At 43.4% G+C, this 288,358-nt stretch overlaps 3 protein-coding genes across 8 annotated transcripts; 1 reads left to right on the top strand and 2 right to left on the bottom strand.

The window, feature by feature from the left end:
* Positions 1–13,659: 13,659 nt before the first annotated feature.
* Positions 13,660–27,943, bottom strand: PLEKHB2 (pleckstrin homology domain containing B2). Of its 2 annotated transcripts, none has more exons than XM_014870316.2 (8): positions 27,307–27,943; positions 24,141–24,188; positions 23,386–23,538; positions 22,570–22,672; positions 21,651–21,690; positions 19,390–19,479; positions 18,166–18,280; positions 13,660–16,127 (listed from the first exon to the last, which is right to left on the bottom strand). In XM_014870316.2, exons 2-8 carry the CDS (start codon positions 24,175–24,177, stop codon positions 15,991–15,993), a joined length of 675 nt encoding a protein of 224 aa, XP_014725802.1. In that variant the 5' UTR covers positions 24,178–24,188; positions 27,307–27,943; the 3' UTR covers positions 13,660–15,990. The 2 variants fall into 2 exon arrangements, with proteins under 2 accessions (XP_014725802.1, XP_014725801.1); XM_014870315.2 differs by lacking the exon at positions 27,307–27,943 and adding an exon at positions 24,319–24,502.
* Positions 27,944–49,779: 21,836 nt separating this feature from the next.
* Positions 49,780–73,174, top strand: FAM168B (family with sequence similarity 168 member B). Its single transcript, XM_014870313.2, has 7 exons — positions 49,780–49,990; positions 56,354–56,434; positions 60,284–60,367; positions 64,323–64,465; positions 65,425–65,602; positions 66,811–66,940; positions 68,233–73,174. Exons 2-6 carry the CDS (start codon positions 56,365–56,367, stop codon positions 66,921–66,923), a joined length of 588 nt encoding a protein of 195 aa, XP_014725799.1. The 5' UTR covers positions 49,780–49,990; positions 56,354–56,364; the 3' UTR covers positions 66,924–66,940; positions 68,233–73,174.
* Positions 73,175–75,582: 2,408 nt separating this feature from the next.
* Positions 75,583–279,522, bottom strand: ARHGEF4 (Rho guanine nucleotide exchange factor 4). 5 transcript variants are annotated; one of them, XM_088170536.1, is made up of 15 exons: positions 279,366–279,522; positions 261,261–261,341; positions 195,634–199,878; positions 191,511–191,849; positions 186,122–186,251; positions 124,341–124,480; positions 92,163–92,342; positions 89,519–89,701; positions 88,363–88,542; positions 86,857–87,089; positions 85,442–85,571; positions 84,515–84,646; positions 83,343–83,586; positions 82,641–82,718; positions 75,583–81,424 (listed from the first exon to the last, which is right to left on the bottom strand). In XM_088170536.1, exons 1-15 carry the CDS (start codon positions 279,390–279,392, stop codon positions 81,267–81,269), a joined length of 6,480 nt encoding a protein of 2,159 aa, XP_088026662.1. In that variant the 5' UTR covers positions 279,393–279,522; the 3' UTR covers positions 75,583–81,266. The 5 variants fall into 5 exon arrangements, with proteins under 5 accessions (XP_088026662.1, XP_014725796.1, XP_088026664.1 ...); XM_014870310.2 differs by lacking the exons at positions 186,122–186,251; positions 191,511–191,849; positions 195,634–199,878; positions 261,261–261,341; positions 279,366–279,522 and adding an exon at positions 178,584–178,886; XM_088170538.1 differs by lacking the exons at positions 124,341–124,480; positions 186,122–186,251; positions 191,511–191,849; ... (1 more) ...; positions 261,261–261,341; positions 279,366–279,522 and adding an exon at positions 108,626–109,138.
* Positions 279,523–288,358: the final 8,836 nt, after the last annotated feature.

Here is a 288,358-nt window from a genome sequence, read left to right as displayed (position 1 = left end):
CCTTCCAAGGGAAATAAGCCAAATAGCTTTGCTCTATCATCACTCCTGCAGAGGCAGCCACTGGGTCCCAGCAGGGATGTCAGCATCCACCAATCTGTGTTTTGATGAGGCACCAGGAAGCGCAGTTTTCTGGGCCAGTATTTCAGGAAAACATATGGCAGTGTCTGCTGCTCGTGAAAGGCAATGGTTTAGTCAAGCACTCAGTCAGGACTTTCCCACTGCACAGACTGAGAGGGATCCAGTCTCCCCTACACTGGATTCTGGTGCAAAACTGTTATGCATTTTCTAGAAACTCGTTTGCAGCTAACTCATGAAGGATCTGCACTCCTGAGCATCAGCATGGAGGTCCTCAGGCTAATAACAGCCAGGTCCACCAGCCAGCCTCAGGAATAGATGAGTTTCTTGCACAAGGAAAGTAAACAGTACCTTCTATTGTAAGCTGTATTTTAATTTTGGTGTTGTAACACACATTACATTGGATGAAGTTACTAGAGGGTGAGCATTCCTGATATCCTGTTAGGATGAGGAATGGGCTAGCACTGGGAGGAAAGGGCACTTCCCACTCTGTCTTTACTGTTCAAACTGGCACTGAAGCTGCCTGCCCCAGCTTTGGACACTGCTGCCTTATTTCTGTTGCCCTGAACACACTGAGCTTGTTTATAATGGAGTGTTGAATTAGTAGCTGCAAATGGACCTCTAGACTTGTAGACTAAATTTACAAGTATATTAGTTATACTAGTTATATCAGTTATATTAGTTACCCTGTGATGCAGTCATGTTCCTCTACTTGACAAGATAAATAATTTAGTCTTCTGAGAATCTCTTGATTGTATTCTTTTGCTAAAACTGGCATTAATGACATGGCTTCTAGGGTCAGAGAATTCTGACTTCTTTGAGATCCTCAGCAGTTTGGGCATCAGCTGACTCTAGGACAGCAGGAACTCTACCATTATGCACCTACCACAGTGCTATCTGGTCTAGTAATTTTTCTGTCATTTGGGACGCAGTAGTAAAGCAGATTTCCCCTTCAGTGTAGAATGACTTTGTTATGCAAGGTAATTATTTTCTTCCTTTCATTTCAAATGAGGTTTGTGTTTTTCCAGTCTATAACCAAAGTATTGGCACAGTATCAGCTGTAGGTGGGATTATAAGCAAGAATTGCCAAAGCACATAAAGTATGGATATCCACACAGTCAGATGTTGCATGGGGGTTCTTGTCATTAAAGTACTGTATTAGAAACTTCCATTATGTTGCTCTCCTGTGGTGCAGCATTCTGGATCAGAAGAGACCTGCTATTTCACATGCACTCCAGCTGTTCCCTTCACCCACCACAGTCAAACCTTGTATTTTCTTATTTTTAATGAGTTACGTGTGTGGAAAGCCAAAAAAAAAAAAAAAAAGAACCAAAAGCCAAGCAGAGGAAGATGGTTAAATTGTTTCCTGCATGAAGAAGCTGAGTAAGATTACCGAGGGCCCAAGGAAGCTTTTCCCAGCCATATGAAATGCAGAGCTGTGAGGCTGACTCATTTCCTTGACCACTGTCTGGGCAGACCAACAGGGTGGTTGCTTTTGTCCCTGGTGCTTTTGTTTCTGAGAGCACTGATGATTTCTGTTTTCTAGTCTCCTTTTGTTCTTGCTCTGCTGTGTTCTGGGCTCTTTATTATTCTGTTTTGATTTTGGTTTTACTGGCCATCAGGGATATTTCCCTTCTCCTTATGTCTCATCTTTAACTACATGTGCTTCAGAGCTCTGACTGGTGGGCCCAGGATGCCTGGTAGTGGCTTTGATGCATGTCATAGTCCAGGAAACTGAAATCCCAACACAGATCACTGTACAACCTGACACAACTCTTATGTTTGTGAGGAAAAGCAGTGCCCAGTGAAGTCAAAGCAGCAGTGAGAACAGTGTCCCTTCCTCAGGAGCCCCCCAGGACAGCACAAACTGCCTGTGTGTGCCTCTCCTGCCTCTGCAGCTCCAGAGGCCCCTCCTGGGTCAGTGGCACACCTGCAGCTCTTATAGCTTGTCTCCTGTAGCATCATGCCTCCTGCATTCCTGCATCCAGCACAGTCCCCCAGAACAGGGGGAGCCCTGTAGGATGCCCCGCTGGAGGGGGTGATCTGTGATCTCCCAGAACAGGGATAGATCAGCCCTGTAGGATGCCCCGCTGGAGGGGATGATCTGTGATTTCCCAGAACAGGGATAGATCAGCCCTGTAGGATGCCCCGCTGGAGGGGATGATCTGTGATCTCCCAGAACAGGGATAGATCAGCCCTGTAGGATGCCCCACTGGAGGGGGTGATCTGTGGTTATCACACCGATGTTCAGAACTGTCCTGGTGGTATTTGGTTCCTCTCAGCCCGTGCTGTAGCTGAGTGTACTGATTTGAAAACAAACCAGTGGGAGATTCCAAGTCAGTACAATTTGAAAGGAAAATTAAAATAAAAGCAGAAAACACTGGCTTAAACTGACAGTCGGGATACAACCTGGCACCGTGTTGGTCAGGGTGGTGGTAGCAGTCTGATTAAACGGTGCCTGCAGTCCTGCTGGAGTGACTGACTGCACTGGTTCTGTTGAAGCAGCGATCCTGTAGAACGGTCGGGTCTTCCTCTGAAGGTCCAGAGGTGGTTATGGAACTCTTGTCCCCTGGAAACCACTAGGTCAGGGCTGGCTGTGGTGTTCCAAACCTCAGCTTATATCCAGGTAGGAATATTTGGTTCCTGCCCCTGGGCAGAGTGTCTCACAATAGGAGGATGTAATTTATGAGTCATGCAGTGACAACTGATGGCCCATTAGCAGAAGCTATCCCCTGGCTAGAGTTATCAGGGATGAGTCATGGAAGAGATGAAGAACTCTGCCCCACCTGGCTTTAACAGCTCAGGAAGGTGGTGATAGAATACAGGCTTTTGGTTACATCCTACACTGTAACCTACACACCGAGGCAGGGACTTGCAGAGCAGGACTCCTGCTCTGTTTTGAAAGCCTGCTCCACCATCTCCAAAGGACTGACACAACCACGGCCACAGACCTGAGCACCGAGCTGGTCCTGGTGCTTCACAATGCCTTGTGACTTCGAGTAGTTGCATGGCAATTTGCAGAAAACTTGCTGACAATAAAACAAACACTGGCTGGCCTCTGCAGAGGAATATCCCAACTCTTGGCATGCAACCAACACAGCGCATAAGCTTCTGTTTTCTCTTTCTTTGAACCATCTTTCTGCTTCAAATAATCTTCAGGGGAAAAAAGGGATTTAAAACCTCAATATCAAAGTCATATACCCAGTGGTCATAAAGAACTGCAGAACAAACAAGATCTGTCTTGTAGCAGAGCTGAGGGGAGGGAATGGGTGCTGTTGCTTGTCATACTCCTGTGATGGAGCAGGGCCAGGGAAAGTGGCCCTGAGCTGGTATAGGTTAATCAGACTGGCACTCCAAGGTCCCTACCCCTCTAGCTATACCTAAAGAGCTTTTACAACATTAGTTGTTTCTGTACTGCTTCAATCCATTCTGCAAGAAGCTAATTCAGCCCCTGCAGTATCTTTTGGAAAGAGAGATGGGTTAAAGCCCTGGTGGTTTGATAGTGGACGACCAGGACTCAAAATCTGAGAACTCTGTATAGTCTGGAGACCTTTATAGCTCTGCTGAACTACCACTGGTCTAAAACATCACCAGAATGCATTACTTGTCCCTGGAAGCCATTTGTTTTCATTCACTGCACAAAGTAAAACAGGCTCAGGGTTACAAACAGCTCAGTCTGTGCTAGGGCTGTAATTCTGCTGCTCTGGTAAAGGCCATCGTCACTTACAAGTGCCACTGTCACTGATATAACACCGTAGCTCAGGTAGCTTCTCCAGGGTGGTGGTACAGCACAGTTGCTTGTGTTGCTGATTTTAGGAGCTCTTTAAACACAGGCAGAGCTCTCTTACTGTGAGGATGATTAAATCCTGAAGTAGGATTGCCTAGAGAGGCTGTAGAGTTTCCCCACTTCAAATATTCAAAACCTGACTGGCCACAGTCCTGAAGGACCTGCTGTAATTGACCCTGCTTTGAGCAGGGCATTGGACCAGATGATCTCCAGAGGTGCCTTCCAGCCTCAGCCCTTCAGTGATTCCCCGAAATCACTGTTGTGTTCATGAACATGACATGAACATGACCATATTCAGTGCAAGCACAGTAGTTTGAGCACTTCTTTAGCACAACAACAGAACTCCACTCTGCTCCTATTCCTATCAGCAACCTAACTTTAAAATCTGTATTTCCTGGCTTATGAGATCACCCGTGGAGGTAGATTTTCATTTCCTGAAATGATAAGAGCCTAACAGATAAGCAAAGGGCAAGAGCTTGCTCAATCTGTTAGTTATATAAGCACATAAATATAACAGTTACTTTTCTTAACATCAGGTACTTACTCTGTAATTGGTATCACTTAATGTAAAGCGTTGTTCTCCATTTAAAGGCTGATGTAATTGCAGTTTTGCAGACTGTGGTAGCATACCAATGCAGTCACTTCTGTGCAAATTAAAGATATGTCATTGTCAGACCCGGATGTCACAGAAGCAGGACCAGATTTTGGATGCGGGCAGCTGGTTTAATACATTGTTATTATTATCATCATCATCATCATCATTTTAAATTTACTCAGGTTTAGTGGGATGATGTCTTGGAGTGGCTCCCTAGAACAGAGGCTGGACAAGGTTAAAAGAATAAAGTGGGTATTTATGAAAGGCCTTCAATAGATACACCTGGGGCAGTCAGAAGCCTCAGAGGCTACACCCAAAATGGACAATGGTCATGAGTTTTTCAGACAGATATAAGTTTAGTCCATACAGGATTTAATTCTCCAATTACAGCTTCAGGTAATGAAATCATTTACCCCCAGTTTGTCTCCCCCCTCTCCCCCCAGCTCACTTCTGTTTATACTTTCTGGGCCTGAGGCAGTGAGTTGTCCTTGAGCTTCAGGTCTAAAGGGATTCTTTTGTCTGACCAACATGTGAAGACAGTAGCTAACACTCTATATGGAGTTTTAGACTTATCCACTAATGCAGTACAGGATTTGAAAAATACAAAAGCTAAAATCCTAAGGCATCAGCAATATGATCAAAACCAAGATCTCTCCTTCCTGCCAAAGCATCTGTAACAGAGACAATCTACACAGCTCTGAACTTCTTCCTTTCCCCCTGTGCCACTAAAATACAGTGCAGTGTGCTGCAACATCTGTGGGTGATTCTGTGCATTCAGGCGTACATTGATGCCTCTGCAAAACAAATATTGGGTCACTTCTGAAGCATTTGATAATAATTCTGATGAAGGGAGAAGCAGACTGGTTTGTTAACAGCACAGTTATTTCCTTAACTTAGAATATCTCTTTGGGAGTCTTCATTAGCTGTAAAACCAGGGAGCAGGCTGGTATGTGAGTTCATCAGTGTTCTACTTATTTATAGTGGTGTAGATTTTGGCCTCTTTTGCACCACGTATTGATAAACCCAGCATTTTGGATTCCCCCCCACTTCCCCCACAAATTACTGATGTATTCTTGGGAGCTTTGTTTTTGGGGATAGATTTCAGAAAACTGTTATCCTGTCCAACAACACAAGAATTTCAAGATGCACAGTACACACCACTCAAGTCAATGCAGTCATTTCCATGCCTACAATTTAGCACACTGACAGAGCAGAAATAATGGAAATATTTCTGGATATATTTTTTTTTTTGCGGCGAGGACAAAGAAAGCACCGAAAAATGATTTTTCTGCTAAACTAAAATATGCCCATCCCAGAAAGTAGCTGTGCTTTGCATGGGTTGAATTCATGTGAGGTTTTCTATTGCAATTACATAAGGGAAATATATCCTAGCCTGACTGAGCATAGGTGCATAGCTTTATCAGCAATTAGTTCCACTGGTAGGTTATCTGAACAGCTGTCAGAGATATTGATCAGGACAAAACCTGGTTTGGAATAGTGACATCTGAAACAATTGGTTTTAAAACAGTCAGAAATATAGCTATTGATTGACTCAAGGGGATTCTTCTGGTCTGTGCATGTACAGTTTTGCTTTAAGTCAGCAGGATGCTATGGTGTGAACTTTGGAAATAGCCTTTAAAAAAAGTTTTGGGAAAAAAAAATAATGCTGGGGTGATTGAACATCTTTCAGAAAAGTTATGGAGGAGTACAGGAAGCCAGGGTTCTTGTCCTGATTATTTCTCAGTCATCCAAATCTGCATTGCCTAGATTTAATGAGGAAGATGTAAAAAGGGCCAGAACCAGTCTGGAAAAACCATACACACATCATATTCCTGGGAATAAGAACTTTCTTGGGACTGGGATATGGCTAAATCACATTAGCAAACTGAGGCATGCAGAAATTGCAAGTGGTTTGTGATGCTGAGCAGCTGATTGAGAAATAAGGATTAGGATTTGTTCTGGATGTAGGCAAACAGTCCTATGCTGGTGGGAGGGATTTTTTCCTGGATGCATTTTCTTCAGGCCTCTGATTATCAGCCTGCACGTGCAGGTTCAGTACAAGCCCCATGCCATCCCATGGCATTACACTGAACTTGTACATCAGGAGAAATTTCCGGTAGTGAAATGGCGACCTTAGTATTTTTCAGGGTATTAAAGAGCAATTGTGTCTCCCTTTTCCCCTGCTTTGTCAGCCAGTCATTGCAAAAGCACATAAAGTATTGTAAAGACTCGAGTTCCAGCCAATCAATCAATGTACTCAGAGTCATGCATGGTCTGATGTGCAGGACACAGTTGCATCTCCATCTGCTGTGCTTGGCAGCGGTTTGAGAGATGGCATCATAAGTGAAATGCTGATGTTGCTTATGCTCCTGTGAATTGAAGGGAGGTCGTTTCTAAATTGATCATTCCTATCTAGATAGCTAAAGTGAGCTTGAAACATGGATTGAAATTTAACATTTCCTTTTAAAAATATCTGTCTAAGGACAGTACTGTTTCTCTCCTTCTCCTTCCCCGCTTTGGAATAATGCTCAGTCTTGCTGGCCCTGTCTGCCTGCATCAGGGGGACGTTGTGCACCATGGACCATCCTGGGGCTTGGGCTTCTGGGTTTCCTGCATATGCTGCAAGGTGATGGAGCTGAGTTTGCTTTAGATCAGGAAGGGTTAAAATCTCTTCCAGCCCTCATGCCATATATTCTGTGTATAAAGAAACATAGTGCTGTTCTTGAATTGCCAGCCCTCTATGTTCTATCTAGGCTGTTTCTTATTTAAACACTGTTAATTGTTGCTCTTTATGATCTTATCGAAGGCCTCTGAAAATGCCACCCCATGCTGATATGGCTGTGTCCTCAGTACCTGCACAGAGTGGAACAGCTTTACAGCTTTTCATGAACTTGTCTGTTCCTTTTGCAGGGCTGTCTCTTGGGGAAGCGAGAAGTGAGATGTGACAAGGTAAAGCGACTCCTCCCAACATCACACGAACTGCCTGGGACAGAGCTGAGAAAACTGACCCAGAGCATCCTCATCCCAGGCCAGGGCTCCCAGCCCATCTTCCTGTGCTGGAGCTGGGAAAAGCCAGACCCCCGATCATTACCGGCTTTTGTTCACCTCCTGTGCTGTGCTGGGCTGGGCTGGGCTGGGCTGTGCTGGGCTGGGCTGGGCTGGGCTGGGCTGGGCTGGGCTGGGCTGGGCTGTGCTGTGCTGGGCTGGGCTGGGCTGTGCAGTGCTGGGCTGGGCTGTGCAGTGCTGGGCTGTGCTGTGCTGGGCTGGGCTGGGCTGGGCTGTGCTGGGCTGGGCTGGGCTGTGCTGGGCTGGGCTGAGCTGTGCTGGGCTGTGCTGGGCTGTGCTGTGCTGGGCTGGGCTGTGCTGGGCTGGGCTGGGCTGTGCAGTGCTGGGCTGTGCTGTGCTGGGCTGGGCTGGGCTGGGCTGTGCTGTGCTGTGCTGTGCAGTGCTGTGCTGGGCTGTGCTGGGCTGTGCTGTGCTGGGCTGTGCAGTGCTGGGCTGTGCTGTGCAGTGCTGTGCAGTGCTGTGCTGTGCAGTGCTGTGCAGTGCTGTGCTGGGCTGTGCTGGGCTGTGCTGGGCTGTGCTGTGCTGGGCTGTGCAGTGCTGGGCTGTGCTGTGCAGTGCTGTGCAGTACTGTGCAGTTCTGGGCTGTGCTGTGCTGTGCTGTGCTGTGCTGTGCTGTGCTGTGCTGGGCTGTGCTGGGCTGGGCTGTGCTGTGCTGTGCTGGGCTGGGCTGTGCAGTGCTGGGCTGTGCTGTGCTGTGCTGGGCTGTGCAGTGCTGGGCTGGGCTGTGCTGGGCTGGGCTGTGCAGTGCTGGGCTGGGCTGGGCTGGGCTGTGCAGTGCAGTTCAGGGCTGTGCTGTGCTGGGCTGGGCTGGGCTGGGCTGGGCTGGGCTGGGCTGGGCTGTGCAGTGCTGGGCTGGGCTGTGCTGTGCTGGGCTGGGCTGAGCTGGGCTGGGCTGGGCTGGGCTGTGCTGTGCTGTGCTGTGCTGTGCTGTGCTGTGCTGTGCTGTGCTGTGCTGTGCTGTGCTGGGCTGGGGTGGGGTGGGCTGTGCTGTGCTGTGCTGGGCTGTGCTGGGCTGTGCTGGGCTGTGCAGTGCTGTGCAGTGCTGGGCTGTGCTGGGCTGTGCAGTGCTGGGCTGGGCTGGGCTGGGCTGGGCTGGGCTGGGCTGGGCTGTGCTGGGCTGTGCTGTGCTGTGCAGTGCTTGCAGTGCTGTGCTGGGCTGGGCTGGGCTGGGCTGTGCAGTGCTGTGCAGTGCTGTGCTGGGCTGGGCTGTGCTGGGCTGGGCTGGGCTGTGCTGGGCTGTGCAGTGCTGTGCTGGGCTGGGCTGGGCTGGGCTGGACTGGGCTGTGCTGTGCTGTGCTGGGCTGGGCTGTGCTGGGCTGTGCTGGGCTGTGCTGTGCTGGGCTGGGCTGGGCTGGGCTGTGCAGTTCAGTGCTGTGCCGTGCCGTGCCAGCAGCCCCTGCCAGGCTGCACAAGGGCTGCCAGCACCTTCTCAGGGCCACGGGGCTGCTCCTGTCTGGGGGGCTCCGAGCGTGGGAGCTGCCCAGGGCTCGATCCTGTCCTCTGCCGGCCTGGCAGAACGGGCAGCACAGCCAAAGCACCTCTGCATCTCCAGCAAAACATTTTATCATAAACAGCTCTTCGGCTGCAGCAGCTAGGGATTCGAGCATGGAAATCTGCCATGGAAATGCCTTTCATTACACTCGTGTCCCTGAGCATTCCCATAAAAACTGCCTTTGATCAGCAGGCGGCTCGGAGAGGCCGCGGGTTGTGCTGCTCGCGGGGCAGGCCCGGGCCCAGCGCCGCCATCGCCGGGGCCGCGGCGCCATCTACGGGCGTGAGGGGAGCGCGGCTGGAGACGGCTCCGGGAGGCTGTGCTTACACACCCACCATGGCCATGATCGTGTCATTACACACCGTGTCCTTACACACCCACCATGGCCATGATCGTGTCATTACACACCGTGTCCTTACACACCCACCATGGCCATCATCGTGTCATTACACACCGTGTCCTTACACACCCACCATGGCCATGATCGTGTCATTACACACCGTGTCCTTACACACCCACCATGGCCATGATCGTGTCATTACACACCGTGTCCTTACACACCAACCATGTCCTTAGACATCATGGCCTTACACACCATGTCTTTACACCTCCGGGAGGCTGTGCTTACACACCAACCATGGCCTTACACACCGACCATGGCCTTACACACTGACTATGGCCTTATACACCATGTCCTTGCACACCATGTCCTTATACATTCTGTAAGGCTGTCTTTACACACCATGGGGATGGCCACCCTGCCACCGCCCTGGGAAACCCATTCCACATATGATCGTCCTTTCTGGAAAGAAATTCCTCCTAATGTCCTGTCTGGACCTCCAGCACAGCTTAAAGCAATGTCCTCTCATCCTGTCCCTTGTTCCTGAGAGCAGGGCTGGCCCCTTCCTGGCTACAACCTCCTGGTCAGGGAGTTGTGCAGAGCCAGAAGGTTCCCCCTGAGCCCCCTCTTCTCCAGGCTGAACACTCACAGCTCCCTCAGCTGTTCCTCATAGGACCTGTGCTCCAGCTCCTTCCCCAGCTCCATTCCCCTCTCCAGACTGGTTCCAGCACCTCAGTGTCTTTCCTGAATTGAGGGGCCCAGAATTGGACACAGCACACAAGGTGTGGCCTCATCACTGCTGAGCACATCATGCCCTGCTCCTGCTGGCCACACCATTGCTGACACAGGCCAGGTGCCACTGGTCTTCTTGGCCACCTGGGCACACCTGGTCTCAGGTTCAGCCACTACTGACCCCCAGGGTCTTTTCCTCTGGACAACTTTCCAGCCACTCTGTCCCCAGCCTGTAGTGCTGCAGGGGTAAGTACAGAACTTGGCACTTCACCTTGTGGAACCTCACACAGCTGGCCTCTGTCCATGGATCCAGCCTGTCCAGATCCCTCTGCACAGCCATCCTGCCCTCTGGCAGATCAACAGTGCCAACCAGCTTGGTGTCATCCACGAGTTCACAAAGGATAGACTCAGTTAGTTACAGGACTTTCTGCTGGCCTCCAAACCTGGGAGGTGGCTGTGGCCTGCCCAGCTGGGAGCACACAGCTGATGGATGGCAGGAGATGCAGCTGCTGCTTGGGGTAAGCTCATCTCAGCCCCTATGCACCTGGTCCCAGAAAGCTCAGGGGCTTATCAGGGATTGCTCTTTTTGACTTTACCTGTCATACTTTGCAAAATGCATGGCTAATTTTGGTACATAAAGTACATGGAAGATTGGGTGGAATCAGTATTGCATTCACCATAGTCAGTCAGGTTAAACTCAGCATTGTTGGTCTAAAACTTTCCCAACCTGCACCTTAAAAATCATCACATGGCTTTTAAGCTTGAAATTGTTAATGCAGATACACTGGAGTTTGTATGTGCTGTGTGAGTCCTGAAGCCTTTTAGAGAGATGCCTCAAAAACTCTGAAACCCAGTGAGATGCTCTGTGGCACCTGGGAGGCTCCAAACCAGCTGGGTCTGTGCCAGCCAGCTGGGAACAGCTCTGGTTTGTGGTTAGTGACTGTTCACAGCATATGGGGTGGGGGAACACTCTCAGCTCTGCTGAAATTCAGGGAACACTGAGTTCACTGCAATGCAGTGCAACAGGAGACAGGGATAAATACAGGTACTTTTAGCAATACAACCCAAGTTAATTACAGCAGTTGCATTTTGCAGCCACAAAGAGGAGAGGGAATGCAGGAGCAGAGGCAAAGCCCGTTCTCTAAGCTATTGGAAGCTCTGGAAGGTGTGGAGCTGCTAAGCCTTGCACAGCAAATCTAGATCCTTAACTTCTTGTGGTGCAGAGAATTTCAGTACAAGTGGGTGGGTAGGGTTAAGTATACATGATGTGCTGCTTAGCCTAGTAAATCTACCATAAGGAACTGCTGACTGACAAAACAAGCACAGTCACCATAGCATACTCTGACATTAGCTGATGGGTTGAAATAGCAGTTTTGTTTTCATTCCTTCCCCATTTTAGAGGCTAAAAACCCACCGCCCCTCAGCAGTAAAAAAAAAAAATAAAAGTGCACAAAAGCAGAGATATTGTTTTACAAAACATACTGCAGTCCTTCAGACTAGCAGTTTAATTCCCTGCAAATATGCAAGATTGCCTGCCTTTAGGAGGCAGAGCTAGCTGTGGTCATTTAGTGTCATTGTCAAAGCAAACTTATTGATTGTACCCAATGCTCTGAAGCAATTAATAAACAGGAAATACCAACACAGCAACCAGTAGCATTTTGCCCAGAGCAACATCTGTGCTCCAAGCAGCTTAGTTAACACTAAACAGTACAAATCTGTTGATAACACAATGTCAAATGGTAAATCTGGATCAGTGTTGCATATATCCAAGATTAAGCACTTCTGAGTCAAAGCCTTCAACTCCATTAGAAAGAAATAGGTCTTAATTCTAATCTTGGTGTAGGGGTTGTAGTGTGGAGTTACTTTGCTGATTTCACAGACCTTACATCATGCCTATTAAATGGTAACTGAGATACTCAAGGTTTGTCAGCCTGAGCTGTCTACACTCTAACTAAATGAGAAGTGTTGAATAAAGGCTAGTAAACATGTCGAGACAAAATAATTACACTAAATATGAATTTTATTGCTATGGTTATTTTGCTATAAATTAATAATGAGAATGAGGACATACAGTAAAAGCTGCAGTAAAGGCAGGGAGTGCACAAGAACATAAAAGCTCTGGAGGGGAAACTTGTTGCATGCTACCCTTCATGACTGGAACACAGTCATGCTGAGGAGGAAAAGCACAAACTGAGGAAATCTGAGGAACATGGGTGTGAATTTTCTCCTCTACTCCACATGCGTAGCTGGTTCCACCACCCACTGAATCTTCAGTGAAGAACAAACCAAAGTAAGCCAGTGTTGGATGACATGCAGGGTAGCTCCATCTGGACACTGCTTGGAATATTCTTCAGCACTGGGGAAGATGTGTCTTTGCTGGAAGTCAATGCAGTTGTCCTGTACAGAAACAGAAACAGTGCCCACCCCCTTCTCCCCTAGTCCATTAGCCTTTACCCACTCACCAGAAGAGACTGGCTGTCCCTCAAATTCATCCAAAAAGAAGCCAATTGCTATGTTTTCACCTGTAACTGAGAATGTGGGAGGGTGTCCTGGTTTGCCTCTTTAATGTGGTCAGACTTAACAGGAGGCAGAGCATTCCCACCCTGCTCTCAGAAAGCCTGGCTCTGACCAGCTGTCCATAGCTGAGAGCCCAAAAGTAACAAGCCCCAGATGAACATGTAAACTCCTGGCCTCCATCAGCACTGACACTGAATTCTGAAGAGATTGGCACTGCTGTACCACAGATTTATCCTTACTGCACAAAAACAGTGGCACTGTGCTACCTGTGAACTTCCCACAGCTTTAGGGGGCTTGAGTATTGAGCCCAAAGCAGGAATGTGTGCTTGAGTACTATGGAAATATAACTGGAATTAAAGTCATGAATAGCACCATTCAGAAGCAAACTATCATTTCAATCTGCTTTGAGAATTATCTTGCCACACCTGCTGCCTCTTCCCATCACGGTGGTATCACTGCTCTGCAGAACCTGGCATGGCAGTCCCTCCAAGCCCCAAATCCCATCTCCTTCAGCTCACAGCAGCATCCACACCAACTGCAGATACATGAAGTGCAGAGCTGGGCAGAGAAAGGCTATTGAGTCACGACTGTGTATCCAGCCACACATTCCTGTGGATCTGCCCAAAGCTCTGCTCTGTTCCTGAGCAACAGGACACACAGGCATGTCTTCAGGAAGCAAGTATGAACTTCAACAGTCAGGGACTCAGGTGGCAATCCCCATGCTGCTGCTTTGTGCACCAGGATGTTGACACTTCTGTCTCTGCAGTGAGATCAGAAAGGCTACAAGCACCTGCAGGGAGATAACTGTGCTCTTGATTTCATGCTCTAGCACAGGTTTGTACACTTGCTTTCTGGCTTCTAAATGCCTGTGCTTCTGAGATAGAAAATAGTTCATGATTTTTGTATAAAAGCAGGCTATTGTTTCCAAGCTGTAGTGTGTTTTTCCATTGAGAAGTGTAAGGCTATTTTCTTAATGGAGAATTACATCAGTTTATTCAATTCAATAATTCAATTACAACTTAAAAGAAAAATTCTTTTGAATTCCAACCCAGGAATGTTTTGCAATCAACAATCTTTATTTTATATACTTCACATGAAGAAACCAGGGACCGAGACAGAGTTATCTCCTGAAAACACAAAAGACATGTTCCCCTGCTGTAACTAACGGTTCTTCTGGAAAAAAAGCCCAACCAAAAAAAATCCAGCTGATTCACTTTTTGTTATCCTTTCCCAATCATTATGAAATTTTAAAAAATCATATGATGCCCAATTGTTTAATTCTCCCCTACTCCTTACAAGTTAAGAATCACAGAGGAAGAAGAGATGGAGGCGTTCTGCAGAACTCGCTATTGCAAAGCACAGACCAAACAGTAGCACAGACCTGTGATGATCAAATTCACCTCTTAAAGGGCTTTTTAAAAGGGTAGACATGTTTGTTCACCTATATTCCATCCCTTTCTGACCTCAAGAGAGCTTCAGTAGTGTACTACAATTTCTTTTGGTTTGGACTAGCGATAGGAAACTTTCACTTTAGTCCTCTTTTGCACTTCCAGAATGTTCTTTCAGTACATCTGACTGGTAGAACATGTGCAGCTTATGTTAAACTGTGAAAGGACATGCATGCACAGTGGTGTACAGCTCAGAGCCATCCTCCTGAAAGCAGTTTACCTTCCCTGGATTAGGCCACTCTGAGTAAAGCAGCCACAATTACATGTCTGTTTACTTCCAGTGATTCCACTTGGTTGAGTTAGTCCTAAGGCTCATGAAAGCCCAGTGCTTCCCCTGGCTGCTACCCAAACTGGTCTTGTCCAGGACCTCTCTTGCTTAAATAAGTAGGCCAGAGTCAAGAGAGTTTTAGGATAAAATGGAGAAGATTGGGACTTCAGCTTAATTTATATGGCTGCAAGTTCTCATCTATTTTAATCTTTCCTGACATGAAACCCTGTGAACCATAAGGAAATTAACCTTCTTCTAAATGGAAGGATGAGTAAGACTTAACATTAAAATAGTATGCGAATACAGGAAGCTAAAAGTGGAAGTATAAAAATAAGTCCTCTTACTATAAGAACTCAGCTTAGGCACCCTGCCTCATTTACCTGAACAAGAAAGCCCATGCATTTCTTTCCCTGCCAAGCACAGCTCAGCATGGATTAGAACAGGCCATGTAACACATAAAACAGCTGCACTCCAGGGGACAGTCCACATCACACTGTGAAGAGAAACCACGCTTACAAGCAAAACCAGACAGGTTCCTTGGAGTGTTTTTCTCAACAAGTCATGGAGGGAAGAGGAGACCTGCTGAATGTGAGGGGGAAATGTGCATACAACAAACTCAGGCTCAGCTGTGCTCAAAATTAGTTGCAAATAAGGAACCTGTTTCAGGAAACTTTGGGGCTAAGAGGCAAACATCCTGTCCTAGCTCTGGCAGGGCAGCTGATATCAAAGTGCCTGTGTGCAAGGTCTACTTGTGTTGCTTGTCTCTCCCCTCCTGACTGTTCTGCCTGCAGAGGGGCTGGCAGGCCCGACAGAGAAAGGGCTGTTCAAGTTCATTCTCCTTCTGCAGCCTCTGCAGAGCCATGGCAATAACACAGACACAGGACAATGGCTGGGTCCTAATAATGCAGTGTCTGAGGCTGCTGTTTTGCAGACACCTGCAAAGCTAAAGATCTGGTACTTCCACCTGACCAGAGAAGAGTCATCCAGGATAAAGAGGGAGCTAAAAGAACAAACACTGCTCTTCCTTGCCACTGGTCATTCACATTTCTGGGAGAACAAAAGAATTGAACAGTGTTGCTGCTTCTTAGTGGTTTGCTTATACATTCTCAGAGACAACTTTACCTGGATGGTGTGAGAGGCAGGTACAGGACTCCACCTAAGAAAGCACACTACCATCTCCAGGCAAGTCTGAAAACAAAAAACCCTCAAGCATGGCAGACTGTCTAATGCCCAAGGAATCTCTGCTGAGCTCTATGTTTTTCTGGGGAATGTTTAAAAGCCAGTAGTATGTCTATACTAATGCAGGACTCTTGTTTTATTTGAACTACATCTTAGACCTCTCCCCCTAAAAAAAGCTTTCTTCCAATGGTGTTTAAAGTAACAGTCTGTTCATAAAGCAGGTGACTGCTACCACGTGGCACTGGTGCTCGTATTGATCCTTACAATTCTGAACATCAGACCAGAATTCAAGAGCAGCACATGCCACCTCCAACCACTTAACTAAACGGTGCCTTTAAACTCTCATTAAGACAGTTAAGAATCAGTTATTAAGATGTCACTACTGAAAAATAACTATTGCATTTTTCAAAGTTTAACAGTAAACAACATTGCCAATATATTATTGCACACAATAAAGGGGTTTGAAACTACAGAGATAAGGAGAGGGTAATCTAGAAGACCCAAAATAATGATCCCAGAGCCATTCCAGTTGCTGCTCCAGCCAGCATGCCCAGTGCAAGATCTCCATCACTGTCACGGTAGCGCTCTTGAATGATGACGTGGTTTGCAGGGGGCTGGCCATAAGGTCCTAGGAAATAAGAAGTTGTTGGGAGGAGGGAAAAAGAAATGTGTATCTTAATACCATACACTTAATTTCAAAGCAGGCCATTCTTTCACATTCTTCCTTCAAATACCAATATTTTGTCAGCTGCACAAGTAGAATACATTTCTGCTTTGGATTCAGCCTCTACATTAATTAAATCCAAGAGGCTAGCAACACTTCTAGCCTTGTAACAGCTTAATATCTGTGAGGAAAGCTCATCACAAATGTAAAAGTGAACATTGTTCTGCAAAAAAAATATGAATTAATTGTATTCAATGTATGGATTTGATGTAAGAAATGGGTCTAAAAATTGATTCAGCCTTGAAGTGAAGGCAAATAGTTTAGTTCTTCCCCCTTACCCCCTCCCCCTGAAAAAATCTTTGGCAGGTCTCAAGCCAGTAATTTGTCTGAAACTCTGCATCAGTTATTTAAAATTACTGCCTACTGCAGTTCAGCCTTCACATCCTGGACTGATCTGTGGGGTGGTGACAGCTGCAACATTTCTGTGCAGATGAAAATTGGCCAGTAGTAAGAAATTAACCTGAGACTCACAAAGCCACTGACTGACCCTGTAACAGACTTGTACAAGCTTCACCTGTCATGTTTTCTGATTGAGCTCCTAGCTGCAAAGCAAACAGAACAGTACTGGTTTCCCTTCCAGACATTTCAGGGAGATTAAATACTCTTGAAAATCCCACTGTGGTGTTTTGTAACAGATTCTTAAGTAATCCAACTAAATACAACTAGGAAAAGCTTTCACTGACTCCCAACAATGCATGACTCTCTCCCCAAGAAGGATTATGGCACTGCAGAGGAGGAATGGAGCTGAAAGCACAGGGCTTAAGTGAGATGCTGTGGTGAACCTGAACCCTAAGGTTTAGTTGCAATGACCTAAGTGAAGGAAAACATTGAGCCTTGGTTACTGTGCCCAACCAGGAACCAGTATCTTAACACACTGGACTTGCTAACTGGTCAGGGGAGTTACTGTTTGATGCTGCATTGTTATCATATGGCTTTGGCTTGATTTCCAAGGCCTGCTGGAAGTTTTTTAAAACAGTTCTTGGGTTTTTTAGAAGTTACTGCTTTTCAGAGCCAACAGAACACGTGTTCCTCTGTCTTTGAATGTACATCATCTGTATCTTAGGACTTCAGTAACTTAGGTGAAGAAAACTTTAAAAGCTTTAAAGGCTGATACACCTCCCTTCTAACAAAAAAATGAAAAAGGCAATATAATAGGAAATAACCTGAAAAATGTCAAATAGAAAATAAAATCTCCCTCAAAACTGAAATTAAAAAAAAAATCTCATTAGAGATTCTTGTTTGCAGAGTCAAATCATAAACAATTAGTTTTCTCATTTTTATTACTGTACAGCTCTAAAGCCCCAGTTCTGTAGAACTGGGGCTCTATGCAAAACTAACCCTAAATTAAGGTGGCTGTGATTAAAAGCACACCCTACAATTTTACTCTTTGCTTCCTGCTTTTGAGATTGAAAGCTATACAAACCTCAGCAAAACAACAGAAGATTTCATGTGGCTGAAATGCTGCCCTACAGCAACTACAGCACATGGGGAAGGAACCAGCTACAACTTTGTTCTGGGAGTGGATTTACCTTTGAAACTTGCATTTAAATAATCAAACTAGGTATAAGAGCAGCAGATGAATGAAAAGCTCCATCAATGCCCAATATGGAGTACTGAATCACAAAATCACATCTTCCTCTGGCTCTTGTACCTTTCCTTAAAAAACATGCTGTAGTTAGAGTTCTGTATGCTTCAAAAGGAGCATTTATAAAGCAATGTAACTATGCTGAGCTCACACTGGGAAGGTTAAATCCCTTAATACCAATTTCACTGTACTCCCTTTGTTGTGAAAGGGTGAGTGGACTTGGTTCCAGCTACAGGTCAGGTTTCTTTCTTTGTGTGCAGGAGTGGTGGCTGGTAAAGAATGGTGATTAATAGAGCTAAAGCCAGGAAGATTAACTTAAATAGCTTCTGTGGCAAGGTGGAGGATGTGGCTGCTTACCTTGGTATGGATACTGATAGGGAAGAGCATAAGCTTGTCCATTGGAGGCATAGAAGATCTGAGGGCCCACGGGAGGATATGCACCATGGTACTGATCATAGCCATAGCCATAAACCTGACATTGAAAAAGGTCTGTTACATAAATACACTTTGCTATGGATCCAATTCAGCACACTGTTCAATTTGCCTTCATTTCTAATGGAGTTAAAGCTTCACTAAAATATCCAGGCTGTCCTGCTATAGCCAATCTACTCCCTAGAATGGATTCAGAACAGCTGCTTGAAAAAATAAGCACTCCAAGCAGCATTCCCTCTCTTCCTTTCCTGGATAGGCAACAGCAGAGGCAGGGTCTGGATCATCAGGCAGAGGCACAGCAGCCCTGCCAGGTTCTCCTCTCTGCCATCACACCAATAACAGCTCTCTGGGGAGCTCAGAAGTGCCAGGAAGGCAGCAGCTGATCCCAAAAACCCCAACCAACCTTCTGAGAGTGTACACTGCAAGCAAATGTCAGATTAAAGACAAATGCTCTAGAGCTGTATGTTTTAGAAGTAATTTTTTTTGCACAGAGGAAGATTTCAGCACTGCAATTAGTTCTTAACAGAAGTGAGAGGCTGGAGCAGATAGTGAAAAAAGCAATAGTGCTCCAGACTATCCCCTCACATATTACTGCACATCACTAAGCACATCCAGAAATCCCCAGCTTATCCTGGTTTGGTCCCAAAGCTGCTCCTTCACTGCAAAACAACTGTGTATCTAGGAACCATAACCCTATTGTGTTGCTGAGACCTCTTGGTACAACAAAATCCTTATGTGTTAAAAGTGGCAACTCCAGTCATTACACTCTATGTCTAAAATTCCTGATCTTACACCTTTCCAGTGCTTGCACAACATGAAAGTGTAGTTACACCTCCTTATGTTAGAAACTGCACGACCAATATATTTGAAGATCAGCCAAATAAATTCTGCCCTGTCTCTCAGAAGCTTTATTTGTCAAGTTCATTGAGCAGCCACTCCTTTACACACTTCCCAACCAAACGTGCCTCATCCCTTTCAAAGGAAATCCATCTCAAATAAAAGCAGCAATAGGTTGATAGTGCCTTACCCTCTGCTATTGTAAAAGCTTTAAAGCTGGGTATAAGAGTACAGTGCAGCACTTTGTGAGTGCAGAAGGAGGCTGCCCCTGCTGCCTCACTCATGTTAACACTTCCTGACTGCAACTCTTACCTCAGGTGATGGTGTGGCATAAGCTGTGTAGGGAGGAGGGGCCGAGGAAATGGCTGTCTCATCATACATCACATCAGATCCCACGTAGCCCTAGACACCATGGATAGAGAGCAGTTATCACCTGTTCCTACAGACTGACAGTTAGAGCAGTCTAAAGACTTAAACTCAATGACCCCAAAGAAAAAGTAACCTTCAGCCACACTGTGTGTTAAGAAAGCAGTGAGTACCTCATAAAGGCTGCAAAAAGAAAGTACCTGGAGAGTAGAGCTGGGAGAATACAAATTCCTGATCAAGCACAGAAAGGAGCCACAGATCTTTTCCCTGTGTGCCACAGATATGCATATGTGTACATGCAAGCACACTGGCTCCTTCCACCATTCCAGAGCCTACTGTTAATTTTCTGTCTTCAGACAAAGAAATCATCACAACTAGGCTGGCTGCTTCCTGGAACCCCAGAGTATCTTGGTATCACCAAGTTCTGCAGAAGCAGGTAAAGGAAACAAATGCAGTAGCCAAAAGTGGTACCTGAGGCAAAGGTGGTAACACTTGAGTCCATTCAGAATAAGTTCTCAAAGACAATTAAGATTTATTACACTACCCTTGTATTCTTGCTCCTAATATCCAAAATCTACAGTGATGTTCTTACTCCCTTTTCCAAGACAAAAGCCTGCTCCCATTCTTTAATTCACAAGGGAACATTTTAATAAATCAACAGCAAATGTTGTATTATCTCTTGGAGTGATGAAATCATGGCATTTGAGGACATAATATGGTTATATCCCAAGTCAAATTCATGGTGAAGATTCTAAGGATTGCTTGAAATGCTGTTAAAATACTACATGAAGTGGTATTTCCATCACCTGAGAAATCTGCTCACATCTTAGTAGTAAATGTGTTCTGCCCTGCCACAGGGATCTCTGTACAAGCAATGCACAAGCCTGCAAACACCTGTAAATGATACAGTTCTCAAAGCTAAGGTGATCACCCTGCTATTCCAGTCAAGTTAGGAGGCACTGCTGGATGCTTGGAATTTTTGAAAAGTGTGTCACACCTACAGACTCAAACCCACTTACCCAGTTAGTCCAGGTCTTCATTGGACACCTTTAATAGCTTTGGAAAATGTTAATTTATGTATCTACTTGTGTAGAGATAATTTATGTATCTACTTTGAGTAGCAGGGGTCTGCCTTGGCTGACCAAGGTCAGCACTGCCACGTTCTGAGCCATCTATCAAGGCTGGCAGCAATGTCACAGGCATGAAAACAGCAGTTCCCATTTCCTTAAAGCAGGAGTCACCATCTCACACACAGGTGAGATACAGCCCCTAAAACTAGAGCAGACAGACCACCAGTGTTGTGTCCTCTGCATGAGGACAAATCCTTCACTTCTCATTTAAGGCCACAGGCAGTGCAGCAGGGCTGCAGTCAGAGCCAAGTGTTTGCTTTGGGTTTCTGCAAACCTAAGTTATATCATCTGATAGATGCCCCAGTACAGTGGCAAACAGGACAGCAGAAACTGAGATAAGCTTCTACAAAACACAGCATTTCCCCTAAAACAGAAACACCTCAGGTTGGTTCAGCCTAGTCATCCAAGGAAAGCCAGTGCTGCAGAGTACTCTGCAAGGCAGTCTGAAGGAAAAACAAATTAGCAATACCCACAAGTGCATGGATGTGGCTGCCCAAAGGTACAGTTCTTCAGAAGATTCACAAAGAGGCTTCTGTGATTGCTGTTTCTCTCCACAGCTAGCATGGCAATGCAGAGGTAACACACTCCTCCTCAGCATGCCTGCACTCCCCTCCAAGCATCTCACTCTTCCCCATGTCTCTGCCAAGAAGCATCCCACAGTGGGATGGATCTACATTAACAAACAGCTGCTGTGTAGTAAGCTTCCTTTAGCACTGCACCCACCTGGTGCAACAAACACTAGGAGTGAAAAGTTCATTTTTTCTGGTTGAAGATTTGCTTGTTGCCCACAGCCTCAGTGCCCACAGATTAGCTTTCCAAACATTCACTTCTACCCAGAGAAATCATTCCTTAAAATCATTATTTTCCATACAGCATGTATTTGCCTGGACTTGGATGCAAGGATGTGTTTGTGATGCACAGAATCATTCTTCTCCCCACCCACAAGCTTTACTATCATGCTCATGACCCTGTTTAGCAGAGAAGGATGGAACATGATTTCAGAACTAAGCTGCTGGACCACACATAACACTGATGTGTTGCTTCTCTACCAGTATAAAATCTAGGTAGGACACTCACTGTATTTGTTCTGGCGTCCTGGAGAGCAATTTTCCATGCCCTGCAAAAAAACCCCCATTGGTTAGTGGAACACTGATAAAAATTAATGCCACCTTTTCCTTTCAGGTCAATGAAACAAACAAGGTTAGCAACTAGAGGTACTCCAGGAGCAGAGTTTAAGATATTCATGTGTCAGAGCCTAATGAGACACTCAAATGAATGCACAGAAGTGTTACACCAAGAATGAGAAATAATTACTTTCTTTGCAGAGCTGAGAAAGAACGAGGAGGAACAAGAGGAGGAATGGATACGGTTTTAGGGGTCCTTGCTGCAAGCACAACAGGTAGGAAATTTGCAGTCATGCTTAGGATGAGGTAATAGGAAGAGATGCACCCCAGCAGGACAGTTCATTAGAGCAGGGGCCTTGATGCTCTTTCCCAGGAGGCAGGCACACCTCACCCAGCTCCTCCCCTGCCATGGGGCTGGGAGCATGCTCCATGGGCCACACTTGGCAAACAGTGACCACAGAAGTTATCTAACTGTACACAGCCCAGCTCAGCTGGGAGTTCACAATAATGGAATATTCCTCCTATCACTACTAGGATGTCCTTGGGCTAATGCCACATCATGTGCTCCTGAAGAATGGCAAAAGTTTAAAAAAATCTGTTTAACAAGTCTTGCATTAATCATATTAATCAGATTCTTCTACTCCTCCTCACCCTTCAGTGTTTTCAGTGACTTAACTTGCAGTTAAGTTTGCATGAGCTAAATAACTTCTAGGAGAGCTATTGGGTTTTTTGTCACTGTCCTGCTTTTATGTGCTTGAAATCTTTCTTAAAATATATCTCTGAAAGTTAGAAGGGAGGATAATAACTAAGAAGAGAGATAGAGGGATAAAAGAGGGAGAGGCAGCAGAACCATTATTCTCTGGCTGTCTTACAGGCAGTCATCTGCACTCTCTGCACAGAGGTTGACTGTCTTCCCATCACGGCAAACAATCTGCAGTAAACAGTCTCTCTGCTTCCCCTCTGGAGGCTGGAAATCTAAGTGAGAAAAACAGAGATGAGTTATGAAGTATAAACAGCACTACATGATCACATGTACAAGAAGGGAGTCACTTTATGCAAGCTTGGACAAATTAAACTGGGGCCAGTTGTTGCTGCCTTCCATGGCATCAGAGCAAGTCCCAGAAGGAAATAACCTGTCCTTACTCTTCAGAGTGTCCTCAAAGTAAGCAGCTCTGAACAGCTGTCCTATGAAATGCAAGTGTCTTACAGCAGAACCAGTCCATAGTCAGCAATAAGAACTCTCCAGCACTCGTGTCCTTCTCTTGTGTCAGCACCGAGTGGAGCACCAACAAATGCTAGAAGTGAACTTAGGAAAAACATCTGCTGAGGTTTCCCATTTCTAGCCCTGCCTCTCCATCCAGCCAGCACTGTGGCTACACCAGGAATGCTCTGTGTCAGACACACAGTCCTGCTGGGAACAGCCCATCCTGCATGCATGGTACACTGTCCTCACTGAGTTTTAGCAGGCAGTATCAAACCCTAACCTATCACACCCTGGGTATCTCCAAAGCAATTTAGGAGTTGGTGGGGTTGAGTTTTTTTGGAAGGTGGGGTGATTCAAGGACAGTGAAGTTGCACACATTTTGGACATGTCTCTATCTGAGGTAGTGCTGTATGTGGTATGCTGGGCAGGCACTGAAGCTGCAAAGAATCCCTGGATATACTAATCCTGAAGATTTCATTATTACCTCGACATTCATTTCCCACTCTGAGGTTGATGCAGTGGATTCTCATGTGGATTTTATCTTCTAGATCATGGCGATTCTGATCATCATAGAATATTAAGCGGCCATCAGACCACAGATCAAACCAGTTCTTCTTCCAACGCCGTAAAATAGTACCTTAAAAATCAAACAGTCACTCTTGAGGGCACATATCGGGAAATATTTCTGTCCTAAAGTTAATAAAATATAAACCAAGAAATCCTTCACAGTTGCCCTAACAACATTCCAAAGTGCCAAGCAAAATGCTGTATTCAACATCCCCACTTGGGAACATTAGAGAATTGGGTACCATATTTAACCTAGGATTCAAAGCAAAACTGATTTTATTGTCAATGCATGATCTGATGCTGGAGTTCTAACTTGCTGCAGGAACAAGCAGAGGGCATAATTAATTGAAAGACACTAAGCTGACAGGTAAAGTTTCCAAGTTTCCAAGTCCCCTAATTACAGAGCAGCATCTGAAGCTGAATGCCAGTCAGACATCTCAGATATGTTTATATCCTGTTTTTCACTGGAGTACCCAAAGGTCACATGGGAATGCCATCATGACACGTCATTATGTGACGTTCTAAAAGTAAAACAAAACAAAACAAAACAACAAAAACAACCTACAGAATAGAGGCCTGATTTAAGAAAACCTGAGAATTACTGAGCTGCTCTGTTTTCTGAAGAAATCCCAGTGAACAGGGAGAGAAGGAAGAGAAAGACCCACGACTCACTTTGCCGGAGCAGCCATCCGCTCTTCACAAATGCCATTGTTGCTTAACCTAGTGGGCAGAAGAGGAAGGGGGAGGGGGAGAAAAGCAGTTTTCAGTATTTCACAATAATACATTAGAAAGAGGCATCTCAGCACCCTCTATTAGAGCTGCAGGCACCCAGCTCACAGTAGATGCTCACAGTGGATGCAGTAGATCCCTGCTGAAGATACTCAGTAAGCACAGTTGGTGTTGTAGACGTAACAAATCCAGCGTGACTGTCAGATATCACCTTGATGTTTAACTGCAAGCAAAAGCTTATGGCTACTGCTTTTAGAAAATGGGGAAGAGACAGACTGGAAATGACTGCTTCTTGACTCACCACTAGTTCCTTTCAAAGTTGTTCTCTCTGCATACGTGTACTTCCTGTATTCTGCAGTCTCAAGTTACCAAGCACCCTCACTTCTATCTGCCTCTTTTTTTTTTCCTGTACTTCCTCTTCTGTGTTTTTCATTCACTGGTTCAAAGTCCAAAACAAAAGCTGAAACAGTTTCATCTTAAACAGGAAGGAGAAAGCTGTTTTTATGACTTGCATTTCTTTCAAATCATCACTAGCTCGCTCCAAGAAGAATTAAAGTAAAAGATAAGCCCATAAAATAAAATTCTTAGTTCTTCTCAGCTTTTAAATGAAGCTTGAAATAGCAAGGCAAGGACTCTGTGTTAAATTCAAGTTATCACACATGACATTAAATACTTGGCCATTGCATTCTGGTTTATGAGCATGCTGGAAAAAAGAGATCAAGCATAGGATATATTGGAAAATGAGGTTTTATTTTATAGCCTAATGCTGTTCTGATTATTGTTTTAAAAGAGATTATAAAAACTCAACTATCCAGGTGCAATTGAACTAGAAAAGCAAGAACAGAAGCATTTTAAGCCTCCCCTGAGAAGACTGCTTTTTAGAAATTATTTGTGGGGCCGGTAAGCCAATATGAGAAACAGATACTGGAACCTAACAAATAACATTCTACTGGTAGCAGCATAAGGGGGGGCCATGAGGGGTGAAAGGTGGCGTAGTAGATTTGATAGACAGAGGAACTACTGCCAGACAAACCTCAGCAGAATGTGTTTAAAGCTGAGGAGAAGGGAGAAAAAGAAAAGTTTTGTAATCTTCTAGTAAAATGTAAAGTTAGTAAGATCCATCTGTTTCCTGATCTAATGGGTATTACTTGTAGCTGTGTCCTCTTCAGAGTACTGGGCAAATACTGTAGCACACAAGAGTATAACCATCAGGATTTCATATTTAAGGAATGCCTCATCCTGCACAGGCTTGGATATGATGGTGAGAACCACCTGCAGGTAAAGTTTGAACTCCAAGATAAACCTCTTATTCTTGACTTTTGTACCAGCTTGCTGGGAAAAGAAAGATCCTGCTGAGAGCCCACCGAAAGGGAGTGTCAGACTCCTGTCCTGCTTTAGTCATGGTCACATGGTCCTGCTCTGGGCTCTGAGTGTGCAGACAGGGAGCTCCAGAAACAGAGGCCAATTAATTCTTCCAAAGTAACAAAGCAGTACAAAGGGCCTGAGCCTCATTCTGCCACCACCCCAGTACAAGCTTCTCTCCCCTTGATTCTCCTTTACAAGGAAACTGTCTGCTTGCTCTTCATTTTCATAGGAATGGGTGTCTCTAGCGGTGTTTCCATGTCTTCCAGCTTGCCCAATAAGCTGAAATCACTATTTCTGGAGGCTGTTTCATAGTCTACAAGCCAAAGAAGGGTTTGCATGAACTTCATTTCTGCTGCAAGTGTTAGACTAGGCCATGGAATGTTGTTGCTACCTTTAAACCTACTCTGTTACACAGTAGCATTATTAGACTTAACTTAGATACAAAAAGGGGAAGAACCAAAGAAAACCTTTCTCTTGATAAATTGAATTTTTCATGTGATTACAGAGCAGCTCACAAAGTCTCACATTCAGAATGTCTCAGAGCTGTCTAAAGCTACAAGAGCAAACAGGGTTTTAGCAGCTGTATAGCACCTTGCATGTAGCCTCAACAACAACCCTTTCCCAATTCAGTTTAAGTGCCCAAAATTTCAGCTCTGCATAGAGAGCACACAAGAAATCACACAGAACAATCTGTCAGCACTTAAAGTAGGAGGTGCAAAAACAACTAGATATTCTTCCTTGTCCTTCTTAAGCACAAGCACTTCATATGAAGTCCTATACAGTATTCACAGTCCACCCACATGATGTTTAAAAGTGTATTTGCAGAGCTAGAAGATAGCCTAGCAAGATCAACTACATCTCCATAGTATGTTCTTGTTAAACTAGCCCAGTGCCACCAACATGAAAAAATGGGACTTCATCAAAGATAAATTAATTTATAACGAATATGAGTAAAAGTGTTTTGGTGACTGAAATCGAAGAGTAGTAGCACTCTGAACTCGAGTTAAGAGCAGATGCAGCAAAGGCATGGGACTATTCCCTTCTGCTCCCTGGAACAGCAGTTTTCTGCACGGAATACAATGTGGAATATCCAACAGTCTGTTCCAGTCCATTTCTTGGAAAAACACACTTTAAAACAAATCAAGTGTTTCTCCCTGCAGCTTGTAACCACTGGAGCAATTTTGAAGAGCGCAGTTGCGCTAGCAGCGGGCCCGATCCGGCAATCCGTGTAGATGGAGAGGGCTGAGACACCAGACCCAGCGACGGAGCAGCGGTGCCCACGGACACTCCCGGCTGCTTTACTCCCGGTACTTCGGCTACAGCACCGTGTTCAAACGTAACCTACCCGCCCCTCCCGCTCCGAACAGCGCAAGTTTTCTATTTCTGGAGCTCCCTGGCTGTGGCCCAGCCGCGCAGGCCCTTTCCCGGCAGCTGTCTGTGCTGTCCGAGCCCTCCGTGCCAGCCCTCCCACCGGGACAGCCCCTGGCAGCCCCCGGGGCCCCTGTCCGGCCAGGGCACGGCGGGGCTCCGCTCCGTGCCCGCGGGCAGCGGCCTGGGCTGGGCCGGAGAGCCGCGTCTGGCCCTCCCCGCCGCCGACAGCCGGGCCCCGGCACCGCCACAGCCGGGCCCGCGCCCCGCTGACCTTGGCGGGGCTGGCGGCGGCCAGGCCTCCCCCGGAGCCGGGCCCCCTTCTCCCCTTCCCCCTCTCCTTCCTCCCTTCTCCCCCGGCCCTACCCGGCCGTACCTGCTGTCCCCGCTCCGCCGGCCCCGCTCCGCCCGCGGGCAGCGCCAGCCCCGTCCTGACGTCACCCGGATCCGCCGGGAGTGTCCGGGAGTGTCCGGGGGGAAACGCGCCCAGCCCGGCACACGCTGGGATCCGCCGGGAGTGTCCGGGAGTGTCCGGGGGGAAACGCGCCCAGCCCGGCACACGCTGGGATCCGCCGGGAGTGTCCGGGAGTGTCCGGGGGGAAACGCGCCCAGCCCGGCACACGCTGGGATCCGCCGGGAGTGTCCGGGAGTGTCCGGGGGGAAACGCGCCCAGCCCGGCACACGCTGGGATCCGCCGGGCACGGCCAGCGTTGGGACACTGACCCCGTTCCCGTTAATGCCTTCCCCCGACGCCACACGCCCTTTCCCAGCTCTTTAAATACATCATCGCCGGGGCCAGCGCCTGGCACGGTGTCGGCCTCAGGGCACTAAGGCATCAGGCTTTTTCTTTTTCTTTCCTTGGACAGTTTCTGATCTCACGCTTCGTTCAGGCGGTCACACAATTACCGGAGGCCAGGGAAGGCCGGCGGGGCTGTGACCTCTTACATAAGGCAGCCAGAAGCGCGGCCGGGCCGTGTTCTCACGGCAGCTCTGCGCTCTGCCGGGTCAGTGCTGCCCGCACGCCGCTCTGCCCGCACTGATGGGCAACGCGCTGTGCCACCACGCAATCAGCTCCATCATCCAAACAGTGTGGAAAATGAGAACGACCTCTTATGGAGATGTAATATTTCCCCTGATTGATGGAATTTGCTGTTAGAACTTTTCCCAGGCTCATTCTGGCAGCCTAGGAGGGAATACCACTATTATAACAACTGTAAGTATTAGAAACAAACAAACAAAAAATCATTACTTTGTTTGACTCAATCAATCTCTTTAAGAATAGATAAAACAGAAATAATATTAATCATAGTTACAATTTTACTTCATCTGTCAACAAGCTCCTCAACTTCCTCCTACCCATCTATTATCTCTTCCTGAGCACAACAGCAGTTCTAACTAGAAATTGCATAGAAAGCCTGTGACCCTGTACTTCAAGGCTGTAGTGTAGCCTTTGCTTTCATGTATTTCTGAAGGAACAGAAAAGTGGTGTAGGTGGAACAGGAGGGATAAAAAGACATCATCTATCTGTGAATGGAACAGGTTTCAGAAACTACCAGTAAATGAGATTTGTGTAGGTCAAATTCCATTTATGTAGAAATCCTTTCTGTGAAGCTAAAATTGTCACCTTTCATTGCTGAAAAAGTTACTTTCAGAAATGGAAGTATTAGGTTGGTGGTGGAAGGCAAGACAACCTGTACACCGGGGGAGGGAGCAGTTTACTTCTGGAATGAAAAACACTCTTCTTGAGGATTTGGGAATTCAGCAGACCCTACTCTGGGTGAACATTCACTAGGGGACAGCTGCCTTTTTGGCACGTGTTCAAAGCATTAACTGTCTGGGTTCCTATAAAACTTTCGTTTTCATATTAGGTTTAAAACAATTTTAAACTTCCTCAGGCAACTGTCAGGTGTTTCCTGGATGAATTATCTCCATGGGTGTAGAGCATCAAGACTTTATTTTGTGGCTGTCTGGGACCATGTACCCACCTTGGAAGGTCGTCAGGGCTGTGACCCCAGCCATAGAAGTGCCCCACAACCCCCATGTGAGGGAGCAGGACAGAGGCACAGATCCAGGAAAGAGCAGGTCTTCAGTCGGCCAGAAACTGAAACATACACTGGAAACACAGGCAAACATCTCTTAGGCTTATCATTCTGAGATCTTTTGAATTAAGCATGTTGGGCTCCCCATTTGCTGAGGAAACTTTGATCAGTGAGTTTCTAATTAGCTGTGCTGCAGAGCTGAAATACCCTGTGCAAAAGAGCTAGAATATTTAGGTGAATGCTATTACAACTGGGGATTTCTTTTCAAGTCATTTGCCAGTGAAGTGTGAAGGTGAAGGCTTTTGTTCAAATGTTCAGCCTGTTCATAATTGCACTGTCAGTCTGGTAACTTCCAAAGCATGATGCAAGATTCATCCCTCACTAATAATTTTGAAAAATGTTCGGAATGTTAAAGACTTACCAAACCCTGTTTTTTTACTCCCATTCTTGTCCTGAACCAAAGCAATCAAGGCTGAAGTTCGACTTCCCCATCGTAGTTACAACACACCAGTTAAAATTAAATTAGCAAATTAAATTTCTAAGCACCTAAGAAATTGGTATTTGGAAAATGCATTTGGAAAAATTGAGCCATATGTGGTTTCTAGTTCTTTGTCATAATGCAGCTGACATAATACATCTTTTCAATACATGCTAAATTTTGATTGCCACCAACATAAGCATTTGAATTCTCACAGTCATTTGAGGGTCTTCAGCTGAAATTTAAATTTCAAATGTCATACTTTGATTCATAAAATATAATTAGACTCTAAACCAAGCAGAATATACATTTGCATTAAGAAAAATAATTTCAAACAGAATACATGCCAGCATTATTAAGTATTATAAGTAATGCTATTAATATTGCTACAACTAATACACGCTCAATCAAGCTAAAAAAATGTTTTTCAGAATCAAGATTGCCTATAAGGTAATGAAATGAAAAGTAGCAAAATCAAGAAAACTATTAATCAACCAAAGAGCCCTGCTTGCAACAGAAAGATCAGGAGAGCTGCTGCTGGAGAACACCTGAATAAGGAATTCAAAGAACTAAGACACCAAAGGGGTTATATGGTTATTATTTATTAGTGTTTCAAGGCCTAAATATGAAGATTATGGGAAACTTGAAAGTAGTTAGGCATTAGGTGACAATAGCAGAGCAGAAGATAGGTCCAGAAATAAGGCAAGCTTGGAAAACTAAGCCAGGTTGCAATAGTTTGTACACAGCCTATAAAGTTTCCCCAATGAAAGGGAGATGGAAAAGAACATATTTCTGTTTTTCCAGAAGGTTGTATTGTCTTAGTCATGTGTATAATAGTCCTGAGCAGAAAAGTAAATTATAGACTTGGAAAAAATCTTTCTGCAGACTTAACACACTTCCATGTCTCCAGTGGAAAAGACTCTTGGCTTTCAGTTCCTACCATTTCTATGGGTAATTCATCTGCACCCATGATTAAAATGCCTTGGCAGATTTTACCTGCAAAAATGATCAGTGTGATCAGTTTGGCTGTGCTGTCACATGAGAGGAGTGTCTCCAGCTGAAGGGGTTCCTGTGGTGTGGTATGGACCCTGGACAGGATGCAGAGCACAGCTTTCCCTCCTGAGAACTACAGACAGCTCTCCTAGCATGTTGAGGACATGAGGAGCTGAAGTGAAGGGCACTGATTTTTTTAAATTGCTTTGGGTTTTATTCTGCTCAAATCTGCAAAACATAACGTATCCATATGGGAAAGCATAACACGGAATTGCCAAGCACAGCACGTGTATAATGCACGTGGAATGGGCAGTGTGCTTGCAGGCTGCAGGAGTGCTCTGCTCCAGCTGAACCTGGCCAGGGCTCAGACCCCAGCACCACAGACTGTAGCACGAGCTGATAATCTGAGCACTGTGATGCCTTAGGATTTTAGCTTTTATATTTCTCATATATTTGTAATCCTGCAATTCTTTAGTGTCTAACTCTAAACTCCATATCCAGTGTGAGCTGCTGCTTTCCCATTTTGGTCAGACAAAGCAATTCCTCTGCAGGCCTGGGAATCAAGGACACCTCACTGTCTCAGCCCTGAGAAATGTAAACAAAAGTGGGGGAACAAACTTGGGGTGAATGACTTCATTACCTGAAGCTGTAACTGGAAGATTAACTCCCAATGTGCAAATGGACCAAACTTATAAAAGTGTGAAAACTGTGATCTGTCATCTATTTTTGGGTGTGGCACCTGGGGGAGCTGCCTGAAATGTACCTGAAGGTCCTTCAATAAATACATCTGCTGGTTATTCCTTTAATTTTGTCTGGCCTGTGTTTTTAGGTAGCCCCAACAAGCCATCAACTTGAGCATCTGTATTACATGGAAAGATTGAGGAAGTTGGGTCTGTTCAGCCTCGAGAAGAGACCCCTGAGAGGGGATCTCATTACTGTGTGTAAACATTTAAAGGGGGTGCCAAGAAGGTGGAACCAGGCTCTTCTCAGCGGTGCCAAGCAATAGGGCAAGAGGCAATGGGCAGAAAATGATGCTCAGGAAGTTCCTGAACATGAGGAAGAACTTTCTTCCTTTTCAGTGCTTGCTCACTAGAACAGATTGCCCAGAGCTGGTGCAGAGTCTCCCTCCCCAGGGATAATCCAGACCCCTCTGGACACAATCCCAAGGCACATGCTCTGGGATGACCCTCCCTGAGCAGGGATCATGGAGGCACACAGTGACTGCAGTCACACAGGAAGGGCTGTGCCTCCTGGCTTCCCAGCTGCCATTAACCTTAAGACCTGGATTTTGCTAAAGGGGATGTGATCAACAGATGTGTTGACAGAACTATTTCAGAGCAATTCAAGAACTCAAATGCCTTAGAAAAAGTGTATTTTCGTAGAAAAATCTGTCAGCTCAGGCTTGAGAAGGATTAGCTCTTGCATACTGACAGCAAGGGTGAGAGAAGGCTGTGGCAAAGGTAGAGGATGCTCCTCCTTGACCTCTAACTGAAACCATGCTTGCTCTCCTTTGCCTCCTCCTGGCCTGCAGTTTGTGGAGCACTCCAGACACCTCATTTCTGCAATGAAGTGACCTCTTCAGACACTTGCTACAGAGGAAACAGCATACACAGGTACATTCAAATAAGAGGCATCTGCAGCTTCCTGGTGGCCAGTGTAGCTCTCTGGAAACAGATTGCAGAGTACACTGAGAACAACAGACACACAAAAAGACCAGCCAAAAGCTGAGGAACTTTCTGGATGAGACTCTGGGATTTCATTGTCAGCTTCCATTGTTCAGATCTGATTAAAAACAAAGTGGCAGGAGAAAGACCACATGCTTATCAGACATCCCTGCAGGTCATGCCACTAGAAAGCCATTTCATTGTCACTGATGTGGCCTGTTTGGAGGTTTGGATCTTGCTTTTATTTGTAGGCAGTTTTGAAAGGTGTGGGATTATCAGGGATGGGTTAGATCCTTTGAAACTTGCAGAAAAGTTCCTGTCTCTTTGCAGCCATTCTGAAGGGAAGAGAAGAAAAACCTAATACAAAACATTTCTGTTTCCATTAATAACTGTGTTTGGGCCTGACAGCCAGCCAGCATCAGTGGGAGCGTTTCCTCTCAATTATCTAAGCTTTGACTCTCACCTTTACATTGGCTGTACTGTTCCATGAAAATTTAAAGACAGGGCTACATGCACAAAGGAGAAGATTTACAGTCATAGCCAAAAGAAAGACGTGTCAAGGAAAGAAAAGATCAAAAGAATAATTACACTTCATTTTCACTGAGGGACTAAAGCACGGGGACAGTAAGAATTAGATGCAGTCACCTAGAAAATCTGTGCCACTGTGGGAGATTTACATCTCCCCTTGCCAAACCAGCAAATATTTGTGTTTCCTCATCAGATTGCCACAGTCCAATGGCCACCAGCAGAGAAGCTCCCAATCTATATTTTAGTCTGGGACTATTTTTTAACCTTATCTTCAGTTATGTGCTGCTTGTGATTTGGACTTTGAAAGAACTGTTGGTAAGGGGGCATCTGCTTTGCCTAATTTAATTCTTGAAGCTTGCTGGAACTGGTAAGTTAAAAATCAATTCCCTCATCTTACTGTTGTTCTATTTGTCTTCAAATGCATATTGAATCTGCCCTCTGAAACCCAACCTGCCAAACATTGCAATCAGTAGAAATCACCATGGCTTCCGAGGCTTTTGCACTAGGCCCCATATTTTTTCCCCTTCTCTTCCAGTAGTCAGACATTAAAACACTGACATGAAGTGGAAGATGAAAATCCATTGCCTCTTGGGAATTAGTGTGCTGTGTGCTACACGGATATGTGTGGGATGTGCTTTTGTTTGATTTCTGTTTTTCCCAGGGACAGACTCCAATACCTGCCTCTCCCAGAAGCCTGTACATGCCTTTTGATTAAGCAGCAGGAGCTCTGGCTAGGAGTAGAGCTGCTTGACTGGTGGTATTTTATTTTACAGCTAAGATATACTGAGGTATTCTGTTTTTTTCCAAGTGATTATAGGAAATTTAACAGTTATTTTTCAAAACCAGGGCCCTGTAAGAGAGCCAGTGCATTCCACATGCCCAAACCCAGGTACTCAGAATTCTTTGCTAAGAATAATTTCTGCCAAGCTGTGTATTCCCACTGAGGTCTTCTGACCACATTGCAGTGCAAGGGCTGCTACCCAATTGTTGTTGCTAAGACAAACCAGGAGCAAACTATCTCCTGCCAGACAAGGAAAAGGCCAGCATGGAAGTGTGTCTCACAAGTGTCTCTCTTCATCTACCCCTTTGTATTTAGGTCTTCTGAATGATCTTTCTCATTTATTCTTTTTCTTTTCAAACCCCCACTCTGTCACTTCTGGGACTGGATATTTTGCACGTACACAGATATTGAAGCAAAGAACTTCTAGACCTGTGGGATGCAAGAGTTAGAACAGAGAATTCAAGCAATCAGGTGAATTTACTCGTCTGAGCACAACTACAGATTGCATATCAAGCTGCAATGTTCCATACATAGATCTGACTGCATGGAAGCTCCTTTCCAGCCTGCACCTAGGTTTGCTTTTTCTAGAAAAGCACAAAGGATGGAAGTAAATGCCTAGGCTGAACTAAGAGACATCCCTTCTCTGCCTCACCACTAACATGACAGAAGTGTCTGGCAGTCTGAACTTTGCTAAAGTGGTTTTGAATCAGAGCATAAATGTTCTCTCTTATTCCCGTACTGTGTCAGGTCTGGAAGTGTTGGCAGCTAATTGTAAGATGCAAGCAAAATGAGAATTGTGAAGATTTCCATTTGAAGCACATGAAGGTATTTCCTCTATGTTAATGTGTCAGACCAGCGCTAGAATGTAGTGAAAAATACTATAGAATGCCTGTTCCTGCAGTAGTTTGTAAATCTAGGAGGATAGTAGTCTCCATATCACGTTCTTTGCTTATACAAAAGCTTTGGAGACAATTACTTGACAATTCCTATGTACCTTGCAGAAAGCATTCACCAGAAAACAGTGATGGAGACAATTAAGCTCCAGGCATAGAGGCAATATACAACTGATTTTAACAGTGTGTGGATCAATTGCTGAAAACCTCATCTGTCTAGAAAAGGCTTCTGAGCACACACTGAAAGCTCTTTGCATGACTTGACTCATGATCTAACAACAAGCAGAAATTGGAAGTTCTGCTGTTGTTTGTGTCACAGTAATGGCAGGGGCTTGGGCATGTCTCTGTGTGTACACAGAGGCAGCCCCTCCTCCAGTAACTTATTTAACAGAGTTGTACAAAAAGGGTTAATGCAACCCATCTCTGTGACCAGCTCACCAGATAAAGTGCTGTTTATTTACTTTGAGCAGGTTAATAAGTTGGCTCCAAAGCAGAAAGCTGTTTTCCAAAACCATTCAAGCAAGAAAAGCAGATAGAGTGATAGGTGGATAGATAGATTTCAGGGATTGTGGTTTCACTGTGGTTTTCTTGTCAGCTGTGTCTGTATTTCAAGGTGCACTGTCTGGTTTCCAACCACCATAACATTCAAACAACACCTATGTCTTCAAAGAAATAATTTCTGCCAAAGCTATAAGAATGAAGGGTACATTTCAAACATTCTTTGTTCAAATGTCAGTCAACTCTAAAAAAGTCCAAAACTTTCAGAAAAATGTAAGATCTGTGGGAAATGAATTTTTCCTGCTGTGTTTTGTGTGGTCCCTTATACACTGGGGTTTGGTCTCGGCCAGGCCCTACTGTAATAGAAATAAGAGAAAAAATTACTGGAGAACAAGCACTTGCAAAGTTTAAGGCATATTGAGAGAGTTCATGTTGCCTCAGAATTAGCACAATTTAAGATCCAGCAGTCCTAATTCAGCATATCAGAGGTATTTACTTCAGGCACTTTGCTGGGACTGTTCAAACTGATAGGTGTCAGTGCTGAATCAAAGCATTAGGCCAGTGCAGGAAAAAAACATATCCCCAGTCCTCATGTTCAGCAAGGATTGGCTTCTGTCAACTGGCACATGACAACTCCTCAGAGACCTGGAACCAAAAACAAAGTCCAGGTATCCATTTATTTTACAACAGCATTTACAACAAACACATCACATCTTCACATTTGCTCTAACTTCTCTGGAGCTCTGAGGTATTTGTATCTAAACTAATGGGGCTCTGAAATTATAATACTCCACCTCTAAATAAAATTTCTGCATGGCACAACCTGAAAGCCCTTACATCAGTGTTGAGATTCTTGCATTGCAGAGAAAGTACTTTAACTGGTGGTTTTGATGCAGTAGCATAATGAGTAATTCCTGAAATAAACTGCTTCTGCTCCCTGGTCATTCTTTAAAGTTTCAAATTCAAAGTGGGCCAGCTTTCTGGAAGGCATGCTCTGAAGGTGAAGGGAAACATGCTGCATACCTGTGTGAACATGGCTTTTGGTTTCAAATTCAATGAATCCATGACAATCACTAATCTGGAAACATTTCATTTCTGACTCCCTTCATGGTGCCCTTTTCTTTGTCAGACACTGAGCCCCTGTAATGTGGTAATTCCACTGCTGACAGAGCCTAAATGAAGCCAGCCAAGTTATAACGTGTAATAGGATTTCCTGGAAGCTTCCTCAGGCTGCCCTATTTGTGTAGCTGAAAGTGTAGACTTGCCAATTTATTAGGTGCCTAAAGAAGCAGTTAGGAATGAATGTTATAAATAATCCAAGGAGATGCATCATTCTGCTTCTTAACTTTCTGAGGCACTTCTCAAATATTTATAGCGTACCAATTCATCCCATCAAACTTCAGACACTTCATTTAGGCACTGGGACAGAATACTTGTTTTAGATTCCCTGTAGATGACAGAAAGGCCTTTCCAGAGAGTGCTTCCACTCATCTCAGCTTCAGTTCTTTAGGACTGTTCTTCTTTTCAATTTCACTTTTTAGGGGTGCCATTGCATAAACAGAAACCCTAAAGTTACCCTTCTCCTAATGTAGGTATGTGAGGGGTTTACCACTGAGTAGAAACATCCTGGATTTAGGATTTGCTACACTATCTTGGAATGTTTGGAAAATGTGGTTCAAGATGATTGCTGAGCATGGGGGGTCATGCAGTCACTCTGACTCAAAGACAGCTTTGGCTTCAGCCTGAACAGTGCCTCCAACCCTCACTGCTGTGTCGTTTCTCCAAAGCCTGGGAAAAGAGCTGCTTGCTCTTTCCTTGGGGGAGAGGCAAGGGCTTAGAACTATGTATAATACTCATTAATATTGTATTGCTTTGCAGTAGCACAGAGCTCTGCCCAATAACCTAAATAATGCTTGTCCCTGTAAAAGCATAGGTGCATTAAAAATGCTGGAAGGCTTTAATACTTGTATTACCCTTTAAAGGTACATAACCATCTTTGAGGCTTTCCTTTTGCTGAGTTGAATTCCCTAGCACTTGTCCACTGTAATAATCTTTCCTGGAGACTTCCATCTGAGGGCTGGCTGCTGCCATTGCCCAGCTGAGTGCCAAGTGCTTTGCATCTTCCTTCTGTTTGTATCAGTCAAACCTCTCTGCATGGCATTAATGCTGTCACCTCTGTGGCATTAATGCTCACACCCCCAGCCCTTGTGCTCTGAATTCAAGAGCTGATGATGGCAGGAGCTGCTTAGAGGAGCTACAGAAAAGCCCTTTCCTTATGAGAAAATAGAAAGCATTCCCAACAATTTACTTAGAAACTTGTCAGTTTTCTTTTACAGTTCATTCATCAATAAAACACATCATCTCTACAACTAATGCAACTGTAACAGAAATACAGCACAGACATCCCCATTAACTGCAAGTGGATTTTTTCTGTTTACCTCCATGCACTTGCTCACATCAGAAACCCTCATTGACCTCCTGGGAGCTCTTTGGTTTCACACAAAATGGAGGCAAAAATTATGTCAGGTTGTAATAGGACTCCCATTTGTACTTGGAACAAAAGAGTGCCAGCTAGGGAAGAAGCGAGTATCTGGTTCCTGGTGTCACTCTTTATACCACGAAGCTGAAGGAAACAACATCACTGCTGGAATCATCTCTGCCAGCCTCAGCTGACAGGGCTGGCACAAAGCGAGGTACAGGCTGCAGGGATGGAGACAGTAGCCTAATTATTCTCATGTCTGTGACACACTGAGTGCACTCAGTTTACCAGGGGATAAACAGAGCTTTCAGGGGGATGGGGACAGCTGAGGAGAATTCTCTTTTGATTTACATCCTCCAGCACTCGGCACATGCAGTGCTATGAAAACAGCACGGAGATGGAAGATGCGTGCTGCAGCTGAGAAGACTTTGCTGATTCCTTTAAAAAGCCAATTTCCCAGGAAAACCAGATCCAGTGTAACAAAGCCCATCACAACTCGCTTGTGCAGAGAAAGGTTCTCACTGCTGGAGCTGTTACTCTGGTGAGACGTGGCTGTTCTGAGCCAGCAAGGCTTCAGAAGTGCCTGACTGCCTATATAAATAGAGAAGTTGTGGAAATACAGCCCCCAGAGGATATGCAGCATACCAATATGTGCTTATCAGTAGCTTGTCCATATTTGCTTTGGACTTTCAAAGGTATTATTTAGGAAGATAATTGACTATTTAGTCATGTATTTCAGTTCACTTAAAAACCTGTACCTGCTTCAGGCTCTGGTTCACTAAACCCTGCAAGATGCCTGTAGCATGAGGGTGTTTGCATTCTGTCTTCACCCTGCACCCCTTGATGCTGCAGCCAGGCTGCCATGGCCTGGAGCTGCCTCTCAGGGCTGCAGATGTGGGCACAGCAGTGCAGCTGCTGGCTGCAGAACAGGGGCTGGATTGAAGCACGAACCAAGGGGCTGCAGCCACTGTGTCTGTCATGAGGATCTCACTTTTGAAGGGTTTGTTTTGTTCTTAATCTTTGCTGCAGAAAGCTTCTGCACTGGCAAAGAAAAAAAAACCCTGTGACACTGAGGTCAGCCAGCTGAAATGGGAAGAAAGTGCAGGGGAAATTCCATGGAACTGATCAGACTTGTACCACAAGGTCACAAATACAGAGCTTGTTTAGAAAGGGTGTATCTGATATTTTCTGGATACTTGCAGACATACAGGGAGCTCATGATACCCAGAGCTATTAATTTGCTCTGGTTATTATTTTTTTTTTTTCCCCTTTTCAAACAAAATTGAAGTTTCTCAGAGAAGTTTCTCAGAGACCCTATGTCCCCTCCCAGGTATGGGTTATATGAGGGAAGAAGGATGTTAGAAAGAATACCAGACATAATCCACTTTAGAAGAGCTTTATATAGTCATTAAGAAACATCAGGAAACACAGATTCCACACCAAGCATTCTCCCTGTGCCCAAATGCAAGACTCTGAAGGGCAAAGCAACAGAGAACTGTGAATGGCTTATTGTATCCATTTTCATTGGATTGACTGCCTCCAATTTCTTAGTGAACTGTTTACAGAAGTTGAATGGTATTTGTAAGCCACATTCCATCAATATGTGGTGCTACACAATTGTCTTTATTTGATTGTTCTTCTGTCTAACAAAAGAAATTTAAGTCTTACTGTTGTATGATGACGGTAATATTTGTAATATTTATTTTGTGACTAGATACCTTCTTAGACTGAGAGTAGGAAAAGCAAGTGAAATAGGTTCATCTAAAGTTCAGCATCCAACCCTATAATTCTAGAAAGCTGACTTTGTAGAAAGACAGCAGCTGTCAAATCCTGTAAACTACCTATGCTGAAAAGTAAAATTTTATTAGAGACAGGCAGGGTTGAATATGTAAAATTAGCCCACCAGCAAAGCAATTTTGATACAGCAAACAAAGAGTCACCTAGTCCAGAATTCAGTTTATGGAAGTCAGGTACTACTTTCATGCCAAGACCAGTTTACTGAGTCTGGATACCCCAGAAAAAAAACCCACGAGCATAAGAAAGTTATGAAGAATTCAAGGCCAAGGCCCCCACAGAAAGAAGCACTACTAACACACACTCAGTGTTAAACTTGATGAGAACACCCAGCATTCACACACAAGTGTGAAGGATTACACCTTCCTGCAGAAGTTTGCTGAAACCAGCAGCATGTAAAAAGAGAGGAAAAGAAAAAAGATAAAAGAAAAAAGAAAAGAAAAGAAAAGAAAAGAAAAGAAAAGAAAAGAAAAGAAAAGAAAAGAAAAGAAAAGAAAAGAAAAGAAAAGAAAAGAAAAGAAAAGAAAAGAAAAGAAAAGAAAAGAAAAGAAAAGAAAAGAAAAGAAAAGAAAAGAAAAGAAAAGAAAAAAGACTGATAGCAGCATTATGTACTCCAGAGGTTTGAAAAGGCATGAAAACCCTAGGTTGATACAGAAGCTTTCTGGTTGCAATTGCAGACTTTATACATTAGTTATACACATGAAGCCTCTGGAAAAGCAGGAATGTTCTGTTTTTATCTTGAAATGTGACATGTTTTACTTGGTACAATGAATTGTGCTCTAGGCACTGCTTAGCTCCATAGCCGTAGGAAGAGTTTCTGCTTGAGATGTTTAACATAGCTGTTAGAAAATTCAGAAATTGAAGTGCAAAATCCATGGCATTATGAAGACTAGAAATAGTTCTGTGTGGTAGTTACATCAAGTATCATGTGGTAGATACATCAAGTATCAAAGAACACAGTTGAAAACATTGTTTATATCAAGACAAGCAACACAGTATTTTTATGTAATTAATGTCTTAGGGATCATTCTCAGCGAAGTCTCAGCCCCTCTTTGCTTATTCACTAAACAGCCACAATGCAAAACAGCACATGGTGAACAAAGACATCAGCTGAGAACTGTATTTTCCTGTGGTAGAGGCTATGAAACATGAGCTATTTCATTAAGGGTAGCCTAACTTCATAAAAAAAAGTGTTTTCTGGACCTGAACAAATAATGAAAAATATCCCTACTGAATGGAGTTTCAGTATCTAGTATTTCCCTGGGTATTGCTCAACAGTGAGAAAAAAGCAATACAGAATGCCATGTGGGGGGAATATGCTTACCTCATATTGGCTGCATTTACATTAGGTAACATAGAAATGGTAATTAAAAATGAGAGGAAGGCCACTAATTTGGCGGCTTGGGCTTTACACTGAAAAGGGAAATATATTCAATATTGTCCAAGGCAGCCATAGCTAAGTTCAGTTTCCCTGTGCTTGCTTACATGTCTGCCCTGGGCCAATGCCCAGCCATTAACTGATCCCTGCTGTTGGGAATGGTGTTCCAAGAACTGAGGTTTGTCCGTGCATGCCCCCAGGCCTGGCAGCCCTGGGGACCAAAGAAAGTTTTAGGTTGACAGAGGTGCAACACAAGGAAGAGCTGTTTACTATCGTGTTCTCCCAATTCTAGCAAAGTTCTGGCAAGAGTTTTGAAAGAAAACAGTTCTCTGTAGGGCCTTATTACTGTCATGTAAGTGTCAGCACTTAGGTGGATTGCCTGAACTTTCCAAGGGGAGTATATTGATCAGCAAATGGAAATCACTGCACAGAGGAGGTGCGAGGTACACTCAATGTTCACTTTCTCTTTAAAATGTCACGGAAATGTCTGGCAGATAATTGTCACTTGCTTTTCTACAATAACTGCTCAAGACTTCATCTCTCCCATTATAAGCACTTGGACTAGAAACTCACAAGCTAAGTTTATTAATCTTAGTGGATGTTTCTGTGCTAAAGTGCTTCAAATGTGTATTTGAGTGAGACAGGTATCCATCAGAGCAGAAGTGTAGAATCATCACCATCTGAAAATGTCTCACTGTTGTTAATTTCAATAATTTGGAAGAAGTTCAAAAACACTGTGAAAAGTGAAAAAGCCAAAGGTGTTCAGTTGTCAAATAGCACAACTTTTGGAAACGACTTTGTCCCTCAAAAGAAGAAAAATACAAGTTCAGCAGCTCTGCAAATGTTTCCATGTAGCAAGAACAACACTTACAATTAAATAGGCAAGAATTGCAGCTGCTGTAAATTAGACTCTGTGTGTCCATATAAAATGAACTACTGGCCTGTAAGTTGCTGTAGGTAACAAAAGAACAAACTTAGTGTGTAAAGAAGAAAGGGTAATATCAAAGAAATTGAGAGACTCATCCTAAAGTTTCAGTGGCCATCCACATGCCCACAGCCCTTGGTCTGCTGCCCTTCTTTGAACCCCATCTTCAATGGAACTTGCAGCCTCTGGCAAGGAGACCTTGAACTCACCGATTTCTGAGTGGCACATTGAACATCCCAGCTCCACTGTGTGCAGATACCTGGCTGCACTCAGATCCAGCCCAGCACTGCCAGGTGGAGCAGGAGTGTCTGTCAGCAAACACTTCTCTGGCTCTGAGCATCTGCCTCAGAAGGGCTTTTTCAGCACCACAGTGACTCCCAGGAGACAGACAGATGGTACCATCTGTTCAGCCTTCTGACTTCCAGCCTCAGTGCTCACTGCAATTTCACAAATGTTATATTAGGAATAACCTGTTCGGTTATTGTTATATATATTATTTTATCAACCAGCAATTGATTCACATTTAGAATTGTCCTAAAAATTTCCAGGGCCAGTTGTCATCTCCCTGCCTCTTTCATGGTTCTCAGGAAGCTCATTTTGATGGAAATGAGTCACATCCTTTGAGCATGCTTCACTCATTATCTTGTCAAAGTAGAAACACAGATAATGAAAAAATGTACTTGGGGAGAATTACCAGGCCATGGACTTAGACGGGACCCAAATTCACTTGAAGTAGTCTTAGAAAAGAAAATGTTGAACAGTGAGTGTTTCAGTAAATAGAGTAGGAAAAAGAATAAATCATACTGTGCTGTGATTCTAACAACAGATGTGTTTCTTATCCGAGCCTTATCTTCGGCTTGCAGGTTTCAAACTTTACATAGTAGCTAAAAATACAGAAAAACATACTGTACATTCTTCAAGAGTCTCCAAGGCGATTAGTCTCCTGCTGGAGGAATGTCAGCTATTGTTCTCCTCCCAATCAGGGCAGTTTCAAGATGAAGCTAAAGTCACTTTTTATTTTCCATCTCAAGTTTCCATGGTAACAGTATGTAATCATCATATTTGTAAATAGCAACTACCCATTTAACTTCACAGCCACTCTGAACATTTTTCTGCTACAATTCTAACATCCTTGAAATGTCCAACTCTTGTTTTGCAATCTTACTGTCAATATACATAATTCTTTGGAGATATTCCTATTTAAGAACTCTTCAGTGATGCAGTAGCACTGTAGTACATCTGTATATAATACAGATGTGTGGGGGCCTGTACATGCACAGACACATAATGAACATTCTCTGGCAATGGCACATCCCACTATAAATCTCTATTTTTCAGCTTCTTACAACATTGCCAAGTCAAGGCCACTCAGGTTGAATGCCATCCTGCCCAACTCACATTCCAGAGATTTCTTTTGTACTTTCAACTAACTTTTTTCAGTTGGGGCCAAAAATGTGGCTATGGAAGAAAAAAACAGTTTGCCTTCATGGACAGGATCCTTACAGCTTTTTTCAGCAAGTCTGGAAGAGGGCAGGGATGATACCTTGCTGTCACAGACACAGCTTTTTGTTGTCCTACTAAGAATTACCCCAAATTTGGCCAACCTGTAGTCTTCTGAGAACATTTATCTCTCATATACACAATCTAGATTTTCTAGAATTCATAGCTGAAATTTGCTGGAGTTTCTATCTGCACTAAGCACAGTCCATGAGAACTCCCACGTGCTGCAGCAGCCTGCTGCTCCAGCATGGGATGACACTCGATGCCTTCCTGCTCTGCTTGGGCCCGGGGGAGGCTGGGGACAAGTGGTGGGGACACAAACAAAGAGCAAGAGAACAGAAGGACTCTCCTGTGAGACCTGCATATCTGGTTAACATTAAACAGGTATTTAAAGGCTTTCAAACAGGTATTTAAATGCTTTCCAAAGTAAGGACACAGAGCATGTTTAACAAAGCCATTTCCCTGAATCTCTCAAATCTCATCCCTTGCAAACTTAAGCCTCCTTCCCATTTCTACCCCATCCACCTTAGAGAACACCTCTTCCTGTGGAATTGAACATCAGGAATAAAGCTTTTGGGTTTGATCTGAGTAAGTGGTGTGTATTGGAATTTTGTCAGTTGTTTTCCATTAGGAGAAACGGAGAATGAAGTGGGGAATGACTTTGATGTAGCCCTTGTTTCCCAAAGAACACACAAAGAACACACATTTCCTCGGGCACAGGAGGGATTAAACAGTTGCTTGACTCAGCACCTAGTCCCTCCCAGTTTGCACTTGGCCAGAGAAGTTCATTCTGGCCATGATCCTAAAGCTATTCCACAGAGAAACCTGTCTTTCCTACATTTATCCTGCCTAAAAGGCCACTGGTTATACCCGTGAATTCTGGAACATAGCCCTCACTCACAACAGAACATCATTTTAAAGGAAAAATAGCAACAGAAAAGTCCTTGCAGGTTTGTTTAACCAAAGTTAAACGGTTCCATTGTGCAAAAATGTACTATTAATGACAAATACCAGTTATTCAAAACATGCTTAAAACTTAGAAAGACTAGAAAAATATTCATATTTTCTCTTTTTCCTTCCACATTCCAGGAAATAATCCTAAATTTTGTAGATAGACGCCTGAAGTGAAGCACATAATTTTGGGTGATTCCTGCAGGAGTCCTGTTACCTGGTGCCCAGGAGACTGGAACACAGACAAGAGAAGCTGGGATCTGTCTGCAGCAGATTCTGTAATGCTCCTAACTTCCTCCTGCTTTAAGTCATTTTTTGTTGAGATGTTTTGAGAAATAAACAGAAAAGAGGTTTGGTTATTTTAATAATAAATAAGATCAAATATACTCATTCAATTTAGCAGTGAATAAATGGAAAAATAAGCATAAATTAACAGTTTTTTTGTTTAATATATCAAAATGATAACATTATTTTTGTTTCTTCACAGCACTGAAGTAACCTTACTTCTCATATCTTTTGCAAAGTGTTGGCCTCAAATAAACAGCAATAGGTCAGTGACAGGGAATACAAATTAGCTTCCTTTTCTAAGTGCAATGATTCTTATTCCTGATTCTGACAAATACAGGGGAAAATTGAATGTAGAATTCCATAATGCTCTCTGGGAATTGTCAAATATTCTACTGCTACCAGACTGAACGATGTAAAACATTTATCTGTTGCAGTTTACTTATCTTGAATTTGAGGGTGGAGCTGAGTAATTCTAAGCTGCATTTTTATTGTTAAATTCTAACGAAAGAATTTGCCAGTTTTGTTTGTAGAGGCTCATGGTGGCTCAGAGCTCTGTAAAAACAGAGCAGGTGTTCACTCTGCCAGAACAACTGCTGATAGCCTGCAGGTATGGGAAGGGTCTGTGCTCTGCTTTTGAAACTAAAGGAGATTATTACAGTGCTGTCAACAATACTCACCAAAGATGTAGCTGATGATTTGCATCATTATAATAAGTCACAACATTTACAAATATTTGTAAAGCCTCACTAAATGCCACAAGGCACTGGTCCTTATTGTAAACTCTCACAATAGAATCATGGGAAATATCTGTTTCCTTATTATTTCTTCAGCCTTTAAGCAGCTGTATAGTTTATCTGCAAAAGTTGTCCACACATTTATCAATAGGACACAGTGGTTAAAATCTGTCTCCAATTAGGGCAAAAGAAATCTAACCAGGAAATCAAGGATTTTACCTCATAGATTCATAGATTTATCTGTGTAGTAACAGAGTAGAGTTGAGCTATTTATGACACAGTGATATGTACATACATTCCAAAATCCGTTTAATTTTCTGTCTTTAATTCTGTAATTCCCGGCTTTTGGATGTTATGAAGTTCTTGCCATGTTTTCTGTCACAAATTTTCAATCCTCACTATGATGGAACTAGTATTTTGTCAGGTTAATTAACATGTATGACTTAATTTTATCATGTTGTGTTTTGGAATTAAGAGCCAAGGACTGCCTGTTAACAGCCCCATTGTGTTAACAGTGCACAAAGGAGGTATGCTGAGTGAAAACACTTCTGATGCCCATAAAACAGAGTCAAAAGAAATGGTTCTGCTGAATAATAAATCATGTGTGATGTGAGTTAGAATTGTGCCACAGCTGCTGTCCACATGGACTGCTATTTTCAGAGGCTTTGTGTACCTGATGAAGATACCTGTGAGGGACTTTACATTAGAGGAAAGCATGTGTTCCATACAGAAATTAAACTCCTACAAAAGGGGAATGTGATTCTCACTCCTGAGAAAGGCAAGTTTGAGGGGTAATAACACTCTGAGATATTCCATATGGGTTGATGGGTCAGTGAGAGTCTCAAAAAATCAGAATGCATTTGCACATTTCTTTTTCTGTATGCCACCCTTTGAAACGTGTTTGCCACCCAAAGTGTTTGATCAAAATATAAATTTTTGAAGACTTTTAATGAAGGACAGTGCTAAGGCCTAAGGAGATGGCATTGTGAACTTGTGGGAAAAAATAAGAAGGAAAAGCATGAGAACTCCTGGATGGTGAAGAAAGGGGTAGGAATAGAAGAAGCTAAAAATGAGAAATGCTTGTGAATACTTTTATAGCATTCACCAGTCTTATTGAGGAAAATCAAAACTGCCTAAAATCTACTTTTCAGTTATCATTTTTCCAGTTCTTAAGGTGGTTGTTTTTTTTTTTTAATACAGGGCCACTTGAGAGTGCTGAACAATACAAACAAGCAATGAAAATACACCCTGAATTAACATCACCCTCCATACATCTCCACTCCATGTTCTTAATTGCAAGTTTTGCTTCCTTTAGAGTTTGTATCATGGGTTTAAAATACACAGACAGTACAATGCAAAACCACCACAAAGTATTAAGAAGCCAGTAACTATCTATTTGTTTCATACTAGACTGTTACCTGGATAAAGCCAGAGTATTGCAGTAGGGTTTAGTGGCACTGAGTGGGGGGATTCAAGGCAGGGATCTGCCTCTTCAGGCAGCCCCAAGGAGACTGGAGATGCACAGGTTTCCAGAGCAAGTTCCAAGTGAGACAGACTCTTAGCAGTGCAGAGCAGTGGGATGTTGGGTGCTTCAAATATTCTGGAATATCCCACAAAACACATGGAATCATTCTGAAGCAAGTATCATCTCACTTTAGATGGCATAATTCCCTGTAATGTCTTTGTTTCCACATCCTTATTACTACAAATTGAGTCTTCTCACAACAGACAGACTGCAGTGCCCACAACCACACTTTTACAAGCAGTTTTTTGGTGCCATTAGAGCAGTGATGACCTCTCATCCCCCAGACAGGTCTCTCTCCAAACAAACCACACTCAGAAGGGTTGCATGGCAGTGCTGGGCACTATTTCTGAGTCACCTTCATGCTCCTTCCTGCTGAGGTATTAATGGTACCATTCTTCTTGTCCTGTAGCTGCCATTTATTGCAGGATTCCTCTGCAAGTGACCAGCATGAGGGATAAATGTCAGCTCACATTTCTTGTTATAATAAGAGGGAGACATTTGAGGATAATTAGAAAAGTGCAAGCTGCCCTACCTGTCATAAATGTCAGCAAGCTGAGAATCACTTTGCATTTCTCCTACAGAGAATATTATCACTTCTACATTTTACTACTGAAAATATGACACTGCACAAGGGAAGTATCAGAAGTCTTCAGTTTTATTTATTTTTAACAATAATATCCATTTTACTGTGATTTTTTCCAACCACATTTACATGTGTGTATTTGCCTTGTTGACAGGGATTGTGCAGCATACAACTGATCTATAGTTAACAGATGAGACTAACAATCACACAAACCAGACAGAGATTGCCTTCTGAATGTGCTGCCAGGGTGTAAGAGTTCAGAGTGTTGCTTTTTCATCTCTTTGGTATCAGATTTTTGTTTGGGATGGAATATTGTCTGTCATGATGTATGGAACTACACCAGGAGACAAATTGGAACTTAGAGTTGAACTAAAAATAGTTTGCAGAATTCTGTCTGACATAAAGACCAGCACCCCTGTGGTTTTAATAGTAATGCACAGTGGGATAACTCGTGGGGGTGTTAATGGTCTTGCACACCCTTAAGTGAGGGAAACATCAGTGAAAGCTGAGCTCATGTGATTTCTGAGACCTCCTGTAAGATCAGGGGTGTCACATCCCTCTGGATGCCAGGCTCATCTGTGTGGGCTGTGTGCTGCTTGTACTCCAGGGCTCCACTGGTTGTACTGGGCACCTTCTGTAAGCAAAGCATGATCTGGTATCTTTCACTGTGTCCCCTTGGGACTGAAGATGTTGATTTATCCACATCTGGCTGTGTGCTCCAGGAGCCCAGGCCTGCAGCAGGACATCACCAAGCCTCAGCAGGGACAGGGCACTGGGCCACTCAGCTCTTACCTGTCACCAGTTGTGTTTGATGCCAGTGTGACTCTCTCTGGTTTATGTATTCCTGTGCAGCCCAGAATAATGTATTTCTTGTCCTGCCAGCAGCCCCCTCTTTGGTGGTGTCAGTCATGGTGCTTGTCACAACACCCCAGAAACAGTGGTCCTGCTGGCACTGACTTCTCAAGACAAATCCTCTCTGGTCAGGCTGCCTCTAGACACTACAAAGCTCTGTTTCCTGAACAGTTACTGTGACTGCTGGCTTGGCCTGGGCCTTTCCCACAGCTGTGTGCAGCTCCAGATGTGTGCTTTTGAGGAGCTGTTGAGATGTGAATCCTGCACAGCTGTCCCTCAGGTCTCTTCTGCTGCCATGTTCAGTAATGCCCAGAGGCTCTGGACTAAATTCACCAGCCACACACTGCTGCCTGGCCCCATCCTCAGCAGGTACTTTAAAGGTCAATTCCAGATCTCTTGAGACGGGAATGTTTTGTCTGAGGATCAAATCACAACCTTGACAGAGCCAGGCAGGTGTAACAGTTGTAGGGTTGGCTTGCATCCATCAATTGGAGGATGGAGGATTAATTAGAAAGCTCTCTGATAAATCCTGTTTTAATTTGCCATGCTCTTCTCTTTCAGTTTTGTACATAGCTTGGTGCAGTTCAAACATCTAGATAAGTTTCCTGGGTTTGCCTGCTGAGCAAACAAAAACTGTTGAGAAAGCAGAGATTTTAAGGAGTTCCCACAGTGACAGGTGCACCTTAGTGGGCTGCTGGCACTCTTGGAGGGGCTGTTTAATCCATCCACCCATCCATTCCTCCATCCATCCATCCATCCATCCATCCATCCATCCATCCATCCATCCATCCATCCGAGAGGAATGACAGATTTGTCTTTACAAACAAGCTGTGGGTCTGATGGTAGGTAAGACTAGCACTGAGAGATAAAAGAAACAACGGGAAAGATTCCACTGATTGATGAATGGGGAAAAAAAAATATATTTGCCTTTACAAACAAACTGTAGGTTTGCTGATAAATGAAATTGGATATTGAAAGATGAAAGAAGCAATGAGGAAAAACCATGAATTCTGTAAGAATTAAAAATTAAAAGGGGGGGTTATATATTAGAGGGGAATCTCAGGTATCAGGAGTTCCGGGAAGTCTGCACCTTTCAAGTACCTCAGCCAATGGGGAACGAGAGAGGGAAATGCAGCTGGGAAATTGGGATAAAAAGGGAGGCTGTGTCCTCAAAAAATTTGAGAAACCCCAGGGAATGCCCCATGGCCTCTCCCTTTGTTCAAATAAAATGTCTCCTTTCCGGACAGAAACCTCTGGTGTTTGTGGATTAATATTCCTGACACGTCCGTCCATCCATCCATCCATCCATCCATCATCCATCCATCCATCCAGCCATCCCTCTTTCCCTAGGTTTCAGTTCACACAGACCTTTATGCTCTGGCTCTGCTGCTCCTTGCAGGAGGGGCACTGCACCACACCTGAAAGGAGCAGCTCAAAATGTTCTTTACAGTTCCCAAAACGTATTTTCCATAGCACTTGGAGAGGTTTTCATGAAAGGCTTTTTCTTTTAAAAAATAGGTGTGAAAACTAGATTGGACTTCCAGAATTGCGGCAGACAGCCTCAGTTTCTGCCCCGTAAGCTGTTGTGCCACATGGCGATTGGTTTGTATTACGCATCTGAATCTAAAGCAGAGAAACGTGACAGCGAGATGTGCTGGCAGGTGGTTTAATGGAATTATGCAGCGGGCCAGAGTCCATTAAGCCTCCCGGGGACACTGAAACGCGCAATTAAAACACTCCGTTAATCTATTTGCTTTTTCAGCGCAATATTTTTCTATATCAGAGCGATCACACCAACTGCGGCGATTCCCCGCAGCACCACAACCACCCCCAAGCCCCGCGGCCGCTCCCGACGCTGACGGGGCCGGCCCGGGCTGACCCCGCCCGCCATGGCCGCCGGGCCGCGCGGTCACGTGCTCCAGGCCTTCCGCACACGTGACCACCACCCCTCCCCGGCCGGCCGGAAGTGACGTCAGGAGGTCGGTGCGCAGTTGTGCGGTGCGGCCGGCGCGGAGCGGCCGCCCCCTCCCGTCCCGTCCCGTCTCCCCGTTCCGTTCCGTGCCCGCGGGGCCGCGCACGCACCCACCCACCTACGCACGCACGCAGGCGCGGGCACCCGCACGCACGGCCGCAGCCAGCGCCCGCCGCGCCGCCCGCACGCAGCGCCGCCGCTCACGGTGAGTGCGGACCGGGCCCGCCGGCGCGCCCGGGGCCGCGGAGGGACGCGGGGAGGGACGCCGGGCGCGCCGCCATCCGCGCCCGCCGCGCTGCGCCATCCCGGGACAGGTGGGGCCGTGGGGCCCGGCCCCGCGGCGTTGCGGCCCGGCCGGCGGAGGGGAACTTGCGGCGCCGCCTGGGGCCGCGGAGCTCCGGCCGTAACAGGTACCTGCGCGGGGCCCGCGGCCTCCCGCAGCCGGCGGGGCGCGCTCAGGGCACGGCGGTGCCGCTCGCTGATGGCAGCGCAGCATCGTCCGGGTGGGAACTTGGTACAAATTGCGGGTGTCGTCATGAGGGCTCCGGCCGGCTGCGTTCCCCAGCGCACGGCATCGGCGGCTGCAGCTGCGTGCGAGAGCGGTGTGGGGGCCGTGTGTGCGGTCTGCCCCGAACCTTTGTGAGTGCAGGCAGCAATCGAATCGCGGTCCTCGGTGCTCTGTGGTGAGGCAGAAAGGAACAAGGGACAAACGGGGCTTGCAGTGCTTTTCTACATCCTTTGGAGCCGTATAAACACCGGCCAAATGGTGAAATCAGTGTTCTGAGAAAGGTAAAAAGTCAAGGATTCGCTGAGGGCAGACACCCAGCTCTCAGGGGCAGAAAGGCTGGACTTGATTTGTTCCTGAATGTTGAATCGCAGTGGGCACGTTACCTGCTGTGACCAGACTTTCTGTCGGCTCTGATGTGATTTTGGTGCAATATATGTAATTGTCAGTGTAGTAGAACTTCCAGGCTCGTAGAACGCAGCCTTTCCCTGCGCGTTCGGGGTGGTAATTACACGCTTTAACTCTGAGGTTGGAAAGGAGGAGGGCTTAGGAGGCTTTTGGAAATTCTGTGTTCGTTGATGTTTGTGACAGTTTCATGCTATTTCAGAAAGTAATAGGGGAAAAAAATTGAAAAATAATTTAATGAAAACATGCTTTATAGGATTTTAGGAAGAAGCGCAGCTCTGAGGCTTAACTGAAAAGTTTTAAATACAATTCGTTCATGTAGTGAGGTTATAGTCTTCCAATTCGATTTTTTTCTCTGTTTTTAATAGTTGATCAACGTCCCCTAAATTTGGCAATAGAGAGGCTTCTATAATTCTTACAGTAAGGACTTGGTGATTTGAGGACTTGTTTGAAATGAGAATACACACAAATTCAAAGTTGGACTGGAAATGTGGGGATTGGCAACTTCTATCCCCTTGTTTCATAGCAACAACAGAAATTGCAGACTTCGAGAAATACTGTGCAGTTTGTTTAATGTTTTCATAAATTAAAAGGGTATTTTTGAAGAAAAGAAGGTTTTGGTAATGTTCTGGGATATTTTGCAGACCAGTGCAATGCCACTATGTACAAATAAAGTTGGATCACAAGCAGGAGTTTAGTATTATGTTTTTTGTGTAGGATTTCTTTTTGTGAATGACATGAAACTGTTGAGTCTTTCACATCTAATCATATTATCTTTGTCCTTACTGACACTGAGTACAAGTAGTGTTGGTGTTAATGTATGTGTACTTTACGTAGGAAAAAAAAGCTGTGACAAACCCTTCGTAGGCCAGGCTTACAGGTGAGAGTTGTATTCACTAGAAATGATTTTAAAACCTAAACTGCTCCATTCCTATTTTAGTGTTGGGAAAAAAGGAGACGTGCACACAAAATGTAGAGTGCTTGGAGGTGTCTTATTCAAGTCTTGTAACTCAAGCAGGGGAGGACAACTTGCATGGGATGAGAGTTCCAGATTTGTATTTTCCTTTATGTGTGAACTTCGAGCACAGTTGTTAACTGTTCTTTTCTATGCTGTGGTTCTGCAGCCTCAGTCTGTCCTGCCACTGCCCAGCCCTGCTCCTTTCCTTGCATTGAAACTGAACTTGGGGATGTGTATCAGTCCTCTCAAGCTGATAGATGGAAAACTAGCACTCCTTTATCCAGAAATCCTCCAGCAGAGCCCAGAATCCTGGCAGGCAGCTTTTCTGCTCTGGCCTGGTGAGGGGTCACAGTGCAGGGACTGCTTGCCAGCTGCATGGCAGTTCTGTGTGAGCACTGATTGCAGCTGCCTGCAGTCCTGGGCTGCCATAAACCCCTGCCCTCTTCTGAACAGGCTTTTCCTCCTTCCTCGGAAAATTCAGTCACCTTTTCTGAGGTCTGTGGATGAATGGAAGAAATTAAGTACTACCTCCCGGTACCTGTACAGCATGGGATGTTATAAAATGAGCCCCTTTTTTAAAACTAATTGTGAGAAAAGTGCCTGTTATTTGGCCTTGAATTTGCATCAAATGGGCTGTTTGGTGGCTGAAGTTTTAAGGGAAGATAGTGTAACTGAGACTTTAATTGTCAGTTATTTGAAGAGCTGAAGTGCCATTAACTGTTTTCTTTGTTACTTTGCCGTGGAAATTACTTCTTTTACATTGTGAGCTATCAGGTACTTATGTATTTTACTTGTATTATGCTTTGACTGGAAGTCAAATGGGTAAAAAATGTAGAACATTATTAAGATGGTAAGTAACTTAGTAAGTGGAAACTGGGTCATTTGTACAGCTTCATGGCAAATGGCATTCTGAAAGTGTTCCAGGATGGATTAATGTTAAACACTACAATAACACAGTGTGTGTGAGTCTGCTTCCAAGAAGGAAAGTGTTACTGGACCACAGTAGTGTCCTTTAGTCAAGGTGTTTGGAGATTCTTCCCCAGCTCTTGTGATGGAGTTGTCATAAAAACAGCACTAAGTGGCATTCAGTAGATCTTGTTCTGGTAGTGTTTCTGCACAACTTTGAAAATCAGGAATATGAAAATACGTGTGTTGCAAAGGAACGTGCAGTTTGTCTCACAGTGTTTGCATTGATCTGTGGGTTTTTACATTCATCTCTGTGAAACAGTTTTTAAAAGCTGAGTTTCCTAGAAACATGCTTGTTCTGAGTGTAGCAGGAAAAGCTGTGTGCAAAACAGATCCAATTGGAAGCTAGAGCTTCAGCATTAGCAGTGGTTGACCTTTGTTCCCAGCTTCCAAAAACCTGGAGTTAAGAGGAGCATGGTTGTCCCGGTATCTGTACCAAGATGAGATCTAACCGCCCCGATGAAAACTGGGTTTGATTGCCTGGCTTTGGCAAGAGGGAAAGGTGAAGGTTTGCACTTCCCAGCATCCTTGTGCAGTCTTTAATCAGAGCATCTTTAATAAGTATGATTGCCTTCATTTCAGCTGAAAGAGTAATTCGTATACAGTTAGCTCTGTGCAATTTATATACAGATGATGCACCGTAGACACTTATTTGCATATCCATTAACATGAGAATGCTTTGGAGGGAATGCCAACAAAGCAGTTGAAAGACATGGTTTCTTTAGGTTCCCTTTATACCAGTCCTCCCTAGTGTTTGATGTGGACTTGGAGCATTCCAGGGAAGTGGACTGCAAGGTTCCACATCTCAGTATAACAGATGCCCTTCCAAGTAAAATTATGGTAAGAGTGGGATGATTGCAACCATGGGTAATACTACATAATTATACTTACACATGTTGGGTCCGTCAGAGAAGACCTGAAAATAATTATTTTTAATTAGAAGTGGTCTGGCGTTTTGTCTGTGATACAGACTGTGAGCACTTTGTGTAGGCTGGTGGCTTTGACTTGTCTGTCAGTGGTGAAAGTACATCCCTGTCCCACCAAAGTTGAATTAATGTGTGTGTGTGTGTACACGTGAAGTTGGAAGCATGGATTCATTTGAAGTGGAAGTGAACAGCTTGAACAGTGTCACAGGGGGTTTTTTTCCCCTTGAGTTCCTCTCTCTCTACTTCCTTTGAGATCAAGTCTGTGTAGTCTGACATTTTCTATCCATTTTCTCTACCTCTCCATTTTTGTGTGGCTTCTCTTGAAGTCATCTCCCATAGTGTATGTCCATGTGTTGTTCTGCAGTCATTGCCTACTAATATTTCTAATAGCTGGGGAATTTTTTTGTGTATTTTGCCTAAATATTCACAGAAGGCTCTTGTTGATTTTCCACCTGACAGTTCTCTTTTGTTCACTGCCATTCAGAATGGTGAGAAGGTTCCAGAGTCTTTTCTCCTGATTGCTGTAGGGACTGTAAGGAGGAGCAACACATTTGTAGGATATGAGAGTGTGGGAAAACACTGAATTATTTGAGTGGAAAGGTCTATCCATCTTCTTAAGACTTTAACCCCTAAACTGGGAAATGCTGAAACCAAAGTGAAGGATTTTGTAAATTTAGAGACAAAATGTGACAAAATCAACATTGAAAGAGGAGCAGAAATGCACATGAGAAGAAAGTGCAGGGAGATATAAAGGGAACAGACTGAAAGTTTTCAAGTGAGTGAGTTGTGCTTCAGAGAGAAAGATACACTGAAGAAAATATGGGAGAAAAGAGCAGGCTTGCTAAAAGAAAACGTTGGTCCAGCAAAATGCACCTGTTGATTATGGCTGAGTTAATGCTGCTAAAGCTCCACAGGGCTTCAGTGGAATATAACACTTGACACTTGAAGTATAGCTTGCTGTAGAATATTTTCAAAGAGATTTGTTTAAATGATGCTTGATGTGGGTCAGGTGATTAAAGCATGCTGCTCTGGGGAGCTTTATGCATGCTAAGCAATGTAAATGGCAGCTTGTTTGGTTTGTAACTCACTGGATTCTATTTTTGTGATGTGCAATCACATATGAATCTGAACGAAAAAGGCAATTCTATGTAAGTTAGTATTATTGGAAACTGGGGGGAGGAGGCCCAAGAACTGTGAATCTTGTAATTCTCTTATATTTACTTGGAGTGTTTTGTGAAACGTGATTATAAACTTTCTGACAGCACTTACTGATTCCTGATTTTTCACAAGTGGCTGTTTCATATCTGTCGTGTACTAGGTGCTGCTAATTCTCTTGGCACAGATCTGGTTTTACTGTTCCTTTGAAAAGCAAACTATTTATGCTTAATAGAGTCACTTACCATAGGTTTATCAGTGCAGCTGTACTGATAAACTCCACGTGGATTCCTGCTGTAACACATTCTGTAACTAAGGTAGTGCATGTGTAATTAAACTTCCTTGTTTCATAAACTTTATTTACAAAATGTTGTTAAACTGTGTTTAACACCCAGTTGGTTTAAGTAAGAGAGCATCTCGAGATGGAGAAGAGGAAGTTCAGGTGTCAGTTATTAGCAGTTAATAAGGTCTGGTTTCACAGAGTGCCTTTCTGCCTTGGGTACTTGCAGAAAGAATCATAGGAGGGACACACGGGATAATCAGTCCAGCTCCTGGCCCTGCATAGCACCCCGTGAATTCCACCATGTCCTGAGAGCATTGTCCAAACATTCCTTGGGCTGTGTCAGGCCTGGTGCTGTGAGCACTGCCCTGGGGAGCCTGTTCAGAGCTCAGCAACCCTCTAGGAAAAGTCTTTTTCAAATATCCAGCATAAACCTCCTCTGTGAAGTAGTAAATGTGTATATGAATGTATCTATCTGTGTGCAGAAAATCCGATGATTGAAGATACTGAGCATTAAATATGTGGATTTTTTTCTAAAATACTGGAATAGTAGTTGCAAACAGTATTCCTGTATGAGGCACTTGAGAAGCATCTTCAATGCAACTTTATTTTCCTTGGTGTTTGCATACAAGGTTCTTTTTAAAACGGGATTTGGTTTTATTCCTGTGGGTGATGCTGGCTGTAGGAGCCTGTCTTTTGTGTGAGCCCGTGATTCAGAAATGACTGGGCACGACTATTGGCTTGTCATAGGCTCTGAAAAACTTGGCAGGAAGTAAACAAAGAAAGTGATGTGGGCTGGCTGTGTGAAGGCACAGAGTCTTTTGCCAGTTCCTTCTGTAGTAGTTGGATGTTTGATAATTGAATGCTGGTAAAGGACTGGAATGCCAGGCTCGAAGTGCCCGTGAGAATAGACCATAAGTGTTTGCATCCCTTGGTAGAGGCTTCAAGAAAGAGATGGGAAGAAAGCAAGGTTGATAGATGGCTGAGAGATGCTGGGTGATTGATAAATGGTGGAGAGGTGCTGAGTGACTGACAGATGGCACAAGGAGAGGAGTCCAACACAGGAGAATCCCTGCAGTGAGTTTGGATCTGTGCACCATGGGGGAGCGAAAGCGGGCTCCACAGCAGGGAATGTTTCATTCCTGAGACATTCTCTAGCTGATTGAGGGTTGGGATGCTTTGAAACTTCTTCCTGTAGTGATTCTTTCCTGCCTGTAGCTTTAATATTGAGAAGTAGTGGTATTGCTGCTTTTTCCTTTGTTACATTTTCTTCTAATATGTTTCCTCGGTTTCCAGTCCTATGTTAGTTGTTGAGATTTCAAGCTTTCCTATACTTAACTACTGATTTTCTTTTTCTTTATTTCCTTATTCAGTTACTGAAATCATGAATCCTGTGTATAGCCCTGGATCTTCTGGGGTTCCCTATGCAAATGCCAAAGGAATTGGTTATCCAGGTAAGCAGCTCTGTTTTCTCATGAATTTTGGTTATACTGCTCTTTTCTTATGGTCAAGGAGAAATAGTCACTTATGAATGCCTTCGTGTAAATCTGTTTTGGGATTAGGATGAGGTTGCTTTTAAATTTAAAAAGTGACATTTCAAGTGATGTTATTTCTTCTGTTATATTTCTAACTTCAGTATCTCTTCCAATGCAGCTTATTTTAGGAGTTCTAATAATTACGCCCTGCAAGAAGAGGAGGCAGTCTATTTCTGCTGCCAGTTGACTGGCACTGTTAACCTTTCTATCCTCTAATTCTTGTTCATGCTGTCTGTTCTCTCACTGCCCAAAGCATGGCATCGAAGGTGGGACCAAGAAAATGGCCAAAAATGTTTTTGAAACAGAAATACATTTAATTTCTTGTCTTATCTGCTTCTCATTGACCTAAAGTTTCTCATGACGTTCCGTCCTCCCCCCAGTATCCTAATATATGTGCAAGGAGGCTTCATTTCTGAGGTCTCTGTAGTCTAGAAGTTGGGTGATAAAATTTGGACAGAACTTTCCAGGGAGGCTGAAGAGAATCCTGTGCCTCTGGGAGGCATTTCAAGCAGCATGTCTTGATGCTGTCTTTTTATTCTGTTATCTCTGACAGAAGGAAGTTTCCATCCTGGGAGAGGCTCCAGGGTCTTTCCTGCTCAGCTTTGTGTTTCACAAGTTAAAACTTCTTTAGCTTTTACAGGGAGGCTGTTTTGTGATTTAGTTGGTGTCTGTGTTGGGAGGCAGAAATTATTCTGTGCTGCTACTGTTTATATTTTTGGTAGCTGTACTATATTTGCCTACTGGTATTTACCATTCTTAAATCTGATTTTCACCTTGGGTAATGTACTCGAATTCCTATTTTCCTGTTCTACTTTTCTCTGTTCCTCCTTCTAAATAGTGATGCATAAATGAATTCTCTTTATTGGCCTGATTGTCTCAAAAGCATTTCAACTTTATTTTTTGCTTCTCATGTTCCTCAAACTAGTGTGCCTTCCTTGATTTCTATGGAATTTGTAAGGGAAACACATAATGTGTTTAAATGTTTTTAAGTCTGTTGAGTGACTGTTTTACTGAATTGTAAAGCTGACACTATGTAACCATAAGTCCTGCAGAGTGGTTTTACTCTTGAGTTATAAAGGCTGTCGTAATCTTTTTATAAGGCAAGCAGCAGAGGCTTACTAATTAATATCATGTATGGTACAGTTATTTCTGTATTTATAATAGTTTTTTCCAGCCTTTCTTTTGCTTTAGATAAAGATTATTATGATTATTTGAATATAACTTCATATCTTTAGCTCTAGTTATTTTCTAAACTCAGATTTATATTAACCAGATTTTGATTTGTACTTATAAACATCTACATATTGCATTGAGGCTCTTGACTATACTCAACTAAGTTGTACCTGAATTTATTTAGGAAAAAATACTATTGTAGATTCATAAATAGCAGTTTAAACACCATTGCAATCTCTGGTCTTTTATTCTAGTATTATATACACTAGACTATAGATTAAATTATGTAAGCACTTTATATTTGCCAGTTTGCATAACTAAAAGTGTTACAGAATTGTTACAGAAGTGCCTTAAATGTCATGCTACAATGATTTACAATTCTCCCTTGCAGCAGTTGGTCAATTCACACAACTTACATTCAGCTTAGTCAATAACTTGTTACACCATTAGATGGTTTGCTGAGCTGCCTGCTCCAGGCTTTAAGATTGTGGGATAAATACAAAACACCTTGTCTAAAATGAAAAGTAGACTTGCATTTTAGGATTTTTTAAAAAAACGTTGCATGACTAAGTCCCCCTTCTTTGCTTCTCCTAATTTAAAAGCTGCAGATTCTCCACTCAGAATCATTGCATTTACAGGGGTTGCATGGTAATAGAAAGTGAGGAACACAGCAGTAGGTGGAATGCATTATTGAAAGGCAATGTGTTTCTAAAGCTGTTGCATATTTAATAACTGTTTATATTATACTACACCTATTTTAGGCTGTTGCATAGTTTTACAGCAGCAAGAAATCAATATTCAAATGTTCTCATATGGATGGAAGCTCCTTGTAGAAGCTAAAACTGCTACTTGTTGTAGTTACATTTTCCACAAATGACCTGTTTCTTGAGTAGCTCAGAGTGCTCCACAGTGCAGCTAAAGCTATGAAGAAAGAAAGAGAACTGGAAACGTTTCCCATACACACTATTGCAGATGTGTAGTGTGTTTGAGTAAGGTAAAGCTGTGCTAAAGCTTTACACCAGCAGCTTGTAACTTTGAACACTGAAGAGCTACTTCCACTCTGAAAAGTTGTTATGACTTGGATATGTTATTTTTAACTTTGATTTTTAAGCCTAAGGCTTTTCTTAGTCTTCATCATGCTGACCACCTAATAGTAATGCCAAGTGTATGTCACTTGATATGTTTACAGAGTGCTTTACAAAATAAGTTAGCATATATAGTCCTGAGCTAAGTAATTCTTATTGTTGGGAGTGATTGCTGAGGACTCTGGGATTCATAGTGAAATAAAACCCCTTGTAATTTGAACAGCAGTTTAAAACTAAGCTCAGACAGTGGGTATGCAAATATTAATTGCCTTTTATCTGAAGGAGCTGAAATCTTTACATGTAGAGAGCACAATGTGGTAGTAACTCCGTCTTTCTGGATACAGACATTACTTGGTTTTACAGATTTGAATAATGTGAATAGGTTCTTGGGAAAACTAAACCCTATGATTAATTCAGAAATTTTCTCTTAATCTGAACAAGCTTTGTGTCTTTCAGGTAACAAGCTTTTGCTAGTGCTGTGTTGTGCCTTACACTGGAGCATATCACCGTGTTCTCTGGTGTGAAGTGCTTCACTGTCATTTTGCCAGTACCTCTGTGAATCACTCGTTACTGTTGTCACAGCATGTGTCTGAAACTGGGGAGCTTGTTTGATACTGAGTGTAGTAGCAAATATGTGTCAAATGCAGCAAGCAGTTTGGACTGCTACTTCTTTGTACTTTCTACTTGAGATACCTCTGATCTGGGGAGTCAGAGTCAGTAACTATTTATTTCTGTGAAAAAGTCCATTCAGATAAGTGCTGTATGTGATGCCTTTTTCGGGCTACCTAAAGACAGAGGCCAGACAAAATTCAGGGAATAAAAAGCAGTTATATTTAATAAGGAGCCTTCAGGTACATTTTGGGTAGACCAAGCCATCTTAGGGACTACACCCAAAATGGGCAACGGGTCACAGGTTTTCACACTTTTATAAGTTTGGTCCATTTGCACATTGGGGTTAATCTTCCAATTACAGGCCCAGGTAATGAAGTCATTTACCCCAAGTTTGCTCCCCCCAACTCACTTTTGTTTACATTTCTCAGGGCTGAGACAGCGAGGTGTCCTTGATTCCCAGGCCTGGAGAGGAATTGTTGTGTCTGACCAAAATGGGAAAGCAGCAGCTCACACTGGATATGGAGTTTAGAGTTAGACACTAAAGAATTGCAGGATTACAAAAACATGAAAAATACAAAACTAAAATCCTAACCCATCATTTGTGCATCACACTGGGGGGAGGAGTGCAGGACAGTTACACAAAACTTTGCTTTCCAACTAACCTGAAAGCTACTTGACCAACAGAGATTGCTGGAAGAGGGGTTCAAGAATAAACTTGTGAAACCATAGCTGCTCTCTTCACTTGGCATTGATCTTCAGGGGGCTTGGGAGAAGAGGATTGCGGTGTTTTATTTGAGGAGGTGTGATTGAAGGCTGTTTGCTTGCCTCAGTTAAAGGAATGAGAAATTTGAGAGTAAAGTCATTCTAGAAAATAACTGTGGTGTGTTCTTTCTTGTAGCTGGCTTCCCAATGGGCTATGCAGCGGCTGCTCCTGCCTATTCCCCCAACATGTATCCTGGAGCCAATCCTACGTTCCAAACAGGTATGGGGAATGGGGATGTCAGAGCAGGAACCTGACCTTTGTGAGGGGATAGAAGCAAGAATGACAAAAAGCTGCAGGGGCTCACAATAGCACTTGTACTGTGGGATAAGTTTTACATTACCTTGAACGTGACTCATAAGGAATCTGATAAATTCAAAATATTGCAGTCTTAAGTTATACTGCATGCATCTTCCAAGAAGGGAACAGTTGAGGTTTTAGCTGTTTTTTCTCTATTTCTGGATGATCCTTGAGGTTTGCATTGCATGTCCCTTCACTGTTTCCTTCCTGGTTCTGCTTGCTTTGCATCCTTCTGGTCATTTCCAGATTCCTGTTTTTTTTCTTCTGTCTGTCCTCAAAATTAATCTTTTTCATCCATTTTTTAAATTGTATCTTTCCAAGTTTAGCTTGCTGGCTTCTCTCTGCTTCTCTCTGATTGTCTTGCACAAGTTGGTGGTCTGGAAAGCCTGGTTGCTGGGTAAACCTAATTGACCATTGTGGATGCAGTGCAAGGACTGAGTTTACTGCACTTGCATGTGTGTCATTTAAGGAAGGGAATGGGATGAGCCTGGGAAAAGGGAGGTGGAAAAACATGACATGGAAAACAAGGCACTCACCAAAGTTATTTTTGTGTAGTTCTGCTTTCAATAGTAGAACATGATTTTAATGTGCTACTCCTTGAAACAAAACAGAAGCTGATAGTGTTTAATTTCCACTTAAAGCAGGAACATGCACCTGACACAACAATATTCTCCCTATGGTTATTTTGTATAGGAAGGAATTCCTTACCCTGCTTTGTTAATGCAGAGCTGGGCATCCTCAGAACTCTTTCACTTGCATGCATTATGCCAGTTTTCCAGAGACACGTGTGACACATAACCAGGATTGTCCCTGAATGCCCTTGTGCAATTTATGGCAGTAGAAAAGGATACTGCTTGAAATTGTGAAGCTTGTGTTGTGGAGGCTTGCTTGGTATTGAAGTTCAGTGTTTGTAATGAGAGGACTTCATTAACTACCAGGAGACTCTTCAGGGTGTGGCAGCAATTACTGAAATGTTTGCCTGCAGAACCTGTTAAAAGAGTGTGGGACTCTGGTTGGTACAACCTCTGTCACTGTTCAGTTTGCTGTTTAGAGGCAGAGTGAGTGCACACTCACACTTTGCTGTGTCTTTGGCCTTGAATTTAAAGTAAGGAAACAGGTTAATGTTAGAAGTTCCAGAAACTAAAAATAAAAATCAGTCTCATGGCTGGATATTTCCACTGTGCCAGTATCCTATCTGGGGATGCCAGCTTGCATCTGCACTGGATTGGTTCACAGCAGTTCCCACCAGGGCAGAGCTCTTAGCTCGGGTGGCATTGCCCCATGTGGGCTTTTATCATTGGCTTTATTGTTGTCAGGCCCTTCATTTTCACTGCCTCCTGTGCTGCCCTGCTTACATCCTGCAACTGAAAGGTAGCTCCAGTCTTAGTGCAGGTTGCAATTTGCAAATCCTGCTGCAGGAAGCTGAGGTCAAGCTGCATGGAATCAATTTAACAAAACATAGGAATTCTGGCAAAGATTATTGACCTGTTAGACTTAATCATGTTGTAGTATTAGTTTGCATTGATTAATCTTGGAACATATCTCATGCTATATAACAAAGTCAAAGAAAGAACCTCTTCATTTCTAAGAAAAAGCAATAAAATGCATAAAGTCATATACTGTCACTAAATGCCATTAATTTTTTAAAAACTAGTACTGTTAGTCTTTATTGCTGTTGAATTTCAGAGCTAAAAATAGTTTTAATTTTTAGCTGCTCTTCAAGCTGTGAAGAAAAGTTCAAAATGTACAGACCCCTAATTCAGGCAGATAACAACTTGAAGTACTTTGTCCTAACAACTGGGTTTTTATGTCTTTTTTAACCTTTTTGATGTAATACCTTGTTTGTAGAATCAAAGCTTTTGTAAATTCATATTATGCAGCACTGTTAGAATGTGCTGTGCCACTGCTGTTACAAAAAGGTACTTTTTTACAGGTAACTGTCTTAAATTACAGTGGTTTTGACTTATCTTGTCATTTACTGTTAAGGTCCTTGTTCCATATTAGGGAGAGAAAAAAATAAATGGGATGGCAGAATACCTCTTGTGCAGATTTACCACTTTGCAAGAATGAAAGAGCAATTGCCTGTGCAGCTGCATCAGTGGGTTTTCAGAATGAAAGTGGGCTTCACTGAGGACATGGCTGTAGTAATTCTTCATGTTCAGCATTTTGTAGCTGGGGTTTTTACCACAAATAGCTCCGCATACTAATAGAAGTTACTTCCTCAGCATGCAGGATCTGTGAAATACTTAGGGTCTCTAAAAGCAAGAGTTCAGAGTAAGTGCTGCGGTGCAGATTTTTTAAAGGTAAAAATTACATTAAAAAGAAACAGTAAACCTATTTTTTGTTAGCTAAACAACTTTTAGTTTGAAGAGTGTAATGAAATTACAAAGAAGCCCAGACTTCTTCAAGCAGAATAGAGGTCATGTGTAATCATACTGTTTGCACAGACTGATTTTTGACAGCACAAATGCCAGCATTCTCTCTGCTGTACAACTTCAGATCTGTTCTCTATTGAAGTCAGCCCATTCCCAACAGCTTTTAAAATCAACCTAATCTTTACTCTGATAGTCTCGATTTTTATCTATAATTATCAAGTGTCTGTTCTTTCTTGCACTGCCCTGGTACTAGTTTGTTCAGTTCCAACTAACTACAAATTGTACCTGTGGATGTTGTGTTTCCTGGTGTGTGGCAGACCTGCATGAGATCCAAGATGTGTTCACAGCAGCACAGGCAAGGGCCTTGATGCTTTCTCCAGACTAGGTCATGCCTCTTGTTTGCTACCCTGAATGTTACTGCAGTTGGATGCTGCTGCTGAGCTGTTCATATTCCCACTCTGGCCACAGAAGAATCTTGGGAGAATAGCATGCAGAAACATTATAAATAAATAAATATTTATTTAAATATATATAATTAAATATATATATCACAATCTCTTCCATGCCTCTTCAAGCCCTTGTTCTGACCCGGAGACCTTCTCTGATGAGGGCCAGAGAAATTATGGAAAAGCTGCCTTTGGGCAGGGTCTGAACCAGCAGTTGCCACTTATCCCTGTAAGAATTCAGTATTTCCAAACATTTACATAGGCTGATTTTTGGGGACCTTGTAATAGGAATGCCAACCACTTTCTGATGGCATCTGAAGTCTTGCTGTGGTATAAAAACAATTCTTAAGTGAAGTTTAAGGATATGTCTACATGTATAATACTCAAAAGGAAGATTTAAGGATCTCCAAGTGCCTTCCAAGTCGAATTTGCAGTTGTGCTGAACTTTGCAGTGTTTGTGTTTTAAAGGTACAGCATTTCATGTTTATTTTAGCCAGTTCAGAAAATGCTGGAAAACAAATAGAAATAAAGGTAAGTTGTGGTAGAGGTTGCAGATTTTGTCTCTGTTCTCTGAAAATCCATCGTGAGGTCTTTAGATGATTCTGGCTTTTGAAATTCTTACTCCTGTGCTGTATCATCCCCTACAGCAGGTTAGTTGACTGCTGCTGTGTTTTGCCACTATTATTTGGGGATGTGTGGAGAATTGACTGACACATGTGCCAAGTCCTCCTATGTAGGGATGCTGTCTAATATGCCAAATCCTGGTATTTAATGTGTTATTATGAAAATGTACTTTTTGCCCCATATCAATAGGCTTGAAAGATAAATTGTGCAATTATACAGTCACCTTTTCATGCTTGGTTGGCATAGTCAAATGCTATTTCCAGACTGTTGCCAGTATTTGCTAAATGACAGAACTTGTGCTTGGATATTGGGGCTAATTTACCAAGTACTCAAATGAAGCTTCTGGAGCTGGGAAATATGCAAATTGTTGCACCTGCCGTTGGGAAGCAGTGTGGTGCTGAGTGTTTGAATGCAGATTGGCTTTGCTTTCAGGTTACACGCCAGGCACCCCATACAAAGTGTCCTGTTCACCCACCAGTGGGGCAGTGCCGCCGTACTCGTCATCACCGAATCCCTACCAGACTGCTGTGTACCCAGTCCGAAGTGCCTACCCCCAGCAGAACCCATATGCACAGGTAGGTGGGCACAGCCACAAAATGCCTCTGTGGGCATCTCTGTGCTCCCTGGGATATCTCTGGCAACTCTTAACTTTTCATCACATTCGCTTCTTTGTGCACGGAGAGAATTTTTAGCTGCCTACAGTAAGAATTCTTAATGCAATGATTTAGTGTGTGTGCAATTTTACATCCTCTCGTGCATGACAGTTAGTCAGCACTTACTGGTAATGTGTTCACTCTTTGAAGAGACAGTAAATTCAGCAGTTATCAAAATGTGCCGGATCCTATAACTACCAATGTCCTGATTTTTGTTTTGTCAAAAATTGTCATAATTTGTTACGAAGTTTCTGTTGTAATTTCAGATATTTACCAATTTTACCAAGTCTCATCCTAGGGAGAACTCTTCTCCTCTTCAACAGTCTCATGCTGTTGAAAACTATTACAAAGGATAGAATTAAGATACTTTAGTAAATATGATATTATAGGGAAAAGTTGGCCTTCTTTGCATAGTGGGAACTCACCTGTAAGCAGTAGCTGAAGAGGATTAATAAGCATGTAACAAGTTTTATTCAGTCTGCTTAGTGTACTTGGATTTGCCAAAAACATTGGGGTTTTTTACTAAAAGCAACTGAATAAAGAGTTGTGAAAGAATGAGAAGTTCTGTCATGGATTAATATATGAAAAGGATAAAAAGAAGGGAATGAATGACTAATAAGCCCTTATTGTCAAAGGTACAGTCAATATCTACGAAGGTCCCTACTTCACATGGTATCCTAAATGCCTTAAAAAGAGATAAAATGTTAAATTTCAAGTGAAACACAATTGTAATAGTTACAATAAATGTTTCAGCTTCTGCTCTGTAAACTCGTTGCATTTGAGTAATACTTTTATGATACATTTCTGGAAGAAAGCTATCATTTATCTTCCCCAGCAGATACACTGTAATTACTTCACTGTTTGTTTTTTTTCTCCAACAGCAAGGCACTTACTACACACAGCCTTTGTATGCAGCACCACCCCACGTAATCCACCACACCACAGTCGTGCAGCCCAATGGAATGCCAGCAACCATGTACCCTGCTCCGATCCCGCCGCCCCGAGGGAACGGGGTCACCATGGGCATGGTGGCTGGGACCACTATGGCCATGTCAGCAGGTGGGTGTGCACTCACAACCGGGGCTTTTGCTCTGTGAAGCTCTCCTTGGAGCCCAGGGGGGGAGCACAGCTGTGTTACAAAATGTGATACCAGCGGTGCACTTGGCAGAATCACACAAATGTCGGTTCAGAAGGACTTGTGCAGGTCGTGTGTCTTCTGAGTGAGTCCAGCTGAGTCAGGGTTTGTTCTTGTTCAGAGTACCTTGATCACCTCTGAGGATGGAGGTACCACATCCTCTTTTCAGAGTTAGTATTATGGGACAGCAGCTTTTCTTCATATCTGTATAGAGTATCACTTACTCTAGCACCCTTTGTTTCTTCTGTGTGACTTTCTCTTCCCAATGCATTTCTCTATGCCAGTTGAAAGCAGCAACCTCTTAGAGCTGAGGAAATTGCAGTGTTCTGGTCTCACCCCTTGTATCATAGACCTTCCTTGTCTTGAGATACACCATTTTGTGTGTTTGTACTACCTTGTGCTGCTTACCTGCAGGTTCTCAGTGTCATGGGAAATGGTTGGGAAATGTCTCCTTCCTGCCACAGTCTTGGTGGTAATGTTTTGGAGAGAATGGTGTTTAACCAATAATTCAGTCTCATCTCTGAGTGTTTACTTGAGGGGGTGACATGCTTTCTTACTCACTGGGTGTTAACTCACAAAGAAAAGTCCATATTCACTCAAGGGACACGAATTTAAAAATCTAAAAAACAGGAGCCATAAGTTTGTTTTGAGATTCTGGTTTCTATCTTCTCAAACTTTTAATTTGAGAAACCTCAAAACTAGAGGAGTTAGGTGTCACAAACTGAGCTAGCAGAGCTTCATTTGTGGGGAAAAAGCCTATCTGTAATAATGGAAACAAGAACTAATTTATTCTAATTTATCAGTCAAGTTATCTCTACCATCAAATATTCTTAATGGCATGTAAAGCCTGCTGTGGGGAGAGTTGCTTATGTTGCAGGGTTTCTGCTAGAGCTATTTTTGGGTAATGAATATCTTTGTATGCTTTGGCCTAAACATCCACTGGGCTAAAATGGCCCCCTGGCATAAAGGTTTGAAGAAGACTGGGACTGGAGTGCAGAATGATCCTGGTAATTCTGAAGATAACAAGTTGTAATTGTCTTTAAAATGACTTAGCTTTTTCTCCCTCCTCCCATTTTTTTTCCCTTCTCTACTAGAATTTTTGCTTACTGAAAAACTGTTCTCTTCATTGCAGGTACTTTGTTGACAACTCATTCCCCAACTCCAGTAGCCCCTCATCCAGTTACTATGCCCACGTATCGGGCTCCGGGAACACCAACCTATAGTTATGTGCCCCCACAGTGGTGATCATCCTGGCAGTCAGTGTAAGTTGCATTGAAAGCAGTTCATCTTTCTTAAAACAACAGCATTTCAGGTTCTTTTGGGGATGTTTTGCAGATGGTAAGCAATGGGGGGTGCTTCTACAGTATTCTGATGGAGCAGGAATATTAAAAATTCCTGCTGGGGTTTCTGGAGAGGTCTGTGTGTTCACAAGTCATGAATCATTTTCATGATGTGTGATTGTCAAATATGAAAGAGTGAGCCTTAAGTTGGCCTTATTAAAATACATCTGGAATTAAATATATTCAGTATTTTGGAATCATTGGTAATTGTTGAATTCAGCAGTACTGTGATTCCTGAATGAATGTATTTGACTTTGTAGTCAAATTATCTGTGATTGGTTAAATATGTAGGCAAGGTGTTTTGCCTTGCTCAGAGGGTGAATATTCCTCACGAGCTGCTGAAACAGATAATCTTGAGATAATTTCATATACTCACTCTGTTTCAGGTAAGTATCAATTCATACTTCATGCAGTCAGCATGGGAAAAGCACTTTTAGTGTGAACCAAAATTTAGATCATGGATTTCAAGAAAAGGGGTTTCATTTTGAAATGTGTTATAAAGTGGGATGAATTTTGGGAGTGTAATCTGTGTCAAACTGACACGAGAGCTATGTTTTTGTGATACTTAATTTCTGATTTGTTTGGTTATTTTTAGCATAAGTTGAAAACAGCTTCTTTTGAAATAATGACTTGTGAGACCAACTGAACTTGAAATTTTCACTTTTAGTCCATTTAGTTTATGACTAAAGTTAACTTGGTTTTAACTTTCTCTAGATTTCTGTTTCAGCAGTTAGAAGTACAGAGTTCTGAGATTGCAGGTGACCGTTCCCTTTGACTTAGTAATGCAGCAGCCATTTCTCATTTTGCTGTGATGCTACACAGCTGTCTGCAGATCTGAAATGTTTCTCATGAAGTATTTCAGCCAAGAGTCTCACATTACATGAATATAAGAACTGAAAATTATGCTGGGAATAAACTCATGACTGCTGGTAATTAAATTTAACACAAAATACTTCTTAATGTTTCATCTTGTACATTAAAAACAACGGTGGTGCTGACAGAAAGCTGGACTGGGCGTGACAAGAGCAAGTCCATGTAGTGTGTTCTTACCCCAGAACGTGTCAGCTGGTAGGATAAGTGCTAGGGTAACTTTGTTTAACACTTAGCATTTGTTGGTGTATGTGGTGCATGCAGTGTTAGTGTGTTCTGCCACACTCAAATAATATTTCACCTAATTGAGAGTATTTCCCACTCTTTTCCCCCTCTTAATGTAGGTTTAAAGATGGGAGATATGCAATCAAGAAATTGAGGTTTAAAAGTTGGTGCTGAAGCCCTCATGCCTCCAACCAGGACTTTCCTTCTGAATGCTTTCAACACTTGGCTAAACACTACTAATTCCTGATCACTGAAGATTTTCCAGTGCTGCATATCTTACATCTTGGAACTCCAGCAGTTAGTCTTAAAGCAAATCCTGTTTTGTGGACTGTCTTGCAATTTTTTAGCTAATTATAATGATAAAAAGGGAGTATAAATTTATTCTGATCCATATCTAGTTGAATGCATGTTAAAACACAAAAACAAAGCTTGCTCAATCTACCTGCAGTGACTGATGCAAAAACCATCATATGCAAATCCAAAGGAACCGAAAAGTATTTTACAACTTGTATCACTAATGCACTGTTGTAATGTATGCAGGGTCTGACAAGGTAGAATCATGAAAGTGAGTTTCTTTCTAGAATACCATAACATACATTAGATGAGTGCTTCAGCCTGTTCCAGGTTGATGGAGTTGCCAGTTTAAAAGGGGCATATTTTTAAGTGATGTGTTCTTTTCAAATTCAGCTAATAAATTGGAGTGACTGGAAAATGAGTCAGACAAGCTGTAGACATCCCGCACACCATTAGTTTACTTCATACCTTTTCATTTTAATTGTATGGAATCAGTGTTATACAGATGTTCTTTAAGGATCAGAATGAAATGACAAAGGTAATGCTGTGTGTGCCAGTAAATAAGGCAAACTTCCTTGAGGCAAAACTGGCTCTTAGGAATAGTAGGAGGTGATATCACCTGCAGAATGAATTGCATGTCCTGGGGAGATTTCTATCCAGTACTATCTTTCAGATAATGCAAGATGTGTCAAAGTGAGACTGCCACACAGACTGATAGAAAAACACTTCCTTTTAGTTCTCAGTTGAGCAAATTCGTGCTGTTTTTCCTAAAGAATGTTGTAGTCAGTTGAAAATGTATGTGCAGTTGATCCAGCTTGCTTTCCAGAAACTTAAGAAGTGCAAGGGCTTTCTGCAACAGAGTTCAGCTGCATGTTATTCTGAGGAAAGCTTGTGTGCCTGATGAGTGTGTTAAAGGGGAACAAATCATTTTTACACAATTTCCTTATTATCTACTTGCAGTATGGACTATGGATACTCTGTAGTAGGGCTGCCAGAATATAGAGGGTTTAAATAGCAGTTTCATTTTGGTTTTTTTTTCATGAAAATATTTGTAATTGAAGTAGGAGCCATTTGTTGGTTACAGCCTTTTGATGTGTTTTCTTAGTATTTTCTTTTTTTTACTTCCTAAATTGCACTTGGAAGCACGTAAAATAAGACTCGGCTGCAGATTAGCATTTCATTGCAATGAGTCATTTGTGATATTCTTTCTTGCAACTTCAATTTTTAAAGTACCTCAAAGCAAATGCTGTGGGGATAAAGGGCTAGCCTTGGAACCCATTTGTATACCAAAATTGTTATGGGGGAGATTTTAAATTTTTAAATTTGAATATTGCACATTAAAACCGAGGTTCTTCTTAAACCTGCTTGATTTACAATTCCAGAAAGATGCAATTTTTTTTATACATTCTGCCTGCAATAAATTATGCAGTAAATGGATCTAAAATGTTGTTCCCTTTTAAGCATTTACACAGAGGTATATCAGGCTGTCTTGTTCTCGTAGGTTAACTTCCATTCAGAATTAAATTTTTTGAAGTTGTGTATCTTAGTTATGCTTTGTTTTGGGGTGTTCTGCTCCTGTACAGGTTTGGCAGCTGATTTGGGGTAGCATCAGTGCTGATTTAGTGCTGCCATCCCAGTACTCTGCCCTGGTGAGAGGCTTGTGTACCTTCATACCCCATTGGTGGTTAGAGCCTTCAGTAACTTTATTTTTTACAGTAAGCACTCTCTGTATTTTGTACCCTTTTTTTTTTTTTTTAAATAAAGTTTAGGTTTATTTTGCATGAATCACTGTCAGTGGATGGCCCCCTTATTTCTAATGCCTTGAACATAACTATGTTGTTGGAATAAGTACTTTCAACCTTACTCATGAGCACTTAACTGCAGCTTAGGGATTTCCATATGTTTTTATATGGAGCAGAAAATTATCTAAGACAAACTTAGTTGAATCTGTACTGCTTTGTTCAGTGTGTGTAACAATTCCATTTGTGTGTTAGATTTGCAGCTGTGGTCAGTCAGGTGTGGCAGAGCACAGTGAGCACCAGCACAGGGCACTCTTCCTGAGCATGGCTCTAACCAGGAGCTGAGGGCTGGAGCAGTGCTGTGTTGGGGAGGAGCTGTGAGGGCCAGGCTGGAAGTTTTGCTGTCTCCTGTCTCATCACCATGAACTAAAGTCATAGGAGAGAACTTCCATGAATGCTGCAATAGAGAAATAGTTAAGGAATTAATATAACTTCCTATATATTTGCTCTAACTTCAGATTCCTAAATGTCATCTTGGAATTGGTCTCCGTGTAGTATTCCATAACACTTAGGCAGTCTCACTTACTTGAGCACTTTTTTTCCTAAGTTGCATTATGGGATTCATCCAGGAGGGAGAAACTGTACCTTTTTCAAAGGTACTGCACCTTCCAGTCCTGAGAGATTCTGATCCTACTGGGAGGCTGGAGCTTGTCTCCAGGAGTTGTTCTGAAAAGTAACCAAAAGCACAGTGCAGGGGGATGGGGGGAATATGTGTATATATAACTATCTTAATGGTATTTTGTTGCAAATAGTAGAAAGCATGGATATAAAACTGCAGTGGGGGAAACTGTACATCATTAAATAGGCGTTTACACAGTGAGGGTCTTATGAAACATTCTCTCCTGCTTTTTATATAACATTCCCTATTTAGAATTCCTTTATAAATGAAAACACAGTATGTGTTTGCACTAAGGCTCCTCAGCAAATGAAAGAGCTAGTGCAGTAGAAACATTTCAGATCAAGCTTCTCTTAAAAAAAAAGAAAACTTTTATGGCAGCTTTATGTGATAAAAAAAAAAAAGTACTACTATAAACCTGAATCTGAAAATAACTGTTGCAGCAATAACAAAGAGAAGTCCAAGAATTTTTTTTTTAAATTCAAATTTCAGGTGTTGCGTCTAGATAAAGTATTTTTTAAAAACCAAGGTATTCCCTATGTCAGTAACAGCTGATGAAAATGTCTTTTAAATGTAGCAGCAGCGAAAGAAAAGTGGCTAGTGATTGGCACCAAAAACACATAGCCCTAGTCAGTGTGGTGGTGGTTAACTAAACACATAGGAAGGAAAAGAGACAACCTACTACTAGATACTGCTTCTGCTGGTTGTAACCCTCTCCTGTTTGGAGTTTCTAGGAGACATGCAGGAATGCTGCTCAAGAACGCTTCGTTTTGAGTGTACTATGCAAGTTAAATGCTTAGATGCAGCAGTAGGTGAATAAAGTCCTTTATTTTAGTTGAAGTTCTTCCTTGTATTGCTCCATCCACTGAAAAAGCTAACCACCACCCATCAGTACCACCGTGTCTTGGTGTTGTCAGGAGAGCTGATGGTACAGAGCTGGACACCAGGGTACTCAGCAATGGCTGCTCTCCATGGGGTGTTCTGCCTTCACTGCTCCTCGGGTAGTTAGGCATGAGCATTGGCTTGGAATCATTCCCCAGTGCTTCAGCAGTGTTCCACACTGTTCATTTGGATTTTGCTCAAACGGGAAAGCACATCAGTCTGACACCACCACCTAACTCTGGGGTCAAACTCCTACCAGGAGTGGTAACTCCTGTGTGTGTGTGTGAAACCTCCCGTCTTAGGAACGTGAGCAGTGGTGATGCTTCAGCTGGAGCTGGAGGCCTGGGACAGAGCCTGGGCCTGGGCCTGCTCCTTGGCTGCCTGGGCTGTGTTTGTGTTCCTTAGGAAACAGCCCCAGTCTGGCCCAGCTCTGTCAGCCCAGGCAGGTTCCTCAGCCCTGGGAGCCAGGCTTTGGGAAGGCTGTAAAAGACAGGGTGATTTCAGCTCACTCACATCGTTCTCATTCAGAAGTGTCAGTTTCTAATCCTGTGTTGTGTCAGCTCTAGGCTTCCTGCAGAGTCCCTCAGGTGAGCAGGTGAAATGTCACAGGGCAGGAGCACCTGCAGCAGGGTGGGCACTTTGTGCAGGGCTGGCCCAGGGCTGAGCTGGCTCCCATCTGCTGAGAGGACTCTGGGCAGTCTGGAGCCTCTGCCCAGGCTGCTGAGGGCAGGCAACGTGTCCTGTGGGCACCAGACAGGAAAGAGGAACAGTGGGGACAAGAAACCTTTGCTGGTGCAGGTTGCATATAACACTGAAACATCTGAATTTCACACGTAGTAAGGGCCCATTTGTGATTTTTTAAATCTGGGTAATTTATGGGCCCTGAAGTTTCAACATCAAGAAAATGAACATGACTTTTCTAAACTGGTTGTGACTTTTGGGCACTTAGCAGGCAAACTGGGAAAGCTTTTTTAGCTGGCTGCTGTACAGACTTGTTTTAAGTAGAAGGGATTTGTTAGTGGGTTTTTTTAATTGTAATGCTATTATTGGCTGCCCTCCTGTCTTAAGATCTAAAAAAGTGAGTGCATGCAATGGAAGTACAAGAGGCCCCAGTAATAGTTCTCCATGTTTGTTATGAAATAGACACAGGTTTCCTTTTTATGACTTTTTTTAAAACTGTCTTAGGAACAGTTGTATTGGTACTTTTTTTTTTTAAGTTTAGGTCAATGTTGTCTTCCAGAATAAGTTTTAAGGCATCACTCACTCCTGCATTGAACTATCGCATCAACACAAAGAGTGGAGATTCCATTCTGAGCCAGTTCAATTGTGAAAATTCATACTTTTTTATTTTTTATGCAATTCAATGAGTAGATGAGCTCAAGTTTAAATTCTTAAAAGCACGTTTATTGTAACAAGAATTGTTATGTATTAATACTTCAGTTTTCAATAAAGATTGACTTGTGTTGCTTATTGTGTTTTCTTTCCTACTGTCTTTGGTGACATCCTTCCAGAAAACATTCTGTGCTGGAGAACAGTATGGTTCATTTAAGCTCTTCAAGCTGATGGAATCTGGTGTTTGATGGAAGCAAAGCAAAATGTTAAATGGGATGAGTGACTTTTCTCAGTAAGGTTTCTGATGCCAAATAGAACACAGTGGCAAAGGCTCCCCAGTGGGGAATCAGCTGCCCTAAATTGTCTTGTCTGAGAGTATGGTGAAGATGTTCAACCCTGCCTTGATCCCTTTTGAGACGTTTCCTGGGGTTTGAGAGGTTTTATTTTATAGCTTAAAACAAAGGAAGTGGAACAGATGTAAAATTTGAATACTTCAGCATTTGCTTCATACCAAACCCGTGCTGTTTGATTGGAGAGGTGACAGCCCTGAGCAGAAAGCTGTTATAAATCAGTGTCTTGAGTGTTCCCCAGAAGGAAAAGAGCGAGTAGGTGTGAAGTGTGGGTAATTATCTTATTTCTTTAGTGTGTGGGTGGTTGTAAAGCTCTGGGGGAACAACTAAGCTGCTTGAACTAACTGGCTATTTTCATTTATTGTAGGTCTCCAAAAATAACAATAACTTACCTGGTAACCTTCTGGAAAAAAGCAACACATGTGGAAGAGGAAGGTGCAATGTGACTGCACCAATCTGCAGGAATAGTGTTTCATTGTCAGGATTATTGCTACAGGTAGTTTTAAGTAGTTGAGCTTCTAAAATTATAGCTGAGCACAAGGGATACCATGGACAGATTTTTTTCGGTGTTTTACCTCAAGCTAATTGTTGGTCAGTTATCCTGGGATTGCTTTCATGCTACAGGTAGATAGGTTTGGGAATGTTCTTTGCAGAGCATTGCAGCTGATGAAAATTCATAATCCTCAACCAGTGGGTTGCTGAAATCTGGGATGCTATAAAGGGAAAAGCTGTTCTTCAGGGTGGTGCTGATCACTCTCAGGCTAGAGGGATTCTCATGTAGCTGTTCTCCTGGGAGTCTGTGGCTCTGAAACATGACCTGGTACTCTATTCAGCACCTCTAAGGACATGGTACTGAACTCTTAAGTCCCTATTTAGAGTTTCTTTCCTGGTGGTTCTAAATGTATCCATGGAAGTGCCAAAATGGTGTGTTTGACTTTTCCCTCTTGCCAGATTGATTTTGCAGTGGCAGTGTAATTAATGTGTTACCTTTCCCTCTCTGACAAGTGGCTGTTGGTTACTTGCTGTGGAGGTCAGCTGCATTTTAAGAACTCCCTCATTTAGGTGCAGCTTTGAACCCCTGAGAGCAGCCAGAGCCCCTTCCAGGAAAGTGTCTGCTCAGTTAGTGATTGGTAGAAATGAGGCAAGAAATTTTGAGTTTCAAGTTTTCCTGTAACTAATTATGAGGAAAACCAAAATTTGCTGTTTCTGACAACTTGCCTTGGATTCTAAATTCCATGGCTTGCTGTAAACGAAGTCAGGTAACAGAAATAGTTTCATTGGTGAGCTCCCTTGGAATCAGGAATGATGTACTCATTATTATTTAGATGGGATTTTTTTTGTGTAAGAAATGTCAGTGTTGCTGAATTTCATGGATAAAATGTCTGACTCGTGTGTAGGAGGCTAAGTGCATTCCAGGATTTTATTTCAGTATCCATCAGGCTGTTAGCTAGCCTGTCTTAATCATCCAGAATAGAATGGACCACGTGTGATGACTTTAGTTTTTTAATGGTTATTTTAAACAGCAGCCAGAAGTCTTTGGCAGCTGTGGGAAGTTGGGTTGTGTCACAGGGTGAATTGCAGATGTAGAGGGGACACTGTTGAGCCTTGTGGGTACAAGGAACTCCCAGTTGTAGTCTTTGGTGGGCTAAGAGATCCTTCCAACACAAATGAGACAGAAAACTTGACACTGAGCAGCTCAGCTGTCAGCTTCAATTATCACAGCTGGACCTTCATTTTTGGGCTATAGTAATCTACCTTGTAGTGTTTTACAATAGCTTTTGCTCTTCTAGGCAAGAAAGGTAAAATATGTGGGCAAATTGAGAAGGGGGAAGGGGAGCACACCTTCCCCAGGTTTTGCTTTTGCAAGCCTTGTAAGAATTGTAATCATGTGAAGTTCCCAACTGAGCTCAAATGCAGTTCCCTCTGCTTCAGTGAACACGTGGCTGTATTTGGGGATAAGGTTTTTATTGATGGTGTGATTTAGATAGCAAGTATATTATTTCAGGTTACTGGAGGTTAAAGAAAAAAGCCATAAATTATTATCAAGCCTGGGTAATGGGTGGGTGTAGCTTAGGAGAAAAAGGAAAGAAGTAGGTGTGGAAGGATAAAAGGAACTTCTAAGCAGAATGTTGTTACATAGCTGCTGTATAGTCAGTAGATAATGCTTTTTGGGAGAATTACAGAATTATACAAGACTTCAAGTTGATAGCTTGTTTATTTCCCATCTCACAACTGTAAATGTAGCAGTCACGCACGAGGGTACACGGCTCTGGGGTAATACCACAGGTACTTCATTTGCACAGGCTGTGGAACAGGGAGCTGCTTTGGTAGCAAACTTGTGCAAAAGAGAAGCTCAGGAGTGCAGGAGGGTGTAGTTGCAGAGGGAAAGATGACAGGAGTGTTAAGCTAAAAGAACAAACAGCCTGCATTTTTCCTAGAAGTGCCAGCACTGCCAAAGCCATGGGATTTTTAGTCATATAACTTATTAAGGAAATGTGTGAGAGACACGGGAGAAATAAGGTGTGAGGTGTTAATGGCAGGCAGGGCAAGCTGGGATTGCTGTGTGGCTGGGAAGGAGCACCCTTTGGCTTGTGCAGAGCCTGCAGCTCTGTGCTGTGAGTGGAATGGGGGTGACTCCACACTGCTGCCTGCAGCTGTGTTCACCTGCCTGCCTGGCACTGGCAGGGTGTGCAGGAGGCATTTCTGACTGCTGCCAGGTCACACTGCTGGCTGCACCTCGCACTGCCTCCACACTGATGGGTCACTGCAGCCTGGAAGATTGATTCCCTCCCCACACTGTCCAACTGAAAGAGCACCAGTGTGTCTTCAGGGGGTTAAAACCAGCTGAAAACGCTTCCATTTCTTTCAGTTAATTTTTATCCACTATCAAAGTTCTTATTCTTTAACCTATTACTTACCTGAAGGCCTAACCCTACAGCTTTGCTTAGGCTGGGAGCTCTGGGACAGGGAGTTTCTGCTGGTAGGCTGGTACAGGACATTCTGGTTGATGCTTTGGCTTGTACCAGTGTGGTCCTGCCCACTTTGGTAGAGAATGTGAGTAGCAGCAGGCACAGGCTGAGGCTCCAGAAATTGAATGAGGTGTGAGTAGTTCCCTCCTTAAAGCTTTAGGAGTTACTGTTCTACCATATTAACTGTCCAGATGGGCTTTGCAATGCCCATAACCCTCAAGAGCAGGTATGTGGTGAAACTTGACAGGAGAATTAAAACAATTGAAGTAATAATCATTAAGAAGGAATCAGCACTTGCTGGATGCTGTCCCACAGCTCCAGAGTCTGGGTGGTGGGTGGTGCAGTGCTAGTTCAAAAGACTGATAGTTGCATACCAGTCCTGCCACAGACTTCTTGAGTGATGCTGTTACATGAAGATGTGCTTCCACTACAGTAAATCTGGAGGAGCACAGCTGATATTTTGACTCATCAGGTGAAAGGCCTTTTTATTTAAAAAAAAAGCTCATTTCTGTCATTCTGGCATCCCAAGAAATGAAGCATTCTCAGTTTGAAGCTGAGACTCTTTTGTTACTCGCGTGTGCCTCGATTCTGAGTGATGCCTGTTGGTGACAGTGAGGCCTGGCTTTCAGGTGTTTTTGGGAAGCTCTTGGGACACCCAGGTGCAGATGGCTGGCACATGGTGGCTCCTGGATGACAGAGTGCTGTGCTGGCTTTGCAGAGCAGTGTCCTGCACAGTGGGACTCTCCTGCACTGGACTTGGTGAGGCCAAGGACTCTGCTGGACACAGATGACACCCCACTGTCCTTCAGGGAATGGACAAAACAGGAAAGACAGGCTGCTCTGAGGGGAACTTTTCTCTCCATGGGAGCTGACCTAGTTCTTACTTTAAGTTAGCACAAAGACAATTTGTGCTGGTTTTGATGCTATTAGAACTTGAACAGTGTATACACCCACAGTCTCTGAATCAGATACTCTAAACTAATAGTTCAAATTAGAGGGTTTTTTCCTTTTTTTTTTTTTTTTGTTAGAGCAGAAACTACATTACTCTAGCAGCCACTGGTTCTCTTCACTTTAACTGGTAGCTTCAAGAAATCATTCTTTCAATTGATTCACATGCTTTACATGATTCTGTGTTTTATTCGACCAAATGAAATCTGTGCAGTTTTAGGTCACTAAGAAACATGGCTGTTTTTGCAAGAAGCTTCCTAAATCGATATCTACAGGAGGAGAGGAACAGGTAGAGCCAACACCCCTAAGAAATAAAACCCCAAACCATCCCTGACTCAATCTCTTTGTCCTCTTTATGTAACTCAATGCAGAACTATTTGTCTGAGCAGTTCAGCTGGTTCTACCCTAAAATCCAGAAGGCTTGGTGTTGTTCAGACTCACATCAGGAGCTTCAGTTTGTTTTGTACACAAATCTGGGTTTCTGGCCTCTGTTGAAGGTTCAGCTCCAGAGAAAAGGATGTTGATGTCTCACAGCTCTGGTTCTTCATGTTTCAAATGGACACTTCTTGTGGAACTGGTAGCATGGTCTTGTCCATTTAGCTCAGAGCTTGTCAGAGGCTGCACTTGACAGGCCAGAAACCTCATTCTCACAAGTTTAGCTGATGCCCTTGAGATCTGCTCACTGTGCACACCCCCAGTCCAGCCTGCACACCTGGTCACCCTGGTACTGTCCACTGGCAGAACAGTGGGAGTCACAGATCCAGGGGGAGCAGGAGGGAAATCTGGGCTTAGTTAATCTGTTACCATCTCACACACAGGCACACTTTGCCATTTAATGAATTACTTGGGGGATGAGATGCCTTTCAAATGTCTAATCACTTAAAACCTAAGGAGGTTGCACGTGGTCTGTGACAGTCCAGGAAACACTGAAGGTTATGGTGAGAATTGGGAAGTGGTGCTGGGTATTAAAGGATGGTATTTTGTGATGAAATCCACTTCAGAGCAGTCTGTGGGGTGGGTGTGTTGAGCACAATGGATTTATGGGTTTGAGCCTTACCTGTTTTCTGTGTTGCTGCTGTAACTCCACCACTTTGTGTGATCAGCTTTTTTACCTGATCTCAGTCTTGCATAGGGCATTGGATCCTAGCTCCAAATGTGGCATGCAAGACTAGAATCCCAACTGAGGACACTTTAGAGAGTACTGATAATCAAGTGGAGACTAGAATTCTTCCAGAAGTAGTTAACTGTCCATTGACTGGGATGCTGTCTGGCCAGAGAAATCTGCTTTAGCACTTCAGAAATGTCTGTAAAAAAAAGTGTCTCTGTAAATCCTTTGTGCGTACTGGTGAGAGATGAAGCCAGTTCTGGAAGAGCTGATAAATGATGTGATTATTTTAACCACTCGATGCATATTTACTGTTCACAGTATTGCTACACAGGTAATTAATAATAGCCAATTCTTGTGTGTGTTTCAGCAGGGAGGAAGGGCAGGGGCAGGCTTGTTGCACTTCACAGCTGCTGCCCTCCAGGGTCCTGTGCCACTGTCACCCCATTCTCTTGGGAGAAGAGGTGAGGATTTCTACCAGAGTGGCTTCATTGTAGAGGTAAAGCTGAGTATATTAAGCAACATTCTGCATAAAAGCAGATCAGCCATTGCAGAAAGAGGAGCTTTGAACAGGTGCCAGCACTTCCTTCACACTAGGGACAGAGTGGTTTTGAGAAGGGATATAAAGAGGTTTAGGAGAGTCTCCATCCTCGAGTGTACCCAGGTAGCAGCTGGACAAGGCTATGAACAGCCTGATGCATTGTCACAGCTGGTCATGCTCAGTGTGGGGGGTGATCCTGTATGTGTCTTGGGGAAAGGATTGTCCTCTGCCCCTCTACCCCCCTCCCCTTACTACAAAGCTGATGATAAGCTCAGAAAATTGATAATTTTAGTGCCAACAGGTTTTCTTCCTGGCCAATCAAAACAAACATGCCATGGATAAGGAAAGGAGGGTGCAGACACTTAAGGTAAACACAGAAATGACAATTGTCTTCTGTTAGAGTGGTGCTGGCTGCAGCTGTCTGACATACCTGTGTGTCTGTCTGTGTGTCAAGGTCTCTTGGTCACCATGTCCCCCCGTGGGTGACCGTCCCCATGGGTGTCTGTACACACCTGGCAGTACCTCAGTGTGTCTGCTGGGCCACGTGTGTCTCTGGGTGTCTTTCAGTGTCCCATGTCTGTGTCTCTTGGTGTCTGTGTGTGTATGTTGTGCTAATACTGCTGTAGCTGCCTGATCTCCGTGGCTTCTTAGAGAGTGATTTTTAATTTTTTTCCCTTTTCCTCCCTCCCCCTCCCCTCCACCTGCCCAGCATTGACCCAGTGTCATCCCCAGAGCAGAGAGTGACCCCTCTGGTCAGGTCCCTGTGTCCCTGCTGTCCCTCCATGGGATGGCTGCTCTGAGGTCACTTCTGGCATGGCCCCTATGGCTGAGCAGCCCTTTTGGAGCTGCAAGAGCACAATCCCCACAGCGACTTTGAAAAGAAACAGCTTCACACAGATAGACGGGCTCGAGACAAACACAGGCTGAGAGTCACTTTTACAAGTTTCTTTATGAAATTAAATGTTGCCCCTGGTTGGTCTGGGGGGAAGATATAGTGCAAGAAGGACTTTGTACAAGCTACTGAATTCAGATATCCCTGGATGACCAGACTTTGGTCAGCTACATCATCAACAAACACTGGATTTCTGAGCTCTGCAGACAGTGCTCACTCACACTTGAGCTGGAAAGAGCCAGTGTCTTCCTTCCACTGTCAAAGGATGTCTCCTAATCTAGGGAATTCAGTCAGTATGGCTTCTAACTCTCACTATGGTAAGGCAAATCTTTCTTTTTTGCTAACCAAGGTTTAAATTCATTCTTTTTGGCCATCATTTGAAACTTAAGTACTTAAAGTGAGGTTCTTTATGCTAAGTTTAGGCCTTTATAAAGTGGTTTTCCATTTTTAAAAGTGTCAGTAATACTCCTTGAATTTGAGGGTCTGTGGGAGTTTGCATAACAATGACGTTGCAGAGTTGAACAGCAGACTCTGACTTCTGGGAGCTAGATTTGCAAATATTGACCTTTCTTTAAAATAAAAAAAGAAATTAAACAGACAAAACAGGCATCAAGTTAACAACATCCGACAAGAACAATTACAGACTTACAAAATACACAGTTCTGATTTTTACCATAAATAAACACATTACAAACAATGAGCATTTTCATTGGCCAGGAAATATGGCAGAATGATGGAGAGACAAGAATCTAAAGAATTGAGTATGGTATTAATTAGGCACATTTTTCTCTAACTTATGTAACTCAAACCCACTAGAGAGATTCTTCGACTTGACTCATGCTGCAGGTTGGCACAGTTTAATGTAGGACACCGTTCAGCGGTGCTGTTGGACTAGAGGGAGGGAGGAGGTCACAGTGCAGTGCTCACTGTGCTCTGAGTGCCTGCAGAGGCTGCTGAGTTAGCTGGACACGTGGAGGAAGATCATAGCTCTGAGAAATGCAGGGCACGGGGGTGGGCAGAGCAGAAGGGCTCATCCCTCCTCCTCACGGACTCTGAACTGTTGTTCTGAGCACGGGGTCCATCAGCTGCCATCCCCTGTGACAGCTGCCAGCCAGCAGTGGTGGGCACGGCAGGGAAGAGTGAGTCCAAGTACAGCTGACAAGCAGAATCCCTGGGCTGCAGCCTGTCCAGCTCGCTGCTGTGCGCTCCTGGAGCTGTGCCTGCCGGCCAGTGCGGGGCTGGCTCTGGCACCGCTGCCCACGGGTGTGCGAGCGCCCACGTGGCCTCACCTCGGAGCCAGCAAAATAAATAGGGAAGGCAGGAGCACGCGTGCCATCCTCTGTAAACACAGCGTTGGATGGACCTGCCGGGACTGGTGGATAAAGTGCTTTCTCAGAAGGGGTTCAGGCACAAACACGGCTGCCCCTATTTCCGGAAGGGTGTCAGCCTGCTGATGTTCTGCCAGAAGTTCGAGGGCTTGCGCTTGGGCTCTGCCAGCATGAAGACCTGCTGCTGAGGCAGCGTGGTGGGCAGGGTGGGGTGCTTCTGCCGCATCAGGAAGTCGTAGTAGGGCCTGGTGACAGCTGGGAGGAGGAGGAGGAGGAGGAGGAGGAGATGGGAAGCAGGTTAGTTAGACACAGCTCCTTTCCCCCCACTGTGCTGCCTTCCACAGTCCCCATTACAGCTGCAGGGCTGTCTTAGTGTTACCCTTCCTTTAACTTATCCTTACTTTCAGCAGTGCCTTTTAGGATTAGAGCTCATGTGGAAGGCCCAGAAATGTGCTGCACAACTGTCAGGTGTTCTGGCAGCACGACAGCAGGGCTAGAGAGCTGCAGCTCATGACTGGTGACAAACTTAGCCGGTGCTTTTGGCTGTGCTGGGAGAAGCAGCTGCTGTGCAAGTGCTGCTGGAGCCTGTTCCAACCTCCTGGGCTGCATTTCTGAGCAGGAATGGTCAAGGCTGGTCTGTGCTGTGCAGTCTCCTCTAATGCTGTGCCCCAAGGGCTTTCCTCTGTTGGTGTGGTCTGGCCTCCTTCCAAACTTCCCCCTGTTTGCAGCCAAATCTTATTTCTGATCCTTTTTTGACATTTAGCCAAGCTTTCTTTGAGGAGCTGTGGCTGTGCTTTAAGTGCTGGCTGGTACCACCAAGAGGAAGTGGTTGTTTCTGTGGGTTCAGAGGAAACCAAGCAACACCTCTTCCTCTGAACAGAGAGAAGGGGAAGGTGGCATCAACAAGGCTTTCAGCCAACTGTGCTGTGGGCACAGGAGCCTTTATTTTGCTTGACTTCACTCTCCCCTGGCTGCTGCTAATTGTCCTTGTCTCTGACAGGTTGAATGAAGAGCTCTGCTCAAGCATGGTACCTAGCCCTGGCACTGTGCCCAAGGGACAGGGCTCAGAGCATCTTCCACAGGCACAACTGCTCAGCAGGAACAGTCCCTGCTGCAGTGACCTCTGTGGCCCTCTGTGCACCATGGGGATGACCACAAAACTTGCCTTTTGCCAAAGGGAATGCACACTGCTGGGAAAGCCTGGCTCCTAGGGAGAGGCTGTGCACTGGCCTTGGAGCAGAAGCTGCTGGGTTTTGGCTGAGAGCTGATTATCTGCAAAGTGACTCTCCTGGAGTTAGGAATAGTCTCCTGACTCCAGCCATCCGAATCTGCCAGGAAGTGTAGTGCAAATTGTCACCATCTGGCCTTCTCAAGAGTTTGTTAATGCCACTTCATTGAAACCTCTCCCATGTAGTAAATACAGAGCCACCCCCCCATTCTCAAACTGTTCCTCTGTTGAGGTGTGACTCACCCTTGGGCTTCCCAGCATGGTGCTGCTTGCTGGCATTCAGCATTGCCTGCTTTTTCTGCACCTCCGTGATGGAAAAACCTGGAAGATAAAGCAGATTTCTGCAGTTCGTCATTTGGTACCTCGGGAAAAGACAGGGGCAGGCAAATGCCAGAGGTGAGAGGCCACAGTTACTGGCAAGGCTGGGGGGCACAGCCTACTCTGTGCTGCACAAACCCCCCACGCAGGGTTTGCTGCCTGCCCCTTAACCCATGCTGCACTGGGGGGAGAAGCCAGCCCAGGCCAGTGGTGGCTGAAATCTTTCAGATCACACACTAGGCTGAGTTAAGAAGGATTTGGACAAAACAACACAAACCCTCTTGTACAGTGAGAACCCTTGACTGAACCTGTTCTATACTTCTGGACCCTGTGTGTAATGTATTGACTGTTTTGTCAGCCCTGCTTGAACTCCTTAAGACACATCGGCCTCCCTGAGGACAAACTGCAGTGATGGTTTATGGTGGTTTGCAGCTTTTTAATTTCACAGTTTCATTCAGAATGTGTAATTCAGCAGCCCAGAGCTGCCCTGGAGCAGCTGGCTTCCCCACCCTTTCACTCCTCAGGCATTTCCAATGAGTAAAAAACGATGAAAAAAAAAAAGAAAAAAATGAATTTATTAAAAAAAAATTAAAAAACAACAATCTCACAGCATTTCTCTTTCCATACCTGTCTCCTGGTCGAGCTGCACCTGCCTCCTTTCATTCTCAAACGCCTTCAGCCAGCGCTGTTTCTGCTCAGGCTTTTTTGCACAGAATAAATGGACTTCCTCAGTGTCTCTGCAATGCAGCTTAAATGCATTTTTCACACTGATATTGAAGTCCTTGTCTTTCCCATCTTCTACATCCAGTATTTCCATGTCATCCATGTTGATCCGACTCTTGTAGTACAAGATGTCCCTGCGCAGAAGGTCCTGAAAGAGAGATCACAACACATGGTGCTGTTTCTGGGATATGATGGAGTATTCAACCTTCCTGGTGTCATCACAGTAAAACAAATGACTTCTGGATTTGAGTCTGTGCAACTGCAGAGTGCTGAGCTGCTGTGGGCACTGTTGGGAACCTTATGGTTTGTTCTGGCAGTGGGGTTAGGACAGGCTGGTGTCTGTGTTGGGGCCTTTCCGCTGCCCTGAAGCTTGATCCCAAATCCCCATTAAGCCTTTGACAGAAAACTCTGTTTGAATCCTTAAGTTCCAGTTAAAAAAGCAAAAATAGTATTAATTAGCTCGTGGTTTTTTGTTGGCAATAAAAAGTAACTTTGAGAACAGTGATTTTCATGCCTAAGTTACCTGGAGCTACCTGCCTGCCGTGGAATATACAAAAAATGATTAGCACATTCAGTTCTGAAATTTCAGAGGAAGGTACCGTTCACTGGCTCCAAGAGGGAAGATTTCTTTTATTATTCAGCTTATGAAAAACAGCATGAGCTGTACCTAAAAACTTACATGTGCTCTTAGTGTGGCCTTACTGACTGCCAAGGCCCACTGCAAATCTGCAGTTTTTTTCTGAATACAACACTAAGGTGAAAGTTCAGTTGAAAAACAAGGTAGTTAAAAGAACTTGTGTGACAACATACATAACTGAGTTGTACAGAATAAGCCCACACTAACCCCAGAAGCAGTGCAGTACTTTCCTGTTTTGCTGTGAGAATTAGACCAGTAGCTGATTGCTGTGCTCAGGTGCACAGAACACCCCAGGACTTCAGAGGAAAGATTGCAAAGAATGCACAGAGAAGGCTCAGTCCAGGAGCACATGAGGCCAGGAAGAATTAGGGAAACAAAGGGGTGGAGAGGGAGCTCACTTAAATCCATCAGCACAGCAGTAGCCAGCATTCATGGTTACCTTCTTACAGCAGACAAGCTGGTGATCGAAGAGGAAGAACATCCTCTGTTGGCTCTTGGCTTGAGGGTGGGAGATTTTGGCTAATTCCCCAGAATAGATGAGTTCTGAGCTTCTGACTAGGACATCTTCTCCCTAGAACAGCACAAGGAACAGGTTGGTCTCAGCCTCATCTGAAAGTAGGAGCCTGAATTCCTGCTGACAGAACTCATGTGGGAATGAGAGAGAGCCTCTGTGCTGGAGGACAGTCCTTGGCACATCAGGGAGACACTGTGTCCTTGGCACCCAGGGAATGGGAAAGGAATTTGATTACAACAATAGCAGATTACATTTTTAAAAATCTCCTTTTCCAGGGAGTCTACTCAGGAAAGCTGCTTCATCCCAGACATAAAAGAGGCACAAGCAAGGAGCTAAGAATTTAGCCTGACATCCTTGGGCAGGGAGGCAGTATAGCTTTATTGAGTCTAGGATTTAGAAAATTAGTATTTTGTTTCTTTTATTTAGCAATTCTTTTTAATGAGTCTACAGGGAACCTTGCTTTCCTCTGTCACTATGCCAGAACTTGCCTTTCTGCAACAATAATCTGTTTTATTAAGAATTAAGGGGCAATTCTGCTCCTCTTAAGAGTTTGAAGTCACTCAGGATAAAATGGGGGGCAAGAGAAAAATAATAGAATTTCACTAATCTACATGCAAGGAAAAATAAGGAAGCAAAAATCTAAAGAACATGCAAAGGCAGCTGGTCTAACCAGGTTATATGCCAGACCTGCTCAGTTGTACTAAAAGATCATAACTGTTTAAAAAACAAGACTCTCCAGAAAGATGGGCAGAGATCTGGGTTGGGGCTGGACAATGGGATGTCACTGTAGGGAGAAGCTGTTGGCAGAGCAGAAGGAGAACAGCGTGGAATTCCTCGGGGGGCGTCTCCCACCTCCCAGTCCTCTATGGAGCTCTGCCACTGAGCGATCTTGTCGATGTTCTCCAGGCGCCGCTTCCTCTCGTTGATGAGCCGAGCCACGTTCTTCATGGCGTTCAAGGCAGCCTCCACATCCTTGAAATCCCTGGGGAGGGGCAGACAATGGTGTGTGGGTGCTGTGCCAACACTCCAGAGAGCAGCCTGGCACAGAGCTGGGGATGGAACCAGGAGTTCCAGCCTGTCCCAGCTCTTCTGTGCTGGGATCAGACACCTGCTCCTGTGGCAGCTTCTCAGACACTTGCTGGTTTTGAGGCACAAATTATGGTCTGGTAACAAATCTAGGCTGCCTCTGGGGAAGGGAAGGGGGTCAGTAATCAAATTTAGCTACAGAGTTGTAAATACAAATTGCTGAAAGAACCTCCAGGTTCTCATTTTTCTTTCTGCAACATAATACAACATATTCACAGTGCTGCTGTTCCCATGAGGGACTGGTCTGTGGTGCAGAGGTGAAGCAGTTTGACAGTAACTTGTTTCAAACAGGAGCTGATGGTTTATCTGGCAGGGTAGGACAAAGGCTGATCTTCCCTCCTCCACGCACCATCTGTGGCCACCAGCTACTTCTGCTGAGTTCACAGCAGCTGGGGAGGAGCTGAGCTGCACAACTTGGCTCTAAGGCAACTCTCTCAACATCTGTGCACTTCCTTAAGGAGCTTTCTGCTCCCAGGTCAGCTTCAGACAACATGCTTAGAGATTTAACAAGACATGCTTAAAACCATTCCGGGAAATACCAGGGCTGCAATTAGGAAGGTGAAATTAAGTCAAACCACAATGGACTGATATCAACACTTTCATACAGATTCTCTCATGTTTTCAGATACTTAATTAAGTATCTTATTAAGTATCTTATTAAGTATCTTATTAAGTGTCTTATTAAGTATCTTATTAAGTAGCCAAAGGCAGTGCCTTCACCCTGAAAGTGAGCCAGGGATTTGGAGGCTTTGGAGCTGGCACTGATGGGGACCAAGTGTGCATGGCTTGACTGCTGCAGGACACAACTTCCCACTGGTGAAGTGCAGCTGAATGGACATTTTGGGATATATTCAACCAATGCTTTTGGAGGCAAAGGTCTCAACACCACCACCAGAAACATGTAGCTCCAAAGTGTGTATGTGCTGGTATCACAGCTGCATGAGCCAAATAAAATAGGAAAGGGCCATTATAAAGTGGAACTTGTAACTCTCGATCTGTGACAGGAAAGCTCAGTGCTTCTGTAGTGAAAAATTATGTATTTGACATAAAGATACTTTTTTCTTTTCCTGATTTCTATGAGGTAACCTGTAAGAATTGTGGTGTGGGCTGCAGTCAGCCACTGCATGAACCCATTTCCATGAGAGCAGCTTGGCTCCTTCCCTCCCTGCTCAGCATCCTACCTGTGCTGGGGGTTGGTGTACTTGAGCAGCTCGGCCAGCTGCAGGGGGTATTTGCAGATTTTCTGCACGGGGGTGAGCAGGAAGCCATCCAGGGAGATGTCAATCATCTTCTGCAGCAGCCGGCAGGCCTCGAAGAAGTAAACGTACTTGTTGACCTTGGTGAGGCGGGACAGCTCCATGCACGCGTTGGGGTGGTTGTTGCAGTACTCGGAGTAGATCTGAAACTCTGTTTGCTGCAAGGAACAGTGTTGCAGTGTGCTTCTGGTTAATGCTATGTTCTGCCCCAGTTGATGGTTTAGTCCAAATTATACCCTCCCACCCACCTTGTCGATCTATCCTGAATTACCTGTCAATCCTACCTTGTGCCAAACCCCTGCTTGGAGTTCTCCTTTGGAAATCCCCTAAAAACTGGACATCTCAATAGTTTGTGTAGCCAATTTACCCCCCTACCTCCCTCATTGGACAATGTCTTTGTGAACCCTACCCTTTACCCCTCCTCAGAATTTCTCCAATTTGCTGATGATTTGTACCCTCCCCATGAACCTCCTCCCCATATTTCAACTGTTCCACCCTTGTGTTTTTGTCTTTTGCCCCCGAATTCCCCAGAGTAATAAATCCTCTTTTATCCTATGCAAAAGACCTCCCTCTCCTCCTTGCCTCCTTAGAACACAAACTGACAGCAAAAGGCCATAGAGAAATTGCTCTAACCACACTTCAGGTTATTTGCTCCTGGGGTGTGACCCACCCCTGGGCATGGGGCCACAGTGGCCAAGTGAGTGTGACAGGACAGGGAGGCATTCACTGTCCATGGTCCTCAGGCATGCCCTGGCACAGGCTCCTCTGTGTGTTTGTGGTTTGTATCCTGTCACTGAACTGTTCAGTGATTCCTATCCTCCCCAGGCTCTCAAGCCCAGACACCCAAAGCTGGAGGTGGGGCAGGGTGCCTTACAGCTTCTGCACCTGCAGCTCATCTGAGAGACCCAGACATTCCCACATATTCTGGTCTGGGCTCAGATGAATGTTTTAGTGCTCACACCAGCCACAGCTGCTCCTGCACTGACCTGAAAATATCATCACTGCAAACTCGTCCTACTCAAGATTTTAAAATCTTCCTATCGTTAATGAAGTACAATGAAGCACATTGTATTTTGTTACTGATTTTATGTAAAATCTATAGATAGGTTTTTCGTACCTATTCCCAGAGCTGGAATTGTTTTCAGTAACACTCAAATATTGCTCCTATTAACCAGCTGAGGAAAGCCCAACCACTCCCCATTTCTCAAAGAAATGTCCTGTAGCTCCTGTGGCTGTAGAAAGAGCATTTTCAAAGAACCTTATCTTCTGAACACCATAATGCCAGAGGTTTATGAATCTACCCAGCTGCCCTTTTCCCATAAAGTCAAATTTACTTCCATACTTCCTATATTTTCCCCAATGTACCAAGGTCTGGGAGGGATTATAGTGGCTACAGAGTTATGTGTGTTTGTGCATTGTTATGTTACTTACATATTCCAAGAAGCATGAGCCAACTTCACTCAAATGTGGGTGGTCTTTGTTAAATTTCTTCTCTAGTGCTTTAACAAATTTCTTCTGGCACCTGTAGATGTCCTCAATATTCCCGAAGATGATCTTCAGCTGCTCTTCTGTAAACATGTCCGCTCTCTTGCGGCACTGCTTAATGTAACCCTAGGAGAAAACAGAATTGGAAAACTTCCTGGGCACCTGCTCCGTGGCAACAGAAAGCCTCAAGGACTGCAGTCAGGTGTACAGCAGGTCCCTGGATTCCTTTCCTGCAGAGATGTACCCATCCTTAACTATTATTTCCTCTAATCTTCCCCTAAACACGGTAGAAATAGAAGCTGCCCCAGACTCAGGGCAGCCCTGGGTGATGCTGCAGCCCACACCTGAAGGAGCCACACAGCTGCTTTCTCTCCTGCTGAAAAAGCCTTGATGTGTCTGCAGGAAATGGGGTGCCCTGAGCCCAGCACTGGGAGATTCAGACCAGCTAAGTCCAGTTGTGGATCTACTTTGGGTGCCTGCCTGACTCCAGGCAGTGGAGAGCTCCAAGGGGTGGGGGGACACTGCAGCAGGAGAGCCTTGTTTGTTTGTGTGTGCTCTTTGCCCCAGCTGCCTCTACTGGGAGCCACTGCACTTCTGTACCATTGCAGAGGGGATTTCTGTTCCTGCAAAAATTCCAACTGCCTTCAGTCCCTCAGTGTACACAGTGGATCTCTTTTAGAAGAGGTGTCACAATGTTGAGCATATTTGACAGTAAAGGACCCAATTGGCTGAGCATCTCGCAGTTGTTTTGATCTGAGCATGACTTGCCTGAAGGCTGGAGTTGCTGATTATATTACCCCAGAACATATATTAGAGAGGACAGCAGTGCTAGACATTTACTTTTCTCTGGCTTGGGAAATTCAATTAATTCCATTTAATCAGAGCACAAGTGAGTGCTCCAAATGCAGAGGCATTTGGGATTTTGCTGTAATGAACTGTCTTCTGTTTCCTGACCATATAATGGCATGCAGCAGAACTGATGAAACTACAATCTCATTTTCAGAAAAGTTCCCTGCTTAGGGTCCCTTTCTGGGCAAGAATGGGACACAGTCCATTATCTTTCAGACTAGTTCTTACAGTCCCTTCCCCATTTATTCCTTACCTCACAGATGTCCTTCAGGTGCTTGATGTAGTCTCTCTCTGTGCTTATGATCTCATTGATGACGTTGGTCCTCATTTGGTCTTTGGTGGTCTGGCCCATCCCGAAGCGTCGGGAATCGTCCTCTTTGCCCCCCTCTACCTTTAGGGGATAATCTTCCATGGGCTCATCCTGGTTTACTCGCAGCTGTGCGGGCACACAAGATGTTCACTGTTTGTATTGCTGAACAGCTCTGGCAAGGAAGTTTGGGATGGCAGGCAAAGACTGAGCTGGGACAAGGTGTGAAGAGGGTATGTGTATTGCCTGGAAATATTTTCCCCTGGGGAAGCTGAGGCCAGACGGTCACTTTGGGGAGGGTACATTCATGGCAGCTGCTCCCACTCTGACATGGGCGGTTTTAAGCAGGCATTTCTTATGGACAGAAGTCACAGGAATAATATGGAGCACTTCAGGAAGAATCCATATCAAATCAGGATAAAAATGGTTTATCGAGTGAAACTTTCTTAAATATTTGAAGGAACTTTTTGGGAGGGAGGGGAAAACCAGAAAATGGTTGGGTTTTTATCTACTTTATTGTTCCCATAGTGTCAGTAACAGATCCTGCTTCCCCAGGATTATTTACATTGAGTTCATTGCCGAAGTAAAAGCAGCTGCAGCTGCCTGCGGGCACTAAGGTGGGAAGAAGGGCAGTGCCCGGCAGGGCTGTGTGGCACTCTCGGTCCCCCATCAGATGGCAGCACAGCCCGGGCTGCTCCCCCTGCTCTGCCACAGCCGCGCAGCACCGAGCCAAAGCCGGCACGGAACGCGGCTTTTCACTTCGGAGCTCGCTTTTTTTTTGTGGTGCTGCTGTAGCTCTCGGGGTGCCCGTGGGAATACTTTGGACATGACTCAAAGGATCCGTCCCGGCACAGAGAAGGAGTGAAAGATAGGAAGTTAAAACACACATAATTATCCGAATTTTTAGCGCAGTGACACAGATCTGCTTTAAACTTTCAATGTCGTTTCTCCTAGGCTCTGTGACTTACCACCTGATACAAATACAGCTACATATAAAAAACAATGCATACCCCTCCCTTGTCAAGGCAGGTACAAATTACATTTACTCACTGCTGAAGCCCTCAAGATGTGCAATCCTGGTTCTCCTTCACTGTGAGCAGGGCGTCGGCAAGTCTTAAACTCAGACCCTGAAACTCATGTGGAGTGACAGAGTCTTGCAGTGTGACCCAAGCCTCCAGACATACCAGCCCTCCCTGCAGTGAGCTTGAGAGCCAGTGGTAATTAGCAGGAAATCTTTGCCTGGATGCTTGAATAAGTGTTGTCATTCCTCTGTTAAAAGAATTTCTTATTCTGCATCCCTAATGCCTAGTACTAGTCTGCTTTACTCTAAGATATTATGAGAAGTTTTTGCCAGCCAGGACAATTCAGCTTATCAGTAACATGAAAGAAAAAAATTCTGTGTTTTCATTGCTGAAAAAAAAAAAGCAGTGCTGAAGTCTTGGTAATCTTACTTGCAAAACATTCCACTGTTTGTAATAATTATCCAGCTGAGATCATCTCCTGCAACCTATAACAAAACACCTCAAAACTGCCCCACTTCTCCAAGAACTTTTGCTACAAACACCAGATGACCTCGTGTCACCTCCTTTCATGCTTCACCTGGTTTTGGGTCACTTGTGATCTGAAGTGACCTGGATAAAGAGCTAAAGGGCTGAGAATCTCTGCCCTTAGGCACCTAAATTGCCTGTGCAGCGCTGAGGAGCCTGCCCCGAGGTGGTGAAAGCTGTCAGACACCCACACCGAGAGTCACAGTCAGGAGAAAGGACAAAAGCCTTTCTCCTCACAGCAGGACAGGCAGCACAGCAGTTACCACCCTCCTGTCCCCTGCTTTCCCCGGGAGTTCAGATGTGCCTCACAAAGCTCTGTTGGGAATGAAGCCTCTGCAGCTGGGACTGTCCGGGCTGCTGTGCACAGCTCCTCGCAGCTGGCACCAGGGGACAGCCTTGGCCCACGAGCACTGAGTGTCTCACATTGCCCCAGATGGCCGCTGAGACATTTCCTGTGTTCCTCTCCTCATTTTTTAGTGCCTGGCATAGGGTGCAGTGTGGTGCAGTTGGGTGGGCTGAGAAGGTGCCTGTGTGAGGCAGGTGGGTGCATCCTTGGGCTGGGGCATTGCACGGGCCCCAGCAGCAGCTGGAGAGAGGTGCCTTCGGTGCCATGCCCATCTCTGCTGCCTAGGGGGACACTGCAGTGAAGACCCCTGCCAGCTGCATCAGGGATTCCTCCAGGAGAGTGTTGCTTGCTCCATGTGCTTGGGCACAAATCGGCCAATGTAGAGATGGGTAAGCAGGAGCCAGGCTGCAAACCAGCAAACAGGGCAGCTGGCACAGCTCAGCTCAGCTCTGCTCCAGCCTGGAGCTGAACCCTTTGCCCTGATTTACTCATGTAGAGGGAGTTCTCCACACCGGTGGCTGCTCAGCCAGGAGGGGACCCTGTACTGTAGCCACTTGTAGAGGAATACTAACAAAACATGCTGAACCACTTCTAGCAGTGCAAGTCCTTAGGAGCCACCACACAACATTAAACCTGGAGAAAAAGAGCAAACACCTGGTGCTAATGGAGAGGACACAAAGAAAGATCAAGATCTTACCCGAACAAAGCTGGCTGGAAACCAGCCTTCACTGTCCAGGATCCTCCCCCACCACCACTCCTTGTTGGTGGCATCCATTACTTCGATGACATCGCCAGCCTTGAATCCCAGCTCCTGGTCATCCATGGTGACGTGGTCCCAGAGAGCTTCTGCATACACCACGCTGCCATCGCTGATGAGCTGTGGGCAGAGCAGTCTCGGTCAGTCAGTCCCTGCATGCCAGAGCACCGTGGGGCTGCAGCCCTGGCCCTCACTGCTGAGCCACACACGTGCTGCTACCTCTGCTCCCCCATGAGCAATGAGCAGTCGGTGCAAGGCTGGCAGCTGATTTGCCTCAGCCTGCTCTCAACAGCATTTATCCAGAATCGCTGGCACACACCACACTTACTACCATAAAACATAAATAATATTTCATATTTCATATTGCTGGCTATGTCTCAGCCAGTAAACAAGACTCAGTGGTCAGTGGTACCTTGTTTATGGAGGATGCTCTGGTGCTGCCAGTGCAGCTCTGCTTTGGAAAGCCTTGAAATAAAACCTTGAGCATCAATATTTAGAGACATACTTCAGAGCAGAAAGCATTTGCAAGCCTCAGAGCTGCTCTGGAATGGGCAGAGCCTGAAGCCTTTAAGGTAGTTAAATGTAGCACTTAAGATGCTTAAAACAAGACTCCTGGAGAGATTTAAGCAGTGATACTGAGGAACAACAGTTATTTACTACATGCCCCATAGGGGCCACACTCTAGGAAAAACAGGATCCCCAACAATTAAAAAATCCCAAGCCAAAACTGAAGCCCATGTGAATGGAAGCTGCAAGGGGGCTCCTGAGCACAGAGATGCTGTGCCTGGTGCCATTGCATTCACACCTGAGCTATGGGGTGGCCAGGTACCCCTTGGGTGCTGTTGCAGTGTTGCCTGTGGGCTGGTCCTGCTGGCCACCACAGCAGGGGTGCCTGATGCCACTGGCTTATCAGGTCAGAGTGTCCCTTGGATTTCAACAACTACAGAGCACACACACAGAGTTCCCAGGGCCTGAGTGTGCCTGGGACTGTCTGAACACCAGAGATTTTCCTGAGAAGATGGAGTGCATACTGCAGTTCTGCTAAAAAGGACTTGGCTACTGTGGAGTGGCAGTGAAGGCCTATTTTTCTCCAGGAAAATGGTGCAGTGATGAATTAAAGGAAAACAATGGGGAGACAGTCTGTGAGGCACACAGGAGAAAGAGAAAAGCTGTAGGAAAGCCACTGTCTCTGGTGGGTGTCCCAGCACTGCAGCAGTGTCACCACAGCACACAGGGCATGGCCACCCACGCCCCTTGGGCTGCTCAGTCACCCAGAGTTATCCCCTGCTCTGGGTTACTGCTTCTGCCTCTCCACAAAGGAGAGAGATGCATATTGGAAAAGAATGTCAGGATAATTGTGAGCTGAGTAAATCAGAAAAGGGTTAACAAGGCATTTGAAAGCAAATTGAAATGCAGTCTGCCTTTGGATAGCAAATGCCCCTTCACTGAACCAGAAAGAGCTTAATGCAGTGTTTCCATTCTGACAAAAATAACAGGATGATGGGGAAGCAGAGGGTGAGAGGTTCCCACTTATCTACCCAGGCAGTGTGTAGCCAGAGCTCGGTGGGATGCAGTGCAGTGATGTGTATCTCTGTGAAAGTAGGGGATGGATTCATGTGGCAGCACCTATTCATGTGGCCAGCCCTATGGAGGGGAGCTGATTAAATTCTCTGATCTCATTCTCAGTGCTGGGCACTCACCTGCACTCAGGTGAGCCCCACACCAGATCACAGCAGCTGCTGTCACACCCTGCTGAGTTACACATCCCTGTGGGAAGGGCTGGCTGCTGCTCAGGAAATGGGCAGAACCTGCTAAACCTTCAGAAAAGTGGCATCCAGCAGGCTTTTCAACATCCAGACTGTGACCAGCACATACAGAACATGGCTCTTTCTCAGACAAAATACTTTCTCTCTGTGCTTGAATATGCCAGCCTGGATCAGTGCCCCGAGTGTGATGTGCAGGCTGGTGCACACACTGTGCATTACCAGAGACACTGAGTGAACTTCTCTAGCACTGAGCTGATCACACAAACAGAGCACTGATGATGTGAAGGCATTAATACCACACAGCACCACACTGTCACATCCTGGTAAAATGATGAGAAGACAGGATACCAATCCTGACACAGCATTAACAGCACATAGGGCTGATACACTCGGCTCACAGAGCCACATGGCTCTACTCAGAGTCACTGAAAGCCATGGGGCTCAGCAGACAATCCTCAGCTGCTATTTTAATCCATTCATTATTAAAAATACCTTAAATTTTCTCTATTCAACAACAGCCATACTGTGGATATGATTTACAAAATAAAAAAGTCACAACTGTGGCATCACCACCAGGCCCTCAAGACACTACCAGTTCTCATGCAAAGGAATAAATAAAACACACCTGGACAACAGGCCAGGATTTATTTAACTGACAACACACATCATGTTTGATTATATATATGGAATAAATCATGAAATAAAGAGCAAAAAAATTTCATCTGCTTTTGGGGTTATGTCAATCAATGTAACACAGCAGCCCTCAGCACACCTGCACGTGTTCAGGCTGACAGGCTCTGCCTGCCCTGCTCCCTCCTGTGCTGGTACCCGGCTGGGCAGGGGCAGACCTGGATGCTGAGCAGTGCTCAGTGATCACTGTGGGCAGGGCTCTGCTTCTCCCTGCCCCCAGTTCAGGCTGTGCCTGGTATTTTCCACTGTTTCCAGTCCATCTCCTAAGCTGGTACAAAACCACCCAACACCCCCATTCAAGCAGCCCCTTTCCCAGAGCAGGTACTGTTGGGTAGCTCAGAGCCAGGGCTGGCATCTCCATGGCACAGGAGATGTCACTGCAGCAAGGAGAGCTGCCCCATCCTCCCCTGGGGAAAGAGGGACAGGACTCTCCCTAGCCCAGGAAGGATAAAACACACCAGCAGGTAAAAGGGTTTTGGTAAAATGTGTAGGAGGTGGCACCATCAGCCAGCTCTGCTGAGGAAGCTGCCTGGCTTCCCGAGGAGCATGGATGGAAGGGAATTCTCACCACTGCCAAACACCACCTCAGCTCAAAAGGCTCAGCTCACCACACTTTGATCTTGGCAATTAAAGCAAAGTTTGAAAAACAACTACTAATTTCCATATGAAACAACATTTATGTGCTGCTTTTGTAATGTCAAGGACAACTCAGTACATGTTCTTGAAGAGCCCCAAACAAGTGTACAGCAGAGAGCAGTCAGAAGACAGAGAATGCAGACCAGCCACCTCACAGCTGCTCTAGCCCCTGCAGCTGGCAGTGGGGAAAACAATCAGAAATCAACTTCATTTATTTCTTTACATAAATATTTAACTTTGTAGGCAATATTTGCAACCCAAAGGCAGCACTAGCCCAGATGCTTTGAACCTGAAAATCGAGGGCAGCTCTGTTACTGCCCTGGCCTTTCTGTGTCCAGAGCAGCCCCAGGCTCCTGTCCCAGCCCTCCCTGCTGCGAGGGGAAGGCACTGGGGAAGGTGCTGGGGCTGATGCCTTGGAGTGGCTCCCTAGAACAGAGGCTGGACAAGGTTAAGAGAATAAAGTGGGTATTTATTAAAGCCTTCAATAGATACACCTGGGGCAGTCAGAAGCCTCAGAGGCTACACCCAAAATGGACAATGGGCTGAGTTTTTCAGACAGATATAAGTTTGGTCCATTTACATATCAGGGGTTAATCCTCCAATTACAGCTTCAGGTAATGAAGTCATTTACCCCCAGTTTTCTCCCCCCAATTCACTTTTGTTTATGCTTTTTGGGGCCTGAGGCTGTAGGGTGTCCTTGGGTTCCAGGACCAGAGGAATTGTTTTGTCTGACCAGAGTATGGAGACAATTAACTCACAGTTTATATGGAGTTTGGAGATATGCACTAAGGCAGTACAGGATTTGGAAAATCGTAAAGGCTAAAATCCTAAGGCATCAGGGCAGCTCCTCCCATGGCACAGAGTGAGGGGAAGATTGATGCATGGCTCCTCTGAGCAGTGCCTACAGAGGCTGCCAAGGGCGAGACACAGCCAGGGCTGTTTCCCCAAATTAAGTGCATTACGTGTGGGCAAACAGATCTGGCACGTCAGGGCCCATTCCATGGCTTGTTGGCCTTGCAGTTCCTTGGTCCCTGTCTGTCTCAGGCTGGACACCTCGACATAATTACCTTGTATGTCCTGGTCTTGTTTGGACAGGACCTGCAGGCAATGTTAACAGAGATAGAAAATCTCAGCAATTTACAGAAGGAGGGATGAAGATGCCTTTGGGAAATATTTATCTTTGAGCCACTCATTTCTATTTGAATAAAATTTGAATATCTTTCTCTTGACAATGCCAAGTACACTGGATCATGCAGAGCCAAAAAAACCCAGGAGCATCAAAAGAGCTGGGGAAAGGGAAGATCAGGGAAAAGGTGCCAATAGAATGGATTTTATTTTTCAGATCTGTGACCCTAAAATAGACATGTTCCACAAAGAACACCTGAACCCAGCCCTTCCTGGGGAGCTAAAATGGTTGCCACGAAGCCTGTGCTCATTGCCTGACCCCTGTGAACTTGTGTGTAACAGACTGAAGCTGAACTGGTCCAGCACACCAAACATCCAAGCCCTGAGCAGTCCTGACCCCAGAGGCAAAGCCCTCCCACAGGTCCAGTTCTTTCAGCAGTCACTTTGCTTCCAGATCTTCTCCTCTGCCTCCCTCATGCAAGGTGCAGCAGAGGAGGGGAAGAAGGTCACTTACACACATGCCCCAAAGTTATGCTTCATTCACACAAATATTTATTTTCTCTGAACGTGGGCAGAAGCCACAAGTGGCCAAAAGCAGCCTCTACCTTGAACTGAACCCATGGGATAGTTTCAAAATTGTCCTGACAGCTTGCTCTTGCTTCCTCTCAAAACTTTTAGCTTCACTGTCTAATGATGGACAACAGAGATTAAATTTATCTCTCAGAGCTTCTGCCCCCTGAGCAGCAGGCACCGAGTCTGGATGAGTTATCTGGATTGGCTTTCCAGAGTATGTCCCCTGGGGCTGGGTTAGCTCACCTGAGAGAGATGCTGAAGATGAACCCTGCCCTGGGGGTCCTGCCTCCCCTCACTGCCAGGCAGGAATTTGGGCTGGCTCTGCTAGTCTGGACTTGCTTCTGCCTGGCTGCAGGGTGCCAGAACCACCAGCACAGCTCTGCAGCCACAGCAAACCCCTCAGTGCTTCTCTCTGCTCTGCCCACACACGGCAGGGTAGCACAAGCCCTCCCTGCCAGTGTGACAGGGGACACTGTCCCCACGTGGGCAGTGCTCTGTCACTGCTTCATTCACTGCCCCACACACTGTGCCCCCGCTCGAGCCATGCCCTTGGCGTTTGTTGCCCTTTTGCCTGCACTGTGAGCTGCATGTTTTCCAGCACAGATTATTTTTGAGACTGATTAAGGATACTGGAGGACTCTCATGCATTTACCAAACACTGCAGATCTCCATTCAAAATATTTTAATTTGACAGTGATTCCCCTTAACAAATCTAAAATATCAGTCAACAAAGATCTTAATCTAGCTAAGTGTGCTACACTGATATTCCACAGTGCTGCTTTTTTAATCAGTGCCTGTAGTTAAACTCCTCATGTGACATCTAGTACAGCTGCCTCCATTTACCAAACATTCAAAATTTGTCATCACATTTATTTGGTAAGAACTATTTTCCACAAAACCATTCTGACTGGCATTAATTATATTATTCCCTTTTATTTATATCATCTGAGTCCTGATTCCCCCTCAGAAGTGATTTAAACAGATGGGAAGAGGAGGAGGGTCCCTCTACAAGCAGGCAAGGAGAGGCTCTGAGATCTCCCTTTATCCAGAGCTGCAGGAGGAGGGAAGAGCCCTGGTGGGAAGTGGAGGAGGCAGAGCTGGGCTTCACACTGAGTGAACCTGTGTGTGAAGGGTTTGGTGTGAGAAAACCTGCTGGGGGTGCATGTCCCCTGGGTGCCACTCAATGTGATCCTTCAAACCCCAGAGTGATGCAAGAACCTCCCAGTTCCTCACCCAAAATGTGGGAGATGATAATTACAATGCAAAAGAAAACAACTTGAAAATTGCTTTCAACCATTTTACTTTTGGCTGAAATAAGTCAGGAAAGCTCTCATGAAGGAGTGGGGACAGTGGCCTGTAGCTGAGGACACCCAAATCACCTCGACCCTGTCAGTGCCCTCAGGACTCCAACCAGCACTCTCCCATAGCCTGTCTGTCAAGGGACTTTGCTAATTTGGGGAATTAAGATCCCTAACTTTTGGCATAAGGAAAAACCAGGAGCAAAGCCCTTCTCAAGCCTCTCAGTATCTCTGCAGCAGGTTGTCTTTGTGTCACATTTTATAGCTGCACACTGCAGCTGCTGGTAACATGTACAGTGAGTAAAGCTGTAAAGCAGCTCCCATTTTAACCTGCCAAACAATTTGCCAGAGGACATTTGTTGAAACTTCTGTACATAACACGTTTATTTTCTGGTCCAAGTGAAATGTATTTTCATTCTTTCTAAACAAGTAGATACAACGCTGAGTGACAGGGTGACAAAATGGCAGCAGAAATTCTATGCTGACAAATGAAATACACACAATATCTAACACAGGTGACTGACTAAACGAGCTGCTCCTCAGAAAGGTCTCTACAGAACCATTTAAGAAAACTTCAGCCCTCTCCATCAGGGTCAGAAGCCCAAATATCAAGAATGACTCAGAAAGAGAGAGGAGAGCTAGGCAAGGCACAAAGAGCAGCATGAATCAAACGTGGGAAGAGTTTCTAGGCCAGCACAAGCTAAACTGACCTTGAAGCTGCAACAGAGACAGGTGGATGGAGGGTGGCCATGAGCTGACAAAAAGGTTATTTCTAATCCAGGCTGCTGGGTGCCCAGTGAAACCACCAGGCAAGAAGCTTGGGACAAAAGCAGGAACTTTTCCCTGTGGTACATCATTAAGTTGTGCCTCAGGAAGCCCCACAGCCCAACACAGAGGTGGTTTGAAAAAAGATTAAGCAAATGTTTGTCCTTCAAGTACATTTAAACACATCCTGTCTGCATACAGCCCATCAAGGACCTTAAACACACCTGGGAAGGCACACAAGGTGAAGAGCCAGGCCACACTTGCCTCTGCTCCTGAGCAGGTACCCAAGTCCCAGGTAAAAGTGTCACTGGCTGGCCCTACAGACCTGGGCATTAGGGTGGTAAAAAGCACAGAAGGAAAGAAATTCTGGCTGTTTGTATTACCCACTGATACTTCTTAAAAACAGCAAGCCCTGAAAATGTAAACCTGGCAGGCACAGCTCCATCCCTGGGGTGCAGCAACACTGTCACTCAGGTGGAAAATTAGCAGTTGCCAGCACAATAATTACAGGGACATTAGGATGTCCCCTGGGGCAGAGCTGCTCCTCTCCTGGCTGGGACTGCCCAGCACTTCCACACATTCAATATAACAGATCCCACACACCCCATCCTACAGGAGCAACCCTCACCAGGAGCACACATCTGGAGCACAGATTCATCCCTACACATGGATGTCTAACTCCTGGTGTGCTTTTCTTGTCTCCAGAAAGGAGGTGAAAGTTTTGCCAGGGAAACCTGGCTGTCCAGATATTGCCTGGGAGAAAGAGTCCCTGAATACAGGTCACAGGAGCAGGTAAGTGCCACATCCTCACTCAAAATGTCCTGAAAGCTCTTTGCAATGAAGAGCTCAAAGGACCTCAAAACCTCCTTAAAGACAGAAAACTTAAGTCATTCCAAAGCTCTAAATCAGCTTAAACAGCTTAAATTCATCTAAGGCCCTACAGTGTTTTAAGCATTTTAAACCCATCTAAAGCTTTAAAGTGGCTTAAGGAGCTTGAAATATCTAAGGCTTAAAAGTGGTTTAAGAATCTCTAACTTTGGCTCAGCCACTCCTCATTTGTCTCCCAGCTTGGCACCCCTCACTCCTCCCCCAAGCCCCACAGTCCCAGCCACCCCAAACAGCCCAGATGCTGCTGGATCAGCACCTGGAAATTGTCCATACACCCTTCTCCTACTTTCTTTGCTTTCAAAGACTGGAAAGGTGCAAGGCCTGGGGTTGAACTCTCAGGTTTGAACAAGACTATGACCTAGGGCTCACACATCTACAAAGTTTATAGTTTCTGGTTCCAGTTTGGCTGTAGATGGAAATTGTGTCAGACTGCCTGATTGCCCTCACCAAGAGTTTTGAAGTCTACACTCACTGCAGAGGATGAAGCCAAGCTGGTTACCACAATTTTTGCTTTTTCTGATGCCCTGATTTTAACTGTGCAACCTGGGAATGGAGACAGCCCAGGATGGTTCTGTTTGGTTGTTCACACATATAAGAGTGATTGTTGTTGCATCTTTTTTACTCTGCCATTTCTCAGACACCCAAGTAGAAACTATTTTCATCAGAAAATTTTATTTAATGCTACATTAACACATTTCTGTGTCACTTTTGTTTTCACCATTCTCCTCTTGCTGCAGCACTACCCTTCCTCTGTCCACTCCCACCAGCACATTCCCTTGGGATATTTCCTCTCATTTTCCCTCTCTGCAGGATAGCACCTGATTCCACCACTTCTCTCATGACTTAATTCTGGAATTTTTCCTATCTACCTCCTCTTTTGCTTTCTCTTTCATCATTATTTCTTTGCAAAAATGAGGAATATACTCTACAGATCCCTCAGGATAATCTATCCAAACCAGTTCGGGTGTAGCTATTCTGAACCACAGATTATTGAGGATAAAAGCTGCATCCTGGCTCCTTGAAGAAGGAAAGGAAAAGGAACCATGCTGGTCCACAGGCTCTCTGCCTCCTGATTACTCTTCCTCCAAAAGATACAGCAAGGTATGGAATCACTTATAGCTTGAAGGCAAATTAATCTAAATTTCTTTTACAAATAAGGTTAAAGAAAGCATTTAAAAGCAGATACAAATTGCATTGCTAACAAGCCCTTCTGAATCATCCAAACGTCAGCATCAAGCCCAAAACACAGTTCATGGCTTTCCTTTTCATGTGTGTGCATGAGTTAATTGCAATGGAACACACTGCAAAAAAAACATGCTGAAATCATTTTTATTGCTCCTATCTCCTGTGAAAACATCTCCCTTGCATTAAACTGTGCCAAAGTCCCCACAACACTGGCAGGTGCTGGCAGGAGTGCTGGGCCAACACAGATTGTTTATCAGTTTCCATGACGTGGCTCAGGGATGTTCTCCCTGCCTCAAAAGAACCATGCACAGTTTAGTATCCATTTTCTTTCTCCAGTTTTTCCCGAGAGAGAAACCCTGTAGGGTTTTGGTGACATAAAACTTGTAATTTCCATTACCACCAGCACCCATCCCCTTTCTGGAGATCTCTTTCCCATTGTAGACACATTGGGCTAGATCCTTTCTGCACAGAACTAAGAATTGCTGTTTGTCCTATTGCTTGAAAATGGGGCAGAGGAAAATCTGAATAACAGATAAAGGAGAAGAACAAAAAAAGACCTTGATAATGTCTCACTGTCAGGCAAAGGAGGCTGCCTTAGCCTTTGTTTTTGGTTAGCATCTGTAAATATAAAAATTAGTTATTTCTTCTGTAGTCCTGGCAGAAGTTTCTTCAACTTATGTACACCTTAGGAAAAAAATTACCTTTTCCTGTTGGAAGTGTCCTGTGCTGGGTAAAAGGGATGTTCAGGAAGCAGCAGCTTCCTGGGGTCTTCTGACACCCTGTGCCCATTAACTCAGAGGTTCAAATCCTCTCCCTAGCTTTACCCCCAACTAACCCAATGACCAACCACCCCCTCCTAATTAACCTCATCAGAGCCCTCCCAATCCTATTTGCAGTAGCCTTCCTCATACCAGTAGAGCATAAAATTCTGAGCTTCATACAAGGCCAAAAAGGCCCAAACGGGTTACTTCAACCCCTGGAAGATGGGGTCAAACTATTCATTAAGGAACTTATTCATCCATCAACACCTTCCCCAGTCCTCTTTATTACAACCCCCACATTAATCCTCCTCCTTGCAGTCTCAATCTGAGCCCCACTCCCTCTCCCATTCTCCTGGCAGACCCCAGCCTAGGCTTACTCCTCCTGCTAGCTATCCCCAGTCTAGCAGTGATCAGGATGAGCTCCCAACTCAAAATATCCCCTAACTGGAGCACTACGAGCTCAAACCATCTCCTACAAAGTAACCTTAGCAATGATCCTCGTGTCCCTCATTCTGCTCAGCAGAAGCTACACCCTCAACACCCTGGCAACCACCCAAGAGCCCCTCTGCCTCATCTTCCCCTGCTGACCCCTTGCCATATGATGATATGCATCTGCACTCACTGAAACAAATCCTGCCCCATTGGACCCAACAGAAGGAGAGTCAGAGCTAGTCTCAGGATTTAATGTAGAATATACAGCAGGGCCCTTTGCCCTGTTTTTCCTGGCTGAATATGTCAACATCATACTCATGAACACATTAACTGCCATTCTATTCTTTAACCCAAGGCTCTTCAATCCACCCCAAGAACTTTATGCTTTTGAATACATCCATTTTTCTTCACTTGTCTCACATCCACATCGTCTGGATGATGAGATTTATTGGCCTAAACAAAGCTAAGGCCTCAAACCAGAACCACATTCCTGTTTCCCAGACCACATTGCAAACAAATCCTCTAACTACAGGAGACCAAAGCAGCTGCTGCACCTCCTGCAGGACATGGCTTTGGTCCAGATGGGAAATCACACCCCTCCTGTTGTGCACCAGTTCTCATTTCTGTCACCCTGACTCCCTGCACAGCCCTCCCACAGTGGCCATGGCTTTCCAGCAGGACAAAGTAGTTTTGCAGGGGCAGCTCAGTTTCAGTTTCAGCTGAGCACGTTCTGGTAGGTCAGGCAGTGATGGGCTCCTGCCATTCCCAGCACTCCTCTCTTGCCATCCAGTGCAAATCTTCTCACTACATAATTAGATTATGCTTATTATAACGAGTGCTGGCTTCTGGGCACTACAGGTGTGAACTGGGACACTAAAAATACCAAACCATGACTCCTTAGCAGCCTGTCTTTTCCTAATCTCCTGCTGGAACTATTTCATCTGGTGAGGTGAGGAAAGCTGCGTTGGGCTGCTGCTGAGAGATCCTGGTGTAGCTGTTTGGATTCACACAATGCCTGTATCCAGAGTTTTTATTTCCATATAACATTTTCCACAGCACCACAGATACTCAACATATCAGGAACGGACCAGACCACGGTTCAGAACGAGCACAAGCAGTGGAGCCCTGCTGTACCTGTGGCACCACAAACAACACTCATGCACTGTCCCTGCACAGTGGCCACTACAAACCAGCACAGCTTAGCAGGAGACAACATCTGATCCCATTCCTGAGCTGATATCCCAAATGGACGCAGCACTGGACAAGCACAAGATTTCCAGGTGTGCTATTTGCTCCATGCCCTGTGCCCCCTTGGCTTTGCCCAGCAGCCTGCTCTGGGCAGGGGTGGCTGCAGGAAGGACAGAGGGGGCTGAAGGCAGCCCCTGTTCCCCCAGCTGGCAGAGGCTCTGTCTGCTCTGCCACCCTGGACAGCAGAGATTGGGTGTCCAAGTGAAACTGGTGCTCTCTGGAGGGAGCACACTGAAGGGGCTGTGCCAGGGTCTCTCTCCAGAGAAGGAGAAGGGGAAGACAGGACAGGACCTCTGTGCTGCAGCAGGATGGGTGGGACCAGAGCCCAGCACCAGGCCCTTGTTTCAGAGGGGCAAGGTCTCCTGGATAGATCTCCTAGATAGCAAGGGAGAGCAAATTCCCAAATTTCCCTTTCTGTGGTCCTTCACACCTGGCTGGCTCCTCTGCTGAAAAGTTGACCAAGACCCTCTTGGTATTTTGGGAAACATTTTTCTTTTAGCACCTCCAGCACAGGTGAGCTGTCACATTTATCAATACAAATGCAGAAAGTTTGCATGCACACAACAGGGCAGGGAAAGCCACAGTGGTGTGAGACAGGACCATGCCACCTCTCTGAGTTCCAATTCTGCCACTGCCAAATGCAGACAGAGTGGGGGCACTGTAGGTGACACTGTAGGTGACACTGTAGGTGACATGTGATTGCAGTAATCCTAGCCAAAGAACGCATACAAAGCTTCATATAAGACAGAATTTTATTCCAGTTTGCAGCACACTCTGCAGTCAACAAGGCCAGTGACACAGCATCAATAACAAGTACTCTCCCTCTAGAAATCTTTCTTTAAGCTGTGTAATGTGGCTTCTTTTGTTGTGTGCTAGCTTTTTTTGTTGTTTTTTTTTTATTTTTAATCAAAACTGGAAGGAGTAATTAAAAGTAATTGTTGATGGTATCATCCTAAGTGCTTACTGTGTTTCTTATCTGGCCAGCTCATGCCTTGGATTCCAAGAATAAATCACAAAGACAGCAGATACCACATATCACCACAGAAATGAGTTTAGCCTGGGAGAACAAATTAAGCAAAGATATAATCTGAAGCCCAGATCTCCCTTTGGAAATTATGTCTTGGTCGTGCTCCTGTGTATAGATTGCTCTTTGCTCTCACAAGGCTCAAAGCAGAGCAGTAGCAGAGCTCTTGCCTCTTAAATGTTCTGGTGAACTTGCCCCACACAGGAGGCACAGCACATCCCTGTCCCTGCAGGGCTCAGGGCATGGCACATCCCTGTCCCTGTCCCTGTAGAGCTCAGGGCATGGCACAGCCCTGTCCCTGTCCCTGTAGAGCTCAGGGCATGGCACAGCCCTGTCCCTGTCCCTGTAGAGCTCAGGGCATGGCACATCCCTGTCCCTGAAGGGCTCAGGGCATGGCACAGCCCTGTTCCTGTAGAGCTCAGGGCATGGCACAGCCCTGTCCCAGTCTTGCAGAGCACCACAGAGCAAGGGCACAGCATCGCTCTGCACCCAGGGATGAGGAGGAGGAGGAGGAGGGTGTGTCCAGTGGCCTGGCTGCTATGCCCTGCTCCACAGCAGGAGCAGGGAGCAGTGGGCACAGGGAGCAGTGGGCACAGGGAGCAGTGGGCACAGGGAACAGTGGGCACGGGACTCCCCAGCTGCCCTGGCAGAGCTGCTCCTTCCTGGGGCTGTGCAGGTGAGAGCAGGGAAGGCAATCCCAGCCCTTCTGCAGAGCACCCAGCTCTCCTTGCACTGAGAGCAAACTAAAAAACCCAACAGAGATGTCAGAGCCGATTCCCTCCCCCCAGAGCTCTCCTTCCCCACTGTCCTTCTATTACCATCTACAGCTTATGCACACCATTCAGGGATCCTTCACCAGCTCTAGTTTTCCTGGGCTTTATTGGCCATTGCAGCTTCTTCAGCCAAGATGTGAGGCAGGATTGAATGAGTCACAATTTATACCAGACTGATTAACACTTACTTGTCAACAGCAGCTTCCAGCTGAATGTATACAGCTCTAGGGGAAGCTGAGGAAGGAGAAAAACACTGTCTTCCCCATAATAAAACTTGACACAGATATTTCAGGATTAGTCAGGTATCAAGAATCTAGACAAGCATTGGAAAGAGGAAATTAAAATTCACCAAACATTAAATAGTAAGTGCAAAATTTTTCCCAGGCTCATAGCAATCCAAGCTAACACCTGTGGCAGGCAGTGTTGGAACATGTATTTCCAAAGGGTTCTCTGTAATCTTGATATTTTTCTGATCAGAATTTTTAAATACAAGAACAATTCTACTTTTTTTGCTCCCAACTGTTCTGGTACAAAATAGTCCTAAGCAGGAGTAATGCAAATTGCCCCAAGTGGGGAAGGAGAAGGCAATTTCACCAGAGGGACATTACCCTTTCCTATAACATACTTTTCTTCCTCACTGTCCTGCAGTCCCCATAGCCCTTGAAAGAAACAATTCTTTCCTTTAGTTCTCTAGCAGTGAGGAGGTCTTCTCCTGCTGGGGGAAGCTTGGGTCCTTTCCATCACAGCTGCAATGCTTCCCAGAGGAGAGCTGTCCTGCAGGAAGCAGCATGGCAGCCCTGTACCCCAGAGGCACAAACTGCCCAAACTCACAGCATTCCTAGGCCTGCCCAGGTTTGATATTCCCAACCCAGCAGAGCCCTCCAGCAAGCAGCAGGAATAAGGCATCCCCAAACTGAACATGCAGCAGTGGCAGAGGGTGATTTACTCCATCACAAGGCCAGCTCCATGCTAACCAATTTTATAGGGTATTTAATAAAAAGAAGTTCCTGGAAAACTTCCCTGAAGTCCCTTCCTAGGCAGAGTGGAACAGGAAGCTACAGTCTCCAGTTCGGTGACAAAAACCACCCAAGGAACACTTCAGGGGCGTGGCACTGAGCTGAACAAGAGCATGAGCCACTTGGTGAATCCAGGCTCAGTCTAGGCTGGTGCTTGTGCTCAGCTTCCCAGCTGCCCCCAGGGCTTCCACATGCTGAGCCAAACCCTGGGATTGTGAATGGAGCCCATCTCCAGCTACTCCTCAGAGCTACACTGCACGCAGGCCCTGTGAACAACTGCTGCTCTCATCTAACATCAGGGATTTTTTATTTTTTTGCAGTGTTTCAAGATAGAGAGCAGGCACGACAGCAATACCTGACAGTCCAAACTCAGTGCAGGGACTGCCACGATGCTGAGCCTCTCAGTGCTCCCACTGACAAGGGCTGGGAGCTGCTGAAGCTCAAGCACTTTCAGAACCTGCCCAAACCTTGTACAGGATTTGCCCTCGGAGGCAGCTACCAAAAGCTCTCTGCCACTGACGCTTATGACTCCAAAGCTGTACTTTGGTCCCTCACATGCCATTTGAAGACTGAGGTATACATTCCCATCATTCACTTGTCCTTTCCAAGGAACAATCCTTTTTCCACCATTAGGGTCTGATTCCAGCTCAAACTAACACCTCAGGTAAAGTTTAGAGGCAAGAGAAACCGGATTTGTTTGAAAGTCGAGTTGTGAGCTGTGGTTAGCTTTTTTTTCTTTTTATAGTAACTTCAGAAAACAACACGGACTGGATGTTTTTGATGGCTGTTTATCCTAATGGTTAGATAATAGAATTTATAGCCTAGTTTGAGACTTTTAATAATTTGAAACTGTTCATCTGCCTAAGAGATTCCCACAGAACTGCAGGGAGCTGGGCCTGCTGCTGCCCCACACCCAGAGCTGCCAGAGAGAGTCCTCTCTCAGGGAAAAGATGTTCTGCACCTCGGGTGTAACAGAAAGGAGCTCCATGGGTACAAATGCCACCCTTTGTGTGCTAAAGTGACGTGGTTTTGTACCACACTGATGCATTACACAATCACATAAATAACTGATACAGAGTGCATCACTCATGATGACAGAGACAACACCACCATCCAGCCTTTCTCAACACCAGATCAGACTCCAGGAGCCATAAATATTCAGGTCTGAAAGAACTGCAGTAGCCTCAACCACTAGTGCCAGCAAACACGCTGCCCTTGTGAAAGCTGTACTTAAATTGCAGATTACCTAACACACAAAATGAAGGATCCAGCTGAATTTTAAGGGCTTGCATCTTTTGCAGTCTTCTGCACAAAAGCAAGCAGTGTCATTAAGAACAGTGCACTGTGGCTCCTTTCCAGTCTGTGCTCCTCCAGGGATGGGTGTCCTTCGGTGCCATCGAGCCCAGGGTTGCTCCATTGGGTGCCAGTGCCAAGTGTGGAGGTGCTGTGATGTGCAGGGCTGCTGCTAACATCAGGGAGGGGAGCAGGCCTGCATGGGGCAGGCTGCCTCGCTGCCCTTCCCTCCTCCCCTTCCACAGGAGAGCTCCTGGAGCTGCTGCCCCGGCCTGCCAGGAGCCAGGGGCCTGCAGTCAGTGTCCTGTGCCATGGCTCTGCCAGCCATTTTGATACATAGAGCTGATAAGCACTGAGGTATCATAAAGGAAATGGGATCAAAGCCAACAGAACACTCCTTCCACACTGCTGCAGCATTTATTCAGCCTGAATTCCTGATGGACTCTATTAATCAATCTCTTTGGCTAATTGGGCATTACTCATGCCACGGCACGGCACAGTGCTCACAGTGACAGAGCAGCGGAGGCGTTACAGGCTTCAGCTTTTCCAGCAGGTGTTTACACGTAGCTGCTCCTTGTGTAAGGGCTCCTTACAGGATGATTGTCCCTCTGCAAACAGAGCAGCAGCACCTCGGGCTTCTCCAGGGCTGAGAAGTGCTACGTGCAGGCACGCAATCGTCATGGCTAGGGACCAAGGCTGATTAGTGCCACGGAAAGCACTTACCATTAAGCAGGTTGGCTCCATTACCTCTCTCCCTTTCTCTCATTTACCTGGGATCCAAAGCGAAGGCACAAGTGATGACAGGAGGAGAGCGAGGGGAGCAGGGTGGGGAAGGAGCTGATGATTCAAAAACACGGGAGGAATGCTCTGAGACACACAGTCACTGTAACAGCAGACAAGCAGACCAGAGGCAGACAACGACAAGCTGACCTGCTGATTTGTTGCCCAGTCCTGGAAACCCCCATGCACCACACCACTACCGGCTGTCCTCCTTCAGTGAAATGCCAAGAGAAACATCAGCACCACGTTGACGATGATGAGGAAGAGCAGGATGACAAAGACCACTACTCGCTGGGTCTCCGGGTTCATGTTGCAGCGGAGGAAAGTGTGAAGCGCACTCCATTTGTGCCTGCTTTTATCGGGGACCTTTGCCATGGCTTCAGCCCCCAGGAAAAAAAAATATATTTTAAAAAATAAATTTAAAAAAAGGCTGAAGTGCCTGCCAGGGCAGGATGGGGCAGAGGGCCGTGAACAAAAGCTGTTTGCAGCTCTGAAAAGCAGAAGTGTCTACGGTTCGGCACGTGTGCCAAAGCCCCCTCAGCTCAGGGCGAGCTTGCCGGCAGATCCCCGGGGTTCCACGCCTCCTGTGCCCGCGGAGCCGTCGCCATCGCTCCGGCAGCAGCAGGAGGACACCGGGCTCCTTGTGACGGAGCTCTGCAATCCGCCTGCGATGCCGGCTTCCCAGAGAGCGGCGCCGCGATTTGCTGCGCTCCGTCTCCAGGATACACCGGGCCCTGGCAACGGGAGCGGCCCCGGCGGGCGCTGAAGGAGGGGCAGAGCGGGATTAGGCGGCTGCTCCTCTAAATCCTTCCACCCGCACCGGGACGGTGCCGGCAATAGAGGCGAGTCCTGCAGAAGGTAAATCCCCTGCTCGGGCGGGGCCGGCCCTGCACAGGTGAGGGCACGGGCGGCTTCCCGCACACCTGAGCGTGCAACAGGTGCGGGAGATGCTCGCAGAGGGGCGGGAGATGCAGCCCTGGCTCCGCCGGGAGCCCGGGAAAAGCGGCTTCTGTTGGACCCTGCCGCTCACTTCCTGCCAGCATCCTGGAGCCTGAAAGTCTAAAGGACTTGGCTCCCTCTGCCAACACCTCCGTGGGCCTGAGTCACTGCAAGTCTCTGCAATCAGAAAACCTCTATTCAGCTCTGCAGAGCCCTAAACGTGCTTTTATTAATTTAACTTTTGCCGCTGGACTGCAAAGTTCACCGAGCACCAAGCTGCCTCAGCTGCACCCACAGATGCCCCAGCTAAACATATCTCCCAATCCTATTGGGGTCAGGAACAGAGGGGAAAGGCTTGGAAGGATTAGGGATAGACCTTGGAGAGCATCCAGCACAGGCTCTTCCACTGCAGCCCTTTAGTTTCCTCTAGCCAGCAAAGCAGAGCCCACCTCTTACTCAACAGCCAGCAGCAATTGCTTCCCAGGAGAGGAGGAGGACTCAGTGTTCAAATCCTTCACTGACAGGAGGCAGCTTCACATCTTCCAGTTCTCACTTACACCACACATTCCTCCTCATGAAACCAAGGGATACAAATCCAGCAATCCTGGTACTGAAATCAGCTCAATCCAGACCTTGGATTTAGGGCTAAGTCATCCTGGAGCTGGGTGTGGAGCTGCAGCTGGAGGATGGAGTTATCCAAGAGGATGACTCTGCACTTCACACAGAAGGTTCCACACATATTCCTAGGAGCAGGAATCAGAACACAAGGTTCCCCCCTCATAAAACCCCCAAAAGCTAAACACCTCTGGTAGCCTCCATCCATCCCTGGGAAGGATCATGTGGGAGCAACCACAGGATGTGGGTACAAATGGAACGCTCAGCTTCTCTCACAACTGAGAAACAAACTAACAAAAATGCTGCATTTTTTCAGCTGTTAGCACATCAGTGCCTGTGATGTTTCTTGGGGATCAGCTCCTGTATGTATCCTGGAAAACAGCAGGTAAGATATTTAAATGGGGAAAGGTTTAAGAGTTATGGGTACTGGTACTTCCCTTAAATTTTTGAGATTTTTTCTCCCAAATTGTGCCAACTTCATCAGGGGCTATACAGAAAACTTTCATTGTCTCCTTGTGCTTCTGCAGTGTTTAAGATAGCTGTCTTTCTTAGTCATAATAAAATCAAATCAAAAGTTATTTCGGTTTCTTCTTCCTGAGCACAAAGATCCTGCAAATTTCCTTGTCTCTAGTCTAAATATAGAACAAGGAGAATGATGTGTAGGATGAGGTCTTGTGCTCTCAATGCAGCTTTAAGACCTGTAGGAAAAACCCCACAAACAGAGCAAACTGCTGGGATCTACAGGCTGCCCAAGCTCACTGGTGTTTAAATTTTTGGCCTGCAATGACTTAATGGCTTAAAAAAACTATTTCTCCCTGCCATGTGCATCACAGCAGAACATTTCAAAGCTTGCAGACTTCAATTTACTGGAAGCTCTTCAAGTCCACAGTTGACTCGCATCATTGCATTGTTCAACTCCTGGGCATTCTGCAAATCCTGTCTGGCCTTGAAGGCTTTTTATGCCTGATCGAGTTTGGACATAAGCCACCAAGCAGGATTTGGGTGGGATGTAGATCTTCAGGAGAAGCTAGTTATGGTGAATGGAAAGCATGATCACAGCCACTTCTCTGAAACCTGCACAGCAACTGCTATCTTCTGTAAGCACATAGTTACACTGAAAAGAAATGGGTAAACTCCAGTGATTCAACAAGGCTGGCAGAGCTACACTGTTGGTATTGCAGGATATGGGGTAGTTTCTAAAACCCATTATATAATTCTCCACTAGTCTCCTGAAATCTTTGCCACTTACAAACATGCTAAAACATTTGAAGGTGAAAGCACAGAAAGTTTGTCTGAAGACATCTGAAAGGGGCAAGCAGTTCACTTCTTGGACACTGCTTGGAGCCCCCCATGAAAAATAAGTCCAGGGGAGACTGATGCCAGAAAGAAATTGCAGGGGGAAACAAAGTACAAAACTGTAGTGGAAGGTACATTTTCATCTAACTCTGTGGTGTCTAAGAAACATCCCAAGCCCCAGCTATTTTCCTTTGCTCCTCTGATGTGCAGACCCAAGTGCCCCCTGCACTACATTGTCGGGCACAAATAACATATTTGCCTCATGTGCATCTTGAAGCATTGCACAATTAATGTTAAGTGGCATTCACCCTTCTGACCTCTCAGTGAAGAGAAACTGATCTCGACAAGGCCAAAAGCTGCAGAGTGACCCTGGCTGTGACCTGGCTCTTGTTTCCTCACCCACACAAGGTCTGTGGCAGACACTCTGCATGGGGGAGTCAATTCCATGCTAACCCCGAGTGTTTGCACTGGGGGGGCTCTCCAGCTACTGCTGCACTCTGTCAAACATCATGTGGCATTTTTCCATCATGGAAATAAAGCCTCATTCCTATTCCTCACTGATCAGACCTGCTTCTGTGGGAAGTGGCATCAGCAAGAGATGAAATATCTGGAAGTTTTACCTCGTGGCTTGTAATACAGTGGGGCTCACTTTGTATAACTATCACTGAGGGAACATATTTCAAATAATTGTTGCACAATCTCCATTGGAATCTAATTTGCAATTGTAATAATTTCCTTTGATTCCTTCCTCTAAGAGCCATCCTCAGCCAGGACTGCACCATGGGAATAATGCTGCCACTCAAACAGAGTAAGAAGTGAGCACAGTGAGCCTCAAAAGCCTGGACATACACAGAGCCCTGCTGCAGTCCAGGAAGCTGCTCAGTGACCAAAGGAGAACGAGTTATTCAAGAACCCCATGTCTAATATTAGATAAAATAGAAGAAGAAAGACATTTTCCATTTTTCATCAAAATGATACTAAATATTGCCCCGTCCTTACTCATGACCGTGCAGCACATGAGGCCTAAGCTTTTGAAGACTGCTTTAGGTGTCATTTTGAGGAGGCCATGAGTATACAGACAAACCCACTGGCTACCAGTGACAAGGGTGTTTCAATATTGTAACAGCTGAACTGGGAAGTGAAAGGCACACACACATAAATGTGAAGAAATAATATCTGTAAATGAGCAGCACAGGAGATAAATAACTGAGGAAACAAGCAGTGAAGCTGGATCCAACACTCTGGGAAAGCAAAGAGCTCGTGTCCCACAGCCAGGCCACCAAGGGGAGTTGTGGGGGGGACCAGCCCCACCTCCAGCACCTTTGTCCTCTCTCCTGGTGAGCAGCCTTGGAAAGCAAAGCTCCAAGCACAACACTACATACCATTGCCAGGACTTCCCGTTCTGGACTTGTCACAAATAGGAATGTGCTTGTTACAAGTACAAGAAACAACACAATTCAACTCCTCTTAAAGGCAAGGATACATTAGTATTGTAGGCACAAATAAACTGTGCTCTGAATATCCCTAGACAGAAAAAGAGCTCTTACTGGGTTCATTTATCAACACTCTCCCTCCAACAAGGTGAAAAGTACATTATCTAAACATTAACAAAGATAGAAGTGCTAGAACTGAGCCTGGATTGAGCTCAGCTGACACACAGACACCTCTTCAGGGCAGAGCTCATGGGCACAGCAGGCAGGCAGCTCCAGGGTTTGCTGTCTCTGAGCATGCAAACTCAGCCTGGAGCACACAAATCTGAACTCCTTTACAAGTTTCCCTAAGGTATTCCCAAAGAGAATCCCTTCTGAGGCAGCTTTGCTCTCTGCTGTTGCACCAATGAAGCCACAGACACAAATATGAATTCCCCCACCCCTCTGTCTGGGCACAAAGAACTGCAGAGGAAGAGAACACGTTCAGCACATCCAGAAACCTTTAATGTTGCAACAGCCAGACTCACCTGGGTCCAACATGACTGGATTTTTTTCCCCATTCAACTTCTCTTTGACATAAAAATCACCTAATTATTACTGCTCTTTCCATTATACAGAGCTGTTGAAGAACTTCTTAGGGAAGAAGCTTCTGTTGATTTTTATTTAATTAGGTGATAAAACACTGTAACACTGGTGTGATGAACCGTTTCAAATGCATCTTCTAAAAAAGAATCCAGTCTGAGTGGCTGTTCAGTGGATGACAGCTCAGCAGCTGAAAAGGCTGACAATGAAATTGTGAGGGGGCAAGCATTTGTACCAGGAAACCATTCCAAATTTCCTTAACTCCCAATTATCCCACGATTACACTTTTCCCAACATCCAAACTAAGGAGCTATCAACCCTGCTATGCATTAACACTCAGTAACACTGCAGATAACACCTCCCAAAAGGACAGCATTCCTATTGAACCAGCCAGAAAACATCAGAACAAGTATAGCTTTTTCAGCTGCATATGATCAGGTACTTGTAAAATGGAAAACAGCCTGTCAGAGTTTGCTTTGAATTTTTACAGCGTGTTACACTGTGTTACTAGAGCACAGTTACTCCCACTGCATCTTTCTCTAGCTCGTACTGCATGGTTTAAGCCCACTCAGATTTTACAGCCAGTACTTCCCTGGGCACATTATTCATGCCAAAACTTTACAAGCTGTTCTTGTGCTCGAGTACCAAGACTCACGAGATAACTCTCAATGGAAAGAAAATGGGCCTGACCATTTCCTTATGGAGTGCATAGATTAAAGCACGGCCCTGCTGGGGACTGCAAGGAAAGCAGCCATTCAGACTGGCCAACCTGACTACAATTAATTCAAAAGAAAAAAAAAAAGAAACACAATCTGCTTAGCAACCAGTGTTTTGCTTTCAGACTCTACTAAATCTACAAAATCTTCCAAATTCTCCTAAAGCAAGTTTTATTTTCAAGAGTAGCAACAGCAACTGTTCACATGTTTGAAGCATCTGGGAATTACCAGCATGGCCTGGGGCTCCAGTGCCAAAGGAAGGTGTTGGTGCCATGAGCCACGTGCTGGCACAACACATCCCACACCCCACACACCCTGGGAGCTGAGGAGAGCTCCAGGGTGTGCTGGGCTGGAGCTGGGCATGCTTTTGAGATTTTGGGACGGCAGGAGAGGGATACAGACAGCAATGGCCTGGGAAACAAAAACTAAGCATGTTAGGATAGATGTGACAGAGCGAAAAACAAGCAGGGAGAAGCAAATACAGGCTGGCACAGCCCATACAGTGGCCTAGGAAGGTAGATATTTCAGTACAAATCAAACACAGGCAGAACAAAGGATACTGTAATAAATAATGATGCTCTGAAATAAGCACGGGCTTGTAGTAAGACAGATGGAGAGAAAGGAAATGCTGCAACTTGGAGACCAGCAAGGTTAAGAGCCTGAATGCAATATCTAGAGAGGGGTCAGAGTAGAAAATGACCACTCTTATTAGAGGGCTGAGGAACAGACATGCTGGCAATGACATCCTTGGTGGCTGAGAGAGGAGGTGTTTGGGCTCCTGCAATTATTGGAATACTTTTTGGTTTTGTGCTATCCTGTCTTTGAGCTGAAAATTTGACAGCCACGGATAACATAGAATAACAAGGAATGGTCATTTGGGCCCTATGTAGACTGGAACAGAGAAGTAAGGGAAAAACAGTCAGAGAAATACTCCTAGAAAAGGGAAGGAAAGAAGAGAGGAAACAGGTACAGGTAGAGTTGGGGGACCTGAAGCAGGTGAGGTCAGAGGAAGCTGCAATGAAAGCAGTGAAACAGATAAAGGAACATGGAGTAAAGGAAGATGTCTGCATACAAAGCCAAAAAACATTAACAGATAATCCCTGTAAGAGTTTTTACAAGATGTGGCTGGAGAGGGGAGGGGGAACAGGGCCAAGCTTTATTTTTCTGTTTTTTTTCTAGACCACTAGTCCCCCTTCTTTCTGACTGTACAGGTGTTTACAAGAAAGCAATGTAGTTTTGGGCTGTCTCAGATATTCTGTTGAGCCCATGCATTGTAAAATTACAAGTACAGTGTTCCTTTACCTGTCATCTTTAAAATAATGCATTTATTTAGTTGCAGAGCAGTGTTCTGACCCTTCTCTTACTGTTCAGCATCCTCACCTCTTACAGAATATACCAATCTTGTGGTGGCAGAAAACAGAAAAACTGCTTACAAGTGACAGGTCTCTAAAGTTCTTCCAGGCTGGTCTGTAATAATATTAATTCGGGAGTCCTCCTTCATTGCCTTCTGATGGAACTAAAGGAGCCACAGGAGGGCTGGAGGCAAGAATAATCTCCATGGATGAGAAAAGCCATAAGAGGATAAAAGGCATACCTAAGCTGTGTAGAAGAATCAGGCTAGGCATTCCTATGCTCTTCATGACAAAAAAGCAGGGCAGAAATTTTCATTGGTCAAGCAGCCTTCTGAGGTGACATTTTCCCCAATACCCCTGTTTTAGCCAGAAGGCTGAAAAAATGCAGCAGAACAACACACTCTGAAGATCAAACCTTCATGGGCTGTTCTCCTAAAGCTGCCCCAAAAATTAGTAAACATCTAAGCTGCAGCTCAGAAGCAAACTTGCTAAGTGGTTGTTAAGACAATGAGGAAGGTGAGAATGGGCTCTCAAGCCCCTGTAGGAAATGAACAAGGTGCCTCTCTGCTTTACCAGCAAAGCATCTATTAGGGAAACAGGAATGTGAAAAAACCAGGACATTCAATCCCTGTTGGATAGCTCACACACCCTGCTTTCATTCCAGAAATAAAACCTGTTGACATGAAGACTTGCCAGCAGCGAGTCAGTGGAACAGCCAGAAACAGGATCTTCTCTAAAGATCACAGATAACATCAGCTAGAAGGAGAACTGAAAAAAATAACCCCCACAACACCTTTCTAGGTCACTGTTGCCCGTAATCCAAAACTTGAAGGCAGAAGCTGACCTCGATGTCCCCTGGGGCCCTGGGGACAGCCTGACATGCCCATGGCACAGGAGGTGTGCAGGGCACAAAGGCTGCTGTGCTCCCTGCCCGTGGAGCGGGCTCAGTGCAGGAACATTTCCTCATTTTGCTGCAAGGAGAGCTCGAGTGACCTGACTGTCCCAGGGCACCAAGGAGGGCTGGCCCCAAGTGGCCCAGAGGGAGGGGGAGCTTGCCCAGGAGCCTCAGGAGGAGCAGAGCTGGCACTTGAGCAGCTTGATTATTGCTGTTGATCCTTCTGCTTTCACCAGAGTGGGAATACAAAACTGCAAGGAATATTCCAGTGCTTTCATCCCGTTAAACCCAAACTTTTTGCTAATTCAGCCCCCAGCTTACCAAGTGTAGGACAAGGGGCCTTGGTCCCCTACCTGATGGGCAAGATCTCTTGAGGGATTAACAGTGCTCTTTGAAGGGTCAAAAGACTCAGGAGGGATTTTATTTTTCCACCACTGGGATCAATTGTCTTTAGAGAACTAGGAAAATTCTTTGCAGAAAAAAGCTGCTCCAAATCAGGGTTTGGAGAGAACAAATCCAAGAAATGTTCTGATATCAAAACCATGCTGAGAGGAACCTGAGACACAAGTATGGCATAAAATGAGAGATATTCACTTCTCTGTCTCTATGCAAACACTTAAGCCTGTAATAACCTCTGCAACAGCCTCTACACTACCCAGCATTCCTACTCTCTCACATTCCTTCTTTATCCCCTTCTCTCAGTAAATCTTTGGACTCCAATATCCACTTGGTTATTGCCCTGTTATCCATTCCAGGTGTTTCTTGAACTGGTAAACTAGGGCATGGACATCCCTAAACCTAGTTTTAAAATAAAGACATTGGCAGAGCAGATTGTAACAGCAAGATTCTGCAAAGCAGACTTGTCTTTGCACACCATCAGGCTCCTGGTTCAAGCAGTGGTAACAGCAGTTTATTACACTTCTGAAAATCTTTGCAGGGCTGCAAATATCACAGTGCTTCTAATGCTCTTCCTCCCATAAAACAGCACTGGAGAGTGAGGTACAAAACCAAGGATCCCTGAAAGGCCAACAAGGAGCTCCTGAGGACGGGGTAAATTCCTTCTTTGTATCACAGATACTGCAGCTTTGAAAGGTTCCCACTTTACACGTGGATGGTGAAATTGCTCTCGTTCACCTGCACATTTCCTTGGCATCATTGCACAGACCCTGAGTAGGTGCAGGTGAGAGCCCTCAGCAGGTAGAACCATGAGGATCTCCAGGGGTAGAGCCTGCCTTACCTCGCAGGAGGACTGGAAGATCTCAGTGGTGCTGTGGTAAATGGCCCTCATGAGCTAAAAGTGGCAGGCAGGAAGCCAAGACCTTCTGCAACACAGCCCTTATCCCTGCAGGACACAATATCACTGCTCCAGGCTAAAGGAGCCCTTCTGATGGGATGCCAAAGCATTTAACCTCGGGATAAAGAGATCTCTTGTAAACACATCATCTTGTCTTTAAGCTGTGGGGAGCATCAGACAGCTCTGGGAACCCACGGACACGCTGGATAAAATACAGGCAGTCTCTGAGGTGATTTGGCACAAGTAACTTCAGGAGTTAAAGCATTCTTGGATGATTTTTTCCCCAAAGGGGATACTATTTGTGGAGCCAAGCCTCTCTTCGTACCCCAGTAACTGGGAACATATTTAATGCCGACCAAAACCAGACATTTTATTGAGTCACAAGAGATCATTAACAAGTGTGAACAGAAGCTGTTAGCCTTACAATATAACAGCTGGCAGGGCTGATGTAAGACCCCACAGCCATCGTGCTGTCTCCAGTTATCTCCTCTGAGTGACGCATTTAGCTCTGTTTTACAGCCAGGGATGAAAGTCTGGGCAGGACCTTCCCCTCTTCAAACACGTCTGTGTGCATGTGGGGCCACACCCGTGCCCACAGAGAGGTGAAAGCCACAGGCTGCCTCTCCTGCTCCAGCTTGGCTCCTGGAAGGAGGAGTTAAATTCCCTGAGACTGAGCCCACAGCCCACTCATCCCCTGGTGCACCTGCAGCACTGTCACACCACAGTTTTGGTTTGGGAGATAGAACTCTTAACAGCCCCCCATTATTGTACCCCAAAAACCAAGCTAACCCTGGAGGTTTTTTATTTGTTCCTAATGAGTGTCAGATTAATTGGGGTGTTTAGAGAAAGCATTGTCCAGCAAAAGAAAATACATTTTATAGAAATGCTTCTATGTGGATTGAACTGCTGGTGGAGTGTATGGTACACACTCATGGTAAGGGAGCCACCTGCCCTCCTCTCCCAAGCTTGAGAACAAGCATTTGGATGGATAAGGACTCACTGCATGACTGCAGGTGTGAAAGCACATCCCATTTCCCCCATCTTCCAAAAAAACCCCAAATTCACTCACAGGACAGCCTTTCCTCAGTGCTGAGTGAGCTACACTGGTTTCCATCACATCCTCTGCATCTTCAGCCTGCTGAGGGAGGATCATCATCCCTTGCTCAGGGGATGCCCAGTGCTGGAGGACGTGAGAAAATGGCTCAGAGCAGCCCCAGCTGCCCATGGTAGAAGGCAGAAATATGGCTCTGGAAACCCCTGGGACTACTTAGCTACTGATCCTGATGTTTGATGAGACATAACTGCCATAGAGCATTTGAATATACTGATTTGTTTTAAATCCATTGCAAAAAGCCCCCTGAAAGAATCTTAAAAGCCCTCTGAAACAACCTGAAAAGTCTGCAGACCAGAAAACTCTAAAAACTAAATCTATCAGGCAGTAAAAGAAGTTACAATTCTGACTCCATACTCTGAACACTCATATTTAAGCCCTACACGAAGTTACACAAGCACTTGGGACCAAAAAGCAGGATCCAGTAAAGATTTATGTCCACAGGGGAGCATTATTTCTTGTCCTTGACAGCACTGAGCTTTATACTGGATTCTGCAAATAAATCATATCTGCTGCTTCTGGAGCACAGCTGTCAACCTTGGCTGCAGGAATACGTGGGACACAAAAGCAGGAATTAGGCCCTGCAGAAGGCAAAAAAAACCCTAAAAACAACTCAAAGGGTGCTGGCAGGTGTTTGTTAACTGGTTTCTGTTTGCTTTAGCAATATACTCACGTTAAGATACAAAAGTGATAATAAATCTCTTCTCCCAGATTACTCAAGAATGTTATATATTGCTTCCTTATTATCAAGAATTCTAATTCTGTTTTCAGTCTGGAAATCCATTGTGATCACAGATTTTGCAATCTATTCTGTACTCTTTCAAAGAAAAGGAATGACAATGCTTTGTGGCACTATTTTAAAATGTTTGTCTTATGAAATTTGCCCTCATATAGTAGACAGATTTCTATTAATTAGAATGAAGATAAATGAAGTGAAAAAGGCCACGAAGGATATTTATTCATGTTTAACAAAATTAAAATCAATTGTTCTGATTTCATCTGTATTAACATTTTATGAGTTTGGGGGTTTGATTTGGTTTTGCTGTTTTGTTTTGGTTTTTTTCTTTTAAAAATACCCAATAGTTCATAAGTCTGTCTTGTTTCAAATTGTCTGGTCTGGGAGAAGCACTGGGTGAGCCCAGCACAGGATCAAAGAGTTTAGCACCAGAGTAATGTTTTAGAGACTCAGTAGGATGGAGAGAGTACTGCTACAGTGTCTGCTCCTGGGTACGAGGCAGATGCATTGTTTGTGCCACTTTGAACATTTTTCTGGATTAATTACTTTTTAAAATCAGAAACATATATGTTAGAACCAATTAGCTTAATTGCATCTTGTCGACAGCCAGGGGTTAGCCCAAACATCTGTAAGACATTATGATATTGTCACATTAAAACACAAAGCAGCAGTGGTTACATGTCTTAGATAAAATCCTGGCCTGCTGAAGCCAATGAACTGTGCCTTTCCTCAGGAATGAGACTTCACATACCAAATTCCAAACTTATCAGGCATAGAGCCATAGGAGATAAGGAAAAAATTGGGAGTCTTTGCTTTCACGAGATGGGCACAGTGCTGTTCATGGAGGCTGTGTTAAACTGCAGTTGCATTTCCTGCAAAGCACAGAGCAGCATGGGCCCTTCCCACACACAGCAGGACACAACAAACCCCCAGGACACCTCAGACACCACCAAGCAAAGAGGTCTAAGCTTCCTCACCCAGGCAAATCACTTAGTGGGGAAAACGGGACAGCTTCTCATCACCGTGGTCACTGCAGAGCCAGGCAGGCAGGGTTTTATAGCCCTCACCCCTCGTGCTCTCCACTTCAGATGGCCAGTAACACATTTAATGAAGCTTGGAGCTGCATCTGTCCTACACATGACAGCTATGCAGAACTGGAAGGACAGCATCACAACTGCAGCACAGATTTTTCTCTTGCTGCATTTTCACCCAGTGATACCCTGGATGCAATAAAATACAAGGATAGGGTCTTTATCTGGAGCAAACACAAAGTAAACTTAACCAAGTACAATCTAAACACAAAAATCTCTTTTCCTGAACATCAAGAAAGCATTTGAAAGAATGTCAAACAGATGCCCCAAGAAAATTATTTCTCCTACCTCTTTTCTTATCCCAAACCCTTATTATTACTTTTTGATTGATTTTTCCTGGCTCTAACACACTCTCATGCTGATCTTCTTAGGTGGGCTCTATACAACCTTCTCAGCTTTCTTTTATCCCTCTAATGTTCTTGCCAATAAATTATTCTAGTTTTATGAAAGGTTTCTTTTTTATTTCATAATCATTTTCTCTTGATCCAAAAGAACTAAAACTCAGTGGTTGGGTGTTTTGTGCCTCGAAGCAACACTTGGTCTGCCAACTACCTTAAAAATGTATTTCAGCCTTCTCTGTTTATTTGAAAGCTGTTTCTTCCAAGAAGGCTAAGAATAACGTGGTTACCATAGTTTCCTTATCCACAACCAATAAAATGCAACTTGGAATACAATAAAACAAAGCTGAGACTACTCACAAAACGTGAGTGAATGAGTGAACACTGAAATCTTGACCCTACATCACTCTCAGCACTATGGAAAACACTCAGGACTAATCAATAGCCACCTTTAGGTCCAGCAGGGAAGATGAGGATAAGCCTAACTACCAGCTATCTGAGATATTTCAATTCCAACACTTAAGACATCTGTTGTTGCAGAATTCCCATCTCACAGAGTGAGTGTTTCACTGCAGAGATTTTGTCCTTTTCTGTAATCTCTTGTTCCAGGAAGTGATTGTGTAGGCAGTGCCTTGCTAAGGCTCACTGGAACCAAGTGATGGATTAATTACCCCTAGGAACCAGTCAACAAAGTAAATAATGAACTGTTTGTTCTTATAGTTTTGTTGGCTCCTGAACAGGCAAGATTCTAGGGAACAAGCCAAAAATAATCTTTTTTCTTTCAAGTCAACTGGCCAACAAAACCTCACATACACTTCATAGAATATACAAATTACACCTGCTTTGGACACATCCATTGGCTTTCCTGATTACAAGTGATGGGATTTTACACTAATAAAATGAACTTTTAAAAAATTAAAGAAAAGCAATTGTTCTTGATAATAAAGAATAAAGAAAGAAATAACCACCACATGCACAATGGTGAGACCTGCAGGCAAGTTAATTTTTTTTCCTGATTTTAAAGACTTCTGGAGGGGAGGGGAGGGGAGGGGAGGGGAGGGGAGGGGAGGGGAGGGGAGGGGAGGGGAGCGGGGGAAGCGAAAAAGGAAAGGGAAAATGGAAAAAGGAAAAAGGAACAGAGGATATTCTGTTTGATGGAAGCAACTGACTGGGAGGGAAGCAGAATCCTCCTCCCAGACTCAGTGCATGCTTTGAGACTGACTCCTGTGGTGCCTGGGACTTTCATAAACATACCAGGTAAACATGGAAGAACACAACTCAAGATTTTCTGGTGCTCTGCTCATGTTTTTTTGCCAGTGACAACAGCCCAAGAACGCTGACTTTAAACTGAAAAGCTCTGACCATGGTTTGATAACCCCTGGATGTAAGCAACAGGGGAAGAAAATAAAGCAACTCCCTTAGCCCAGGCACCCAGGGCTGTAGGTGAGGATTGTGAGCAGTGGGAGAACTGCTGGAAGAGCATTTGCTGTTGTTGTTTTTGAAGAAAAGCTGTTATCCTCACTGTGTAGGTTTCTGGAGCTTTTTCAGACCCCAGAAGCACCATCACTGGGTGTATCAAATACACACACTGAGAGCCACGTAGTTTCAATTATAGCTTAGCCACAAGAAAATATAACACTTCTTTTATCCCTGCCTTCTCATCTTGGGAAGGTCATGTATATGTAACAGAGTAGAGGAAAGAAACAAGGTGTAGGAGTAATCACTCATGTGGTGAGCATGCTCCACTCTTTCAAGTTCACCTCACAGAAAAAGCATTCTGTTTGTAGCAGGATGCCAGTTCTAATGCACAAGATAAAAAATAGCACTTTTACAGGAAAAATATCTTAGATGTGTTAGCATAGTGCTCATTGCATTGCTTAAACCAAGTAGTACCTTTTTAAACTGCTGATGTCAGCTTAATCAGGATCAGCACTATAAAAGAGAAGAGCTAAAAACAGTGGCTAAAAAGAAAGGTCTTTCACATCCCTAGAGTGAATAAAATGGGGAAGAGGAAGAAACAGTGAAGACCAAACCTGCATTAAACTTTGCACCCTTCTTACCTATGAACAAAGAAACAGGTCTCAGGGACTTTTTCAACATCTCTGTTATGACTTCAGTACAACACATTCCAAGTCTGAATTTGTTCATTAATGTTTTTAACAAGTTCATTAATTGTTGGAACCCTGAAGCCTGGGAGTTTTGAACTTTCTGTGCTTTCTGACATTGACCCCCAAGGAAGCATTGCTTTTGAACTGGGGCCTTGGAGAAGGCTTCCAAATTTGAGTGATGGAGTTAAAATCAGGGGTGTGCAGTTGGAATAGAAGTGTGTGATTTCACATGGTAAAGGGTTTTAAATTTGAGATTTTAGAATATAGCAATAGGTATGGGACAAGATGGAGGTTCTTACGCAGTGGCTCTTGTTCCTTCTTCTTCATGAATTCACATAGTTTTTAGTTAGATAAAGAATCCTGCAGTGCAGGTCACAAGTATTTGGTTATTGGGTCAAAAGTATAAATAATATAGATGTTAGCTCTTAAATAGTTAAGCTTTCAAAGACCTTGCAGCTAGCTAAATTCACCTCTATTTTCTCTCTTTTGGCTTAATAGCTAGAAGTGTCGAAAAACTCTCTGTACTTTAAATAAGAGTTAATGAACAACCAAGTCCAAACAAAAAAATCCATCTCTTAAGCATTCTGAGTGAAGGCAGAAGAAAAAAACTAACCACTTTCAATAATTAATATTTTTAAACTTCTCAATCAAAAGCACCCAAGAGGAGAGTCACTTGCTCAGGTGCTGTGTCTCTGCATTGCCTCAGGGACCTATTGTCACCTGGCTGTAAATGACATTTAAAGCCCCATCCATTGTGCCATTACCAGCTTGGCTGTGGTTAACCAGAGCCACAGCATCCTTCTCTGTAACAGTGGTGGGAGTTTTTCACCACTTAATTAGTGGTTTGTCTCAGCCTCTTCTGCCTTCACTCAGAGCCAGGATTAAAAAACACACGAAGGAAACGGATTGTCTTGTCTTTGTGCTTGGTTGTTTATTAAATCTTATCAAAAAGTACAGAGAGTTCTGCAACACTTCTAGTTACCTGCTCGAAGAGAGGAAAATTGGGAAAGATCCAGCTACTACAAGGTCTCTTAAAGCTAAACAGTGCATTAGAGAAATAACACCGATATTATTTATACTTTTAACCTAATAATCAAATTCTTGTGACCCTCAGTGCAGCACTAACTGCCCAACCAGAAACTACTGCCTGAAACCATGAAGAAGGAAGGTGAACACCAAAAAGAGACACCACCCAAAATCCTGCATCCACGTGAAATCACACGCTTCTATTCTAACTACACCCCAAGCCTTCAGGCGCAAAGCAGTGTTCTCCAGGGCGTGAGTGGCAGAAAGCACAGAGAGCTGAAGGAGCCCGGGTTAGAGGGACCCAAAGGTGTGCAGGGACACAGGTGGGAGCAGTACCTCGTTGATGGCCAGCTGCTCGCCGCCGCCGCCGGGGTGGCCGTAGCGGTGGCCGGAGCTGCGGAATTCCTCGTACAGATCCTCCTCGCTCCCCACATCGTCCGTCAGGGCTGTCTTGTCCAGGGCTCCATCGGTGATCACTGCAACAGCAAAAGGCACAAATGGGCACGGAGCACGCTGTTGTGGAGGCTGGAGTGAAGCCAGAGGGGTGGGCAGTCCCGGGGCAATATGGAAAACTGCACATGGAGCCTGTCCACACTACTCTGAGGCAACATGGACAGCTGGTGCCTAAAAAGCAATGGGCCCTTTGAAGGGAAGGCATGAGTGGGTCTTTTGGAACCATGTATGTCCCCCCATAACACTCCCATCCTGATCAAACCCAGGCACTCCACGATCCTGGATCCTCGACCATCTTGAGCCAGGTTCCCTCCTCACACTGCTGCTATTCAGTGCTTGATTTAAGGGATGCTTTCTGGGAGTGTCCAATCACAAAAGACAGTAAACTATATTTTGCCTTTGCGTAGGAACAGGAAGAAGGAGGAAAAATGATAAAACAACAATTGACATGGACAGTCCTCCAGGAGCTCATTGAGGCAAGGGGCACCCTAATGCAGCATAAAGGGAAAAAAGACAAGGAAACTACAGAGGAAATTTTGGGGCAGAATTCCACCCTCATGCGTGTCTGCTTTTCTGAGAATTTTTCTCCACTCATGTTGTACCCTCATAAAGGATTGTGTCTTTTTCTGACTGGAAAATATGATTTAAAAAAATTCAACAACTGCTTTGCACGTTGCAAAGAAAAGATCAAGCAAGAATAGGAAAACAAGGTCTGAAAAAAGGCACAGGGCAATGATGGTACAAATGTGACTTTGCTGTGTTGACAGGAAACTGGACTAGGTAACAAGCAGCTCGTGTCTGCCACTTCATACCTTGAGGATTAGGATTTACCAAATCCTATCTGGCCAAAGGAAGTCTCAGCATTTGGGAAAAACATTCACTTTCCTCTTTGTCCACACACTTATCTGAGAATCTTTTTTGATGCCTAAAAGGGTGCTTGCTCCAGAATTATCCATTATTACCACAGGAAGGCCATTCTGCTCAGCACAGCCCCAAACAACATACAGATAACGGAGGGTTCACAGCCTGCAGCTACAACAAACACTGAAGTCTCAAGCCTGGGAGAAATAAAAATGTGGCATTTATACTCCTTGCACAGAAGAAAGTGTCACTTCATCTGTTTCATGGGCAGGATCTTTTTCCTAAAGTCTCCTTGAGGTATTAGCAAATACCCTTCAGTGGCATGTAGTGTCATTCATCCTATCCTTGTAGTGGTTACTGAACATGAACTTTCTGTCCTCAAATCTGTGAAAAATGACAGTGATTAAAGAAAACACTTGCTGACATATTCATCTGGATTAGCAACTGCTAGGGCAACAGTTTCCATGACAAAACAGTGGGCTTAGGAGGATTTCTGTGCAGGAAGCAAGTACCTACACAGACATGATGCAGAGAACTGCTGATATAAATAGGAATTTTAGTTCAGTGGACTTGACATGGCTACAGGAGTAAAACTGAATGAAAACACAGACATTACTATCAACACTCCTGGCTGTGCAAGTTACATGATGTTACCCTCCAAATATCTGCAGAACAGGTGAAAAAAATCTTGTGAGCTTGACCTTGTAGAGATTGAATAGGGAGCTACTGACAAATCTGGTCTCGAGCCCTCATTTCCCCTAATGGTGCAAGTGCATCTTAAGCACCTAATGGTGCCACTGGGTCAAAGAAAGCACCCTATGGTTCATTAGCTAATCATTACCTGAAACCAAAGCTGCACCACATTACACTGAACAAAGTGCTGACAGAGGTTACAGCCAGACCTGCAGAGCTTGTCCTCACCAACACTTTCAGTTTGTTAGGGCTGCACCACCTGATCACTTCTATTAACAGTGAGGTTTAAATTCAGTGTAGCAGCTATCAGTTCAATGCAGGGACCTGACATCAAAATGACGAGTATGAGCTATTTTTAAACTAACTACTTGCTTGTTTGTGCTTTGAATTCAATAAATAGGCACAACACAGCAAAGACTGTCTGAAGCTGGAACTCCACTTGGTATTGATGGCAATTGAGGACACGGAGGTGCATATGAGCTTATGATTAAAGCAGAATTTTCTGTGCAAGTATGGAACTACCCAACCATTCAACTTTAAGTGACATTTCACAAAAAAATCAAGCATTCCCCTAGCTCTGCTCTGACACCTCACATAGTTCATTATACAGAAATTCTGCACTGAATATGTGCCAGTACTATAGATTGCATATAAAGCAATTCTGGGGTTAAGACCTAGTCCATTAATATAAAACTCAAAACTAGCTGGAATACCACTGATATAATAGTTTCATGCAGAGCTACCATGGTTGGAACTTTTAAAACTAAATTGAGGTCATTAAAGGTATCACTTTTTGCTCATATACTGTCTGAAAAGCCTTTGTCTGATAGTAATGAACAACTTTCAGTGTGTTTGTGTTGCACAGAAACAAATTAGAAATGTTTTTCAAGAATAAATAAAAATAAATCATTTATAAGAAGCAACTCAGCAATCATTTAATTCAAAACTCTTCTGCTGCCCTCTGATCTCATTCTTTTCCCTTATTTTACACATGGCTCCAATGCTCCCCTACACATCTTCGCCTGTTTTCACTGCTGAAAGTAACCTTCAGCTTGAAAAATGTTCTTTGGCATCTTTAAAGCTTTTGTTTTTTGCCCCCACATTTTCCTATTTGTTCTCTGATCTGTGCTTAGATGAAAAAGCAAAAGCTCCAGGGAGGTATTTATCTGTGTTACTTAAAATGCTCTATACCTCTGCTAAGTGCCTTGAAAGCTGTGCTTGCTTTTACTGGAGATCTGTTTTTCCTCTCTGATCTTACCAAGCTCATCAATTCTCTGCTGTCTCAAGACCTGCTACTGCATTTGAGATTAGTTTTCCTGGCAAAAAAAAGTCCTCATAGACATATTGCACCAAAACTTCACTTCATAAGCACGAGAAAGTTCTCAATCCTAGAGGAAGAATGGCCCAAGATAGCCATTACACATTTTCCCAAAGTAATGCTGCAGAGAAGAATTAAATTAATGAAAATTAAGAATTTGCTCTGAAGCAGGTTAGATGAAAGACATGACCACAAATAAATAAAATAGTAGTCTGGAATGGTGACCCAATGCACTAGAAAACCATCAAGGCAGCAGGAGAACGAAGGCTTTTAGTGTAGGAACTGACTTAACATGCAAAGCATAAACTAGGTCAAGTAGAAAAGAAGCAAGCTCTATACAGAAATCTTAGAAGACAAGTTAGCAGAGATTGCTGAAACAGTCTATCAGCTTCCCCAACAGCACAGCACTGGCTGGACAGGCTGCTATTAAACTGCACAGTGGCTAATTCAGATCTTCATTGCTGCCACCTCCAAGTGCACATCTCTGTCTAACACTGAAATTCAGTGGCACAGTCATGCCTGGCCCCTCTGAAACACTGACCTGACCTGCCCCTCCCTGGCACTCAGGCCACACCAAGGAACAATGTTCTGCCAAAAAGTAAATTAAGCATCAATTAACTTAAGTAGATTTCTTCGTGTTTTATACCTCTGTCCTGAGAAATTTCACTAAATATGGCAACAAATCCCATGTACAGGAACAGAGGGAGAGGGAGTCACCAACATTTAGTACTACAGCCAATATGTGCAAGAACTAAAACTGTTTCACACTGCTGTTAGTCCTAGTCCAAGTTTGGGATTTATGTCATTACAGTACAAAAACAGATGGATAATTCTAGCATGAGCAGCTCACAAAAGAAATGCCACACAAACTCTTTTTCAATGCATCCATACAGATAAAGTATCAAAAACCCCACTGGATGAGGATGTGAAGCTTCCAAACTCCTACAGAACACGTCACTGGCAGCAGTGAGTGGCACAGGTGGTCTGAGCAGCTCGGGCTGCACTCACAGACCACAGGGAAGGGTTCTGGGCAAACCAAGTGAAGCTTGAGCAAGATGGTCCAGGGGAGGGCTCACCCTGCTTACAGCTCCCTACAGAGTTTGGAATGCAGGTGGAAGCAGGCAGCAGTGGGAAGGGTCCTGGCTGGGCTCTGCTGAAAGGTGAAGCCAAGCCTCTAAGAGGGACTCACAGTTCCAGAGCTCTCCGTGCCACCAGAGCCTCCGGAGATGGGAGCAGCTCTGGGGCTCCACAGGGAAGAGCACTCTGTGCCCAGAGGCAGAGCCACAAGCCACAGCTGAACAGCTCATTGCCACCTGCCAGTGCACTGCATCCTGCTTCGAGGGAAATTGGGATAATTGGAAGGCACTGCCTGCATGGGGGGATTTTCACAATCAAGCCCAGGTGACACTGGAGAACAAACCAGCCAGGCTGCACTGGGACAGCCTCCATCTTCAACACCAACAGAGATGGCAGGGAGGGGAAAACAGAGAAAAGGTTTTGTGGTGTTCATCAAACTGGTGGGAAGATGAAGCTGGAATTAGATGATCTACTGGAGGTCTCAAAAAACAAATGTTAACTGTAGTCCAGAGTTCAGTTAAAACTAATGTCACCTAGTACGGGTCATGCAGTTCCACACATTTGTGCTCTGCTCCTCTCCCAAAGGATGGACCTGCCTCATTCCAAGTGCCAGGAATTAGTGAGCACGAGTTGCTGTTAAACAATCAAACAAAGAAGCAGCTCAAACAAAAACCCAAATCAAAATGATGCCCCAAAACCCCCATACACCTATCACCATAAAAAAAATAAATTAAAGGAATATAATCCCACCCTCTCACTGGAAAATTATTCTCACAGAATAAATTTCTAGAATAGTTTCCTCAGAGGAGATGGACACTACAACCCCAAATTTAGCACAGCCTCTTAACAGAGCTCTCTCAAACTCACAGAGGTTTATGTCTCAGCTGGAATAAGCCCCAGCAGCTCCCCAGTGGCAAGGAGCTCCAGACGTGTGTCTGGGTCACAAGCCTGAACAATGACCCAGGACTGAAGGAAAATGAGCTAGAGGCATTTTCCCAAAATGTTGGTTATCTGTTTTTACTTGACTTGCTGTCTGCAGCTTTTAGGGGTAAGGCTGGGATAGGAATCCATGATGATTACAGACAGCTTAGAAAGCCAAGAGCATCCATAGTTTATTAAAAGCATATTATATTGACAAAGGGAACTATTTTTCTGTATTTGAATTCTCTCTTTCAAGTGTGCTTTTTCCACATCCACCCATTGCATTTGTCTCTGTAGCATTTACATTTAAAATAATTCACCAAAACAACAGTAGGAGGCTGATTTACACTCACAGAGCAAATTAATTCAGAGCTAACAACATCATCCCCTCTGCCTCACTGAGCAGAGATTGCTGTGGTTGTGTGCAGCCCACAGGAAAGCGCAGTGCAGCTGCTGGAGGAAGCACTTCAAGTGATTTTAGATGACAAAAAAGTGAATGGCGTGCATGGGGTTGGGAACCACACCCAGACTACACTGCCCAGGTGAGAAGAGCCCCTCAACCCTCTTCTTCACCCATTTGGGATTGCTAAACCCTGGTCTCCTTAAAAAAACAGTGCTGCAGCCTCCATCAGCCCTGCTCTCAATTATGTGCTTCATTTATCAGATGCTTGGTCCACGGAGGTCCCTCTGCAGCTGCCACAGTGAAATCCATCAGAGTGATGTCATCCCACTCCTGCCCCAGCAGTGCCATTCTGCAGCTCTTACTGTGCTGATGGACCCTCTCTCATCATTCTGCTTATGGGTGTGGGCCAGGTTAACAGGAAGAGGGAAGTCAGGCAGGGAATTGGCAGCAAGGGAACAATGACCAGTTAGGATGAGCTTCGTGAGAAAAAAACCGGAACAAAACAAAACACGAAAACAAACCAGAAAATCACTGGGAACATCATCCTCCAAAACCAAGTCTAGAGAGCTGAGGTCCTTATGATGACATTTCTGAGTAGGTGATGAAACCATGTTAAGTCAATCTTTGAAGGAGAAACCACAGACTGGGAAGGAAAGATAGAAAATGTTTAAGTGGAGAAAGCAAGCTTCCTCCCCTCCATTGTAGAGAAACATTAAGAAGGGAAAGGATTCAACATAACAAAACTTTGGTATAGTGCCACAAACAGAATTTCTTTTGTGAATGAAGCCAGCTCCTAATTAGCTGAGGTAAAGAGCAAATCTGTGCTGCAATACAAAAAGGGCAGCTCTTCACTGGAAAACCAAGCACAGATCCTCTGTGGGTCTGCTGGGCACATCACCCAGGGTACCATTCATCAGCAATAATGCACTGAGCCACCCACTCAGGTTTCAAGAGTTTTTAAATCCCAATTAGAATCTAAATGACTTGCAGGGAGGCTTAAGGGAGTTCTCAACTCTCTCGGGCAGCAGAGATAATTATGGGGAAGAGAGACGTGGATTATGAATGGCTCTGCAGCTCTGACTCCCACGTCACCACTTGCTCTGCCCTTGTAGCTTGGCCCACGTTGCCCTGGCACACACAGGGCACAGAGCTGCTCCCTCCTGCCTTGTTGGGGGATGCCACAACTGGGACAGGGGGAGTGATTTAGCTGGCTTTGAAGAAGAGTGGACATCATGGGAAAAAACAGAGAGAAAATCACATAAATATACTTTCTTCATCCAAGGCCCGATCCTTTGTTGAAAAGTCCCTCTGTTGTGCTGCACACAAACTATTAATTCACTGGCCTTGTTCCCATCACAGCTACTGACTTGGAAAAAATGCAGGCACGTCCTCCTCCTCCATGTAGTTGTTGTTTATTTGCTCAGGTCTGATTACTCATCCATAGTGACTGTTTGCTCTCGTTTAGCAGATTAATGTCTCTGGAAATGCTATTTACTTTATGTCTGGACAACCCTGAACACAACAGGGGCCAATTTGAGTTCAGTCCTTTAAGCCCTATCACAATCTAAGCATGAAGTCAATGGCAGCAATCAAAGCCAGCAGACAAATCCTTTCTAGTATCCAGGCACATTCTTTACCATATCCTTGGTAGGGTGTGCAGGTTGGAATAGCTAGCATGTCATTTACTGCCCCAAAAAGGAGTTTTATTCATTGAAGTGGCTGCAGTTCAAAGGAGTTTGAATGTGTGTGTGGAGGTGAAACAATCTACCATCATTTTTGAATATTTCCTCTGTGAAAGACTAAAGTGATCACTTTTCTCATTTCTAACAGGTAACAAGCACTGACATTTCAAACTCATGCAGAATTCTCACCTGTCCATTTCACTCTGCTGCTTAGCCCTGTTCCTGCTACACCTTGAGTAAAAACCAACCCCAGACCAAACTGCTCTCCCTTGATGCAAAAACCACCCCCAGCACCAAAGCTGTCCCTTCATCAGAGCATCCCCAAATGCTGCCGGGCTGCTGGCTGGGGAGCAGCACGTCTGACACTGCCTGGTGGAGCGTGACCAGAGTCACCTCAGAGCAGCAGTGTCCTCACTGAGCCATCAGCTCACCTGCAAAGCTGAAAATGCTGCATCCCTGCATCCATATCCACCCATTCTTATCCAGAAGTGTAACAAAAACTGAGGAAATTCAAACAGACGGGCCAGGAAACCAGAACAATAGTTATTTACAGCAGGCAACACCTACTTCAGCAAACAGGAGGTAAAAGCAGCATCAAAGAGTGTTGGTACAGCTGAACTGGAAGAGATTCTGTCAATAAGATTCCAGGAATGTATTTGTTTTTATCTGTTTATTTTTAGAAGAGCATCAGCTCCAGATTTTCAAAACCTTATAGGCACATTCCACAAGTTGGAAGATCAGCAATGTAGCAAAAAAGACACTGTTTATTTAAAAGATTATTCCCACAGACTTCTCTATAGGATCTCAACACTTGCTGCTACTTCAGAGCATGGGTACCTGTGGCATCATTCCTAGAGCCACCTTTGGGCTTCTCTCAGCTTTTGTTTGCACAAATATATGGAACGTGCCTGTAGGAACATGCAAACAAAGGAGCCATGCTTATCTTACTGCTCTGCCTTCACTTAATCTGTTTTCATCTGAACCCAAGCCCTGGTGCATACTCAAGCATTCCCAAAATCTGTGTTTTAATGCTTTTTTTCCTCTTCCAAAATGCAAATGAAAGACCCTTAAACAATACAGAGAAAACCAATATTTCTAGTCATCACCAGCCCCCAAATAAAGACCTACAATAGAAAATGTTCCCCCATTCTCTCAGGAATTGTTGCTTCTCCTGCCTCTGCAGCTGCTTTCCAAAGACTGAATTGGTGATTTCTTCATGCAAGTGCTGTTATGTCCCAAACCTCACGCTGTCCTTGTCTATTTTAATTCCATTGATTTACCAATGATTTGCTTCACCTCTAAAACAACTTCCTCAGAGCACTCACAGGAGAGTGGGAGGTACCCAAGCACCATGGGCTCACAGAACTTCCTTACTTGTCCCTGTTACTTTATTAAACCAGGGAAAGAGCACAAACATGCTGTAGAAAATGCTGGTTGACTTACATTTCCAAAGATTCTGCATTTTTATTCTGTCTCTATATTCAAGCACACCCTCAAAACACCAAGTGCTTGGAAGCTAAGTCTTTGCTAGAGATTTTGTTGCCAAAAAGCAAAAAATTTTCTTCCGTCTTAATTCACAGTCTAAAAACAAGAAAATTCCACTACACAAGAATTTTTTAGCTACTGGCATGAAAAAACGTACTGTAAAGAATGGTTAAGATAATTTTTATGAAAAACTGCCACTAGGATGTAAAACAATTCATATCACAATGGTCTCTAAAATGTTCCACTCGGCCATGCCAACTTTGCATGGAAACAAAACAGACACAGATCTTTCTTACAATGGCATCATCCACATTATAACTTGAATGATGAAAAATGAAGAATTGTTTTCATAATAATTTAAAGCCTTGACAACGGGGCCACTTTGGTTAAAGCAAAACTAACAGCAGAGCCTGGAGGAGGCCTGCAAGCCCCAGCCTGGGCTGGTGAGTGACACATGCCCTGGGCACGGGCTGTTTGCAGCAGCATCAGCACAAAAAACCTCTGCTGGCACTTGGGAAAGGCAGGGTCTGAGGATGGGTTTAAGGAACTAACTTTGAACACTTCAGTTTGAAAAAAGTGTCCTTTGGTTTTCCCCAGAATTCTGCATAAATGCCATAAATTTAGTCTTTATCTTGGTGAAGCTATCCAGGCTGACAAGTGGCTTATATCTATGACCTTGGACCACAGAAGTAATTAAAAATGAATGCCATGAGAAGACTTTCAATTGCTCTTGTGCATATCAAGTATAAGTCTCAAGGGGCAGCAAGACTGTTTTGTTGACATTATTTTGCATGACCAGTCTTCATGTAACACACAACACATCTGGTTTAATGCTGAGGATACAATATTTTAATTTTAAAAATATTGTTAAAACTGCTTTACCTGTACGAAATCCCTCTGTCCCAGTTTATATTTTAATCTGAGTTCTAAGAAAATCCCTGAGATCAAGCTACCAAATATTTCTGAGGGGAAAACAGAAAATCAAGGATTAATATTATTTAACTACCACAATAGCTAAGGGATCAGGTTTTTTGCAGCAGACATTTGAATCACACGATGCTTCAACCAAGGAGTCAAAGCCAGGCTCTGAATTAGTCAGGGGAATTCTTTGGTGGTGTTTAGAACAGATTTGGGAGATCAGCTCTGAGCAAGCTACAGGACAGGTGCTGATCACAGCCAAATGTCATCCAGTTTTTATATTTGAGTAGAAAAAGACACAAGAGCATTGCCACTGGAAGATGGGTGCAGAATAGCAGGGCACCACTTCAGCTCAGGGACCTCATGGACAGAGACAAGGTGGAAATTCAAACCCACTCAGACATGGCACATTTACACTTTTGTTTGTTCAAACTTTGCTGTCAGAGCACAAGACTGACTGGTTTTAAAAATCAATATCTGTGCTGAAGAGCAGGTGTACAAACCAAGGAAAGAAGGTTGGAGCCCAGAGGTGCCCTGGATGAGTGTCCCACCCTCGGGGCTTGGCTGGGGGTGCCCTTCACACCAGCCAGCCCCAAGCCCTCTCCTCCCCAGGGACTCCTGACTTCCCTGCCAGTGACACATGTGAAACGGAAAGACTGCACCAAAATAATTTTAAACTGTATATAGACAGCCATACTCTTATTAAATACATTGAAGAATTCAAGCACAGGTCTTACAGCCTTATGCATTTCCCACTGTTCTTACTGAGCTGCCCAATGTGAAGTATTTGCTCCCTGGGAGTCTGGAGAGGCAGATATGATGGATTGCTGCAAATGAGATTTAAAGAATTATCCTCAAGATACTGCACCTACTGATTGATGCATCTCAATAAACTTTCAGATATCATAGGAACAAAAGGAGGCTTTACTTTCGATAAAATTAAGTTTCCTTGGAAATTGGTGTGAGAAGCTGCCTCATTTCAGAGTTATTCCACAACATTCAGCTCCAGGTCTGAACTGTGGCTGGATGTGTCAGATGCAATCTCACCCAAAGCAGGAAAACTTTTCCAAGGAAAACAATATTCCTCTTGAAATACATTAAGTATTCAATTCAAAGACATTATTAATTGCCCCTTTAAAAGGAAAAAAATATTCTGTCAAGGTCACCAGGCCAGGGCGCCTTTCATAGTTAAATTCATTACTTAGGATGTTTACTGTGGGCTTTGAGAAGGAAATCAGAACAGCAGAATTGGTCAGCTCAGCATTTCAGCAAATCGTGAGCCTGAGATGCTAAGTGTGCATTTTGAACTGTGAATTCCAAGTGGCAAATTACCACTTCCAGATCATTGCATGCAACACAGAATATTTTGGAAGTTTTGGAAACTAATTTAGAAGTTGAAGCCATCCCCAGCTGGAGAGGGTAAAAACGAAGCACAAAGGCAGCTGTGCCTAAGGCACTGGTCAGGAAAGGGACATTTTCCTGGAGACAGGGCTGCAGCACTCAAAGCCATCCTTGCAAACCTGACACCAGTGTGGAACTTGCTTGCAAAATACACCCAGGCTAAAACAAGGACATCCCTTCCACAGCAAGTCTGTGTGTTCTAATGCACTGCCCAGGTGAACAAACCTGCAATTCTTTATCAATTGTTTGGATTTATGAAACGAGCACAATAATCCTTTCACTCAAGGGCAGGTATGTCAAATGTGGTCTTTCCCGTGTTTAGCTACATTTTAAAATAATAAATTCCACAGTGCCACTGGTATTGGATGCCATCTGTGCATCTTAAACTGGCTGAGGACATGGCCTGGATGAAGTGTAAACACAAAATCTGTCAGTTTAGATCATACTTCTCTAAGACCAAGCTCCTGGCTAATTTTCATATTCATCATGAATTGTTCTGTGCAGAAACATCTTCCTTTAAATTAAGGTACAGCTGTCTCTGTCTCATAAATTCAAATAATTATTTTTATTTTCAGCTTTGGTGGTATTTCCCTGCACCAGAAGCCCAGCTTCATCATCTCTGAGTGACAGCCTATGTGATGCAGGATTATTACATCAAAGGACAACACTGAAGTATCAATAAAGGAAAGAGGCCCTCAGGAGACTACTGTCAAAAGATATAAATTTCTTCCTCTGATATGAAAAAACCCCTACCCAACCTCTAAAACAAATTCCCAGATGATGTCCATCCATCCTGGAGAGCCATCCATCCTTGCTGTGACAGCGACCAGTGCTCTGAGCACCAAAATCATTTATTTTACTTGGCAGGTAAGGGGTGTGCAGAGCTGAGCTGGGCTCACCCTGCATGGTGCAGCCAGGCCAGGGCTGCACTGCCTCGCCCCAACAGCCACAGGTTTGCCCCCAAAAGCAGCTTTGGGAGATACTGATCTACTGCTCTTCAGTTTCTGTAAAATCCAGTATTCAGGGACAGGTGAGAACCGTGAGTTTTGTTGATTTATTCTAAAGGAGCTCTAAAAGAGAATTATTCTAGTGATTAAAATCACTGAGTGAAGCCCACAGCATGTAGTGGGGACCTTGGAAGCTTCACATGCTGTAACATCCTTGAAAAAACTGAGGATGCTTTCTCGGTCCCTGAGGCCATTAGGGTGCAGCAATGGCAGATACTGCACACACGTGCCCGTGGTGTTTGGCACGCTGCACTGTGAGCGTGTGGCTGAGCTGCAGCTCTCCTGCCAGCCTGGCTCGGGGGGATGCTGCAGTGCAGCCCGTTGTGATCAGCAGAGCTCAGCCCTCGCTCTGGCTGGAGACACCAGCACTGCCACCAGCTCAGCCCTGCACAGACAGGTGCAGAGGACACTCTGCAGCCATTCAGGTGTGACCCTTCTACTCACAAGCTGGCCCAAAGCAAGCTCACAGCTCTTTACAAATCAGCTTTTCGCTTGTATGAACAGTGTTTACCGTCTCTTCTCCCCTCTTTTCTTCTGAACAAAAGATGGGTAATGGGGGCCTGTATCCCCCTGTAGCAACCTCCCCACCCTTAGCTGTCTCAGCACTGTAGATGCTCTCAATCCCACCCCATTAGAGAGCAGCCCCTCCAAGGAGCCCATCGTGCAGCTGACAGAGCCATTATACATACAGACGAGGGATATAAATCTCTTCACAATCCTGTTTCCTCAAACCTTGATTAATTACACTTCTGTCTGCCTTCTTTCCTTTCAAACACAAATGCAAAGGACGGGCTCCAAAAGTGGGACATTCTTCCCCTCAAGTCCGTGTCTGAACTCAGCAGGTGCAGTTCCCCTGAGGGCAGGAAATTGCCATTTCTAGACCATGTTCCTGGCGTCTGCTTATCTCTCCTGCTGGAAACGTAGCAAATGTCATCAAAGTGTATCAGAAGTCAAACAATCCCCTTGACTCCAGTATCCCTCTGCTGTAAATACAGGCTGAGCTTGTTTGAACTGGAAATTGTCGTTCTTGGGAATAATTGCTCTGTACACAGCACTGCCTCCAATCCATGCCAAGGCACATTTTCTGAGCTCTATGAGTTTTCATTACTAACCTCAGAGTAACCTTAAAGGTTTGGGTTCATTCTTTTCACTACACTGCACAGATCCCTCTGCATAATCTCAAAAATGTCAACAGCAAAACAATCAGAACAGGCACAAGGGTGCTTGCCTGGCTTCAGTGCAGAACAGCATTTCCAGTTTGATACAGGCGAGAGAGGTCTCCCAGAGGTGAGAGAAAAATGCTCTCCATGTACACATATCCCTTTTAATGGGGAACAGATTGATCCTAGATGGGAGGGACACAAAGAACAGATGAATTCACAGCTAAACAAGGTAGCAGCAGAGAGATGACAAAAAGTATAATTAATACCTCCATTCTAATTAGTACTCTCAGTCTAAAGCAAGAAAATAGCATCCTTTGATGTTGGCCCACCTCTATACTATAGGTAGAACACACAAAGTTTTCACTTGTAACCATCATTTCTCCTCATGTTCTGTAGTGGTTGGGATCACCAGAGGTTTGAGTTGGCACTTTGGAGAGGGCTTGGGCACTGAGAGCTGGAATGGTTGGCACTCAGATACCATGGTCATAGATCATCACAGATCCAATGATTCCACCACCGAATCTACAGCTTGGTAAATTAAAAGTGGCAAACGTAAACTGAAACAGCATTTCAGCCAACTCCAGTTTAATCCAGCCTTTTGGGAGGCACAGAAGCAATTGTGAAGATGTTACTCTTCTGAGCAATGGGGTCTGGGACTCATAAAGGAGACTTGGCCTGATGAAGAAATCAGCAGGTTTTCTCAGCTCCAAAATGACGACAGCTGAAGAACGGATCTGGAAATCACGAGAAGGCTTCTACACTCCTGGTGACAACACTGCAGCATCACTGTGAGGAGAACACTGTGGCCTTGGCTATGCCAGAACCACTGAAATCTGTCAAACCCAAGAGAGAGCTGAGGTTGGTCTGTGTGAAGACAGCTTCTGACTTGGCAAGTACTTTCCTCTCCCTTTTGGGGAATGGAAATAGTGTGAACTCAATCTCACCACAACTGATGTTACTTCCTCAACTAAGCATCTACTTTGTTCCTTGGAATAATCTTAGTTAGAGCTCCCTATGGGAAACAACTGCAGGAAAAGGAGAAATTTGCACCTAATTCAGTCTCCTGACAGTATTTTGCTAGACAAAAAAAGCAACGTCTTCATCATGCTCACAGAAATGGAAATAGGAGTCATAGATAAAAAAAATTCTCACATTAAAATTCCAGATATTTCCACAGTCAAAAAGACAACAAATCCCAAAATTATACAATGTGCCAAGAGAGCCCAGAGCAGACACTATGGCTAAGGTACTGTAAAGGTGAGATCACACCAGGAGTCAGCAGCAAGAGAAGAAAGCCTGCTCAGTGGGCTCAGCTGAGCACCTCATCTTCCAGGAGAACACGAGCAGCAACAGCTTTCTGTAACATTAGCAAAGGGAGGAAGGGTTCAGGCTGCTTCATCTCATGAACAGATCTCTCTTGCCCAACAAAGACCCATGATGCAAAACATTTTTCCCTCCAGTTATTAATTTATACTTCCAACGTCAGCGAGTGAGGCTGGTATTAACCACGCACTCAAACGATCTCACTTTTCTGTGTGATGTGGAGAAAGCTGAGCAAGACCAAGATGGACCAAGGAGGACAAGCAAAGCAAACAGAGAGCCCTGTACAAGGTGATAGCAGCAAGATACTCTGCTTGTTTTCCTACCCTCATTCCAGGAAGGGAACACATCCCCAGCCCCAGAGCCACAATTAGGATGGTGTAGAAGGGGCAGATTCCCTCTTGTTGCCACTCACAGATATTCATCTCCACTGCAGCAATAAGAAAGGATTAGGACTTTAAAAACAACATATGAACCACATAAATATGTTTCAGAAACAGGTTGAAACAATTCAACCAATGGAAAAAGCCTCTTTAGATCCTAACTAATGGATTGCATTTATCCAGCAATGAGTGACAAGAAAACTTGGGCCTGAGAGAACAACTTATAAATTGTATTCCCATGGCCCACAGACATCTTATGCTGGGTTCTAATGAGAAAGATGTTGAGGGACTGCTTTGATTTTCTCTTGGTCCAGCATTCAATTTACATCTCCTTCAATCCCTCCCCAGCTATCTCTGCTCTAACATGACCAAAGGTGAAGCAAATGCAGCTACTTAGAGCTAGCAAGGACATGGACATGGCCCCGGAGGCATCACAGCAGAATCTGGAATTCTCATTCCCAGTGGGTATATAATACCATTTTTAGTAGTTGCTGACCTGTGTTAGCAAAAGAATGGGGTCAGAAAGGCAAGAAAACACAGATGTAGCAGAACATTGCAGAAGACAGAGTGTGAGACACCCCCCAAAAACTGCACGTCCTGGTGAGTACGGAGCTGGAATTGAGCACGTCCCTGCTGAAAGCAGTCCCTGATAACGTCTGGCATCTGGATTGTGTCTCACTAACCAGGAACTGACAATGTCACTAAAACAGTTAAACACCATCGTATCTCAGCTATTCCTGGGTGATATTTTTTTGTTCATTTTTGGAACAGAATGGAGAGTCACCACAGATAAGTTGTCCAAGATAGGGTACTGAGCTGCCTAGAACACCAAACTTGATTTAATACTTCCTACACGACTCACATAGTTTGAATCACCTGTGGGACCTTCCAGGTACCCTACTGAGCCTACAATAGTCACAACTCAACCATCTACAGAACATGGCACTGAAAGTGGAAAGAGGAGGACTGTGAAGTCATCTTCATTCTATACAAATACACAGGAGGCTTTTAAATACATAAATTAGGAGGGAATAAATATCTTGGGAACATAAGTATGCTCCTAACCATGCAGAAAGGATTTAATCCAACTTTTACTAGAGTAAAGGAATATTGGAATGGAACCAAAGTGAATTACTCTGCAGTAATGAAATAAAAAGATCAGTGAAGCCAATTACTTGAATTGCAGCTCAAATCATAGGTGGGTAGCCCAGTGTTCATTCTGATCTTGTCTACACAAGGCAAGACTGGAAGGGACCCTCAAAATCTTTTTGCCAGTTCATCTTCTCTGAAGCTGAATCAGCAGCAGTAGTAGTTTCTGAGAAAGGTTTCTCCAATCTCCTCTCCAAGACCTTTACTGACTGAAACTTCACAGTCTCTCCAGGTAATCTTTTTCCAGGCCTTCTCCTAGCATCCAATCAGAAACATCTTTGATACAGATTTCCCAACCCCTTCTGTCCCCTCACTATCCCCAACACATAAATAAATATCAAATAGTTACCTTCAGGACAACCTTTCCAAGCATTTCAAGATTCATGTCTTCCTCCATTTTCCCCTACTGCACCCCCCTAAAATCATCCAAACTCCTTCTGTAGATCACATGCTCCCGATTACACTCATTACTTCCTCCTGGATCTTCTCCAACTCATCCCACACCACTCTTGTTGTGGTGCCCAAAAATATGCTCTGTATCACCTTAAAACCACTACACACACACTTCACAAGTCAGCCTACACACTGTTTCATGCTTCAAGCTAAGTGTATTCAAAGGACTTCAGAACAGCTTTATTTTAAATTATAGAGGAGATTGATGTAGGCTGGGCAGCAAGAATGCATCTGCCATGAACTCACTCAAAGCCAGTTAAATTGAGGGCACTGTGTTTCTGGGCCCCAGTAGCTGTTGCTGACTTCACCCGAGTTCAGTGCTATTCCAGGAGAAAGGTGCCAGACAGTTCCCTGCTCTGCAAACCCAGCAGAACGTGTCCTGACACAATCACACTCTGATTTTGGAAGTCCTCTTACTCACTGTGCCTCCTGATGTGCACTGAGCACTGAAAGCAGTCTCTGGTACCCATTTTGGTCTGAACTTTGAACACCCCTCCCAAGAGCTCTGCTGAACCTGGATGTCTCTCATTTTCTCTGATTTACTGCAGCTCAGCCAGATCCTGGAAAGAGACCTGTCAGTTCTTGTTGTGTGCAGCTCAGTGACCTTCAGGAGACAGTCTTGCCACTGAGCATTTTGTTCAGCAGAGAACTGAAGAAAAAAGCACAGAGCCAGGTCCCTGTCTTGCAAGAGTCACACTGCTCGATGATCTGCTCTCCCTAATGCAAAAGGGCAGAGTATTCCCTTCCCTTTTTTCTACCCCGTTAGCCTGACTATAAATGTGATTGCACTCATAAACATCCACAGCAAGAGATCATTTGCCCAAACTAATTAACTGCTGCCACCAAATCACCACGTAATATTTTCACTAGAAAAGTGCAGCCTACACTGCTGTGTGACATTTAGCTTTTAATTGCCCTCAGTCACCAGCGACAAAATTTCAGATGTTATTATTTGTCTTGGTGAAAGTTCCCCCTCTAGATAAAACATGAGGCCTTGTCAAATACTATCACAGGAGCACCAGTGCTCTGGGTTAAGCTGTAGCAGAGGCTGTGAGGGAGCTGCCCAGCCCCCAGAGGGAAGAGGACATGGGAAGAAGGGGATTAGGACAATCCGATGCAGCACAGCATCACTGGGGCACAGCGGGGAGGGAGGAATGCTTAGGGCAGGAATTCATGCTGAGCAGAGTACTCCCACTCATCCTGGCTCCAGCCAAGGGGAACAGGGAACAGGACACCACACTCCCGAGCCTGCTGCTCTCTCACTGGGCTTTGAAAGACTTTGGCCAGCAAGGTTTGCTCTGAGTGGTTTTCATCTGTGCAAACAAGGGCAGAACAGCTGCACTGGGAAATGCTGTCTTGCTCCATTTAGCTCGTGGCTGCTCACCAGCCAACTGTCCCAAGAGCTGCCCCTTGCAGTCACAGCACGACTTCCAGCCCCACTTCAACTCGGAAATTGCTCTTAAAAATTTGCAGTTTTTATTTTAATCTCTCAATAAACCTGCCTGTTGATTTTGCTCTGACAGCACCATGTCTATTAGAGACCAGAGAATTCAAGTGCCTGAAGCCACTTCTATACAAGCCACTGAGCTGGTGCTGATAACTGGGACCAGTTAAGAGTTCAGCTGGGCATGCACATATCTTAATGTTCTCCTCAATCCCAGGATGGGCAGCAAACAAAATCCCTTTTGGGGTTGTATCACACCAAATATCCTGTGGCCAGCAGAACAGGAAGGCCGTGCCAGGGCTAGGAACAGAGCTATTAATTCAGGGGAGTGGCTCACCTTACAGTCACAGAATATGCATCAGGAAGCACAAGGTGATTTTAAAATTTTAATTCAAGACTGGAAGGATCAATATCCAAATTAGTCCACAATGACCTAGCTCCAGAAGGAGCAAGGAGATGTCAATTCAATGCTTCAGCCAGGTTGATTAGCCAGGCTGAGACAGGTCCCTGTTAAAACCTGGCTGTGAAGATCTAACCCACACAGACATCTCTGCTCATGTGTAACTACCTTGGAAATCTTTCACACTGCTTGGTTTTGACAGGTAGAAGCTAACTTTCAAATTTTCCACCCACAGATTTTTCCAGGAAAGAAATGCCAAATTCCATTTAAAGTTCTTGTAAACTAGGGCCCAGAACAAACCAAAATTGAATGTCAAAGGCTAAAATGTGAATCCTTTGCTCACCTTAGTTTATAAAACCTCTCTGCATTTGTATAAACCAGTGGCCTGTCATAAGTGGGTATGAGCTCAGCAGCCCAAATAAGTGGGTACAGCACAGTCCAGGACAAAATCCAGCCTGCCTGCCAGCCCCAGCTCCTGGAAGCACAACCTCAGCTGCCCTCTTTTGCTATAAGTCCTGAAATTTACTCCCATTTTCACTATGGCCGTGTAACCAAGCACAGCAAGTGGGGACTGTGAGCTTGGAAGATGTGGTTTACAGTTTTGTGCTCTTGCTTAAGCAAGCTGTGTTTTCAAAGAACAGGAGTTACGTGCCAGGAAAGGCTGCAGACTAATTTTAAAAATAATTGAGGAAGATATTCTTCTACTTGTTCATATGATTTATGCCATTACTGCAGCTTTTCTCTCTTCCAAGTAGTCTTTAATGAGGAGTAAGACAAGTGATCAGCAGCCCAAGAACTCAGATGCTTCCTGGAATTGTTGGGATTTAATGTAAATGCATAAAATCCAGGCATCACAGAGCTTTTTGCAATATAATCCCAAAGCTTCTTACAGGCCAACTCAAGATAAAAATTTTTGTGCCTGTCTGGTTACACTGAACATGCAATAACCTCTCAGAGTTTGGTGCCAGAGGCTATGAATTTACCTCAAGGTATGTGTTTTATATGCAACAATATGTTGTCATTAAAACAAAGCTCCACAGAAGTCACATCTCACTCGTTGTCTATAATCTCCCCTTGGAAACAGTTTTACTGTCTGCTTACTCCAAAAATACAATTGCCTTTTGCTGCACAAGGTGCTCAGTATGAGCATGTTCCAAAATTGTAATGTGAGTTTTATGGGTTTTTTCCCCAAAAAGCGCTTTGAATAGCTCCTTGTGTTACTAGCATGCAGAGACTGATCACAGCACCACCCTGCCAGGCAGTTTAAGGACAGACCCCTGCCAGGTGGGAGTACCCGAGGGAACAAGAGGCTGTACAAGGCTGACAGTAGAAAGCAGAGACAGGCAAAGCTCTTTGCTGGTCATCTCCCTGAAACTGGAGGAAGATCTCCTCATTCTTACTTCTGCAGGTTTTGCTGCACCACTAACTCACTCGTGTCATTACCTGCAATCACACCCAACTAGGACTAAATATTAATTTCTGCCAATTCCCCTGCTGGGCTCCAGAGTAAAAGAGCCCCTGGAGCTCTTACCACTGGGAGGAAGACACAATAGCACAGCTTTTGTAAACAGGCCTGAAAGCTTCCTTGGTTTTGTAATCATCTTACACAACTGCTATGAGCCATGACAACATCCTTTCAGATTATAATGTCCTGAGACATGCAGATAGCAAAGACTTGCCTAAGGCTACTCTTCTTCTGCTTGTAAAACTATTAATAAAAATACCTAGGCAAAGACTTGACTTTATTGCTGTAGATTAAATGAAAAGGCAACTGTGCAAGAAGTCTGGCCAGAAGGATTACATTATTATTGATCTGGTTATTGTCTGATCAGGTCAGCAGCAGGTCAGCAGCAGGACTCACATTCCTGCTATACAGCCCAACTATTTAGAGAAGATTTGTCCTCTCAGGGCAGACTTTCCTCTGCTGTCTGCCTGCACTGCATAGGCTGGAATGGAGCTGTGGATTGGCAGAACTCCACTGCTACTACAATACAACAACTGCAATGGACTAAAATTTGCTATTTTGGCTGCACGTTTTCAAGCTGCAGAAGGAAGCCCACGTGGAAGACTATCCATATGTGTGGTTTGCCCAAATGAAAGAGTGCAGCAAACCCCTGAACTTAAGCTTTGCAAAAAGGAAGTAAAATCTGTGCTTGCAGTATTTGGTGGTCCTTCCATTGCTGGGCATACCTCAGCTTTGCTGTCTTGTTAATCTCCATCAGCCACCCAGAATGGCTGCCTGCACCACAATCTGCACAGGAAGTGGGCATGGCACCAAAGTCAGCAAGCTGGGTCACATTCCCAGCAGTAATTACAATGGAGAAAGAAAATAGCAGGGGGAGAAGACAATACCCAAAATCAAGTGGTGGGATGACAGAAGAACACACATCTGTGCTTCAAAATATCTGTGAAATCAGCTCCCTGTAATTCAGTCTGCACATTATTCCTTCAACCCATACTCATACAGGACACTGCTCTGAATTGCTCAGGAGTGTGAGTGCCTTGCCACGTTCAGGGCACACACCAGCCATGCAGCTCCAACAATTCCCAACACACACCAGCCATGCAGCTCCAACAATTCCCAACACACACCAGCCATGCAGCTCCAGCCAATTCCCAACACACACCAGCCATGCAGCTCCAACAATTCCCAACACACACCAGCCATGCTGCTGCAGCAGCAGGCCAGGATGTTATTGTTCTCATGGACTCACGCTGGCAAGAAGTCCTCTCTCCACCCAAACCCACAGAAAGCTCTCAAAGTTGGAACCTCAGACTCCCCAGTTTTTGAATCCTTCCATCCTGGAGGCCTCAGAGATGTTGAGCAGACCATAACACAGCCCTCTGTAGCCTTGTGAGCCCATGCTCAGCTATGGATTGGTTGTGGGGGAACTCCAAATGCTTTCAGCATCTCTGAGTTTGTGCTGCCCACATTTCCAAATATTTAGGTAACTTTGGATGAATCAGAAAACAAGACATAGAAGAGAAAAAATAATTCCTTTTCTACACTTAGTAAATGCATCAAGAGACTGTAAAAACATTCAAATCCAGAGTAGCAGAAAAGTATGGAAGTTTTACTTTAAATGGCTTTATTATCCTCATCAGGAACAAATAGCTTAAATTAAATTTAAGTCTCACCTATGGGTTTTTGTGAATGGGAAGCAAGGAAAGAAACTCAAAATTTATCTTAGAAAGTCTGGTCTTAAAGCTGCTCATTCTAGATGTGCAAAGATTTGGGCTCACAACAGAAGTCTCCAAGCCAATTTAACAGACTGTTTTTCCTGTGACGATCCTTGGTGTATGTAAAACAGAAACCTTATACCTGTTGTGGATATATAACTTTATTTCACACATGAGGAGGAGACAACACCTATGTTTGCTGCTGAAAGGAGCAGTGCTCTCCTGCAAACCAAGGGAGGGGAAAGAGCCTGAAAAATCAGCAACAGAGTGAGTACTTGAGAGCAGCAGTGGCAGAGAGCTCCAGTCTGAGGCCAGCACTGAGATTAAGATGATTTTTAGCCTTTGCTTTCTGTTTTTCTGACATTGCTTCAGATCCTCTGTATCCCACTATAAAAACATTCCTCTTAGGAAGAACATGGGAGTGAGAACAAAGAGAGAGATTTCCTCCAGTAGCATACACACACTAAGGAAATTCAAAACAAAGGAGCCCAAACCCTGTTATTTCATAGGGCCTTTAACATTCATGCCACAGTTAATGGCATGTTACCTTGCAAGACACAGAAGACTTGCTTTACATTTCAGCTGAATCTTAAGTTTTTTAGCAAAATGCAAGTCAGTTTGTCTCAAGAGAAGAATTTGTCCACAAAACCTAGGGCCCAGTAAATCTAGCTGTTATCTGACAGGAATGCAAACACATCAGCCAACAATTAGTTCAACATCCCATTCTTGCTGAGGGGGATTTCTTGCTTCAACCATGATACACATATTAATTGTATTTTTTTTCAAAAATCAAAGCAAAAATTATATCCAAGTGTTGAAATAAATCACCTAAACATGATGGCTGAAACAATAATATGCAAAATCTTGATCACTGATCCTTCTAAATTGACTTTCTAGGCAAGGTTGGTCCCATGCTGATCTTAGCACAAGTAACCAAAGACCTGCTTAGGAAGGGTGGAATTCTGTTTTCTCCTTGTACAGCTGAAGCTACAATATAGCTTTAATCATCAACTCTGTTTAACCTCCATAGACATAAACAAATTTCAAGGAATGTAAAGAATTAGACAGGGTCATTAATACAGGGCCCAGAAGCTTCAAATCTTTAATTTGACATTAACTGTCTGAAAAGCAGGCAAGATAGAGGATGCCAGATATTTTAACACAAATATCTCATTTGTGCACAGTGTTTCTGGAAGAAATTTGTGCTTATGATAGAAATGCAAGGTTAAGAGTCTTTTCAGGGCACAAGGATCACTAAATGGTGGCAGTTCTAATTACTGCTTGACTGTGACATCCCCTACCCTCTGGCACTCAAGCCTTCTTTATCTTAGAAACATCTGGCTTGTTTATTACCTGAGGATTCTCCTTGCTACACAAATACTAACAGGAGTCTGAGAATTCCCACGTGGAGGGTTTTTACTTAAGAACAACATAAGCTGTGAGGAGAACTCCCTTGGGTCAGAGAAAGCTGAGGTTCTTTTCAACTGCAGGCATAAAACTCACAAAGCACAAGTATCCTTGTTTGAGGAAATAACCTTTAAGGACACAGCCCAGCTCTCCTGGCACATAGAAGGCCCCCTGTGATAAGCAGATTAACAGAGGTGTCTTGAAGAGAAACACCTACACAACTGGGGCATGGGGAGGGAGAAGCTTTTCAACTGGAAGGACAACTCTGGCACAAGGACAAACGTGTATGAACTCGCTGTAAGGGAATTTAAGACTGGAGAGATATTTTCATTGCAGAAGGCTTCTAACTCAGAGCAGTAAGCTCTTGGAACAGCCTCCTAAACAGGAGAAATAAAGCAGGACAATCTAGTTAATTTAGAGACACTGCTGGAAAATAAATCATAGAAGTGCCCCAGAACAGAACCAGCTGTGAGAGAAAAAGGATTGTTCTGATATGAGACTCTAAGACAGTGACTCAACAAGTCCCTGATGGTCCTGTATTTTATTTTAAAAGTAACTAAAGATGACAAATTAGGATCAGTCAGCACTAAAAAACAAAACAAGAAAAACCCTTCATGAACAAAGAAGTCAAGTTGGACACCTGTGGTGAGCACTGTGAGGAGATGGGTTCTGCTCTGCTGCTGTTCCAGACCATTCCATAGACCTGTCAGGATGTTAACTCCACATGCACAGGGAGAAGTGTTGAGGAGCCAAGTGAACAGGAGAGGGTTCCAAGAGTTCTCTGTGCTCTGCTGTACCTGGGCTGCCTTTCTGACTGTTTATGAGATACTCAAATGCCTGTCTTGGCACCCCCAAAATATTACACACATAAACTCCCTTATCAGTCAAGGGTTATTGGACAGTGTACAGCAAAGCTTCATTAAGCTGTAGGGAAATCTGGATACTTCCAAATGCCAGGGCAGGGCTCCAGATTCTTTAAAAGTAGTATTTTTAACTACTTTGCATACGATGCAATAAAATCTTACAATCAAGTAAGTCTTGTAAATATAGGAAATATACTCTAGAATTTAATAAAGATGAAAGAAGTAAAAGCTTCTTGCCATTTTATTTCTCTAGTCTGAATTTAATTGATCAAATTTCCTTTCTGCAAACCCTTCACCCATCCAGGAGGAAGTTACAGGAAGGGCTATAACTCCTGCCTGCACAGCTCTGTCATTTAACATGCTCCAGGAGACAATATTTCTGACTAAGGGATGCAAGACTGGAATCTTTCTCAGTTTTCATCCAAGTTTGTGAGGCATTGCCTGCAATACAACATTTTGTTCAAAATGGTTTTGCTGCAACCATTTTGTGGTTTGAGTCAAACCCAGAAGTTCTGTCTTGCTTCCATCAAAGAAACTGGACGAGTTCCACCTCGTAAAGGATAGGAGAGGAAAAGTCTCGATCATCTATTTTCATAGAATCACAGAATAACCTGAGTTGGAAGGGACCCACAAGAAGTCCACCTCCTGGCCTCACACAGGACACTCCAAGAGTCACCCCCCATGTGGCCCTGAGTGATGTCCAAACACCCCTGGAGCTGTGTCAAGCTTGGTGCTGTGAGCACTGCCCTGGGGAGCCTGTTCTGCCCAGCCACCCTCTGGCTTTTTCTAACATCCTTTCTAAATCTCCCCTGACAGCTCCATGCTGTTCACTCAGGTCCTGTTGCTGGTTACCAGAGAGAAGAAACCAGTGCCTGCCCCTCCTTTTCCCTTCAAGAGGAAGTTGTAGATTGCAATGAGGTTTCCCCTCACTCTTCTCCAGGCTGAACAAGCCCAGTGACTTCAGCTGCTCAAGGCCCTTCAGCATCTTTGTAGACTCCTTTGGACATTCCCCAGTAGCTCCAGATCCTCCTTCTGGTGTGGCACCCACAGGTGCACACAGCACTCAAGGTGAGGCTGCAACAGCACACAGTGGCACAATTCACCTTTCTGTCCTACTCCCATTGCCTGTCCCTCATGCAAGGCTTTCCCTGCTCTACCTGGACACTCCCTTGGGGTAGGTGGCCTTTTGCTGTGGGGCTCCTGACTGAGCATCACAGCTGGCCCCAGAGGGCAGAGCAGAAAGCAAGGACACTTTTTCTAAACTATACAAGAGATATGAGTTGCTTGCCCCCCAAACCCTGCGTGGGAGGCACTGGCAAACAGAAGCACACTCAGGCTGCTGTGGCCTCCCACTTGTGGGCTGCAGCAATGCTCTGCGAGCTCAGAAACAATGGAGCCTTAATTACAGCAGCCAAACAAGGGCTGGGGTTTGAGAGCAGCTGATAAGCATCTGGATAACAGAGTGATGAACAGAGTCTGCAGCCTGTCACAGAGCTAAGCAAGGGCTGTACCAAACACCCCCACCTAGAGCAGGCAGCCTGGGAAATGTCCAAGTGTGGTACTCAAAAATGTACAGCAGAACCTCAGTGCAGAGCTAAGGACTGGAGCTTCACAAATCAGGTAACAAATTCAGATGAGCACAGCAGGTGATTGATTACAGTGGGAAATAAGAAGAAACACCAGATGAGAACTGACAATATGAATATAAAGGAAAGCCAGAGCTTAGATTTGTGTCACTGAAGACTTTTGCTATGCATCATTTGGTCAAGAGCACAGCATCATCTTTCTATCCACCATGCTACCCTGAATAGCAAACCCATGCTGAGTTTTGGAGGTGCACAAAGTAATCCCCAGAACTTTGGAGCTGCCAACTACAGCCAGCAGGCAACAAACACCCCTCTGCAATTTCAACAGTGAACAGGAGGACAGGATGAAGCAGGAATGCCAGATGCACAAAAAGTGGCCACTAAAGATTTAATGTCTGTAGTCTGATGTTAGTTTTCTCTCCCTACTAGTGTGAAAGCAGTAGGCAGAGAGATGAAAGAACTGGGGAGAGGGAGCAGAATCTATTCAGAATTTCCCCTGTTGAAATTGAACCCACAGTGTTACACAGGTACAGTTAGGAAACAGCTGAAGAGATTTTTCTGCCCCATCCATACAAATGATAAACAGCCCAGCTCTGGTACCAGGAGAAAAATCCCTGTGTTCACTTCAAGATTAGCCCTGTGAAACAGCTTCTTGCCTCTCTTCCAGTCTCAGGAGAACCATCACCTCTGTGCCAGGATCATGCTGCTGTGCTCATTGGAACAGTGCTGCTGAGAAGATGCTTTGCAGAAACTTCTCCTGCATATGAAACGTGCAGAGGTCTCTGAGGCCAGAGTCCTCTCTGTGAAACAAAGCAGCCTGACACCTTCATGGCAGAGGCTGGACTGGAAACACTAACCTATTTCTCAAGGATCTGAGATTTCTTTACTGAATTAATGGAGTTAAAGGAAGACTAAACAACATTTTGCCTGAAAAGATTTGAAACTTGCTTGGAAAAAAGTATTGCTACACATTACATCTTTAGGTATGTTATATAGCAGAAAAAACCATGACTACACATTACATCCTTAGGTATGTTATATAGCCTTGATTAATCAGTGTCCTCGTTCACAGGGAAATTTTTGTCTCAAATTTGCAGAAAAATTCAGTTTTTTAGGCTAGCAATTTAGAATTTATTGCAAACCCTATGTTGAATTTTTTTTAGTCAGCTTGTTTTTTATTCATATGTGCTCAGCACTGCCTAACCTTGTGATCTCAGTATAATAATCTCACTGAAGGGCTACATTTCTCTAAAGACAACTATGTAGTCTCCTCATGCTAAGGATTTTAAGGCCTTTTTTTTAAACAGGGTTTTAATTCACAGCATTTTTAATCTACCCTATGTTTAATTTCAATATCCCATTTCCATATCTTGGTAAGTCTTCTAGCAGGAAAGCATAAATCAGTGTTGTAACTGTGGCTTCCTATACTGTGAAGAATTCCAGTGTCTTTTTAGCTGTTTATAAGAATCTCAGATGTGTATTTCAGTCTGGCAAGGAAAGATACCAAAATCTCTCAAAGACTGAAAGTCAAACAAGAAAATCTGACAGAAAATCCCAGTGTTATCCCAAGTTAAAAATTAAAAGAAAACTCAAATAATTAATTTGGGAGAGAAAATATAATTTTAATTTTAATTTTTAATGAAAACCACTATTAATTAATATGCTTCTCATATACTGATGGTAAATATGATGCAAATGTAAGGGTGATAACAGAGTAGGCCATAAATCTATGAGAATCCTTTTGTACTATCTAAATTTCAAATCCCCCCGATATGACTTAAATTGTGATTTGGACCAGAAAGTCAGATGCACACCATGCCCTTGATACTCTTCAGCTGGAAAATCCCACCCACAGAACTTGCTAGATGAGCTTTACATTTCCTGGAAAAACAGATCTAGATCAGAACAAGAGAACATGAAAAGTTAAATGGCTTTGTGGGGATTTTTCTTGGTAGAACAGATTACCATCTCAGAGACAGTACATCAGCTCTTTAGGTAAGATGGTGAATGCAAGAACAGATTTTGATCAATATCAGAACAGCTTAGCTAGCAAAAATGTAGTGTTGCAGTTTCTGCTCAACAGGGCTCTGGAATTCAACACTTGGAAGGTGGGAAATGAAAATTAACTCCTTGCTCACTGCAGTCCTGTGTTTGTCTTCTCACTTCTCCAGCACAGCCTTCCCCTGGTGCTCAGGAGGATGTGGAGCAGCAGACATCACACAAGCCTTACTCTCTCTGAAGCACAGAAACATCAAGTTTTCTAGAATGTTGACTTTCACACAGAGAATAAGCTGAGAAGGCAGTGGCATGGAAATCTTGTGCTACAGCTTCCTAGCAATAGGCCAGCAGGGAATATGGAAGGGACTTCCCAACTTAAAGGTCACCAGCTATCAAGGACCCCACAACAGGGTGCAAATCCTCTCCCACTGCACCTCAGCCACCAGTTAACAGCTAACTTTACCAAGATGACACAAAACTGCTCTGCTAGACCTTTCTTTTCCTTCAGCATCTTTTTACCACCAAAAAGGACAGAGTGAAGTGACAGAACAAAACTCCTTCTCTGTCATCATATTACTTTAGCTAAAGCAAACAGCAAACTGGGTGATAGAGTGAAGTAAACCATCAGCTCTCCACAATGAGCTCAGAGGAATGAGGCTGTGTCTGGGGAGAGTGAAGCACTTTGTGAGGCACCTTTAGCTTAAAAAAGCTTCACAGGAGAAAAACATCAGAGTTCAGCAGGTTTGGAGAACTGGGACAGTGTTTATGACTACAGAGATGCTACTGCTAGTAACTTCTTGCCCTTGCATTCAGTTTCCACACTATGGCCAGCACTGCCTCCAGGACAGAACTGAATTACATCCTTGACTGATTAAGAGCCCACAAACCAAGTCAAAAGGCACTGCCAGGCTGCACTCTCGCCTGGAAAAAGGATGAGATAAACAAATCTAAAATTAAAAGAAAAGGAGGGAGAGGTCCAATGTAACAGACAGGTAGTCAAATGAAATGTGACACGTCATCCCTAGAGGAAGGGAAACTGGCAGCTTGGCTGGATTTTCCTCATGACAACCCCAGGATATATGACTTTCTTGGCAGAGAATAGAAAGAGGTCCTTTACTTGTCTGTATCACTGCAGCTCAATTTAATTAGCAGCCTGCTAAAGAGCTAAATTTCCTAATTAATAGTGATTCAAGGAGGCCAACAGCACAACAGAAGTGAATTTGCAGTGTTCTTCCAGAAATAGCTGAGTAATCCACTTTGATGATCATATTAATGTACATTTCCAATGAACATTTCTGGCTTCTAAAGTTTCCAAAAAGATGAGAGGCAGCAAGGAAAACATTTGGTATTAATTTCTGCCTGCTGACCAACCTGCTCTTCAAGTTTGCCAACCTGCTTTCAGATTAGGCATCCTATTTGCACAAAATGTTCGTGTCAGTTCCAGATGAACTACTAAATTGTTCCCTGTGGACATCTCGGATACCACCACCTGGGGGAAGAGGAAATAAGTTTGGTTCACAAATGTTTCACTGTGGAAAGCAGTATTTCCCCACCAGCCATTGCCCTGATATGCTCTGTGGGACACTACCCTGCTCTTGCTGAAACCAACAGGTTTTGGATGGATCTGTAATTCAGGAATCAAAGGTATGCCAGTACCAAACCACTAAACCAAGGCCTAACTTGATCATGTAGCATAAAGAGCCTTGATTAGTTGAAAGAATTCAATCTGGCCCAGGGCCAGGCCATATCTAGGTTCCCTTTCCAGATGAGGAATTCCAGAGTGAGGTAGCTGTGACATATTAAAAGAACAAAGCCTGAATTTAGCTGTCTGGCACAGGGCTTGTCTTCACATTATGAGTTGGCTCTTTACTAGCTACTAATACCTCAAAAGCAAGCTCTCTCTCAATTTAGCTTATAAAAAAGTTTACACTGTCCAAATCTTCATAGCTGTTTTCATTAGGCAAGACTTTACATTTTCTTACAGAGTTTGACACTGTTTCCTGTTTCAATGCATTCCTTCTTTCTTTTTTTTCCTTCTTCTTTCTATTTTAAGATAACAGGTGCTCAAGTTGAGCTGAAAGGCTGTTAACAAGTTTTCAGATTTATGTCAGGAGACTTGTTATCTCCCTAAAACAAACCAATCAGCACAGAGGTATTCTGAAAGAGAAGAGGGGTACTTCTCTCCCCCACCCCATGAGCTGTGTACAGTCTTGCAAAGAGACCCTGGATTCTGCACTGCTGGAGTGGCACTGAGATGTGCCATAAAGCCAGCACAGACACTGATGCAGAACTTCCAATTGCCAATTACACACACACCACCTGGCAAAAGAGACCAACCTGCAATACCATTTCAGTCTCATAAAGCAAAGAATTTCTCCTATTACTGAAGCAGTCTCTTGCTGTGATGCAGGCAAAAGTGTGGGAAAGCAGCCACACAAATACTCACTCATTGTTTAAATTAGTTTTTAACCTCTGAGACTGCCCAAAACCAATTTTTTGCTTTTAGGTCAGCACAGAAAATGACAGATTCATGGCCAATGTGTGAAAATCAGCCAGTAAAGTTGAGCTATTTTTTAGTGCAAAGAAAGAAAGGGTCTGAAGTCCAACTGACTCTATCTTTTAGCCTGTATAGACAACAGAGCATTTTCCATTCCCACCATCAGTCTTATTAACATGCTGCAGTGGGTTAGACTCCACTTTCAAAAAAGTGGATTTGTTTGAAGTAGAGCAGAGACATCATTGCCAACAGTGTCACAGCAGCCATTTGCACAAGTATGACTTCTCTGTGCTAACAGTATTGTAAAATGGAAAAGCTGTTCTTTTCCAGAGACTCAAAACACAAAGCCAGCCTAGTTCAAAAGTCTCCTTCTGAGCAGCTCCCCTCAGACTTCCCTTTTCTGCAGTACTAATTAGCATGCTCAGCATGAAGGTCTGTCCCAGAGGAAGCTCATATTCCACAAATTCCCTTTAGCATCTGACAGGCAAACAAGGGATGTGCAGTCAGCTTCTGGAAATGTGTTTTCAGTGAGTGTGCAGGAAAAAACACTCGATGTACCAGCTCAGGCTGATTGTGCTGGAGAAGGAGAGAAGGATGCCCAAGCACACACAGCCACTCTGTCCCAAAAGCAGCCCTAAAGCTGCCTGCTCAGCACCCAGCCTCCAACTGAATCGTTCATTCCACTCGTGACAACTGTGAGCAGAAGTGCTTCCACCACTGCAAGGACCCTGCTGAAAGATGGATACCAGACCCAAGCTTGGTTTTGCAGACTAAGCCCCCTGGAAAACTTCAGTGCTGCTTCCATAGTCACTGTGAAATCCAGATCCCAAAGCTCACAAATACCCGGGCTGACTTAAAAGTTATTCCCCAGTAATTTCTCTTCCAAGAAAAAACAGTGATTTTAGCCTCAGTGTTTCCAAGAGCTCAGTTTCAGCTGGAAGTCAGCACTGGTTTGACCAGCCTATAACACCCACCCAAAATCTCAGTGAGAGCCCTCTCCCTATTTTATTTACCACTCACAACCATTCTATGCATCAAACTCTCTTTTTTCCTACTAAGAGAGAAGTTGGCAAGGAAGGACATAATCCTTGCTTTACCAGAGCCTATGATATTAATAGATTTTTGTTCAAGACTTGATGAAGAAGCAGACTGTCTGGGAAACTGGTTCAAATTATTCCAACTCAAAATCACTTCAGTGATTAACAGCCTAATCAATTTAACTCAATCTGTGGTGAGAAGCCCATGTTACTTTCAAGGTAAAAATAAGTAAGAGTGCTTGTAACTAAGGGATGGGAGCTATGAGACTCACACATCATGTAAATTGATAAGTCACAGTCACCAGTTCCATTTAGCAGAAAGCCTCTGTCACCAAGGCAGAATCAAACCACCAGAAAACTATTCAAACACTCCACACTTGTTCTTTTTTTTTAAGGCAAGATACAAGTTTCTATTTAAGACAGTAAAACCTTTCAGCCACCTTTAGCACTGGATTTCCTAGTCTGTGTTGTCTTTTTGCCCAAAAGGAGGACACCAGCATCATGCAAAAGATGTCCCTGCATCTTCCTAGACTGTGTTCTGTGGAACAGAGCTGTCATCTCTGCATTTTACAACACTTGGCAGCAAACCCACATTCCTTGTGCATCACAGACTTCCCCTGAGGCCATCAAGAGTGTTGGGTACGGACAGCAAGGGTTAGGGATTCCAGTGATAAACCCCAACCTCCTCACTTTGTGTGCATGAGAGCTGCAGATCCCACGATAGGCAGGTACAGGACAGATCTCTTCTGCACACCTACAGCACCAGGGGACCCTCACTATTTCAGCAAGACTTTTGACCCATTTTTTTTTTTTCTCTGTGAAATCATGACCTACATTCCATGTGTAATTTACAGAGTAACAAAAATGCCTCAGATCCTCACTATAAATGTGATTGTGTGCCTTACAGAGCCACCTCATCTGCTGAGTCCCCAGGAAAACATGCTAAGCAGCACCATGAGTTTGGGCTGTACTTGCTGATCAGTTCAGGAGGCACAGACAGTGCCTGGCTTTGCACACACAGTGTGAACTTGGTTTCCAAAGCACTTCACTCAAGAAACTCAGCAAGAACCACCAGTACCAGTCACCTAGCAGAGGATGAAAACATTCTGGCTACAGAACAACACTGCAGATTGAAACTGTCAAAGGTAAGAGCCAAAGCATACATTCCAAGGGGAAAAAAAAAAAATAAGTGGCTCAAGAGGTAAATTACCATCTCATGGAAAATGCTGTGTAGTAAAGAGTTCCTCACCAGATTAAAGATTGGTACTAAGCAACTACTGATGAGACAATGTATTTTTCTTTGGCACATCTGAAATATGTGGATATAAGGAACTGGTCTTGGCTAATGGATTCAAACATGATCAACTAATTGCCTTTCTGGAGTGAAAAAAGAAAAAAGCAAAAAAACTAAACGTTTATTGAATGTGCAGAAAATAAGATGGTCTCAAACACCGTATGCTTCTTTCTGTTTCTCTGTTTCTGTGGCTTCTTTCACCAAAAGATCAAGGCCAGGGGAAACAGAGACAGGACAGGGGACATGGCAGCAGTATTACAAGAATGATCACAGCACAGTTCTATACTCTTCTCCCTCATTACTTAAAGAGAGCAAGTATTTCTTGAAATCTTGAGGAATTAGTGCAGGAATCAGAATCCAGTTTAAAATGGCTGGTTGCTTGCTTTCTGAAACACACATTCTAGTATGTTTACAGATGTTAAAATACAAATCCTGATTTCACCCCAGAATTCCAATAGAATTGCCACAAATCTGATTATATTTTGTTTATACTATATTTGCCAACACTGTTTCTTGCTCTCTGCTCATTTCCCAGAATACAAGGACAGATTTTGGTAGTTTTGGACAATAAATATATATATAGCATGATCCAGAGGTTAGTTTGAAATGCACCCTCTTACTCTCAAGTTCCCCAGATAACTTCTTCCCAGCACTGATCCATAAATAGCAAGTGATTTCTAGGTGGCTGGAGAATGAAAGGGACAAAGAACTGTGGGAATTTCTGATAGGACTTGTCTCTGGCTAGTAGAGAGTGGAAGAAGCTGAGAAGCCAAAAAGAGGTCAGTTAAAAAAAGAGGTACTCCTCACTCCATTATGCAAACTGAATTTATTCATGTAGAAAAATTCTCAGAAAAAAAAAACAAAACAACACATTCCTATCATGGCTGCTGTTAACTCTGAACTGTGACCACCGGGAATATCATTCTGCTTCACAATAAAACCATGAATACTTGGTGCCCCTGAATCATATGTTTTTCAGCAAATGCTCACTCATGCTACACAATACTTCATTTTTCTTTCTCTCCTCTCTCAAAAGGATGGTCATGCCCACCTCTTTCATCAGAGGGGCTTTTCTTTCTCTTTCAGAAACCAAAACCAAAATACTTCAAAATGAAAGAGGGTGAATCAGGATGAAAAGATAAAAGACAAGACAGGAAACAAAGCCAACAAGCTGCTGCCTAGCCATAGACACAGGGAATTCACCCAGAACACAAAGAAGTGAAATGAGTTAGTTCGTGTTCCTGCTGTGATCACTTCAATCCAAGGTTAGTGAGAGCATGTCCCCACACAGCACCTTCAGCTCCAAAGGGAACTGAGCACTTGAGAAACATTCATAGGCTGCCAGATCCCTTAAAGTGCTCATCATCTATCTCGAGAGCAGGTGGAGCAAAAGCAGAAGCCATCAGAGCTTGAAGCTCTTTAGTCCTATTTAGGAAGGAACCTCTTAGGAAGAATTGAAAAATGTCCTCTGGAGTCTGACAAGAAGAACCCCCATTTGTGTTTATCTTGATGTGGACACTTGTTCCTCAGGGTAGGGCTGACAGTGAGCAGGCTCCACATAAATGGCTAAATAAAGCTTCCTTATCCACCTGAAAAACTGGCCCAAGTGGCTGTTCCAAAAGTGGTGTCAGACTAGCAGTGACCCTGCAGCAGTGACAGGGAACACAAACACCTGCTCTTGCTCTGCCTCTGAGAGCTGCATCCTTGTAGCCCTTTCAATGACTAAAGTCTGATCTTTTTTCATTAGACCATAATATTCTCCTGGTTAATTTTACAGACCTAAGGCTGTCATGGGATGGTGATATGTTGTGGATTAATTCATATTACACATGAAGAAATCTACTGATTTCTTTTTTTCAGCAGATGATCCCGTTCCAAACCTTCATTGCAACCTCAAACATTGGAAGCATCTCTGTTTAATCATGTTTTGAAACTCTGCAGTAAAACCACAGTTACAAGCACCAAATTCTCCCAATCTTTATTCAGGTCAGGTTACTGTTAATTTTGGTCAGTAGTAACATTATAATGCCTGGATATATCAATTATACTCTGTAGCTGTAAAACAGAATCAACTGATATAGTGTTTTAACCTAAAATCGAGTGCAGTGCTTTCTTCTTCCAGTTAGCCAGCCTTGTCAGGAATAAAAACTTGGTGATCACTGACCCAAGGCAGATAAAAACTGTCCTTTATCCTGAAACACGGCACTGAGAGGTGTTTCAGGCTCGGGGGTAAAATACAAACAGGAGAATCTTGTCTTTTTATTTAAAGGCATTTAAGAACCAACCTTAAGCTTACCGTGGTGATGTGTTCTGCCCAAGCAGAATCTAACTGCACATTTCTCTGCTCCCAGAGAAGCTGACCAGAGCCAAGAACAGATGGGAGCAGGACAGAACTTGGAACAATTTTTGTGCAATCCAAGCAAACCTACCAAATAACCAAAACCAAAAATGCAGAAGTAGTTTACACAGCTTGTCCAATTTCTAAATTTAAAGTAACTCCCTCTGTGATGTACAAACTTGGTCCAGAACTTCCCATGTTCTTGTGCCCTTATCTCCTCTTAGGTCACAGTACAATAACATGTAACAAAAAATGAAGTGTTTTCATAGTGAACAGTTTCTCCAAAAAAGTGGGGAAAACAGAAGTGGTATTTATCACCTTGGGCCACATGGACTTTTTATGCAGTAATTAAATTTCCTCAAAGTAAGAGCCTTTTATTTATATTACACTTCCTGAAATGTTTGAACAATGCACTTGGTCTGTAGTATTTGTTCAAAAATATTAATTTAATTCAGGTTTGAGTTAGCTGATTAATTTTTGCTTCATTATAGTTATTTATTCCTAATTATGTTTTGCATAAGGATTCCCATGGTCCCTATTTTTCAGATCAAGTAGTAAATTAGCTTGCCAGGTGCCAAAGTGTTTAACTCTGATTTCTGCAACTGTTGCAGCCAGAGTTTTGGGGATCTGTCTACCATGACATCTGGACAAAAGAGCTGAGTAGCTCACTTCTACTACTGAAAACTGGCATGGTAAGATATCTCACAGGGCTTCATCCTTCTGTAAATTATGCCTCTCTCTAGCTCAACTCTCTGGATTTTTTTCACTGTTAATACAACCAAATTCCATGGCTGAGCTCAGTATGGTTGAACTCAGAACATAAATTAGTCACAGAAAATGAGCAAACTGAGCAAGTACATCTTTGTTTGTAAAGTAAACATTAATAAAATAGAAGAAGTTGTCACACAGGCTTAGGAGACTAATACTTGCAGCTTCTTTCATCTCTGCTCTGGGCTCTGGAATTACAGCCCTCTTCTGCATTCCATATTAGGCATCAAGCTAAGATTTTAGAGATGCTCTAAATTCAGTTCCTCAGGTAAGAGTCATTATCATTAAACATTCCTATTTCCCTGAAAGCAGAACTGCACAGAATTATTCAAGAGTTCAGCTGGCATCTATAAAAAGAGGCACCAAAGATTGTTGTTCTTGCTTAGACAAAAAATCCCATTTGCACCAAAAGTTCTGATGCCCATTTTGATGGGCCAAGTGCCCTTTGCAGTCCTGTCTGTCTGTCTGTCTCTCCTTCCAGGCCTGAGCCCAGGCCACCCAAGGTCTCAGCCAAAGCAAGAGTTTGAACACAACCAAGAGTTGATGTGTTGAGCACACACAGAAGGCAAGGCACTCCGTATGCTCTCAACCACAGATGGAATCGATTTCACTCCCAACGTGGGCTCCCCTCAGCAGCCACAGCCCCACTTCTGTTCCTGGCAGGTGCCACAGGAAAGGTCACCCAGCCACAGGTGGTTTTACATCTCCCACCAACCAAGGTCACACAACACAGCCAGGACAGAGCCTCCTCCCTAACACAGAGATCCACCACCCTGTCAAGAGCACCAAAATTCTTTTAGTCTCCAGACTGCTGGAACCTGTGGAAGACCATGCATGGAAAATAACACCATTCAATCTCTTTCAGCATTAATGAACAAGACCTCAGCCTTAGCACACACAGTAACTAATGCTGCCAAACCACAGATGAAAACATTGAGGTAAACAGGGATTAGGGCCCACATTCATCCAACTTCATTCTACTTACAGCTCCTAAGCTCATCTAGCTCAAGGCCTTCACTGGTGGCCAGCTGCCAGGAAACACCAGAGGATTTTCCATGGCAAGTGGCAGTCTTTGTGATCTAGCCAAAGTGCACCTAAGACATCCATCCACTGGCTCATGATCCCAGGGACTGAGCTACGTCCTTCTTCTGGCAACATGAAAAGCTAATGAGTAGCTAATTCCATAATTTGTAAAGGCTAATTTACAGTTTTGAAGCAATAACACATTAAAAGTCTCACAAAAAAAAATTTCCCAAAACCAAACCCCGTATTTTTCACTATCTCACAGTCTCTGTGGCTGAGAGAATGCACAAAATGCAGAAGTCTAGCAAAGAAATATGAGACAAACGGGCAGAATTGAATTTCCGATGCATCAATCTCCTGTTATCACTAATAAACCTCCAATTATTCAACCCATAAGTGCATGCTTTGTTTTAGACATGAGACACAGTTTTTGTCTGATATCAGAAAATAGCATCAATATAAATGAAGCACAGACCCCCTCAGGAACTTACAGCTTTGTGTGCTGCCTCCTGTATTTATTGCCTGGTCAACTGTGAAATGGATACCCACCACTCCCTGAATTCCTTTCTGCATGAGCACTGCCAGAAGTGAAATGCCTCTGCCTGTCAGGCTGTAGGAGGGACAGAGGCAGCCTGACAGTGAGCATGTCCACTCCACCCGGGGCACAGGATGGAGAGACATCTCCAGTGATGGACAGACATTCCCATCCCAGTCACCAAACCCTCCTGCCTGTCTTGCTTTGTCCTCACTTGACCCGGTCTCACAAGCAACAGCTGTCACACAGCAGAGGTAAGATTATTTTAAGTCATAAATTGGCATTAACTGCAAAAATACTGATTGACTATCAAATCTATGTATTGCAAAATTCTTCACTGGAAGCAGGTCAAGCTGTTAGCTAGGCTATACCTGTAGCACATTGCAGAGTTTCCTCCCTGGTGGAAAAGTGCTCCACTGGAAATTTTCTTCTGCATGTTTGCCTCTTCTTTATACATTCCAATTAGGAGCTCCCTCTAGCCCTGACCAATTAGCTCATGCCTATTTGCATCAAAATAACACTGAGAAGCTGCCCACTGTAAACCACCGGTATTTCCTGTTGATGCCACAGAAAGTCTTCATTTCTGTGCACTGAAATGCAGCTAATTTATTTCCCTGATACTTTACACGAAGTATTTGCTCTCAGAGCAAGTCACCAATTTCAAATTATTTTCCTTGAAAGCCAGGAGATCCATACATCAAACAGCTAAATTGGGTTTACTTCCTGTGGTTAGAAGTCTAAATAAAGGCAAATACATTAAAATTAGATTTCAAGTGGAATATTAAAGATAGCATGAATAGTTTTATGGAAAGTAACAGTGCACATAGAAGAAAGTGAGTGCAGATAAAACACACTCCCACCTTATGTTGTGTGTATCACAACTGCTATTTATCAACAACTGTATTCAGCAGCTGAAGGAGGAAAACTATTTAATCAGTCATAAGAAGAGCTAATTACACAATCCCCTTCCAGAGCATGAGGCTCTCGGAATACAACTGAGACACCTGATGTGAAAATCACTCTTTTAGATAGTTTTAAGAGTTGAGCAGAGCAAGGTCTAGTGAGTCAGAGCTAACTTTGCAGGCAAATTAGCTTTTAATTTTCAATGTCACTTTGTATTATGCAACTGGTTTGGAAACTTTCTTTTTCCTTGAGATAACATCTTCTCACCTGCATACTGTTCTTTCCTGCAGGAGGTGATTTCAGTTCATGGCAATACAAGCAGAATAAGACCCACTGGAATACCTACATTTTAATTCCAGGCACACTTCTAAGGTTTCCCTTTGGAAAAGCAGAAGCTAATTGGAGTCAAATAGGAACAAGTTACTCTGAAAGCTGTAAAACACAAGGATTGGATCCACTGTGAGCACACTGTGCTGACAAATGTCTGATCTCCATCCAGCAAACTTCAGTTCTACCTTACTCACAGTTTGGCTAAACCTGGAAATCTGCAGGAGCTACACAGACACAGCAGCAGAGGGTACAAACCTGTGCTGTTCATGGAGCAGAGACCATGGCAGAGTTTTGAGAGGGGACCCAAGTCCAAATCCTGCAGCCAAGCCATATGTTTATTATAGGAGGAGCTACACAGAGTTTAAGGTGCCTCCAACAGAGGTGGAGGTTTCTGGAGAACAAAGAGAATACATCTCTATGTCAAAAGTTTTCATGTGTCCAGTAAAATTCAAGTCTTTTTTTTCCCACATACCTTCAAAAATCAAACCAAAATGACAGGTTGAATTAGAAGCACATGAAATGGTGCTTTGAAATAGGAAAGCAATCATGGAGAAAGTTTGGGAGGGAACAGAGCTGATTGAAGCTGGTGATGTGTGAGTGTCAGGATGAAGAATTCATTGTGTTCAAGAAGCTGGGTTCACACCTGCAAATCCATTCACTGGAGAGTGGCTGTGCAAGCAGCAAAGGTAGAGCACAAGTGAAGGAGTAGACTTGGGATAGTGCAGGGGAGAACACGACACTGACTAGGACCCTGAAAACATCAACACCTTCAGCATTTGCTACCATCATCTCTACATGTAACTTCTCAGTCAGAAATACCAACCAGACACCAAATCCCATTCTTCCACTCATGTCACAAGCTGTGGGCTCTGCAGAATGTCAATTTATTACTCAGACACCAGGGGACAGGGAGTCACACCAAAACAGCACATTTGCCTGTTTTAACCAGAACTAATTGCTTCTGCAAATCTGATTACGAAGCTTTATATTGCTCCTCATGAACAGGCTTCCCAACCCTGAAATTCTGGCTGCTGGAAATGTTTCTGCACAGCTCAGGATGCCCACCATAGCTGCAGCCATCAAACACCTGCCAGCTGGACACACAGGGAATGCACTGTGTGGAACTGGGGAGCTGCAATGTGCAGCTCAGCTGGTTTTCCCTGGACAAAGGAGTTTGTGTGTCAAACACCTCATGCTGCTCAATAACAGAGTTGGACCTCCTGTTTTAGCCAAGTTGGTATCCTCCAACAGGGATGATAACATTTTTGCATTTGGCATTTTCTGCTTCTGCACCACATCAAATTTTCCACCGTGGTGTCAGGAGAGATTTCTCTCTGCTTCCACTGGAAGAAGCCAGATAAGGACAGCAGTTCTATACCTTTGCTTTCTTTATAAAAAAGGTTAGCTTGCCAACTGCCTTCATTTTTTTACCAAAGGCAATATACAGCTTAACAGAATATATATCAAAGTTTCCAATGATTAGTTCACCTTTTCTGCTGTGCTGTCACTTGACATTTGCCTCAGAGATGGTCCCAATCAAAAAAGAACATTTTTGTTTTCTCTATATTTCCACTGTGAGATACAAAAAGTTCACCAGAGAGATGATCTGAAAGCAACCAACACTTCTTCCCTGGTTTAAGTTCCTTGATCTGGAAAGATTACTTCAGGTTAGGGTTATTTGGAAAAGTCCCTTTACTCCAAGAAAATGTGTATAAAAATGGCTTTTCAAGGAAAGTATTTCTTCTTAAGGTCTTCCCCAATTTCTCACATGAAAAACTGCCTGGGAACTTGTTCTAATTGTACTCCATATTTTGTTTATTCCATTATTTAACCACATCCTGCAGACAAAAGCCATCCAAGCCACTGTGCCCAGAGCAGCAATACAGATATGCCATCACTCTTCAAGAGAGCTCCCTTCCTGGGAAGGAGAAGAAATTAGGATGCACTTAATCTAATAAATGGTATCTAATAATAAATAATGTAATCTAACAATAATTAGATAATGGCATCTAATAATAAATCTTGACCATCTTTCTTTGCACTTGTCAGTATTAAAGGCCAAGTTTACAGAATATTTTTTAGTATTTGGCTTTATCAGAGATAAACAGTAAGTTACCAGTTGCTGTTGCTTCTGCTTTGAGCACCAGCAATAATACAGGTTCTGTAATTCTAATCTGCCAGTATTTACAGGGTGGCCAGTTCTGTAACCAGGCCACAGAACCCTGAAGGGAGCAGCAGCTTTCTCAGGCAGAACAGCTGGCACAAATATAAGCAGATAAAATATTAAGATGATGTTCTTAACATTGCAAATTTCTACACAAAAATAAAATCCTTCCCATCTGGTTCCCTTTTTACATATACAAAATAAAAGCACCAGGAAACAGACATTTGCATCAAACCTTAAAAAAAGAAAATCAACCTTTTTTTGTTTTGCTTAACCATATTTTAAAAATTCAAATATGCAATGGCCAATTAGAAAGCTTGGGAAGCACATTACAAGTATATTTATGACCCTTACATGTATTGCTCATATACAACAGTACCTGAGAATCTGATAAACAAATAAACATTCCTGAAATCTCAAAAGATGAAATCCATGAAAACTCCTGAAAGCAGTGGATTATGGGTAAGTCCTGCCCTGCCTTCCTGCAGGGGGACCTGGATTGGTTCAGTTGTGGTGCAGGGACAGGAGCTCCCTTCATTTGCATCCTGTCTAATCTGTCCAGGCCATTGAAAGAAGTGGAGCAATTTCCCAATGCAACCAGAAAAGACCTTCCTTATCTTCAGTCGGGCTGGGGTGATTTTTGGATCATGCTGGATACACAGACTGCACTAGAAACAGCATAGCTTTTACTCAGCATGTAACAGCCTCCATGTGCACGTTTACCAGAGAAATAAAACCCACCAAATGTCTGATGAAATGCATTGAAATAATCTCCCACCACGTTCAAGATGCACAGGAGGGGGAGGAACTCCTCCCACAGATCCAGGCACTAAAGGAAAGAACCCTGCAGAGCTCAGTTCCGAGATGCAAGATGCAGCTTCCCTGGCTGCTCTGAAGTTCCTTATCTTCTGACTCTTCTTGGCATGGAGCTGAGAAGCTCCCTGTAGCAACAGGCTGTGAAAACACTGATCTGAGACAAACAGATCCAACATTCTTTCTTCTATTCCTTCCCCTTCTCATGGCAGAGGACCTATCTTGGGAAAAATGCAGGGTGGCCTGGCAGCAGCAGAAAGGACACTAGGAGTGAAATCTGTCAATATTACTCACTTCTTCTAAGTTCATCTTTAGCTCTTCAAATGCTCCTCTTTTCCCTTTGGTCAGTGGGAAATATCTGGCTTCAGTCCCTGACATTTCCAGCTACAATGTTCAAATGGATAAGTCTTCTTTGCTACCATTTTCAAAATGGCAGGTACACTTAAGATCTCCCACAGAAATAGAGGGTAAAAGAAATACAGGGTAAAAAAGACTGGGCAGAGATGTTACTGCTCTGCACTGGTGCTAATCAGTAGCACACAGCTGTACAGGAGGCAGCTATTGTAGCAGGGGGATCCTATCTTTTGTGATGTTCAGTAATGCTCTGTGTCCAAGCATTGGGTATTGTCCTACACAATTCTTTCAATATTAGCTCAAAACAACCCATTCAACAGCTCTGTGCCTTCCAATTGGAGCAAAGAAGCTGAAGAACAAATGTTATGTACAGCTGAGTGCTGAGAAGAGGCCTCTTCCTTTCTCACCCATCGTCCTTCTGATCCTTCAGCACAGAACAAAGCTGCTCTGCTGTGGATGTGTCAATACAACCATTTCCATGACAACAGCCTAGGATGTGCCAAATATAGACATTTGACTTCAACAAACAGAGAAGGAAGAGACACATGACTAGAGGGTGTTCTGCACTGCATTTAAACCCAATTCCTTCCTGATGGCTGTGGGCAAACACTCAGAAGAATTAATGGGAGCCTTTGGGATAGCAGTGCTCTCTCGATCTCATTTCTGCTCCCTGTGCTCTCTCCTGCTGCAGGAGGCAGGGAACCCGCCCAGCTTCACCCTGGGTTCTCCAACACAGAGCCACACAGCTGAGCTCTTCTTCATCATTAACTGCTGGTGAAGAAAGGCTTAAATTTGGTTTCCCGCCCTTGTTTTTAAAGAGCTGAGGTTCATATGCTCATTTTATTTCACCAGCCTTGCTTTAAAAATAGAAGATTGCCATAAACAAAGAAACACAACTTCTTAAGTCACTTCAGAAGGATTCGCCAGCATTTTTCTTCTCCTAGCCAGGTGAGGTTCACACAGCAGGAAGGAATCCTGTAGAGCACTGCAAACAGCTTCACTCACTGTAGAAACCCCATCACAGTGCAGAACATGACCTGAGGTCCTTCTGTCAGCTGCTGCCTTACCATAAAATCATCACAGAATGGGTTGAGATGGAAAGAAACTTAAAAAAGTTCCCCTAACTCCAACCTCCTGCCATAGGCAGGGATGGCACCAGTTAGGTCAGGCTGCCCAGGACCCCATCCAGCCTGGCCTGGAACACACTCTGTGTTGTAAGACAAAACACAAGCAGCTTGCTCTTCTTGCTGCACTGCAACATCATTCCAGCACAGTGATGATCTAGAACCACACAATGTGTGACCTGCCCAGGATTTTAACATCAATCCATTTGAAATAGTGAATTAGTGAAAGACCCACTAAAACACTTCCAGCACAGGGCTCTGAGATCCTGAATCAGAGCTATGTAGGGAGCAGGAAATTCCAACCTGCAGCAGAGTTCAAACTCTTTCTGTGGCCCTTGTAAGGTACTTGAAGCAATGTTTTGGTCTATGGCCCAGCTCTGTTTGCCTTTTGATTATCTTACAGACAGCACTTAGCAACCCACACAACCCCCTTGTATTTAGGTTTTATAGGAGAGGAAAACAGAGCAGGAATGTAGGTAATGTGCCTGCCTGCCACGGAGAGCACACAGTGACTGCCAAAACCCCTTTCCTCACAGCATTCCTATCTACTTCCAGAGTCTGAGTCAAGGAACTCTCAAAGTCTTGCTACCTCAGGTGCTTTGTCAAGAAGAAAGTAGTTGAGATCAGTGTTTCCAGGAGAAAGCCCTGTTTTAATGGCAATGCTTTAAATTGTCCAAGAAAATTGTTAGATCTAAACCCTTTGAGCACAACAGGCTGAGCAACAAGGAAAGATATTCACAACCAAGGGATGTTGTATTTAAATGTGGTTATCCAGGGAATTTATTCACAAGGGCTCATTCTAACAAGCATACTGGCCTCTCACACAGACTCCTGGGATTAATAATGAGAGTATTGCAGCACAAAACTGTAGGCTGTTGTGCCCAATATGGCAGGTCTTTTCTGTGCTATGACTTGTTACTTGTGGAGTGTTATAAATAGAGGCACTGAACGAGTCTGTACACAGTGCAGAAACCACATGCAAGGCTTGATAAAAGAGCACACAGCTTTCTAAGGATCCTTCAGACAAGGCTCCACCTTTGCATGAACTATTTGTACAACCAGATCCCTCCCACATGTGCACCAAAGTCTGGCCTGGCATATGCCTGGGGCCACGGTCCAGCTGGTATCTGACATGAGTCTCAGCAGAACAAAAGCAGCACTGATGAGATGCTCACACCCCACATCCCACTGGCATGCTTTGCAAGTGCAGAAACATGCAGCAAGAGGCCCCTAAACCCCACCACAAACAAACAAAATATCCCACACCATGCAATTCATACCCTAAAAGAATTAAATGCCGTTTCAGAGGTTTAGGCACCAGACACTGTCTGTACAGACACGTGTCACCAATGAACCATCAGCTACAATATCTGCTGCAATTGAGCAACTCTGACCTGTCTTGGCTTCCCAAAGCTTCCTCTCTATCTGCTCAGCTGATCAATAGGAAACAACTTGTGAATCCTGCAATGATCCAACTGTCAGCAAACCCTGGCCTCAGGATTAAGGCAGGAAAAATTTGCTTCTACTTTGTATTTTCAGAAAATTTAATTTCCCTACCGGCCTTGCCAAAGAAAGCACTTGACAGATAAAGCTTCAGATGTGATAGCAGATGATCAAGAAGGTGGTTAGGAGTCCAGAAAACACACCTCACTAAACTCAGCCAGGACTCCAGTGCAGATGAGACTGCAAGGAACATATGGATGTCCTGGAGTGGGTGCAGCTAAAGGTCAGGTGTGTTTAATGCACCTGATATACACAGAGAGGCTGAGAGAGCCTGGACTCTGCAGCCTGGGGAAGAGAAGGCTCAGGGACATCTGAACAGTGTGTATATGTACCTCATGAGGGACGTGTAGAAGACATAGTTAGGCTCTGATCTAGTGGCCAATAAAAGGACAAAAAGAAATAGATATAAACCAAAGTACAGTAAATTCTATTCAAATATAAACTTTTTTTACACTAAGGGCAGCCATAGCCTGAAAGAGGTTGCAGAGTCTCCATTCCTGGAGATACTCAAACTTGACTGCTCATGCAGGTGACCCTGGTCAGAGCATTGGAGTAGGACTGGACAGTCTCCAGGGGTGCCTGAAGCATTCTGAGATTCAGGCTGGGAGGAAGACTTGTTTAGAAGTCCTCAAGCAAAACTAGAAACTTCTGCAGCAGGTAAAATTGTCAGGAGTAGCCCATGGCAGAGGATGCTTCAGCTCTCCAGACTCTGGAAACTAGAGCATGATGAAAGAAAATCAGTGTCAATCATGCAATTCAGCTTCATTGCAAAGCAGGGGGAAACTTCCATCCTCCCTGCTGCCTGATCAGAGCAGGGAAAGGATCAGTGCTCCAGCCAGCACAGCAAACCACACAACACAAGGCGCCATTAAAAACAGTTTTAAAAGGTTGGAAAGTAACTGAAAGAAGTCACTCCTGCTCTAACCTGCTTCCAGTTTGCACCTAGCCAAGACTCCTCTTCCTCCGAGCCCTCAGGAACTGCTGAACTGCCCCTTCTTTGCTTCATATGATAAAGGAATTGGGTCACAGCTGTAAAGTTAAAGCACTGGTGCCACTGCAAGTCAGTGAACACCTCAAGGGAAGTGAAAAGCAGAAGAATGGGTGCCTGGTCCTCTGATAAGTGGGCAGAATGGTTCTCCTCTTCCCTATATTTGCAAAAAGAACCCCAAAACTTTACTCTATATTGCCAAAAACTTATGGCCTGTTTTTTTCTTTTTACAACTGGAAAGTCTTAGCAATCAAAGTGCCTTTTTCAAAGAAGAAAACTGAAAGAAAGAAAGGTAGCACCTGAGAGGAAGACAGAATACCAGGTTGCAGGTCCCACCTTCATTCAGAAAAAAACCCCATGTATTTGGCCAAGAGTCTTTCAGGACTTTGACACAGCAGTGCACACACATCTAAATTTGTGACTTCAGAGACGTCAAGAATGATTCAGATGAGTCAAGACTAATGACCTGGCCATAATTAATTCAGTGTATTTTTAAATAATTCTGTTCAAGTGTCAAGTCACAGGCTTGAAACACTGTGACTTTTCTCTGTCTTACCCTTGGAAGTATTTTTTTTCCTTCTGAAAGCTAAGTTCTCCAGATCAGAGGAGATATCTGGATTAGACAATCACAAGTGGCTGCCTAAAAGATGCATAAGCTGTCCTACATACAGTTACTTTGGAGGTTTCCTCCAGTGGCTCGAAGATGATGTGGAAGTGGCATTTGGGGGCCAAGCAGAAGTCCCAGCTATGCAGTGTGTGCTCTCAAGTGAGCCAGAAAAAGCAGCATGAACACAGGTGATCATGATGCCACCAACTGTGACTACAGATTCACAGAAGAGAACTTGACCCACCCACCAGAATTCAGCCTATGCAGGGCACTGACAGTAAGACAGCATGAAATAGGACTGCCAGGCCCTAGATTTATGACAGCATAGAGATTGTGGTGAAGCTCAGAATTGGGACCAAAAATAGCCCAAATTAAATTATTTTGTGCTCTCCAAAGAGAAATGACAGATCCAATCAACAAGTTTCAGTACAGATGGGTTCTGCATATTTTTAATTTATTCAGGCTTTTAAGGCTGATAAGAATGCCACATTTCGAATTGATCCAAATCCACTGTTTTGGGGGTATTAGTAACGCTGTGTTTTCATAATAAACTCTCTTAAAAGGTTTATTGTCAAAGCTTCTTTCAGGCATGCAGAGTTGGTTTTTGCCCTGAGCAGGATGTACCATCAGTGACCTCAAGCTGACACACAGCTCTGCTCAGGGAGAGGGCTCTGAGAGAGTCAGCAAGAGCTGAGCCAGCCCAGTGCTTCAAACAACAGCTCCAGCATGCAGGCTGATATTCTCTTATCCAGGTCATTCTGTATGGTCAGAAACGGAGATAATTCCAATACAGCCACACAACGGGATGTGCCCAGGGGCCACACGAGCAGTTTGCCTGGTGTAGGGCAGGGAACAGCCCAGTGCCTCACCCTGGGGCCCTACACCTGCCTGCAGCACCCTGCTGCCATCTCCCAACTGCAGACACTTCACAGCTGGGACCCAGCTCACATCTCAACACTGCACACATGCATTCTTCAGACAAACTCTGAACTGGCCACTTGAGCACACAGGGCTGCTGTGAGAGATGACACTGATTCTCACTGCACCTTCCTGCTACAGCTGAGCCTTCAGTTCCCAAATAGCTCGGGTTGGGTTTGTTTAGGCTCAGTAATTATGTACGCAGCTTCTCCTCCTTTCAACTTGTGCGTGCCTTGGCATTTGTCAGGATCCCTGCAAGCAGGAAGGTGAATGACAGCTCCAAGAGCAGGGAGCCTGGCCAGGAGGGGCCCAGACCCTGCCTGTGCTCTTCCTTTGCCTCTCAGAACACTCCATGAGCTGCAGCATCCAAATGCCAACTTTGTCTTTTCCCATGTACATCTGAGCTGTGATCTTGGCTCATAAAGAGCTGAGGGCTTTCCACACCTGGCCTGGAAAGATTCCATTGGCCAAGGGAGAGCAGAGTAGCTTAATCCTACCCATTCAAACCAATCATTTTGTGTTAACACCGAATCTCCTAGTTTATTGCCTGTTTTCTGTATTTTCAGGGACCCTTCAATTCGAAAAAAAAAAAAGAAAAAACAGCCTAATTCAAAACTACCTCATGGAAACTATTTCCATTAGCCAAAAGGGAAACACTTGCAATTTCACTCCATAGAAATAAAATCTCTGCCAGCTGTTTTGAAAACATCATTAGTCTTATATTCTTTTATTCTCAACATGAAACATTCCAATGCCATTATAATGTGGCTTTTTTATTTCAAAGAAAATAAAAATAAAATCAAAGTTCTGCATTTACCTCATGCTCCTGACAAAAAAAAACCCTTCTTTTTCAAGTTATTTTATAAATACTTACGTGTAATTTACCTTCCAAAGCAAGAGGATGGTACCACACTTGAAATGGATTTCAAATTATTATTTAGGCATTTATCAGATCCTTTAAGAAGGGTTCTGAAAGAAATTTTATCCATTGGTAGACAAAAAAAAAAAAATTAGAGCCCACACCTAGAAATGCTTCTTTTGGAGGGAGAAACCTCACTGAGAAATGTTCTAAGCTTAACTAATGAATAACCTTGTGTGTATATGTATATATTTATATCTGTGCATGTATATATATATATTTATATACCTTAAACATGAGGTAAAAAGATAATTCTACACAGTAAGAACAAGGAGGATATTCAAAATAATTGTGTACTCAGCTGCCTTTAGCTCTTGATTTCCCTCCTATTCTAGCACCACTTGCCAGCCTTCATCTTGCTGGAGGCCACAGAATGCAGGAATCAGCTGCACGTGGGGTGATGCATTAGAGCATCCATAAACACTCCCTGGGATACAGCACAACTTGGAAATGGCTCAATTATTCCAGCAAAGCAATTACTCTCTACTCCATAGCAAAAAGAAAAAAAAAAAAAAGTATATTTGAGCTCTTCTAAGCCAACATCATAGTCCAGGGAATCTCTTGTTCCTTGGTTAGCAGGGATTGAGAGTAACAGCAGCAGAGCTCTCTACCTGTTTAGGCAAATACACCCCGAGGGATATTTGTAGTCAGAGCTGCCAACACTTGGATGTTCACACAATGTAATCCAAGACACTTAACCAGGTGCAAACCATGTTCCTATCAGCTCACACCCAGGCTACTGTCTCACTTTCATGTACAGACACACCACTTTTAGGAGCAGCTCTGTAGAACAGCACAGCCACTGAAGGCATTCAGTATCCAAGAAGACAGATCATTTTCTGCTCAGACCAATATCCTGTGCAGTCCAGCACACTCAGCTCATCCCTGGCACTTTTAAACAAATCACTGAACTAGTTAGTTGGTTTAACAAACATCAGGCCACAAAAGGATTTTGAGATGAGACAGGATTCCAATTCAATTAGAAGCCTCCACAGATAATTACTGACACTCAGAAGAGGGCTATATTTCTCTAATCCTTCAAAGACACTTCTCATGATTCAGAAGAATTGGAGAACAAGACCTTAGCAGGGAATAAGCTTAGTTACAGACAAGCTTAGTAACTGAAAGGCTACATCCCCATGACGAAGGACAGGCAGGATTGTTCCCTGCATTGTTTAACTTCACTAACAGCAAGTACACACATTCTTTGTGACCACTGGGCATAGGCACTATTTGCCAGCACATGTTCCAATCTGGTTTTGCTGCTTTTTTTAACCTACATGAGCTAGACCCGGATAATGCAAATGAAAAGCTACGTTCAAGTTACTGCTGGCCTTTGCATGTCTGTCTAAAGGTAGAGAAGAAAGGAAGGGCCAGGTAAATCTCATGGTACCACCTCATTCCCCCTTTTCCTCACTCTCTTGGACCATGCTAGTTTCCTGCTGCAAGAGCTGTGATGCTGGCAGTATTGAAATCAGGTGGCTTAAATCTGTTTCACCTCCATGCAGAAAAATAGCAGCAATTGAAGCTTGGATTTATCTCAGAGCAGTGTTGGTCTGAAAGGCTACTCTAAAGGTAACTGAATCTTTGAGAAAATACAGCTTGGGAGTTGTCATACTCCTCAGCAAAGGGAATAGTGATCACTATCTAAATGTTGTTCATGGGAGTTGTTTTGAAGGCAGAGAAGGAAAAGGATGAAGATGGTTTACCTGTGACAGCTGGGGAAGTATCACAGGCAGTGTTCCAAAGATTTCTCTTTCCTGCTGTGAGCACAGCATCAGCAAAGATGGAGAATGTTTATTTCTGATAGGCACAGGTGCTAATCTGTGCCTCACAGCGACATGAGAATACGCATTTACTCCTTTTGAAACAACACCAAAAAATCTCAAGGGAAAATCAACTAGAACCACCCCCAATACATTAACATATAATTAGAACTCCAAAGTAGCTGAATGTACAAAACCTGGTTCTGCTGCAAACAGAGGTAGAGAAACATGATTATACTTCCTACTTATATTAACACTATTTTTATTCCCTTTAATGGAAAAGCATGATGCTAGAGGATACTTTTCACTGAATAAAACATTTCTGTAAGTGTACTGAATGTGTTAGGTCACCAAGTTTACACACATCGACTGAGATTCCCTTTACTGGAATGAACTCCACCACTTATTCATATAGAAGCCCTCACTATTTGAATGTGATGCCAAGTCACAGCTCAGCAACACTCAACACTATTTGGAAGATGTATTTTCAACTAAGAAATATTTACTTAAGCTTTAGGACAGCTCACTAGCTCAACCAAGAGATGTTCATCTTGTAACTCTTCCTCAAAAGATCAGGACCGCCCTTAGGTCTAGCCTCACCATCCCAGTCACCATTACAAATTAATCTACACTGAGAGAAAAATCCAAGTTAATTTAGCGTGGATTATTGCTTGTTTTTTCTTATATACTTTGATGATTCATTCAGAAGATGAGTGGAAGTCATCCTGGCAGGTGACAGCGAACACATGAGGGAACACACAGACATGTTAGAGTGCAAACATGAATCCAGCTGAAATATCCTAGCTCATGATTTGCCAGGGTAAGGGTGAAACACAACCTCAGGAGGCTGCACTGGATGCTCTGAGGCACCCGCTTCTTTTCCTCCTTGCTCTCCTTTGGATGTGTTCTGCAACAATTTGAACCTTAAATCAATCTCTCCTTGTGTGACCTCCAACTCTTTCTAACTGGGTGACCCTAGAGAAAGAAGGGCCAGTGGGATTATGCACTGCAGTCCATGAACACAGCTGAAGACATCAGTACCAAAAAGAGAGGGCTAGGGGAAGAAAAAAAGGGGGAAAAAAGGGTTCAAAAGAAAACCTCTTGCCAAACAAGAAAGATGCAAAGCATTTGCCACGGCTCCATTACTGGCTCTCTCATCAGCCACAACAATGAAATGAATGACTTGGAAAAAACCTTCCTAAAAAACCCACAATTTTCATTTTAAACTCTGAATGAAGAAAAAAAAAAATACTCCACACCCATGCTTCATGTTTTCTTGTTTGTTTAAAGGCCATGTTCCCAAGGGCAGTAGATGAGCATATCTGCATATTAGGAGCCACAAATCTGTGCAGAGGGGCACTGAAGTGGAGCCTGTACAATTAAATTGCTACATATGCACAAATACACTGAGGATCCCAGGGAAACTATGGCAACCACTAGTCCTCCAGGTTGTGATTCCCCCTTTGTCCCTACCTTTCTTTGCTCTTCCAGTCCTTCCCAACTAGGACAAGAAAAAGAACAAACAGAAGTATTAATGAGGTCGGGATTGGACCTGCAACAAAGGAGCTGGAAAGGCAAAGAGAGCTGCTCTCACAGGCTTGAATCTGGAAACATTCTAAAGGAAAAACTTTCCAGTGGAGTTGTACAACAGTGATGAATGGGATACAGGCAGCCCTGGGGTACAAAATCCTGCCTAGGAAACCAGGGTTAGAGCACCCAGAGTGCCACTGAATCACTTGCTGGAGCACTGTCACAACTGACTTTTAATTTGTATGCCTTATGGGGTTTGGGCCAGCTGAGATACTTACAGCCTGATTTTCAGAATTGCTGGGCCACCCCAGATCCCAGTCCTTTTTTCACTGGCCAAACACTTGGACATTGCTCATAAGTATTTAAAAATAGCAAGGATACTGTCCAAGTATCAAACTATACTTTTTATCTATCCTAAATCATGCTTTGAAAGTCTTTTGGGCCCTCTGCGAGGGTAATTGATGCTTGTAAAGTCCTCTGGCATCCTCAAATGGAGAGCCTGGTAGAAGAGAAAAGCATTCCCTATTTTCATATTTATATTTAGCTTCAGGGAGAAGGGCCTTTTCATGTAAGGTAGAGTTTATTGACATTTAGAGCAGAAATGTCACTGATACTAAAAACCAGTAGATTTTTTTTTTACTTCCTACTAGCCTGAACCATGGGGTTGTTTTGCATAGCTGTATTTCAAGTGGCATTTGCACAGTTTATGCTATAACAACAGGTCCTTTCTCTTTCAACTGTCACATTAACTTCCCCTCTTGATCAATATATTACAACAAGGTCAACCCCAAATCAAAAGGAATTGTACTTCATTACTGACTGTATAGGAAGATAACAAACCAAAGACAGTTTTTGCTCCTGTGAACCTCAGAAAACTCTGTCTTTTCCACATGGGGGATGTCAATTTGTATTTCTGAAGTCACAAGTTGTCAAACATATGCATATATAAACACACATACATCTCTGTCTTTTCACTTCCTTGGAATCCAAATTATCTAAAAGAAAAACTCCAATGGATGCATTCCAATCATACCTCCCACCTTCTTTTCACCTCCACTTTTCAGTCATTTAAATCTGGTTTATTTCTAATCCTCCCTGAAGTCTTAGACAGCAGACTCAGTATGAAGATCCCTACAGAAAAGGTGATGTGCACACAGGGGAAAAAAGCAAAACCCTCTCTGCCAAGTCCACCTATCCAGCCTAAAGGAAATGAAGGATCCCTTTCAAACAGAGAAAGAGACTGGCTCATCCCTCAGAGCTTTTTGAAAGCAATATCGGGCACTTCATAGTGTTTCCACACAGTCTGTGCTCTTTTTTCTCCCCTAACTTCTTGGTGTATCACACAGAAAGATGCTGGAGGCTCCCTGCTCCTCTGAGGAGAGGACACTGCCACACATTTTAGTTACAACTTCTCTCATGCACTGCCAGCTGCTACTGCTCCTGCTGGGGTTCTTTTCTTGGGTTTTCTGTTTGGGTTTTTTTGGTTGGCTTAAGCAACGTATTAAATTTTACCATTCAAAAATGTTGTTTAGCACAAACTCTAAGGAAATCCTCCTCACTCCTCACACAGGCAATTGATGTTGATGGAGAGGGGCAGTTCTACCACAACTTCCTAAATTTAAGCCAAAGAAGAATTCTGACAGAGAAGAATCAAAACAAAATAAATTCCTCCTAGTGATCCATTTCTCTCAAAGTTTGATCCTAATTCTGACCTGAATTTTCTGTCAGTAGCTAGAGACAAACTGCTCAGAAACCTTTTGCACATAAAAAGACATTTACCACAGTATTTTGAGGCAGCAGGGAGTCTGAAATGCGGTGATCTGCTTTTATTATTGTATTTATTTATCAATACTGTAATTATGGAACTTAATTTGTTTTTTCCCTGTCCTCAGCCTGTCTCCATACCATTTTCTATTCAATTTCTGCTCATCTCTGTATTTCCTGCTAAATGCATGTAGCATCCACAAAATGACACCATGCCTCACAGCCTTGGGAGCAAGACTATTATGGAAATGAAAGAACATTCAGAAAAATAGACTTAATTTCAGAGCCTGGTTTTGCTATCAGCCTTACTTCTTTTGTATCACTGTATACCATATGTTCCAAGTGACCTGATTAAGCCCAAGAATGCTTCTAGGGAGGGCAGCTGACAGCAATCCCTGTACACAGAGGGGATGGAGCCACTGATGCAGCCCCACACACAACTCTGAGCAGGAGTTTGCAAAAACACCCTGTGCCAGACCTACTTCATACCAATGTCAGAGCATTCTGGGGTTAATTTGCACTCTCGGTTACAAGAGAAAATAGCCAGCAGATGCTACTGAGAATGCAAAAGCACATCATCTTGTACCTGCAGCCCACATCTTCCCCCAAAACAGAGCAGCAATGGCTTGGTCTCACCCTCAGCTTTTCTTCCTTCCCTGGACTCTCAGGATGTACTGCAGGTTTTTAGTGCTTTGGGCCACCTAGAAGGTGTGGTGTGCAGGGTGGAAAGTCAGGGAGACTGGCCACCCTGTAGCCCTTTCCTGTATGATTGTGCAATTACTCACACTTCAGCAGAGACTCCAGAGCAGCAGTGGAGATTTTATTAAACAGCTCTACAAATCTACAGTAGCAGATGGAATGATAAAACCTTTCAATAATTAAAAGTACACACGACTAAAGCAGATTACACAGAACTGCACTCTGAATTCTTCCCAAGCCTTGATTCTAGCTGGTAGCACTGGGTATTTTTATGAAGGAAATCACTGGTGGCCTTGAAGGCACTTGTCTGAATTATCTAAGAGAGGAACTAATTTACTGCAGCCCTATTAAAAATCTCTCTAAACAGCAACAGCTGAACAGCTCAGCAGTCATTGGCCATTAACATCATTGCAGGCTCCTTTGCTAGGATCAGTTGGGAATGAGAAAGCTTCTTTACTATTGCTTGCAATTCAAACATTCAAACCTAAACAGGCACATCAGTAACTAAAAACCAGAATACCAGATCCAGACAGGCTGAGTCAGAACAGGTCCTGGCTACATGAACATGCCTCCAAAATCTCTGGTTCAGAAAGGCATTAAATAAAGGATGGGAAAGCAAAAACTGAACTTGAGCAGCTGGCTCAGGGAACTGCCTTTCCCTCCTTCAGTCCACAGCAGTGCAACCCTACCTAGCCCTCATCTGCAGCACAGCACTCGCCTGGGCATTTCCTAGAGGCACTGATAGTCTCTACACTGGAATTTGCACAGAGAAATATCAACTCTAATGTTCAGCTCTATGTGATGAAGCCGAAATGAGAAATGTTCAAATAGGCAAGGACAGCTTTAATCAGGTAGAAGCCTACATGCTGTTTCCAAAGCCATTAAAAACCTATTTCTTCCCTCCTGACTTAAGAAGTCTTTTAAGGGTCTGTGTTGTTTTGGTTTAGGTTTAAGAGGGTATAGCTAGCAAAAGCTGAACCCTTTAGTTATTTCTCAAGACTAAGAGACCGCATTTCCAAATTATATATATTTTTTTCCAGAAGGTTTGGTTTGGGTTCTCAAGGTCAGTGCAATATCATAGAGAAGTTAAAAAAAAAATTAAAAATAAAAAAATAAAAAAGGAAAAGAAGAGCCCTTTACCTGTGGCAGAGTGAAGACTCTCCAAGCTCCAGTACCTGGACAGGACACCTCTCATGCCACCACCACCACACACCACCCCGCTGCTGTCGGAATCGGAGCCCGGGGAGAGCCCGGAGCTGCCGCTGCTGCTGCAGTTCTCGGCACTGTGTGCCCCGCTGGACTCGCTGGGGCACTGCTGGGTCCTCATGCGGGCAGGTGAGCGGGGGAGCCGGGGGCTCTGCGGGGCTGCGGCGGCGATGGGGCAGCGCTCTCCGGAGCTCTCCCCGGGCAGCGGGACCTGGCAGCGCCGCCCGAGCACTGGGCTGGATCCCGAGCAGCCGCTCCGCTCGCCTCGATGCATCCTGACATCATAGGGGTCCGCCAAGGAGGCTCCCTCTGTGGCAGCTCCGCTGCTTTCAGCTGCGGCTTCCAGCAGCTGATTTTTATTAAAGCCGATTTCGAGACATTAAGGAAGCGAGGGGTGAGACAGAGATCTCGCCTCCTAATACAGCAGAACCGTCAGATTAAAAATAAATAAGTGGAAATAGTAGAATTTCATGCATTTTAAAAATGCCCAAACGAGAGAGACCTTGTGTTATCTGCTTCCCCTGAGAACTCAGAAAGGATTTAACATATAAACTAATCATGTTTAGAACTGGCTGCGGCTGCTGCTATTAAAAAACTATTTTTGTAAGTACTCAGAAAAAGAATTCAAAATGAAATTATAGCCAGAAAAACACAGATTGAGATTTGGGGAGATTGCAGCTGGGAGTTTTGAAAAATCATTTAGCATCCACTCCCAGACTGCAGACCTGGTATGATCCCTATTTCCATGTGTATTCTTTGTAAGAGACCTCAGTTCCAACTGAAACAGCATCACTGACTGCTATTTACTAGAAAGTTTTATATTCTTATTACCTAACAGGAGCTTCCCCGTGTCCCTATAAGAAGGATCCTGAAAGAATTCCAGTTTCCTGAGAATGCAGAATACCTGTGCACTTTACAGCAGCTTTGAGGCACCACACAGATTTCATAATAAAGGACATTTCTGGGCTGCCATTCTGTTCAAAGACCTTGTGGATTTGTCAAACTATCAAAATAATATAAGAGTAGCCACATGGTTTGTACCCTGTGCAGCAGAAAAGAGTGTAAGAGCAGAACTAACTTGATTCAGTGTGAGATTATCCAGGCCAGGTGAAAGTTTAGCCAGGTGAGACTGCAAGTAGGGGCTGGACCAAAGCAAAGGAGGGTCCCCCAGTACGTCTGGGAGAGGGACAGCCACCCACATGTGGGCCAGAGAGGAAAACCCCACACTGCTCCTGTCCAATAGAGAGTGAACATGGCTCCAGACACCCAAATCCAAACCCAGGAGCCCAGTTTCACACAAGAACTGAAAGTGCTTATTTTACAATTTGTATGTAAGGTAGCTCTTTACAAAGTAAATAAGGCCATCACAGCTTGTTCCAGTAGAGACTCCTTTGAGTTTGCCTCACTATCCATGCAGTAGGAGAATTATTTCAGTTCAGTAAGACTTCTGGTTTACTGAGTATTTCCTCAAAGGAAAAAACGTTGCACTCCATCACTGGAGATCTCAAAACACCCAATAATGCCGAACCAACTTTTGAGTCCTTAAATATTTCAGCTATTCTTTAAAAGAAAGGTCTCTGCAGCAGTAACAAAAATGACATTTCTAGTGATCTGTAACAAAATAATTCCTTCAATTATTTTCTGAATGTAGCTACTTAGACCAAAATATCTAATACTTCCTAAGAGAGAAATGAAAATGTGTTCTCAATTTGACTGCAGTGGAACCACTCTTATTGATCTGGTTCTTCCAGAACTGCCTGCATTCGAGTACAACAGGAGAGAAACTCTTCTTGATCACAGCAATCAGGGGAAGGTAAATTAAACACGGACAACAAAAATGAATGCAGCTGTTCTGTGGATGTGGAGAACAGGACATAGAGAAGAAAGTCAGTGAAGCTCTTCAGACAGGAAAGGTGCTGAGAAGAGGCTACAATTCAGTCCTAATTATTCTCACGTATGTGTGTCTGTCTTATGTATGCACTGGAGAGGCATTTTCTAATAGAATGGGAAGAAGAAAAACACTACAAAGCCAAGTTGTGGAAGGCAAAATTTGTGTCAGAGGTCAAGACCGGAACCCAGCATTGAGGGGTTCCCCTTGACTACAATCGTTTTTTCTTGTTGTAAAATCTACATAGAGGTTTTCTTCTGTGGCATCACAGAGAGAAGTTATCCAAGATTGATGTAACAGTAACTGACTCCAGCTAAAGATTAAGGATCTCACTGCACAGCCTGGTAAAGGTAGCCTTGGGCAACTTGATCCTAAATATCTGCTGGACTTTTTAGCCTATGTTGGGTTCCCTTGTGATCTTGTAGCTTTGAACAGCGATTACCTGAATCATTCAGGATTTTCTAGGACCTTCTCTCTTTACCCCACAGAAAGCTTTTATGGGTATGTTAAATCTTTCACCTCAGTAGCTAATACATACAATCCCACTCAACTTGCTAAGACAAATTTTCAGGAACTCTGCCACCACCGGGCCCTGCTTTTAAGACTGGATGAAAACTTTTGAGTGAGCACAGGTTATCAGAGATCTCAGAGAGGGCAAATGCTTGTGGCTGTGGTTGAAGAGAACCAAGATTGACATAGTGGGTCTAATCTTTCTGTGATTAAGAGAAAAAGTGAAAAGTATACAGCAGGCAATGTGATTATTTTTTAGCCACTTAAATTCAATTATACTTCTCAAGTTAATGGGGATGGAGTGAACATTTCATGCTACAGATACCATGATACACTTCTGAGAACTTGCATACCACTTTCTTCTGTGTCCCTTCCAGAGCTAAAATGACAAAAATGGAATAAATAACTCAGCTGGCTATTTTGCTGAACTACAGGACTGCTAAATATTTATAAGACATAATGAAGTCCTGTTATTGAGCTAATATTTTGCCTCTTGAACAGATTTCTCCAGTGGCTGTCAAGCATCTTCACATTAACTGTTGCCAAGTGTGAGTTAACAGCACATCTATAGCTGGGAAAAGAAGATGAAAGTTGTCCACATGATATTGAGTAAACAAACAGTCCCTTTGCCTCTGAGAAATACTTTCCACTACACCAGGGAGGCCAGAGGATAACTCAGTATCACTAAGTGGTCACTGTTTTCCAGACTATCCACAAAAGATTCAGCTCTTGAGAACTTGGCTCGCCTATTCTTGTTGCAAGATTTCCAAGGCCACCAGTATGTTCCTCATCAGCACCCATCAGTCACAGGGAATTCATGCCTCTCTGCTTGGCACAGCCAGCCACAGCTCTGTGGTGTAACTCCAGGGCACTTCTTGTAGACATCTGATAGCACAAAAGTCAAAGATCTGATGCTGTTCTAATCTGACAAGACACGTGGAAAGTTGCCAAAAAATTTTGGTCTGTATTTAGATAATGATTTAAAATAATACAGGTATGAGATTTGTTCTAGCACAGCTACAAACCTATCTTGTAATACACAGGTTACAGGTTTCTTCCTCTATGAGGATGTGACAGACCCTGGAGATTTATGATCATGTGAGTGTCCCTGTCCTTATCTCTATCCTAAAGTTTCAGAGTCTCTGAGAGGAAACATGAGAGAAACATCTGGGAAAAGGTAACTGGCACAAGAATAGAATAGAATATCCGTGTCCTGAGAGGCAGGGATAGCAGTGAGAGCAGGGATGTCAAGAAACTCCAGATCTCAGACAATTACCTGTGTCTGTCACTGTGTCACCTTGTGATTGCCTCCTGCTGGAAGGTCCCTATGGAAAAGCTCAGAAACAGCAGCATCTCCCCTGAATGTTCCTTCTGCTCCAGGCCCGTGGGCTGGTGGCTCCCACACCCACAGCTGCCCATCTCCTGTTGCAGCTACATTCTCACAGCTGCAGCCACTGCCCAAACAGCTTCCCAGCAACATCCCCAGTTCTAGGCAGTCTTCAGTTTATAAAGAAACAAATATCAGACTCAGGAGAGATGGGGAAGGAGAAGATAGGTCTCATAGCCTAAAAGACAAGCATGCTGGTCCACTGCTTTAACCCAAAGCCTCGTTCTCCTGCTACTGCTGACTCTAGGACATATTAGGTCCTTCACTCCCACCCCTTCCCTGGTGCAATACCGGTGTCTAAAGGTCTTCAGAGGTGGCCAAAAAGCAGAAAAGCATTCCCATATCTACTTTAGGAAGTGGCTTGCTTCCCAAACTGGCAGTAAGGAATATACTGAAGGGTAAAAATGAAGACATGGGAATACCCAAACAACCAGAAAAGGAGGAGACTGAGGGGGAACCTCACTGCAGTCAGACTTTCTCACAAGGGGAAGCAGAGGGACAGACTCTCCTCTCTGGTGACAGGACCCGAGGGGATGGCCTGAAGTTGTGTCAGGGGAGGTTTAGGTTGGATATTAGGAAAAGTTGTTTTCATTGCAGTGGTCCCAGCCAGCCAGAGTCCAAGAAGCATTTGGAAAAGGCCCTCAGGCACATGGTGTGGCTCCTGGGGAGGGCCAGGAGTTGGACTTGAGGATCCTTTTGGGTCCCTTCCAAATCAGAATATTCTGTGAACTATAGGGGAAAGACACTTGATATTCACCAACGCTACCTGCTGACATGCAGCCAAGAAAACTGTTCCGAGCTATTTAAGTGTTGCTGGTGTTTGAACAGGACGGAGCTGCGCTGCCCTGGGGGTGTGTGTGTGTGTGTGGGTGTGTGTGTGTGTGTGTGCACGGCTGTGCTGGAGGGCGCTCAGCCCCACCTGCCCCGGCGGGGGCTTCGCGCTGTGCCCGTCCCAGCGCACAGGGCACAGCGCACCGGGCACAGCGCACCGGGCACAGCCCCGCATTTCCCAGTGCTCAGAGCCACCTGCCGGTGCCGCCCAGCTCCGCAAGGGCTGGGGCACAGAGGACAGCGGGGGACAGCTCGGAGCCTGCCCCATTCCGCGAGGGCTCTGACTGCCGAGAGGAGCGCGACGAGCACAGCAGATACAGCATCAAAATGAAATTTCTCTGCACTCGTGCTGTTCCAGCAAAAAACCACGCAGCCTGAGCTGAATCTGTCCCCAGCTCTTGTCCCCAGTCTTGTCTCAGACTCATGACAGTCTGAGAGCTGTGCATGGCACGTTTTGGGCTGGGACCATCACAGCCATCATTTCATACTTGCAGAACTAGAGATGCCTCCATACTCCATCCCTTACAGCCTCTACAGCATTCCCTGCACAAGGTGACTGGGTGCAGGTTTTATCTATCCCTATTTTCAACATGGAAGTATCTAGTAGCACTGCATATTGCATAGTACTTTTATATCTGACTTCTTTTATGACTAAAGCATAGACTGGGATCATTAACACATGAAGTTACAGCCTTGGAGTCTGAAATCTTAAAATTAGATTAAATGAATTGACCATTTATGTATATTTATTTTTCATGCCCTACAGCTCTGTAAAAAAACAACAGGTATCACAACAAAGCTGTGCAAGAATCAAGGAGGGCATTCTGCTGCATTACAGCTGCCTCAAGGACATAGCCAATCTTAAAACTGATCCGTCAGCTGCAGAGCATCACTTCAGTAACTTGCAGTTTTCTTCTCATCCACATCCTACCACAGGCAGGACACGTGCCCACATTCTTCTCCCCCAGAATGCTTCAAATGAAGCCCACAAGCAGCAGCTAAGACACATGGCTGTGGTAGAAAAACCACTGCTTCCTCTTTCCAGCAGTTTCCCTCCCCAGGAACATGGTTTTGGTGGTGGAAAAAGGATTCTGCTCTATTTCATTTGTTTTGCTGCATTTCCTCAGTGAATTTCATACCATGACCTAAGCCCAGACCTTGAGAATTTCTATCTCAGGAATATTGTGTGAATCACAGATGATTCCGATTGCAGGCCCCATTTCTACACAGCACATGAGCACCTACACCACTGCCAGCTGGTCAGTCTGCATACATTTACTTCCCCTATTCACCCTCAGAAATTCATACATATTTTTTAACTCCCTCATGTCCCAGGTGGGAACTACCATGAAATTTGTCTCAGCTGTGACTCAGAATGTCCTTCTATGACAGCAGTGCTCAGGGATTTCAGCTAATGTCAGAGATGCACAGACAACTTGACAATGATGGGTTTCCATCTGGGATTTCCAAGGAGTAAAGCTGCAGCTTTTTTAATGCAGTCAGGGAGCTGGTCCTAAGCATTGGGGCAGCACCAGATGCTTGTGACAGCAAGTGATCAAAGCCCTCAGTGGTGAGAGAGCAAAGGCAAGGCTCTCAACACCACAATAATAAATAGTTTTCTCATTTCCAGATCAAGCCCTGTGACTCTGTGCATGAGCTGCACCAAGCAAACCAGTTTTGCTTGACAAAATACTATGACCATTCAACTCTGATGTAATTAGTACAATGTTATTGTCCCTTAATTAGGTAACTCCAGCAGGGTTTAATCGATGGTACAGAGACCTCGTGAGGCAGAAATGGCAGTTTGGCACCCAACTGTGGCTGGCTTTTCCTGGCTAGGTTCCTAACCGCCCAACAACTTCTCTGCATTCTGTTTTCTTTATTCCAGCCCAAAGTGCTGTGATAGAGATATCTGCAGTGTTCGGGCAGCTGCTGTCAGATAGAGAATTTAAAAACCTGGCAAAGATATGTCTCACAGCTTAATAATCTGTGCAACTTACATTTTAATTCTGAGAAAGTGTCAGTCATCAGAAATGAAGTAGACATGATACTTCATGTGCATTCCTCATGGAAACACAGCATACTTGTTCTTTAAGGGGATTTAAAGTACAGGAAACTTCTGTCTCTAGAGGCTCATTTAGTTGCTTTAGTGCCTAATTAGCAACCTGAGAGGAACCTCACCATACCCACTGTAGTGCTCTCAAGCAAACACGAGGCAGAGTCTATTTCATCTGCAAAAATCTAATTCAAATGTGATAAAGGTGGTGTCATCGTAGGTGAGACAGAGTTCTCACGAGACAACACATTTCTACATCAAGCACACTATCATTGCTACGAGTGATCTCCTCCACACTAAAAAGCTGACTATGCCTTTAAACAGCACTCTGTTTATCCACTCAGGGAGAAAACAAACCTGAACATGAAAAGCACATGAAAGATTCAACTCTAAAACAGATTTCTGCTCAGACATGGATGCAGCAATCATCATAAACAGGTTAGAATGCTTATCACAGTTTCCATACTCAACAAACCAGAGGTTAACTCTTTCATCACCCACAGCAGGTAGGACAGTGGTACATAACAAACCAGAAGTTAACTCTCTCATCACCCACAGCAGGCAGGACAGTGGTACATAACAAACCAGAAGTTAACTCTTTCATCACCCACAGCAGGCAGGACAGTGGTACCCAACAAACCAGAAGTTAACTCTCTCATCACCCACAGCAGGCAGGACAGTGGTACCCAACAAACCAGAAGTTAACTCTCTCATCACCCACAGCAGGCAGGACAGTGGTACCCAACAAACCAGAAGTTAACTCTCTCATCACCCACAGCAGGCAGGACAGTGGTACACACCAGGAGCAGAGACTCGCCGTTGCCAGCCCACGCAGTCCAGGCCTGTTGGAGTGCTCTTTGAAAACGCATGCAGCTTCAGTGGCAGGATGTCAAAGGCAACAGGAGATGTGATGGATGGACTTATTCCAGCCTGCAACAGGACAGGGAAAACAAAGGCAACAAACATTAAGTTTAGACAGCCCATAGGACAAAATATTGCATTGATCCCAGAGCACCTCTTCCCACCTCTGGTACCTGCCCAGGTAAGTAAGCAGTACATTAGTGGACACACATGGATGGTTATGGCTGGAAATGTTAGAAAACAGTGAGAAGGCAAGGAAAACTGCAAGGTGATAAGAACATAAGTGGATAAGTAGGTACTGGATTCATACTTCACATACAATACACACACCTCCATTCACAGAAAGTTTCCCTCCTTCCTAGGCAGTGTTTCTAGTGGGGGGCAGGGGGGGGAAGAATATCACTACAACGAGTCATCCCCTCAGCTACAGAACTGTCCCTGCAGCTTTGGGACTAACAGGTCCTCTTCTGGTATTTAACATGAAAATCAAGCTTTTGCCTTCAGATATTTATTAGTATCAGTCCCCAACCAGAGTGTGGATAACAACATTCTTCTCTTCAGCTAAAGGTACAAGTAAGAATTCTCACACTCCTTTCTGCCTGGCTGATTGATTTTATAAAACTTATAGAAGTTAATGAAACTTTGAAAACTCTATACCACTGCCAGATCTCATTGAATTAATAACTTTTGCTGGTCTAAAGGGGAAAACATAGAGATACATACACATAGCTCACTGCCTCTAATAAAGAATGTAGTAATTAATGCATGCTGCAGGTATACTTTTATCCCTTTTTCCTTTTCTCTCTTTCCTCTCCTGTGGCTGCCACACACAGAAAACAGTGACTGGGAGATCAGGTGGTCAGTAATCACTGTTCCCATGAGCAGAGCCAGTTTTTCATCTTTATCACTACTGCCCCTTCCTTTTGCCACTGACATTCAGTTACAGCATATCCATCCTTCACTGAGCCAGGAACTTGACATACTGAGCTCCAGCAATCTCTCCAGGACCTTTCCCTCTCCCCACCAGCCCACAGTATGTCCCATCAGCAGAAGGTCTGCTGACCAGCCTTGATGCTGAAACCTCTCCTGTAATGACCATTAGCCAAACCCTCCTTCCAAAACTAATCAGTACACACTGCTCACACAGCTGAGAGTACTGCTGCTCCATGCCTCGTTTGCTTCTTTATTCCTGGACTCAACTTTCCTAAAATAAAGAGAACACCACCAATACTTTGGCACAAATCACCATCTCTTGAGGGATAGCATGAACCCTGTTCAAATAACCTGATCAGTGCCTGTCTTTCTAGAAAAGTTGCAGCAAAGACCCAGTGGGAGCACAGGCTCTTCTGGTGAAATGAAAATCAAGTTTACTGAGCCATAACTCTGAAAATGTCAAGGGTAAAGTCTAGGCTATTTACATGAAAGGGTATAGAAAGCATTATTGTTCTGTTTAAGACTAGAAAGCAGAACCTTGGCCTAAGGCTGTTACAACCACAGGCTTCATTCTTATTAATTCCTGGGAATTAATAAGAATCAGAGCAAATTTTGGCATCATTTGATTCCTGTAGCATGGAAGCCAGGCCTGTACAACCCTAACTCAGGAGAAGAAGCATTTTCAGCAGTGTTAGTAACCTACAAGAGAGAGGATGAGAAATGAGGGAGCAGATCAAAGTGAAGATGATCTCTCCTGTATTTTCTGCCAGAGGTTCCAGAGGTTATTTCTATGCTCTTAGGCGCAGCAGTTCAGTCCCTGGCAGAGGCTGGGTCTCTGCTGTATATCCATGCCTTATCAGGTGCACTTTGGGGGGAGACTTTTCTCATTAAATTCCCTCCTCAAAGTGTGTTCATTTCCCTCTTAAAGTCTATCTGAGTTGTCCATGGTGCTCATAACTGTGGTACCACACAACAAAACTTCATTTTCTCTCATTTTGGATGGGGTAAAATCAAATTTTCAGAAGTCATATTCAGGGCAATGAGCTGAAGATCTATTTTTCACTGCTTCTCATTTCTCTTTCAAAATAAAAGAGCTTTTTCTGCACGATACCCCCTCTGGGTATAGCCCCCTGATGGGCCTTTTAGGAATCTCTCTAATTTGGCAGTGCACAAACTGTGCTCAAACAAATACATGTAGAAGCCATGTCTGCCTCCTATTGCTATGCACTCAAGAAGCATCAAGCTTAAGAGGCAGGTTTTAAAGTTTTTGTCGAAACAGGAAACCACTGGATGGCAATAGACAGGCAGCTCAGAACAAAAATAATTCCCAAAACGGAGCCCATTGCCATTACAGCATTCCATATGTCAGTGGTTTGGGGCATTGTCTCTGCTGCAGTTAGGGAACTTCTCCTGCATTAAAAACAAGCAAGAGGACCCCAGGCTACAGCCTGAAACCCAGCACCATGTGAAGGGCAAAGCCTATGGACAAGCAAAAGAATATAGATTCATCCACAGCTATGTTTTGGCTCTTCCCCTTGGGGTGGCCAGCATGGGGGGTGTTGTATTAAGACTTTAAGGCCCAAGATCAGAAGCTGCTCAGCTTGTTACTGCAGCATCTCATTATAAGGGACAGCTGGGTCAAGCTTTGAGTTTACTGGGAATTTACACATGCTGTTCCCATTTAAGGAAGTAGAGCAGCTTACTGGACCTAAGCAAAATAAAATCCACAGTATATATAAAATCGTTTGGAAGTGGCATTTTAAATGGTTTTGATTTTTTAGTTTTTTTAGTTTATAGGTAGTTTCTTCATTGTTTGTCCATTTTTCCCTATCTCAATTACCAGCCCTCAGAGTAGCCTTATATTTCCATTATTGCTCCTCTCTGCACATTGTTCTGAATGATAGTGGTACATCAGAAATCAGCCCTTGAATAATCAAGAATTCCTCTCTGCTCTGCCCCATTAAGTTCTTTCCCCAATATTGCAGCATTACATCACCTTGTGGGCAGACCTGATCTTGACTTAATACAGAGTGACTTGTCACAACAGAAGCCACACATCCCAAGGCAGCCATGTCAGAAAACATCAGACTTGTAATTTCAGCTCTCCAAAGCCCCATACAGTCACAAAACTATAACAGACAATAAACATCCTACAGAGCTTCTTTTGTGAGAGTTTGTTCCTTCTTATGGAAAGGGATTCAGCATCCTTCTAAAACTGCCCTCAAACACTGCAGCTTGTGACAGCACTCCCAAGACACTTGGGAATATGAATAAATCAGCACTATTACAGGACTAGAGCATTGCAAAGACAGAATAAAATAATATGATAAGTAAACTGTGTGATTACTATTATAAATAAAAAGCACAGGGCAATAAATTCAGTTACAGGGCATAAAAAAGAGCCTTTGAATCCCCACAGTCCTCTCAATAAACCAGCATTTTGCTTTCTTGGCCTGCCCACAAAGATTAAAGTGTCAATAACCTACATGACACAAATGGACAGGAACAGTAAACCCCGAACCTACCTACACACTTCTACCCAGAGAAGGATGAAGCAGAAAACTGAACTCAGTCCCAAAAGCCCCCGGGCAGGTGATGTTCAGAGGGACCTCAGTGGGCACAGGGGCAGCTGCAAATCATCACAGAGCTGATTGAAATTGAGGTAAGTTTGCACCAGAAAATAAGGGTGGAAATGCTTAAAGGAGAAGCTGTTTTCTGGCAGCCTCCAAATGTGCAGTCAATCAGCAAAGCAGACAGCATTCAAGCTGTGTAATCTGATGGCTGCAGGGGAAGCTATTGAGGCAACTGGTCACTCCTCTTAGCAGCGTTAATGGTCTCAGTGCTGGCCCACATGCCCTGCAGCACGGGCTAGATTTCCATCACTACCCATGCTGGTCGAGGAATTGTGAGAACTAGTTCTGATTTCTGTTAGTCCCTGTGTAAGCCAGGCACTGACTTTCACTAGCCTGCCTCATCCCTGTACAGCACTAAGCACTCACAACTTCCACCAAGAGAGAAAAGTAACCCAAGTCATTGATTCTTAATTTTTTTTTTGTCCTAACATACACAAGCCTCAAGAGCATTACTTACTGTCTCCATTAGACAGGTAGTAGGGAGGTGAGCCAGGGAAGCATCCTCACTGAACTGGGAGTGGGAATCACATCAGAGAATCATATCCAGCACCCATCCATGCAGCAACCAGCAGAACTTTGTGTTGAAGAGCTCGACTCATAAAAAATAGCACAGATTTTTAGGCTCTTTCCTTGAGAAAAGGGAAGAGGGCAGTTTTTCAGAAACCCTCTTTCTGGGATTGGTCTGCCTTGCTGTCCCAGGTGTCTGTCAGTGTGATGGGAGCTCTCCCGGGTGGACAGGTTTTCTCTGAGCTAGCCATAGTGGGCAGGCCAATGTTTCCTCTTCACCACTCACAGAACTATCTGTGCACATAAGCTCAAGCATATTCTGAAGTGGTGATAGGACTACTGAGGCCCCATCTCCTCTCCAAAATTGTCATTTTACTGTAACAACGAGGAACAGGCAACCAGGACAACAAAGAGAAAAGGAAACAAATACAGATAACAGACCAAAACAGAAACCCCTGAGGAAAACTTTTATTTGATTTCAAGCTTGATCAGAAACTTTCTCAATATTATCGTGAGAGGCTTCATAGAGCATCCCTTGATCTCATGTCCTTTTTCCCCAGAAGTTCTTTTTTATGTATTAAGGCTAATTTTGGCTCTTGGATAGAGATTTGTGACTCTCCCTGAAGGGAACAGACCCTGGCTCTGGATCCAAAAGTAACAGATGCCATCAGTGTGAGTCACAACAGCCACAAAGTTTTTCACAAGCAATCATAATGCTGAACTAAAAGTCTCCCTCAGTGGAGAGGAGAATATTAATAGCTAAAAATCCAATGGCAATGTTCTCTCAAGTGTTTCACAGCAGGAATTTGCTTCCGTAGGAATTGTGGAGTTGGCCTCAGATACAAGGGAAGTCTAATTTAGAAGTCTGTTATTAAACAGCAACACCACAGGGCACAGAATGAGATTTCAATAGTTTAATTTATATTGATTTAAGGAAACTTTGATTTGCTCCTTGCCCTCCCTATCACTCAGCTCACAAAGCAACCTGATTCTCTTGCATTCTATTTCCAGCATCTCACAGGTCATGAACTGTTCGATTACAGAAGCTGAGGAACCTCCCACCTTCAGACATCATCACTAAAGGACCAGTTAGTGTTTCAGCAGTTGCCACAGAGTACCAGGCCCACAGAAATGCTGACAGAAGTGGTACCAGACAAAGTGTCAGGACAGGAATATGATGAGAGCAGAGAGAAGCAGCTGGAGCAGAGAGGAAGACAGTGCCAGGGAACGAGGAGGTGGGTGAATGGCTTCTTACTTTTGAGGGGTCCTTTGGGAGATGCTGCAATTGAACCCCTCCCTCTGGCTGTGTCTCCTTCTCTAGCTTCCTTTTCTGATTCCTTTCCATCCAAACATCATCGAAGCTGAAGCACTTATAGGGGGGTTTGGGTCTCTTCCTCCTCCTCTCTGGAATCTCCTTGGCTTTTCCATCTGGAGCAAGGCAGGAGAGCCTCCGGGCTGGGCTCTCCAGGCTGGAGACAGGGCGTGGGCACGGTGGACCCCGGGGGGGTCTCCTTTTGCAGTGGGGATCCCATTTCTTATTTGGCCTCTTTTCAGGTGCTGTTTGACATGGCTGTTTAGGCTCCCGTTTTACAAACTGCAGGTGAACACACAGGGTTTGGTGGATGGAAATTTTGTTTGCTTCAAGTCAGTTTGAACAGAAGACGGCAAAGCTCGGTTATTCAGCCACAGAATAACTCAGAAGAAAACTCTTAGGAGCACTCCACCCTGAAGCAGCAGCTCTGCTGTCCTTTGAGGGTGCAATACACACTCCCTGTGCACAGGACAGGGCCCTGTTCACCCACATTTTAGATGGCATATCACACTGACATTACCACCAGGATTTAGGTCACTCGGTCTCTATAATATTATTTACAAAGACAGACAATATGTCTGAAAATAGAAAAATGACCTCTTGTCTGTTTCTGGTTTTCCAACTGTACTTCAGTTATACAATGTGAAAAGGCTTCGTAGATGCCTGCAGGTCTGATATATTAAACCCTGTGCTTCCTGATGTGCTCTTTACACTATCCATTTGATTTGCTTGATGCTGGGCCAAGAGTAAGGAATAGCACAGCTTTGCCCTTCACTCCCATTTGAGTGGTTGCACAAAATTACAGCTTTTATACTAGAACAACTTGAAATCATGTGTGCCCTGAGGCAACCAGCTACTACTCCATGTAGCATCAGTGTAAGAATCAAAACTATTTAAGGTAGAAGATAACAACAGTGGGGAATGAGTGAACTCAAGTGTCTCAGGACAAAAAAGTGCTGTGTCCTGACAATAGTATCTGTCCAGTTTCTCACAGATCGTTTGAAGAACTCAAATAAAACAACCCTCAAACCATCACAGGCACTTCCTATCTATTTTCAACTGACCAACAATTCCAGGTCAATTCTTCTTTGCCCGTGGTAAGAGATGCCACAGTCTGGAAAGAATAGATTCTGTGAAAAAGGTGTTCTGTGCCTAACCCCACCTTTCTGGACAGGAGCAAGGAGAAGAATGTGTGAATTCCAAACAGGGGACATTTTAGGACGGTTTGCTCTTGCCTGCTGAGTAACACAATTATGCAAATAAAATCGTGCCATGAAGAGATAAAGCAAACATGTAGTGAAGGGCTTGGCAGATGGGCAAACTGGTGATGGTTCTGTCTTGCTGTTTTCAGCATAAAATCTTTGTCCTGGATGAAACCTGAAGAATGTTAACCATTAGCAGGTAATGAGAGGGGGGCTGGAGTGTCCAGCAGGCTCAGGTGAGTCACTTACCTGAGTGGTAGCCAGAGGTGTCCAGGGAGAGCTGGTCCAGTGCAGTTTGGCACAGAAATAACAGAGATAATGCTGAAACAACTGGAAAAATACCTGGGGCTGGGGCATAAATACAAATCCCCATCCTGGAGGGCACAATGGGAAGTGAGCTCAAGAGCTTCACTATTACAGATATGGTTTGCACTAAGGTCTTTACTCATGTGGAACAGAAAAGGACTTTTCTTCAAATTCATCAGTAAACTGAATTTTATGACCTCTTTAGGAAGCAGCATAAGGATGGCCATCCTTAGTGTATAGATGATAATTATTTTGGAAAGACTTAACACTGCAAATACACTTTGCCCAAAATCTGTTGTGTTTTCAGAGATTCCTGAAAATACATCTTTGCTTAAAAAATGCAGGGTGCAATTCTACTTCATTTCACAATGTCTTGAAAATGGAAATGAACAAAGCACTATCTATTTTAATAGATTAGATGTTGTGTTTTGAAAGCTGGAATATTTGCATTAATTTCTAGGCTCCAGCTGCATTTGTCCAATTTCAGATATCATAATCTGCAGCCTCCAGAAGAATCAGGAAAATTAAACTGCTTTTATATGTCTTAGATACTATTTAAATTTTTAATGGTTTTCTTTGAATAATTTAATCTAGCAATCAATTTAAGTAATTATTTATTTTCTCCTAGTGGTTACATTATAGCATGTGGGCTTGCCTTTTCAAGGCTTTACACATGCCTCATCTCCACACTCTTTTCTAGATGTTCTTTTGAGCTGTAATTTACAGGTCAATGATTTTATTCATCCTCTGAGAGGCTTCATCTGTTGACAGTGTGTACAGCCCAAGTCTCTTGCTTTTTCCTAGGCTGCACTCTCTTGTTTGGAATGCAGTGTCCAGGATTAAGCTTGTAGGCTAAGCTGGTGCCCATGAAACAAAAGATTTTCAAGTAAAGCTAAGCACAGAAGGGAATAAAGCTAATTCTTTTTCCCCCTGGAATTCTGATACTACAGCCCTCACTTCTCAAACTTCTACCCAAACACTTCTTTGGATTCCAGACAGCTTTAGAGAAAAAACCCCAAGCCAATCAACCAAAACATTTTCATCTGGGAATATGTGAGGAGAGGTTGAGAGAGCTGGGATTTTCCAAGCTGTTAGGGGGACACAAAAGGCAATATAAGAGCAGTCACCAACAATTTTGTATTTACAGAGATGATGGATCCAGACTATTCTCAGTAGTGCCAGATAATGCCGCAAGACAGTGGCCAGAAACTGCAGCTTGGAAAGTTCTTGTTGGGTATTAGGAAAAAAAATTTTCTCAAGGAATATGTTTCCCAGAGAGGCAGTGAGAAACCTTCAGCAATGGAGGTTTTCAACATTTGGCTAGATAAAGCCATGGTTCTGCCCATCTTTGTTTATGTACAAAAAATTGGGAGTTTCTGTAAAAAAAAATTGGAGAAAGGGTAGGATAAGACCATCTTGGAGAGTATCTTAAAGGTTTAATATAAGCTGAGATGTAAGAGGCAAAAGGCAACAGCAGCAAAAGCTGTAGGAGGCTCATATGAGTTGAACACAAGCAGCTCTCAGCTGTTGTGAAGTGATCAAGCAGCTCCAGATTCATGAACCCTCTGATAATTTTCTGCTTGTGGTATGCAAAAGTTCATGCATTCTCACTTTTGACAATCTGCTCAAAAATTTTATTCGCCTATTTCTTAATGTCAAAACTCATCAGCAATAATACTGGAAAAGTAGCATGGTCAAGGCATGTTCTGGGGCCTCAGCTACAGCTCAGTCTCAGTCACTCTGGGGGTTGTGCTGAGCCACTGAAAGATTTCTCAGCTCCCAGCCACTTACAGCTTGGGAAATCCTCTCTGGGATTAAAAGCCTACTGATGGAGGAAGTCTCTGCTTTTAGAGGTCTCAGCCAATCACAAAATCCCTACTGAAGATCCAATCTGTTCCGTGAGATTCAGCCTATGCCAAGAATTTAATGTTACCTGGATTAGAACAAAATACAACATGAAAAGGAGTCCCTGAGTCTTCTGCCTAGGGTGGAGTGGGGGGGTGGTTTCTGTCTGTTGTAGAAAAGGCAGAAAAGGACTTCTAGTAGCTACCAAAGAATACTCATGGTGACTGCAAAAAATACATGGTACTTCCAAAGATCATGTGTCTTTAGCTAGTCATTGTCTAAAGAAAGTGATTTTACTTCTTAACAGGTGACTGCTAGACATAGGTATTGATTTCTTTATTGCCTTTCACAATGAGAAACTTATTTACTATACACCAATTACAAGTCTTAATTCTGCCTTAGGAGGAGTAAAACTCAGTTTAAAACTGGAGATGAATGCAGGATGATGTCTGTACAAACTTTAATGGAACTGTGATTGCTCTATTCCTTTGGGGTTTTGTAGCAAATCCTCCCTCTAAGAGCACATCCATTCATATATTCTTGAACAGAAACAGAAAGAATGACTAGTGCTATCTATCCTAGACCAAGAGGAATATTTATGCACTCATCTAATCAATGAGCCATTGAAGAGTTTCACTGGAATTCCTAAACCATAGCAAAGCAAAAGACTGCAAACCAAACCATCCCCTGATCATTCCCTGACAGAAACTCACCTCATCCCGGAGCATGTCACTAATGGAAGAAGCTGTATTTAAGCTGATCTGGGACTGACTGCTTATGCCACTGTCATCCCTCTGGAAGTCATCCAACGAGTGTAAGAGACTTCCTCTGGGTTTCAGTGTCTTTGGTCTCTCAGGAGCCTCCAGGTTGCTTTCCACTCCAGAGCTGTTCCCAAGAGAGATCATGGAAGTGGCGGATACTCGCCCAGGATAACGGAAGTTCCTGTGTTGAGAAGTGGATCGTGGACTCTGGGGTTTGGGACTCATGGGCCTACAAGGCATGTCTTTACCATCAGAATTTGAGAGCTGGGGACATGATGGACTTGGCTGACTAAATGCCAGCTGCAAGTCAGTGGGGCTATATGGAGATTTCATCCAGTATTCCTCTAGAGAAGTATTTAAACTGTTGCTCAGAACCTCCTGCTGTTCATCACAGTCTGAACTCTGTGAGTATCTGATACCCAAGTCATGGGACTGTATTCGTCTTCTCCACATACGTGTAGGTGAAGAGGCATGAACAGGCTCCACAGAGCTGTCAAAGTAGCTGGATTCTGTTGAGGAGCCATTATCTGTTTCTGTTTTTAAGAAGGTGTGCCCATTGGAACTATGCTGTCGCTCTACTGGTGTTAACATGTGGCCACTGGTTGCATTAAGACTCTCCTGTGTGGATGATAAACCTATTAAGACAGGCCTTTTTAGTCCATCTGCCTCCTTGCTTTTTAGAAAAGCTTTCCAGGCGCTCTGGCGAAGTTTGGCTTTCTCCTTTTCATTTTTCACTGATGCTTTTGAGCTTTGCTCAGTGTTTTCCTTTTCTGGGCATTTGGACTCGAATAAGCTTGAGAGGGATTTGTGTGCCAAGGCCAACCTTGTCCTGAACTTCTTACCCTCGGGGGTTTTGTTTCTTTTGTGTTCATTTTCAGGGAATGATTTTCTAATCCATGTATGCTCCACAGGTTCACTGTCATTGTTTTCAGATGAACCTGAAACTTGTCGATCTCCATCTTCCATCAGTATCCGACCAGACCCAGAGGCCTTCCTCAGGCTCAGCCTGTTGAATAATCCTGCAGGTCTCTCATAAAATAAATCATCATCATCGGAGTACTCAGAGGTGTAACTTTCCTTCCTGTGGAAGACTAAACCAGATGAAGAACTTTTGAAAGACAGTAAACTTGCAGTGTCTTCATCATCTTTTGCAATATCCAGTTCTTCTATCTTTGCCTTGCTGCCAAAGATGCTGCTGCTTCCTTGATTTTCCAATGAGGCAGGCTTAGTTTTTCTGGAAGATGTCATTTTTGAGAATACTAAAAACCTGGAAGCTTTCCCGCTATTCTCATTCTTTGCTGGCTTTTGTACAGCTTTATGAAGACTGCTGTTACTTCCCAGGGTGTGGGATGAGTTCTCATCCAGTTCCTCGCTGTTAGTGCTGCAGGAGCTTACATTATCCAGGCCCAGCATGAAAGTGCTGTGGGTCTCCCTGCTCAGAGACTCATCAAAGACATCAGACACATCCAGACTGAGTGCACTGTCTTTGCTGGGGCTAGAGGTGTCTTCTGCAGGAGAGCCCTCCTTTCCTTCCCTAGGAGAGGGCTCTTCACAAATCCCTGCTTCTTCCTTTGAGCCATTACAGCTTTCCTTCCCTTGCCTGCCTACTGCTTGTCCAGAGACAATGCTGGGCCCTTGAAGGCTGACACCAGAACCATCTCCCTGACACAAACTTCTTCCACTGCTGCTGGTCTCCAGTGTCACTGCACCAGACACCAGTGTCCCTGTTCTGCAGGGCTCTTCCTCAGAGACCTTCACACTGCTTCCACTGGGGGGTTTTAGAAGTGATTTTTCACATGGATCTGTCTGACTCTCTGCAATAATTCTATCACTGTCTAGCGGTACAGCAACATTCCCGAATTCCACTTTTGCACTTGCTGCTGCAGAGTTACTAAAGGTGAACCCAAAAGATGAAACTGCTTCTGTTTTCTCTTCTGAAATTTCTGTTTTTACTTCAGCTGTATCCCTACCAGAGAGTACCTCTGCACTGCCAGGAATGGGATGGGTGGCCAGAATTTGTTCTTCACAGTTACAGCTTTCACTCAGAACTCTCTCTGGCTCGTCATGAGCTCTACTGACAGTATGAGGAGACATCAAATCCTTGCTCACTACATCTCCCACTGTTTCAGCTACCACTTCAGTAGGAAGGTTATCATTCAGTGTTTTGGACTGTAATCCTCTCTCCTCTACAGAGACTATAATTAGGGCAGGCTTTAATTCTGGAATAGTCTTTAAATCCCTCCCCTGCCTTATATAATCTGATCTGGAAGTCCTTTCAAGAGCAAAGACACTCTCTTCATCCTCTCCTTTATGAGTAGGATGTTCATTTGTTCCTAGCTCTGAGTGGTTCCTTAAGGCACCAGTTTTGCAACTTGTATTTTGCTGCACTGACTCTCCATGCTCTGCCCCTCTGTCACTGCCATCTGCTTGCGTTGCAGTTTCCAGGACTTTCCAACCAAAGCCAAGATTAGAAGAATCATCTGCCCATCTTTTTCCTGCCACAATCTCAGTATCTGACAGTTCAGATTCAAGGCCATTCTCCTTCAAACCTTTGTGCTGTATTCCACTGCTGGAAACACAGTTTACAGAACAATCACAATCTCTGCTTTCCACAGCAGCAGGAACACCTGCATGAGAAACTGCAGGGTTTTCAGTGTCACCAGTGTCCAATCCAACATCAGTCTTACATGGGAATCTGCTTGCTTCCAGATCTCTTTCAGCTTTGTACTCATTGTTTTGCGTAAGCTCCTCACTGTTTATGATCACTGGATCACAATCCAGGAGAGAGGATGTCTCCTTTTGGTTTGGATTGCCCTCACAAGCATCACTCCATGTTAAGCTGTCAGCACAAGTACCAGCTGGCTCTGGGCTAAGGCCACATGTCTCTGATTTAGAGTGCAAATAATAACCAATGCACTGAGGAGAGGCTGCTGGTTGAGAAACCTGACATTCCTTCGAGTCTGTTTCAGTATCAAGAAGAGACCTTTTTATATCAAATTGGCTCTCTCTTTCTATATCCTTTTCAGAGTTTACAGCAGTTACCCTTCCTAAGTTTTTCCAGGTGTATTCAAAATCCAGCTCTTGAAGATGTATTCTGGAACATGACCATCTAAATTTGTCTGTTGGGTGAATACAGCTCACCACACATTCTGTCTCACTTTGAGCACTGATATTTTCAGGTACACTGTGCCACGTTTTGCTTTCTGTAATCTCTGACCTTGTGTGTGGTAGCCGAGATTTTGGGTTGAAGCAACTCTGGTAGAAGAGTGAATCTGATGTCAACATGGTCTCTGTACTTCCATGTTTTGTCCTTTTACCTGTAGTGTCCTCGCTGTCGGCTGAATTCCTCCTGCTGCATTTTATACTGGACATAGACTCTAATTCCCACTTACAGTCAGATGTCTCAGTGTCACTTTTACAGTTGGGTCCATTTGTTTCAAAATGAAGATTAGGCAAACTAGAGCTTGGTGCTGCATCTGACCGGAAGGAAAACTGCTGTACCTCAGGAAAAATCAAACAACTTTCTGAGTTTGATTTGCAACAAGCAATGCGAAATACCGCAGGATGTTCCTTCAGTCTTGCAGCATTGTTTTCTGTAAGCACTGACTCGGTACAGGACTGCACTTCGCTGCTTTCTAACTCTGCCTTACCCTGCAGTGCTGTCACAGACTCCCTCTTTGTCTGTGATAAAATGACCTCTTCATAGACTTGGCTCTCTGTCGTGGAAATATCACTAGATAACCTTAGTTCTTCATCACCAAATTCTTCACCCTCTAACTCTGCAAACTGTATGCAAAATTCAGTTTTGCTTGGTGTTTCTTTTATTTTGGAGGTCAATTCTAGCTGTGGGTGCTGGGTGAACTCTGGTTGCCCGGAGCACTGCAGTCCATGGAAGGTTTCTGCCTTTTCTTTGGGAAGATTACAGCACAGGGATTTTTTTTCAGTAAACACACAGTTTGAATCTGAGCAAGCATTCCCAGTTATGTCACTGGAAAGGGATTCTGTGTCTGATGCACTCTCATAAGGCTCAGTTTTTACATCTGACAAAGATCCACTCTGATGTGACACCGTTTCAAAATAATCTTCATCTGTTTCCTGGCTGGATCCACGTACCTCCAGCTCGGTCGTGCTTGGGGTAGAATTCAGATCGTCTTCAAACTCTCCTTCACTGATGTAGTTTTCAACTGGCTGAGGGGTCTGTGAATAAACAAAAAAGAATGATTTAGCAATGATATCCCACAGCAGCAGGGTAACATGAATTATTATTAGAAAAGAACACAATTCAATAATACTGACATCTTTGAAAGTTATACTCGAGGTCTTACTTCTTGATGGTCCTGAGGTCTTTCTATTTCTTGCCTTTTTTTTTAAATTAATGTTTCTTAATTAACCTTTTTTTCATTTGCATATGTAACAATTTTATTCTTGGTAATGCCTAGAAACATTGGCCATATCTTTCATAGTCTATTACCAAAACACTTTTCACATTCAAATACATCAAATGGAAATCATCCCTTGCCAGTAGATCTAGAAACTCCAATGAGTTCAAATCTTCAAATCTGAGGTTTATGTGAAAAATCTGGGAAGTAATTATTAGTGTCTGCGCTACAGAAATGTAATTTAATGTAATTTATGCCACAGAAATGTGGCATAAATATATGCAGAATAACTGGACTTGAGTAATCAGATATTACCCATACCAAAACTTGGACCAAAAGTGAAAAAGGTCTTAAATCTCATTTTCCTGAAGGCTTATACCAGGAGCAGGAGCACTACATGGATTAATTATCAGAGCACATCCAAATCATTGGCTCTGAGCAGAAGGATTAAAACCACAGTCAGTATTAGGAAATGGTTTTGTCACAGACAGGTAACCCTGGGAGAGCCTCAGTCTCCTTTTCATTTATAGAAGTCTGGATATCTCTCAACTTTGAAGCAGAAAATGAAGTCACAGGCAAGTGACTTCAAAGTTTCCTGAAGTAAAAATAGTACTTGGTCTGTCAACTTCAGGTTCAGCTATTGTCAGTTCTACAGATGCACCCAACTGAGATACTTGGCTGATTCCAGCTTCAGTCCATTCGTATCTAGAATGAGATGCCACATAAATATAAATGGCAGCCTTTAACCCTAATACTGGATGCCTCTTTGCCCAGGTTAGGTGACAGTCCTCATAAGAATGATTGGCATATTTTAAAATCTGAAAACTGAGATAACAAACATGAAAGATTTTACTGAAAAGAAAAAAAACCAACAAAGTCAAAGCAAACCAAATCAAACAAGAAAACCAAAAAACACCACAAGTGATTGGCATACATCAAACTACAAGACAAGATCCTTTAGCCTGAGTTGCATGTCATATTCACAGGGTGCTTTGTCACAGAGGAAATGTGAGTCCTCATATGGGAAGACAAATTGCAAATCACATCAAAGGACATGTCATAGAGTTTCTGATTTTAGACTCCAAAACATAGCATGTAAATTGGAAAAAGAAAGACATGAGTTATTTACAAATGAGAATTTCTCAATAAGAAGACTGGTAATTTATCTTGTCAGAAGAAGGAAAATACAAATTGAACGGAGGAGGCAAGAGGGAGAATTCAGTACTTCAAAACAAGTCCAAAAATCACTTCTGAACCTGATCAAATTGCACTGCAGTGGCAGCACGAGTCACATAAGCAGCAGAGCAATGTGTCCTTTGCTGTGTGCAGTCAGTGACACACGTAATTGAGGTCCTGCAACAACGGCAAGTCCCGGTGTCCCCGGACAGGAGTGGCCAGCAGTGAGCAGCACAGAGCAGCATTTCATGTGAGCAGCATTTCAGTGTGAGCAGCATTTCGTGTGAGCAGCACAGAGCAGCATTTCATGTGAGCAGCATTTCATGTGAGCAGCATTTCATGTGAGCAGCACAGAGCAGCATTTCATGTGAGCAGCATTTCATGTGAGCAGCATTTCGTGTGAGCAGTTGGCTCACACAGCAGCAGCTGCTCAGCAGTGCCAGCTCTGCCTCCTCAACACTGCTCTGAACTCAATCCTTACAGGTGGCAAGAAACCAACAGAAAAACTGTTCAGCCAAATAGAAGCAAAGTAATGAAGATGCCCAACTGTCCTCAAGGATAACTATGAATTAAATGGCAAAATTAATCAGGGCAGAAATCTCTTATGCTCTATCTATAATTCCAAACATAGCTATGTCAGGATATTCATGCTGTTATCTCCCACATTCATTATTTTTAATGGGAGCTATACAAAATTATGCATTTAAAGCAGAAACAGAGGCCCCACAATTGCTCCCACAACCTGTGGGAAATAAGGAAACAGCTTCTAGGTATGAAAGGCAGCAATTAATGCCAACCATCAGTCTTGCCCTGGGCCCAGGACTGAACACAAGCCCCAGTGGTGCTGAGGATGAGATGTCTACCAGATGTAGCCAGGGATGGGGCTCCTCTGAGGAGAGAGCATGTGGAAATTTCAGTTTCCACCAAATCTAGCCAAGTCCTCTGCCTAAGAGGGAGGCTTAGAGCTCACCTGTGGTCAAGCTGACATTCATGAGTTCACTGAATTTCCCTTAATGCCCAGGGAAGAAATCCTAACCAGGACCAACAACCTGCATTTTGTACCTTCTGCAGGTCTCTCAGTGTCTGTGGGAGGCCCAGACTTTGGTCTGACCATGTGCTCTGTCACACGTGGTTTAATATTCTTCCAAACTGCAGTTCGTGTATTTTGTTGGGATTTCTGGGACTACATCTCATGATGTTTTACTGGTTTTTTTTCTGTAGAAATTGAGTCTAAAGGATTCAGTCAGAGCAGAAGGGAAGGTTCACAGTGGGTTCTGACATAGCCCTGTGCTCCCGACACAGTCACAAGCTGGAGAACTGAGTATTTGTGCAGCAGTGATTCTCAGCCATGCTGCCCATTAGACAACAGCCCTTGTGCCTTTAATTTCCTTGAAATTACTCTGAGAATTTCAAAAGACAAATTATGGCTCTTTTCTGGGAAGAGTTCCTGAGAAAACCCTCAGCACTCATGGACAGGGTTGCTTGTTTATACATCTCTTCAATCTCAGAGCTGAAAAACATTTGGAAGACAAGGGCCTGGAATAAATGCGAAAAATAAGTACCAAAATAAGGCTCTTGCACTTCACAAACAATACACAAAACACATCAAAGCTCCCCTGACTGCTTTTCTCTTGCATCTCTCTTACCATCTCTGAACTATGCCAAGAAAATAGGATTAAATTGAAATTACTGATCTGTCTTATTACATGTAGCCATATTTAGTCATGTCAAACTACAGTCACCAGAAAAATAAACCTTGAGACTTCGATGTGTAAAGTCAAGGCCTTTATCTCCATAGAATAAATACTTCCCATCCAGGTTGCCCTCACGTGTGACATTTGCTTCCATGGGCTAAGTCACTCCTGAACTCTGAATTTTTTTCATTTGGTGGGAAATTCAGGTACCATTTTTCTCTAAATCAGATTTTATATTTGAATAATTTTTTTTCACACAATATTGTATTCAGCAATAGTGAGTTTCTCAGATATTGTGTCTCCCTAATTTTCTTTGCCTAACCCTTGGCAGGAGAGGTTAAACAGACAATCATATTACTTCAACTAGTCTTTCAGTGAAGGATTTTATCCCTAAATTTCATAACCACAAAAAGAAGCTGACCATTTAGATGGCTTTTGCTTTTACTTTGGATGCAAGTTCCCCAAGCAAGTCTGACTTGCTTTCCCACTAACTTGGACCTGGCCCTAGTTATCACCTCATTTCCAGCTCAAGGAACATCAGAACAGTTTTTCCCTGAAGTCAAGACAACATGAAAGCGTTTTCAGTTGATATTTCAAAGGATCCAGACAACTGTTTTCTCCAAAGGTGATGGCAACAACTCTTGAGTTGCAGTCAATATACATTTCATAAATCTCTATTCACACCTTGTTTGACTGAAAGGCACAGCCCAGTGCCTTTGATTTGCAATGGGATGAGACTAAAATGCAGTTGCCATTAACAGGTGAGAACGTGCCAGCTGTCCTCTGTGCTCAGTGCCTGCACATCAGGGAGAGGAAATGTGCAATTCCCAGGGCAGGGATGAGGGAATCATTTACAGGAGGCCCCATCCTGTGCTCTGAACTCTGCCACTTAAAAAGCAGGGAAGGAAACAAAGATAGACAAAACTAGTGAATGAAAGTGTCCCCTCCATTGTAATATCAGATTGCTAATACAGCTGCTTCAGGTTTCAGCTGTAATGTTGTCTAGGGTCACTTGTATTGGTTTGTGTCATGTATGTCTGAAAATTAAGCTGAATGTAATTACTGAATGGCTGAGTCTCTGGAACTCCTCCTTGCCTTCCCAGGGATCCTGACTCAGTGTCAAATTCTTAATTTTCATGACAACTAAACAGTTAATATTCTAACATGGTAGCATGAAACTCATTCAGCCTCCATGTAATGAGAGCTGTGAAAAACTGAGATTTTTCTACAGCCATGTAGGGACTTAGGTGGCCTTGGGATTTGAAAAATGCTGGTCATGGAACAGTTATTGTCATTGTGGGTATCCTGAGCTGAAGGCACAGAGGAGAAAAACAATGGCATGTTCAGTACCAGGACAGAAACAGCATTTGAAATACCCAGTTTCTCCTTTTTGTGACTTAGATGCACCTCTGTTCTGAAAGGGATAGCCTTGGAGGGAGAGGGAGGAGTCTGGCCTCAGGGCCTTGGTCTGTCCAGCTGGGCTGACAAAGGCTGCCCAAGATAATGCTTCTTCTAAAATGTTACTTGGATGTTTGCCAGATGACCAAGTCTTTCCAGAAGAACAGTCAAAGAAATGTCTTTTCATGAACTAAATCATGTTCTTGCATTTAAAGCAAACACAGCACAAAAAGTGTTCCCTTCACACAAAGTTTAGTCACAGAGGTCAGAAGTGGCTCCTGGCAGTGATGGAGCACAAGGAACCAGTCACACTACCTCAGTCACCACCGAGCTATAACTAAAAAGCCCTTCACACACATTTGGGGAAGAGATACAGACCCAGAAGAAATGGGTCTGTATGACCCATTAATTAATGGTCTCAACTTACCTACACTTTTCCAGCTTAAGTAAATGCAAAGCCTGTCCAGAAATCCTTAAAGCAAATTGGATGTCAGTGAGGGGTCGGATTATGCATGGTAGAAAGAGATACAGGCCAACCTCAGGGGAACTCTGTTTGGCAAATGAATTTGCATGTAAAGATTTATTCTGTGAAGAGGAAACAAAATTCTTTGGGAGAGCCCTCCCACATGCCCAGAGTCGTGTTTTTCAGGGTTCACATAACACAGAAGTACAGAATTTGAGAAAGGCTCTTAAATTAATGATAACATAACCACCCTTCAAAAAGTCCTTTCCTCTGGGAAAGGACTTCAGACATGAGGTGACAGAGCAGGGTACAGTGCTGTAGCTGCAACCCACCCCGAATTCCTCTGCACTGATCAACTGTGGCTGGAAAAATGACCCAGCAGAGGTTCAAATCAGAAACTATACAGAAAACATCATGTCAAATAACCACATAAGGTCCCTGAGGCTTCAAGTTATCTTCCTGATCAAATCCAGATACCCAAGCTCTTCTTTTAAATTGCCTTTATTTACTACTGCCTTGTAAAAACAAACCTTGTTACACTTAATGAGAAGTAGATTGAAAGACATTAATTTCAGACAGAACTTTTGTTTCTTAGTCAGCAGAATTTTTTTTGTCAGCAGAATTTCTTAGTCAGCAGAACTTTTCCTGAATTGCCTGTCATTTAGGTGGATATTACAGGTGCTACAGATGTTTATAAAGAGCAAACCAGCATGAAGAAGAGCAGATGCAGCACTGTGCCTTGATGAGGACTGCTGAGCAGGGATGCTGTTGTCAGCAGAAGTTCTGAATCTTCAGACTGATTCTGCTCCGTGCATAAATGGCAATTCAACAGGCACTCTGAAAGGCACTAGAAATGAAACCCTCTGCAGGTACTGGGGAAAGTGCTCTGTAACCACTGAATGATGACATTTTCCTTGCAAAACATATTCAGTTTTTGATGCAGGATACAAACATTTGCATCTTAACTGCACAAGAGCAAACAAAATTTACAGATGGATGAGAAAAGCAATTTCCCAGGAGGTTCTTGCTCCAGTGCAGATATGTGTAGGCATCCAAAAGTAATTTTGGCACTAAGCAGTTTGGTGACACAGATGTTTTGTTAATCATCTATACACAGCAATAGCACTGTTTGCTTGGCTCTCAGTCTAAAGTGGCAACATTTTTATATATGAAGTCACTGAAACAACATATCTCCCTTTTCCACAAAAGATGGGTTTTTCATTGTTCCCAAAAGGTGCAGTTAGTTTTCACTAAAAAAATCTCTCAAAGCCAGTTGTGTTGATTTGTGAGAACTTGCACTATGATAATGGCTCCTGGCATGAGGAAACAACACGTGGACATCCACTGCATATCCTGCTCTAGTTATATTTAGTGCCTTCACTGGAAAGCCTCCAAATGGTTAAGGAAGTCCAAAATCAGCAGGACTAGGTGAGCAAGGCTCTGGCAGCTACCATCACTCGAGGTGGTGCTGCCAGGGGAAGGCAGGAGGGAGGAGTTGGAACCAAAGGCAAAACAAGGCACAGAATTAGTGAAATATCTGAACATCATAAGAACACCATAACTCCCAAAACTTCAGTGTGTTTCCCCCACCCACCACCAGCCTGAGTGCTCAGTTTCTGCTCAGAGCCCTGACAAACCTGGCCCCAGAGGTCACCTGGGCCTCCCCCAGGGTGGTGGTGTTGTATGGCCCTTGATCAGTACAGGACTGCAAGGGCAGACAAATACCACAGGCAGTGGGTCTGCCCCACTGCACAGCTTCTCCAGTTCTGTTCAACAAGCCAATTCCAACATTACAAACACTTTGATAGCCCAAAGCCAAAACCAGCATCTCCCCTTTGACACTGACCCCCTGCTGCCACACAGAGCTGAGCAGAGAATTTGGCCAAGGTGTGGGGGATGCCAGAGTGTGGGATCTGGGAGCCATCTAGAGGTGCAGGAGCGCCTGGCCAGAGCACTGTGCACAGACAAATACACACTGCCCCTAATAAACACGGGCTGCATTGCAGAGCCTCACCAGCAAATCCCTCAGCTGTAGTTCCAGCCAGGTAAGACTGCCCAGCAGATGAAGAGGTGAGGAGGCATAAAGGTTTCCTCGTTATGCAGAAGAGAAGTGTGCGAGATAGGTTATTTGTACAAAATGATTGCACAACACTGGCTTATGGCTCTCTGTGTCTCATATCTGTGTTTTATTTCTTCCATTAAGTTTTACAAGCTGCAGTTTGCATCAGCAATACATTTTTTTATCAGTGCAGCAATATGAGATGTAACTATTATGAAAATATTTGTAGGTTTATTCTCACAAACTGACAGCTGAAATCCTACATTTTAGGCAAGGCACTAACTATGTAGGTTCACTCTTGAAATGTAAAGTTTCGACTATATAAATAATTAATATTGTTACTGTTCTGAAACATAAAAATATCATTTTTTGTCACTATGGCAATATAATATGTCAAATAAAATTTGGAACACGAACAGCTAAAATTCAGACTCCAGCAGTTTCCCTGCTCTTGGATGCAATCTGCGACCATTGCACTGCAACACTCCCTCTGCTGGCAAATCCCAGGGGAATATATTGCTTATTGCTTCACTGTGCTCCTGCCTTCAACACATGGAAAGCTCACGTTGTTAGATGGCTGGTTATCTTTCCAGGAAAACTGAGATCTATTTTGCTTGCCTTATAAAACCAGGTCAACATTCTTCCTCCCTCACACCCCTTCTCTATTTTATTTTAATAGGGAAAAGCTCAGTAGTGCCCCAACAAAAGATAACCAGAAGTTCATGTAGAAGATAGAATGTAAGGATGTGAGCAGATAACATGGCTGCTCCCACGAAATGAGGGTCTAAGGCTCTGTGTAAACACTTTTTGTGCTCAAAAAGAAATCTAACACACCTGTCTCAAGGTAGGTCCTGCCTCAGAGTCATGGAGCAAATGTACACCTATCTCTGGGTGAGTTTCACCATTGCCTTTCTGCAAGGCAGGTGCACTTGCAGCTGAGGCTGTCTGGCTGAAGCACCACTCAGCTGTGCACAGACCAAAAGTCCTGCCTAGGAACTCTGTGAATCCTCCTCCAAAGACAGAGCCCATGCTGAACTCTTGTGCTCTGCAGCTCAGGAGCTTCGAGTACTGACATTCAGCAAGCAGTGGAAATCTGTGTACTCTTGAAAAGGTCATCCTGGCCTGCTACCCTGCACTAAATGGACACAACATTCATGGTTAGCTTCCCTTCAGAGTGTTTAAAGGCTTGACTCCTTAGCTGAGTGGGAGCCCTAAGGATTCCTGGTGAAAGAAATGGAGACTTCTGCTCTTGAAGACCAGGTGCTGTGATGGTGTGTCCTCCCACCAAAACTGCTGCACTACATTTTTGTGACTACACTTTAGAACAGATCTATTTACCTTTTGCAAACTCAATTCTTTTTTTTTTTTTTTCAGAGTGCTGTTAAGAAATTATAGAAGGAATATGGAATTGAAGGAATACAAAGGCAGCAAATATTTTAAAGACAGGGCAAACTCCTCTAAAAGCTATTGGAAAAAAAAATTCCACTAAAGACAAAGAGTGGCTCAAGAAATCCCAAGTGTATATGTGCATATAGGTGTAGCTACAAGACATCCACTGACATTCCCTCAGTTATCATCAATTCAGTATTCAACATGGGACTGCAGTGAAATGGAAAGCTGAAGGTCATGAGATATACGGCTTATTTATCCTATAACCACTCTAACCACTCAGTCCACTTCTAGAACCAGTCTTTCTTTGTTCAGACAAGATTTCAATCTGCAAAATTATACTTCAGAGTGTTAATTAAAAGAGGACTCTGAAGGAAAGGGCCTACATGATGCAAGGCAGTGATTGATACAAAATCCTGCCTTTCTTGACTTCCTCCTGCCATTACTGGAAACATAACCATGAATTGCCCAGCACACTCAGCCACTGCAGCTCTGTCCTCATTATGTTGTTTGCTTTTGAACTAGTTTCTGTGGCCATGCTGGTCCTTTTTATCAGTCCTGCTGCAATATGATTACACCAAACACCCTTCCTCTGACACATCCTGCTGAGTTCCTACATGCTGCAAGGCCCATGACCCAGTAGTGCTGGATAAACATGGTGAGAGTGTCTGCCCCATGGTGTTTAATCATGTAAGACAGAGGGAGGGAAATGGGGAGAGGGAGGAAGTGCTGTGTTCATTAACTGGTTCAGGGTAAATGACTTGCTCTAGTCTTACCAGAGTACCTGCAGCAGAGCCAGACATTCAATCACCTCACTCCCTGCTCATTAATTTTATCTTTTAGTTTCTCTGTTGGGTCTAATAATTCCCTGAAGGTTTGAGATCTCCCCATACAGAATACTATGTAAACAAAGGAGAAAACCTCAAGGACAGTAAGGAAAGAGACATGACTAAAAGCTATGTATAGAGACATCAGTGGGAGCCTCTCTGGATTGCCAGCACAGAACTGCCCCTATGACAATTGTAGTCTCTTTCCTGTGGCATTTTAAGGAAGCATGACATCAAAGTGGAGGCAGCAGAGAGATGAGCATCAACGGGAAAAAATAAGCAGGAAGAAAGAACAAATAGGGAAGAAAAGTGTATTACCATATTTTGCATTGTAGAGATGATTTTGGTGGGCCTCCACGTAACACCCAGTGAAATGTGCACCCCTATCATGAGCTATTAATAACAGAAGCATTATTTTTTCATATGTCTCAGCCTAAGACATCTGCCATTAATGCATGTTCTTGATAGCTTGTAAGAGCTTTGCTAACACAGTCAGGCTGGGTTTTGATAGTCAGATAAGACTTTTTCCTCCTTTTGTTGTCATGTGTTTCATCTTCAGGTTGACTCCTGGTCTGTATCACTCCATGTGCATAAAACACACGAGGCTTCCCCTCCTCAGCTGCCCCTACTGACCTTCAGCAGTTGTTTCTTACACGTTTGCCCTGCATTTGGGCTCAGGACTCTTGCAAGTGTTACACAAACAGAAACTCAGAGGACAGGCTTTGCAGCCAAGGCACCTCCTAAAAACTGACAACATGAGATCTGGAGCCAGCAGAAAAATGAGGACCATGGGAAGAAGGATGGTTTGCAGACATGGGACAAGCACAGGCTAGGTCCTGCTCATGAGTTCAGGAGGTGAATTTAATCCAGCACAATTTTGCATCCTCACACCTTATTTGAGTTTAGCCTAGCTGGGTGACATGAGATATTCCAGTGCCAACAGTCTCTCACTCCCTTCCTCCTCTCTCCAGAGTGGCTGAGAAATCTTCTCAATGAGCTTTCAAAGCAGAAGAGATCAAATAACATGCCAGCTTGTATAAAATAACAACTTTCAAGGAAAACTTAGCTAGGAACGCTGTTGCAGAGCATGGATTCAGCTGCCTGAAGATGTTCCATTTGCAAAGACTTTTTTCCCCCACTGTTTCCACTTCTCTTGCCACATAACAGAAGTAAAAGGGCTGTTTACAGGGATTTTAAACAAGCACAAGGACTGCACCACGGCAGGCATGACGTGCAGCTGGTGTTTGTGGGGTCAGGGTGCACTGGTCCAACAGGGGCTCAATGCCTTTCCATGCCCAGTGGCACACTGCAGGGCAGAGCAAGCCCTTGGTGCCAGGGGGACAGGCACACGCTGAGGCTGAGGTGTGCTGCACACTCTGCATGTGGGACCAGTCCCTTCAGCTGCTGGGCTTAGGGAGTGCCTCATGTGCCTTTTTCTGATGCAGCTGCTCAGTATCCAGCTTCAGGCCTTACTTCTCCTTGGATCTTGGGTATCTGGTTTCACCTCTGCTCCTTCTCTGTGTGACAATCACAACACCTCCAGACCTCTGAGCTGCACTGCAATACCAGATTAAGTGACGAGGCACAGGGGGATGAAAACTCCTGACTCACGAGATGAACTGAGGTCACGTAAGCCTGGCCTTATTTTTCAAAATCCACAAGAGTTGTATGAATCTGTGACCAAAATGCCCCCTTCTCTCTCCAAGACCCTGCCTTTTCTCAGGAACATTTTATCCCAGTGATGACTTAATGTGATGTCCCTTGATTTGATTTAGATTGGATATAGTGACTCTGGTGTGACTACCAGCTGTGCTTTTGCCACAAGACTCCTGTCTCATTTGTGTAAACTGTTTCCAGGGGTTTTCTGACACTTCTAAGTGCTGGTGGCTAAAACAATAGCTACAGCAGTTACAGGGACATGGGGAACCTGAGCTTGGCACAGATGAGGTCTCAGCTGGAACCTTCCAGACAGCTTGACATGCATCCTACATCAGGATACGTGGAGCAAGTGGCAATAGTCAAAATAAGAACTAGGGTTATTTAGGATGAACCATGGGGAAAGATTGACAGCACAGTGTGCATCCCAGAGAGAGAGAGTACAGTGTGGAAACAGTCTTTAACTGCTGGTGCAAGGAAGCAATCTTCTCTCCAAGTGTATGACAGATAAAACAAGATTTAATGGATTTAAATTGAAGCAGATAAGACTGAAGTTAAACAAAATCAGTAAACCACCACCAGTATGGTAATGAAAAACTGGGACAGGTTGCTTAGAGAATAGCATGGAACCATCATTTTCTGTGTTTAAGCACAGATTAGACAAATCTGAATGATTCAGGGAGAGCTGATCTCCAGTGGTGGGACAGGTGAGATGATTTTTTTTTGGCTCCTTGTAGCCTTTTAATTCGGTAATTAGTGTCTTGTACATGTTTATTAATTTATTTTACCACCATACACAGGCCAGGGAGGGACACACTATTGTAACAGATCTGCCATGGAAGAGCAGTCATGAGCAAGGAACTCCTGCAGCAATCCAGATTTACAAGCAACCCACATGCATGTATCAGGTGCAGAGCTCAGAAAGGTCCCAAGAATGTCCACTGGTGAGAGGAGAGGTCTAGAAAAGGTGACATGAAAAAAGACTGAACACCTGTTGCTAAGCCAAGAGAAAACCTCACAGTGCGAAATGGCATATCCCACCCAGTCCTCAAAACTTAAGCTGTTGATTTCAAAGGGACAGAAATTGTCCATATCCTAAGTCCTCTGGCACAATCTCCCCAGGCACATCTGCCCTACACTCCGAGTTGTGCCTCTGGGTCACAGAAAATGTACATTATGGTAGAGATTCTTCCACTGACAGAAAGCATTTCATATTCCTCACCAGAAACACAAATTATGTCCATTTAGTTCCTCAGGAAGGAGGAGCTGCTCTTTGGCCTGTCATACCTATGTACCACCAAGTGAGAGTCTAGGATTGCAGCAAGTGTTCATTTTGGCTTCCCTACACTTTATCAATGAAGGAGTAATTAATTTTTTTTAATGGAAATAGCAGAAACTGCTGCCCCTGGAAAGCATTAATTACAAGAACATGTGAGTCCTTGGTTCAGTGGGAAGGACCTGGCTTCTCACATTGTAAGGTTAGAGAGACAGCTGGAGGATGTGAGAGAAGCTCTAAAAATCGTGGCACATAATTTCTCCCACTTGGTAACACGCAGAAAGGAGAAAAAGGTCTTGCAGAAGAAAATCCAGGGCAGCAAGATCATGAGCAGAGTGGGTATGGTTATATCAAGTCATTAATTCCTTGGCTGCTCCCAGGCCCCCAAACTGCCCTGTGTCTCTCCCCAGGTAGTAGCAAATTACTTCACATGGCCAGGAATGCAGAGTGAGATGTGAGCAAGATCCAGTCACTCAATCCACACCACAATTCTTCACCTAGCCAGTGCCAATCTGAATACACAGAAAGATCTGAAAGCTTAGCAGATCAGAGAAATATGCCTTTTAAGCCAAAATCCAGCTTTCAGCACCATAGAATCAGGAATACAGTAACAATATCCTCCTACCTAGTGATTTTGCTTGGCACAGCACTGGCTTAAAACTATCACAAGATCAGAAAAAACTCTTGCAAAAGTTGTGTCTCATTTCATACTCTCTTAGGGTCAGTTCAAGGAAAATGGCACACAGACCTGCATGAGCATCCAAAAAGCTGTAAACTTTGGTTAACAAAACAGAGCTCAGTTTTGTTCTTAACCACAAAGATCAAGCGATATTTAAAAGGAAACAAAAAGATGCAAATCATACATTTTCAAGTCTTTGAAGATCCTGTTGGCACTGCCTCAGGTCAGAGTACTTCTCACTACAGCTCATTTCCCTTCAGTCAGCCTTTTCACTGCTTCAGTGCTGAATACACAAAGACTACCAGACATTTTTAGCCTCAATAATGTTTTCATTACCTATCAGGAAGAGCACTAATAACAGGCATTAGAAGGACAACATTCAATTGTTCAGGACAATCTAAACATTTAATTACATTATGGTAGCTAATCACAAATAATTGCCTTAGGGAGGGCAGGGCAGCTGTGAGGGGATGCAGTTTGTTCAGGTCTTGGTAGAATTCAGCAAGAATAAAGTAAGAAGCACTGGGAGAAATGTCTTTAAACCATTCACAAACCATATTTCCTCTTAGTCCTTTAGAGAGGAACTACTTCAGCTTGCTTCTGTGCAGCCCAGAGACAATCTCGTTTGAAAAGAGCCTAATTCCACATCAATTATGCTTTTTGTTCTCTTATTTTACTATCATTTCTGCTCACATTTGTCCTTTTATTGGATCTGGCTCTATCAAGTTTCCTTATCATTGTTCCCTTTCTTCCTAACCCTGTTACATTATCTTACACAAATGGTCAGTCCCACTGATCTACCAGAGAGAAATCAAATAGAGGGCGATTATCAGAACCAAAGATGATGAAATCATTTCTTTAATGAAAAAAAAAGAAAAAAACCTCACCAACTAAGCCAAACACACACATACAAAAAATAAAAACATTTTTTAAAAAGGAATAAAGAAAAATAGGAACTGATCCTGCTTTCCTCTGCCACCTATATAGAAGTAGGAAGTTTAGACTAAAATAGAGCAGACTACAATAGAGAAAGAGATGTTATAGCAGAACTTCTTTGACTCAATCTTATTTGACAGGTATCTCAGATATAGATAGAACTCTATGATGCCCATTGGCCAGTCCCCTTCTTATATGCCATTCTTTATGATCTTTGCATATCTATATCAATCTGATGCTCCATTACACAACCACTTCAAAGCACAATGGAGCAATGGAGGTTTCTACAAATCTAAGCTCTAACAGAAGTGAGTTATATTCCTATGTGTTATAAAGGGTTAAGAAGATTTTCTTCAGGCACTAGAGAGCCTCCTTTAATACCAATCTGAAAACTCCACTTATAACATTACTTCTCTGCCAGGTCCTTTAGCAGAAGCCTCCAGCCAACACATCAATATACCAAACCCAGACCAGACACTGCTCTTACAATTGTTAACACCCCACCAAAAGCCTTCATGCAAGATTTAAGTCTTGCAGAAGAGAAAAAGCAAATGTCAAGCATGTAACAATGTAATGCCTACATTCCAGAGGAGAAAGTTTCCCCCTGAAGTGTTCAAGTAGTGCAGTATAACCTGGGGAACTGCAACTCAGCTGAGTTAGGGTTCTGCACAAACAACAGACCCACAGTGTGAATGGTCAGGTCCCAGGTGCCCGTGTCTAGTGCTCTGTCACTCTGTCCCAGCCCTTTGAATCAGCAGCCTACCTGGATGCTCCTGACTCTCCTGGGGGTCGCATTTGAAGTGGCAGGACATCTCACCTGCCAGCCCAGGTGCTGTCTCCTCATAACTGGTGCAGATGACATTGGGCTGTGACAAAATGGGATGAACTGATTTTGCTTGTCTTGATCATATTTTGTTGTGAGGGCAGGAGGTTTTGTCTGTCTCCAGCAGTACCACTGATTACAGCAATTATAATTCCTTATCTTCCAAATTTTACTAGTACTGCTGCAGGTTTCCCACTGCTTTGTCAGAGCCGAAATAAACCCAGGGCAATTTTTCTGCAACACTCTCTCCATCTGTGATCCCAGCTCCATTGCCTGGGCCACAGTCAAGGTATCAAGTTCCATCAAGAGCTTCTCCCGAATTCGCCAGTCTGCTGCTTTGTCAATTAGCTGAGCCAGGACCAGCTCTTCCTGCCAACAGCCAAAAGCACACACTGATGCCAACTCGTGCAGTGCTGAAGAAAAGGTTTTAGGAGTTTCACCTGGCATTTGTTCCTGCTGCCTGAACTGGAACCTCTGTAAAACCATACTCTGTCTGGACTTACTGTGCCCTGAAATCTTCTTCATTTTTTTCTTCAAAGGAGGTAGCTGAAATCAAGGTTGTAAAAAATCCTCTGATGTTTCACATCCAAAGTGAAAGAACAGTCCTTGGAAAATCTTCAGGTTTCAGTCATCTACATCAGCCAAATCTCAACATCAGCCACTGACATGAGGAACCTGAGAGATTTCACAGTTCCAGGACTTAAAACTTCCAGCAAGATGCAATGGGAACTCCCCAGTCTTCAATGCCACAGCTGCATAAGTTCCACTGGTAGTCCCAGTGCCTCTGAAGTTGCCACCCAAAAGACTCCTGCCTTCCAGCCCAGGTTGTCTGGCAGGGCAGGAAATACAGTGCTCCTCCCATGCAGGCAGAAAGGGAGGTAGGAGCAGGTGAGTAAAAGAGAAAATTGAATGGGTAGGAAATTAGAAGATGATATGGAAAGACTGTCTCCCTTGCTAGGAAGTGTTTGTTGAATGCCCTAAAGCTAAAGCTTGTCTAATATTTACTGGAAATCAAAAATAAACCCCAGGTTTAATGGTTTTACACACATTACTTGCAATAATTAACAGCACAATGTTCATAGCAAAACATTTCACCAGGACATCTGTGGAGAGTGTGCAGGACCAGAGCAGCAATGACAGACAACATTCTCACAGCATGGAAGAGCAGCCCAGCCCTAGAAGGACCTTTGGATGAGCAGTTCTTTCTTGGCATGGAGTCTGCAGCTGCCTAAATTTTGCAGCTTTTTTCAGAAATCACAGAGGAGGTACAACTGGAAATACTGCAACTTATAAGTATGTGTTGAAGAAAAGATGATGAGAAAGAAGATGGCTTTGTTGTCCTGAATGTTTATCAATATGTGTGGTACTAAGAAATTATTTTTAGCCTTTTTTCATATTTTTGTGGGTGTCTGCTGTATCCCAGCCAAAGAGACCTGAGGGGTCTGTGTACAGACCCTGCAATCAGGGAGAAGTAAATTATTTCCTGCAGCAAATCCCTACACAGGCCAAGCTGATCACAGTTCTTAGATACCCTTTCTCAATTAACCAGCCAGATCCATTAGTTGAGTCACGAGCACCCATCAATTTTGTAATACAAAACATTAAAAAAAATTATTTGGCTACAAAATTATTCCTGAGCAACACTGAAGAAGCTCACAAGTTGATTTATACCTGCCCACTGCCTCACCATGGCCTTTAACAGGAACACATTCACTTTTCCATTAAAGTCTCAGTCACACAACAAGCTTAGGTGGAGGTGGAATGCTGAAATACTTAAAAGATTTTGCATTTTTCAAAGACTTGAATTGTAAGAGGTTTTAAAAGGTATAGTCCCAGCAATTTATTAAAGGAGGCTTTAAGTTCAAATTAATCTGGAGAGTCTCAGACCCATTTTTAGCAATAAGATTTACTGAGATTAAATGTGACTGGGGGGTGGTGTTATGTGGGGCCAAGAGTTGGACCCAATGATCCTTGAGGGTCCCTTCAAACTCAGCTTTATTTTGTGATTCTGTAATTGCACAGATTTTGGTTATTTTCATAAGAGAACCCTACACTTTACCCACTTTCTACCACTCAGAATTTTCAGTGTCCTCTGTTTTGATGGGATCAGCTGACTTGAAGGTAGTAAGTTATATGAAAAAAGGAGATGAAGGTAAACATCCCAAAAAGCTATGCAAAATTTCAAGTACCAGAGTGCCTTAATGGCTTTGCTCAGAACACTCCAGTGCACAGTCGTGTTGTAATCACAAGATTTTTGTCTGAAATTCTGTGAAGTAGAACTCTTAGTAGCTCTTTATTAGAGCTGGACAAAACCATCAGTAAAATACACTGATATTATTAGATAATATTATTATTCTATAATATTAATAGTATTAATGGTATATTAATAGTATTATTGTTATATATTATTAATAGTACATTATTAATAATAATATACTATTAATAATAGTGTTGTGAAGTTTCAGCAACATCATACATTTTAAAGGATTTTCCTTCAGTGGAAACTGCTGTTCATGCCTGTTGGAAGAATATGAAGACGAGTTTCCTTTCCTAAAATATTAGATTACCTGGAAGAATCAGATTGTAGAGGGGAGGCAGAGAGGATGGACTCTGAATCCTACTGGTACAAATCTATTTCTGAAGTGAACAAGACATTCTTTAGCATATCACACATCTTCACACCATGCTTCATTCCACCCTTGGTCAGTGCTCCCCTTTTCACACAGAGAAAAGGGGCTCAGAGACATGATGTGATTTGCTTTTGACAAAAAATGCAACAAAGCCAGGATAGGAAGTCAGGGATTCAGCATCTCGTGCCTGTTTCTCACCAACCCAATTGCCTCCTCTCAGCTCTGCTTCTGAAAATAAACATTCCTGTCCAAAGGTAATCTGGAGCTGTTGCCAGCCCAACTCTTGACAAGCAGCCCTACATTTAACAACCCTATTTAAAAGGCCTCTCTGACTGGAGAGGAGCAGACAGGATGCTCAGGAGAAGCTTCACAATATGTTTGCCATAATTTTATACCTTTTCCTGGCTAACTGGAACACACTACAGAGCCATCTGTCCACTGCAGCTGCTTTTTTCTAACTTCACAAAGGAATAAACAAGTTCAAATCAGACGATGTTAAAAAGCAACCTCCTTTATGAAATTTAAGGACAGATTTTTAAACATGGAGAGCAGAATCTTGGTGTCTCCTTTGGAAAACTTGCCTATAAAAATGAATATGTAAAACATTTTTCTGTGAACTATGGAAGGTCAAGTCAAGTGATCAGGTAAGGTTAAGAGGAAATACATTGCAGAGTGACCTTGTGTGAACCACATCAGCTCTTCAAACCAAGAGCTCTCACCCTCTGCATTGTAGTGGGTCAAAAATGTGCCTCCTGACTGGGTCTGACTCCAAATCCCTGGATGTGCTGGTGATGTGACCAATCCCATTGATACAAGGGCCAGCAGTGCCCTCAGTTCTCACAGGCTGTCACTGCTGAGAGCTCCCCAGTGTCAGGAGCAGCCCTGTGAGCCAAGAGGGATGGCACCAGCATTCAGGACACTGGGGCTCACTGACAGCACAGCACTGAGTGCAGTGTGCTGGCTACACCCTCAGCCCCATTAACTCTGATATTACTGCTAAAACATTTCCAAACCACCTCATGCCTCAGCATGATAAGAACCCTGATGGGACAGAAATATGCAAAAAGCTTTGGGTAAGATTAGAAATGCTGCACTGCTCCCATTCTTATACTTCTCATCTACAAACCAGGATGCCACAAAGACAAACCCAAGCAAGCAGATGAGATGTTCCTGCTTTCCATCATGCCCTGAACTCTGTTGTCTTGGGAATATAAACAAACACATCACAAAGAAGAAAAAAACCCAGCTTGAGTGACAAACATGACATTTAGTCAAGTTTCTTTCTGTAACCATTACTTTGCCCTGCATTGGTGTGACTGAACATGAAGTTTTCAACACTAATTACAGCTGCCCTGCATAAAGAGCTATTTTCTCTGTCCTTGCTGACCCACTTCTGCTCCTGCTCCTGTTCTGACTGCACACTTACTCACACACCAGGAGACATCACACTTGAACTAGAGAAACCAGAAACACAGAGAAGTGCATTACCTGTGCTGACACTGATTACAACTAACACTGCTGTTTCTTTGCCCTCCCAATAAATGAGACGCTAGGATTTTAAAAGTTTGTAAAAGAAAATTGAAGAACAAAACCTTTCTTCTCAAAGTTTTCCAACTCTGTGGTGTCTGACCATACTAAACAAGGCTCATGACTATAACATGATCAGGCAAGGGTAACTCACAGAGACTGGATGTCACATTGGCTGAAAATCCTGCACTAGCTTGTACATCTACAGGAGTTCCTGGATATAGAAATTTCCACATGGATTTGTTTATCACAGCACATTTCACTAAAAAATCTGCACTTTTTTTTAAATTTGATTTTGTCCTTTTTCATCATCCTCTTTATTTCATCTGCTTTCCCCATTTCAGTGAATTAGTTTTCAGAGGTGGATTTAAATGCCATTTGGAGTTGTCTCAGGATGTATCTGCAGTCCCTTTGGTTGGAAATTGCACATTTCCACAGGCTGGTTGTAGTGTGAGCAGCATTTCTGCAGTTCTGGCCCAGAAATCCCAGGTATTTCATACATCCTCACCACTGAAGTCTGTCCTGCAAGCATTTTGGCTGTGGAGAATGCTCTTCACTCTGCCAACAACTGAAGGACATTTGGATCTCAATGGCTTAACAATGCACCACTGAAACAATCCTGACCAAATTCCCCTGACTTTTTGTCTTCTGCAGGACAGGCCATTTCCCATCCTAGCTTGCTGCATTACCTACTCAATAATTACAGCAGGCAGAATATGTGTTTCACATCAGCTGAGCCCTATTATTTTAAGAAATGTCTCTGTGCCTCTGCTCTCAGTGCTGGGTAGCCTCGGGGAAGAAAGATTTGGTACCAAATGCCATCACACCCTGCCAGCACTCATGCACATTTCAGAGCAATGGAGAAAGGGGTCATGCTCTCCTGGGGCTGTGTTCCAAGACACAGCACATGAGTAGTATTTGTAAGATCATTGCCTTTATGATCCATTCCCAACCAACCCTGTTAATATTAGGTATTCCTGCTCAGGAATTAAAAAGATCATTGCTGTAAATAGTGCTAGGATTCCATGTGACTTGTATTAGCAACAGAGCTTTCTCAGTCAAGAAGTCTCAGACTAAAATTAAGAGTCTGATTTGCCATGAGGCCAAATCTCCTCTTTATTATTGGACATTAGGTGAAAGAATTACCACCCTGCAATTTATTGTGACTCCCAGCAACATTCCAGATGGCAGAGAGCTGGGCAGTCTGTTGTATCAATTTATACCAGGATCTACAATTAGAGAAACTTTTTCTATCAGTGCAACTTCAAGGCCAAGTAATTTGAGAGAACCAAAAAAAAAGTTCTGCCCAGCTCAAAGTTTGTTTCTGTATTGGCTACTTTCACAGCTTGAGAAAAAACTCCCTTGTATTTGTGGAATGTGGAAAAATACATGAGGCTTCTCTTGGATTCTATATCAAAATTATTACAAATATTCCCCTGTGCCAGATTTAAGCCTTCAGAAATAGAGCTGTTAGTTTTCAGAAATGCTCATTTCAAGGTTCTCAACAAGCAGATTCTCCTTCCAAAGTACTTAATTCTCTGAGAAGCACTGCAGTCTCTGTGATGAAAGGATAACACAGTATCTACAGACAAATATCAAGGTTTTCTTCATTTTAAATAGTATATTAAAAAAATCTCTGAGGTATGTAACTCCTCTGCTCATGGCACAGACAAATTTTTCACTGCTCTTCCCATTTATTGCCTGTCTAAATTCAATAGTCAAGGAGTGAAGTACCTGCCAGACTTTGAGAATGCAACATTTATCCAGACCTTTCAGGTTTAATCGGGTACAGAAGTATTGGGTTACCTGAGCCAGGCATGACACACGTCTACCTGCAGGTTTCCTTAAGAAAGACAGTCAGGTGTAAACCTCAGTGGTATTGGAATATAAACCAGAAAAACCAATGACTTAAAGCCAAGAAAACTCAGACCAAACAGAAAAACAGACAAACTCAAAGGGACTGTAGATGAAGTTTCCAATGCCCAGAATTCCTGAAGAACAAGTCCTGCTTTGCTGAGATGCACAATTTATGTTTTTAAATTAGAAATATACATATGACTCTCTATAGGTACACATATATCACTCTAGATTTTGTCAGCCCCACTGTTTAAATCCCACTGTTTTCAGCAGGAGCTAAACTTTGTCCCTGGTGAGCTGCAGTCACCCATACAAGGGATCAGTAAAACGCAAGCTATCAAGTTGGTCTCTAGGAGATTGACAGGTCTTTGTTTATTCCAGCTCCCAGTGTTTATTGAGATCCAGGTACAATGGCAGTCTTCTCCAAATGTGCTCTTGTTAATTTTATGTAAAATTAATTTTTTATCACTAAATGATTTTCATCACAAAATTATTGTGATATTCACTAGAGGAGTAGTAACACTAAGAACATGACACCATAGTAGGATGTGTTACTGCAGTCCCATAAAGCTTTTCTTGTAAGATATCAAAGCATTTAATATGAATGATCTAAACCTCCTGGAAAGAACAATTGTCACATTCACAGCTGTTGTGGTTTCATCCCCACTGGCAACCAAGCATAGCACAGGAGGTCAGTTCTGTTGGTCACAGTTCAGAAATGCCTACATTGCTATAAATCCAGGAGCTGCTACAGCACCCTATCAGTTCAACAGTCTGAACTGAAAACCTGCCTCAACTACTTTGTAATTTCAAGAATTTCTTCAGTTTTAAGACTGTAAATACGTGGTGCTGGGATGTTCTATTGCCATGAAGATATGTATCTATTAAATGACTTATCTACCTAATGCAGTAATTCAGTCTGGAGTCCCTGCATCAAACAAAGGTGACAGGAGCCACGCTTCACATGCAGTGCACTTTCTTCTTGTCCCTTGCTAATAGTAAGCAAATAATGGATCAGGCCCAGGCAGCATAAGAACTGATACCACTAATTACTGCTGAGGAGGAGTTGTCTTAATTCTATTTCTACCTACCTCCTTGGATAAAGAAGATTATTGTCCCAGTTCTTCAGTGGCTGCTGGGCCCAGCGTGCCAAGTGCTCATTAGACACCTCAGAGAGACAGACAGCATGGCAAGCTGGATGCAAATGAGTGCCCCAGCGAAACACTGCTCAGTCACCAGCTGTGTTTCACTCAGCTCTCACCAGAAGCATGCTGCTCACTAGAAAGGCTCTTTGATGAGGCAGGCAGATTGTGGCTCCAACAATCCTACCTAGAAGCTTTGAGAAAATCCTGCTGATTACTCATCAGGCGCTTCCCGGTTTCAGAAGGGAATACACCTTACAAGAAATGTGAGTGCTGGGGACAGCTGAAAGACCTCCTGGGTTGGGAGAAGACCTTTCTTTTACTTCTACAAAACCAGAAAAGAATTTTGAGGAAATCGCTGAGGTCTGTTTTTACCAAGCATCCTTGCATGATTTTATGGAGGTGTTCAGTTGAAATGTGTATGGTGTTAAGAATATGATCACAAATTCAGGTAAGGCAAATGTTCAGGTTTGTTACTGTACAGTGAAATTTGCACCAAGTTTGCAGCACTGAACTAGGTACAAGTGAAGCCTCACACTCTGAAACAAGCCACACATTTTCCCATGTCCTAATTGCTACTTTTACCCCTGCCCTCTTTGGTTTTCATTAGTCACTGGAATATGTGGCTTCTTTCCAAAGCAGAATGCTCTGTCTGCCTCACTGCTCAACTCTCTGTACGAAGCTGAGATAAACAATGTTCTGATTTAACCTCTCCTCTGGGACCCAAGGCAATTTAAAGAACACAAATTCAGCTGGACTTGGCCAGATTTCCAACATTACCTTGGCCTGCTACATGTTATGCCATAATGCTTCTATCTGTAACACAAACACAGGGTGAGTGTGAATCCATTGGTATTCACTGTCCTTTGAAATAAGAGGATAACAGAAATAGAATAATTTTTTTTAAGACATAGCCATTACTGGATGTGCTCCCAGAATCTCCTGGATATCCTTGTCTCTTTCTTCTATTGCACATATTTCTCATATATGACTTTAAGTGTCAAGAAGCTGAAAAAAAACCCCTGAGCATGAAGGAATGGTAGCTGCCCTCATAGCAGCTGCAGTAAAGCTGTAATACTGAAATATTAAGAGATAAAATTTTAACATTCAAGTGCCAAAAGCTGCTCATAGAAGGGAAATATTTTAGATGTGCTTGTGCTGGTATTTTGACAAATAGTAATGGTTTGGGGGTAAACCTGAAGATCTTCCTGTTTGGTTTACTTTGTGAGGTAAAATAAAGACAAAAGAGCTTCACTTTTCAGCCTTATTGGATATCCCATTGTAGAAAACAGAAAATGACAAGACCTGTGCCATGTATCCTGCAACATTTCTTTTCAAAGCTCTGGTATCAGAAGTTCCACATATCTCAGATGTATGGGGTCTTTCTTTTCATTTGAGAAAAAAAAAAAAAATCTTAGCTGTGCACCAAGCCAGCAGTAGGAGAGATGAAACACATTTCCTGTAGAGCACCAGATCCAAGTACATTCCTTCTATTCCCAAACCAGAAGTCAGAGGCCAGGGGCAGTTTTCAGGGTTGGAAAAGGCTGATGATTGATGTGTACGTGGGATTTGGGTTTCCAAAGTGATCAGAGACCGATACCTTTCCTTTCCCTCTCCATGACTAACAATGCCATTGTGCAAGAGTGAGAAGCCCAGGGATTAAGGCTCACTCCTTCAATCACCACATTGAGGACCTGCTTCACTCCTCTGGCTGGGGCAAGGCTAGAAAGGCTTCAAGAACATCTCCACTTCCAGAATATTGAGAAGATTAAAGTCAAGACTGTGTTTTGCAGAAAACTTAGTGGATCCACTGGCAAGTGCAAAAATGTTTCCTGCTGCTGAGGAGGGCATGGCACAGGAAGAGGAGACAACTGGACCCTCACAAAACGGGAGCTGAATGAAATCACCTTTCTCAAGCGGCCTTAAAAGCTCCAGCAAATTAAGAATTGCAAGACAGGACTGTGCTTTAAGTTGTGACAGCTTGGGAAAAAAGCCCTTGAGAAACAAGAGTGTGAGAGCCTTCCCAGCCCAGTGAGTAACCATGTAACTATTATTTCTTTTGTGTCCTATAAAAGCAAGAGAAGCCTGGCACAATGTTATAAAGGCAGACTGAAAGCATGTGCTGACTTGGCATCTAGTTGTGTCATACAAATTTTAAGCCACAACAATGCAAACATAAGGAAAAATTGGATAGTACTCAGCAATAACAGGGAATATTGCCAAATCAATTACTGCCCTACTAATAATTAATCAGGACAGCTCACTGAGGGAAGCACATCTTATTTATAACCTTTGTATTGTAATTCAACGTGAATTACAAAATGAATCCACAACACTAAACAAACACAACATGAACTTTATAAATCATGCCACAGTATACTTTTAGACATGTTCACTTACATAAATTTACTTAAATCAATATATAATTAAATTAATATTAAGCATATATTTATTTAATGATTAGTTTACAGAAATAATACTTTTTTGGCACTACAGTTACTCCTCAATCTCTGCAAAAGCATTTTATCCAAATGGGGATGCTAGCATTTGAACCCTTGTCAAAAAAAAAGAAATGTAAATACCTTCCCCTTTTCAAAAGATGCTTGATGAGTCTTTGTTAACTCTCCTTAGTTTTTTCTGTAAAGTCTTTGTATTTTAGACTTTTCAGGTTGAAGTCTGTGATGCAGCTTCCTATTTTGATAGTATCATTGAAAAATGAGTTCGAGTGCATTTATTACATCTTGGTTTCTCTTCTACTAGAATAGTGATTTACCCTTACTGCATAAGACAGAATTTTTTAAGGATCTTCAGACACAATAGGTTGTTGTCAGACATTAATAGTTTCAAGAAACCTCAGATATATAATCCAATCCTGAGCACAAATGTGGAAGGCTTGGAGTCCATCTTTCTGGCAAGCAACATTACTCTTAAAAGTGCCTCTACATTCTTGCTGCCACTGCTTCAAATAAAGGCACACTAAGCCATTTTTTTTTGCTACTACAAATTTCCACGTCTTCTCTGAAACCTGAACATCTAAAGCTGTGCCCTGTCCATTGCCTTTAAGCAGCTTTATCCACATTCCATATGCAAAGGCACCCATTTCTTACAAACACCACACAAATGCATGAAGCTCACAAATGTTCTCCCCAAAGTCTCTGATTTTCGATCACTCATGCATACAGCCCTGAATCACAGGAAGTGCCCTTCAGGAGTTTCATCATGCAATTTTCAGTCATAAACAAAAGAGCCTGAACCAGGGATTCTTCATAGAAAGACCTATGATTAATGGAAAATTCAATGCTAAAAGAGAAAATCCTGCATTTGTACCTCATGTTTATATGCAGAGGGGTTGCTCCATGGTAATTTTAAAGTAGGTGTATGGTTGTGTTTCTCAGTGAGCAGTGCTGTGTAATCAGCACTAGGAAATTAAGGGAGTTGCTCACAGGTGAACCTTTCAGGGAAGACAAGGAGGAAAGTGATAAGGGTGGGAGAGAAGAGAAATTAGCAGCTGGTGACAACTGCTAGAAGATGAATAGCAGTAGCTAAAAATCAACCAGACAGAAAGGCAAACAACATTTTATCTTCAAATTGAGCTTCTATATGAAGGAGTATCTTTAGCCTACAACAAAAAGCAGTGATGAATCAGAGGAAACTGCTTAGACACAGACTCATCACTTGGCATGGTACAAGGGGTGACATGCTCTGAGCTCAGCTCTCCTTTGCCCCACGGGGCTGTCAGTGAGCTGACATCCCTGGAGGAGGCTCGTGGCATCTTCCTTCTCCCCATCACTCTGGAATGAGGCCTGCCAGGAACTATTTTTGGCGCTGGGGAACCGTACCCACAGACCAGATCAACATTAATCTAATAAAACAAGTAAGGCCAACACCCCTGCGATTTGATTTACCCCTGCTTAGTACAAATACACATCCTCAAGAAACAGAAGAGTCATCTGCTCTATTCATAGCAGCAGTTTCCATGGAAAGTTTGTCTCCAAATGGAACTTTTGCAAGTTCTCAAGGCTGTGAGAAGGACACTGTCCTCACCACATTTATGGACTGCTCTCTTTGTTACTCTTCGCTCTTGGCCATCTCTGTGTTCATAACCAAGAACTGAACAAAAGCAAAGTGCAGCTGCCCTGGTGTCTGGAAGCCATCCTTCAGCTCTCATCCTCCAGCCCCTGAGAGATACTCAGCTCTCTCTGAGGCACTGCAACTGTGGTTTTACTTTTGAGCTGAGCTAAAGGTATGTACCCAAAGACATTTGTCCAGTTCCTTGGAAACCTCAGAAGTCTGAGATTATATTAAAATGCAACAAGAACTCGTAATTCCTGTGGTTAATAAACTCCCAACACGGGTTTTTGAAAAGCTGCTCTTTGCTTAACTTCTTTATGCAAAGCCAGGTTTCTGAAAGTTAGGTTTTCTTAGGTGACAGAATTACTCTGGCAAGGGCTCAAAATTAATAGAAACACAGTTTTGCTGGTCAAGGACAAAAAGCAATCCTAGCCCCAACTGTGGTTTATTAAAAAATGTTAATAATTAATTGTCCATATTCATTTATTCACAGAATAAAAACAAAATTTAAAACCACTTGAATTGAAATATTTGTTTATACTGGAAATTATAAAATAAATGGTATAGGTTCAGCTGAGAAATTGAAATGTAAGATGAGTGCAGCAGGAAAGAGAACCAAATTCCTTCTGTGGTATAGTTGTTTGATCAGCTGCACCACCATTCCCAACAGGGTGCTACAGAGTTCAGGCTGACCCAGAGCCCCCTTTCCTCTTGGAAACATGGACAAGGGATAAGATTATCTGCCTGAACTCAGGGCAATTTCAGGAGATAATGACAAGGTCTAAAGAGGATATGCTGAATCATCAGAAGATAAAAGAGAGAAAGGAGGATTCTCAACAGAAAATAAAGACTAAAACTTAGGGGTGGGAGTAATGGACTTCACACCAGAACCACTCATTCATCCCAGACTCTCCTCAGCTCCAAGGAAAGCTGGCACTGTAGCACTTGGTCACTGCAGGGACTGGAATGCACTGTGACATCACAGGGAACAGAGGAAAAGCCCTTTAACCAGGAACAAGGGGCTCATACTTCAGAAAGAAGAAAAATAAAAAAGGAACTGGGAGCAGACAGTAGTGAGAAAACAATAATGTTTATGGCTTATTCTACCTGTCATATCATAATTCTCAGCATTGGAATGTGTTATTTGGTTGGTACAAAAGACCAAAGGGTATTCACTTTTCTTAATGAACTCAAGTTGATTCCATTGATAGACATATTCAGGCATTCCCATTTACATAGACTCTGTTTTGGGAGTGGGGGGGGAAAGAGGGGATGTTCCTCTTCAAAAACAGTATTTGAGGATGTTGTGTACTTCAGAGATTTATGCACCATCTTTTCCTTTCTTAAAAACTGGATTCAAAGCCCAAGTCCATCTCAAAGAAAACTAAATGTGAGCATTTCATCCTATTCACTTGAGAATCCCTCAAGAAAGGAACCCAGAACCGCACTGAAGCAGAAATTTCTGCCCAAACATGTCCCAGAACTGGAAGAACAAATGTGAATGCTTTGAAAATATTTCAGTCCTTAGCCATATGTGAGCCAGCACCTGACTGTGGTGTATACAGCCCAGTCTGCTTCCATTAAGTATCTGCTTATGATTAAAAGCACAGTGTAGCACAATAAAGAAAACTGAATGAGTGAGGGAGAGAATAAAATTGCTTATGCTGCCACTTTGTGGTGTGAAGTAGCATTTATTGCTCAATGGATCAATCTAGTTTACACAGCTTCCAGACTCTCATAATCCAGAGTCCTGATACTCCATGCAGAGACAGCAGAAAAAGAAAGAGTTGATAAGAAATCAAAATGGAAAGTCCATCTCATGTGAGTAGGCACAAAGCCTGAACTGTAATGCAAGAATCATTAGGAGTTCCCTAAGAAGGAGTCATAGCCAACATTTAAGGACAATTTTCCTTTTCGGCAAAATCACACTAGCACAATTATTATTAATTTTACCTTGATTTCCTCTTTAGCATGTCTCTTGCTCAGCACCAAGTGTTTTATGAGCACTTCTGAAGAATAGTTGCAGTGAGCTACAGCAAGATTAAGGCCAATGTAATTTAACCGCATTAATTAAAACAACTGACTGATGCTACAAAATATGCTGAACTCAGCTTTGTTATCTTTCCATTCCCGGTGGCAGAAACCCTGAAAATGTAACTCTAATGACTGACTGCTAACAAGCGAAGCTCGGGCAGTTTTCAGGACTTAGTACTTCGTACAAATCTTCCTAACACATACAGGCGACAACTGATCTGCAGAAACCACCACACATTTTTTTGACATCACCCATAGGAGAGGGAGCCCTAAAGCAAGCTGAGGGGCGGGAAGGAGCCAGCTTTCCGTTCCGCCGCGGTTTTCTCGCGGTGCGCCGGGGAGCGGGCGCGGTGAGCGCGGCTGCGGGCGCTGCCGTGCAGGGAACCCCGAGCAGCAGCAGGTGGAGCCCGGCCACAGCTCCCGCTCGGGAAACGATGCTCTTCCCTCCCTCATGGCTATTACAGATGATTTTGGCAAGCAGAAGTGGAGAATTGGATTACTCTGACGCTGTAAAATTGTGTTTGCTTGTCCTGGAATTGTGCGGTACCGAGAATGAAGAATCCCGAAGCCAGCCACAGACACACCAGAAATCTCACTCCCATGTTCAACAACTTTGCAAGGACTCCAGCCCAACAATTCAGACATAAGATGTTCAGGCTACTTAGTAAGAATTTCCCAGCATCTGCATATACATTTGGAGTTCATAGGATCAGAACCCTTGGAGAACATTTCAGATCTAATATCATGCACGCTGTATTTCCCTCCTGAAAGACTTCCTCTCCCCAACCTGAGCTCTGTGACCAAAGGGGAAAAGGAAGCCAACACGGACTGTGAAAAGCCCTTGTGCCTGTCACACAGAGCTCAGCTGTGTGCCCATGCCAGGGTCTCTCCAGCACTGGGTTGTTCTCCCACCTGAACACCTGGTGATGCATGGAAAAGCTCAAGAGTCAGTCCTATCTTAGCCTATCTTGGCCTGCTCCAGATAGAACCTCCAGAGTGCAAAACCTGTTTATTGAGGCTATTAAGCATAGTTCAACCTGCTCTTTTTTCCCTTCCCAGGAGAAAGCACAAGCTTTCTATAACCAGCCATCCACCCCCAGAGACAGAGCTGTTCTCCAGGGTATGAGAAGACATACAGAAGGGAAAAAAGCACCTTCTGTCAAACCAGGCACTCAACCCTTTCTTTATCCTCTTCTCCTCCCCAGGTAGGGAGGAGGTGCTTTAGGCTCTCTGGACCTCACCTCACCTGTTCTTCCTTATATGTCTCTATTTTCTTTATCTCTAGTCTGTCTCATACCAGCTCACCTCAGGCTCCTGTGCTCCCCATCTGCAGTGAATCAGGTAAGTCTTCTCTCCCTGTTCAGCTGCCAGGCTCGTGTTCTCCCAGCCTTCATGCTGAGGAGAAGTGTCAGCTTTTCATCACACCTGGAAGTCCTGGGAGGCTCTTACAGAGACATTAGGGCTCTTGGCCTGCCAGAAGTTAGCTATTTGAACTTACTCTGGTCTATATTTTTCTTTTTCTGGTTAGACTCAGGTTTTGTCACTATTAAAATAGTACCAATCAGTAGTACAACACATATCCATACACAGGTAGGAACAAATTAATGCAAGCCCTGGCCATAGCAAGTTGTTTTTGAGAACCCCAGAGTAGATTCCAGAGGGCAAAGACAGCAGAATGGTTTCCCCATTACACACGCAGGTAGAATCTTCCTGTACACACATAAGGGCTCAAACTCTATGTGTGGAATGAGATCAGCCCACTGTGGAAAGGGAGCTGTTGTCCCAAATTCACAAATTTTCTCCCTTCAAGAGGCCAAGGAAACTGGATGGAGGAACCACAGAATCAGTGAACGGTTTGGGTTGGACCTTAAAGACCATCTAGTTCCAAGTCCCCTGCTATGGGCAGGGATGTCACCCACTGACATTGCTCCCAGCCCCATCCAATCTGGCCTTGAGCACTCATAGGAAGGGGACAGGCACAGCTTGTCTGGGCAGCCTAGGGCCTCACCACATTCACAGTCAAGAAGGAAGTCAGTCACCTCATAAAATTTCACAGACCTGCTGACAAATGTACAGACCTTCTGAAATAGTACTGTAATACCCCTGGTCCTGGAAAGGAAGAGTCAATAAAAGTCCCTCGTTGGGTTTTCACAGGGACCATCTGATCTGACCCATATGGTGTGACATCACATTAGAAGGCTGAGCAGGGACTGCATCCACACACCCCAATGTTAACTCGGTCCCCAAGAAGTTCATTAGCTCCAAGCTGCCTCCTGGCACAGGTAAATGATGAGCACATACAGCTTCCAAAGCCAGCTTGGCCAGAACAGCTGCTGTACTGCTTTGCCTTCATGGCAGAGGCATAGCCTCAGAATCCCACTGCTCTCAATCCTGATGCATATTATTGCAACTTGGGGAGTGGATGTAAGGAGAGGAAGGTGGGCAGGCAGACTTCCCCAGCCAGAGCTGACAAAGGGGCTGTTTTTTACCTAAAGATAATAACTTTCCCTCCAAAAGAGAAAAAAAGATGAAGTTTTCTGACATACTGAAGGAAGGGGCTTGGCAGAAGGGAAACAACTTTGGACTGGATCTGTTCAAGTCACAAATGATTTGGCAGAATTTCACTTGCTCAAACATTCAACTCCAGGTGGAGTGTATTGGGCATAAAGTGGAAATTCAACACAGGGTAATAATCATCTAAAGCACAGTGTATGTCAAAACATGCAAAAACATGCAAGATTATGCAACAGTACTCCAGAAAACACTTCCTCAACTTCTCTGATAGATTCACTTCTTTTGTGGGTCTTCCAAATAAGAGTCCACATAGTGTTTGGTTTCCAGTCATTTATCAGTTTCAGGAATATCTTTTTCTATTACTAGAGAAAAATCCAAAGCAAAAATATGCTCATGGGCAAACCCAGCCTTGTTCTTTCCTTGCACTGTGCCCATTGTGCCAGCTGTGTGCCTGTGAGTGGTAGCAGTAAGTCATAAAGCAACAGAAACATTTCCTCAGGCATCCTGAGGGAATTAGGAGCTCCAAGGCAAACCACACACTCAGTGGCTGGGACTGCAGGGCTCCATCACAAGCCAAGGAACAAAGCCAACTCAGCACCATTTTTACCACTCCAACATTTTTGTCAGTCATCATTCTTCTTGCACAGGTAATCAGAAGTTCACAGCCAGCTCTCCAGTGCTTTCTTCAGAAATGGACTGACACACACATCCAAAACAGTGCTCTCTGTCACAAGGGAGGCACTGTAACACTACCTCTTCCTCTGGCTTCAACCCAGAGCAGCTAAAGCCAATACTTCCTCTGTCCCTCACTGCTCCCCTGGATCCCCTCCAAACTATTCTCTTTTTTGCCTTTTCACAGTTTCTCTAAGCTCCGAAACAAAACTCAAAGTTTTGGCCTATTGCTCAAAATACAAAGCCTATTGCTCTGTGCAAATCAGCTGCTTGATCACCATCACGGCACTAATTAGCTATTTGATTAACTATGTCTGGACAGCCGCCATGTGGGACACTTTCCCATCAGAATTTAAGACAACATTCCTATCTGTCCATGAGGTTTTCCTGCATGTAGGGTGGCTTTGCTATGCAGAAATGAGTTCCAGAAGTGTAGCTATGCCAACACGTTAGCTGCTTTTACCATATTTACCAAATCAGGAAGGTAGCAGCTGCCTGTCTTCTCTATTGTGTTTTTAAAAGATCAGGCTAAACAAAAACACCCCATATGGTTATATTTGGCCTTTAGTCTATCTTTCCTCTAAAAGTCTGTCACTTCCACAACTCTATAGACAGTTCTGTTTTCCTGTATCTATCAGTCATGCTATTTCAGTGGCAGTTTCTCCTTTTCCAAGCAGAGGCCATTTTGTCTCTGTTATTGCATTTTGTAGATTACTCCACATAGCCTCTGCTAGTTTAATGTACCAATATGCCCCTGCAACTTATATCCATTGAAAGGTCACTGCAGCAGCTCCTCAGAGCAACATCAAGAATCACTTCCCACCCAATATTTACTGCTATGTCAGTACTGAAATAGCTAAATTTTGTTGTAACCAATTAATTCCTCAATAGCTAAAACCTCATTATCCTCAGACATGGGTCCACTTATCCATCCTTATCCCCTCTCACCTTCCCACTTCACAAACCACCCAGAATAGACATAGGGAGCTGTCTATAACTGGAGGGACCACGCTGAGAACTTTTAGCACATTGCTGTGCTAAAAGACCTCCACAATATCCCTGACAGGGAATAGAGCAAGGAAGATGACTGTAAAAGCATAAAATTAAGAATTCTACTCAAAGGACACAGGCAGCTGATACATCCCTAAATAGGATACCACCTCCCACTGAAGGTTTCCCTCTGGCAACTGGGCTGCTACTGCCTGGGTTTTGACTGTAAAATCCAAACAGTTCAAGGGATAAGCTAAAAATGAAAATCCAAATGTCACATTAATTATTCCATTGTTTTCTTCAGTTTCAAAGTGGAGGGAAGAGGGATTTCAGATACAAGTCGTGTCAGTGTTTCCTTTTAGTTAGCTTACACTTCTGTACCAAGCTTCATAGGAAAGGTCATTCATCTCCACATGTGTGTGCCAATAGCTGTGCTTTGCTTGTCTGTGTTACAAGCCAGGACACACCAGTCCAGATTCAGCTTTATGGCAGCATGTGTGTGGAGATTCTCTGATGGAAATGAGTGACATACTTTCAGTTCACAGATCTGGAAAAGTGAGGCCAAGGCTGTGGGTGGAACTCTGAAAAGCATGACCAAGACATACAGATTGGTACACCAAACTCCAGCACATGTGCACTGTGTCCTCTAAGGACCTGTCTTTAAGATATCTGGATTAGGAGCCAGGAGTGTAATACACTGTTCTTGGAAGATGTAATTGAGGCTCTTCAAGTTGGAGGAGGAGCACAACACCTTTTTTTTTCTGCAGAGTAAAGGGCACTGAGACCATTTTGGAGCTTCTCACTCTGACCGGTGATTTAGACATAAAACAACCACTTTAGACATAAGTACATAAGTACAACCACTGCTCTTCAAGTAGAACCCTTTTACCAGCCCTGTTATGTTTTAAGCCACAGGGACTTTATAGAGATGAAAAACTTTACAGGAATCTCCTGCAGGGATATGCTTGATAACAAGAAGCATGCAAAATTCATCTTTCATATAAAGCTGTTTGGCTATGCAACAAGAAGAGAAAGATTATCTAAACACCAGGTACCTGAAGAGCATGATCTGCTATTGAAACACCCAGATCATGAAACATCTGCAGTCAGAGCCTCCTTCATATGATTCAAAAGCAACAAGTAGATTCAGTGTCCTCTGCTGCTCAAAACACGAGAGCCTATTTTACATTTACTCTATTTATAATCATCTCAGTGATCATCAAGAGTCAGAACTAGCACAGTGGTTTCTATCCATGCAGGAAAAGGCTGGCTGGAGTATCAAGGTCTGTGCCATGATTCAGCAAGAACACAGAGGGCACAGTCACTGCAAAGTCTTGGCTGCTAGGAGAATGTGCAGAAGTAGAGCAGCTCTGTTTGTAAAGGCATTCCCAACACCTTTTCTCCCCTTGATGCTGCCAAGGAGATGAAGGAGGGTGAACTCATTGAGTTCATGTTTGCAAGAATAAACTGGAAATCCCAAAGGGGCGGAGTACCAACATCACAATTTAACAGAGCAACTTGTGCCTTAGGGATAGCCACCAATAAACTGGTAACAAAGCAGTACAATATACACACAAGCCAGCACAGGGAAACACACAGTTCTGGTCATTTTAAGCAGTTAAATACAGTTTTCAAAGTCTTCCCTTTCTTCCCATAGATTATTACAGTTTTGAAGCTTTCCTTTCCAGTATCTGGGGTCTTGTTCTCTAAGAGCATGGTAAAAATAGCTATCCTGAAATGTACACATTGTTTAATGTGTATGTTGTACAACAAGCCCTACATATTTACAAATTATTTTAAAATAATGTTATACCTCTGTATCAAAGACTGGAAGTGACCAAGAGCAAGATCTGAAAAGGTTCAGTTGTTTCCAAGGCTGAATTCTTGCTTCAGTGGGGTTTAATAGTATCCAACTTGCAAGAATACAGCCTTGTGTTCTGTTCTCCTTACTTTTGGGGCAAAAAGGTCCCTATTGATTCAGAAGTAAAGGTCTTATTTCTTCTTTCTTGAAAGCTTCATTTATGAGAACGACTGGAATAGGATGAATAATGTTCTCAGAGAGCAAAAGTTACTCTACTTCCATGATTAAAAGTCTCTTTCAGAAAAAAAACAGTGGGATAGAGAAATTCTGTTCTCAATGTCAAACTTTTCCATAAATATTACCTGTGAAAACCTGCAAATATGTTGCCATTTCAAAGGCGATAAATACATATTTTAAATCAATAATAATAACATTAGATTTAGCAGTGCTGTACAAGGATGTGTAAGAAAAAGACGTTTTCCTTCAAAGACCTTTTGCCCAATGGCCCCTGTTCCAGATCCCCACATTCTGTGCTCCCAGGTGTCAGGTGCTCCTTGTACCCAGGAGCAGCACCCACTGCCAAGGGCCTCAGGCAGCTCCTCCCTGTCCTCAGGTGTCACCTGAGGATTCAGGTTGCCCAAGGACTTGTTTCCAAGCACAAGGCATTCTGAAAGGTGAGATAATGTGTGAGGTGCCAGAGCTTCAGGAGACAATAATTCACGCTGATACCAAACGCTCGGCAATCTTTATATTTGCTGTGTCATGATTAATGCCAAAGGTTTTTATGTTTAAATAATTTAGGCTGTTCACAAATTCACACTGAGAATGAACAAAGCATAGAAATGAAGCCTGTTAACCCCCCACTGCTAAAATAGTCTCTTTTGAAAACCACATGTAAATTGTCTAAATATATCAGCAGGAGAAATTGTTCTTTCTTAACAAACTTTGGGTCAAATTTCATACCAGCAAGTGACTTCTGCCTACAGATCCTTTCTTTACTTCAACCTAGCATTAGTTCCTCATGCTCAAAACTGTTTATTTACTTTTGTTCAAGAAACTGATCGGATTGACAAACAGGTCCCTGTAAAAAGAAGCAGGAGACATTCCAACAGTCTATAAAATGTTTAAAGCTGGAGGAGTTATAGATTTCCCACCATAAGAAAACGCAGAAGAGTGCACCCATCTATAAAATGAGGAAAAGCCTCTCTTCTAATTAATCTGATGCAGAACTTCTAATCCTGTAAAATTTCCAGTGCAAAATATTGGGAATGAACTCTCCAGAACAGTAGTGAACATAATCTTGTCAACAAAAAATATTTCCTGCATTAATTAACTCGGAAAGAATCTCTGAGCTTGCACAGAGATCACAGCTCAAGTGGTTCTTTGCATGAAGCACTGGTGTCAATTCCTTTGAAACACCAAATTCCTGGAGCCAAAAACCTGTGGAAAGTTTCTCCTTAAAACAGCAGAGATGTATGAAAATAGAAACAGAAAGTATGGGGTGGGGGAACAGGAGGATGATAGTCGCTGGCACTGTGGAGCAAAAGTAGAATTCATATATTTTCACCTCACAAAGCATCAGCCCAGATCCAGTGCCACAAACCCAGAACAAACATAACTGACTGACACACCATATGGCACTATTTGCACTGGAGTTCCACAAGTGAGGTTTAAGATAAATGAGGGGTTAAATTCCCCCTAAGATACTTGTGTTCTTCCTGGCAAGACATGCAAATATTTAGCATGCTAGTTAGGGATTTTAGAGGTATTGTTTAGTCAATGAGAGCACAGCAAGGAATGAGACAGGCTGGACCATAGCCCATCCAAGGTGCAGCTGGAAATAAAAGCACATTTGTTGTTGCCCTGCCCCGGGGTGGGTACAGGTTTGGGGGCTGGTTAGCCCTGCTCTCTCTCTAGTACTGCAGCTGTTCCTCATGACATCCTTCCCGTGGCCTCAGAGGCACCACGACCTGACAAACAAAAACCAGGGATCAAAACCCAGGGCCAGAACAGTTCCTGAGTGGAGCTTCACCTGACCCTGCAGGACACAACCCAGCTGTGCTCATCTGCAGAAAGGCAATCCTGGCTATTCCCCAGTTGCTCACTGGTAGTGTCTAAATATTGATACAAAGAAGGAGTGACTAAATTTGTTGTATTAAAAAACAGATGCTGAGAATTTGGCAAGACTCAAACCTTTGTGCAAGAGTTAATGACATGATTCTCCACGGATTTCTCACAGTCTCATTTCCTACTGCCTCTCAGGCCAGTTTCCACATTATCACCATTCTGCCCAATGCATTGCCCCATGATGCTGCATCAGGTAATTTTCAGCTTGCAAATGCAGATTTCCTCCTAAATGTGAGTAGTCTTGGCTTATGTCTCAGCTTTGAAGGGCCTGGTCCTCATTTGTAGGACACTAAACACTTGGCACTGTTCATGCAAATCGGATGCAGCACTGAATGGCTGCAGAGAGACCATATGGGAAAGTGTTTTATCAGTCAGGTTGCTTATTGCTTGCAAGCCTAGTGAGAAAACCTGCTTTTTTAAAGGAAAGATAAAATTTCGGGAGAGATTTTTTTCAGATCTTATTAAAACTGGCTTTTTGCCAAAGGGTTTATGATAGACAAAATGCAGCTCAGTCTATTGAGAGCACATCACCAGGTACCTGCTGAAAGATCCACCCAAACCAGCAAGTCTATAACTAAACGTCAGCATGAAAAGGATTTTGCTTGTGAAAATGCTTTGCCCAATAAGGAGGTACACAAGTCAAGATGAAGCAAAGCCTTTTGCTGCAGGTAATTCTTGAGTAGTCACTGCAGTGCTGCTCCACTCTTACACAGCCCTGCAGTGTTTTCACTGGGAGAATTTTCTCATAGCTTAACGTGGGATTGACATAACCTCAAGAACTGCCAAGAGGTACTTCACTGATTCAGAAAGGTAAGGAACAGACAGAAAGGGAGATCAAACCCAAAGCTTAAGACATTCTTATTTGTTTGATTGAGTTTTGATCCAGGAAGACAAGAAATGTGTGGACATAAAGCTTATATTGTTATGTGATAGAAGCACGCAATCTTTGATTTCATCTAAAGCCCTCTGCTAGAACTCCTTGTTTCAGCAAACAAAATGAGTTTCAGTTTGGTCAGATATCTGAGTAAAATCAAGAGTAAAGCATCAGATTGTCCCTGGCTCACTCGTACAAGAAAACAAATAGGCTCCCATTCAGGCAAATGTCACTCAAGATTGTTTGGAACACACAGCAAATGTTGCCCAAGCACAGTTGATCATAAAAGTCCTTAAGAATAAGGAAGCTTTGATCCCTGTCCTCCCTTTTCCCATGAATTGAAAATAACAGCATTGTCAGCAACTTTGCAGTTGAGAAAAGTTTTTGTTTCTTAGTACTGAAAGCAATTCAAAATCCAGCATCTTTCTGAATTTCCAATAATAGCTTTTAATAATATGGCAGGTATGTTATAGATTAGGATTTCTTAAGGAAATATAAGGATTATGTTACACTGTGTTATGGCAGCTTTTTTTATTATTAGCAATATAGCTTCATGCATTTCAACTAAATACCTTCGTTTTCACATAATTTATCTGTAGACCTAGATTGTTCTTCAGCTAATTTAAAGTTAGCAAAAGTGTAAAAGTGTGGGTTCTGTCTACGTCCTTCAAACCAAAAGAGGCTGCAGAACTCTCACCTACCAAGAACAGGTGAACAAATGAGTGGACAAATGTAACAACTGGGAAAATAAACACTACCTGAAAAATTTCACCCCTAATGGTCATCCAAATCTGGCTGTAAATCAGAACAGATTGCCTGTGGCATCTCTGTGACAAGACCCAGCCTCCAAAACAAGATTGAGAGATTATCTACATCACAAAACAAGATGTACTCGAGTCTTATGCTCCATAAGAAAAGCTAATCTTTATTAATTAGTTGTCATGGAAACTCAGCCTTAGCAAAGCTATGAATGATACACCAAGATCAGATATAAATTGCTTTTACAAAAGCTTTCATCATGATTTGGATAAACAAACAGTAAGCAAGGTAAAATTTGGGCTATCTCAGAAGTCCTGCTGAGAAACAAATGCCACAGGGCAAAAAGAAGGGAATTAATTAGAAAAAGTTCAAGATACTACAAATAACCGCTATTAAAGTTTTTTCAGGCTTTCTGGCAGAGACCTGTTATATTACCTATTTGTGCCCGAATGATGGGCAGCTGAAAGTGTAAAGCCAGCAGAGGCAGGAAGGAAGCAGCACTCCAAACACAGGGCTGAAGGCTCTTACCGCCTGCTGAGCGATGCCTTACCAGAGAGAGACACCAGGCAGGGTAGAAGGCCAAGGATTTTAGCAAGATTCTTAAATTATTTCTTCACATAAAGTAAGACTTCTAGGAGTACAAGCTGACTTTGGCTTCTTTTCCTCTTTTCAGAGCTGTGTACAGCTCCGGGAGTTTACACCTCAGAGCCAGGAGAAGAACGACACACAAGGCTGGAGTCCCCGGCACAGACACGCCGGGGCATCAGCAGAGCGGAGCAGGACAAAGCAGAGTGACAGCCCGGAGCCCTCCGGCTGAACCTGCCGAGCCGGCAGAATGCAATGGGCAGCGCTGATCAAAACGAGCTGAGGAAGCAAAACATCTGATTTCCACACGGGGCTCATTGCTCCATTCCCTGCTGCATTCGGAGGGTAATGAAAGGAAGGAGAAGAGGGAGAGGCACAAAAATTTTCAGGCGTCTGGTTGATTCCACTAACACGGTGCTCTCAGAATTTGTTCTTTCAACTTCATTTGGATGGAATGGGTGATTACAGCAATGTCAGAGTGCATACATGATGTATATTACATATTTGCACACATTATTATGTGTGTACCGTTATAGCAGCCCAGAATGTCTAGCTTTGCTATAAACTTATAAAGAGAATTTTACATCTAATTTCCATCTTCATTCAGAACTACACAGCATTAACCATAAGAAAATTAGAACATTATTAAATGTTCTATAGTGGATCAGAAAACGATTTCATTTTATAAATGAGGGAAAAGTAATCACATATATTGATTCTTCCGAAGGTTTGATTCTGAAGTTTAATTCAATTCTGAAGAATTGAAATAAGGTAGCATTTATATATCTTCACAAATAAATCAGCCAGCTGTTCCAAAATGGAGTGAAATAAAATAGAATAAAATAGAATAAAATAAAATAAAAAAATAAAATAAAATAAAATCCCTACAGTTGATTCCGGAGAGTTAATTTTGAAATTCAGACTGAATTTTCTGGCACCAGTTGCAGACACAGGCCAAAAGCAGGGTGGCAGCATGGTGGGAGCACAGGCATGGCAGCAGTGGCTCCATGTAGGCTCAGTTCTCTCGTTTACCCAGGCACAGGAGCAGCTTTTGCTGTGCCATCAATCCCTGAGCTGTCCCATTCTCCCTCACTGTGGGCAGGAGAGGTGGCTGGGGTGACACTGCAGGGTCTGCACCTGCTGAACAGCCACTGTCTCTGAGGATATAATTGTCTTTGCTGTAATTGGTGACAAATATGTAAAGCCACCTGTCTCAAGAGAGTCTCCTGAAGATAGAATGAATCTTTTTATCATGAGATGTCTGTTAAGATTCTCTTGCCAGGGCATTATGGCATTTGATTGACTGAAGTCTAGAATAAAGAAAAAAATACAGGGATCCTATTTATTAGACAGCACAAAAGATTGACTTTGAAAAGATATTATTACCCTGTCACTTGATTCAAACTCTCTTAATGCCCTTCCATAATTTTACAAAATTCCTATTATAGAGGTCTCTAAGACTTTTAACTCATGGAATTTAATTCTCATGAAAATACATAAAGAATATCCCAAATACATTTAATGGCATATATTTGCCATTTAAATGTCAAAGTAAAAATTGGAATATATATATACATAGATAGATAGAATTTGAGAAGCAGACAAGAATTCAATCCTTCTGTATACTGCAGCATCTTACCTTCACTATAGGACACACTGTGAAGTCAAAGACTTTCTTCCTGTTCCAGAACTGCAGAAATACCCATTTCTAACCCAATTTCAATTTGTTAGTTTCTGAATATTCATCTGAAAATACATCAAATTCATTTTGTTGTTGTTGCTGCTTCTGCTTTTCAAAATATATTTATTAAAACTTTGGTTTCTTTATACTATTGGTTGTTTGCTTCTTTAATTATTATACTTGACCTCTTTAATAAGCCACAAGGAATACAGAGGGCTTGATGCTCACCTGCTACAAAGAGACTTGTTGAAATTGTACTGAAGACTGGCCACATCCCAAGTTTGATCAGAAAGTTGTCTATTAAAAATGCTAAATCTCAGCCAGTAGAGAGAGCTATGCTCTGCAAGCAAGGCTTGTCTGAGGCCCTCCATGACCACAAAACTGTTTTAAAAGGAGAATTTGTTAGTACCAGGAAGCAAAGTTGCCTATGAGAGTGCACTGAAGAGGAGGAGCACTTGCTCTGTTTTACAGAAAGGTCGCATATATGAGCAGGTAGCATTTCACTGAGAGCTAAACACTGTCCTCAACTTGCCAAGTGTATCTGTGGCTAACATGGGAGATTTCCAAATGTAGCAGATTGCTCATTAGCCCCTACCTATTTAGCATCAGTGTAGAAAATTGGCTCAGCAGAAGGGTTTGACACTGAGAAATGTTAGAAGAAGGAAGAGGAGGAATCACTCATTGCTAGAGCTAGGCTTGCCTGAAATTCCACCTTCAGTCTTGGCAAGAGAGGACTCTGAAGAGAGAATCAGTATTTCACCTTCTTTTTATGTGTGTAATGTGAAAGATGCTGCTTCAGCTGTTTAAATTCTCTAAAACAGCTCCAAAGGCTCCAGCTCCAGCTGGCTGAAGTGCCAGGAAGAAGGCTGACCTAGCCAAGGAGTGCTTGCGTGTTGCAAAGCACTGTTCATTATTTTAATCTTCTTGCATTTTGCATAAAACCACAAAAACATTGTCATTGACAATTAATCTGATGCAAATTCCTGCCTTGACTCCTGGGATTTTCATTCAGGCAATAATGCTTGTGGGGTCAAAAGTTGAACCTAAGGCTATGTATAGGTTCTGGTAATGTTTAACTTTGTGGTGTGGTTTAATCATACAGATTTTCATTCTTCATGTATAGGCTGTGTACAGGGTGAAATCCTTTTCTTAAGGAGCACTATTTAAGTGCTACTAGATTGCAATCATGTTAATTGAAACTCTGTTTATCTATGTAATTACATACTCATCTGTATGACCTCAATAATGTTACTGGAAGTTTCTCAGCAGCAAGGCCCATCCTAGCTGTGCAGGATATTCATCTCTGAAGGCAAAAGAAAATTGTGGAGCAGCCCGTGTTCCTTGGAACACAGCCAACAATGCCATCGTTCTGGTGATTTGGGAAACTGTACCAATGGCCAAAAGGTACCAGAGGCCACCTTGCAGGAAATCATGATCTCAACATAACACAAGCTTTGGTTACACAAAAGATGACCAAGACTTTCAGGACTTTCTCTGCACTTTTACCTGTAAGCAAACCATTCTTCACTTTTGGATATCACTGTTCACACGTACTTTCTCAATGGGCCAAGTTTGTTGGGTTTTGGGTTTGGGTTTGGGGGTTTTTCTGAGTTGGACCTGATTCTTGTGGAGGCTACAAACAATGTGTGTTGTTACACACAAAGTTGCAAAATGCAACAGATCCTAATGGCCAAGAAGTCAAAGTGATTCTCAGTTAAAGGTCTGAGCAAATGGATATATTTGTTAATTCCTGTCAATGGATGCATTATAATTTAACCATTGTTACATTTTTAGCCATTGTTATATTTGAGTGGCTATTCTCTGCAATGTAAGTCATGGATCTGTCCTGCCTTAAAACTGACAGTCGTTAATATACACTGAAATAAGTAATAATTTGGATACAGGATTTGCTTCCACTCTCCTAGAGTGATAATAGCACTCTTATATTGAGGATGAAGAAAACCCAGCTCTGGCAGCAGCATTTCAGATGATGAAGAGTGTGTGTGCATCATCCCTTTTAAAGTACATACATGCAGGCAGGTTAATCAGGATTTACCTGGCTGTCATAAATTCCAGTTTCTATTGCTCCCAAAGATGCATTAGTGCTTCAGAGACTCTGTCTTTTCATTATTCAGATAGTTTGCATACAAAGCAATACTAACTTTCCCTTTATATGTCCTTAAGCCTCTTCCAGGCAAAATGCATTCCTTCCTTAAAGCAGTCAGAGCTCATCTGACATCTTGTCTCCTGACCCAAACCTCATGCCTTTTTTCAGTCAGTTGTCTTTCCAGGCTAATTTTATTCTTCTGATATGTGAACTCTCAGGTAAACTTCACCAATTTATTTGCTTTTGATACAGAAGTGGATATCTCCTGTACCCTCATCTGGTATCATTCTTTCCTGTATTACAGCATTTTTTTTCTGCATGAAGACTGCCCACTGCCATGCACTATACAGCATTTTTGGTTTAAGAAAGTACAACATAACTGTCTGGAATGAGGAATTCCCAATCCTGATGATTTGCCATATACTCTGCAGCTTAATTCAGTACTGGGACACAGTGTTTTTTAGAGGGAAGCCATTGCAAGGATAAAATGTGTGAATTTCCATTCTTCCTTGTATCAAAGGTATTATTTGAAAATTTAAGTCTGGCCATCATATTGCTTGTTTCAGGGGAAAATGCCCTTCAGCCAAGGCATGCTACTTTCTTTGGACAAAATTTAGAGTTTGTGGTTACCTCAGCTGAAAAGCATTTGTCTACAGCTGCTTCAGTCCCCCTGAAAGTAAAACTTCACAGAGACATTTTATACATCTATGAATCTATGTTCCTAAAACAGCTATCTTCTTAAAAGAACTTAAAAACTCCAGTAAAATTCATTTTCTATTTTTGCAAGAACAAATACAGCATCGACTGCAATATCCATTCTATATGCCGATATAACCCAGGGGTTCTCACCATATCTGCAATCATTCAAATTTGTTGTTTTGCATATTAAATGAGACACTAACAACCCTCTCTATATTTTCAATGAAGAGGTGTGTATTCTGGTATTACTTGAAGAGTAGTTATTCGGGTAGCATGAGTTGCTGCAGATATTAAGATCTAAGCTGACATTCTGGGATTGTCACTTTAGCTCCAGCTCAGTGCTGTCTCGGTTTAATTTATGCTACAAGAACTTCATTAACTAAACATTGCCAGTCTTCTTCAGCCAGTTTTGCAAGAAAGCAGTTCCCAGCCAGCCGAAATGTTCTGTTTGTTCCTGTTACTTTTTTGTTGCTATTTAGAAAGCTGCAGCATCAGTGCACAGAAATCCCAGAGTACAGGGTGACCTCGCTGGCCAGGAGATTGGAACCTCCACACACTCACAGGGTGCCAAAGATCAGGGTAAGATACCTGTGTGGCATCTGCCTGCCTGACAGCTGAGCACGCTTGAAGAGCACACAGATACACCACATCATACAGATCAGATGACAAACAACTGATAAACACGTATTTACAGCAGCTCCATGTTAGTAACTCCCAGATTTTAGGCAAAACCCGAATGATTCACGTAAAACCTAAAATACCCACAGTCATTATTCAGCCAAATATGTTACAGCCAAGACATGGCCCCACGCAGCAGCAATGTTACAACTGCACACAACAGAACCAAAGCTTCTGCAGATAACAAGGTACATTTTCAATGAGAAACATTCTGACTTTCCAAGGGCATGTCCACTCAGCAGGGTCCCTGCCTCTGTTAAATATCAGGCACAGATCCAACCAAAATCAGGACTTTTTTTAGAAATCTTTGCTCTTTCACTTGAAGGGAAAAAGGAGCCGGCCCTCGGAGCAGAACAACCAGACAGTATTTTAGTGCTCATTTCACAGGTGTCTTAGAGGTGCCAAGGCTGAGACTATCAAAAAAGACTGATGGTCACAAAAAAGGAACCAAACTACAAAGTCTCGGCGGGAATCTAAAGTTTCAGGGTAGGTGAACATCCAGTGAAATGCATGCAAGACCTAAAGCTAGGTCCTTGATTTCTTACATCAGAACAAAAGTGCCTTCAGAGAAGCACATAAATTGTGAACAAATTCTTCACTTCAATTCCTGAAAATGCAAGTTAGGCACGTTCCTTAAAGAGAAATCCAGCAAAGTTTGGTTCAGATCCAAAGTCAAAGCTGGATGGGCTGCAAATCTCACCAGGGAGATGAAACAGATTTCTGAGCAGAATTAAATGAAAGTTATGGCCAAGGGGTGAGAAATGTACAACACTTTGAATGCAAAATCTGATACAAATTTCGGGTGCTCAACAGCTGTACAATGCTGCTTCCTATGACAGCAGCAGCAGGGATCCCAAAATCTCTGTCTGCAGCTGGTGACACAGCCATCCCTGCTCAGGCAGACACTGGCCTTTCAAAGTGGCCAGGAATTGTTTAGCTGGTATTAGTGGCCTGGAGCTTTGGTTCAGAGAGAACAATAGGTGTACTATTTTAGAGGCATTAAAGGTATTAGTGGCAAATCTGCATCGTGCCTTGTTTACTGCAGTACCAGTGGCATTACAGAGGAATTGGAAATGACTGCAACAAGTTGTCTGTTTTGAAATGCTCCATGCCATATGAAAACATGATTCTTATTGTGGCCATCATTATAAAAATTAGCAGTATTAATCAGCACCTTCTGGTTATAAAATTCAAGGAAGAAAGAAAATGCTTCCATAAACTCTGTTATCACACTTCTCAAAAAAAACCAGTTATGGCTTTTCATTCAATACGGGGTTACACTTTGATTTCTGCCTATTTTCAGTCAAAAGCCAGTATTTTAATACCAAGTGAAAAGTTACATGGAATATTTTATTTAGAGAACTTAAACAAGTGAGAAAAACCAGCAGCTCAGACCCATGCAGTCACACATTGACAACAACTCCAACACCTGTTTCCATTTCTCTTGGAAGAATCAAGGAATAAAATTATTAGGCTTTTAAATTATTATGGGAGACAAAAAACTTGATTGGCCAAGATGTAACAACCAACCTCCTAAGATCAGATGTGCATGCAATTTCAATACTTGAAAGGCACCACGATGGAGTTGTGTGCTGCAAACTCAGTCCTGTGCTAGGAAAGCCTTGAACCAGACAACAAAGGGGCAGGCAGAGGGTCCTGAGCTCCTTCCTACCAACTCTAGCCCACGGTCTTGCCCCCAGATCTAGGGAGTTTATGCTATTTTTTTTTTTTGGATAATTTACAGGTTTATGTTATTTCCACTTCCTCCTGCTCCTCCCATCAGCAAAGTTACTGATACAACTTCCAGAGGCAGCACTGTCACTCTCCTACAGCAGCATTTATCCCAAAGCCAAGGACAGGTTTATTGCTATTTGGCCAAGCCTACTGTTTTTGGCTTTTTTTTCAGTCAGATGAGGGTGATACTTTTAAAGTTCCCAGGCATGGACGCAGGGATTTTAGTAGCTAAAATCCTATTGAGAAACATGGCTGAGGCCTCAGACTGCATTTCAAGCTATTTGGGTCATTCTAACACGTCACAAGGACATCAGAGTGCAGCATGGTGTGCACAGGACCTCTAAAATACAGCTCTAGGTGTACTGCATTTTGGCCAGCTTTCAATTAAGAGCTTTCTATTTCAAGAAAACAGAAAACAATGAAGAAACTGGCATTAGAATGGTGTTGATTTTTCCTCCATTTCAGACACAGTTTGACAGACTTAGCTGACTGTTAGATTTAAGTCAACGAATGCAGACTGAAATTCACAGACATGAACTGGCCTTTCTCAAACTGAAACCAACAGAGATGGCACGAAGCTGTTACATTAAAATTATTCAGGATGAATCCATAATCATCATAACTCAGTTGACAGCTAACAGTTTCACTGTTTTTCTCTAACTGATGACTGTAGATGACTGGTCTTTATAGAAAAATATATACTCTTGTAAGCACTGAGAAGTAAATACTCTCCCATGTTGAAGGAGGATATTTACATATACTTTAGCAGCATGATTTATGCTGCAATTTTTGAAAGTCAAGGCTTGTCATGTGATAAAACAGCAAGTATGCAACTATGATGAGTCAATACCCATATCCCAGTCACAGAGAAAAACCTTCCCGTTGTATTTTTCCTGTCCCTCCCTTTTACCTCTCAAAGAATGCAGCGTTTAATTTAGAAAAAACTAAGTAGGTGTTTTAAACCCAAATGTAAGCAATTTTTTAAGATCAGTTCTATACAATGTCCCCAAGGAGGCTGCTGAAAATGGGGTTAACCCCCTTAAGAATGCTACTTGTTTCCCATGAACAATCAGGTGGTTGCAGGTGCCAATTGCAGCTATCTATCTTAGGACCAAAATTAAGCTCTTCCTCATATTTATTTCAAACAGCAGTTGCTCTCCACAGAGCAACTCTGAGTTGAGATTCACTGCTGGCTTTCCTCTGCAGCTGCAATCCTGCAGCGTTCTTTATCAAGAAGCAGTTTGGCATGCAAATGTGCAAGTGACAACATAATGGGAATCTGGAATTCATCTCACTACAGTTATTCTATTCCTTAAGCATTTTTCTTCTAAGTTAGTGTAATTCTCTATTGAGCTTCAAATTCTAATATTTTAGATCTCAGGATAATCCAATATCCTCTAATCTGATTAAACTTTCATTCCTTTTACTCCCACTTCTCCAAATCATCTCTGCATTTCCCAGTGCACACTTCCAGCAAAAGCTGCAGCCCAGGCTGTGATCCCGAGCAGGGTGACAGCCACAGCTGGGACTCAGAGCTCACCCAGCTATTGCAGCCCAACAGCAGGCAGCAGCACAGCCTCTGCCACAAAACTTTCTTAGGCTCACAGAAAAAGAAACTGTCCCCAGAGAGTTGCATGCCCACCACCGAATATTAGATATTTGGTCGGGTTGTTTCATATGAACTTACATTTATTGGCAACAGTTTATAATGTATTTTGTATCTAAAATATTTTTAACTATATTAGTGTTCAATTGCTCAATTTGGCACATTTAAAATACAATAAACACTTCAGGAAATCATAATAAAATTGGAAGTTAAGATTTGGGTTTGTCTCATAAAATGCATCTTTCACTGCTAACAACTCTCTGTTGACAGATGTAGCTTACACCATAAATTTCATGGTTTCCATCATATAAGGATCTTTCAAATCCACAACAAGTGTTTCTTTTTTATGGTAGCTGCAAACAAGCATCGTCTACAAATCAGATGTTAGCACAGCAAAGCAAATTGCAAACCTGGTGAGTGTGTTTGCTTACTGGGCATCAGCTCTCAAGAAAACTACTTTCTACACTCCTGCACGCAGTCCTCAAATCCAAGTTTCTCTCTTGTCAAAACAAAACTAAACCAAACAAACAGGAAAAGTTTGAAAGTGCTTACCTTGAAGAAGCTCCGAAGAAAATACATTATGCTTAGCATTTTGAAATGAAGAATTGTTCAATCTTTAGAACATCCAAGGCCTGGGTGAATTCCTACACTCCTGCTGTGTCTTTAGTTACATGCTTTCTTGTTGCTATTTTGGACAGTCTTAGTACAAGGGAAGCATATGAGCCATGCCAGGAGCTTATGCTAAGGAGTTGCATAACAATTAGGGCTTATCTGTGCTGCGCTGTGCCGTGCAGCAATGCAAACAGGTTTGTTCACAGTTTACTAGCCCCAGAACACTTCCACTAGGCATGCCCAGAATGATGCCATTGTATTTGCTAAAGAAACTAAAGCTATTTGTGAGTGCTTCTAAAAGAACTGGAACTACAAAGGACAGCACATGTTCCCGTACATCCCCCCCAGCCTTTGCTTTTGCCAACTCCAAGTTCACCCAGTGAGTATTACGCCTGCTGCAGCATTTAAAAGCAAAGGCTCCCACACTGGGAGCTTTCTAGTTGCTATCTTTAAAGGTAAGGAAAAACTGCAGAACAAGTCTTTTGAAGTGCAGAAAAGTAAGTGTAATTTCACTTTTGTCTTTTTTCTCGCTTAAGATTAAAGTCCCTTAAAATTTACTTGTGCTTCAGTAACATCCAGCAACACAGAGATGCAACCAATGTCACGTAGCAAAGAATCTATTGACATTTTTAGTGGCCAGGACTGAGAGTTATGCAAAGTCTCCTCACACAGTGCACTTAGAATTAAAGACAACTCCAGAGCACAAGCAAGTTCTCAGAGGGGGATCATTCTGCATTACAGCAACTCTCAGACACAGCCTGACACTGCAAGCTTTCACTTATTTTTAATCTAGCTATGGCCTATATGTGAACTACCAAAATCCTTCCAACAGGAAGAGGTGTTTGAAGGAGCAGTAGTTCCAGAGTAGCTCCTGGTGCTCCACACTGCTGGCACAGGGAAGAGAAACACAGAAATGTGCAGTGTCCCCAGCACAGCAAGGTGGGAGGGGAACGTCCCCCAGCGTGGCTGATGCCCCAACACCAGCTCTGAGGCTGAATTTGTTCTTTTGCCCTGTGCAATGTAGGATTTCTGGGCCAAAACCCCCTAAGCACAGCCCCACTTTGGGTTTGCTTTAGGTTTTGCTTTGGGTTTGCTGTGCTGCAAACCCCCCCTGTAGCCCCCAGCAGCCACAGGAATACTGATGTTTGGGTAGTACATGTAAATCAGATTTTTTTCGTGCAAAAATCAAATATTTTACAGCAGGAAACTATAATTGGCCACATACACAATTTTTCTGCCGTTGTGGGAACTGCATGAGTTAAGCATACACAGTCACACAGAAGGGCACACCTAACTTGTTAGAAACCAGGCCAATAATTTCTAAATTGCAACACAAGGCACAAATGCAATATCATCCGTGGTTTGACCTGCCAAATGACCATAATGCTTCAGTGAAGTTTGGTCCTGTCAACTCTTAAGACTTCATGGACAAAAGGAGTGTTTTACCATAAACCTTAACTCTAAAATATAGGCATACTTCAATATTATAGACCCACAGCAGTCTTTTAAGGTAAATTTTGACCCAAATTATGGAAGGAAAAAAAATCCAGACAAAAATTCTAAAAAGTCTCAAAACAACCAAAAATCCAATGTCTGTTTTCAAAAATTCTCTTTGGAGGAAAATGGGCCTGGCTTATGATTTTTCAATACTTTGATTTGTTAATATTTAAGTTTAAATAATTTTTCATGATTTATTCTGAAATTTCTCTCACCCTTTTAAAATCTGCTCATTCAAGAAGTGGCAGGCACACTTTTATTTCCTGCATGCCTCTCCTGGTATTGACTCAACAGCTTGTGCTCACAAGGCTCAGGTGAAACAGCCTTTGCCTAAGCCCTGACATCAGACTGAGCAGAGGGAAACACCCACTGAGGAAAGTCCAGCTCTGCAGTGCCTTGGCATTTATTTTTCACAAATTAAAAGGAAAATAAAGTTTTGTTCACATTTGAATTTGGGTTTTTTTTAATAAGAATCTATGTATATTGAAAGGCAGGTTTTTGCTGCCTGATTTTTATCCACAATTATTTCTAATTTACTCAGAAATGTCTCTTACAAACAACATGCCAAAGTAGGTCATTGCCCAAAGAACTTGACTCCGTTTTCCATTGGTTATCTTTTCTGAAATTAAAGTTCAACTGCCCATCTTCACCTTATTCTTCCATGCTTTACTCATTCATGGGCTAGAAATAAGGATGTTCCTTCTGAAACTCAGCTGGGACCATTCCCTCAGACTGGTTCACCACACAGGATGTGGAAACTGCACAGTATTCCCTTAATCTGCAATTCCTTGGAGACAATTGGAACTCTGCTGGTCAAAACTCCAGGAAAATTGCAATAAGCTTTCTAACAATCAGGCCTGTGTGATTCTGTATCCTAGCAGATCCTTATGGAGCTGCTGGAGTCCTTTTCCAGCCCTTGAAAAGCACTGGCTGGACCAGGTGCCCTGGTACTGGGTGGTGCTGGGGTCTCTGTGCTGGACACAAAGCCCAGTCCCAGTTCCCTTAGGGAGCCAGGGGAGAGGTGGAGAAGTCAGGAGAGAAGGAGGAACATCAACCTTGGGGGGAACGAGGGAGAGGCAGGGGAAGGAGTTTCCACTTTGTTTCTTACCATATCTCACTATTTTCCCCAAAGTTGAGTCTGTTTTTCTCATAGTGGTAATTGTTAAGTGTTTTTGTCTCAACCCATGAGCTTTTCCATCTTATTTTCTCCTCTGTCCTGTTCAGGGTGGGCAGCTGGCAGCTGGCCCATGTCAAACCCACCATGCACTACAACAACAAACAAACCTCAAAGCATCAGAGAGAACCTGCAACCTTATTTAATCTGGGTTATGACCTGTGCAAACACCTAAAAGATCTTCTTTCTCCCTTAATCCTACATCTAATGAAGTAACTTTGATTTGTAAATCTATAAAATGCTTTCTGATGCCCAAAACTTTACATTTTCCAGAATGTCAGCCTGCTGCTGATAGACTGGCTTTTTTCATAGTTAACCTCTCACAATTTTGTCCCCTCCCCTTAAAAGCAAACAATCTGGAGTTCACTACTATCAAGTCCATTTTCACAGTGAGAAGTTTATCACTCACCATGAACTTCACTTCCAAAACTGTGGCAACAATTTTTTTTAGTGTATGATTCTGAGGTTTCATTTGGTCAGTGAGGATTTATTCTCTTTGGGACAGGCACAGAGCTGTTAATCCTCAAATGCCCAAGGCCAGCTACTGTTGACGTTTTCCTTACTGATACACTATCGAAATCCACATGCCTTTTCTGCTTTATAAAGAACAGCAGCTGAAAACTATCACTGACTGGGAACAAAATATCCTTTTTGCTTTTTGCCACCACAGCCAAAAGTGACTATTTAAAGTGACACAGCCTTCAGGAGAGCAGCACCATGGAGTGCCTGAACCAAAAATACCTTGTCTAAACCTTGCAGAACACTGAGCCTAGGATTCCCTTAGGGCAGAGCAGTGACACTGAAACTCCACTACTGCACTACTGGAAGGCTTTTCTTCCCCTCATTTCAGCTATTCATGTACCATTCACTTAGTTTGACATAGTTGGGTGTTATGTAGGTTGTGTCAGGCTGGCTTCCAAAGCAACTCAATGTTGGAAAATATGTTGAAGTCATTCCAGATTTATGGCTGCAAATGTGACAAGTCCTGTGTGCACAGTGCAGAGCTTACAGTGAGGATGGAGACTGGGCCTGCCTCTTCTCAGAGCACCATATCCCCTGCAAGATTCCTTCAGGGAACAACAATTTTGCTCTATGTTGCCTTTCCCTTGGAAGACAAAGCCTAGAGATTTCCTTGTTTTCATGGCAGTAAAGACATAACCACACTCTATTAAATAAGGCATTAAAAATGGCTCAGTGGAACATTAATTTATATCCATGGATGCTCAGGTTTTGAAATATTGCAATCTAAAATCAAAAGCTCCAGGAGTGAAAACTTTAAGCTGTCACCTGGACCTGGGCAGAAGGGACATGCTGCAGGCAGCCATCACTAAGCATCTTCACATGATGATTTAAGTGACCAAACAGGTATTCTAATTTCTGAAGGATCATGGCAGACACTTTCATCTCCACTGTAATTGCTTATTTTCCCTCAGGCAGTTCATTTGATTACCATTATCATAAAAATATACCTCTTGATGTAACCTAACATGTTGGTTCAAGGACTCTTCAAATCCTTCTGAATTTGCCTCCTGTAATCAAAGCATTTAAGTTTTCTGTCTTCATAGAAGGTAAGAGATTCTGGGCTTATAATGGGGAACTGAGCTTTTGGGAGCTGAGACAGCTATTCCTGTATTTTACCACAGCCTCAGCTCACAGCTGGATGAACATTTGTGCTTCTAAACCAGAAATTCCTGGACACCAACACCGGCCACCATTGCCCAACAAAATCACATTTCTTATGGACATCAGCTACTAACTTAGAACTTCTCAGGCAATGCTGTAAATGATAGAACAGTTTAAGAGTAGGTTTGAATTTTAAGCTTCTGAAGAAAAACAATAAAGGAAACCTTAGCAGCAAAAGTCATGGATCAAAGCCTGATTGGAATTTGTTCTGTCAATGTTTGAGGAGTTGCTGGTGCTGCCACAAGGAGGATTATCATTGCTGTCTCTGCCTCCTCAGGCCCCTACCCACAGGCACATGAAGGTATTTTTACTCCAGTTTGATACTCCCACTCAGGACTGAGCCCAGGCTGTGAGACCCAGGAGCCCTGCTATGAAGTTTGCAAGGTTAATTCAGAGCTGTTGGGTCTGTGAAGTTCTTTTCCAAACTAGAGGCATAGGTAACACAGAGTTAGGTGCCAGGTCTAGTCCAATGGGAAGCTCTTACTATGGGTTTAGAAAATATCTTATTCATGTCCATTTAAAAATCCCTTGCAGAAAAGAGCTAAAACTGAGAGCCACTGGTCAGGAGTTGCCTTTGGCCCTAATAACGCCAGTGAAATGAATTCCAAACATTTTCTAGAAGAATTGACTGAGTTCAGAGGAAGTCCAGAGTAGAAGTACTGTGATCCCAAACTGTAATTCTGCCCTAAACACCCTCTGAACAAGTCAAACAAATGGAGAGTTAAATGCAGTGTAGAAGTAGGCTTCTGTGATTTTTCCTGTGCCTGGAGAGAAGTCCTGCTGGTAGTCAGTTAGTAAGAAGCAGCATGAGTGGCTTCTCCACCCATAGATTCTCCAGAACCTCCCAGCCAGGTGAATGGCAGAGGGGTGTTTATTACATAAATGTGATGAAAATGACAGGGAATAATGAAGCAGAGTTCCAGTATTTTTATTCTCAGAGTTATTTAGGAACTCATGACAACTGTCTCCAAGTTATAACTGTTATACTGGATTCAAGTGTGCCATTAAAACCTTCTCGGCCTGGATGGAAGCATTACTGTCATACAAATGAGAATCCCAGCCATCACCCCAAATCTACCCTACACTGGACATAAAATCCATTTTTGTGTCTTTGCATCCCCCCAGGTCCAGAGGGAGTGCTGGTACCCGCAGGAAGGGGAGAGGCAGTGACACAGCAGAGGTGATAATGCTGCCGTGTCAAATGTCATCAGGTGCATGGACACAGAGCCATAAAGCAGCAGTAGGCACGATCAGTCTGATGGGAGACTGAAAACCAAAACAGCCAATATCAAGGCTGCTAAAAGATTGTTTTCAGATCAGAATGATCAGAATCCTTGTCCTGTTTTGAGGGCCAGGCTGTTCAGAAATTGATCAAAGAAAGCCTTTAGGGAGATTCCATAAAACAGAGAATTCGACTATATTCTTTTATTAGGTGAAATATTCTGGTTAGGACAATGTTACTGTTTCAAAGGCTCATGACATTTAGATTTCTAATCCAGAAAATTTAGTAAGGGAGGCAGAGGCAGAGTACTTAAGGAGAGGTTTGTCTGTAGGAAAAGCACTTTGGCAACCATTCCAGGAATAGACAGGGCACACACAACAGAGAAATTCCCACAAACACACACAACAGAGAAATTCCCACAAACTGCTGTCTCTCTGCTGAGATCCCACAGCTGATCAGTGTGGGGTGAGAAAGTCTAGAGCTTTCTTCCTGAGTGGGTGACATCATAAGGTAAGTTATTGAAAATGGGGTCAGTTCTTCAGTCAAGAAATACTTCAAAACTGAAGAAAACTGAAGCACCTGTACTTTTGGTATAATTATTCCTTTTGATTAACATTTAAATGTTGTCCTTGTCAACCAGCATATTTTCAACCAAGGTGTCAACACTTAACATACATTAGTATGCTTTACTTATAGCACAAGTAATTAGATCATGTATACATAGACAATAGTTACACAACACAGAATAGATTGTATAGTCAGAGACAAATATGACATTGTGATCATTTATTGCTACACTCCACAGTGAAAATATAAATGCAGATCAAGGCTTTGAGCCTGTAAGCACAAAGTGTTGTGAATACAGGCATAAGAAACAATAGTGCCCTGTATTCCTTTAATAGAGGTTGATGACCAACTTGCTTTCCTGCTTCCTGCTTTGTTGATATGGCACCAATCTTCAAAGAAATCACAGTATACATTTTCTAGACTAACTTCAATCTTCATTCACTGTGTCTGCCCTCTTGCATGTGCCCTTTCTGCACTGTTATATCATTTAGATGATTACCTGGCTTTCCTGATTTTTACTTCTTCATGATAGATTTAGCTCTTCTGAGTAGGTAGTTTTTTCACAAATATCTTTAAAACTCTGCCTTGCAATCAGTTTGTTTAATAAAGAGAACTCAGCAGTTTGATCTATTGACAGAAACCAAGCAACATGTATTTCCACCCTTCCACAGAACTAGCTGGATGTCTAAGAATTGGGCACACCCCAGTTCTTGGCTGCACACTCCTTGGCTGGCATTGGCCCTTACCCACCACTGCAAAACCCTGCTCAGCCTCTGCCAAGAGCTCTGTCCCTATAAATTCCTCAGACACAAACAGCCCAATACAGATGAGAAAGTGGAAGACTAAAACAAGAAATATGCATCTCTTTACTAGCATGGCATGGCATTTAGCGAGAATAAAAGACAAATACTTCTAGTATTAATTCCTTCCAGCAACTTACTCCCAGTTGTTATACAAGCCAAGACCTGGTATTTGAGTCACCCTACAAATGGCAAATTGCAACACCTCCATTGGGCAGGTGTCCAAAGCTCCCAAAACCACGCTAATTTGAGCATCTTAGAATTCTGAATTGGTCAGGCATCAGAACAGTCCCAGGCAACCCTCACTAGGTCATATCACAGAACTGTAATGCCCCCTGTTCAGTGCAAACGTCTGAGGCTGCAGGCAGGCAGGTGACAGCAGGAACAGGGGCTGCTGCAGCCCGGATCTGCAGAGTGTGGCAAGAAGGGAGGGGGAAGCTCACAGACCACCAGTCTCCCTTGCTTCTGTAGCCACCAGTTCCTCAGTTCTGTGCTCAAGATCAAGTTAGTGAATTTGTGACAGGAAAATAAAGCTCTGTGAATGGATTATACTGAAAAGTTGCCGTTACAGCTGCAGAACTGACACTGCACCACACCATGTGTTGGGATCTCTGGCTCAGGCTCCAAAACCTCATGCTTTTTATTTTTGATCTGTTCCAAGTCACCATCATATATTTAATATGTGTTCCAAGGATTAACTGTGTGTGTATTGATGCTGCAGCTGATATCTATTACATTAATGCCTAAGAATTCACCCTTAGCCACTGAGCAGTACCACAATCTTGCAATGTATTTCTTAGTGGGAAAAATAACTGCTACTGGAGGTGCATCTCTGCTGCTGATTTCCTGCCTGCTGTGCCCTAAAGCATAGGGATCCAGTGCATAGGGATCCATGCCATAAAGCATGTGCATCCACTGGAGGGATGTGACTGGAGATTAACAAAGTCCATGTGCACTCAGAGTATTAACAAGCCTCACACGTGTAGAATGGAAAGAGATTAATCATAACCATGTAATGCTGCTAATCTTCAATCCCACCAGGAATTTCACTCTTCCTCCATTTCCACACTGGGACAGGTTTACTATTTTCAGTTTGGTAAGGTATTGTCAAGCCTGGGTGAACAGAAACAGTTTGGGGGATCATAAAAGCTCATGACCTATGTCAATGGACACTAATATCTTCTCAGACTCATGCATCTGAGGTATTTTGGATAGTGATTTTTCACATATGCCATGGGTCAAGCGACATACCAAGAGGCCAAATACCCAGGCTTGTCACACTGACTTTAAGAGCAGGATAAAATCTTGCCCAAGGCACCTGCATTCACCAGAGATCCATGTTCACTAATGCATATATACAGCTACAAACCTGGCTATTCAAATTTTAACCTCTCTCCCAACTCCTGAAAGCTTCTAAAGCTTTCTCACCACCTTGAATGGAGACAATTGCTGCACCCAAAGGCCCAGAAACATTCATTCTATCTTCTGGGTGCTGTGAAACTCCAACTATTTGCCCACTCTTCAATGGCAAGACAGAGTAAAATACAATTTAGGTCAACTGCTCTGCTGTGCTCTCAACATCCTGAACAATCTGTCCAGAAGAGCCCAAATGGCAGGATGTCCCAACAAACAGTGAGGGACAATTGAAAAGGGATATCATAACCATTTCTGTTCTTTGAGATAAGCAGTTCTACAACAATGGTGGATTTCAGCATAGCAGAGGAGAAAAAACAGCCCAGTAATTTGCTAAATTTACCAACTAATTGTTCTCACTGAGACTCATGCAGGACAGAATTTCACTTACAGTGTCTTAACTTTTCCAAGACCAGAGTCCTTGCACTTGAAGAGTTCAAAAGTAACTCAGGGAAAGATTTTAAACAATAAAACCAAAAAAACTAATTTCATATTTCAGCCTACAAAACTCTTCATGTTTTGGTTTCCCAAAGCAGCTACAATAATTGCATTGTCATTATGAAACCTTTTCATAGCAACCTTCCATAACTAGAAATGGGAAATCTGTGAGAAGTTGACAGTGAGAGAAAACTCAGTGAGATAAAACTAAAATAATTACACATCTCCAGAGAGAAAAACTGGATCTGGATGATCTCAGCAATTGGGAAAGTCAGAGATGCAGAGCATTATACACTTGAATGAACTTACATTTTCCAGGCTATTTTGTCTGCACAGCCCAGAGAACCCAGACACCAATACCAGTAAAAAAAAAATTGAGGATGAGGCTCTATGTCCAGATTCTTTTTTTTCTTACAAAAACAAGCTGAAAATCTATAAAATCTATGTTCTAAAATGAGCCAAATGTAGAGGATTTATCCCATTTTACTTTTGGAAACAATGCTATTAAATATTTTAGGTCCTTTTGAGAGTTCAAAGGATAAGTAAAAAAAAAAGAAGCCATGAAGAATAGTTTAAAGCATTTTTACAATAACAGGCCAAATTTTTCCCAGTATGTATATCAGACAATGTGAATATTTTGGTTTTCCTTTACCAATGCACCAAAGCAGTTCAGAGTACTTGCAAGCTTGAGCATGTACACATTCATCTGTCAGCACTAAACCTGCTTTGATCATCACTTCTCCTGTCCACTTGCACCAGGTCTGTCTTGCAGAAGTAACCTGCAAAAATCTCTTTCCAACCAGCAGTAAAAGCAGGGCGGGTCAGGATAAGAGAGAATGCTGTCCCAAAAAGTGCAGTTCAGGCAAGAAATGGAAATGTTTCAGAGTGGGAAGATGTCACTGATCCCAAGCTTTACATTGTTTGTGTGTGCCTGGCATGGGACTGAGAGCCAGCTTGATTTAGTAAGTCAAGGCAGGACACAAAGCTTTCTTCTGAGTCATGAAGGGTTAGCTACCAGTTTCATAGCCTGACAGATGCTCCCTTTGGCTCACCACAAAACCTGTTCTTTCCTACAAAGTGTGATACAGACTGAAAATGGCTCCAGGAAAAACAGTCGTGTGCTTGTGGAATATATTGAATTAGAAAAGCTGTTCTTCTCAGGCTCTCAGTTATGGACAAGTCCACACTGGACTGTCCACTGACTTACAGAATGTCTCATTCCTAATGTCCTCTCAGTCCTTGCTGTTTAACCACGGTCTCCAAATCACACATACTTAAAGCTCAGGTGAGTCACAACATCAAGAAAAACAAGATTAAACCTGTTGTATCCCATCTGCTCCACTCACAGAAAACCAGTTGCACAGCCCCAGGACAGTGAAAGCTGGAGAGTGTCGTGGAAAGCAGCCAACTTCCTTTTTGCTGTGTTCTCCTTCTGCCATCTTGCCTTGCTGTAAATGGATGCTAACAGTATTTTATTACTTTTTTTCTCTTCTGTGCTATGTGCTGGTTTCTAGAAAATCTCACCCCAACAATGTTTCCTACAAATAGAAGTTCACTTTAGTTCACACTTCCTAGGACAGTGCTGACAGACCAGGGAAGTACTATGCTGCTTCATGTCTTGACAACACCACTAAAATAATAATACTTGATACTCTTCTCCCAACTACTGTGCTGAAGCACGATGTACTAGTAAAGACTTTCATATATTTGATCTAAGTCATTCAGGATTAAATGAATTCTAGATATTTCCAGTTCAAATGGGGAAAATTAATTTCTGGTTTTCTAACTGACTATGGACCTACATCCACACAGAAAAACATCTATGTCTTCTGTTTCTTTAAATTAAATAGCTTCCAATCATGTAATGCTGGGACTCTTCCTCAGGTAAATCATTTTAGCTTTGGACAATTCTTTCCTTGCATAAATCTGCTCTATTTTTTGAAACCTTCAAGAAACTGTATCTATCTCCATGTAAGCAACTTCTAATTAAGGCAACATTGATGCTGTCTGTATTACACATTTTTATACCTGGATCATTTTCATTTCAGCAGCTGCAACACAGCTCTTTCTATGGATTGTTCTTCTCCTACCAGTAGTTCAAACCACACACAAGACTGGTTTGGTTCCATTTAAACTCCATGCTATTCTTATTTTAAGTAATAGTATTTGTGTTAGTGCTTCCAAGGATCCCAGAATTTATAGGTAACATCCATTTGAACAATAGCTAGGAAAACCAGGATTGAAAAACAATCTAAATTTCTCCACAACTCTTTTCCATATCACATAAGCCCATGTGGTTCATCTCTGAGTTATTGCTGAAGCCCTTTCCTTTCATTTCCTGCAAATCAATGAAAGGGATATGATGATATATGATCTCAGGAGACATGAATTTTCCTATAAGTTCCATTGATAATCTCCATTTCTGCAGGAAAAATTGCTCGCTTAGAGAGCCCTAAACATAAATGAAAGCAATGTTTCAAATGAGTCCTAACTTTGGTAAACCATAAATGCCCATGATGGGTTTGAATCGATAACTAATTTCATTTTCTGGGGAGAGGATCTGTAGAGACTGTAAGCCTAATCCAAAATTTTGAAACAAGACCACTAGGGACAGGCTCTTAAATCTATATAAAGTGGCTGGTGATCTCAACTGTCATTTCACAGTTTTCTTTTAGGACCTCTATTTTCAAACAGGGGTCAGGACTCATAAAATGTTTAGGTTTTAAACACCAGAAACAGTGTTCTCCACTCTTGACGTGTCAGAAATGTGAATATTCCTTTTGAGCTCAAGGGATCCTCAGTGCTGTTTGGGCAATGCAAGGTCTGAACTTGCTTGTAAACCAGCACCTTCTGGATCAGGTAAAGGAAGTGAGCTGAAGCTGCTCAGTTACTGAAACACTGAGGTCCTCACCTTCCCAAACGCTTGATCCTTTCCAAAAGGAAAGGATCATCAGCTCTTGTGTTAAAAGTAAACAGAAATTACTTCATTATATGAAAAAACCTGCACTTTTAAGAGTGTTTATATGTAGGCAACTCACTTACTCACTTTTGTAACTGGTTTCACATCCACACTAGCTTGTTTTACTACTTATTTTCCCAGGGAGCAGCAGAAACATTTAAAATCCAGGATGTTTGAAGAGTGGTATTCTCTCAGACAGGAACTCCATGAAACCAGTTTTACCATTCTGCCTTTTCAAAGTAAGCATGTTCTGGGTGTTGTCTGATGTTCTGGTTCTTGTGAGGAGAACACAGCAAAGGGGATACATTTATGCACCTGCACCACAAAATTCCTGAGTTTAGGAGAATATTCATATGTATTAAACTGACAAAGAAAATTGCTGTTTAAATTTCACTCAAATGAAGAGTCTTGTTAGTGATGCCTTGGGTTTTAGCTTTTATGTTTTTCAGACTCTTCACTGCTTGATATGTAACCGTGAAACTTCATGTTAGGTGTTAATAAGTTCTCTTCACAGGGGAGTTAGATAAAACAATCCCTTCCCACCTAGAGAATCAAAGACAACTGGTACCCAAAAAGCAGAAGCAAGAGTGAGGGAAAGGAGGCAAGCCAGGAGCTGACACTTCATAACCCGGAGCTATGGTTGGGTAATTCACTCCAATATGTAGATGAACCAAAACTTATAAAAGTGTAAAAACTCGTGACTGGGATCCATCTTGGATTAGACTTGGGTGCAGCCCCAGCCAGGCTCTTGCACTGCCCAAGGTGAATCCTTTCAATAAATACCTATTTTATTCCTTTTGCTCTGCCTAGTCTCTGTCCCAGGTCAGTCTTTCCAGACATCACTAGGAAAGGCCATAGGCAGGCCAACAGACCACCAGCAGCACTGGCTGGCAAGCTTTCCTCTTAATCTTACCCAGAATTCAGTGAATAGCCTTATTTTCTCATTTTCACTTGTGTTCTAAATTGGACCTCTCAACTTAAGTCTCCCCCCAGGACCCCCTGAGACAACTGCACACAAGTGCAGGTAAAGCCCTGGGACCTCCTCCTCCACATCCCCAGACAGAGCAATTTGCCTTTTAAAATGAGTCAGTTTTAGCTACAGAGGGTGTGAACTTTTCCATGGGCAGGAAGGGAACATGGCAGAAAGGAGCTTCCCTGGCCAGATGCTTTTATGGTCCCACTTGCATCACCACATTCATTTTGTGTTCTGTAAAGTTCATTTATTTCAAATTAGGAGAATAATACATAAGATGTTCTTGTAAGTATCTTTCATACCTCAGAAACTTTGCTCCAGTTTATATGTCACACTCCTGGCAGCAGAGACAAAAGCCAAATTAGAGAAAGCAGGAAAGATACAGATATGGAAACTGAGGTACTTTATGGCTTTGGGAAGAACAGAGTTGTAGTAAATAAGAAACAGAGAAGAAGTGAAGTGGAAGAACCAGACCATGCTTTTAAACAGAACAATTATGTGAAAAGACAGAGACAAGCTGTATCATAGATCTTGCACCTCCCTTCCACTTTTCCCCAAGGACAACTGAATTGCTATAATGGAACTGCAAACACAAAGAATGGAAGGCACTTACAACCTGTGACAGTGGAGGCACACAAATTACACAGAAAGGTGTGAGTGCTCTGGGAGCATTATGAACCTTCATAAAACAAGGCCACATGATGTCATGAAAATAAATGAAATTAACTAGTGAAACTAGCATCAAACAGGTCTCCAGGTACAAGGTTTGAGGCACTGACTTATCCAATTCAATTTAATATGAAAAAAAGGACTCAGTCCTGGAATGTCATGGTTGACAGATGCAAATAACAGCTCATAATAGCTCATAATCATGCAAAAAATAATACCACAGCTGCTTTGAACTTTTGAGCTGTAGTTTTTGTACCTGTGTGGGAGATAATCCTTGGAAGGCTGAACGCCTTTAGGTTGTGCTGTCTTCAGATGAATCAATAAATTAACTTTAGTTACACTGTACATAAAATTTATTTTACTGTCATATAATTTAAAACTCATCATAATTCAATATCATAATCGGTAAAAGGAGTGAGTGAACTTACATTTCTGTATTTGGTATTGTCAGAGCTCGATAGAAAAATTATGCTATAAAATTAGCTTTCCACTGAAGGATGTTCCAAAATTTCTTTCAAGACAGCTGACAGCTTTTAAAGCTGGTAAGGATCATGTTAAAATAGACTTTTTTCTAAACATTTTCTTGTGATGCCCAAATATCCCCACGTAAAGGAGCCAGCATTTGCTTTTAACTGATAGAACATAGATGATTACAGTCTCTGCAAAGAGCACTTCTGAATATACCATGAATGAACACACAATCCCAACTCAAACAGAAGTGTCTCTCACCTCAGTGTGGCACTGTGTCTTCTCAGAAGTACTCTCTTCTGTTTCTCCAGCAGTCCTTCTTACAGCACTTCTTTGGCACTCCTGTGCAGAGATACAGGAAGAAATTTTTGGAAGTCAATTTAACCTTTGGAAAACAAGGAGCTGCTTTCAGTCCACCTGCCCATGAGGAAAAAATAGCTGTCTTGATTAAACTGAAAACTCTTCATAAAAAAATAGGGTTAAAGGAACATCACTTTGGTTGCAAAATGATGCTCTCAAATGCTAAGAATCACCAGAATGAAGGTGACTTGTGTGACACTATGTATTTGAGTAGAGACTTTATAACAAATGGGTTTTCACAAGTCCCATGCTTCACTCAACACAGGAATGGACAAAACTCACTGAAGATTTGAGTTTATTATTGTCTTTGTTTGGCTTACAAAGAATAGGGGAAAAGCGACTGTGCTAGGCACCAAAGAGCCCTGTGTCCATGGAGAACCGAGGGCAGGCTGGTGGGGAATTGCACAGCCCATGCTCCCCTGCCAGCAGCCAGCCCTTGCACAACCCATGGCTTCATCTGGGTACCCTGGTGGATTTGCAGGAGGAAAGAATCTTTGCTGTTTCTCAGTCTGGTAAACTGACAGGAACTCAGTTCGTCACTTCTTCTGCATGCCTTTGAGCTTAATTGGTTTTCTTTTAGGTTCCTATCCCCTCACTCTTTCCAAATCCATCTACCTCCAACCTATTTTCATGTGGAGATGATGTTCGTGCCAGCTGTCTCCTATGTTTGTCCTGACCATCAGACACAAACTAAGAGGCATCAGGGGTATGTAAATGTCAAGCTTCCAGTCAAAACCTACAAAGAAGGCAACAAGTAGCAGGATGTCTTCAGCCCTGGGAGTACATACCCCCCTCTCAGTTCAATGTAAAGTCTTCATTAAAACTTTGGAAAACACAAACATTCAGGTTTAACATGAGTGGTATCTCTGGAGGGAGATTTTGCCATAACAAAGAGGGTTTTATTACCTTTGTGACAGATTAATACAGTGGTGTAGCTTCTCATTTACAACATGGGACATGAAAACCTTGAAATAATATTTCAATTGCCAACATCATCAAGCTCCAGCTTCTCTGAAGTCCAATTCACTTCCATAGTAAGAATTACTATTAGTGCAGTGGAGATCTCCTCGACTTTAGCTGAATTCAGCCTCAACATGAGATGGAGCAGCAAATCTCTCTCCCCAGAGAAAATAACAGTATAAATAAAAGGGACACTAAATGAAAGAAACTGCAAAAGAGAAAGTGTGAAAAGAAAAAACCGCAATTAGACTGAGATTAGTCGTTAGGGGGTGGTCAGGGTTGTTACTTGTCTCTGTTTGAAAAACACTGAACCTTTTGTTTCAGTCTCCAGTGATTATCTGTACCATGTAACAGCAAAAGCACACATCATGGCCATAGGGAGTGTGGGATATGGTAGAGCAGATGGATACCAAGTGTTGTAGCTGAGTAGCTTCTTCCATCACAAGGAAAGGCAAAATAAGTACTTAGCACAAGTGGTTTTGTCCATTCCCTATATTCTTCATATATGGCTAAGCCAGGAAGCAGCTGTCACTTATTTTTGCTTGTGATCCTACAATAGTTTTTCACCGGGCTTTGTGTATCTATAAGTGGCTCCAAAATGGGTCCACATAATTCATAAAGACAGGAGATGCCATACTGAGTAAGCCATACTGACTCCTCTGCTCTTCTCACCTTAGACTGCACAAAGCGTACCAGATCTGCAATTAATGGAGCTCAGGGATAAACTGATTGCAAACACATCATTCAGAGGCATTATTGGATTTTTAAAGCTTAGTCTTTTGCTAATTTAGGAACACAAATAACTAATTGTACTGTGTCTAGCTCAGATTACATCTGAGAATGGACTTGGGGCAATTGGGAAAGAACGCTGCCTCCGTTTTTATTGTGGGAAGCATTCCCTGAGCATAATGCCATTGGAAATGGCTGAAGGGGATTGCATCTGGTTAGGGAGGAAGTTACAAGCGCAATAATTAGCATGGAATTAGCTGCTGTGTCATCCTGAGCCAGGCAAGCCCATCACATTCCTTTTCCCAGCTGCCCTCTGGTGGAAGGTTCTGCAGAACAGCCCCAAGCAGGAAAATCTTGGTGCTGCTTGTGTATGGTTAACTTGTGACTCAAGCCAGGAAGGATCAAATTAGGATCAACAAACCCTGAGCAGATGCCCCCTGCCCAGAGGCAGGAGAGCTTTCGAGGCTGTGCTAGAGTGGTTGACTCCCCTTTAGGACAGCAGCTCTCTTGATGTGGTCACCAGGTTTCTGACAAGTGGGTTTCAGCCCTTGCTATATTTATGTTCAGTACTTCTAAAACTACCCAGAATCATTTCTGCAATACCTTGAAGTAAGGTCTCCATGTTAATCAGAAAGTTGTAATTACTATAATTATCAAATAGATTTTTTTTTATACTATTTCAACTCCAGAGAGACCAATAGAATCTTTAATTGGGCAGCTCCCTGCTTGGAGCCCTATGCTCCAGTCACTTGCCAGCCCATCCCCAACTTCTGCACACAGGTGATGGCTTTGGGGTTATGTCTCAGGAAGACCACAAATCTCAATCCACAGCAGAGGGAATGATTAAAACCAGCATAGAAACCCTGTCCAGGGGCACGCCAGGCAAAAGTCATGGCCAGACAAGGCGAAGGGATGAGCATTCAGGACAGCAAGGACAGGTAAGCAGGCAATAGCCTCCAACTTAGCACACAAACATTTGAGGGGCTGGGCTGTGTGGGGCAGGAAGTGACTTTGTGTAGAATCATAAAATGAGGAAACAGATTTTCACTCCACTAGAATCATGAGAGAAAAACACCAACAACACCTCTCTGCCCCTCCTTTCCCCCATCCCCAGAGAAAGAGCCAAGACCAAGTAAGACAGAGGAAAGGACCCAGCAGTGAGGGGACAGCTCAAATGGCAGTCAGCATGGCAGGAGGAACCACAGACTCACTGTGAGAAGGGATCCTTCAGTGGGATCCCCCTGCTCCAAGTCCCCTGACCACCATCACATCCTTCTGGGATCAGGATGAATCCTGGTGCGCCCTCCCAGGGTGGAGCCAGCCAGAGCAGCCCATTGGCAGGGTCTGCCCTGCTCCTCTACTTCCCTGGAGAAACAGCCAGGAGATGGTGGGAACTAGGTGCCTTGTTTTTGCTGGGCAAAGCAAAAGGAAATAAAATGCAGCACTGTTGAACTGTCTCGGGATGTGGCTCCAGTCTTGGTTCTTTAACTGCTGGATGGGAGAGCACTGTAAGCTGGGGTAAGGTGTGGGAATGGTCTTGGGATACTCAGTGAGGAGCTGTCGCTTTAGGGTCCTACCGTGGTGCTGCCAGAGGTGCTGTGCTCCTGGAGAAACAGCTGGGGCCATGATCTAGACCAGGTTTTATTGCCTGTGGCTTTGCAGCAGCAGGGATAGAGACTTAGACCAGAGTTTTACCCAAGGAATAAGATTTGCATCTGTCAAAATGATCTCATATCCAGTCTTCCTCCTGCTAAGCCAAAGGACAGGCTGTAGGAGGGTTCTAGTATGTCTTTTACCATTGGTGCATCTTAGAAATATGGCATTATGCTTTATGTGCTTATTGGGGGACAGAAAGACTGCCAGAATAAAGAGGCAGATCAGTGTTTAGTTTTGAAGATGGAGAGCCTGGTTTGCACTGCTGTCATCAGTCACCTGCAGCGCCACAGCTCCTGTCCTTTGTCCTGTCCCCCTGCACCACCACAAAGCCCTAAACTGTGCTGGGAACTGGGGTCCTAAAGCTTGCTTGTATACCTACACCAAAAATGTATAAAAGGAGCACCACATCTCCTCTCTTTATGAATGGTATAAGTGAAAAATTATTGAGGGTCACCAGTAAAAAGTAACACAGTCCTTATGTGTTCACACAGCTCCATACAACTGGATGGGTGGAGCCACGTGGAACTGAGAGGTCAGGCACGGCTAGGGAAACGGGACACTGAGATGTGGGCTGCAGCACCCTCTGTATTGTTGGCCACTCTCCAGCCAAGTCCCACCACACACATTTATGTGCATGATTAGTGTTCCTGCAGCCTTTGAATGCAGGACAGAGAATGAGTTCAAAACTCTGCATTAGATCACAATCTCTCCCAGGACTCCCCAGTCACACACACACACACACATACACACATCCCTGGGTTACCTGACTGCCCTTCCTGCACAGAGCTAATAGCAGTCACCCAGAGCCACTTCCCTTGGCAGGAAGCACTTATGTCACCTGTGTTCTGGATCAGCAGGGACACTTCCTGCACTTGGCCTGCTTAGCTTTAACACAGGGCAAGAGCAAATTCCAAGCCATATTCCTGGGGCTTCTCTCTTAAAACGAGCAGTTCCACACTGACCTGGCCCCTCCACCCAACAGCACTGGAGCACAGCAGTCTCTGGACCTTTAACTGTTCCCTGTGTGTTTCCACACTCACCTTCCCAAATACATGGAGGCTGACTGGGACTGTGGATAGGGATTTGTTTTCTTGCCCATGTGGTTTGCAGAACTGCCTTTCTTTGCTCCTTTATATTTGCAGGCACTGGGCATCCTTGGGGTTATGAGTGGGTGTGGGAGTTTCAATGAGAAAGATTTATTGTAGAGATAAAAGAATCCTGTTTGATAACACAGACTCTGATGATGATTTACAGTATTATTTCTTCATGGTCTAAGTTGTACTTGGACATTTCTCATACAGAATGGATTTCTAGTCCATTACTTTCATAAAGGATTTCAATAAATCTCTCTTGAGATGTAAAACACATATGGAAGTTTATCAGTGAAGATGTAAATCCTATATTTGTCTGCCATGCCTTCTACCTGACTAGAGGTGGGATGAGGATGTCAGATTTGGTTCTTTAAAAGCTTTTGAACTACACTGTGATGTGGTAAAGGCACATAGTGGTTTGTGTTATTTCAGTTTTTCATATTGGTATTATATGGAGAGGTTTCAGGTAAGCTGTACTAGATATTGACACAAGCCTTTTTAAATCTACACACATAATTCTGTAAACATATCAACAAAATTCCCAGATGTGTACAGCCTTTAGACCACAAACAAGGCAAGAGCACCAAGAAAGGAAAGCATATTTTTCACCACATGTTTTCAGCAGAATCAAAGGGCATGACTCAGTTTCCCTTCAGTCCTCGGGAGCACAAAGGACCCTGGTTTGCAAGTTGAGCAATAAAACCCTCCAGTCCCACACTAACAGCACCACCACAATGAGCCCTTCATTAGTCACCACTTCCCGTCAAACTGTTAAAGGGGACACCAAAGGTTTACCAAACAGCTAATCCTTGATAATGAAAGATTTCCAACAAAGCTGCCTTTCCAGGGAGTCTGGGCACTTTCACATTAGCAAGAAGTGAATAGACAAAGTGGTTCAGGAAACATGCCAAACAGTAGCTCATGCATTGAAACACAAAGACCTGCAGTCTTCAGGGAGCTAAAGAAAAATTACAGTAGTGTTTTGCATTCTTTCTTGTCATCATAATTACTTTCTCCTTCAATTTCTTTCATATTATTTAATGAATAGTCTTCCAACTACAGAATATATACACGCTTGTCTCTTAAACTTCATTTGCAGATACAAATCAGTTTCTGCAGTACCTTATCCCACTCTCCATGTGAGCCAGGTTCCCTCTTTTTGCTGTGGGCCTCTTCTGGATGTATGCCACTTTTCTTACTATCAGTCCCTATGCAACTGTAACATCATTGACCACCACCACCACCTTCATTTCTTCAGGGTTTTGTTTTACTTTGGTATTTAACAAGTCAACAATTGGATCTTTTACTCCTGGGGTCTATTTTAAGGCGGCCTAGTTTAGTCAGATGCAATTAGGCATTTAAGATCCAAGATAAGTATTTTTCCTTTAAAATTGTAAAAGCAATGCATATTTGGATTTAGGTAAAGAATGTCAGGATTAACATCAAAGCATGAAATATAAGGGTTATGGAAACAGCTTTTCTTTTTGACAGAAGGTCAGAGCAAAACAAGTTTGGGGCAGCTGAAGAACCAGTTCACAAGGACAGAGGAGCTGTAGGGCAGACAAGTTTGGGTATGGAAGCACAAGCTGTCTATAATCCTGAATGCACAGTGGAGCCCTAAGAGGGACTGTGACACCCTTGGTCACCTTCCCTGCCACTGGTCACTGGTCAAGGGAGCAGGAGGAGAGCACAGCTTGCGTGTGCTGTACTGTCTCATGCAGGAAGCAACACTGGCCATTCCTGACTCACCCATCTATCCCTTCATTTTTCCTCTCCAAGGGAATATGAAGGTGTGGTTGACTTCACTGGGAACACCTGTCCCTCATTCTTGTGTGCGTGGTGGGGCAGAGAAAGGGAGCCTGTTGGAAAGGAGATAACTGGTGTAATTCAGCACTGAAAGTCCTTGTTACAGAGCTAGGCTGACACCTGATGGTCCAAGCTCAGGTCAGAGCATGATTACACTGCTGCTCATGCTGGCTACTGACAGACAGCTCCACTTCCCATGGCAGTCACTTTAAAGAAGAGGCTTTTTCATCGACACTCATCTGCATCTAACCAGTTTATATTCCAGCAGAATTAGGCAGATTACGAGTTGAGCTCCCAAAGTTCCTCTTTGGAGTTCCTTCTAACGCCTGGGTGCCAGCAGCCAGCAGAGGGCAAGCTGCCCCCACTTCATTTCCTTCAAAAATATCTCAGCACTTTTAGGCTGAGCTAGATCTGGGGGAAAACACTAACCTGTCAGTGTTGGGAAAGAAAGACGAACCACACACCTGGTGTCTCTCCAAATCTGGAATAACTAAAAGCGTTCTTGTGAGACAAATGTAACAATCTTCATTTTTTATTTTCTAAACTAAGTTGTTAAGTCTTGCAGTGAAAGGATACTGATGAAACCTGCTTGAAGCTACAGGTACTGGAGGTGTGTGCTCTCTGTATGATGCACAAGAAGTTTTTGTGCTGAGTGACCAGCCATAGCGTGGTGAGGATGTGAGGCTTTGCCAGGAAGCATAGATATTTTGCCAAGAAAGCTCCAGCTTGTGGGGCAGGTCACTCAGGTGAGAGCCTGCTTTTTTAGCAGTTTGTTGGCCCCTGGGCTGAACTGGACCCACTGCCTGTAGGTGTACAGGCACAGTCTGTCAGCTCAGTCCCCACACGGGGACTGCCCTCTCTGGGCAGCAGAGAGCAGCCAGGGGAGTGCACCACCATGGCAACCAACCTGCTGTTTTGGGGATGCTCGTGTTCTGTATCCTGTCCATCTCTGAGAGGGTCAACCTTATCAGCAACCACAAATGCATGTCTGCTTCCCCTCAGCCCATCCATCTTTCTCCCAGAGCCTTATTGACTCCTCAGGTGAGTCTCACAAACTCAGCTGAGGTGCAGAGGAGCTGCTGAACCCTTTCCTTGTGGCTTCCTTCTGCAAAGTGCTTGGGACTCCCATACTGGAAACTAGCCAGCACTTTTCAGCTCTACATCCCTTTCACTCCCAACCACAACCAGCATTTGGAAACAGTGGAATGTCTCTACTTCATGACAGAGATGTGCAAAATTGCATTAGTGCTTCAACTGAAAATACAGCAGAGAGAAAATAGGGTAGCTCGGGCTGCTTGACAACACCCCACTTACAACCAAGACAAATATATTATTGCCTTAAAAGTCCAAGGTAAATCAGTGAGACTTGGGTCTCAATTCTCCTACAACTTGTAGAAGAGCATATAAACCACTTGGAAGATGTAGGGACTATGTCTGAGCAAAGAATGTAAAATAAGGTTTACTATCAGAGCACTGTGATTTCTACAGCACTTACAGCTATCTCAAGTTGACCACTTGCCATATTGGAGTCCTCTCTTCCCTGTTTGTCACAGTAAAGTAATTGTACCAAAGAAGTTATATCATTTTCTCTCTTGGACTAAATGAATGGATAATCCTCATTTGCATTTGGCAGGCTAACACAGACCATTCACAAGTCTTGACAGATATTGCATATAATGGTCTCTGTTTTGTTCAGCTCCACTGTCCAAACATTGAAAGAGTCTCTACACATTACACTCTTTTACCAAAAGACAAAAGCTAAACTGTAACTGAGGTTTCACATCTATGCAGCATCTCTGTGCTCTTCTATACAACAGCTTGTTCCCCAAGAGACAGAACTGATGAAGCCTGGTTTCCTACGGATTTTTGCCCCCTAATATATTCTTTCTCTCCACATTAGTTCTGTTTCCACCTATAAATGCTGACTGACCAGTTGGGGCTTATCAATAAAAACACACATTTGGAGAGCTCCCTTGGTAAGAGCACTAATTTGAATATTCCTTGATTACTTAACTGCCAGTGCTTAGAAAACTTGCAGAAATCTTTGATACTCTATTACCTCTCTTTTAAATTTGGTTTAAAACTGTCAATAGTTCCAAAAGGTACATGCAATGAGACAGACTCTCAAGTGTCTCATTTCATTAGGAATCAAGCTAAAAACTTTCTAAAAAGTGATTTTTCAAGTTCTTCAGGACTGTAAATGATGGTCCTTTGCCATTTCAGGAGTCAGAGTGTAAACTTTGGTACTGGGTACAATTGCATTCCCCCACAGCCCATTTTAGGACAGTCAGGACTCCCAATAACCCATTCCTTCCACAGATGTGATGGCAGCAGAGGTTTCCATGGATTGGTATGCACATAAGGACAGAAACATACCCACACCCTTCTGGGATGCAGATTTGACAAAAACTATTCCAACCCCACATGAGAAAAGAAAATCCTACTAAACTCTGAGCATTCAAACACTTTCAAAAAGTGTCAATAAATGATTGGGAAGCTTGGCAGAGCAGAATGTGGTGTATAATGATCTGTAAAGTGTGTATATGTTGTGCTTAGTATGTGAATTAGAAAGGCTGGGCAGTGGGCATTTCCAATGCATAATACTTTCATCTAGGTGCTGGAGGGAGAGAGCACTGGATTCTTAGGGATTCTCTTTGTCAAATGATAGAGGGAGTTAACTTTATACACCTTCATCTATTTTCTGCTGTGTCTTCTGCAAAACCTCAGTCTGAATTCATTTTTTACACAGATATGCTGCAGACATCAGCATGTAATGAAGAAACATCAACAAGGTATAAGAAGTATGAGTATGCTCACCAGATAAAGGCTTATTGCAGCAGAACCTTCCAGCTCAGTGCTGCAAAGTGGTGAATCATTGTACATCAAATGTCATGAAAAGTGTCAACAATGAAATAGATCTGGGGATTCTGAATCACTTTCTACCCTTCAAAATATTTTCATCTGGATGGTGATGATTAAGCTTTGCTTCCTGATGTATCTCCTGCTGTACACTAAACCAGAAGCCTTTAATGGACTGTAAATCTGTGTTTGGAAAGCAGATTCCCCATTCATTTTTGCAACATAGCGTGAATAATTACATAGATAGTAACTGCAACCTTCTTGTTACAAACAAGAAAATATAATATGAAATGTGTGCTTTAGCAATTCATCTTCCAAAGGTTGAGCTCAGGTTTTCCTTATTATAATTTGAAATACCTCATATATTTTACATGCTGTCTACAGTAGAAAGTCTCAGAAGATATTTCTCCAGGAAAACCTGGTGAAAACAGTAGTTTAATAGCTTCATATATGTGATATTTAAAGCAATATATCCTGCAGATTATGCATCTTAATTATGATCCTGAATTTGCAATGAGACACTCCAGTGGCAACTAAGAGTGGGCATGAAATTATTCATCAGTTTCACCTAACCAAGAAATTTCTAGTATTTGTTTCCTCATTGTTCTGAATGCAATTCCTCTTTCCTGAATACAAACCATAGAACAACTTTAATTTGATTTTAGAGGGAAACTGAAGCTGATATTCTTGTGTCATTGAGTCAACCTTGTAGGATCCATGTGCAGCCACGCTGTTCAGCATCCTGACTTGCTACCTAAATTCAAAATTAGTGGACAAATTCTGATTTGAAATCATACTGGATCAGGTAAAGTTCCTGTTGGGAGCACAGCTTCCCCCGGGATCTTTCATTTTATTGCCTGAAGAAAGGCAGGAATTGAGTTCAAGCAGAGAGAAAAAAATTACTTAGGTGTCCCAGGCTAGCACAGCACTAGGAGATCTTTAAGGGGATGAGGGATCTTTAAGCCATGCACTTTGCCCCACTGAGGAACACTGCAATGGAAAGATGAACAAGTTGCACCTCCACACTCTTGCTACAAACTCATAAGCAGGCATCTCCCAGGAAGAAATCCTCCTTCCAAGCATCCCAGTGCTCTTTGTATGGTGCCTAGCACAGCCACAGACAGACATGTCAACACTGATGTGAAGTGGGGATATTGGAATGCATTTTATTCCCATTGTGAACCAGGAGGAGCTCCTGGGTTCCAGGAGGAGCACCCTGAACAGGAGCTCCTGTTTGCATACACAAAGGGGAACAGGTCCCAAAGGGCTGAAGGAAGCCAGAGCAGCAATGTGTGAAGGAAGCAGCTCTGTGCTGCCCTCAGGCAAACCTCTTGTCCTCACTGGCCACGAGCCCAGCAGTTTACAAGCCAGTTTCTACAGAAAGTGATTCTCTGCACCAGGCAGGCACAGGGAACACTGCAAGGAACAGTTATAACAAAACAGGAGGTGACAGTGATGCAAGCTCAAATGTCATGCTGTAAACAGGGGCTCACTGTTGAACATGACTGCCTTTTATCTACTACTTCAAATGGATGCCAAGGAAAAGCCTAGATCTGAGTCAATCTAGACTGAGAATAGTTATAGGAAATAATATTGTGGTTTTCTTTCAGTCTTTGGGATCCATTCATTCCTAAAATAAAGGATAGACAATATATGAGTGTTAGGTTATCTGCATTCAGTTCCTTGTTCTGTCTTAGGCTTGCTGAATGACCTCGAGCAAATAATTCACTGTATTCACCCCTCACTCTCCTTTTTCTACCTCACAAAAAGATACTGGAAGACTGAATGCATGGAGAAGGCAATCAGACACCATGGTGATAAGTTCTATACAAAAAAAGCCCCACAACTCTATACAAAAAAAGTACAGGCATGTTTAAAGGAAAAGATAATGCTGTTCTGATCCTCTATAAACTCAGTGCTTTCCTGAACTTTGAGAAAAGCACATCGTTTATAGAGAGTCAGGATAGCATTATCTTTTGGGTTTTCTTCTTCATTATAAAAAATTGCAAATCAACAAATGCTTTTTTATCATTCTTTTTCCTTCTTTGCAAAGGATGTGGTTGGTCATCTTCTAAGTTGAAAGTTAAATCAAGTTATCAGAAAGCTATAGGTGAATTTATTACATACCAATGTCATGTTAAAATTAAATTTGACCAATGAAATAAACTCATTCTCTTGACTACAGAGCAAATACCTGAAAAGTGTAATCAGTGAATGCAACAATTCTACCTGTTGTGAACTGAGATGCACATACCACCACTGTACTCCTTCTACAACAACCTTTGAAGTACCAGAATGAAAGCAAGTTTAAACTGCAGACAAATGAACACAGAATCTCTCTCTGCAGAGCTTGCACTGACAGCAGAGATCAACACTACACTTCATCAACTCAGGAGAAAAGGATCAACAAGGATCTGTAGCAGCTTTGTTATCATAATTCAGGTTACAAACACACAAGGCAGATGATTTAGTGGGCCTTTTTGCTATTATTTAATCAAAGACAGGATCTGGTAATGCAAGACAAGAACTCATATCTATCTACTAGAAATGTATTTCATTTATAATGGGAAATGCTGACTTTTGCACTACCAGTTGACACAGCCCACTACTTGGGGGCAAGGATTACTGAAAATACTTTCTGCCCAGTCCTTCTAAAGGTGAGTACAAAACAGTGTCAGGGCATGTAACAGTATGTACACAGCATGCCTGCTATGGAAGTCTGGCCTTACACACAACTCTGGATGCTGCAGTTTTATTACTTACAGGCAGTGATAAGGTTTTCTATGGAGTCCTGTAATAAAAGGAGGTCCATATGTGTTCAGGGGCTGCAGCTATCTCAAATATGAACTGAATCACTAGTTCAAACCTAAACCACAATAGTCTGAAGTCTGCAGACAGCCACTGACCTATTCTGACCTATACTGACTGATTCTCAGTTGCTCAGCCATTTTTCATATCTTCATTTGAGGGAGGAATTTTTTAAAATGTAAGTATAACACTGTTGCCAGTGTTAAAGTTTCCTTGATCTTTCAAAATTTTATTTGACACTCAGGAATTCCAAAGGATGTTTCATTTGCTACACTGAATATAAAAACTTGTGCTCAGCACCTGCCACTTATAGAAGTCAGTCCTACAGTTATTTAGTCTTCATGACCACACTGACATGGGACTTTACAAAAAGTCTTTACACAATTAACCTCTGTGTTCTCCTTCTACATTTGCTGTCAGGACAGAAACACAGGCTTTTTCTCCACTAAAAACAATCCATGCTCTAAACAAACGTAGGGTTCTCATGTTTAACATAACACATTCTCAGTCATCATTATCACTATTATTGTCTATCACTTTCAATGTCTGTGCAGCTCGCAGGCATAATAAGCATCATGAAGAACCCAGAAGGAAAAATGTGAGTGTATTCCAATCGCATTTTACTTGCCAAACATGTAAGATGGCTTCAGGGGCATTTCACTCTTTGGAGATTTCTCATACAGTGTTTCACAAAAAGCCACTGCTCTTTAACCCACAGGCTGTCACTGCAGCCTCAGGAGAACTCTGGTTCCCTAAACACTCAGTATATCCTAAAGCACAAGTGAAAAGGAGATACAGGACAGATATTCCTGCTACATCAGATAGATTTGCTGGTGATTGGTGTGAACAGTTTGGTCCCAAAATGCTGACTTACTTTGCTCCATCAGCAGTAATAGCTAGAAACATATTCCATTCAGTATTTCCCTCTAGCATTCCAGTGACTGCTACAGGGCCATGTAACTATAAATGGGACAAGAAGGTTCTGCCAAGTAGAGGAATGGGAACTGTAGGCTCTCTGCTAAGATTTGTTTTATCATACTCTCTAACTATGGCATAATATTAGCCCTTCACCTCATTCTTTAAGTATGTCTCAGGTGTGTTAAGATAGCTGAAAGACAAATTGGATGTAAATGTCATTGGTTCCAAACTTATTACAAAACCATGTCTCAGGATGTTCTCCTTTTAGTAGCAACACTGCCTTTTTACAGACAATAACCAAAACACTAACTAATGCCAGAGGGCTGACAACTAACACCAAAAAGAAACTACTTCTTGAGAAAAAGGATGGCATGAGGAATCATTCTTCTGTTGTGCCAGGGGCAGCTTCCCCTCTGGCAGCTGAGGAGCTATTTCTCCCTTGTCCACTTTCACTTTAACCCCTTAATTACGATTAAACAAACTCTCTCTGGCAGTCAGGCAGGTCCATTGTGTCACATGTCAGCCCAGTCACATGCCCAGTTAATGCCAGCTTGCCATTACTTACACCTCTGTCATCATCTCTCTGGTTCATATCAGTGGACAGGACCAGATTGCTGGTAGTGGTCACAGTGCTGGCTGCTGAACAAGCCCTTGGAGACATGGGCTATACCATCAGCACCTGAGAAACCCCAGATCACTCTGTGAGATGAAACAAGGCACAGCAGTGCAAGGTTCTTGTTAGCCATGCAGGTGAGGTGATTAAAAGAAGGCTCAAGGGAGTGTGATAAACAGGAGTGGGCAAACAGGGGTGTGGCCCAGCTCAGAGGGTGTGGCATAGCTCACAGTGCAGCATGGCAGCTCACACAGACAGGATGAGCAGGTAAGGTGCAGGTGCAGTTCTTCGTCTGTTGTCTTTGTTGTTGGTTGGTTTTTACACGGTCAAAAAGTGCAGTTAGTAAAAGTGCATGTAGCCAAGTAGAACCCTCTAAAAAGGATGTGTCTGTCCACACCCTTCCTGTGCAGAGTGTTTGAGTTTATCAGTGGTTCCAGGGGGTGTTGCAGAAGCAGCCTGCCTGTGGTGTGAACAGGTGAATGATCCCCTTTCACTGGTGGCCAAGCCTAGGGAGGAATTTGAAAGACTAAGAAGTATTCTGGAAAGTGAAAGGGAAATAGATTGGTGGAGTTTCCATCTTTCCACTTTTCCATCTTTGAGGGAGGCCCACCATGAGTCAGAGGACTCCCAAACCTCCCACTGTCAGGCAATAGGAGGACACTGGTGGACGAAGGGGAGTGGAAGTGGGTCCCTGTTTGGAGAGGCCATAATAAAAATTCCTCCAGACGCTCATCCCCTAGCCAGGTGTCACTCCAGAAGGCCCTGCATCTAGAGGGTCAGCCAGAGGATGTAGAAGAAAATGCTCTGCCCAGTGAGCCTCCCAATTACACTTCATCTGTCAGACAGATCACCACCTCTGACATTAAAAAGAAAAGGGTAGTGGTAGTGGGTGACTCCCTTCTGAGGGGAACAGAGGACCCCATATGTTGACCAGATCCATCCCACAGGGAGATCTGTTGCCTCACTGGGGCTGAGTATGGGATATCACTGAGAGACTTCCTGGGCTGATTCAACCCTGTGATTATTACCCACTGCTCATACTCCAGGCTGGTAGTGATGAGATTGAAAAGAGGAGTGTCAGGGCAATATAAAGGACTTTAGGGCACTGGGTCAGGTGGTTGATAAGGCAGGAGCACAGGTAATGTTCTGTTCAGTCCCTTTGGTGATGGAGACAAATGTTGAAAAGAATAGGAGAGCCCATGCTATTAACAAGTGGTTCAAGGGTGTCATCAGCAGAATTTTGGGTTCTTTGATCATGGGGCAACTTTTTCGGCACCTGGCCTGCTGGAACCAGATGGGCTCCACCTCTCTGTTAAGGGTAGAAGAATTTTAGCTCATGAACTGGCAGAACCTATTGAGAGGGCTTTAAACCAAGTTTGAAGGAGGAAGGGAATGCAACTGGGCTGTCTGGCTCACTGGGGAGGTTCCAGATGACTGGAAGCTGGCCAATGTGACACCCATTCACAAAACGGGTGGCAAGGAGGATCCTGGTAACTATAGGCCAGTTAGCCTGAGCTCAGTACCAGGTAAGGTTATGGAACAGTTTATACTGAGTGTTATCATGCATCACTTACAGGATGGCCAGGGTATTCAGGGTATTAGACCCAGCCAGCATGGGTTTAGGAGGGGTAGGTCGTGTTTTATCAACCTGGTCTCCCTTTACAGCCAGGTGACCTGCCTGGTGGATGCAGGAAAGGCTGTGGATGTGCTGTACCTGGACTCCAGCAAGGCCTTTGACACTGTCTCCCACAGCATTTCTGGAAAAGCTGCAGCCCATGGCTTGGACAGGAGCACTCTGTGCTGGGTTAGGAACTGGCTGGATGGCTGGCCCAGAGAGTGGTGGTGAACAGTGCTGCATCCAGCTGGGGATCAGTCACCAGTGGTGTCCCTCAGGGCTCTGTGCTGGGGCCAGTCCTGTTCAACATTTTTATTGATGACATGGATGAGGGGATTGAGTCTTTCATTAGTAAATTTGCAGATAACACTAAGCTGGGACCTGGGGGTGCTGGTCAACAGCCAACTGAACATGAGCCAGCAGGCCTGGATCAGGAATGGTGTGACCAGCAGGAGCAGGGAGCTCATTCTTCCCCTGTATTGGGCACTGGTGAGGCCACACCTTGAGTGCTGTGTCCAGTTCTGGCCCCTCAGTTTAGGAAGGATGCTGAGATGCTTGAGCACATCCAGAGGAGGCAACGAGGCTGGTGAGGGGCTTGGAACACAAACCCTGTGAGGAATGACTGAGGGAGCTGGGGTTGTTTAGCCTGGAGAAAAGGAGACGCAGAGGTGACCTTATCAGTCTCTACAACTCCCTGAAAGGTGGCTGTAGCCAGGTGGGGTTGGTCTCTTTCTCCAGGCAGCACTGACAGAACCAGAGGACACAGCCTTAAGCTGCATCAAGGGAAATATGGGTTGGATATTAGGAAAAAGATTTTTACAGAAAGGGTGATAAAGTATTGGAAGGTGCTGACCAGGTGTGGCCTAGGTGCTGTTCCATCAACAGTGAACGCTGCCAGCCACTACAGGAGCATTCAGTACAAAGCCAGAAGCAGAGAGCAGCTCTGCTCCCCATGCAGCAACAGCTCTCCCTCAGTGCTAAGGGCAGGGGAAGAACACATCTCACCTTCACTGACTTAACTTCCACTGTGCTTTGACTTGCATTGCTGACTTTACTCCTGCTCAGACAGAGGCATCTGGCTTGGATTTAGTGATTCCTCAAATACAAACTGAGAAGAGACAAGCAGGAAAAAGCTTGAGAGCTATTAATTTTCAATCTCCTTATGACAAACAGGAAGCTGGACACTGAATTTCTACCCATCTACTGCAAGTTCAATTCTTCTGCTAATGCAGACAGTTTACAACACAGTGCCCTTTCCAAAGAGCAGAAACTGCACTGATTTGACCTGAGAAGTGTCATGGAGATAGGAATACAATTCTTTTGTGCCAAATGCCTTTCTTTTACCCTTCTGCCTCTTAGCTCCACCAGTCCACTCCCCTCCTTTGAGACCCCTGACTTTGCCTTTTTGCCCTGTAAACTCTGCTGTGATTGTTAATGTTATATTTATAATAAAAGTAACCAAATCAAATTGTCCTCTTTGTTCAAACTATTCCTTCAGTAACTCTTTTATATCAGTCTATATACCTGGATTCTATTACTCCTAATGAATTCTAGACTTGCATATTTATTTCACAATTCTCTACTGCTGTATTAATGACTGAATATAGCCTTAAGAGGACAATTCACATTTAAAAGGAGAGACTTTGATACGATTTTTACCAAACTCACTTTAGGGTAACGGGCAGGTATTGTGCCACACAAACCTCACTGACCTCGTTTCTTGTGTTAGAAAAGAGGAATTGGGTGTGCTCTGAGCAGTGCACACCAGCAAATAGGGGTTTGTGCCATGTTTTTATGTTTCCATGAATCTCCCTGTTCATTTGCTTTGAATAGCATGGGATATGAAATCATAGTTCTCTCCTTCCATACAAGAGGTTCGACAGGTCACCTACAGCTGTGCAAAAGATGTGGGTTTTTTCCTTTGGTCACAGCAAAGCAAGGCTTAGTGCAACCTGCCTGAGTCAAACACGACTAATGGTTTAAGTGCTACAGCTTGCAATCATTAAAAGTATGCCAGAAATTAAAATTACAAAACTGGTATAAACAGAAATCTGGAAGTGAGGAAATCACCTTCTTTTGAAAGACTGTTTTGACATTTGAGAACAAACGATTCAGATCCTGAATGGTAACCTCATTTCCATCCCAGCACTATTTCCTCTTGAAAGCCTGGAATGGGGGTGGAGGCAAGAGACTGAAAAGTGACACCCAGGGGGAGTGACCTTCCCGAGATAATCAATGGCTTCGCAAAGAGCAGCCAGCTCTACTGAATATTGATTAGCCAGTGCTGGCAAGCTCTGCTCCGGGGAGGTCAGCACTCCTGCCAGCTGCCTTGTGTGAGCACAAAGGGACCCTCAGCACAAGGCAAATTGTAAATGGCAGGTTTTATGTGAGAGGCACCATTCAGGCCCCCAGTAGAAGAAAAAACCCAAAAGTATGGCCACTGCATAAGCAGGCAAAAGGCAGCAGCAGTCCTGCTAACTTCTATTATTGCACTGTGCAATTCCAGGTTTACCCTAATAAACTTGTTTTAAAGATTATCCCTTGCAAATATGCGTGATACCATGAGTTGCCACAGGTTTCTCTTTCCTGAAGGTTTCACAGACATGTGAAAAGGGATGCTTTCACAGACACCTGCCTCCGAAGCTCTACCTGGTGTTACACCTCAGTACATGCCAGGCATGAGTACCCATTTCAAGGTGATACCATCTGCTGGCCTAGGCCAGCTCTGAGCACGCCCCTGGAGGCACAGCTGGGTGTTAGTACTGCATCCCTCTCACTGCACAATCTGTTCTAACTGTCCCATTCAGTAACAACGATTTTAGCTTTTTGGTTTTTTAAAATATAAATAGTTAGATATTAATTTTATTATTACATTCACTGGTTGATACATATATATATAGAATGCATACAGCTGAAGAAATTAGCTATTAATGATTAAGAGAATATCCTACCTTTTTAGAAGCAGAGTCTTTTTTCATAGGCTTTCTGAAGAAAGGGAAATTGTGACAGTCAGGGAAAAAAGACCTGGAAACAGTGTGCTTTAAAACAAAAACAAAAACAATTTTAAAATAAAATGAAAAAAAGAAAAAAAAGAGGAAGAAGAAAAGAAAAAAGTTCCAGTTTCTGCCCGGTGTAACTCATCTGACTTCAGTAGGGTTGTCCCAGAGCAGATTCGTCCCTCTGTGTTTGCCAAAAAGAAAACAACAGGAGCCAGCCAAAGGCATCTGCTTTTGCATTTCCTCAGTGAATCCGTTCATTATACTCTCCTGATAGAGAAGTTGTAAACAAAGGCACTTCATGATGCTGCATCGTGCTATCCATAATTACACTGTATGTGCTTCATCAGCAGACATGCTTCAGGGCACACTGCAAAAGCTTTTTATGTATTCAGGACTCTTTCTGACAGGGTTAAATGAAGAGAGGAAAAAGCTAATAGTTAAAACAGGAAAGGAAAACTTAACCTGAGCAGTTACTTAGAGAGGAGCTCAGTAAAAGAGGGAAGAGAGGAAACTATCCATACACACTGCAAAAAAGAGTTAGGAAGAGAATTTTTGCCCACCAGTACCCCAGTTAGCAGGTGTGCTTTAATATTCTTTCCTTAAGATCACACACCCTCTAAAACAGTAATCATGTTATGTGGTGCTCCCACATGAAAACCTCACTATGGATGGGGATTCAGAAGAATTTTTTAAAACAAAAAGTTTCAGTTTGGAAGCCCTCTGAAGCTAACTTTAGATAAATGGCCAACCATGCTCCGACTTCATAGTGATATAAGTCAGGTGTAACTCCCTAAAATGTAAGCATTAGAAAACTCTAGTGTCAGATCATAAGTGAGTCCTAAACACTATTGCTTAGCAGATCAGCTTGAAGTGCTTGGCAGTACCTGGTGCAAGTCATTCTCTGAGAAAAAATTATGTTTATCTTGTAAGAATATACTAACACTGCCTTGGATGTAACTAAGTCCAGAAAAATATAAAATTTCTGCTGAGAACTTTGCTTTTAGAAGTCCAGAATCGACCACCAGAATGTGTGTAATCCACACTCTCTATAGAAATATTTGTGTCTGAAAAGAAGAACTTGGAAAAAGGAAATTCTTTATGATAATCAACAGCCAGGTGGTCAGGGAAGGCAGGCATTCAAAGACTGGAAGCTGAGAGTGGTCTGGAAAGAAAAGCACAGACAGAGGTAGGAAGCAAAGGTGAAACAGTTGGTGGAGAGAATGTTGTAATAAATTCTACCTTGTACTACCTATATGCACCTATAACCTATGCTGCTGCAAAATCACAGTCCTAAGTTTGTTTGGGTTTTAACAGAAGTAACTTTTGGAAGTGAAAAGAGGTAATAGAAGTTGACCTGTATCAAAATACCCTAAAAATGGCACTTGACAATGTCAAATTGCTTTGAATGCTAGATTTCACTGTGGACAATGGAACAAAACAGCTTCAAAGTGCATATATCAAGACAACTATATTTGGATAGTTTAGCAGCAAACTGAAAGATTTCTAAACTGTGCAATTCTAGTTCTAAAAATTTATTCCATATCTGTTATTGTCAGTTACAATAGAGACCATAAAAGGAAAAATTCAGGCAGCTTTTTTCTGAATGCTTGTTACATAAAGATTAAAAACTATCAGGCTTGTGTCAATTGAAAAGCGTTCACAGATGAGTAATTACAGCTGAACATTAGCACCTCTGGAAAGGGATGGACATCCACATTTTCTTAGCCACTGCTCTAGGGACAATATATGGATGCAATATATAAGGGAGCAGCCAGTGACAACTGCGTACAGGTGACAGGGGAAGTAACCTACCTATTTCTCACTAGAAAAGCCAAAGCTTCTGCCTCACTTGGGCCCTTGAGGTTCAGCATCTTGCAGACAGAGCATATCCCAATAATTCTCTAAGAGGAGCTGGTTCTGAAAGGAGTGATTACATGGCAACTCTTTAAAACCTTGCTATAAGAGCTTCAGACTTACTCCTCATGTTACTATATAAAACTTGCTGGCATTTATTTCCCAGTCATCTTATTCATGAGCTTGCCCTTCACAGAGAAGAAAGGAAGCCAGGAAAAGACATGAACAGACATTACCATGTCAGAAAACTTTCAGCCAAAGCTTAGTCATTCCATACAAATTCAGAAAGACTGGAGACTTGTTTAGCTGGAGTTTCAAGGTTGTTCAACTCAGTGTAACAAAGAGGGAAGGAGACCCAATGTCACAAAATAATGCACTACTACTTGTCAGCAAAATGTACTCCATAATAGCTTTTGTAAAAGTCCTCTCAGCATTTATAACAATTAGTTACTGTATTAATGATAATTAATAGCATCTTATCTAGCTATTCAACTCCAGAGATGTTCGAGTCTGTAACACAGCATTTGCTCATTCTGGATTACCAAAGGTTTGACCCTCCCATCATGGCAGGTATACATATTTGTGGCTACTGGCACAAAGAAATCCCTGAGACCTGCAGGAACCAACTGGAATAAATTTTCCCCAGACCTTGCACTACAGAGAATAGAACTGAAAAAACTTTTAGACTTGTCTGAAGGAATCAGCTTCAACAGGTCAAAAAGTCTTTAAAGATTAATTTTTGAAACATTCCTACTAGTTCCTAGGAAGAGAGCAAATGGGCACCCTTTGGAATTTTTTTGGCTTTTGCCAGGAAGGAGTCTGTTCTGAAGAAAACTCCCTGTGGAAAACTGGGTGAGATGCACATGTTGCCCCTTGAACTCTGAAGTTGAGACATAGGGATGTCTATAATGACCCTCTAGCTGAAGTGGAACCCAAGCCACACATCCAGGACAAGTACACAACGCTCACCATTTCTGTGAAAAACCAGTGAGAAGTGCAGTGGGCTCCATCCACGGGGCTTTCAGCCACAGCTTCCCTCTGGGCAAGTCTAGGTCTGGACTGCAAAGAAGGCTGAAATACAGAGCTACATGTGGCCAGAAGTGTTGTTTCAAGTGGCTTGGGATCAAACCATCCTGATTTGCACCCAAACCACATACGATTTCAGGCTTGCAATTTAGCCAAGTGTTGCTGAAGGGTTCACAAACTTTAGTGAACTTGGCTTGAACTTTACATTGGAAAGGAAAAAGTAAAATAAAACTTTCAAGTTGAAAGTTCTGCCTAAAGTCATTTTGCCCATCTCCAATACTGATGCCTTATAAAATAAAAAGTTGGTGTTCTGTTCTAAACAGTGATCCCAAACCCCATTCCTTATACGTATTTTCCCAGGTTTCTTTTTCTGTATGGGCCTTTCCCACCTCATGGGTTTCACATAAACTGATTTTTATATGAGGATGAAGATACTCAGCTGCAGTAACACTGTAGCCTATGCATAATCCTTTACTCACAGGAGTAAAATCCCTCCATCCCAAAGAGCTCACTTAAGTAATGATAACATGATAACATTCTTTAACATTTTCCAAGGCCAAATGAGAAGTTGTTTTCTGTTTTTAAAGAAAGACAGAAAATAATATAATAGAAGAACTTGGAAAATAGATCATGGTCCTGTGAGTCGTGGTAAATCCAACATTAGGGTCACAGATTCCATTATGTGCCTTGACTTATTAGTCTGAGATATAGGCAGATGGATAGAGAGATAGATAGGTAGAGATATATAGATATAGATATAGATGATATAGATGATACAGATGATATAGATGATATAGATATAGATAGACACAGATGTACAACACCTTGCTGTACACCAAGGTTCTGGGAGTTTTGACTCTTCCTAGAAGCAAGTGCCCCACAGTTTGTCTGGAGAAGTGCATGTTCTTCTCAGGGAGGTCTTTTCCCTCAGTTTCAGCCTCCTTTTTAAATACACTCTTAAAGTAGGCACTAAGATCTGGGGAGCTTTAGGATAAAATGCAAAGGGGTTCATAAAAATGAGAAGAAGGGAGAGTGAACCATCTGTAACTAGATAACTCTTGAAGCTATACCTGTTCAAATAACTAGATTTTAATTTAAAGCAAAATTAGTTTATCCCCAAACAATGAAGTTTCCTGAAATTTGTTCTAAAATAGCCTTCAACACTATCTGCTTTTCTCCATGCTCGTTTTTAGCCTGTTCTTTCAGCTTGTTTCTTTTTTTATAGAGCTACCATTTTTGTAGTGGCAGTAGTAAACTATTTTTAAAAACCCAGCTTCAGAAACCTCGCTCTGACATTATGAATAGAAAACAAAGTAAAAACCACTACTAATGTCTTCTAAACCATTTCACATCATCAAGGATCACATATTTGAAAACAAATGAAGTTATCAGATTTCTGAAGAACACATTTTTAATTCCGCACACTTGTAAGCCATTGCATAATCACTTGAGTTTTGTACTTAACCTGAAGACCTGGCAAATAAAAATAGTCCCTGCCTCTAACCTTGTCTTTTTACTGTCATGATAATTCACTCCTGGTGCTGTTCAGGGGAAGAGCAAAGCAATATCAGGATCAAATACAACATGTAAATAACCCTGAGACACCGAGGTTTCCCCTTTGATCTACTGAAACAACGACATCTCTCTGATCATTTAACAGTATAGTCCCTGAATCTTTTCACAGCTGGTGTATGTTTTACAACACAAGTCCTGACCTTGTCTAGGTAGGTTTGGTTTTCTTGGAAAGACTTTCTGACAGCAAATGAGATTGTGGTATAGTCCCATGCTCTTGGGGCAATGACGGTGTAAGGAAGTTCCAGCTGATCAATACTGTTTTTATCCTGCTTTTACGACTGTGCTCTGAAACGTGGCACTTCCACGGAAGGGAAAATTTGGTGGGCCAAGAGAGATAGAAATTAGGTTTCCAGACACGTCTACTCCTAGACTTGTGGAACTTGCTAAGAGTTGTGTTGCTACAAGTGTGTGTGTGGGTGGAAGAAAGGGACTAATAAACAAGTAATTAGGGGTTGGAACTGCTCAAGGCATGAGCACTACCAAAAAAGGCACTTAAAAGCCAAAAACAGTTGCAGAAGCTTCTCAGCAATGTCCTACCATTTTTTTACACAACTAAAAATAAATCTAATCTGAAAACTTAAATGTTCCATTGCTTTTGGATGGTTTTTTAACTTACAAATTGTAGATGTCATTCAAATTAAACTTTCTCTCCCCTGCTAATGAGCAGGCCATTTCCCCTCCCTCCTGCTCTTTGTAATGCAGTGATAGCTCCAGGCTGCTGCCCAAATCAGAGACTTGCTGTGCAAGGCACACAGGCACATCCTTCCTCTCAAAGAGCTGCATACATCCTGATGGCAATAAGCAAGTTTTCCTTTAGTATAAAGAACTGATGCAAAGAGTTTATCCAAGGCCATGTTGGAAGCTTGAAGGAGTGAACTCCAATCTTCAGTGTGCTCACACAAGATTGAGCACATTTCCCAGTCTGGAAAGGCTGAATCTACTGAATTGAAAATGTACATTTGGATTGAGCACACGTGGGAAGACAGTGCTGTGGGATGGACATCAATCCACAGTCTGTGCTTCCAGAGATCAGGGTTTGGAGAAACACTGGTTCCAGCCATGCTGCTGCTCCCCTGGGAATCCGTGTTAGTGGTCCCCAACACAAAATAAACATTGCTCTGCACAGGACTTCTGAACACAGGATCATGGAGCCAAAGGTTCCATTCTCTTAGGACTGACAGATGCTTGGAAGCAAACAGGATAAAAAAGGGCACACATCCATGGGAACAAAGATGTACACAGAGCCCTGGTTTCAGCAAGATTGGAAATCCCACGAGATCACAGTGGATCACTTCTTTTAAAATTAGTGCCACCCTGTGTTGTCACCCTCACAATTCAACAGGCAGTTGCTGCCTTTGGAGAGTGGCAAACACTGATCTGATGGGCAGTGGGAAACTTTCCACTATTTATGACCACTGCAGGTCCCAGCATGTCTTGTGTGCAGATTTGCTCTAGAAGCCTTTGCCTGATTCTTGCAGCTAAAATACAATTTTTTTTCTCTCCGTTTTTTTTAGCCTTTCTGTATTTCTCTCTGGTTTTGGGGGGTTTTCTTAGGAGGTTTTCTCCTGGTTCCATTGCATTTGCTGATGTCAGTCCCCTTCCACTCTCTCTGCTGGGCTTCTTGGCTGCCTATTTATGTGGGAAGTGAAATGAAAGCCTGCACTTTTCTGATTAATACTGCTATACTCATTTTGAATTTTTATTTGGGGCTAAGCAAAGAAAAAAGACAATCCAGCAGCTATTATAATCAGCATCCTTTACAAGCTGATCCAAGCTCTAAAATACTTGAAAGATGATTGACAAGTCCAAGGATGAAAGACTTATTGTTTAAGAACTTTCCACTGCAAATTGGTATTTCAGTTTTCCTCTGCCATTGTAGCAGCTGAAAATGTGGGGTTTTTTTAAAATCAGACCGTCATGCATTCACACACCTCCAGGAGCTGGGAATTCAAGGGAAAAAATGCCAATTTGAAAACCTTAACTGGCAACATTATGAAAGTTATTGTCTCCTGAGCATTGACATCGGTATTTTCTGCACATTCTAGTTTATCACCCACGCGCTTCTCACCACACCTTAAGGGCCTGGTCTTTCTTTCAGCAGGGAGTGACTGGCTACCAAACTGTACTAGGCTTGTCCATTGTGCTAATAGGATTATAGCAAATAATACCCAAAAAACCCCTACTTATTCATATGGAAACAGCATTAATCCCTTCTGGCTGCCCCACCCCATAACTTTGTGTCTGAGCATGAGAGCTATCTGTCTGCTTTGGCAGCACAGAAACATTCACAAAGTGTTTTCCAAATACTAGGTTCTCTCCCTACCCCCCAGTTCTTTTCAGTTTAGCTCTGAAGAAACACATAAAGTATGAAAAAGACTATGATATTCCTTCCCATATAATTTAATATGGGGCATTGATACTGCATTCTGGGGAATAACAGCAAACATAATGACCAGGAAAAGGTAGAAATACAGAAGAAGTCATAAAAATATATATTTGTTATCCTGTTGATTTTCTGTTTCATACATGCCATCAGAGTATATTGTTAATCAGTATATGAGTTTTTAGCAAATACCTTTGCAACACATCTTACTGGCCAGCTTTTCCAGGTGCTGTCCAGGGGATAGATTCACACCACCTGCACCATGTAAGTGGATGTTATATTGACATTGTCTGCCTTAGTGGGCCTCACCTGTGGGCCTCACTGACACAGAAAATCAGCTGGAATGGCTAAAGAAAACCACAGTGCTGACTTCAGCTTGTCTTAACACATCTGGCCACTAAACCCTGTGGTTCAGCATGGTGGCTGCACATCCTGTGGCACTGCCTCTCTAGCAGAAGCAGAACCTGCTGGCAGAGTGTGGATCAGAGATTTTGGACTGGTAAACCTGGATGGACGTTGCTTAAAAAATTGCCTGTGGACTTGGATCTGTGCTCAGAGCTTGCTGCTTTATTATGGTAAGTAATTCTATCTGGATTCTTCTATTTGCTGGAAGCTGTCTAAACCACAACACTACAATCTCATCTATTGCATTAAGACAGAAAAGGTGAGCTCCCAAGGTTTATCCTGCCATTTTCTTATGCTAGAATCGAAATGATAGTCCACTTATAATGACTGTAACCAAAATGATACTATTTTCTGTAATCTACAAATAAATTCACTGGCTTCCTCCAAAAACAAAGCTAGAGAACAAAACCTGCCTTTGACTAAGGGAAAAATGAAGCCTATTTATTAATATTCAAAGCAAAGGGATAAAAGTTGCTTGCTTTTAATTACCCGTATTATCATACAATATTTTTACAGAAATTTGGGTTAGTATGATGGAAGGTTCATGGCTCTACAGAGAATAGCCTTTTTGCACCTAGACACACTCTGTTGGTGCAAACGCAAGTTTCCAAAAAAATGAAACTCCAGTATGTAAGAGGAATACTTTTGTTGTTATTTAGAAATGGAAATTGTGTTTCACTCCTTGCTCCTGAATGGTAGAGTGATGGAGCTAACTTTTAAAACTGCTCTGCCCAAAAATTCTTGTGGGTATTGATACATTTTGCTATCTGGCAACACCATATTAAACATTTTTAACTGCACAAATTCTTCCTTGTTTCCCAGTTTTCATCCAGATTTGTGAATAATCACATTCGGAGCACCACACTTGAAGAATCAAGTGAGAAGTTTTATTTCTTTCCAACACCAGTTCTGCTTTTCTTCCAACACAAAACATCAGGAGGAGAAAAAAAATACATCACCTTCTTAGATTTCTGTAATAATGAGACACTTTCTAGGAAGAGCATCAAATATTCCAGAGTGCACAAGAAGTGATTTGTTCTCAGTCATCTGCTTACAGGTTCTTAATCCACCCTGTGTACTCTGTTAGTCATGCAGGATTTCAGTCAATTTTTTTTAAGCTAATCATCAAGTCACAATTCAGCAAGAAAGTTCTGCCCTGATTCATGAGCTGCAGTGCTGCAGAAGCCTGCAGGTTTGCTACAGGAACTGGGCTTAAATTAAGAGCATAAAGAAAATAATGCAGCTTTGACTGATAGTGCTTTTTGACAACTGTGGTAGCTGAGAAAGGCAGTCCCACTGAAAAGTAGCTATTGAACATTCTCCCATGTAAATAAAGATGTGATAATTTTAAGAGAATGAGGTTGTAAAAAAGGGATGTGGCTGGCTTTTCCAACAATCATTCCCCAGGTTTATAAAGAATGTTTCAGAGTTGTTCAGCACATCAGTCTTTCACAGCCTGCACTCTGAACACACTGCTTGTAGCTCAGAGCTGGATCCAGGAGATGGCTTGATGAATACTAAAGACACTGGAAAATTTTCAATTTTTGTTTTTTTTCAGTGGGGAAAGGAAGAAGTCAAAGTCCCCAGCACACACTGAATGATTTACACTGCCCTTAAAGAACTGAATCAATACCCAGAATGAGAAACCCATCTGAACCAAGCTCATTTTCAGGTTCAATATGTTCCACTTTTCCCTCTGATG

This window comes from Sturnus vulgaris, chromosome 10, assembly GCF_052056855.1.
Source record: "Sturnus vulgaris isolate bStuVul1 chromosome 10, bStuVul1.hap1, whole genome shotgun sequence".
In the NCBI taxonomy this organism is placed as follows: domain Eukaryota; kingdom Metazoa; phylum Chordata; class Aves; order Passeriformes; family Sturnidae; genus Sturnus; species Sturnus vulgaris.
The sequence above is the reverse complement of the archived record's forward strand: the minus strand, read 5'-3'. Positions and strand labels throughout refer to the sequence as shown.

Bases quoted from the DNA above. Each gene is read 5' to 3' on its own strand.
- PLEKHB2 (XM_014870316.2), bottom strand. From the start codon at position 24,177: ATGGCATTTGTGAAGAGCGGATGGCTGCTCCGGCAAA. The intron at 22,673-23,385 runs GTAATAATGAAA...TTTCTCACTTAG, and splicing joins AGTGGGAAATGAATGTCGAG to ATTTCCAGCCTCCAGAGGGG. The intron at 21,691-22,569 runs GTAAGACAGCCA...GTTTTTTTGCAG, and splicing joins GAGAGTGCAGATGACTGCCT to GGCATGGAAAATTGCTCTCC.
- FAM168B (XM_014870313.2), top strand. From the start codon at position 56,365: ATGAATCCTGTGTATAGCCCTGGATCTTCTGGGGTTCCCTATGCAAAT. The intron at 60,368-64,322 runs GTATGGGGAATG...CTTTGCTTTCAG, and splicing joins CAATCCTACGTTCCAAACAG to GTTACACGCCAGGCACCCCA. The intron at 64,466-65,424 runs GTAGGTGGGCAC...TTTCTCCAACAG, and splicing joins AGCAGAACCCATATGCACAG to CAAGGCACTTACTACACACA.
- ARHGEF4 (XM_088170536.1), bottom strand. From the start codon at position 279,392: ATGAAAAAAGACTCTGCTTCTAAAAAG. The intron at 85,572-86,856 runs GTAGGATGCTGA...GCCCCTCCCCAG, and splicing joins TACACCAACCCCCAGCACAG to GGATTTCAAGGATGTGGAGG. The intron at 82,719-83,342 runs GTATGGAAAGAG...TTTATCTTCCAG, and splicing joins GCAGCTCGACCAGGAGACAG to GTTTTTCCATCACGGAGGTG.